The 288,358-nt window shown below is 43.8% G+C and overlaps 1 protein-coding gene and 1 non-coding gene across 3 annotated transcripts; both read right to left on the bottom strand.

Annotated features, from left to right (window-relative positions):
• Positions 1-121,495: 121,495 nt before the first annotated feature.
• LOC126267407 (uncharacterized) lies at positions 121,496-252,998 on the bottom strand. Of its 2 annotated transcripts, XM_049972634.1 has the most exons (7): positions 252,819-252,998; positions 167,159-167,299; positions 158,302-158,414; positions 153,137-153,278; positions 141,716-141,857; positions 134,826-135,027; positions 121,496-125,569 (listed from the first exon to the last, which is right to left on the bottom strand). In XM_049972634.1, the coding sequence occupies exons 1-7, from the start codon at positions 252,822-252,824 to the stop codon at positions 125,374-125,376; spliced, it is 942 nt and encodes a 313-aa protein (XP_049828591.1). In that variant the 5' UTR covers positions 252,825-252,998; the 3' UTR covers positions 121,496-125,373. The 2 variants fall into 2 exon arrangements, with proteins under 2 accessions (XP_049828591.1, XP_049828592.1); XM_049972635.1 differs by lacking the exon at positions 167,159-167,299 and having other exon boundaries at positions 252,819-252,981.
• Positions 131,848-131,925, bottom strand: Trnaa-cgc (transfer RNA alanine (anticodon CGC)). Its single transcript has one exon. It is a non-coding gene; the product is annotated as a tRNA-Ala (tRNA).
• Positions 252,999-288,358: the final 35,360 nt, after the last annotated feature.

The raw sequence follows: 288,358 nt of genomic DNA, 5'->3' as shown, positions 1-288,358 counted from the left end.
CTTGTGTAAGTAGGCTGTTTAGGTTTTTTTATTGGTAACGCCGCCGCCACGTAGCGCTCTGTATAAAAATCACTGGCTGCGCCGTGTGCAGTCTGTGGCTGGATTGCATTGTTGTCTGCCATTGTAGTGTTGGGCAGCGACAGCTGGATGCTAACAGCGCGTAGCGTTGCGCAGTTGGAGGTGAGCCGCCAGCAGTTGTGGACGTGGGGAGAGAGATGGCGGAGTTTTGTAATTTGTAAGACTGGATGTCATGAACTATCATATATATTTTGACTATTAAGGTAAATACACTGTTTGTTCTCTATTAAAATCTTTCATTTGCTAACTATACCTATCAGTAGTTAGTGCCTTCCGTAGTTAGAATCTTTTATTTAGCTGGCAGTAGTGGTGCTCGCTGTATTGCAGTAGTTCGAGTAACGAAGATTTTTTGTGAGGTAAGTGATTTGTGAAAGGTATAGGTTAATGTTAGTCAGGGCCATTCTTTTGTAGGGATTATTGAAAGTCAGATTGCGTTGCGCTAAAAATATTGTGTGTCAGATTAAGGACATTCGTGTATAAATTGTTCTAAGGGGACGTTTCACTTGTCGGCCACATATTTTAGTTGGCAGGGATAATTTTATTAACAAATAGATGGAATGGCTACGGGCTCCCCCACTCTCACGCATAGAGACGACATATCCATCTAAGCCTTCGAACAAACCGCACTAAATTTCGCTCCGTAGCTCCCACGCTGCTGAATGAGGTACGTGTACGAGACGCAGGGGGAAGCAGTCTTACAAAGATTTCATGAACACTTCATCAGATTACACAAGAACATACAGTTCAGGCAACAAATGGAAAACAACGGGGAGGTTCCTTTTTCTGGGTGTGGAGGAGTACAGAACATCATGATGCAGCCTAGGCCATGATGACTGCAGGAAGCCGACACAGCGCTAACAGGCCGAGCTCACCGGATTAGTGACGCCAGCCGCATACAACAGGAATGATGGAACGCAAGGCAATATTCCGTGCGAATGGATACAACAGAAACGTACAAAGAGCTACGAGGTACAGCCGAGACAAAACAGACAATGGTATGGAAGATGCTACTCCTGTTGCTCGTATACCCTACGTGATGGGCATCAGCGACCTTGTAGTGAAATTTCTGCGTCGCGCAGGTATCAAACGTATACTGTAGAGTGGCCGTTGGGTCCGAGACTTGCTGAGGCTAACTAAGAATCCCATGAATGCTCTCTACGCTGGTGGTTTCTACGAACTTCTGTGTGAATACTGTAAAGCCTATATTGGTGAAACTGGGATACGCTTCAGCACTTTCGTTTCGCATGATGAACGTTACGTACGACTTGGACGGAACAGAAAGTCTGCTGTAGCAGAACACCACCAGGAATGTAGCCGTCCTATCGGTTTTCAAGAGCCTCGAGTTTCTGCTCGGCAGCTTTGGATACAGCAACGGAAAAAAGGGAGGTAATTGAAATAATTAAACGTCCTAACAATAGCACCGTGGTCTCGGGGTAGCGCCGAGTCTCGGAGTAGCGCCGGTGATTAGTATTCAAAACGTTGTTGGTCCCGGGTTGAAAACCGCAAACGCCTAAATTTTCATTAATAAAGAGTGAAATGCCCGTTTAAGCCGCTGGGCATTGCAGGTGATTGTGGAAAAGGCGAATTAATGTGGCCGTCAGTTTCACTTCAAAACTGTAATTTATTGTAATTTAATAACACATTTAAACCGAAACGGCACTTGGCCGAACCTTTTGCAACTACGAGTTTCAAAATCCAATTCTTTCACGCCTAAAGGCCTCCAAACAAGAGATATTAAAAATCAACAAGACAAATTTCAAGTGACTGAAGACATTCAGGGCACTCTCTTGTCCCTGGGGTGGGAAATTGTCCCTAAAGGCGGAATAATCGGCAATTATAAATGGCTTGATTATGCAGAAGGCTATGGAAACCACTACATTAAAGACAGATAACCTGTGGCCACAGAACAAGTGGTCCATAATTGAAAAAGTGTCGTGATGATCTCTCCAGTGGCCAAAGATTCCAGCATAGTCTCCCACGCCGGCCGCGGTGGTCTCGCGGTTCTAGGCGCGCAGTCCGGAACCGTGCAACTGCTACGGTCGCAGGTTCGAATCCTGCCTCGGGCATGGATGTGTGTGATGTCCTTAGGTTAGTTAGGTTTAAGTAGTTCTAAGTTCTAGGGGACTAATGACCACAGCAGTTGAGTCCCATAGTGCTCAGAGCCATTTGAACCATAGTCTCCCACTCACATCTCCGGGACGGGACTGCCAATGGGGAGGTCACCATCAGAAAAAGCATGCATAACTAACGAAACGTTCTAAGAATCGGGATGTGGAATATCAGAACCCTGAAAGTTTTAGGGAAGGTAGAATATCTTAAAAGGGACATGTAAAGGCTCAGTCTAGATGTGGTAGAGGTCAGTGAAGTAAAAGCGAAAGAAGACAAGGATTTCTGGTCAGATGAGTATTGGATAATATCAACAACAGCGGAAAATGGTATAACGGGAGTGGGAGTCGTTATGCATAGGAAGGTAGGTGAGAGAATGTGTTACTGTGAACAGTTCAGTGGTAGGGTTTTTAGTATCAGAACCGACAGCAAACCAACGCCGACAACGACATTTCAGGTATACATGCCGGCGTCGCAAGGTGAAGGTGAAGAGACAGAGAAAGTGTGTGAGGATATTGCAAGTGTGATACAGTACCTACAGGCAGATGAAAATCTAATAGTGATGGGGGACTGGAATACAGCTGTAGGAGGAAAAGGTTACAGGAGAATATGGGCTTGGGACACAGAATGAGAGAAGACAAAGATTAATTTAGTTCTGTAATAAATTTCAGCTAATAAAAGCGAACCCACTGTTCAAGAAGCGGCGGAAGTATACTTGGAAAAGGCCGGGTGATACGGGAAGATTTCAGTTAGATTGTATCACGTCACACAGAGAATCCGAAATCAGATACTGGATTGTAAGGTGTACCAAGGAGGGGATATAAACTCCGATCACAATGTAGTAGTGATGAAGAGTAGGCTGAAGTTTAAGACAGTAGTCAGGAAGAATCAATATACAAAGGATGGGATATGGAAGTACTAAGGAATGACGAGATACGCTTGAAGTTCTCTAAGCATGTAGATACAGCAATAAAGACTAACCCGCAGGCTTTACTCTTGAATAGGAATGGACGTCTCTAAAAAAAGGCAATAACAGAAGTGGAAAGAAAAACATAGGCACAAAGAACGTCACTGTGTATAAGCCATGGGTAACAGAAGAAATACTTCAATTGACCGACGAAAGAAGAACAGAAATATTCAGGAAAATTCATGGATACAGAAATACAAGTCGCTGAGGAGTTAAATAAATATGAAGTGCAGGGAAGCTGAGTCGAAATGCTTTATGAAAAATGCGAAGAAATCGAAAAAAATGATTGCCGGAAGGACTGATTCACCATATTGGAAAGTGAAAACAACCTTCGGTGAAATTAAAAGCAAGGGTGGTAACATTAAGAATGCAACGGGAATTACACTGTTAAATGCAGAGGAGGGAGCGGATAGGTGGAAAGAGAACATTGAAGGCCTCTATGAGGGGGAAGATTTGTCTGATATAAGAAGAAACAAGAGTCAATTTAGTACTAGCATCAGAATTTAAAAGAGCTTTGGATGACTTGAGATCAAATAAGGCAGAAGGGACAGATAACATTCCATCAGAATTTCTAAAGTCATTGGAGGAAGTGGCAACAAAATTACTATTAACGTTAGTGTGTAGAATGTATGAGAATGGCGACATACCGTCTGACTTTCGGAACAATATCGTCCACACAATACCGAAGAATACGAGAGCTGACAAGTGAGAGATTTATCCGACAATCAGCTTAAAAGGTCATGCACCAGGTTGCTTGCAAGAATAATACACAGAAGAATGGGAAAAACAAAGAATTTGTTTGATGATGCTCAGTGCGAGAATTATCGCACAATCAGCTTAACAGTTCATGCAATCAGGTTGCTTACAAGAATAATATACAGAAGAATGGAAAAGAAAAACGAGAATTTGTTTGATGATGCTCAGTTTAGCTTTAGGAAAGGTAAATTCACCAGAGAAGCAAATCTGACGTTGCGATTGATAGTGAATGCAAGACTAAAAACATCAAGACACATTCATAGGATATGTCAACCTGGTTAACCGTTAGAATGATGGAAGGTGTTAGAAATTATGAGAAAAATAAGCGTTAGGTATAGGGAGAGACGTGTAATATAAAATTTGTACAATAGGCAAGAGGGAATAATAAGAGTGGACGACCAAGAACGAAGTGCTCGGATTAAAAAGGATGTAAGACAGAGGTGTAGTCTTTCGACCCCATTGTTCTATCTGTACATCGAAGAAGCAATGAGGGAAAAAAAGAAAGGTTCAGGAGTGGAATTAAAATTAAAGGTGAAAGGGTGTAAATGATGCGATTCGCCAATGACATTGTTATCCTGACTGAAAGTGAAGAAGAATTACATGATTTGCTGTATGAAATGAATAGCCTAATGAGTACAGAATATGGATCCAGAGTAAATCGAAGAGAGACAAAAGTAATGAGACGTTGCAGAAATGAGAACAGAGGGAAACGTCAGAATTAATGGTCACGAAGTAGGTGAAGTTAAGGAATTCTATTACCTAGGCAGCAAAACAAACCAATGTCGGACGTCGCAAGGAAGACACCCAAAACGGACTAGTACTGCCAAAAGGGAATTCCTGGCCAAATGAAGACTGCTAGTATCAAACACTGACGTCAGTTTGGGGAAGAATTTTTTGAGAATGTAAGTTTGGAGCGCAGTAGTGTATGGTACTGAAACAGGGACTGTGTTACATAAATAGCAACTTTAGAGTGAATAATGGAGAAAACGTCTTAGCTCTGAACAAGTTTGGTTCTAGTTTCACCAGTATCGCTATGGGAACCGTGCGGCAGAAGACTGATCCATCTTTGCCATAGTAAACGAGTATGAAAATGTATGGAATGTGTGTACCTTACTGCACATGAAGCCAACATCAAACCAAAGTTGTCACATGATTTCATTCATGCTGAAATCATGTGTCAACTTTGGTTTGATTTTGGCTTCATGTGCTGTAAGAAAAAGCAACATTGCGCTTACGGGAAACATTTAAGGAAAATAGCAACAACAACATACAAATATTGCAAGGCATTTAGCCGAATACAGATACACGTATGCAGAAGACAACGGAGGTCTGTAACTCAGTGACAAGAATGATGAGCCGGCTCACGAATAGGCATAAAATGGATTCAGTCTTCGTTGCTCCTGCAAAACGTCAACAAATTACGATGCCTGCGGAAGGTGATGTAGGAGTTAGAACACTGGAGATACACAAAATATCGTTCGGGTGTGCACAGGTGTTCATGCCTGGGGTACCTGAAGAAACCAGTAGTAGCAGCACATGCTCCCGAAAATGGTCACCGAAGCGCATTCGACGAGACATCTATCATTAGACGGATAAATGATTTGTGGGGTAGCGTAACGTAAGAATCGACTGAGATAAATGTGGCGGCTTTCAGCTAAACATAGCTTTGGCGGCTTTCAGCTAAACATAGCTTGGGAGACGGCCATTGGAAGGCTGAAGTGGGCGCGCAATGAAAAAATTGTCTGATTTAGTAATTTTTGAGAATATTTCTCGTGGAAGAACAACGGGTGTTGTAACTCCACGAACGTCACCCGCTCCGTTCACCGGTACCGCCTCTCATCATGGTATGAAGGTCTGACGATGGTCAAACACTGACTGAAACCGGTTATCACCGAAGTAAATGTTAATGCGGTCGAGACTGTTTTTAATACATTTTTAAAATTGCCTTACATGGTGCAGTAGTGACATAATGGTCGGTAACACGCCTGTGTAAGGACTGAAGTAGCAACACTGATTGACGAGCACTCTTCCGAAAACTCCTGGATATTTAACCATTTGACTTGACCAGAAGTTCGAGGAAAAAAACATTAGTTTATAGCGCGGCCAGACTGTTCGTTAGTCCATTACGCGTATTATCCTATTTTTGCACATTTATTTATTCGTAACAGCAATGCTGAGTAGTTGTTGGTGGTTGGGATGAAAATGGAAACAGACCGAAAGAAGAATAGTTACTTTTCGTAATTCAGCAGAACGGGTAAGTGCAATTAATATTTTCGTCTCCCTAATGAAGGACCAAGGTTAAACACAAAACACCTGAAAGTGAAAATGAAGGAATTTCTTCCTTGAAAATATTTCAGTGTGCGATAAATAGGTAATTTGCTGCATGTCATAGTTCCGAATTCAGTATATTTCAGGACACTCTCACTCTGGCGTACAAAAAAGTCATTTCGTAACGCCTCCGCAACTCAATTTATTGCCTGTCATTATCTCTTCAGACCGATAGTACTTGTAACTCATACTCCGGATTTTCAGACTGAGTTTAAGTCAGCTGCTATATTATATGATTTATAACTGCTATTGGTGCACTTTCAGTGCTGAGATGAGTCTAAAATATGATAAGAAAAGTAATATAGAAACTTCGAAATTTTTATTTGTCCATGTTGATGAAAATTTAAACAGAAATAAACACATTCTGGGACTCCTAAAACAGTCTCCTTCAGGCACAATTGCACTTCGACTAATCGCAAATCTTGAGCAGACATAAATCAGTAAGCTGGTATATTTTGCGCATTTTGCTTCAACAGTGTCGTGTGGAATAGTGTTTTGCGTTAACTCCTCTTAGCCTCGCGAAGTGACCACGAGGTTAGAGTCGCTATATCACGGATTGCGCGGCCCTTCCTGCCGAAGGTTCGATTCCTCCCTCGGGCTTGTGTGTGTGTGTGTATTTGTTGTTCTTAGCATAAGTTAGTTTAAATTAGTTTACGTAGTGTGTACGTCTAGGGGCCAGTAACTTCATCAGTTTGGTCCCTTAGGAATTCACATTCATTTAACTCCTCTTTAAGAAAAAAATGCCTTCATGGCTAGGAAACATGATGTACATGTATGATTAAATAAATTATGAATATGTAGGCTTGCAGTAGTGACGTCTAATGAACTTACGACTCAAATATATTTTGTAGCTGTTGTATCGCAGTATCGCTGTTAACAGGATGATTCCGTCGCCACTGTGGCTTAGTTTATACCATGTTTTAAAAATATGCGACGATGTTAAGCTCATTTTGCTAGTATGTTTTGACGAAGCCACTATGGCTTAATTACGTCGGGACGTGTTTTAAAACAGGCAGTCCTTGCCATATTTTAAGCGCACTTTTTCCACGCGCATGAAAGTAATACTTTTCATCGTTGCTTATTTTATTGTTTGAAACTGTACACTGTCCGGTAATTGTATTTGTTTCTCAAATATGTTTTCCTGCAGAGCTGAAAACGGTCATCGCTGACAGGAACCGGTAGTCTAAGGACCAAACAATGTTGTGATCATATATGGAAATAAAACTTACGTTTTTCTTAAATAACTCGAACATCGTAGGTTCTAGCTAAAATATTTCCCAGTACAAAATTAAATTATTAATTTTTTTCCCTATAGCTAATTGTTTCCACATTGCAAGAAATGGAAAAAACAATTAGTGCTTTAATGGTATAAAATGGTCAAATTAATGGCTTAAGAGCAAATATTAAACGTGGTTACCATTTATAAGTGCACTAGAAAGTATTACGGGGTAAACTGTGTTCCGAGGTTGTTACAGGACGGAAGGAGGAGGTGGATGGTGGACGTGTGACACAAGGCAGGTTGCCGGATTGCGTTCATGCACTGCCCTGCTTCGCAGATTTGCCAACTGAAGCGGGAGCAAGAAGTAACTAGTAGGTGTCCAGAAGTTACATCGACCGTTCCACTGCTCGCCTTGTGAAACACTGGCGACGCAGTGTCCAGGCACGTCCGCGGATATTTGATTTCGACAAAGTGTGTTAAATCTAAGTGAAACACAGATATACGCTCCTGGAAATTGAAATAAGAACACCGTGAATTCATTGTCCCAGGAAAGGGAAACTTTATTGACACATTCCTAGGGTCAGATACATCACATGATCACACTGACAGAACCACAGGCACATAGACACAGGCAACAGAGCATGCACAATGTCGGCACTAGTACAGTGTATATCCACCTTTCGCAGCAATGCAGGCTGCTATTCTCCCATGGAGACGATCGTAGAGATGCTGGATGTAGTCCTGTGGAACGGCTTGCCATGCCATTTCCACCTGGCGCCTCAGTTGGACCAGCGTTCGTGCTGGACGTGCAGACCGCGTGAGACGACGCTTCATCCAGTCCCAAACATGCTCAATGGGGGACAGATCCGGAGATCTTGCTGGCCAGGGTAGTTGACTTACACCTTCTAGAGCACGTTGGGTGGCACGGGATACATGCGGACGTGCATTGTCCTGTTGGAACAGCAAGTTCCCTTGCCGGTCTAGGAATGGTAGAACGATGGGTTCGATGACGGTTTGGATGTACCGTGCACTATTCAGTGTCCCCTCGACGATCACCAGAGGTGTTCAGCCAGTGTAGGAGATCGCTCCCCACACCATGATGCCGGGTGTTGGCCCTGTGTGCCTCGGTCGTATGCAGTCCTGATTGTGGCGCTCACCTGCACGCCGCCAAACACGCATACGACCATCATTGGCACCAAGGCAGAAGCGACTCTCATCGCTGAAGACGACACGTCTCCATTCGTCCCTCCATTCACGCCTGTCGCGACACCACTGGAGGCGGGCTGCTGATGTTGGGGCGTGAGCGGAAGACGGCCTAACGGTGTGCGGGACCGTAGCCCAGCTTCATGGAGACGGTTGCGAATGGTCCTCGCCGATACCCCAGGAGCAACAGTGTCCCTAATTTGCTGGGAAGTGGCGGTGCGGTCCCCTACGGCACTGCGTAGGATCCTACGGTCTTGGCGTGCATCCGTGCGTCGCTGCGGTCCGGTCCCAGGCCGACGGGCACGTGCACCTTCCGCCGACCACTGGCGACAACATCGATGTACTGTGGAGACCTCACGCCCCACGTGTTGAGCAATTCGGCGGTACTTCCACCCGGCCTCCCGCATGCCCACTATACGCCCTCGCTCAAAGTCAGTCAACTGCACATACGGTTCACGTCTACGCTGTCGCGGCATGCTACCAGTGTTAAAGACTGCGATGGAGCTCCGTATGCCACGGCAAACTGGCTGACACTGAGGGCGGCGGTGCACAAATGCTGCGCAGCTAGCGCCATTCGACGGCCAACACCGCGGTTCCTGGTGTGTCCGCTGTGCCGTGCGTGTGATCATTGCTTGTACAGCCCTCTCGCAGTGTCCGGAGCAAGTATGGTGGGTCTGACACACCGGTGTCAATGTGTTCTGTTTTCCATTTCCAGGAGTGTAAGTTGTTAATATCAGTAATGCAATAAACGCATATGGAAAGATTGTGCGTACATCTCTGCACACTGTTCTACATACTGCTAGAGAGGAATTCATTCTTAGTCACACCGTATAGCAGGCGAAGCGTTCTTCGGAGGAAGTGTGTCTCCCCTTCCCCGTGAACGCTGCTAGCTTTTCAGTTTATTGACATGCTAAAACCTCACCAGCATTTCTTGTCCAATTCCGTTACGTGAGTAAATAAAATAATTTCACTGAGTTCGCGTTTGAGTAAAGGAGTTGCACTGATCAGCCAGAACACTATGTCCTCTGACCTACTATCGATATAAACTCGTCCAGGCGATAACAGCTTCACCTGGCGAGGGATGACTGCTAGTCAGACACAAGTACGGTGTATGTAGTATCAGTGAGGGTGCTGTCCGTGTGTAGAATGGGGAAGGCGCGCGATCTGTCTGACTTTGACTGAGAGCAGATTGTGATGGCCCGGAGGGTCGGAACGTACATCTCCGAAACTGTACGACTTGTCGGATGTTCGAGGAGTGCTGTGGTGAGTGTCTCCAGCACGTGGTGAAACTACGTCCAGATGGCTCTGAGCACTATGGGACTTAACATCTGTGGTCATCAGTCCCCTAGAACTTAGAACTACTTAAACCTAACTAGCCTAAGGACATCACACACATCCATTCACGAGGCAGGATTCGAACCTGCGATCGTAGCGGTCACGCGGTTCCAGACTGAAGCGCCCAGAACCACACGGCCACACCGGCCGACCACGTCCAGACATCGTGGCGTTGGACAGTCAACCCTTGTAGGTGTCAGACGTCGTAGGCTGGGCAGAAAGGTAAACCTGGACAGATGGCGAACTGTGGCGGAACTGACATCAGATTTTAATGCTGGGCAGTGCACAAGTGTGACTGAACACACCGGCCGGCCACATCCAGACATCGTGCCGTTGGACAGTCAACCCTTGTAGGTGTCAGACGTCGTAGGCTGGGCAGAAAGGTAAACACAGTGCATCGAACACTCCTAATGATGGGTCTCCGCAGTCGACGACCCACGCATGTGGCAATGTTAGCACTACGACGTCGGCAACCACGAATGAAATGGGTACGTGACCATTGGCACAGGAGGTTGTTGCAGTGGCAGAGGGTTTCATGATCTGATCATTCACGATACCTTCTTTATCATGGCTTCGGGAGAGCACGATCCGTCTTCTACCGGGAGAGCAGCTCCTTGGCACCTGTGCTGCTGGACGGTGACAAACTGACAGCGGCTCCTTTACGCTCTGGGGAACATTAGCAGGCATCTTTGGGATCAATGAAGCTCATGCGAGGCTCCGTGACGGCCAAGCATCGTAAAGTGGTTGCAGGCCACGTACACTCCTTCATAACTGCCATGTTTCCCAATGGCAGTGGCATTTTGCAACAACTGCGCCATGTCACAAGACCAGGAGTGTGATGGAGTAGTTCGAGGGACACAATGGCGAGTTTCAGTTGATATGCTGGCCTCCAGCCCGCCAGATCACAACCCGATCGAACACATCTGGTATGTGATTGAATGCGGCGTCAGAGCTCATCACCCCCCTCCCCGGAATGTACAGGAATCAGGTTACTTGATGCATTCAGATGTGGCGCCAGTTCCCTAAAGCGAACTATCAAGGCCTCATTTCTTCCATACCACGACACGTGGTCGCCGTTATCCGTGCCGAAGGTGGATATACCAGCTGTTAAGTATGTCGTTATTATGTTCTGGCTAATGAGTGTATTTTCAATTTTGTAGCTTTTATGTAAATGTTCCTGTAAACATGGGATATTGTTATCACTGACCCACTTGGTCTTGGTGGTCAATGGATTAGGTTGATAAGGAGTCACCATGCGCTTGTCTATCGTTGATAGCGTATTGTAGCTTGTTAATCGTCTTGTAGTCACTTCATAGTGAATCAGTGAATGACCAGAAAGTTACTGCACTTTATTTTTATTTTTATTTAGATGTCAAGTTCCGTAGGTCCAAATTGAGGACCAAATCTCCAAGGTCATGGAAAGAGTCAGTACATGAAATTACAACGTAGAAGTAATAATAGATAAAATAAAATTTTTATGAAACCAAAAAAGGTCAAGTCATAAGTTTAAGTAAACGTAATGAACAATGCAACATAAAAATTAGCTTAATTTTTCAAGGAACTCCTCGACGGGATGGAAGGAGTGACCCGTGAGGAGACTCTTCAGTTTCGATTCTAAAGAGCGTGGATTACTGCCAAGAGTTTTGGATTCTGTGGTAGGTTGTTGAAAATGGACGCAGCAGTATACTGCACACCTTTCTGCACAAGAATTAAAGAGGTCCGATCCAAATCCAGTTTTGATTTCTGCCGAGTATTAACTGAGTGAAAGCTGCTTTCTCTTGGAAATAAGCTGATATTGTTAACAATAAATGACAGTAAATAATACATTTATTTGTACATATATCTGATTTATGAGTAACAGATATGTTTTTACTACGAACTGACTTCATATCGTCGACCTTGTGCTGCTGACCAGACACTTTCTTCGCAACTGACCATATGGCTTTAATTTTATCTTGTGAATTAGCTATTATACTTGCGTACAACGTACTCTTTGCCCTCATAATAACATTTTTAAGCACCTTGCAATATTGTTTGTTAATGAGCTACTGTAGCTTGATTGTGACTACTTCTAACATTTTGATATAATTCCCTCTTTGTTCTACGTGATATCCTTATCCCACTAGTCAGCCACCCAGGCCGCTTTTTACTGCTAGTATCCAGTTTAGAACGTTGTAATGGAAAGCAACTCTCAAAGAGCATGAGAAATGTGTTAAGGAAAGCATTACATTTGTCATCTATGTTATCGACACTATAAACATCGAGCCACTCTTGTTCCTTAACGAGGTTTAAAAATCTCTTTATTGCCTTTGGATTAACTTTCCAGTACAGTTTCTAATTATATGTGACATCTGTTTGAGTACAAAAGCCTTTTAGTGTTAAGATTTGTGCGTCATGGTCTGAAAGACCATTCACCCTTTCACTAACAGAATGCCCACCTAATAATAAAAAATGAATAAAAATATTGTCTATGGCTGTGCTCCTGTTCCCCTGCACCCTAGTTGGAATAAACACAGTCTGCAATAGATCGTGTTAATTTAGAAGATATACCGACATGATTTTTCTTGCACAATCATATAAAAATTAATATTGAACTCACCACATTTAACTAATTTCTGGTACTTCCTCTAAAGTGAATCAAGAACCCTCTCTAGCTTGAGCAGAAATGCTCTGAAGTCAGAGTCAGGGGACCTATACACAACAAAAATCAGAGTTTGGTTTCACAAAATTCAACTGCCGCTGCACAACATTCAAATATCTGTTCAGTGCCGTGATACGTCTATGGACTCAAAGGGAACACTGTTTTTTACGGACATGGTCACTCCCCCACTCCGCAAGGAACTCCTTGAAAAACAACGAGCTGGTCTATATCCTCACTGTCAATTGTTTGGTTCTAAGGCTGCTTAAATCTCTTTCACTCAGGAATCGTTGGCGCGAGTAGAATGGACTGCACTAAGTGGCGCCACTTAACTCACACCCGCAGTAGAGCGTGGTGAAAACATTAGTAGGATACCTTCTAACACCGTGTCGGACCTTCTTTTGGCCAGCCTACAGCAAGAACGTGAGATGGAATCAGAAAGTTGTTGGCAGTCCCCTGCAGAAACACTGAACCATGCTCCATAATTGCGGAAGTGTTTCCCGGTGCAGTGTTTTGTGCAATTGTTGACCTCCCGATTATATCCCATAAATATTCCATAGGATTCATGTCGGCCTTTCTTGGTGGCCCAACCATTCGCTCGAATTGTCCAGTAAGATCTTCAAACCAAACACGAGCAATTCTGCTCCCGGTGACATGGTACATAGTCATCCACAAAAATTCCGTTGTTGTTTGGGTACATAATGCCCATGACAGGCTGCAGATGGTCTCCAAGTAGCCAAACGTAACTACCTCCAGTCAATAATCTGGTCAGTTGGACCGGAATTTCTTGTATACACAGCCCACATAATTATGCAGCCACGATCAGCTTGCACAGTGCTTTGTTGACAACTTGGGTCCATGGCTTCGTGGGGGGCTGCACCACACTCGAACACTACCTTCAGCTCTTACCAACTAAAATCGGAATTCATCTGACCAGGCCACGGTTTTCCCGTCGTTTAGGGTCCAACACAGGAGAGGCGCTGTGCTGTTACTATAGTCACTCTCGTCGGTCGTCTGCTGCCATAGACCAGTAACGCCAAATTTCACCGCACTGTCCTAGCGGATACGTACGTCGTACGTCCCTTACAGATTTCTGCAACTATTTCAGGCACTGTTGCTTATCTGTCAGTAATGACAACTCTCGGCACACGCCGCTGCTCTCGGTCGTTAAGTGAAGGTGGCTGGCCACTACGCTGCTACGCTGTACGTGGTGAGAGATAGATATTCTCGACACACTATTGACCTTTTCATGGACTGTGCGGCTGGTCCCGGCGGAAGTTCGAGTCCTCCCTCGGGCATGTGTGTGTGTGTGTGTGTGTGTGTGTGTGTGTGTGTGTGTTTGTCCTTAGGATAATTTAGGTTAAGTAGTGTGTAACCTTAGTGACTGATGACCTTAGCAGCTAAGTCCCATAAGATTTCACACACATTTGAACATTTTTATTGACCCTGTGGACCTCGGAATACTGAATTCGTTAAGCAGTCTGCCTTGAAAGTTTGTTAACACTCGTATATCAAGTCGGAAGCCTTTTTACGTGAATCACCGGAGTACAAATTACAGCTCTGCCAATGCACGGCCCTTTTATAGCTTGTGTACACAGTACTACCGCCATCTGTATATGTTCATGTCACTATCCCATGACTTTTGTCACCTCAGTGTACATCGCAGAAGGTAGGTGCGAATATGTCTGATGGAATGGGGCTGATCATGTTCAGGTCCCAAACAATAGCTGCTGTAATGCTCTACTTGAATTTTTGAAATATCGGAAGTTCTATAACACGTAGGTCATCTACTTTTGTTGCAGAGGGAGCCAATGTAAGAGTCTGGGCCTCTTCATAAGCTGAGGCTGAGTTGGTAATTTTGATACCCCTTGTGCTGTGAAAACTTTTCCACACATTGATACTGAAGATAATTAAATCGTGATAGTGGAAAACATATAGACAACATGTTACAGTTGAGATAGGCTCTTCAGCTTGGTAGACAGCTGGCAGCACCAGATGTTGAACTTCTTTGTACAACAGCTCACTTAACTATTACTAGCTTAATAGTACTAGGTTAATAGAATGAAAACAACTCCACTACATGAACACTAACTCAGTGAAGTCATTTTGTCTACTTAGATAAGAGAACTGGACAGGAAATATTGGGGAGTTATAGTTCGTCCGTAAACTGAAGAGTGAGCAGCGCTCACGATGGAGGAAGTTGCTTTTCCCGGAAAAATGTTACAACTGTCATACAGAGTGTCTGAGAATCTGTTTCCCCTCTAGTATTACAAAACAGCGTGCAGACAGTAACGTAGATTCTATCCACATTTTGGAACATGCATTGTTTTCGAGTATAATGACTTTTTTGAAGACTATAAATCTACTATGTAGGAAATCAGCATGGGTTTCGAAAAAAACGATCGTGTGAAACCCAATTTTTCACTATTCGTCCACGAGACTCAGAGAGCCATAGACACGGGTTCCCAGGTAGATGCCATGTTTCTTGACTCCCGCAAGACGTTTGATGCAGTCTCCCACAGTCGTTCAATGAACAAAGTAAAAGCATTGGATTGAAGAGTTCCTAGATAACAGAACGCAGCATGTCATTCTCAATGGAAAGAAGTCTTCCGAAGTGAGAGTGAGTTCAGGTGTGCCGCAGGGGAGTGTCGTAGGACCGTTGCTATTCAAAATATATATAAATGACCTTGTGGATAACATCGGAAGTTCACTGAGGCTTTTTGGGATGATGCTGTAGTATATCGAGAGGTTGTAACAATAGAAAATTGTAGTGAAATGCAGGAGGATCTGCGAAGAATTGACGAATGGTGCAGGGAATGGCAATTGAATCTCACTCTAGACAAGTGTAATGTGCCGCGAACACATAGAAAAAAGATCATCATTTAGCTACAATGTACCAGGTCAGCAACTGGAAGCAGTTAATTCCATAAGTTAGGCTAAGGAGTGATTTAAAATGGAATGACCGTACAAAATTAATCGTCGGTAAAGCAGATGCCAGACTGAGATTCATTGGAAGAATCCTAAGGAAATGCAGTCCGAAAACAAAGGAAGTAGGTTACAGTACACTTGTTCGCCCACTGCTTGAATACTGCTCACCTGTGTGGGATCCGTACCAAATAGAGTTGATAGAAGAGATAGAGAAGATCCAACGGAGAAAAGCGCGCTTCGTTACAGGATCATTTAGTAATCGCGGAAGTGTAACGGAGATGATAAACTCCAGTAGAAGACTCTGCAAGAGAGACGCTCAGTAGCTCTGTACGGGCTTTTGTTGAAGTTTCGAGAACATGCCTTCACCGAGGAGTCAAGCAGTATATTGCTCCCTCCTATGTATATCTCGCGAAGAGACCATGAGGATAAAATCAGAGAGATTGGAGCCCACACGGAGGCATACCGACAATGTTTCTTTCCACGAACAATACGAGACTCGAATAGAAGGGAGAACCGATAGAGGTACTCAGGGTACCCTCCGCCACACACCGTCAGGTGGCTTGCGGAGTATGGATGTAGATGTAGGTGTATATTCTTCTGTTATTATTTTTAGTAACGCTTACCTGCATTCCACTTAGTGTTAATGCACTTTGCGGAAAATAAACATCCCAAGGAATGTCTGCACACTGCGTTGCCTAGTTTCTGAAGGCGAGCTGCGTGAAGGTCGGTGTAACTTTGTGAAACACCCTGTAGCTGCTTCTCGTGTGGGGTAGAGAGAGTGGAAAACCAGTTGTTCTGCCTTCAGTGTGCAACCCTGTGATTTATTGGAATGTGTGACCACAATACAGAGATCTACCTTCTCTCACCGTCTACATTTCATCCCCTTCCTATCCATCCTGTTACATCCCAAGGCCACAACTTACCCCTTAATACGGTTCTACTACTCCGAGACGTGATACATAATTTAATATTCGTTCTAAACCAATTTCATTTAACCATAAATATTAATTTCATACTATTAAAACAGTAATTTTAATTATCTGCGACTTTTCCATCCTCTGTACTGAGGGACCATTAGTTCTACAGAAAAGATCTACGGGACCTTTTTGTAAGAAATGTAATGCTTTTTTAGTTTGTACCGGAAAGCATTTTCGCTAGAAGCCGCAGTATTCCAGTTGTTCCAGAAAAACACGATAAAATTACCTTGCAATGCCCGCCCAGCCCCACGCTCGTACACCACCAGTCGGGATTATTAGTACATTGTTCATAGTTGTCCGTCATTCCACTGTACAAAAGTCGACTGGTCTAAGTAGGAAGTTATCAGAGGAGAGTAGCCGGCCCATACGGAGGCGGGAGGAGAGGGCGATGTATGTGCAACTTTTCATTGCCTGTGGAAACGAGCGTTAAGTCGTCGGCACACGGGCCGTGCATCCGAAGGTTGAGCGTTGAGCGTGCCGAGTTTCTGACGTCACAGCGTGGAGTAGCACGTTTGGAAGTCTTTCCGAACGTGCAGAGCAATATCTACCATGTCAGATATTCTGAGCGTGCGTCTGAGCGTTAACTAATGAGATGGCACAACGCCACCTGCGTCCCATGCACGACATCTCTTTTCAGCACAAAGTTGTGAGGCGCGATATTGGCATTCATTTCAAGCCTACACGTAAATATGCCGTTTCTGAGCACCAGCAAATTGAGAATCACTAGAAAACCCGTTGTTAAGTGTGTGATCTGTTGCAATAAAATAAGGAGAAACATCAAATTCGTGGTAAAAGAATTATCGTAACTTGCGTATTATGAGAATATGCTATTTGAAGGGAGCAATGCACTGATGATGCACGGAAAACGCAATTTGTTATAATTAAATTTCAGTTAGTAACATAGTTACGATTAATGCTTTCAGCAAATGCTAAAACACCTGACATCATAGGAATAGCAACAAGCCAAAAAATGTTGGTTCAGAGTGGTGAATAGCGTCACTGAAGTGTGAAGTTTTTATATTTGGGCAGTGGTTGGCGACTTACCAGTACCTAAATTTTTTGCCTAATATTTGCGTTTTCATTAGTTCTGTTACTTTGTTATAAGTTTAATGTAAGTATATACTATAATATATGTAAATATAAGTTCACCTTTCTTTGGGTGTGCGATTGGCTTGATCTACATGACAGCTTGCGCTACTTGCGAAAAGCTACTTTGCTCCTTTTCCTTTTACGCTTCGTAATTATCGTCTTGCAAAGATTCTGCTACTGGCAGGAACAGTGATCAAGTAAGACTGACAGAGTTTTACTTAAATGTGGGAATGATGAAATAATGTTTATCTAACGTGAAGAACTATTGCAAATTTGTATCGCACTGTTTGTAATGGAACTTTTATAAGCCTGTCTCCTTTTCGTGGACAATGTAGGAAATGTGCGTTTTAATAGAGCTAACGTGGAATTTTACGCGCGCCCATTTAGCAAACAGGGTGATTTACGAACTAGAAACTTCCCGCAACCGCCGCCGGAGTGCGTTACGATCGCGTGTACCATGCTGCGGCCCAGGTATCGTATGCACCGTATGCTGAGCGTTCAGCAGCACGTTGAACTTAACACGTTGACGTTCGACAGCACGGTCCGTGTGCCGACGGCTTTAGTGCTTATGCCGCTAGGATGAACTTCACAGAAACACTAAACGCCATTCGAGGCACACTACGTGCCCAAGAAGCCTACGGAGGAGCAGCACTCAGCATAGAACGTAGCGTAGGCCCTAAGAAGGGCGGCGGAGAGTGGTGCGCGGCGGTCCCAGCGGCTCGGCGCCGCCTGTCTCTGCCGTAAACAACTTTGCGGGCTGCCCGAGAGCCATTGCGCGGGACTCCCCCCGCATCGCGGCGGGACTTCCCCGGGCATCGCGGGGGATTTCCCCAGCGGCCGCGCGCGGCCCGCACGCATTCCGCGCACGTCGCCCGCTCGCGGCTCCAGCTGCCACCCCAGAGTATTTACAGGCGTGAAGGGCCGCTTGTCGGGGCGGCCGATACAAAAACTAGGCGCGGCCGGTGCCGGGGGTGGCGGAGCGCAATCATCAAGCTTTCAGGAGCCTCAGTCCGGGAGCGCGCCGAGAGGGATTTCAAGTGCGAGGAGGGGGTGCTCGCTGAACGCTAACCACAGATGCCGTAGAAACTAGGCGGGGAGGGTTCGGCCCCAAAAAACAATATCAGGTGGCTTCATTTACAATCAACATCCCTTCATAACAAACTTATTTATTGTACTCCAGAGGGCGACAATAAATTAGATACTGTTTTCAGAGAAACAAGCAATTATTTCGTTTGATGTATCATTCATTACCAGTGCCAGCGGTCAAAACTAACTGTGCTGTTTGCGGCTGATGGAAGAAAATGTCAGGGAGGATATTACAAAAGGCGGGATGTTGTTGTTGTTGTTGTCTTCAGTCCTGAGACTGGTTTGATGCAGCTCTCCATGCTACTCTATCCTGTGCAAGGTGCTTCATCTCCCAGTACCTACTGCAACCTACATCCTTCTGAATCTGCTTAGTGTACTCATCTCTCGGTCTCCCTCTACGATTTTTACCCTCCACGCTGCCCTCCAATGCTAAATTTGTGATCCCTTGATGCCTCAAAACATGTCCTACCAACCGATCCCTTCTTCTAGTCAAGTTGTGCCACAAACTTCTCTTCTCCCCAATCCTATTCAATACCTCCTCATTAGTTACGTGATCTATCCACATTATCTTCACTATTCTTCTGTAGCACCACATTTCGAAAGCTTCTATTCTCTTCTTGTCCAAACTAGTTATCGTCCATGTTTCACTTCCATACATGGCTACACTCCAAACAAATACTTTCAGAAACGACTTCCTGATACATAAATCTATATTCGATGTTAACAAATTTCTCTTCTTCAGAAACGCTTTCCTTGCCATTGCCAGTCTACATTTTATATCCTCTCTACTTCGACCATCATCAGTTATTTTACTTCCTAAATAGCAAAACTCCTTTACTACTTTAAGTGTCTCATTTCCTAATCTAATTCCCTCAGCATCACCCGATTTAATTTGACTACATTCCATTATCCTCGTTTTGCTTTTGTTAATGTCCATCTTATATCCTCCTTTCAAGACACTGTCCATTCCGTTCAACTGCTCTTCCAAGTCCTTTGCCGTCTCTGACAGAATTACAATGTCATCGGCGAACCTCAAAGTTTTTACTTCGTCTCCATGAATTTTAATACCTATTCCAAATTTTTCTTTTGTTTCCTTTACTGCTTGCTCAATATACAGATTCAATAACATCGGGGAGAGGCTACAACCCTGTCTCACTCCTTTCCCAACCACTGCTTCCCTTTCATGCCCCTCGGCGGGATATGGTTCTTAATATAGTGTGTGATCACCCTCGACTATGTATGCTCTGCAACGTGCCCCAATGCTGATCACAAGCTTGGTGAGGACTTCTTGTGGTAGGGCATTCCATTCCCCCAGCAGTAAGGCTGAAAACCTTCGGATGGATGCTGGTGCATGCGAATATGATACGACACACCTCCCCAGTGCTTTCCACGTGTGCTCGATGAGGTTTAAGTCGGAGTAACGAGCAAACCAGTCCATTTGCCGAATATTCTCTCATTCCAAGAGCTCCTGCACCTGCACAGTTCGATTCGATCACTCATTATAATTCATAAAAATGAAATCAGGGCCGAATGCACCCCTGAAAAGACACATTTGGGGAAGAAGTGCAGCACCACTACTCTGACGGGCGAGTCTCCCGTGTTCGAAGATTTCGAGGTCAGTACGCTCTTGCAACATTATGTCTCCCCACATCGTAACACATGGTCCACCAAAGCAATCACGTCCGATAATTTTGAATGTACCCTCATATGGTGAAATCTCACAGATGCATTATGCGTCAGTGGGAGACTGAATGGTTGCAGGTGTCGGACAACAAACTGAGGTCACTCAAACCGACCACAAAAGCTTGGCGGACTTCGTGTCAGCCTCGCCGCTGGAAGGAGGTTTTGCTTACCAGACTGTGCATCGGGCATAGCCCTTTCACACTGGCTTCCTCCTTCGGGGGGAGGATCCACCTTTCTGTGTAGGTTTGTGGCGTGCCGCTTTCAGTTCAGCATATTGTGGCCACGGGTGTCCTGTATACTGATAATAGGGCAGCCCTTGGTCTCGCTGGAGATCTGCCCACCGTCCTCGCAGATACCGCTACTAGTGTTAACAGAGTGGTGAAATTTTGTGAAGTATCAGGCCTCATCCCTAAACTGGTGGGGAAGGGCGGCAGACTTTAGTACGTTATAAACTGCTCTGCATGTGGGGACAGATTTCGTCCCCACCCATGAGATTTCATGTTGATTTTTCGTCAGGGCGCTGATAACCGTGATGTCTAGCGCCCCTCAATCCAGCTCATGATCATCGTCATCATCATCATATGGCGAAAGGTGGGGTCACGAAATGCACGCAGGTACGCTGTTTAACATGACCACATTGTTCTAGGTTTATGGCCATAGTCGAACCTCTCTTGCATTTCATTGATGAGGTCTCACATACCGACAGGGTCGTGGCATATGCGAATGACCTGTTAGCAGTGGATTCCACAGACCACCGGTCGCCATTAGAGAGCAGAGATAGTGGTTCTAAACTCTATACAATATTGGTGCAACACAAACAAACTAAATATCGCAGCACACAAGGCAGCAAACAAATTACTGAAAGGCACATTACAGCGACACCCATAGATCAAAATGCAGAACATAAACATTAAAAGAGAAGGAGGCACCTGATAACTGGGATTACACACTGATGAAAAACGCAGTTTCAACCAACATATTATGGCACAACTACTGCTAAAGTAGAGACAATACTCTTCTAACTCGCGCGAATAAACACTACGCAGCACACACTGCCAATCACACACATCAGAGCACACCAACACCGACATAGAGGAGATAACACAAGTGGGAGAACACATCGACATCCAACTACAGCAACATTAAAAAGAGATAATACCAGAGAGACACACACTACGTGATCATAAGAATCCGGACACCTGTCTGTAAATGACTTAGAAGTCCGTGTGGCGCCCTCCATCGGTAATACTGGAATTCAATATGGTGTTGGTCCACCTTTAATCTTGATGACAGCTTCAACTCTCGTAAGCATACGTTCAATCAGGTGCTACAAGGTTTCTTGGGGAATGGCAGCACATTCTTCACGGAAGGCTGCAATGAGGAGAGGTAGCGAAGTCGGTCGGTGAGACCTGAGACGAAGTCGGCATTCCAAAACATCCTAAAGGTGTTCCATTGCATTCAGGTCAGGACTCTGTGCAGGCCAGTCCGTTACAGGGACGTTATTGTATAACCGTTCCGCTACAGGCCGTGCATTATGAACAGGTGTTCGATAGTGTTGAAATATGCAATCGCCATCCCCGAATTGCTCTTCAACAGTGGGAAGCAAGAAAGAGCTTCAAACACCAATGTAGGCCTGTGCTGTGACAGTTCCACGCAAGACAAAAAGGAGTGCAAGCCCCTCCATGAAAAACATGACGACACTGTAACACCATCGCCTCCAAATTTTACTATTAATACTACATACGCAGGCTGATGACGTTCACAGGTCATTCGCCATAACCATACCCTGCCATCGGATCACCACATTGTGTACCGTGATTCGTCACTCCACACAACGTTTTTCCACTGTTCAATCGTCCAATGTTTACGCTCCTTACACCGAGCGAGGTGTCGTTTGGCATTTACCTGCGTGATGTGAGGCTTATGAGTAGCCACTCAATCATGAAATCCAAGTTTTCTAACCTCCCGCCTAACTGTCATAGTACTTCCATCGTATGCTGATTCAGTTCGGAATTCCCGTGTGATGTTATGGGTAGAAGTCTAACTGCTACACATTACGACCCTGTTCAACTGTCGGCGGTCTCTGTCAATCAACAGACGAGATCGGCCTGTTTCCACTTCACTGTCACATCGGAAACAATGGACTAGGGATGTATAGAAGTGCGGAAATCTCGCGCACAGACGTATGACAAGAGTGACACCCAATATGAATTTTTTGAAAACATTATCAGCGATCTTATATTAATATAATAATTTAAAAAGTCTTGATCGCAAATTTCTTTTAATCGGAGTGACCGGTTTCAATCCTTAAGGATCATCTTCAGACTCTGAAATAACATACGTACAGATAGAGGGATCCTTACAGTATTGTATATACACTGAAATACAATTGCTAACTACAAACTAAATGTGCGACTAAATTCGGGAAAGGAAAGTAGATCACCTTTCGTAGGGAAAGGAAACTATATAACTTTCAAAAGTACAGGGGATAGGCAAAATAATGTGAGCACCTGTATTTAATTGGGAATGGTTGGACCCTTATTTGCCCGTAATACAGCTGCGACTCTTCTTGAAATACTGACATATAATGATTGTATAGTCTCCAGTGGAACGTTATGCCGCTTTTAGATCAGAACCTATTCTAACTCCTGTGGCGATGAGAGAGGCGGAAATATGCCCCCGAGTCTGCTCTCCAATACCACCCTCAAATGTTCGATAATGCTCAAGTCCGAGGACTATGCTGGCCAGGGGAAACACTGCAGTTCAGTTGCATGCTCCTCATAGCAAGATTGTACTTTCCTGGCTGTGTGAATGGGTGCATTATTGTCCTGAAATATGGCATCATTATTGGGAAACAAAATTTGAATCATGGGGTGCACCTGATCGCCTAATATGTTCACATAATTGTTGGCTGTAACACAGCCTTTGAGAATAATGACGGGACCAGCAGAATACCATGACATCGCTGCCCACACCATCACACTTCCACCTCCATGCTTCTTTCTTTCTTTTGCTTGTGCCTTCTTACCACAATGACTCAGGGTAGGCATCCTTAATCGGATTTGGCAAGGTTAATTTAAAGGGTGGCTGGATGCCCTTCCTGCCGCCACCCCTTACACCCCCCCCCCCCCCCCCCCAGGGACAAAATTAGTGTACCCCAACCGTCTGTGTCTAGTGTAATCCATGGTATAGTGCGAATGTGTTCAGATGCGTGCGAGATGTGTAACTGAGGCGGGACGTGGGGTCCAGCGCCGTATTCACCTAGTGGGATGTGGAAAACCGCCTAAAAACCACATCCAGGCTGGCCGGCACCCCCGCCTCCGTCGTTAGGCCACCGGGCGGATTCGACCCGGGGCCGGCGCGCCTATCCGAGTCCAGGAAGCAGCGCATTAGCGTTCTCGGCTACCCTGGCGGGTCTTCTACCTCCATGCTTAACCGTTGGAATCAAGTAATCAGGAATACAGGTCGTTGACTCTTTGGATTATATAACCTGTTTCCACTGACCAGTCGTGCAAAATATCGTCTTCTGACACTATGTTTTAGGCTTCTTGGCGTTGGTGGACGTCACTAATGGTTTCGTTATAGTAGCTCGTCCGTGAATGGAGTTATCGGCTGACAGTGTCGACAGATACGGGGTCTCGAAGATGGCTATGGATCTCTGCAGTCATTTTAGCCGCTGTAGTTTTGTGTTGTTTTGACACGATTCGAGTTAGCGTACGACGATCTCTGTCATTTAGCTTTGATTCGCGCCCGCTATTACGTTTACACAGTGATGTCTTTCCATGTTTTATGTAGGCTGCGATGGCTGTTGAAACAGTTGCTCTTGAAACATTCAATAAGTTGGCTGTCTTGGTTACTGATGCTCCAGCTAATCGGGCCCCCACAATGTGCCTTACTTGAAACTCTGTTAGGTCTTTCATTGCATGTCTACCTTGGCCTCTGAACGCAAATATGAAATGTGCACTACTCGTAAACAACCTGCACCGTTGACTAATCCGTACTGAACACGCAGAGTCCAGCGCGACACGTACCTCACCTGCATTGTTGACTGTCAAACACAACCACCCCATTACTACCACTGTTCACACTGTTCACTTTGCCTGTAAGTGGATGTATCTAGATGTTTTGTATTAGAGACGTTCAGTCCTAGGACTTATATTTTCAGATGGAATACATCGTTGACATTTTTAACAGTAACTACTATGTTTGGCCGTGCGACGGGAATGCACAGTACTTGAACGCGCAATGGTAGTTGAAGCTAGGCCATAGGCCAATGCATTTCGGAAATCATTAGGGAATTCAATATTCCGAAATCCACACTGTCAAGAGTGCGCCGATTATACGAAATTTCAGGCATTATCTCTCACCACAGATGGACAGTGGCTGACGTCTTTAACGAACAAGAGGAATGGCGTTTGTGTCGAGTCGTCAGAACTAGCAGCCAAACAACACTGCGTGAAATAATCGCAGAAATCAACGTGGGGCGTACGACGAACTTATTCTTTAGGACAGTACGACTAAATTTGGCGTTAATGGGCTACGGCGGCAGACGACGGACGCGAGAACCTTTGCACGTCGCCAGCAGTGGCTCTGCTGGGCTTGTGGCAATACCAGTTAGACACTCAACGACTGGGAAACAGTGGCCTGTTGAGGTGAGTTCCGATTTCGTTTGGTAACAGTTGATGGCAGGGTTCGAGTGTGGCGCTGATCTCACGAAGCCACGGCGCCAACTTGTCAACAAGGCACTGTGCAAGCCGGTTGTGGCTCCATAATGGTGTGGGCTGTCTTGCATGGAATGGACTGGGTTCTCTGGTCAAACAGACTCGATCATTGACAAGAAACGGTTATGTTCTTCGACTACTTGGGGACCATTTACAACAGTTCATGGAATTCATGTTTCCAAGCGATAGATTTTTGTGAACGACAATGCGCCATGTCGCTGGGAAACAACTGTTCGCGATTCGCGATTGGTTCGAAGAACATTCTGGACAATTCGAGCGAATGATCTGGCCATCCAGATCGCCCGATATGAATCCCATCGAACATTTATGGGACGTAGTCGAGAGGTCAGTTGCTGCACAAAATCCTGCAAGAAAACTCTTTCACAATTATGAACGGCTTCAGAGGCATCTTGGCTCAGTTTTTCTGCAGGGGACTTCCAACGACTTGTTGACTCCATGCCACGTCGAGTTACGCATACACCGGGCAAAAGGAGGACCAACACAATAGTAGGTGTTATGGCGTGTAGGGGGTACATTTTAACTGAATACATTGAGATGTCTCGAAAACTATACATAGGATCAATAAAATCTATTATTCAAGTTTGTTTGAATTGGAGGGGGACATCCAACGGTACCACAATCGACCCGTCATCACACCCATTGTTTGGCTGGTGGGGAGCAACTTTGAAATCCTCAATGGGTGCCCCCGTTTTTTTATTCCAGATAACGATTCTACGGCAAAATGTACATACGTTTTGTCTGAAGCATTTTCTGTAATCGGATAGAAATGGGCAGACAACCGTAATTTACGATAAAGTGTTCAAGGGCCCTTGAATATCGAATGGCACTTGGGACCCCACCTCCACGCTGTGAAGGTAGGACAGGCTACTATGTCACAGCTTCTAATTGAAATCCGATTCGCAGCGTTGTATTCCTCCGATATATCGAATAGGGGACTACTCGAAACGCCATGTAGCGAACTACGACGCATCATAACAAGCAGTACAATGCGACCGGAGCTCATACATCGTGCAGACATAGAACAGATAGCGGCTCTAAACATTACAATACTTGCGCAGTGTTTATTGCCTACAGACCTATCTATCATTTGAAAAAGACACATGCAAGTGGACGATTAACGATGAAACCACAGAAGAAAAAACTGAAACGATCCTGATTTACGGAGGATGTAGGGCAAATGTAGAGGGTGCTGTTGCCTTGTATTCCGAGCTTTTTGCAGAGAAAGCTTGCTCTCGTTCGTTCTTTTGCAAGGTGGTGAACGCCTTTATGTCTGATTGCAGTGTACAGACCGCCAAAAGGAAACGAAACAAACGTGTTACAATAGAAGCTAATGAAATAGCTGTAATAGTAGCGGCAGCGCACCGCAACCCACGGAAAAGCGCCCGGCAATTACACCGCGATTCCTGTGTGTCCGTAGGTGCTATTGTCGCACTGCTGCGTCGTCGTCAGTATTATCCATGCCACGTATCATTCCATCAAGAGCTTGACAGTGCCGTTTTCCATAAATGAGAAGTGTTTTGTGACTGGACACGTCAACAAATGCAAGCGACCCCCTCGTTCTTTGCCGACGTACTATTTTCCTATGAGTAGCGTTAACCAGCATAACATGCACTACTGAAGAGTAGACAATCCTTACTGAGTACGGCAAGCGGACGATCAGCGTTCTTGTTCGGTTAACGTATGGTAGGGCATAATATGGAACAAACTCATTGGTGCGTATTTTATGGGCCCACTTGAATGGACGCAAATACCGAACGTTTTTGGAACAGGAACTACAGGTACTACTGCAGGATGTTGGCATGGACGTTCGAGAACGTATGTGGTTTCAGCACGACGGTTGCCCAGCGCATTCAGCAATTGAAGCACGCGTGCTATAAAACCTTGTTTACGCTGGTCGGTGGATCGGCAGAGGTGGCCCTCTCCACTGGGCCGCTAGGTTGCTAGATTTAACGTTGCTGAATTTCTTTCTGGGGAGATATTTAAAAGATAAGGCGCACAAGCAAGTGACAATAGGCCTTGAAGACATGATGGACCGCTTCAGAAACTCCTGCGCTGACATTCCCGCTTACTTCTGTCCTATGTACGGAAATATGAAAAGCGGATCAGTAAGTGTGTCATAGTTAGCAGTTACCTTTGAACACTTACTCTAAATGGGAAACTATAGTAGTTTTCACTGTAAACATATTTTTGTGACCCCAGAAATCTTGTAATGACTCCAGAACCCTTGCCATAAGTTCATTAAGTCAATTAGAACTATATTTACGCCTCAGACTGGCTCTTACGTGCACATTTTAAGTAAAACTGATAATGATATCGAAAAAAGTTTCAAGGTTCCCCGAAAACATCATCTAGAAACATATGGTAACAATTTTGACGCCTTGCCATGAATAGATATTACAGAAGTGGCCATCACCACAACTGGTACCTTTGGTACCATGGTTTTTAGCTCTGTATCTTGAAAAAGGAAACGCTTTAAAAACGGTAAAAATGATGTTTCTAGATAAATCTTTGAAGAATTATGTGGTTTTTGATTTAGATAAATGTGGCTCACCGTGCCAAAATCGGCCAACAATCGATTTTTGCAGTTTTTTTAGGAACTCCATGAACAAATGATGCTTTTATAAACGACCTGGAGCCCACCCTGGACCACACCTATTCCAAAAGAACCAACTAATTTGCTCACTTTAGCGGGGTTGGAGGGAGTAAGTGAAGTTTAACTTTTGATTCTGAACTGTAGGATAACTACAGATGCCGATTCTTCCAGAGGGCATAGAAATGGTCGCTAAGCCAAGGCTATCCAAAACATACTCTGTTATCAATGGGACCCGAGATATGACGCCATGAAATCAGCATTTTTTTCGTGAGGGATTTTTGACCATTTTTGTTATAGTTTTAGGGCGCAAAGCTACTACGGTCATAAGCGCCCATTCTATGAAGGAATTTTAAATCAGCAGCAACGGAGCGAAATTCAAGAAGGAGGGAAACTAAAAACGGAAGGATATCTTAGAAAATCTGCTATTGAAGGGGGGTTGTTTTTACCGAAAAAAACTTCAAATGATCTATGTCATCTCGCTGACACTGAAAAACTGAAGAACCGTGCACTAAATAATCGGGAAAAAATTTAGAATATAAAACATCTCGACAATGTGATGAAAGCTTATGAAGTGGGTTGTTTTTTTACACCGAGCATGTGCAGTGAAGTGCAAGTATAAATATAGTAGTTTACTTCCCAACATAGATTAATGTCTCAGAAAATAATATAAAAGCTGCAATGTTCCAACAGGGCAGAGAGACGTTTATCAAGCACCGTGAAGTTGGTGGACGGTATGTATTTTGTGCAAAGTACGTTTCTTCTGCGTCGCCGATTACTATTAGTTCAACCGAAAAGAAGGCTGTAATATCTATATTCTGTTGCATTATGATAGAAGAGGTTATTTCACGAGGATAATCATGGTTTCAGGCACTAATGCGGATTGCACTATCGGAATATTGTTATACGAACACTACCGTGGGATAACTGCACTCGTTCCTGACAGGAAAGTTTTCCAACAAACATTCTGACTGTTAGGAAACTATCCTCTCATGATAAGTCTGCAATATGCTTTGAATAATAAATCTATAGTTCTTTGCTGAACTTATTTATACAGATTCTTGTTGTTGTTACTTCTCTCACTTAAATTGTTTGCCAGATTTTTAGAACCATCCCAGGTTATTTCAGAAGGTTAAACTGAAACTTCTCATAGTAATAAAAAATCTATTTTTGATCACTTTCTTAATGATATTGCTTTAGTCCTGCGACGTTTAACGTCCTACAGTAGTAACTAAATTTATCCTCTTCGCATTATATTTGTCTTTCAGTACACTTGATATGTGGCAGTTTTCTTCCGAAACTGTCCCATAACCTGTTTAATAACTCTGCAGAGCTGACAAGTAGATTAAATCTAATCACTAATGCTGCATGAGAGAATCAGGCAATAATAATAAATGCCAGTGATAGGAAATCTAATTAGCACTGTCCACTTTACTTTTGGTATGGTGAAGGTCTCTTGAAATGTACTGCAGCCCGAGGCTTTTAACCGGCTGGTGAAAGAGAAGAGGAATTTCGTAAGGATCATAAAAATATTTATGGTGAAGGCCATGTCCTGGCAAGGTACACGCTGAGAAGAGCACTCCGCCAACCGAATTTAGCGGGGGCGACAGGCAAAGATGCCTCAAACCATTATGAAGTATCACTTTGCGCGAACCACAGTGGTTGCCTTTTAGCAAAGAAAAGATCTGAAGGAAAGAGAAAACACAACAATGCTAGTGTGGGATACATTCATTATGCCCGAAGGAGACCAGATGGAATATTTGTTGAAAATTTAGTAATTCCATGGCTGGCTCATTGCAATCATTTTGATAGAGGAGGAAAGAGCTTACACATGTGTATGTGAAGACTCTTCCATTAGCCATAAGTAGAAATCTGGCACAGAGTGTTGGAGACTTCCTACCTTCCTATCCACTCCAAGGGAGAAGTAAACTTCTTTGGTTAACCACAGCAGAATCCGTAAGAGTAGTGAATTGGTTAGCATGTATATTATCATTGGTGTGAACTCACAAAGTTTGTTGCAACTGGCCACTGTGTTGTGTAGAGTGGAGTGAGACAGCACTTGCTCCAGTGCCATCATAGTGAACGCTTCTTCATAGGGCGTCGTAGAGAACACTTCTTGGCAAGGACTGAGGCAGTACACTTCGGCTTAGAGCTGCACAGCAAGATGTCTCCAGCTTAGAGAAGAACTCAGATGCCGGTGCCATTACTGCAGCCATTCTCTACACACGAGCACCACTAGAGTGGCAAGTGTGGCTTTTATTTGCTTTCATTAATGTGAGATGAACGCAAAGTCATTTATCTTGGGTCAAAGTTTCATTTTACTGATCTAATTTTCACCTCCAGCTAGTTGCACCCACAATGCACTTTTCTGTGTGTACTGGTGTTCGGTCATGCTTTTCCAGAACTTCTCTGCAGCTCATTAAGCTATTCACCAATCTCTAAACATATTCGTAAACACTGTTTTTATATCATTTCTCTCATGTATCCATTCACCTGTGCCATGGCAATTTCATAGGTTTTAAGTTCGTTCTCTCCTCGACAGTTAATTGTATTCTTGATTCAGTCAAGAATTTTTTTATGTCATTTAGCAATAAATCAGATTGTTATAACGACCATTAGTTTCTTTCCATAGTTTAATAGATCCTGTTATCAATATGTCTTTATGAGATGTGGTACCCATATTGCATGACTGATTCGGCCATCCCTGGTAATTTAATTAGACAAGATGTTTTCCGTTCTGCAACTCCGGTTTGCTTTTAATTTGCATGATATTACTGGGAGCTGTCTATCACTGTATGTAGACTCTTTAGCGTCTCAGGGGTCTGTTGAATGCTCAGCCACCACCTCATGCACGTAAATACGAGTATCTACGTTTTTTAAGAGTGTTACTTCTTTGTTTCTGTGTTTACGCATAATTCAGATCAAAGTTTATGATACATGATGTAATGTGATAATAAAATAGATGTAGAAGAAAATCCGGTATTAAGCCAGTTGGTTACAGACAATTACAAAATTGCGGGTGGATTTTCATTAGTGAATCATTCAGCCACTGTGTAAACATTAAATCAGACTGTTTCATGTTGATTAGTTGGTTCACTTCTAAGAAACGGTCATTCCACAATATTTCAAAGCTAGTGACAGACCCTGTCTAACTCCTGTGGTGAATACCAGTAGCACTTCTTTCCAAATCTTTGTAACATTCTGCGAATTTTGTTAACTCTCTGATGTTGGCGAAACTAAACGACTCTTGATTTCACGTTTCTACTTTTCGCGACACGACTTTTCTGCTTATTGAAGAGAAGGATCAGCTGGGCCTACACATAAACTACAACTACAATCTTAATTCCTTATTGGTCGTTTGTTATTCTAAAGATCCTCTGAATTTCGAATCATTTGGGTCAGTAGTTTGGGATTTTCTGTAACCCTATGCTGTCCAAACTAGAAATACTGTATAGAAGGTGTTAATATTTGGGAAGATTTTTACCAAAGCATTGAAAACAGAGTAGTTCAATTTTCTTCCCTCATGTACAAAATAGAAGTGGGACTGAGTGCTGTAGGGATAAAATTATTGTTTTAGAACAGGTAAATTAATATCACTTATGGAAATAGCTATGAAAAAAACAGAGCAGCATTTCACGATGAAATGCCGTGATACAAATACAAACACGATTTTTTCTCGTTGAAGCATAAGGAATGCTTATTGTGTGACCTATTTGACATGCTATCACTTTCAGTCTTATTACTCGCACAGACTTTACATTTTCTCCTGGTTTTTACAAACATTGGTCATTGCAGCTAAGGTCAGTGAGCTAAGGTCCTTCAGGTAAGGGATATGTATCTCTTTTCTTCTCTTGGTTTTCTTCAAGATGGCTGGACCATGTCTTCATAATACACTCCTGGAAATGGAAAAAAGAACACATTGACACCGGTGTGTCAAACCCACCACACTTGCTCCGGACACTGCGAGAGGGCTGTACAAGCAATGATCACATGCACGGCACAGCGGACACACCAGGAACCGCGGTGTTGGCCGTCGAATGGCGCTAGCTGCGCAGCATTTGTGCACCGCCGCCGTCAGTGTCAGCCAGTTTGCCGTGGCATACGGAGCTCCATCGCAGTCTTTAACACTGGTAGCATGCCGCGACAGCGTGGACGTGAACCGTATGTGCAGTTGACGGACTTTGAGCGAGGGCGTATAGTGGGCATGCGGGAGGCCGGGTGGACGTACCGCCGAATTCCTCAACACGTGGGGCGTGAGGTCTCCACAGTACATCGATGTTGTCGCCAGTGGTCGGCGGAAGGTGCACGTGCCCGTCGACCTGGGACCGGACGGCAGCGACGCACGGATGCACGGCAAGACCGTAGGATCCTATGCAGTGCCGTAGGGGACCGCACCGCCAATTCCCAGCAAATTAGGGACACTGTTGCTCATGGGGTATCGGCGAGGACCATTCTCAACCGTCTCCATGAAGCTGGGCTACGGTCCCGCACACCGTTAGGCCGTCTTCTGCTCACGCCCCAACATCGTGCAGCCCGCCTCCAGTGGTGTCGCAACAGGCGTGAATGGAGGGACGAATGGAGACGTGTCGTCTTCAGCGATGAGAGTCGCTTCTGCCTTGGTGCCAATGATGGTCGTATGCGTGTTTGGCGCCGTGCAGGTGAACGCCACAATCAAGACTGCATACGACCGAGGCACACAGGGCCAACACCCGGCATCATGGTGTGGGGAGCGATCTCCTACACTGGCCGTACACCTCTGGTGATCGTCGAGGGGACACTGAATAGTGCACGGTACATCCAAACCGTCATCGAACCCATCGTTCTTCCATTCCTAGACCGGCAAGGGAACTTGCTGTTCCAACAGGACAATGCACGTCCGCATGTATCCCGTGCCACCCAACGTGCTCTAGAAGGTGTAAGTCAACTACCCTGGCCAGCAAGATCTACGGATCTGTCCCCCATTGAGCATGTTTGGGACTGGATGAAGCGTCGTCTCACTAGGTCTGCACGTCCAGCACGAACGCTGGTCCAACTGAGGCACCAGGTGGAAATGGCATGGCAAGCCGTTGCACAGGACTACATCCAGCATCTCTACGATCGTCTCCATGGGAGAATAGCAGCCTACATTGCTGCGAAAGGTGGATATACACTGTACTAGTGCCGACATTGTGCATGCTCTGTTGCCTGTGTCTATGTGCCTGTGGTTCTGTGATGTGATGTATCTGACCCCAGGAATGTGTCAATAAAGTTTCCCCTTCCTGGGACAATGAATTCACGGTGTTCGTATTTCAATTGCCAGGAGTGTATATATAAACTTCCTTTATCTGGTCTTCGATTATCAACCGTCATGCCACCTGTCTTCTAAATGGTAGCAGAAATATTTTTAGAAATAAAAGACAGTTTTGTTGATAAATGATTTATCAACAATAGCCTAGTGTTTTAGAAACAATATTGTAGAACGATCTAAATTTATCTATATACTACTCATTATTTCTTTATTACAGACTATAACTGTGATGAGACAAGAGATATTTACTTTTGTACCCTCATTTTACTTTCCAGTAATACTATTCGTTTCGTTTTCTAGGTAATTAAATGATAAGGTCACTATTCTGTCTTTCCACTTCAACACTAATATGCCCAAATTAGACATTCTATGATCAGAAATATCTATTTATAATTGCATGTTGTCTGCACGTCATTTATCTCCTAACTGCTGTCTGTCCCACGGGTGAGTATTGTTGTTTTGTTTGTTTTCGGTACTTCAACCAATCTAAGGGATATGAAGTAAATACTTAAATAAATAACTGAGGTTTTAATTCTCAAAAATTTTTTTAGCTTCAAAGCGATACATCTGCTTTCTTCTCTCCCTGGATATATAAGTAAATCAAATCTAAATTCACTGTTGTCATGTCACGTAGGCAACATAACTTGAAAACATATTTGCTTTATTCAGTTAATGGTCCTATTTCATGGAGCTTCGACATTTGAAGAATACTATACTCTGATCTACGGTGACACATCTTGTGAAAGCATGTAGATTTCTTGAAATGGTTGTTTTAATTGTCGTTAAAAGAGCGCAATTTATGCAGATTCCCTTTACGATCTGTGTGATTGACTTGGTTGCCATTAACACGCAACATTGAGAGAGTACTTGCAAAACAGTTTCTACTCAAATATTTCCCTACTAATGGATGACCCAAATCAGAAGATAGTGACTAGTTATCTTTCTGTGATGGGAGAGAGCTGTATCCCTTATAAAATGAATTCTGATGAAACTGAGTAATAAATAAATCTAAGTTCAGAGTCTTATTCTCATGCAAACAATACAAGTTTGACTAGTAAGTTATACTACTTATAACTGGATCTAGAAGAATGCAAAATCAAAGTGTAGGTTATTCACTAGCAGCTAACAGCTCTTCAGCCGGCCCTGTAAAGCAAAAATGTAGCTTTGTACAAGCTATTTTATTGCATATAAAAAAAACGATAAATCCTAAACTATAAGTACTTTCATCAAATGCATACTCTGGTACTTCCGTATAGCATCTACGTCTTCTATTACTTGCTTATTTCGGAGATTTTGACTGAACTTTAAAAGGGGTGTGCTCAGGAGGAACGCTGTTTTCCCCAACTAGTGGTATGTGATTCTTTATGGGCGGTCAACGTCATGGTTATCACAGTCCTTGTCAGGTTGCATGTAGCACGGACATATATAAACATAATGCATTCATCAAGAACATAACTATTAAAGCCCCGTAATGTTCAAATCAATCTCCGTGGCCGCTCACGGTGACCGAGCGGTTCTATGTGCTTCAGTCCAGAACCGCGCGACTGCTACGGTCGCAGGTTCGATGATTTCCTGATCATAAGTGAAGCAGTAATGAACACGGAGATTGGTTCAAATGGTTCAAATGGCTCTGAGCACTATGAGACTTAACATCTGAGGTCATCAGTCCCCTAGTACTTAGAACTATTTAAACCTAACTAACCTAAGGACATCACACACATCCATGCCCGAGGCAGGATTCGAACCTGCGACCGTAGCAGTCGCGCTGTTCCGGACTGAAGCGCCTAGAATCGCTCGACTACCGCGGCCGGCGCCGAGTGAGTTCTCTTGTAATAAATGCTCATACGTAATGTTTTAAACCGTCCCTTCAGAACTGCCTTGATAACTCAGAAACAATTTAACTTTTGAGATATTAACAGTCAACTGTCACCAGGGCTTTAGTCAGAATAAGATTGTCGAAAGGGACGGGTTGGGATCCAATCGCACCCTGTTTACTGATTGAAATGAAAAGGTTGCTCGCTTAGTAGCAAGCATTATCCTTGTCATAATTGTTTCCTAATTTGTTTAACTTTAAGCATAGGTACGCATCTTAGCCCCGAACCTATCGACATACAGTTTCCAAATTAGAAAATAAAAATTTTACTTCATCTGTTTGAGTAATTGAAACACTCTTCTCATGAATATTACTTACATGTTTTCATCTCCTGCAGTAGAAACTGTCCAGTGCGGAAGTTAACACCGCTGTTTCACCTGGTAACTGCAAATCCGAGGACTTGGAATTATTGTCATGTTGTTCTTGTTTTGATTTCTCTTCTAAAATCCTATTCATTCCACAAATTTATTAATTTGTAAAGAAAATAAATTTATGATTATATATTGTTAAATAAACAGGTTGTGTGAAAGGTAAGTTACATTTATTGGTCTTCCCTTCCACGTTTTCCTTAATACCAGTGAATAGCCACGTTTCATCTATCACCTGACTTAAATCCGATTGAACTCTTGCGGGATGTACTTGACAGGGACAAACACTATAAAATTTTATCACCGGAAGATCAAGAGGTTGTTCAGATGCTCTAAGAGAAAAAGGTGCATACATTGAAGAGGCAAAAATCTAAACTATACTACACTTTACTTAATGATCCAGGAATGGTTAGTCTTTGAATGGTGTGTTTGTGCATTGAAATAAATCATAAAGCTTTTGTCAGGGGAGATCGAAAACTTTTGAGCTGTAGTGTATATGCATGAAACGATTTAATGTGGAACGACCACATAAGACGAATCGCACGGAAGGGAGATATCAGGCTGATAGTCATCACAAGAATCTTTTTGAAGTATGGTTCACCCTTTTCCGTCCGATATTTGAACGTTGCCCGCCACTCTGGGACCCTTACCATAAAGGATAGAGAAGACCCAAACAAGAGCAAGGTGTTCGCCACACGATTGTTTGGTAAGCGCCAAGGCATCACGGATATCCTCATCCAAATCCAATGGCACACCGTATAAGAGAAGCGTTGTTCGGACGGTGTGGGCTCCGATTAGAGTTACAAGAGTGTACGTCCCTAGAAGAGTCAACCATTATATTTCATCTTCCCACGCTGAAAGACCGTGAAGGTGAAAAACAGGGTGTTGCGAGCTCGCACGGAGACATACCAACCATCATTCTTTCCGTGCAGCATAGAACATACAACCAAAAGGTGGCTTACAGAGTATAAATGCCGGTACAGATGTTATTAGGCCTTGCTTTTAAGTTAGACGCATCGTATTGCGGTAGGTGGCAGACAGCGTAAGTTAAAAAGGCTGTTGTGCTAATACATACTGACAAACTACGAAACGCGTGGAGTACCTATCCCAGATTTCATTATCTCTTGCAAATATTGGATCGAGAGCCGTAAATCGTGTAATTTGTGGACAATGCAGCCCAGCTGGCAATCTCTGCTCAACCAGCCACACAGTGATCAAGAGCTTATTGTTGGTGCATTTGCTTCCCTTGCTCTCTTGTGTTTACATGCACTTGTGCCTTACAGTGGGGGGATGCGGAACAAAACGGGCACTGGAGCGTTTTGGAGGGGCTGTGATAATACGATTTCGTCTACGTACCTCGAAGCCTGGGAAAGGGCAGACTGGGGAAGGGGGATTTATAATATAGAGCACTCACACTCTGTAAACAATGTGAGACCTGTGGGACAGTAACTACGCAAGTGTTGTATTAAGGAAAGTACACATATATCATTTTGTTTGATGTTTTTAAAAGGAGAAGAGGAAGGAAGAGGGACGAAACTACAGTCTTTTACGTTATGAGGACTTCTGCAGGCGTCAGTATACTGGCTCGGGACAATCATTTGGCGATGAATACATACAACTGTTGTTTTACAAACAAATCAATGCAGTTCTTGGCCGCAGGGTTATGTTTCGGATGGCGTACTGCTAGGTTTTCGTAAATTAATTATTCAATTTTCAATTAATATAAAGTCTTCGCAAACCACTTTCCATATTCTCGTTCAGTCTCAACAAATGTTTTACATTTTCTGGTATCTCGAACAGTTTAGCCACGCACCCTTCCACGACACTACTTACAAAGTGCAAAAGCCACAATATTTGATAACAAATTACACCTGTTCCAAAAAAATGGCTCTGAGTACTATGGGACTTAACATCTGAGGTCACCAGTCCCCTAGAACTTAGAACTACTTAAACCTAACTAACCTAAGGACAGCACATACATCCGTGCCCGAGACAGGATTGGAACCTGCGACCGTAGCGGTCTCGCGGTTCAGACTGAAGCGCGTAGAACCGCTCGGTGACACGGACCGGCTCAGCTGTTCTCTCTTCTCACAGCCTTACTTTTCTTTTGTTCAGAAAAATAGAACTGCAGAACTGCTAAATCTTTCAATTGTGCCTAATTCGTGTTTGATAATTGACGTCAAACTACATTCATTACTGGAACAAGATCTTTCCAAACGACTTCTTTTCTTCTGAAATATCAAGAATTGAAGAACTCTGTCACAATCATCACAAGCTTCACGGCTAGGTTGCCGAAACACGTCCGATATGAAATAAATAATTCACCAACCATTCTGGAAGAGGTCATAAACAGCTACTGCGAAATCACCCTGCTAAAATGCCAATAATTGATAGAAAGGAAGTTAACTAACGATTCCAATCAGGCCACTATGCCGAGAGAATCGTTGTCCCAAAAATTGCAACTAAACTGTGACCTTTCGACCGACTTCTTGCCGTCCTCTTCAGGGCGATTCGGTGCTGTATGGTGAATGTCTTCCTTTATGTACTGTCATTTTCGGTTATCTGGTGGCTACCGGTTTCACATATCTCAGATGTCATTGAACAATTTGAAGAAGTTGTCTTGGAAGGGGAGGCTGTTCGGTACGCTATTGCTTGTGCGGCCCTGTTGGCTTATTGGAAGGCAGCTCTCGTAAGTGACTGGTAGAAGGTAGCGCATTGGCTTTCTGTTTCCTGTGCCACTGTGGTAACTGATTGGTAGGTAAACGTTTGTTGGTGGTTGTAAGGCAACAGGAAATCGGCAGTTTGTATCCATGTTATGGTGTTTTCCTGCAGCGAGACGTTCAACTCTCAAGGCAGTACTCTTGGCTTAACGCCTCAACCTGTAATGGATGAAACGAACATTTCAATTCTTACTTTGGATGTCTGTTGGGAAGAAACACACCACGTTCCAAAAATATGTTCTGGAACATAACATTGTAATTACTAACTGCTTCGACTTTCGTTGCGTATGACGTTATACAGAAGACAATGTTTCTACTCCAGCAGCCGTCTTGCTAAAAGTTGCTGAGCAACTATTTTCTTCAACAAAACTTTCCGTTGAAAAACTGTAACCGGAGGAATAATGAGAATGAAGTGTTTGTTGCTATTATTGTGCTTTAACCTAAATTCTAAATATACTGCTCGCAATGCTAGAAATCACAGATTAATCCTCTCAGAATACTACGGCGTCAATAAATTCATCGCAATAATATTTTGATGCATCATTGCAATGTTTTTCACAACAGCCTATTATTCGTCGGTGGTTTTGTGGACAAACAGAAGTAAATCCAATTTTTTGGCGTGCATTGTTCTTAGATAAACCAACCTTCACGAATCATGGTAGATTCCATAAACATAACGTGTATTACTGGAACCAAGTAAACCCTTCTTCGTCGCGTGACGTTAAACATCAGTGTCCTCGATCAGTTAGCACCTAATGAGTAACTGCAAAATTGTGGTCTCTGTTGATGGCGTTACGGACGAACAAAAAGTTCCTAAATTTTCTGGAGGATCAATTTCCGCTATTGCTTCATGGACGTAGGATTACGCGATTCCAGCACGATGATTGCACAGCACCTTAATTACGAATAATTAGGAAAGTTTTAAATCTAAGTTACAATTATCTCTAGGTCGGAAGGGGTGGTACAATAAATTGGCCTGCTAGATCATCAGTTCAGCTGAGTTTCTTTCTCTGAATTTTCTTAAAAGTGGAAAATTACGAAGACTCGTGCAAAAAGATTGAATATATTACTAATTCTTGCAGAAACAATGACGATAAAATACTACTGCCTGGTCAGGAATCATTTAGGAGAAAGATCAATGAATGTACTGAAGTTGAAGCTTATCGTTTTTGGCGTGTTGGGGGAACAGTGTGGCGTAGAAAACAGTGTGATTGGAAGGTATATGGGGATTATGCGGATTTAAACTTTTAATTAAATGTAAATTACGTTTACTGAAAAAATTAAGAACAACGTAGTGCCCTGAGCGCTTACATGAGATGGAACATACTAGGAGATATTAAGAAAGCACTAACCTAACACACAGCCCCTTTGAGATCAAAAACTTACAACGTACGTAGGGCAGTAACGGTACACATATTGTAAGTAGCCTGTTTTTATATAGACTGCGTTAATATCGCTGACTGTGCTTAGCGCCCTCGGCAAGAGATTTTGTGGCTGAGCGGACTTGCAGTTAGCGAGCAGGTAATGAAGTCTGTGGACATGATTTCTTAGTGGCGATTTTGTATTGGGTGGACCCGCATTGTTAAGTGAGATGAAATGATGTGTTTATACGAAAAAAAAACGCAAGGAAATGAATGATGATGAATGTTTGGTTGATAATGTTTGGGCAGGGAAATTATTGGCAACTATATAATTTTTGGAACTGGATGTCACATGAATAAGGTAAAATTTTCCAAATACTTTGTTTGTTCTTCAACAAAATCTTTCTTTCGCTAACCATATGCCTCCTAGTAGAGTCCACAGTAGTTAGAATCTTTTTATTTAGCTGGCTGTAGTTGCTACTTGCTGTTGTTGCTGTAGTTCGTGTTATGAAGATTTTCTGTGAGGTAAGAAACTTATGAAAAAGAATGAAGTTTGCACTGTTGGGATTCGTGGCTGAAATGAGTTTAGGCAGTTAACAGAGTTGCAGGTAGTTTCATATTTCTTTTATTTCATATTTTTTTGGATTTGTTTTATTGTTAGGATTTCTTGCAATTCAGGGCCATTCTTTTCTGTTAATTAATTAAAGTCAGTTGGCAATATATAGCAGTCAGACTGAGTTGGGTTTGGCCTCATCTGCACTCAGCAACCAGCAGTTATGCGCGCCTTCAGGCACATCAGAATTTCGGGAGCAGCACCGACCACAATTGCGAGGTAGAGCAGGAATTAAAGTGTGCCGTTAAAGTATTAATTCACGGCACAACAGTAATTCATTTTTGAATATTTCTTCCAGGCGTTATATACAATGTGTAAGGAGGTTATAATTTCGCAGCTTACAAGCACTCATCTACACACTTTACCGTGATTTAGAACAGGAATTAGGTATCATTTGATAGGTTGTACATCGTATAAATGAATATTTACAGAAGACTGACACTCTCACGTACACCTTGTAAATAGTTGTTGGAAACGAAACGCCAGACGTAACTCAAGCCCTGGGTGGAAAAGCCCGCACAGATGTGTTGCTGATCACAGGAAGTAGGCAAGTAGGACGGTTGGGGCACCTGAGCGCTGAAGAACAATACAGCGGCCGGCCGGCCGATATTGTAGCGGGGCCGAAGGGATAACCAGATAATACTTCGGAAACTCAGAAAATCTCAGACGCGGCAGAGAGGAATGAGGAAGCATTACCTCGGAAGCGTACCATTTTATGTATTCCTAATTAACGGCATGCAGCTTTACTGTATGATTAAATGATGATGGCGTCCTCTTGGGTAAGTATTCCGGAGGTGAAATAGTCCCCCATTCGGATCTCCGGGCGGGGACTACTCGAGAGCACGTCGTTATCAGGACAAAGAAAACTGGCGTTCTACGGATCGGAGCGGAATGTCAGATCCCTTAACCAAGCAGGTAGCTTAAAGATAGATATAGTGGGAATTAGTGAAGTTCGGTGGCAGGAGGAACAAGACTTTTGGTCAGGTGAATGCAGGGTTATAAATACAAAATCAAATCCGGGGAATGCAGGAGTAGGTTTAATAATGAATAGGAAAATAGGAATGCGGGTAAGCTACTACAAACAGCATAGTGAACGCATTATTGTGGCCAAGATAGACAAGAAGCCCACAACTAGTACAGTAGTACAAGCTTATATGCCAACTAGCTCTGCAGATGATGAAGAAATTGATGAAATGTGTGATGAGATAAAAGGAATTATTCAGCTAGTGAAGGGAGACGAAAATTTAATAGTCATGGGTGGCTGCAATTCGACAGTAGGAAAAGGAAGCGAAGGAAACGTAGTACGTGAATATCGATTGGGGCTAAGAAATTAAAGAGGAATCCGCCTGGTAGAATTTTGCACAGAGCATAACTTAATCATAGCTAACACTTGGTTTAAGAATCATGAAAGAAGGTTGTATACATGGAAGAACCCAGGAGATACTAGAAGGTTTCATATAGATTATATAATGGTAAGACAGAGATTTAGGACCCAGGTTTTAAATTGTAAGACATTTCCAGGGGCAGATGTGAACTCTGAGCACAATCTATTGGTTATGGACTGTAGATTAAAACTGAAGAAATTGCAAAAAAGTGGGAATTGAAGGAGATGGGATCTGGATAAACTGAAAGAACCAGAGGTTGTACAGAGTTTCAGAGAGAGCATCAGGAAAGAACTGACACGAATGGGGGAAAGAAATACAGTAGAAGAAGAATGGGTAGCTTTGAGGAATGAAACAATGAAGGCAACAGAGCATCAAGTAGGGAAAAAGACGAGGGCTAGTAGAAATCCTTGGGTAACAGAAGAAATATTGAATTTAATTGATGAAAGGAGAAAATATAAAAATGCAGTAAATGAAGCAGGCAGAAAGGAATACAAACGGCCCAAAAATGAGATCGACAGGAAGTGCAAAATGGCTAAGCAGAGATGGCTAGAGGACAAATGTAAGGATCTAGAGGCTTATCTCACGACGTGTGAGATAGATACTGCCTACAGGAAAATGAAAGAGACCTTTGAAGAAAAGAGAAACACTTACACGAATATCAAGAGCTCAGATGGAAACCCAGTTCTAAGCAAACAAGGGAAAGCAGAAAGGTGGAAGGAGTATATAGAGGGTCTATACACGGGCGTTGTTGTTGAGGACAATTTTATGGAAATTGAAGAGGAGTTAGATGGAAATGAAATGGGAGATATGATACTGCGTGAAGAGTTTGACAGAGCACTGAAAGACCTAAGTCGAAACAAGGCCCCGGGAGTAGACAACATTCCATTAGAACTACTGGCAGCCTTGGGGGAGCCAGTCCTCACAAAACTACTATCTAGTGAGCACGATGTATGAGACAGGCGAAATTCCCTCAGACTTCAAGAAGAATATAATAATTCCAATCCCAAAGAAAGCAGGTGTTGACAGATGTGAAAATTATCGAACTATCAGTTTAATAAGTCACAGCTGCAAAATACGAACGCGAATTCTTTACAGACGAATGGAAAAACTGGTAGAAGCCGACCTCGGGGAAGATCAGTTTAGATTCCGTAGAAATGTTGGAACACGTGAGGCAATACTGACCCTACGACGTATCTTAGAAGAAAGATTAAGGAAAGGCAAACCTACGTTTCGAGCATTTGTAGACTTAGAGAAAGCTTTTGACAATGTTGACTGGAATACTCTTTTCTAAATTCTGAAGGTGGCAGGGGCAAAATACAGGGAGCGAAACGCTGTTTACTATTTGTACAGAAAGCAGATGGCAGTTATAAGAGTTGAGGGGCATGAAAGGGAAGCAGTGGTTGGGAAGGGAGTGAGACAGGGTTGTAGCCTCTCCATGATGCTATTCAATCTGTATATTCAGCAAGTAGTAAAGGAAACAAAAGAAAAGTTCGCAGTAGGTATTAAAATCCATGGACAAGAAATAAAAACTTTCAGGTTCGCCGATGACATTGTAGTTCTGTCAGAGACAGCAGAGGACTTGGAAGAGCAGTTGACTGAATGGACAGTGTCTTGAAAGGAGGATATAAGATGAAGATCAACAAAAGCAAAACTAGGATAATGGAATGTAGTCGAATTAAGTCGGGTGATGCTGAGGGAATTAGATAAGGAAATGAGACACTTAACGTAGTAAAGGAGTGTTGCTATTTGGGGAGAGAAATAACTGATGATGATCGAAGTAGAGAGGATATAAAATGTAGACTGGCAATGGCAAGGAAAGCGTTTCTGAAGAAGAGATATTTGTTAACATCGAGTATAGATTTAAGTGTCAGGAGGTCGTTTCTGAAAGTATTTGTATGGAGACTAGCCATGTATGGAAGTGAAACGTGGACGATAAATAGCTTAGAGAAGAAGAGAATATAAGCTTTCGAAATGTGGTGCTTCAGAAGAATGCTGAAGATTAGATGAGTAGATCACATAACTAATGAGGAGGTATTGAATAGAATTGGGGAGAAGAGGAGTTTGTGGCACAACTTGACTAGAAAAGGGATCGGTTGGTGGGACATGTTCTGAGGCATGAAGGGATCACCAATTTAGTACTGGAGGGCAGCGTGGAGGGTAAAAATCGTAGAGGGAGACGAAGAGGTGAATACACTAAGCAGATTCAGTACGTACTTGGAGATGAAGCAGCTTGCGCAGGATAGAGTAGCATGGAGAGCTGCATCAAACAGTCTCAGGACTGAAGACCACAACAATAACAACAGGCATTTTCTCGCAAACTTTCTGCGCTGACGACAAAAGAGTAAAACATGGTTGGTCGGCGTTCGGAAGAAACTGTAGAGAGGGAGAATATTCTGCGATTTCGAGAACACGATCACGATTCGCCTTCTGTAATTACGAGGGAGAGGATCGAGCTTAGCTAGGAAGCCAGCAGTGGAGAGAACGTCGTCTTCAATTTTGAGCACTCGTGTTTGACGGTCCCTTAGTATCAGCTTCTGTTGGTACAGAAGCACTTGCTGTCTTTCTTTCAGGAGAGTTTATAGTTAGAACGGTTAAGCACTGTACTGTTGCGAACTTATCTCATTCTGGAATTCGCCTCCATGTAGGGAGTCGTCATTGAGTATGCAGCATCAGTGATTGAGAGCACTTCCTCTGTCTAAACTCACGTAGAGAGGTTACCTGAATTCCGTCCTTTTGGCTGAGAGATCGTGTTTCTCGTCTATAGAACACAGAAAAAAGAAGACAGTATTAGCTCATACTAGTCAGAGGAATGCATTCTGCCGTCCTAGTGTATGAAAGAGGTTTTACACTACTGGCCATTAAAATCGCTACACCACGAAGATGACGTGCTACAGACGCGAAATTGAGCCACCAGGAAGAAGATTCTGTGATATGAAAATGACCAGCTTCTCAGAGCATTCACACAAGGTTGGCGCCGGTGGCGACACTTACAACGTGCTGACATGAGGAAAGTTTCCAACCGATTTCTCATACACAAACAGCAGTAGACCTGCGTTGCTTGGTGAAATGTTGTTATGATGCCTCGTGTAAGGAGGAGAAATGCGTATCATCACGTTTCCGACTTTGATAAAGGTCGGATTGTAGCCTATCGAAATTGCGGTTTATCGTATCGCGACATGCTGCTCGCGTTGGTCGAGATCCAATGACTGTTAGCAGAATTTGGAGTCGGTGGGTTCAGGAGGGTAATACGGAACGCCGTGCTGGATCCCAACGGCCTCGTATCACTAGCAGTCGAGATGACAGGCATCTTATTCGCGTGGCTGTAACGAATCGTGCAGCCACGTCTCGATCCCTGAGTCACCAGATGGGGACGTTTGCAAGACAACAACCATCTGCACGTACAGTTCGACGACGTTTGCAGCAGTATGGACTATCAGCTCGGAGACCATGGCTGCGGTTACCCTTGAGGCTGCATCACAGACAGGAGCGCCTGCGATGGTGTACTCAACGACAAACCTGGGTGCACGAATGGCAAAACGTCAATTTTTCGGATGAATCTAGGTCCTGTTTACAGCATCATGAGGATCGCATCCGTGTTTGGCAACATCGCGGAGAACGCACATTGGAAGCGAGTATTCGTCATCGCCACACTGGCGTATCACCCCGCGCGATGGTATGGGGTGCCATTGGTTACACGTCTCGGTCACTTCTTGTTTGCGTTGACAGCACTGTGAACAGTGGACGTTACATTTCAGATCTATCACCAATTGAAAACGTCTGGTCACTGGTGGCCGAGCAACTGGCTCGTCACAATACGGCAGTCACTATTCTTGATGAACTGTGGTATCGTGTTGAAGCCGCATGGGCAGCTTTACCTGTACACGGCATCCAAGCTCTGTTTGACTCAATGCCCAGACGTATCAAGGCAGTTATTACGGCCAGAGGTGGTTGTTCTGGGTACCGATTTCTCAGGATCTATGTTCCCAAACTGCGTGGAAATGAATGTCAGTCCTAGTATAACATATTTGTCCAATGAATACCCGTTTATCATCTGCATTTCTTCTTGGTGTAGTAATTTTAATGGCCAGTAGTGTGTTTTGTGGCTGGAGGGAGTTCTTCTATCGTCGCAGACGTATGTGAGAACCATCACTCCGACGCACCGGACTCATTATATACGTTGATATTGCTAATTGCTTTGGCTTATTATGGTTATAAAGCTAAACGTTGTGATCACGTAATTTTTATTTCCACTGAGGGTGCACATCACTATAGATCATCGGTGAAAGTAGTGTCTTCTAGTATTTGGTACGTAAATGATTTCAGTCATTTCGCTTTATTTATATTAAACCGTGTGGGTATAAAAAGGGGCTGATTTGGGCAACTGATCAGTCATATTAGTTAGGAAATCCATTTGTATATCTTTATGTCCATCGGACATTGATATTCAAACATTTGTAATATACAGGGTGTTACAAAAAGGTATGGCCAAACTTTCAGGAAACATTCCTCACACACAAATAAAGAAAAGATGTTATGTGGACATGTGTCCGGAAACGCTTAATTTCCATGTTAGAGCTCATTTTAGTTTCGTCAGTATGTACTGTACTTCCTCGATTTTATCGCAATGATTTCATACGGGTTACTCTACTGTGCTGCTAGAGCATGTACCTTTACAAATACGACACATGTGGTTCATGCACGATGGAGCTCCTGCACGTTTCAGTCGAAGTGTTCGTACGCTTCTCAACAATAGATTCGGTGACCGATGGATTGGCAGTTGTTGTTGTTGTGGTCTTCAGTCCTGAGACTGGTTTGATGCAGCTCTCCATGCTACTCTATCCTGTGCAAGCTTCTTCATCTCCCAGTACCTACTGCAACCTACATCCTTCTGAATCTGCTTGGTGTACTCATCTCTCGGTCTCCCTCTACGATTTTTACCCTCCACACTGCCCTCCAATGCTAAATTTGTGATCCCTTGATGCCTCAAAACATGTCCTACCAACCGATCCCTTCTTCTAGTCAAGTTGTGCCACAAACTTCTCTTCTCCCCAATCCTATTCAATACCTCCTCATTAGTTACGTGATCTATCCACCTTATCTTCAGTATTCTTCTGTAGCACCACATTTCGAAAGCTTCTATTCTCTTCTTGTCCAAACTAGTTATCGTCCATGTTTCACTTCCATACATGGCTACACTCCAAACAAATATTTTCGGAAATGACTTCCTGACACTTAAATCTATATTCGATGTTAACAAATTTCTCTTCTTCAGAAACGCTTTCCTTGCCATTGCCAGTCTACATTTTATATCCTCTCTACTGCGACCATCATCAGTTATTTTGCTCCCCAAATAGCAAAACTCCTTTACTACTTTAAGTGTCTCATTTCCTTATCTAATTCCCTCAGCATCACCCGATTTAATTGGACTACATTCCATTATCCTCGTTTTGCTTTTGTTGATGTTCATCTTATATCCTCCTTTCAAGACACTGTCCATTCCGTTCAACTGCTCTTCCAAGTCCTTTGCCGTCTCTGACAGAATTACAATGTCATCGGCGAACCTCAAAGTTTTTACTTCGTCTCCATGAATTTTAATACCTACTCCAAATTTTTCTTTTGTTTCCTTTACTGCTTGCTCCATATACAGATTGAATAACATTGGGGAGAGGCTACAACCCTGTCTCACTCCTTTCCCAACCACTGCTTCCCTTTCATGCCCCTCGACTCTTATGACTGCCATCTGGTTTCTGTACAAATTGTAAATAGCCTTTCGCTCCCTGTATTTTACCCCTGCCACCTTTAGAATTTGAAAAAGAGTATTCCAGTCAACATTGTCAAAAGCTTTCTCTAAGTCTACAAATGCTAGAAACGTAGGTTTGCCTTTTCTTAATCTTTCTTCTAAGATAAGTCGTAAGGTCAGTATTGCCTCACGTGTTCCAACATTTCTATGGAATCCAAACTGATCCTCCCCGAGGTCCGCATCTACCAGTTTTTCCATTCGTCTGTAAAGAATTCGCGTTAGTATTTTGCAGCTGTGACTTATTAAACTGATAGTTCGGTAATTTTCACATCTGTCAGCACCTGCTTTCTTTGGGATTGGAATTATTATATTCTTCTTGAAGTCTGAGGGTATTTGGCCTGTCTCATATATCTTGCTCACCAGCTGGTAGAGTTTTGTCATGACTGGCTCTCCCAAGGCCGTCAGCAGTTCTAATGGAATGTTGTCTACTCCGGGGGCCTTGTTCCGACTCAGGTCTTTCAGTGCTCTGTCAAACTCTTCACGCAATATCGTATCACCCATTTCGTCTTCATCTACATCCTCTTCCATTTCCATAATATTGTCCTCAAGTACATCACCCTTGTATAAACCTTCTATATACTCCTTCCACCTTTCTGCCTTCCCTTCTTTGCTTAGAACTGGGTTGCCATCTGAGCTCTTGATATTCATACACGTGGTTCTCTTCTCTCCAAAGGTCTCTTTAATTTTCCTGTAGGCAGTATCTATCTTACCCCTAGTGAGATAAGCCTCTACATCCTTACATTTATCCTCTAGCCATCCCTGTTTAGCCATTTTGCACTTCCTCTCGATCTCATTTTTGAGACGTTTGTATTCCTTTTTGCCTGCTTCATTTACTGCATTTTTATATTTTCTCCTTTCATCAATTAAATTCAATATTTCTTCTGTTACCCAAGGATTTCTAGCAGCCCTCGTCTTTTTACCTACTTTATCCTATGCTGCCTTCACTACTTCATCCCTCAGAGCTACCCATTCTTCTTCTACTGTATTTCTTTCCCCTATTCCTGTCAATTGTTCCCTTATGCTCTCCCTGAAACTCTGTACAACCTCTGGTTCTTTCAGTTTATCCAGGTCCCATCTCCTTAATTTCCCACATTTTTGCAGTTTCTTCAGTTTTAATCTACAGGTCATAACCAATAGATTGTGGTCAGAGTCCACATCTGCCCCTGGAAATGTCTTACAACTTAAAACCTGGTTCCTAAATCTCTGTCTTACCATTATATAATCTATCTGATACCTTTTAGTATCTCCAGGGTTCTTCCACGTATACAACCTTCTTTCATGATTCTTAAACCAAGTGTTACCTATGACTAAGTTGTGCTCTGTACAAAATTCTACTAGGCGGCTTCCTCTTTCATTTCTTAGCCCCAATCCATATTCACCTACTATGTTTCCTTCTCTCCCTTTTCCTACACTCGAATTCCAGTCACCCATTACTATTAAATTTTCGTCTCCCTTCACTATCTGAATAATTTCTTTTATTTCATCGTACATTTCTTCAATTTCTTCGTCATCTGCAGAGCTAGTTGGCATATAAACTTGTACTACTGTAGTAGGTGTGGGCTTCGTATCTATCTTGGCCACAATAATGCGTTCACTATGCTGTTTGTAGTAGCTTACCCGCATTCCTATTTTCCTATTCATTATTAAACCTACTCCTGCATTACCCCTATTTGATTTTGTGTTTATAACCCTGTAATCACCTGACCAGAAGTCTTGTTCCTCCTGCCACCGAACTTCACTAATTCCCACTATATCTAACTTTAACCTATCCATTTCCCTTTTTAAATTTTCTAACCTACCTGCCCGATTAAGGGATCTGACATTCCACGCTCCGATCCGTAGAACGCCAGTTTTCTTTCTCCTGATAACAACATCCTCTTGAGTAGTCCCCGCCCGGAGATCCGAATGGGGGACTATTTTACCTCCGGAATATTTTACCCAAGAGGATGCCATCATCATTTAATCATACAGTAAAGCTGCATGTCCTCGGGAAAAATTACGGCTGTAGTTTCCCCTTGCTTTCAGCCGTTCGCAGTACCAGCACAGCAACGCCGTTTTGGTTAATGTTGCAAGGCCAGATCAGTCAATCATCCAGACTGTTGCCCTTGCAACTACTGAAAAGGCTGCTGCCCCTCTTCAGGAACCACACGTTTGTCTGGCCTCTCAACAGATACCCCTCCGTTGTGGTTGCACCTACGGTACGGCCATCTGTATCGCTGAAGCACGCAAGCCTCCCCACCAACGGCAAGGTCCATGGTTCATGGGGGGAGGGATTGGCAGAGGCGGACCAATTCCATGGGCTGCACGCTCTCCTGACCTCAACCCTCTTGAATTTCATTTATGGGGGCATTTGAAAGCTCTTGTCTACGCAACCCCGGTACCAAATGTAGAGACTCTTCGTGCTCGTATTGTGGACGGCTGTGATACAATACGCCATTCTCCAGGGCTCCATCAGCGCATCAGGGATTCCATGCGACGGAGGGTTGATGCATGTATCCTCTCTAACGGAGGACATTTTGAACATTTCCTGTAACAAAGTGTTTGAAGTCACGATGGTATGTTCTGTTGCTGTGTGTTTCCATTCAATGATTAATGTGATTTGAAGAGAAGTAATAAAATTAGCTCTAACATGGAAAGAAAGTGTTTCCGGGCTCATGTCCACATAACATATTTTCTTTCATTGTGTGTGAGGAATGTTTCCTGAAAGTTTGGCCGTACCTTTTCTTAACATCCTGTATAAAGGGGTTTTAATCCAAAGTAAATGTGTAAGCAGAAAAAGCATTTATCATTTGTAGTTACTAGTTTCCTTAATTATTCATTTATGGTTCAAATGGCTCTGAGCACTATGGGACTTACCATATGAGGTCATCAGACTCCTATAACTTAGAACTACTTAAACCTAACTAGGCTAAGGACATCACACACATCCATGCCCGAGGCAGGATTCGAACCTGGGATCGTAGCAGTCACGCGGTTCCAGACTGAAGCGCCTAGATCTACTCGGCCACAGCGGCCGGCTCCACAAATGTGTTAACTGGTTAGGTTGTTATTCTAACTGAGCTTTCTAGTTAAGTTAGCGAGCTGTTGTTTATCTTTTCATGTGTCAGATACTGACTAATTACAGTTGTTTATCCCCTGGAATACGACACAAAAGTTGTTATGCTTGTGCATGTCTTTGTGTCCTTGGATAGAACGTTAACCCAGGTTGCTACTTTTGTAAAATTAGCCTGTGGAGATGTCTGATAAAGGAAATTGTGATTTTGCGTGCTCTTAGCACATGACTTGCTTGGGCAGTTAGGACTTACTTGATGGCTTATTTGTTCCGTCGATCAGCGTTTAGGGTGTAATTAGAAACATTGGCTCGGATCACTGAATTGGCGATGAATGAAATTTGAACCAAATCGCTAATGTCGACTTGTCATTTGTAACCTTTCTTCCTGCTAGTTTTGTTAACTGTGCAAGAGTTGGAAATCTAAACTATCGAATCTGTATTTGTAATGGCCTTTTTTTTAGCATTTGTAAGATGCTTCGGAAAAATGTGTAAAGTTAAGTTGTATTACTTTCTAAGAAAAGCTGTTGGGTACTAGATTGTATCGTATAGGCGTTGAACTGTGACTGTGTGACATATATTGTAACATTTTCTGCAGTTGATGCATGATGTTGCTAAATCTACTGCCTGTTGGTTTCTAAGAAGGAAAACAAATGACTGACATTTGATTGGTATTCTGGATATTCATTGATATTATGTATTTTATTTCTTATTTTTAAATTATTGCAACTTTTTCAAATCTGATGTTAGTAGTAGCGTCTTCTATCCGTGTCTCACGCCTTCCTGGAAGACAATGTTGCCAAAAGAAAATAAACGAAAATTGTGTGAGCTTGTATTCTCCCCTCCACCCAGCACCACCCACCCCCACTGCAATCCTGTCCTTGCTAAACTTTTTGCCATATTTTTTAGGGGCGCCTCGGTGTGTTGTCGATAAGTTATTCATTCCGGAACCAGGCAAATTCATGAAATAGTTACCAGGATCTCCAGAAGCGAAGGAATAGACTGTCCTACAAAATTGATGGGGGAATCTATGCAAAGGAGTCCGTTTGCTGTGCAGTGCTGCGATCCAGCCTTTGCTCAGAATAATATTAGTCCTTAACAAGAATAAAAAAGAAATAGTATGGAAGCGCCGAAGAGCGTTGCATTAACAACCACTGTTCGGTAGCCGAAGGTGTGGTGACGTGTGGATCACAATAACAGACACGCCAGTGGATAGCGCAACGAGGATAGACGAGCTCAGTCGTATACAGTGCAGTGCTGCGATAACCAAGCAGTAAGTGGAGCGGTGTCACTACTCCAGGGCGGGAACGTGACTAGGCGCCAGGTTTTAGTGAAAGAAATGCGCACTAGAGGCATATAAATACGTAGGGTTAGGGATCACATATCATCGCCGGAAGCCAGCAGTACCATCATGACACCAGAGTGACGTTAGACGGAGAGACGAATGGGCTCTGTCAGCTGCAGCAGTGGGTTCGAGACGGGCTGCACTTGCCGTCTGCAGCAGGTCCTTCACGGGACTTGGTTTCATAGCCCTGCAGACTTTGTCATCCGTGACTGCCGCCACCGGCGCTGAATTCCTAGTGAGACAGCGCCAGTCACTGACCAACTTCTTTCCGAGAGCAGGAGACACCACATGCCGCGACCACGGCTGTGTGCAAAGCCAAAGGGCCGTCTCCCGAGTGGGAGCCATCGCCGCCGGCGTCAACACAGGCTGCCGGCCTGAGCAGCACCAGGCGCCATCACAACAGCAGCAGACAGAAGCTGCCGCTCACTCATCGGCCACACTCACACTGACACACACTCACTGATCATACCGGACTCGAAAGTCCATTACCGCAGCAACGTATTTTCGCCATCTGTCACTGTCTTGAGCTATTTCCTTCCATTCACCTTCAATACCTAGGCTCCTCGGCTCCTCAAATCAGCCTCTCATCTACGCCTCGGTCTCTCCACAGGACGTTTTCCTTCTAGCTGCCCTACCAGTACTCTGCGCGCTGCCCTGCCCTCATCCATTCGAGCTACGTGACCCACCCATCGCAGCCTACGTGATTTAATAATACTGATTATGTCAGGGCTTGAATAGAGTTCGTGAACCTCTTCGTTATGCAGTTTTCGCCACTCTCCGAAAATGTCATCCCGTTTTTGCTCCGAAAATTTCCTCAAAATTTTGTTTTCAAATACTCGAAACGGCTTTTCATTTTGCACAGTGAGAGACCAAGTCTCACACCCATACAGCATAACTGGGAAAAATAAAAGCTTTTTAATTTCTAATCTTTAAATTCCTAGATAATATCCGTGATGAAAGTAATCTATTCAGCTAGAAGTAGCAAACATTTCCCGCCCGTAATCTCTTCTTCAGTTCGGATTCAATCTAATTTCTCGAAATGATATCCACGCTTAGATACTTAAACGTGTTCACTTTTTCAAACTGCATGTCTCGTACTCTTAACATTTCCTAATCTACGGTTGTTGGCATTCTAGTAGTTACTTGGTATTTAGTTTTGTCCTCACTGATCCTCAGACCTACATCTTCACTAGCCTTGATTATCGAGCGAGGTGGCGCAGTGGTTAGCACACTGGACTCGCATTCGGGAGGACGACGGTTCAATCCCGTCTCCGGCCATCCTGATTTAGGTTTTCCGTGATTTCCCTAAATCGTTTCAGGCAAATGCCTGGATGGTTCCTTTGAAAGGGTACGGCCGATTTCCTTCCCAATCCTTCCCTAACCCGAGCTTGCGCTCCGTCTCTAATGACCTCGTTGTCGACGGGACGTTAAACACTAACCACCACCACCACCTTGATTAACGCATTCGCATTTGCTGTTACAGATTCTTTCCTATCGCTAATGATGTTTAGATCATCTGCATACCCTAATATCTTAATATTTCCATTTAACTCCACATCTTCTGCATTATCTGCTGCCATTCGTACAATATATTCTAGGACTAAATTAAAAAGTAGCGGAGACAGGGGATCTCCCTGCTTAAGTCCGTTCTTTATTACAAATTCTTCTGACTCCAATTTCCCCACGCGTACTCTACATTTTATGTTTTTCAAACTCGCTTCTATAAGCCTAACATACTTCTTTGTTATTCCAAGTTCCAAAAGAATTCCATATAATTTTGATTCCTAAGGAATTCTGTACAATTTTGGTTGCAATACTGAATTATATGCTTTTGTAAAATCTATGAAAAGATTATGAACTGGTTTATTGTATTCCTATTACTTTTCCAAAATTTGACGCAGGATGAATATTTGGTCTCTAGTTCATCTGTTCCTCCTTCGTAATCCCCCACAATTTCACCTGCATATTGTGTAAGCCTGCTTAGCAGAGAATTGGAGAAAATTTTGAAACATGCTGGTAATAGCGATATCCCGCTATAATTACTACAATCCATTTTGTCGCCCTTCTTAAAAATTGGGATCAAAATGGACTCCTGCTACTCTTCAGGTATCATCTCTGAGTTCCATACTTTAGTTATTACTTTGTGAATTACTTCCACCAATTTCTGTTCCCCATTTTTAACTAATTCTGCAGTTATGCAACCTGATCCTGGTGCTTTATGGTTTTTCAATTTGTTGATTGCATCTCTTACTTCCGTTAACATTGTCTCAGGTATCTAGGGTTCTGCTGTATTAAAATCACCTATGATTAATTTTGTATCGTACGAGGAGAACTCATCCCACAGTTGATCCAGTTCTTCATAAAAGCCGTCTTTAACAACCTCTTCAGTGTCCTCAATTGCTGTGTGTACATTAACTACTAGTAGTCTATTCCACCTGCCGGACAACACTATAACTGACAGTCGTCACTAATGAACCTTATATCTCTGATTGCGTGAAGCACTCTTCTCTGAACTGCGAAACCTATTCCGAAACTGTGAGCTTCCGCACCTCCATAGAAAAATGTATAGTTACTCCTCTTTATACTACTCTCCCCCTGCCAACGAGTTTCTTGAATAGCTGTAATGTCTACATCTATCTAATTCGTCTAATAATGTCTGGAAAGTTCCTGGCCTGTTCAAACTTTTAACGTTCCATGTTCCCAACCTGAAAGTTCCTTTCGGCCTGAATCTCTTCGAAGTAGGTTCCGCCCGGAGATCTGAATAGGATAACTCCGTAATATTTTACTTCAAAGGGGCCCATACCCATTAATATTGCTGATTCTTGATGAATAGATTTGATAGAAAGAGAAGACGAAACAGGGATGGTTGATCGTGCCATCGCCTGCTCCCCACCGGCTGTCCGCGAGTGCTTATTTTTTGTATTCGCAGCTACCCTTCATATCTGAAGGCCGTTTCCCTATCTGCAACCTGGGGACGCGCTGTGCCGTGGTGGTAGGGGCCCACGAGACAGGGACTATGTGTAAAACTGAAGTGATATCAGGTGTTCCCCAGGGAAGCGTCCTGGGACCTCTGCTCTTCCTGATCTATATAAATGACCTGGGTGACAATCTGAGCAGTTCCTTTAGATTGTTCGCAGATGATGCTGTAATTTACCGTCTAGTAACGTCATCCGAAGACCAGTATCAGTTGCAAAGCGATTTAGAAAAGATTGCTGTATGGTGTGTCAGGTGGCAGTTGACGCTAAATAACGAAAAGTGTGAGATGATCCACATGAGTTCCAAAAGAAATCCGTTGGAATTCGATTACTCGATAAATAGTACAATTCACAAGGCTGTCAATTCAACTAAGTACCTGGGTGTTAAAATTACGAACAACTTCAGTTGGAAGGATCACATAGATAATATTGTCGGGAAGGCGAGCCAAAGGTTGCGTTTCATTGGCAGGACACTTAGAAGATGCAACAAGTCCACTAAAGAGGCAGCTTACACTACACTCGTTCGTCCTCTGTTAGAATATTGCTGCGCGGTGTGGGATCCTTACCAGGTGGGATTGACGGAGGACATCGAAAGGGTGCAAAAAAGGGCAGCTCGTTTTGTATTATCACGTTATAGGGGAGAGAGTGTGGCAGATATGATACACGAGTTGGGATGGAAGTCATTACAGCATAGACGTTTTTCGTCGCGGCGAGACCTTTTTACGAAATTTCAGTCACCAACATTCTCTTCCGAATGCGAAAATATTTTGTTGAGCCCAACCTACATAGGTAGGAATGATCATCAAAATAAAATAAGAGAAATCAGAGCTCGAACAGAAAGGTTTAGGTGTTCGTTTTTCCCACTCGCTGTTGGGGAGTGGAATAGTAGAGAGATAGTATGATTGTGGTTCGATGAACCCTCTGCCAAGCACTTAAATGTGAATTGCAGAGTAGTCATATAGATGTAGATGCAGATATAATTTTGCCGATTCATTCAGTGGTATACGTGGACACCGTCTGCAAACTATGTTATTAAAAGTGAATAATAAGGAAGAAACAAATCAAAGCATCATGCCTGACACTCAAATTGACTGCATGAATAGCGAGAATTTAGTAACCTATAAATGTTTTCTTTAGGCATTTTAAGGGGTCTGTCAGCATCGCCACGTTATTCGCTGCAATTCAGAGCCCTCTAGTGACAGAGAGCTGGAAAAACACTGAAGAGCCGAAGAAACTGGTGCACCTGCCTAATATCGCATAGGGACCCGCGAGCTCGCAGAAATGCCGCAAAACTACGTGGCATGGACTCGAATAGTGTCTGAAGTTGTGCTGGAGGGAACTAACGCCATAAATCCGCCAGGCCTGAACATATATCCGTAATAATACGAGGGTGTGGAGGTCTTTTCTGAACAGCACATTGCAAGACATCCTAGATACGCTCAATAATGTTCATGTCTGGGGAGTTTGGTGGCCAGCGGAAGTGTTTAAACTCAGAAGAGTGCTCCTGGAGCCACTCTGTAGCAATTCCGGACGTGTGGGTGTCGCATTGTCCTACTGAAATTGCCCAAGTCTGTGTGAATGCACAATTGACATGAATTGATGCAGGTTATCAGAAAGATGCTTACGTACGTGTCACCTGTCAGAGTCGTATCTAGACGTATCAGGGGTCCCATATCACTCCAGCTGCATACGCCCCACACCATTACAGAGGCTCCACCAACTTCAACATTCCCCTGCTGCCATGCAGAGTCTGTGTATTCGTGAGGTTGTAGCCATACCGTACAAGTCCATCCGCTCGAAACAATTGAAACGAGACTCGTCCGACCAGGCAACATATTTTCAGTCATCAACAGTCCGATGTCGGTGTTGACGGGCCAAGGCGAGGCATAAAGCTTTGTGCCGTGAAGTTATCAAGGGTACAAGAGCGGGCATTCGGCTCCGAAAGGCCATATCGATGGTGTTTTGTTGAATGGCTCGCACGCTGACACTTTTTGGTGGCCCAGCATTGAAATCTGCAGCAATATACGGAAGGGTTGCACTTCTTTCACACTGAACGATTCTCTTCTGCCATCGTTGGTCCCGTTCTTGCAGGATCTTTTTCCAACCTCACCGCTGTCGAGGATTCGATGTTTTATCGGATTCCTAATATTCACGGTACACTCGTGAAATGGTCGAACGGGAAAACCCCCACTTCATCGCTACCTCGGAGATCCTGTGTCCCATCGCTCGTGCAGCGATTGTAACACCACATTCAAACTCGCTTAAACCTTGATAAACTTGCCATTGTGGCGGCAGTAGCCGATCTGATAACTGCGCCAGACACTTGTTTAATTAAGGCGACCGTAGTGCCGTATTCTGCCTGTTTACACATACACTCCTGGAAATTGAAATAAGAACACCGTGAATTCATTGTCCCAGGAAGGGGAAACTTTATTGACACATTCCTGGGGTCAGATACATCACATGATCACACTGACAGAACCACAGGCACATACACACAGGCAACAGAGCATGCACAATGTCGGCACTAGTACAGTGTATATCCACCTTTTGCAGCAATGCAGGCTGCTATTCTCCCATGGAGACGATCGTAGAGATGCTGGATGTAGTCCTGTGGAACGGCTTGCCATGCCATTTCCACCTGGCGCCTCAGTTGGACCAGCGTTCGTGCTGGACGTGCAGACCACATGAGACGACGCTTCATCCAGTCCCAAACATGCTCAATGGGGGACAGATCCGTAGATCTTGCTGGCCAGGGTAGTTGACTTACACCTTCTAGAGCACGTTGGATGGCACGGGATACGTGCGGACGTGCATTGTCCTGTTGGAACAGCAAGTTCCCTTTCCGGTCTAGGAATGGTAGAACGATGGGTTCGATGACGGTTTGGATGTACCGTGCACTATTCAGTGTCCCCTCGACGATCACCAGAGGTGTACGGCCAGTGTAGGAGATCGCTCCCCACACAATGATGCCGGGTGTTGGCCCTGTGTGCCTCGGTCGTATGCAGTCCTGATTGTGGCGCTCACCTGCACAGCGCCAAACACGCATACGACCATCATTGGCACCAAGGCAGAAGCGACTCTCATCGCTGAAGACGACACGTCTCCATTCGTCCCTCCATTCACGCCTGTCGCAACACCACTGGAGGCGGGCTTCACGATGTTGGGGCGTGAGCGGAAGACGGCCTAACGGTGTGCGGGACCGTAGCCCAGCTTCATGGAGACGGTTGCGAATGGTCCTCGCCGATACCCCAGGAGCAACAGTGTCAATAATTTGCTGGGAATTGGCGGTGCGGTCCCCTACGGCACTGCATAGGATCCTACGGTCTTGGCGTGCATCCGTGCGTCGCTGCGGTCCGGTCCCAGGTCGACGGGCACGTGCACCTTCCGCCGACCACTGGCGACAACATCGATGTACTGTGGAGACCTCACGCCCCACGTGTTGAGCAATTCGGCGGTACGTCCACCCGGCCTCCCGCATGCCCACTATACGCCCTCACTCAAAGTCCGTCAACTGCACATACGGTTCACGTCCACGCTGTCGCGGCATGCTACCAGTGTTAAAGACTGCGATGGAGCTCCGTATGCCACGGCAAACTGGCTGACACTGACGGCGGCGGTGCACAAATGCTGTGCAGCTAGCGCCATTCGACGGCCAACACCGCGGTTCCTGGTGTGTCCGCTGTGCCGTGCGTGTGATCATTGCTTCTATAGCCCTCTCGCAGTGTCCGGAGCAAGTATGGTGGGTCTGACACACCGGTGTCAATGTGTTCTTTTTTCCATTTCCAGGAGTGTATCTGTATTTGAATAAGCATGCTAATACCAGTTTTCTTTTAGCGCTTCTGTGTTTGTTGACGTGAAGAACAGAGTTGTAGAACGCTAATAATATACGTTTTATTCAAAAAGTGTTAAGAAATCTCACCATAAAAATTCGGAGGCATTACTGGCCAACAAGCCCTCGCATTTGCAACCTGTTTTGAAGGTCGCTATCTGCTCTAATTCTCAAATGCTGGATTAAAAACTCCGTGCATTTTCGAACCGTCAGATATGCTTTCCCAAGACAAACACAGAGTTTCTAATCGTGATATTTGTCCGTTTCTATTAAACTCTTAACATAAGATTACAAGTCTTAATGATTATATTGCAGCAGCATTTGCAATTTTTAAAATTTAAACTCTGCTTTGACAACCCAACCTAAAAACTACTTCAGGAATCGAGGCTTATTTTGAATAAAAAAAAATCATTTTTAACGGACAAGGTTTATAAACGCTAATGCTGTTAGTTTCAGTCGCAGCAAATTAAGCTTTGCTCTTAGGTCCTAACATGATTATAACGTCGGAAAAAAGAGCAAAAAATTTCTGACAATCAAGATTATACGAGAGCGTTCAATACATAATGTAATAAATTTCTTTTTTTTCTGGAAGCAGGTCTGTTTTATTCATGATTCCAATAAACCATATAATTTTCCATTCTTTTGGCTACAAACCCCTATTTTTAACACAATCTCTGTTCAGTGTGACGTCCTTAAGATACTTTTATGGGAGTGTCTGCATATTCTCATGGTATAACTGTGCTGGTGGACGTGGGAACCAATGTCTTGCAACATCTCCATCGTCCACGTACAGCTTCCCGCTGAGTGGATACTTCATTGAGTCAAACAGATGGGAGCTCCGGGTTGAAAGATAAATGAGGTTTAGAAGGCGTTGTTGCGTTGATGACAGACGCCTAGTCCAACGAGTCATCGTTCTTTTGCTCACTGTCATGTCACCATAGACGTTCCAAAGAGGCCCTACGAATATCAGCGATGCTTTGGTGTTTGCTTGGAAAGCACCTCCGTTAAAAACGCCATCTTGAAGGATACGTATATGTTGTGTACATAGTTCCGCGTAGTCAGCGCATACACAACTTTCCCACTGGAGCGCGCCCCGCTAAGCACAACAGCGCAGGCGCAGCGCTCGTCCGTCTCCGCACTACGAGATGGCGCTGCCATAGACACGGACCAAATTCTGCTTCCGCCGAACCGCGTATTAATATGTAACGCAGCCAATGCGATTGCTGCTTACGTACAACCTTTTCTCCTCGCAGATCAACACTCGCGCAGTGGTACATGATGGCGCGAGGTATTATAACGAGTGTACAGACCTCCGATTAGTCTGTACCAGTCTGCATCAGTCGGTACGAGTTCTACATTTGTCTGTACCAGTTTATAGTCAAGTTTCTCTCTGCGCCTAATAAGATTACCATATTCCTCTGCATAGCCATGAAGATAAATGTATAGACAGTTTTGTTACATATCAGAGATATATCTGAGAATAAGATTAACGTACCAATACCAAAGGAACTTCAGATTGTCAATTGTAAATAGCATCCAGAACCAAGTTAAGTAATTTTTATGTTTGTTATTATTTTAATAAATGTGTGTGAAAATTAATCAAGGTCTGGTTGCAGTTGGACACTGTCAATCTGCTACTCTAAGTGTGCAAGTGGCACTTCTATCGTCTGACCTAACGGCAGAAGATAAACACGCCACGATAAGATCACGAGACATATTGCTGACACTCGCCTACTTCGTTAGAGCGACAAGTCAAATAATCAGATGGTGTGTTACTGAATGTCTTACAGTACGCTCAACACAGTATAGCACCGTCACCAATGTAATTTCACGAAACTATAGGGGTTGGTTGGTCGGTTGATTGATTTGGCGGAAGGGGACCAAACAGCGAAGTCATCAGTCTTATCGGATTAAGGAAGGATGGAGAAGGAAGTCGACTGTGCCATTTCCAACAAACCACCCCGGCATTTGCCTTAAGCGATTTCGAGAAATCACGGAAAATCTAAATCAGGAAGGCCGGACGTGGGTTTGAACCGTCGTCCTCCCGAATGCGAATCCACTGTGCTAACCACTGCGCCATCTCGCTCGGTAAGTTATAGGGGCTAACACAGGAATATTCCACGATGTCCGCATTTTTTTTTCAGCCGAAACTGGCCGATATAAGAAAAGTGTTGCATTATTTATTAAACGGCCCTCATAAGTCTGAGCGATTCTGATTGGCTAAGGAGTACTATCACCGACTGCTACCGCTCAGGGGTAACCAACTGCCAGCAGCAGCACGCAGGGGAAGAGCCGCAGCACTGTAAGTGCACTTCAGCCGTCTTGACCACATCTTATTTTGAATGTGATATGTAAATTTCACGACCGATCTCATACAGGACGTAGAGCGACAGAGTGTATGTTTCTTTCATGTTACTGCCGTCTATTGACCATTCCGTGTGGCCTCTGAAATTCTGCCCGACAGCTGGGACCTCGGAAGGCAGTTGGCGGGTAATACGCGACTGCAACCGGAGACGCGGCGAGCGGACGCCGGCCACCTGCGACTCGGCGGCCGGCCCGCTGTATGCCCGACACGTCGCCGGCGCTCGCTCGTCGCCTGGCAACGCGCACGGCGCAGGTGCGACCACACGCGGCCACCGCTGTGTTTACAGCCGGCGTCTGGCCAGCGGCGAGGGGCAGGGCGGATGCCGTAATCATCGTGTCTCCCGGTCGTGACGAGCTTACGTAAACACCGCTATTTTGATACCGCTCACTTCCGTTCTGACGGTTTGCTACCGATACGTACACTATCCGATCAAAAGTATCCCGGACACTTATATGTAATACGGGTTGACCACTAGATGTCAGCCGACCGTTGTGGCCGAGCGGTTCTAGGCACTTCAGTCTGGAACGGCGCGACCGCTACAGTCGCAGGTTCGAATCCTGCCTCTGGAATGGATGTGTGTTATGTCCTTAGGTTAGTTAGGTTTAAGTAGTTCTACGTTCTAGGGGACTGATGACCTCAGGAGTTGAGACCCATAGTGCTCAGAGCCATTTTTTTAGGGGACTGATGACCCGGAAGTCTAGTCACATAGCGCTCAGAGCCATTCGAACCATTTGAACTAGATGTCATGGGAGGTGGAGCCACCAGTACAAAAGGAAGCGGGGAGTACGAGGGGGTGTCAAAAAATAACCGGAATTATTAATTTAGTGGGAAATACGGCTCACCTTTATTTAAATTCCATTATAGACCTTCAACGTAAACTCGCTTGGACACAATAAAAGGATTCTGGTGTTCAGTCCAACGTTCAGAACACTCCTTGAAGCCCCTTTCTGAGTTTGAATTTTTGGTCTCGATCACACTGAAAATAACGACCCCGAAGCTCTTTTTTCACAGCAGGAAATAGGTGGAAGCCACACGGCGCTAGGTCCAGTGAATAAGGTGGATGTGACATAACCTCAGTGCCTAATTCAGTGATTGTTTCATGAGTCTTGACGGCACAATGAGCCGGTGCGTTATCCTGATGAAGGATCCATACCATCTGAGCAAGATATGGTCTTTTCCTTTCAATTTTCCTCCTTAATAGCCCCTTCAATATGTCACAATAGTAATTCGCAGTAACAGCACGTTGCCCATCCACCACATGGTCGTACAAAATACCTTTCTTATCGAAGAAGACAAGACTCATGACTTTTCCTGTCCTTGGTTGAACTTAGACCTTTTAGGGCCTCGGACATAAAGGACGTTCCATTGGCCTCGTTCCTAGGTTGGGTTACTTTGGGTTCAAATGGTTCAAATGGCTCTGAGCACTATGGAACTTAACTTCTGAGGCATCAGTCCCCTAGAGCTTAGAACTACTTAAACCTAACTAACCTAAGGACATCACACACATCCATCCCCGAGGCAGGATTCGAACCTGCGACCGTAGTGGTCGCACGGTTCCAGACTAAAGCGCCTAGAACCGCTCTGCCACATCGGCTGGTGGTTGTTTTGAGGGGAAGAGACCAGACAGCGAGGTCATAGATCTCATTGGGTGAGGGAAGGATGGGGAAGGAAGTCGGCCACATCCTTACAAAGTAATCATCCCGGCATCTGCCTGGAGCGATTTAGGGAAATCACGAAAAACCTAAATCAGGATGGCCGGACGCGGGATTGAACCGTCGTCCTCCCGAAGCCTCGGTCCTGTTTTGCCTCTGAGCCGTAATAATGAAACCAGGATTCGTCGCATGAGATGATTTTATCCAAGAAATCCGGTACTCGCTGAAGCTGCCTCTTTCACAGCTGACACGCCACCACACGGTGATTTTTCTGTTCCTCACTTGTCACACGAGGTACGCACTTTGCTGCAACTTCTCTATACCCTTGAATATTTCGTACAATGTCTTCAGCTGATCCGTAAGATGTACTCATATTCTTTGCAATCTTTGTTAACGATAAACGACGGCCTTCCCGCAACATGACATCAATAGTGTTGACACTGGTTGCAGTCTTTGTAGCTGAGGGCCTTCCGGGCGTAGAGCATCCGCAATGTCATTTCCAACCCCCCGAAATCATTTATGCCCCTCAAAAACTTGTGTTTTGCCCCTGGCTTGCTCTTTGTAGGGTTGCTGCAGTATTTCCAATGTTTGTTATGTATATTTGTCAAGATGAACGTAATATCTAATTAACGCGCTGCTGCAACTTGGATCCATGTTGCGTACAATAAACATACCCTTACACTTTCCCTTCTTCGAATGGTTCAAAGGGCGCTGAGCACTATAGGACTTAACATCTGTGGCCATCAGTCCCCTAGAACTTAGAACTAGTTAAACCTAACTAACCCAAGGCCGTCACAGACATCCACGCCCGAGGGAGGATTCGAACCTGTGACCGCAGCGGTCACGCGGTTCCAGACTGAAGCGCCTAGAACCGTACGGCCACACCGGCCGGCTTCCCTTCTTCCCTCCAACTGTATACGTCCAGTTGGTTGATACGTATGGTATTACGCCGCTCCAGGTCAGACCTCTACGGTACTGCCAACACCAGCCTCAAGTGCCAGGGCATTAAAATGCGAAAAAATAATTCCAGTTCACTTTTCATACCCCCTCGTATTGTGCTGTCAGTAGAGAAGCAGTAATGAGAGGATGGATCAGCGAGAAAGGGTCATTGTTGTCGGTCGTGGAAAAACTTGGAAATTTGTGGTAAGGTCTTACGGGACCGAAAGTAACTAGGTTGTATGTTGCATGATACTTGCTCTCCGCAAAGCCTTGGCAGGCATCCTCAATTTGAAATTGGCACCTGTCTTTTGTGGAAGACGCCTACGACCGTTCGTGTGAGCAAACATCACCGCAAAAATTTCTGCTTATTGATTAACTTTAAGTTGAAAGTTTGAATCACTTAATTGGAATGGTAACGGAAACACGGTGTTGCTGTGAGAAACAAAGTTACAAATTTTCTATAAGAACAACATTTATTTCCTAAAATTCATGAAAATAGTTCTTAGTCACTCATTTAGTACAGTTATGGAATGCTGGCTCTTCATCCGTAATACAAAACCGAAATAGCAATTTTATCCAACCTGAGTATCTCTCCTAATTAAGATGACTGTAGGAGCTATCGCGCAGAGCGACCGTACTTACCAGAGTCTCACCAGGGAATGCCCAACCGTCCCCTCGTCCGGGGTCCACACACGGTGGCCGGAAGGGCTCAGAGAGTCTGCACAGCGGCTATTTGCCAACCTAAAGGGGCCTGCTAACGCGCGGGGAACTCATGTCTCTCTGGTCCAGTGCAATCGCACTCTACTTGATATAATGGTTGGCTAAACTGCATCCCCAGATTCACACAACCCCCAGCAGATAGCCCACGCATACGTCAGCAGACAACCCGCATTCACATTTACAGACTCTGATGTAACATAATTTCGAATAATAAATCTTATATTGCACGTCCCTGAGTGTTGGAAGAGCATCCAGGTGTGTTCTGAGTATAAAACTACTGCGTGAAGCCATGTAGCGGCTCATATGGAGCCGTTACAATGTAACTAGGCTGTTTAGGTTTTTTATTGGTAGCGCCACGTAGCGCTCTGTATGAAAATCACTGGCTGCGCTATCTGCAGTCTGTGATTTTCATACAGAGCGCTACGTGGCGTTACCAATAAAAAAAAAACTAAACAGCCTAGTTACTTGAACTGTTGAGACCATCGGTCCCTAACCTTACATACTATTTAATCTAACTTACGCTAAGGACGACACACACACCCTTGCCCGAGGAAGGACTCGATGGCGAGAGACGGTCGGTTGTGAACTAGCCACTGAATGTCACCTTAGTAACAGGTCCATCTGGGACATTTCAAATTTTTAAATCTGCCAAAGTCGAGTGAGACTGAGACTGTGAAGTGCAAGCGTGAAAGAATAACCACAGCTAAACCAAGGCTTAATGTACTGATGCGCAGTGACCAGCGAGCATTGCGGATGGTGGATGCAAAGAATATCATGAAGTCAGCAGGTTCGCAGGAGAGCTTCTGTAGAGTTTGGAAGGTAGGAGACGAGATACTGGCAGAAGTAAAGCTGTGAGTACCCGGCGTGAGTCGTGCTTCGGTAGCTCGGATGGTAGAGTACTTGCCCGCGGAAGGCAAAGGTCTCGGGTTCAAGTCTCGGTCGGGCACACAATTTTAATCTGCCAGGAAGTTTCATATCAGCGCACACTCCGCTGCAGAGTGAAAATCTCATTCTGGAAGTCAGGAGAAGTTGCACAGTGCTCACAGCAGTCGAACTAGCGCAACGGCTACCGTGTGGTGTTAAAAGGCATGTGGTACAGTGGTCGAGCAGTTCTTTATAAGCCATACATTTCTGTTGTAGAGTTGCGCTCTGCCAAAACTACGGTTCGAGAATTACCAGTACTACTGGTAGATTTGGCACGGAAAAAAAACATAAATAATGTGTAAGAAAGAAACAGGGAGCCGATTACTTTTCTTTGTTTCTCTGTTTGTTTGGTTGCTTGTTTTGCATACAGTTAGCACCGCGCATCGTTCAGTATTAGTCCAGTGTCTATTTTATATCCTTACAGAATATAAATTGCATTTTGTAAGGAATAAAAATTATTTGATCGAGTAAATTCTGCGCTTTTACGCAACCAAAGTAATTACTTTTGATGAATGTACAGTTAACAAGCACGAAATTTAAAAAATCTATGTAATTAATATTGTTATTTTGTACTCGATAGAACGTTTTGCATCATCATCAGAGGCAAGAGTCTTCTTTTTGGCTCCTACAAACTGCCAGTGACAACCCCTACAACAGAACAGGATTACAGTTTAATTCATCAAGGAAAAAATCACACAAAAACATCGTACTTAATGGAACTTATTGGATCCAGCTAGCTAGTAGCTCCACGCTCTGGTATGAGGCCTCTTTCTATGGAATGATATATGCCCAGAAAAGTAGGAAACTGCGTGCAGCCAATCAAACTTACCAGCCGCATACAGGGAGTTCCATCGGCCAGTTCCTGCTCCCGGTAGCAGCCCTGCTGTAAGGTGCTGCTTCCCTATAGGACGTTCAGGTGCACTAAAACACCTACAAATCTGGGAAATCACAATCCTTAAGACAGCCAAGCAAACTTTAACCACAACCATATATGAAGGAGTATAATCCATTTGAGAAACATCGGCCCTTCTTCTCCACAGTGAACTAAAACCACATTCCGCTTCTTCCCCAAATACTGGAACCAGGCTCTGGCGTTCACTACACCGCCGCCAGGAAATGATAGTGCCACATGGAGGGAGGTAAAATGTCACCTTTTATGGTCATTCGCCCACCGGAGGGAACGTTATGCTCGTTGAAATTCCTGAATCTGTCTCAGAGGAGTAGGTATTTGCCGATCGCAAGTTTCATCCTCTCCCTTCCCATTTCCACACCGTTATCATCAATGCAGACCCAACGCGACATTTGACACCCTATGATCTGTGCCCTAGACACTTACGCTTCAAATGCAACATTCATTATTCTCGAAGCAGAATTGCCAATATGCTTGAAGAATGACCTTTTCGTCTGTGGAGTCCCAGTCAACAACGCCACAGATATTTACGCGAGTTTTTCTGTCCAAATGTTCTGTCGGCGCTGCGGTATATTATTATTACAGACAGCACACCACAGTGTATCGTTTTGATTATCTATTCACAGACAGTACTCCCGTGATGAATATAGTACCTACCGAGAAAGGAAATCACATGTCTGAATCGAATGAGCTGACGTAAGTACTCGAATGTTGTGACGGAGACAGACTTTTACTCATTTTGTCGTGCTTAAATTATTTCAAGTAAAACATGATATAAATACCTTTGTGACATTTAGTTTCCACAGATACGGAGATAAGATCATCACTACACTACAGACTGCTGGAATGTACTGCATTAGGTGTAGATGCAACAAAGTGTCCACAGGCAAGAGATGTGCAGTTATAATAAGCACTTAAAAGAGCTTGAAAGACACCAGCGCCTCAAGCAACTCGGAACAGAATGAAAACTGCGGTCAAGATAATATAGACATTGCTAACGCTCGCAGTGTTGCAAAAGTAGAGAATCTTCATAAATAAAAAGTCAGAGAAGCAATCGAAAACAATTAATACCCGAACAATGTAAGTTCTTAAATAAAGGAAAAAATCTTGCTAGCTTATTTAACACTACTAACATGTTAACATTAAACGTGAAACATGAGGGGAGATTGTTGTACCTTTTCTGGTCATTGTTTTAATCCAGAGACCAATATTAGAAACACGTGAAGGAAAACGCACTAGAAACAGCCGTCAGCAGTCTCCGGTAGGTTCTATAGTTTTTATTGTTGAGAGAAATGAAATTATTTTTTGTGGAGCATTTGTAAATGTTTTCAGTTCTACGTATATAAGTTCTGTACAATGTTTTATAAAGCTATTTTGAAGATACAGTTAATTTTTCAGGTGCACAGTTCTATTCCAAATAAAATTCTATGTATTTTTAAAATCAGTCGTACGAAGTGTGGGTGGTTAAGCCATACTTCGTTGTTCGTGTAGCATCTTGTATCCTGGGACGGAATAGATATTCTACCAAGCAGCATGTGATACTTGCAAATGAATTGCTTGTCTTGAAAAGGAAAATTTGTTGGTTTCCAGCAGTTTCTATTTCAAAATGCATTTAAATTGTAATCGCTTTTTGACGGTAGTACTTAATTTTCTGTCACTAACTATTCGTATGTAGTAGAAAAAACAATGTAATGTATTAAATACAGTACGGCAAGATTTTCTCGATTGCAACATTCTTAAATTTCAATAGAATATTCGCTCCTGGGTACATGTCCATGTTGTACCTTGTAACATTTGTTTTTTTAGATTAGGAAATACATTATTTTTCCGGAGCAGATTTTTAACTTCAAAACACGACTGCAGCATGCAGAAAGTGAATACTATTATTTAAAAATGGAGAAAGAAAATATACTAAACTTCTGTTACAAGGCTGTGTAAGTCCGAAAAGTGTTTCAATGTGCACCACCATACCCTAATGTCAGAAAACTTCCCGTTACAAAATAACTCACTGTTCTTTTCCTTAGCAACGCAAGCAGCTAAAGGAGAAAAAGCTGAAAAAATCTTTTAAAAACATATTTGTGGCTTTCATTTTTAATCGTAACGAATCAGATACCTGTCATGGTGAAGAGGGGTAGGTGTGTTCTCTCATTTGTATTTTGTTACATGCAGGTGGCGCGTGTGGCTGATGCTCCACAAACGATCAGAATTCTTATCCGCTCTAAATCGATTTTGTGATTTTCACGCTCAAAAGTACTATTTGCTACGCGAGCGAAGCTACATTTGCATCTTACATATGAAAACTAAAGCTGACACACTCCTTTAGGAGTAAAATCAGTCCATAAACGGACAATACGTGAAAGGTCACTATACAACCGATACACGAAGCTTAGCATGACAAGCACCTCTCTGCCTGTTCTTTGCCACAGTTGATTGCCCATTACTGACTACTATAATTAATTTCGGAAGACAGACTTTTATGACAGCTATGAGACAATAAAGCGAAACGCAATCTTCGAGAGCGTTGATAACAGACAGAAATACGGATCAATACCAGACGTCAAAACAGCAAAAGAAGTCAAATTGAATAAGAACACCTTGTAAGTTATAGTGTGAAATTACCGTACAAGCCAAATGTGAACCTGACAACAAATGTGTCTAAAAGCCCAGACAGCCACACACTGATTTTGCGTGCTTTAAACTTAGAATAAATAGTAGCTACTTCTTAATATTATGACATTTACATAATTAATTTTCTCTTAATACAGGCAATAAAGAAACAAAAGTATTGAGTAGAAAATATATTTTGGTGTCTTTCGTACGTCAATATGACATGATAAATTATGATCAAAGATAAAAAAATACATTGTCCCCCAGAAAAGCATTTTGTCTACTTCGTTGGTTATTGCAAGCTCAAATGCTTTCAAGTATCTTTCTTTGGAAGTCCTCTGAACTAACTCCAACAGAAAATAACGATTGAATTAAAAGTATGAAGCCAAACGTTGAAAACGTAAACTGAAATATAACTCTACGAGAAAAATAATCTTTCAGATATCGTCTGCAAACTCTCTTCCTTACACACATTGTAAGTTTTGTTTCGTTGCGGTGTTATACACAGAAATGCTTTTGTGTAAAATAGATGTTTATATTCTGACGTGCGTTGGCGTACAGCTTTCTGCTTCTTGAAAGTTGATAAATAAATCCTTTCAGACACTGGATTTTGTGCAGTCTTCATATGAATTTGCGAGAGCGCGGCATGTATTAAATCCACTAAATGATTTACGAGACCATGTCTGTATCCTGCAAACCCCTTCACGGAGTCAGTACCCAATTTCCTCCTCAACGGCTTTCCCTAAAGAAGGCTTTCTATATTCATGTCTCAAGATATTCATCAAGAATCGCATTTTCTTTCTGCGCCCCACGAAATAGGACGCCGCGTAAGACTGCTCTGGACAGATTATAATCAAACTCATTTGAGCCTGCGTACGGTGTATCATGATAGGAGGCTCCTAAAAACTAAAATTATAATGGCAAAGCCTTATACAATCAAAACAAAAGAAAGTTCACTTTATTGTATTTAAGAACCAGTGTTATCTCCCAAGTTAGTTGCAAGTTCTATGCTGCAACCAAATTGAATATGTTCTTCCCAGTAAAAGGGGTCACTACCTTCTAAAACATAGCCTTCCTGTCGTTCCTAGGTATACATTCCTGGAAATGGAAAAAAGAACACATTGACACTGGTGTGTCATACCCACCATACTTGGTCCGGAAACTGCGAGAGGGATGTACAAGCAATGATCAAACCCACGGCACAGCGGACACACCAGGAACCGCGGTGTTGGCGGTCGAATGGCGCTAGCTGCGCAGCATTTGTGCACCGCCGCCGTCAGTGTCAGCCAGTTTGCAGTGGCATACGGAGCTCCATCGCAGTCTTTAACACTGGTAGCATGCCGCGACAGCGTGGACGTGAACCGTATGTGCAGTTGACGGACTTTGAGCGAGGGCGTATTGTGGGCATGCGGGAGGCCGGGTGGACGTACCGCCGAATTGCTCAACACGTGGGGCGTGAAGTCTCCACAGTACGTCGATGTTGTCGCTAGTGGTCGGCGGAAGGTGCACGTGCCCGTCGACCTGGGACCGGACCGCAGCGATGCACGGATGCACACCAAGACCGTAGGATCCTATGCAGTGCCGTAGGGGACCGCACCACCACTTCCCTGCAAATTAGGGACACTGTTGCTACTGGGGTATCGGCGAGGACCATTCGCAACCGTCTCCATGAAGCTGGGCTACGGTCCCGCACACCGTTAGGCCGTCTTCCGCTCACGCCCCAACATCGTGCAGCCCGCCTCCAGTGGTGTCACGACAGGCGTGAATGGAGGGACGAATGGAGACGCGTCGTCTTCGGCGATGAGAGTCGCTTCTGCCTTGGTGCCAATGATGGTCATATGCGTGTTTGGCGCCGTGCAGGTGAGCGCCACAATCAGGACTGCATACGACCGAGGCACACAGGGCCAATACCCGGCATCATGGTGTGGGGAGCGATCTCCTACACTGGCCGTACACCTCTGGTGATCGTCGAGGGGACACTGAATAGTGCACGGTACATCCAAACCGTCATCGAACCCATCGTTCTACCATTCCTAGACCGGCAAGGGAACTTGCTGTTCCAACAGGACAATGCACGTCCGCATGTATCCCGTGCCACCCAACGTGCTCTAGAAGGTGTAAGTCAACTACCCTGGCCAGCAAGATCTCCGGATCTGTCCCCCACTGAGCATGTTTGGGACTGGATGAAGCGTCGTCTAACGCGGTCTGCACGTCCAGCACGAACGCTGGTCCAACTGAGGCGCCAGGTGGAAATGGCATGGCAAGCCGTTCCACAGGACTACATCCAGCATCTCTACGATCGTCTCCATGGGAGAATAGCAGCCTGCATTGCTGCGAAAGGTGGATATACACTGTACTAGTGCCGACATTGTGCATGCTCTGTTGCCTGTGTCTATGTGCCTGTGGTTCTTTCAGTGTTATCATGTGATGTATCTGACCCCAGGAATGTGTCAATAAAGTTTCCCCTTCCTGGGACAATGAATTCACGGTGTTCTTATTTCAATTTCCAGGAGTGTATTTTTCAGAAGTCGACGTCTAATACGTTTCAAGCGATTGACAGTTCGCAACTCAATTAAAGATAAATGTATGTGATATCACAGAGCATGACACACACACATAGTATATGAACGCAACCAAAAAATTAAAATACAAATACAAGACACATATAACATATCCCACATATCCAGTCTGCAGGAAATCTCACAAGCCCCAAATTCATAAAAACTCACACTGTACTCGTACATTCACAATGACAACACCACACAGAACCGAAATAAACCGTATGCATCATGACTTACACGCATTAATTAACATACAAATCGCAAACATACTGAAGCCTCCATATAATTTATAAAACCGATCAAACAAACTTAGGACAACTAAGAAGCAAGAGGTAAAAATTCCTGGGATCACGAATATAGAAATTAGAATGACAAAGTTGTGACGTAATATTCGTAGGAATGGCGTGTACGAATTTTAAGACACGCTGGACAGAACACGTCAGGTGTCGGAAGTACTAAACTAGCCACTGCAAATTCTCAGAGTACTTAAAGCACCAGAACCATCATCTTGTCAAGTTAGAACAAGATATGTAGATTATCGGGATGAGTAACCGCAACACCCATATCTACACTCCTGGAAATTGAAATAAGAACACCGTGAATTCATTGTCCCGGGAAGGGGAAACTTTATTGACACATTCCTGGGGTCAGATACATCACATGATCACACTGACAGAACCACAGGCACATAGACACAGGCAACAGAGCATGCACAACGTCGGCACTAGTACAGTGTATATCCACCTTTCGCAGCAATGCAGGCTACTATTCTCCCATGGAGACGATCGTAGAGATGCTGGATGTAGTCCTGTGGAACGGCTTGCCATGCCATTTCCACCTGGCGCCTCAGTTGGACCAGCGTTCGTGCTGGACGTGCAGACCGCGTGAGACGACGCTTCATCCAGTCCCAAACATGCTCAACGGGGGACAGATCCGGAGATCTTGCTGGCCAGGGTAGTTGACTTACACCTTCTAGAGCACGTTGGGTGGCACGGGATACATGCGGACGTGCATTGTCCTGTTGGAACAGCAAGTTCCCTTGCCGGTCTAGGAATGGTAGAACGATGGGTTCGATGACGGTTTGGATGTACCGTGTACTAACAGTGTCCCCTCGACGATCACCAGAGGTGTACGGCCAGTGTAGAAGATCGCTCCCCACACCATGATGCCGGGTGTTGGCCCTGTGTGCCTCGGTCGTATGCACTCCTGATTGTGGCGCTCACCTGCACGGCGCCAAAAACGCATACGACCATCATTGGCACCAAGGCAGAAGCGACTCTCGTCGCTGAAGACGACACGTCTCCATTCGTCCCTCCATTCACGCCTGTCGCGACACCACTGGAGGAGGGCTGCACGATGTTGGGGCGTGAGCGGAAGACGGCCTAACAGTGTGCGGGACCGTAGCCCAGCTTCATGGAGACGGTTGCGAATGGTCCTCGCCGATACCCCAGGAGCAACAGTGTCCCTAATTTGCTGGGAAGTGGCGGTGCGGTCCCCTACGGCACTGCGTAGGATCCTACGGTCTTGGCGTGCATCCGTGCGTCGCTGCGGTCCGCGTCCCAGGTCGACGGGCACGTGCACCTTCCGCCGACCACTGGCGACAACATCGATGTACTGTGGAGACCTCACGCCCCACGTGTTGAGCAATTCGGCGGTACGTCCACCCGGCTTCCCGCGTACCCTCTATACGCCCTCGCTCAAAGTCCGTCAACTGCACATACGGTTCACGTCCACGCTGTCGCGGAATGCTACCAGTGTTAAAGACTGCGATGGAGCTCCATATGCCACGGCAAACTGGCTGACACTGACGGCGGCGGTGCACAAATGCTGCGCAGCAAGCGCCATTCGATGGCCAACACCGCGGTTCCTGGTGTGTCCGCTGTGCCGTGCGTGTGATCATTGCTTGTACAGCCCTCTCGCAGTGTCCGGAGCAAGTATGGTGGGTCTGACACACCGGTGTCAATGTGTTCTTTTTTCCATTTCCAGGAGTGTACAAATCCATTGCAGAGGATGAGCAGGTCATAAACGACCACACACATACCAACACTAATTCTCTGATAAGTTTAATAAAGGAAATAGTGAGATATGAAAAGCTAGAATAAATGTAAATTCCCATGCGCACGCACAGGCAGATGAAGGACATCCCCTTCGTACCGCTACGTGATGAACGGTTAATCCGTGCTGCAAACGTACTTTAGTTTCATAATTGTTTTCATGTAGATGAGTCTATAATGTTATGTTACCTACTTAAGATGTAGTTATTCACTCGAGGACATTTCATTCGCAGCATAGTTATCGACATTTTTTGTTTGATTTCCAGAGAGTATGAAGTAACTACAGGGGTGCGATTTAATGGATTATAGCGTGTTTGCAGACTGAAGGGAGCTACAGATGAGGGTGGTCAGGGAGCTATAAAGCTGATGAAAGGTTTATTTGCTAAAACGCTTGTGTTTACAGTCTCGCAGATGGGGCGCCCGATTCCAGAAAGTCCCCACCTCCCTCAGGTTATAAGCCTTTTCTCTCTTTTCTCTTTCAATCATTAATGCGTAAATGAGTGGAGTGTAGGAAGTTGCAAACTGTTCCTCCAGTCCCCGGTGATATCCACAATTTAGAGGCATCATGCAGTCTGATTTAGACTGTTGCTGCCGCTGATCATTATCGAGAACTGTAATGTTAATAAGACGTCATATTTACGTTTATGTGCTTTGCTAAACTGAAGTTTGCAATGCCTCACATTAAAGAAGTGACTCCAACTCTACAGGAGTTCTAAAATTCGAATGAAGCTACGTGGATCCAGAGACCGTTTCATGTCTCAGTCATGTGTGATGATGTATGCAGACTGCATATGTACATCAGAGATGTTTGAAACTTGGAAACGTCTCCGAATCCATACAATTTCAATTGATTAAAGAACCTCAGGCAGAATCCTCCGTTTCGTTCGATGCTGGGGTCGTATTCAAGTTACTTGGAGAGCCTCTCCAATGCTGTTCGACTTTTGGGGGGATACCAAGTGGACTGAGGCGTGATTGGGAATTTCGATTGAGAAAGGGAGGCGTGCTAGCGTAATCCGTGCAGTTGAGCAAAGCTACTGTGCCAGGGTGGGGTAGTGGTTAGCTCATCTGCCTAGTGACCAGGATACCTGGGTTCGAATCTCGAGCTTGGTACATATTTCAGTTTGCTTATATACAATCTATAAATGAGTTGTGCTCCAACCAATGCATTCGCATTTCCTATAACTGGCGGGAACGAACGTTGTCTGCAGCTACAGGAGCTGACGTTATTACACAGAGTACTTACATCATCGTTATGTGAACGATAGTAGAGGTAGGAATACGTTACCGAACTTACCCAGGTGAAAACCAGGAAACTTGGCCCATCTGGCCGGAAAAGACAACGATATCACATGGGTGTGTGTCGATACCTCACAAAAAATGGTTCAAATGGCTCTGAGCACTGTGAGACTTACCATCTGAGGTCACCAATCCCCAAGACTTACAACCACTTCAACCAAACTAATCTAAGGACATCACACACATCCATGCCCAAAGCAGGATTCGAACCTGCGACCATAGCAGCAGTGCGATACCGGACTGAAGCGCCTAGAACAGCTCGGCCACAGCTGCCGGCAGTTGGTCACAGTAAAGTCAGTTTCATGATGGGTCCTGGATAAATTAAAAGAACGAGACATTGTTGAGAGCTGCAGACGGAACATTAGCAACGGCTGCTAAGAACAAGAACACAGTAAAAGACGAATGGGAAAAGTAACACAGTAAAAGACGAATGAGTAGTTTTGAAAAATGTTATAGTGAAGGCAGCAGAGCATCAAACTGGTAAAAAGACAAAGCCTATCAGGAATCTTTGGATAACACAGGAGATACTGAATTTTGATTGACGAAAGGAGAAAATATAAAAACGCAACAAATGAAGCTGGGGCAAGGAAATTCAAACAAATGAAAAATAAGACTGACAGGAAGTGCAAAATGGCTAAGCAGGAGTGTCTAGAGGACAAATGTAAGGATTTAGAAGCATACTTCTCTAAGGGTAAGATAGATACCACCTACAATAATTAGAGACCTTTAGAGAAACTAGAAGCAGCTATATGAATATGAAGAGCTCTGATGGAAAACCAATCCTAAGCCAAGAACGGAAACCAGAAAGATGGTAGGAGTATTGGAAGGGCTATATAAAGAAGATTAACGTGGAGACAGTAAAAAGAAACGGAAAAGGACGCAGATGAAGGTGAGATGGGAGGTACGATACTACGAGAATAACTTCAGAGAGCACTAAAAGATCTAAGTCGAAACAAGGCTTCGGGAGTATGCGACATCCCGTCAGAACAACTGACAGCAACGGAAGAGGGAGTCTTGACAAAACTCTCCCATCTAGTGTGCAAGATATATGAGACAGGTGAAAAATCTTCAGACTTCAAGAAGAATATAATATTTCCAGTTACAAAGAAAGCAGTTGCCGAAAGGTCTGAATATTACCGAACTATAAGTCTAATAAGTAATGGTTTGGTAGAAGCTGATCTTCAGGAAATCATTTGGGATTCGGGAGAAATGTAGGACGTAGGAACACTCGATGCAATACTGACACTACGACTTATCTTAGAAGATAGGTTAAGAAAGTGCAAATCTACGGTTATAGCATTTGTAGACTTACAGAAAGTTTTTGACAGTTTTACGTGGAATACTCCCTTTGAAATTCTGAAGGTATCAGGAGTAAAATACAGGGAGCGAAAGCCTGTACAACTTGTACAGAAATCAGGTCGAAGGTGTAAGAGTCGAGGGGCATGAAAGGACGTGAGACAGTTGTAACATGTTCGGCGATGTTATTCAATCTGTGCACTGAGCAAGCAGTAAAGGAAACTAAAGGAAAATTTGGAGTAGGAATTAAGGTTCAGAGAGCAGAAATAAAAACTTGGGGGTTTTCCGATCACACTATAATTCTGTCAGAAACAGCAAAGGACTTGAAAGAGCAGTTGAAAGAAATGGACAGGCTCCTCAAAGAAGGGTATAATATCAATATCAACAAAAGTAAAATAAGGTAATGGAATAAAGTCGAATTAAATCAGGTGATGCTGAGGGAATTAGTTTAGGAAACGAGTCACTTGAAATAGTAGATGAGGTTTGCTATTTTGGCACAAAAATAACTGATGATGGCCCAAGTTGGCAGGAAACGGCAAGAAAGGCGTTTCTAAAGAAGAGATATTTATTAACATCGAGTGTAGATTTAAGTGTTAGGATGTCTTTTCTGAAAGTATCAGTATTGAGTGTAGCCAAATATGGAAGTGAAACATGGACGATAAACAGGTTTTGACATGTGGTGATATAAAAGAATGTTGAAAATTAGATAAGTAGATAACGTAAGTAATGGGGAGGTATTGCACTGAATAGAGAAGAAAAGAATATTGTGGCACAACGTGGCTAGGAGAAGGGGCCGGTTGATAGGACACATTCTGAGACATCAAGGGATCACTGATGTAGTACTGGAGGGAAGCGCGGAGGGCAGGTATCGATCTGGGCGGGAGGCCACGAGATGAATACAAAAAGCAAAGTCAGAAGAATGTAAGTTCCCTAGTTATTCGAAGATGAATAGAATTGCACAGGATAGAGTACAAGTAATAGGCAGAGCTGCATCAAACAAGTGTTGGGCTAAAGACCACAACAACAATAACTCCCGTAAACGCTTTAATTAATGAGTTAGTCTGTACTGCCACACATATCAACAACCACTTAAGATTTTTCGTACACTTAACTGAAATCTGATACCACTGTATGAATAAAAATTCAGTTATCATAGAAGAAAAAATGTCCAGACACAAATCTGTAAAGATCTTGGACGAAGTCATTTTCCTTTGTAGGCTACTTCATTTTGAATTAATCATTTTATTTAATAATTTAGTGATTAGCTAATTCGCACATTATCAAGTTACATCACTGCAAAAACTTTAGTGCATACGGCATGATATGTTAAAGAGATAAGGGTAGAGGAAGAGCTGATATCTGTGCTTCATGCTGATAAATTACTTTGTTCAGTCAACAGTCATACTCGTAGAAATTCGTTCCCATCATTTTTCACCTAAAGCAGGGCTTCCCAACGTGTGCTCCGCGAAATCTTTAGGGGTCCGCCGGTTCTTTCTAGGGAGTCCGCGGCCACATTTGACCAAATCATGTAAAATAATGAGTAAAATTACTGAATAAAAATGTGAAAATCAAATTCACCCATTTTTCGTGTGAAAAACGAGTACTTTTACTTCAGGTCGTATTCCCAAGCAGCCTCTGCGGTTCCTATACACACAGTTTAGTGCCGGAGAATGCGGCCTCTCTGATCGATTGTTTCGCAACAATACTGGGGCCGTTTGTGTGCCGGCTCACGGCGCTAGATGCACTGAAACCTTTTACGCATGCGCGGAGAGAGCCTTGTCGACCAATCACAATGCTCGCTGTCACGTATGCGGCCCCAGGCATAATTAAATGTTAAACTTGCTTTGGCAGTGCACTACCTATTTCATAAGTCGATTTTTGACCAGTTTATTACTTTGAACATGGATCGGTGGATGAAGTCAGGATCAGTGAAGAAGGGTACAGTTTCTCCATCGCCTTCACAAGTGAAGTTTCCAGAATTATTGACGAAGGGTGCAGTTTCTCCATCGCTTTCACAACAAGGGAAGTTTCCAGTTGAAATGAATGAAGAGGGAGGACTACCAAAGGAAGAACAATCACAAGAAGCTCCACAGCCGGATTTATTATGTGAAAACGCTGCAAGTACCACATTGGTTGCAATAGCCTGTGGAAGTGGGATAACCAAGAACCGTAAGTACAACGAAAGCTATTTAGAAATGAGCTTTATAGAGACAAAGGAGGGTAAAGCTCAGTGTGTAATTTGTGCGCGAGTTCATCCGAACAGTTCAATGGTTCCAGTTAAATTGCGCCGTCATTTTGAAGATACTCACCCGGATATCCAGGAAAAAGACATTGATTTTTTCAAAAGGAAGAGTGCTGAAGTGGCTGCTTCTCAGCAGCTTCTCATGCAAAAACAATTAATGAAAATTCATTAAAAGCTTCTTTCTTGGTCAGTTATCGGGTGGCAAAAACAGGCAAAGCTCATACCACTGCAGAAAGTCTCATAACTGGATCGTTAATTTCAAGCTGTTTTCATTCATCTCTAAACCAAAGACTATTGATACTTTGGGGGGGGGGGCAGGGGAGCTCATTGGGAACATGGCACTTGCATTAAGAAGCTTTCAGTTCCCTTGGGTTTCGCTCTGAAATTTAAAGTTACTGTATTCTTGTCTGACTAGGGGTCCGCCATGGATTTTGGACTGAAGAAGGGGTCCGCCAGCTGGAAAGGTTGGGAAGGCCAGACCTAAAGAATACCTGAACAACTACCTTGAGTTTATGAAACTATAACATACTCATCACACTGGTCAGCATAAAGGTGCCGTGCGGAGTGGTCGCGTGGTTAAAGGCGCCATGTCCGGATTGCGCGACCCCTCCCGCCGGAGGTTCGAGTCCTCCCTCGGCCATGGATGTGTGTGTTGTTCTTAGCAAAAGTTAGTTTAAGTAGTGTGTAAGTCTAGGGATCGATGACTTCAGCAGTTTTGTCCCTTAGGAATTCACACTCATTTCAACATTCAGCAACATTCTACACACTCCCAATACTGTATCAAGACGAATCATTCTCATAACGCCGTAACTAAAGAATCACATGACACTCAACATAAAACATGAAGTATTCTTGAGTTACGATGTCTTCTCAAAAATTTTCTTTACTTTAGACGTTGTTACTAATAATTCAAAAGAAAGCAGTAGCAATCCAGTTATTATTATCATTGCTGTACGAGTATTTGTACTTTCTAGGCAAGTACTCTCATAGGTACTAGTCACATGTCACTGTATTCTATGCGGGATACTGTACCTTAAGGTAAAGATGTTTTCATGTTAAATCACGAAACTTTTTTGGGCCCCATAATAGATCTCCTATAAAGATTTAAAATGTGTTGCATACGACACTATAGCTAGTTTTCATCCAATGTGATAAAAGAAAGATGTTTAGTAGTATCCTGAATATACAGGTATTTCTCTCAGAAATGCTGTTTTGCAACTGCCACACATCCATAGAACTCTGAAAAAGACCCAGTATATATCGCAGTGATCGGAATAATTTACTATTCAGTATAAATCTGATAAGCGAGCGTTACATCCAAGTTCAGTCAAAATCACGTTAAATTCTCTCCGATACGTTTCTTGGAGCCAACTGTGGCTTACTGGTTGAACCATCTCAGTGTATACCAGAAACAAGTGAGGAAAACCTAAATAAATATATGTACCTGTGCAACAGTTTGAGTACAACTTCTCCTAAAAACAAGTCTAGTATTTCGATTGATAGACTCAAAAAGCTAGATGTGTATGGCAATTATTTTGGAAATAAGCCATGGAACACCCGATGTAGGTAAGCTACAGCGCTGAAGAATTACACAGGAGTGGAGGAGAGTATGGTGCCCGGATGACGTTTACCTAGGAGTACATTACATGTTCCCTCGTCGGTGACCCATTTCAGAATCACATGAAGGAATGCCCACTAAAAATCGCCATAAGCATTATCTAACGTTTCTGTTGTTGTGAATCATGAAGTTGTGTTTTGTGCAGCATTTGTAAATATTACTAGTTTGATATGTTTAAGTTCTGTAGAACATATTTAAGCTTTTTGCATGGTACTGCTAATTCCGTTACAGTTACTCTGAGTAGACGCAAGAGTCATCTGCCGTGGAACACGTGATATTTGCAAATGAATTAAGTTTCTTTGTTGTTGTTGAAGTCTTCAGTCCTGAGACTGGTTTGATGCAGCTCTCCATGCTACTCTATCCTGTGAAAGCTTCTTCATCTCCCAGTACCTACTGCAACCTACATCCTTCTGAATCTGCTTGGTGTATTCATCTCTTGGTCTCCCTCTACCACTTTTACCCTCCAAACTACCCTCCAATACTAAATTGGTGATCCCTTGATGCCTCAGAATATGTCCTACAAACCGATTTCTTCTTCTAGTCAAGTTGCGCCACAAACAACTCTTCTCCCCAATCCTATTCAATACCTCCTCATTAGTTATGTGATATACCCATCTAATCTTCAGCATTCTTCTGTAGCAACACAATTCGAAAGCTTCTATTCGAGTTTCTTTAATGTCCTAAAAATTTTATCCTTCTTGAAAATAGAAACTTGTGTTAGTTGCCAGTAACTAATTGTCAAAATTTTATTAACTTGTAACAGATTTTTGATAATATTTGTTATTTATTTGATTTCACTTTCTCATTTCTGGTGTGTTGTAGAGTAATAATGCAACACGCAGACTATTACACACAATACTGACAAGATTTTCTCGATTCCAACATTTTAAAATTTGAATAGAATATTTTTTCCTAGCTACAACAGCACGTTGTAGCTTGAAACTGTTTTCACATTTAGAAAAATCTTACTTCTCAGGAATAACTTTTGTAGTTTCAGAAAAACGCGTAAGCTGGAAGTTATCATTTTAAAATGAAATGAGGAAACGTTATATAAACTTTTATTAAACGACTGGCTAGAGGTGAATGTGTGAAAAACTGTTCCAACTTTCAACAATGTCCCCTGCTACGTAAGAAAGTTCACTGACGTAGAGGGATCTCTAAGCATTGTTCAGTCGCTGTACATTCGCCTCTGGTTACATGCTAGCATACTACCTGCTTTCTAGGACCGGAACCCGTATCCCTGACTGTTACAAGCAGTACACTGGCAGTTTCGCCATCCCAACTCGCCCTGATGGCAGACTCTGTCAAGTAATACGAAATTGAATCAAGGCTGTTGTAATACAAGGCAATGACTAAAAATAAAATAACATTGAAAACATTTATTAAACATCTGTGATCGTATCTCATATCGTAATTACTGTTATTAATTGATATAACATACCAACTTATGTAACTTATCAATTAACAGATAAGGTCGGTAGGGGAAGTGAGGTAAGGTGGCCAGTGGATATTTTTCGCCCTGAACAGCGCTGCTGCCTGCCTAGTAGTGGCGACACTAGTGTTAATACACAACGCCATTGTTGTAAGTGAGATTAACGTAGGAAAGCTGTTCCGTTATTTTTTAGTAAAAATTTCGCTTTTTGAGCCGCTTGATGCTAATTAAGTTACTTCTATACACATCAAAAAACTTTTTGCATCAGCCCGGTTCCCAGATTCCTGAAGACAGACGTTGACTGTGGATATTTTATCACAGACACTGTCCCTTTGACTCATTAGAGATGTCACTAAACCCGCCCAAAGATGTAAACAACCATGAACGAGCAGCGAGTGGGTCGGACAGCCGCTCAATTCCAAAGGAGGTACACGGCTAAACACGTCCAGGAAGTGCAGCAAGGTGGAGGTTCATTGCTGTTTTGGGGTGGCATTTTGTGTGGCCGACGTACGCTGCTGGTGGTCATGGAAGGCGCGATAGCAGCTGTACGATACGTGAATGCCATCCTCCGATAGATACTGCAACCATATCGACAGCATATTGGCGAGGCATTCGTCTACATGGACAATAATTTGCGCCCCCATCGTGCACATGTTGTGAGTGGCTTCCTTCAGGATAACGACATCGCTCGACTAGAGTTGCCAGCATGTTCTCCATACATGAACCCTATCGAACATAGCTGGGACAGATTTAGAGGGGCTTTTATGGAAGACGTGACCCACCAACCATTCTGAATCGCCTTTGAGGAGTGGGACAATCTGAACCAACAGTGCCTTGATGAACGTGTGGATAGTATGCCACGACGAATACAGGCATGCATCAATGCAAGAGGACGTGCTACTGGGTATTATAGGTACCGGTGTGTACAGCAATCTGGACCACCACCTCTGAAAGTCTCACTGTATGGTGGTGCAACATGCAATGTGAGGTTTACATGAGCAATAAAAAGGGCGGAAATGACGTTTAAGTTGATCTCTATTCTGGTTTACTGAACAGGTTCCGGAACTCTCGGAACCGAGGTGATGCAAAACTTTTTTTGATGTTTGTATTATTCTTGTTTCCTCACTTGTCCAGAGAGCAATAATTTTTTACAATTTATTCTTAAACAACGTCTTTTGGCCCACAATTGTAGTTCTTTGCGATTTATTTCAGTTTGATATTTTCTTCTGGGGTTCATTAACGCGTCCGATCGGTAAAATTGGCCACACTACTCGTCAGAAAACGTGGTCAAGGTATTCACACCAGTAAAAGTTAGTCATGTCATGCGTGACTCCAAACCTTTGTGACAATTTTGAATTAAGTTGTATTACTTAAAACCGACTCTGTTCCATTGCAGTCGGCCAAATATAAAAATCCGACTGAAAACGGTCTGTTGCAGCCGCCTGGTGTTCTTTCAGCTACCAAGGCTTGAAAACGCCTAGGAAATGTGCCCGGAAATAAAAAAAAAAAACATGGCAGCCTGTTGTGATGGCAATGACTGCATTTCCGACTTAGGTACAGAAAACTGGTCACTATTTAAGTCTTCGAAAAAACTCACTTAGCTCCACCATGATATCTCATAATACGCACAGGCAAAATAGTGTGAATAGTGGCTGTAATGGGATGGTTGTGTTTGACGGTCAAGAACGCAGGTAAGGCACGTGTCGCGCTGGACTGTGCGTGTTCAGCACGGACTAGGCATCAGTGCAGGTTGTTTACAACTAGTGCAAACTTCGTATTTGCATTTAGACAACGAGGTCGACGTACGACGAAAGACCTAACAGAGTTCCAGCGAACGCAGATTGTGGAGACCCGTCTGCTTAGCTGACTGAGCCGGCACGGTAGCTCAGCGTGCCCTCTGCTATAAAAAACAAACCTGAGGGAAGAGATCAACAACGAACTTTAACGGATGTCATGTGATGTCCGCTACGATCATATGCAAAAAACAATATCGAACAAAATGCAAAAAGAAAGAAAAGGGAGGTAACGTGCTTCCGTATCATGCAGCGGGCCCGGTTGCGATTCCCTGCCGGGTTGTAGGTTTTCTCCGCTCGTGGACTGGGTGTTGTGTTGTCCTCATCATCATTTCATCCTCATCTCCGATACGCAAGGCGCCGAGTGTTGCGTCGATTGAAATAAGACTTGCGCTGGGCGGCCGATCTTCCCAGGATGGAGCCTCCCGGCCAACAATCATTTCTCTCTTTATTTTGTGAGGACCCGATTACCTGGAGCATCAGCTAACCAAGACAGCCAACTTATTGAATGTTTCAAGAGCAACTCTTTCGACAGTCATGACAGCCTACACAAAACATAGAAAGACATCGTCGTGTAAACGTAATAGTGGGCGAAAACGAAAACTAAATGACAGAGATTGTCGTACGCTAACATGAATCATCTCAAAACAGCACAAAACTACGAAGTGACTGCAGAGCTCAAATAGCCATCTTCGATACCCCACATCTATCGAAACTGTCCGCCGAGAACTCCATACAGTGAATATTCACGGACGAGCTGCTATACCGAAACCATTAGTTACGACAACCAAAGGAAAGAAGCGTAAAACATGGGGTCAGGAGCATAAATTCTGGACCACTGATCAGTGGAGACACGTCATATATTCCGACGAATCAACGTTTTCGTTATTTCAAACATCGGGTGCGATTTACATCTGGAGAGCCGGCCGCGGTGGTCTCGCGGTTCTAGGCGCGCAGTCCGGAACCGTGCGACTGCTACGGTCGCAGGTGCGAATCCTGCCTCGGGCATGGATGTGTGTGATGTCCTTAGGTTAGTTAGGTTTAAGTAGTTCTAAGTTCTAGGGGACTAATGACCACAGCAGTTGAGTCCCATAGTGCTCAGAGCCATTTGAACCATTTACATCTGGAGAACGCCAAACGAAGCCTGCAATCCTGACTGCTTGATTCCAACGGTTAAGCATTGATGTGGAAGTGTGGGCAGTCATATCATAGTATTCTGCTGGTCTCATCACTACTCTCAACGGCCGTGTTGCAGCCAACTATTATGTGAACATTTTAGGTGATCAGGTGCACCCCATGATTCAAATGCTATTCCCCAACAAAGAAGCCATATTTCAGGATGATAATTAACCCATTCACACAGCCAGGACAGTACAATCCTGGTATGAGGACCATGCAGCTGAACTGCAGCGTCTCCGGACTTGAACATTATGGAACCTTTGTGGGCGGTATTAGAGCACAGACTCGGGAGCAGATTTTCGCCTCCCTCGTCACTACAGGAGTTAGAAGAGGCTCTGATCAAAGAGTGGTAGAACATTTCGCTGGAGACTATACCATCATTATACGCCGGTATTCCAAGAATAACTGCAGCTGTGTTACTGGCAAATGGAGCCCAGCCCCTTATTAATAAACGATCCCCAAGTAAGTACAACTGTTCACACTATTTTGCCTATTCCCTGTACATTCCAAACCTGTAAGTGGTAAGCATCTAGCCGGCCGAAGTGGCCAAGCGGTTCTAGCCGATTCAGTCCGGAACAACGCTGCTGCTACGCTCGCAGATTCGAATCCTGCCTCGGGCATGGATGTGTGTGATGTCCTTAGGTTAGTTAGCTTTAAGTAGTTCTAAGTTCTAGGAGACTGATGACCTCAGAAGTTAAGTCTAATAGTGCTCAGAGCCATGTGAACCACTTGGTAAGCATCTATCGAGAAGCTTGGTTTGGTGAAAACTTTATTCCTCTAGGAGTGGGTCTTAAGCAAGAAAGTTTGACGACCAGTGGTTTAGTCATTTTCTCATCAAATTAGAGTAATGAAGAAGAGGAAATTCTATGTTTACTGACGCGATTAATAATTCTGTGGACGTTAAGAACTGGTCGTTAAATACGAATTCTAAGGAACAATCTGAATCTTATGTAAAATGCTTTCAAATATTTGCTAGAAAGAAGTTATATTATAAACTCTTCCACGAAAACCAAAATTTGTTAGGAAATCCATGCTTACATTTTACTGATATCTGGCTTTTCGTCAGAAGCCTCAAGAAAATTGCTTTTAGCTGTAATTTAGGACGCCCATGGTTTACTAACACTTTCTTACACACTGTCCTTATGTACGTCTTGAATGTACGAGTAACTCATACAGGCCACTTCCAGCTGGAGACTAATCACCAGTGTCGCACCACTTCGCACGAAACCCACCGTTACTTTGCCCTTCAGAAGTTACGTCGCGTAACAGCTACAAGCCAGCATCATCACGCTGACATACGATCTAAGGGAGCACAGGACAGATGGAAACTACAGGGATTATAAAACAATGATGACATAATGAACGCCACTAGAGGAGGCAATGAGCGGCGATGGAAGTAATTTGCTGCAGTGTATCAAAGGTAACTGCCTGTAGTGTCAGGCCGTAACATTATCATAGCCACGATTTATAGCTACGATATCCCAGTACTTCAAGAGCTTCCGTTCGCCCAAAACTAATAACTCTTGAGACGTATTTCAGCAGCTGAATTTCAACAGCTGCTTGTTTGTCAGTGATTGCTACCAGTTCTCATTTGGAAAATTGCATTGTTGCTCACATGTCACTGATTCGACTCTGCATTCAAAGAGAATGACAGCGTACTGCGTACTTTAGACTGCAGAATAGGTAAGTACCTTGACAAACAATACCATTTTTTTTACGTCTCCAGGACATGAAATTTTTACGATACTAGTGGAGCATTACTAACGTGCACACAGAGATTAATTCATACAGAAAGTCGGTTACAGAGGTAATTCAGTAAATTATAGACATAAAGTAAAACAAATAAAAATACAATGATTAATGCGTACAACAAGAATTTATAACATACAGATAGGAAGATAAAAAAAAGAAACAGATAAGTCAATTCATATTCCGTGGTTCGGTGGTTTTGACTGCTGGTTTTTTAGCTGTGTCACCAACAGTACAGGCATCTGCCAGGACCCTGCAGACTTGCACATGCTGTTGGTTCTGTAGTCAGCTCACTAACAAATTTCGTCATCACTGCCGAAGCTCCATTTGCTGAAGTTAACTTTGGAGCTTGATGCTCCATTTCTCGCCAGCCGCTGTAGCCGAGCAGTTCTAGGTGCTTCAGTTCGGAACCGCGCTGCTACTGTGATGTCAGGTTCGAATCCTGCCTCAACCATGGATGTGTGTGATGTCCTTGGGTTAGTCAGGTTTAAGTAGACTGATGACCTCAGATGTTAAGTCCCACAGTGCTTAGAGCCATTTACTCCAGTTCTCAGTCTGTTGAGCGTCTTCCTGTCACATGTGGCAAAATACCAGTGGTTGCAAGTGACAGAGCAACAGTTTTTTACGGTTGGAAGGACAGAAACAAATGTTGTTCAGAGACAGGCTGAATATGTCATTCACATTGATAAAACAGGCAGCCAGAAAGCAATTTTTATGTACACAATTCACGCAGGCAGCCTCAGATTGAACCTAAAGATACTCAAAAATTGGCAGGAAAATCAGGTTCATCCAGTTGTAATTCAGCCAATGCACTATTACATCAGAGTATCCCAACACTAAGGGATAATCTTAACGAGTTGCTTATTTGTGTTGAAGAATTAGAGTTGAGCAAACCAGTTGATATAATCTGCCTCTCTGAACATCATGTGACCACTGTTATAGGTAGGCTATGTTAAATCTTACAGGATTTAAGTTAGCTTCTTATTTCTGTAGAGGAAATATGGAGAGAGGAGGAGTTGCCATATTTGTCAGAAACTGTTTTGATTTCAAGAATATTGATATTAATAAATTTTGTTCAGAGCAGCACTTAGAAGCTTGTGCAACACAAGTAGTATTTCATAATAAGTCCGTTATAATAGTAGGTATATACAGATCTCTTCCAGGAAATTTTAAGCTCTTCATAAAACATCTGGAAGCTCTGCTGTTCCATCTCATAGCAAAAAAAAAAAAAAAAAAAAAAAGAAGTGGTTTCTGGGGATTTTAATGTGGATTTATTGAAAAGCTCTATCAGTGAACAATTTTTGCAGTCAGTAACACTATCATTCAATTTAGTTCCTACTGTGAACTTTGCTACTAGGATATGTAAATGCTCTGAGACTGCTATTGATAATATCTTTGTAGACAAAGGGAAAAAAGTCATGTCACAAAACCAATAGTAAATGGGTTATCTGATCATGACATGCAGCATCTGGTGTTAAATGTGGAAATTTGTCAGGATAAAAAGTCTATTAAATCCGAGTACAGGAGGCTAATAAATAAGTCAAAAAATGAGAAATTCAGGAAATTACTCAAAGACATGGACTGGACAGTTGTTTACAATACATTTGACTCAAAAGGAAAATACAAAGCATTCATTAACAAAGTTGCCTCCACTTTTGAGAATTGTTTTCCCCTAGAAGTAACTCAACTCACACATAAGCCAAAAAATAAACTGTGGATTACACAAGAAATAAAGATATCATCTGGGACAAAAAGGAGACTCTTCCTATTATCTAGGAACAAATCTGAGATTAAAATTGTGATGCATTACAAGGAATACTGTAAAATATTGAAGCAAGTAATCCAGAAATCGAAGCAGTTTTATTATGAAAAAAAGATAGTTGCATCAGGCAACAAAATAAAAGCTGTATGGGATATTGTGAAGACAGAGAAGGGTAGCGCTAAAAAGGAAGATAAAAAGATAGCTCTAAAAATAAATGAAACTTCAGCAACAAGTACAGTTAGTGTTTCAAGCCTCTTAAACAACTATTTCATTTCTGCTACTGACAGCTTGGGGTTATCAGGTTCGGTGAACAGTGCAATGGAGTATCTGAGACCAGACTTTAAAAACAACTTCAGCAAAATGGAAATGATACTCGTATCTCCCAAAGAAGTAGCATCAATCATGAAATCCTTAAAATCTAAGTATTCCAGTGGGTATAATAACATATCAACAAAGTTCATCAAAGAGTGTTAATGCGAGTTAATTTTTATCTTAAGTTATTTGTGTAATCAATCTCTTATCAGCGGAACAATTCCAGACTGGTTAAAATATGCTGAAGTTAAGCCTCTTTACAAGAAGGGAGATAAAGAGATACCATAAAACTGTCGACCAATTCACTTTTGCCGGTTATCTCAAAAATATTTGAAAAGGTTATGCTCAAGCATCTCCTTAAGCATCTGACTGCAAGTAATATATTGTCCAAGTCACAGTTTCGATTTCTGCAGGGTTCTGATATAGAGAAAGCTATTTACAGTGAGAATGTACTTAATTCATTAGATAATAAATTAGAGGCTACTGGCATTTTCTGTGACCTTTCAAAAGCTTTTGACTGTGTGAACCACAGCATTCTCCTAAGTAAATTAGAGTATTATGTTGTTACCAGCAATGCTGCGAAATGGTTTGAGTCTTATCTATCTAACAGGAAACAGAGGGTGCCGTTGCGAAATACCTGTGCAGTAAGCCGTCAGTTTTCATCCGACTGGGAATTAATTACATGTTGTGTTCCTCAAGGTTCCATTTTGGGTCCATTGCCTTTCCTTGTGTATATTAATGACCTCTCATCTGTTTCATTGCCACATGCTAAGTTTGTTTTGTTTGCAAATTATACAAACATTGCAATAAGTAGCAAGTCAAGTACAGGTTTAGAAATAGCTGCAAATCAAATTTTCACTGATATTAATAATTGGTTTAAAGCTAATTCTTTGTCTTTAAACTTTGAGAAGATCCACTATATGCAGTTCAGAAATTGTAAGAGATTTCCTTCCAACATGAGTATAACGTATGAAGACATTCAGATCGAAGAGATTGACAGTATTAAATTCCAGGGATTACAACTCGATAATAAATTCAGTTGGGAAGGGCAGACCACAGAATTGCTTTAGTGTCTAAACAAGTCTGTATTTGCCATGATAATGTTGTCAGATGTAGGAGATATAAATACAGGGTGGCGCAGGGGAACGGGAAATTTTGAACGTTACAGTTGGCAGCACTGTAGCGCCGACAGATGTTCGAAACTTTGCACAATTGATGTGAACGCATTGCCATTTAGTAATCATGGAGAATTGGACTGGTGCGGAACGTGCAGTAGCTGTGAGAGCGTTTTACAAAAATGGTGATAGTGCGACTGCCGCGCGGAGAACATTTCGACAGCATTACCAGCTTGGACGTCATGGACGTGTCACATTTGCGCATGCCATTAAAACGTGGGTGCGTAATTTTGAAGAGACAGGATCTGCCTTGAAAAAGAAACCTCCAGGTGGCATTCCAACGGTACGTACCCCAGAGAACATTGCAGCTGCTGGAGCTGCAATCGAGAGAAGTCCTCGCCGCTCCATTCGACAGCATGCATCTTCGCTAGGGATTAAGCGACGCAGCTCACAAAGAATACTGCACGAATTAGACTTCCATCCCTGTAAGTTGCAGTTTGTGCAACACTTACATAAACGAGACCCAGCGTCACGTATGGAGTTTAGTAGCCAGATATTGGCTAAAATCAATAAGGACGCGAATTTCCTTGGTAACTTATGGATATCAGACGAAGCCCATTTCCAACTGAACGGATTCGTGAACAAAAAGAATTTTCGTTATTGGGCACAGGACAATCTTTGTGGGTTTCCCCAGCGACCACTACATAGCGGCAAGGTCACATTATGGTGTGCTGTATCATGTCATGATGCTATCGGCCCTTATTTTTTTGAACGTGAGGATGGTAGTGCAGTGACAGCAACATCCGCTCGATATGTTGAAATGCTTCAAACATTCTTTACACCGAGACTATACGAGCTTAATCTTAACGTCGAAAACATGTGGTTTCAGAAGGACGGAGCCACGTCACACACTGCTCGACAATCGATGGCAGCAATTCGTCAATTGTTTGGAAGACGCATTATTTCACGTAACGGTGGCCTGCGAGATCCCCTGACCTTAGTGTGTGCGACTTCTTCCTGTGGAGATATCTTAAAGGAAAGGTGTACCGTACACGTCCTGCAACAATCCATGAGCTGAAGGAGACCATTGAAAACGAAATCACTGCCATTCCCCAAGATTTGCTACACCGCGCATTCCAGAGTTTTCATAACAGGTTGTTAGAGTGTGAAAGCCGCATGGGAGCACATCTTTCCGATGTCATGTTTAAAAAGCAAAGAGACACTTTTGGACATTTTGAGTTTAAAGACATACTGAATAATGGCATACTGAATACATTCACTTTCGTTAACAAATTAATGGTTTTATGAATTTATTCATGGAAATGACGTTGTTTCGAAATTTCTTGTTTCCCTGCGCCACCCTGTATTTAAAAAAAAAAACTTGCATACTATGCTTACTTTCATTCTATTATGTCCATGGGATCATATTTTGGAGCAACTCATCAAATATAGCAAAAGGTTTTAGGGTGCAAAAGCGTGTGATAAGAATCATTTGTGGTGTAAATTCGAGAACATCTTGTAGAAACGTGTAAAAGGAACTTTGTATTCTAACCACTGCTTCTCAGTGTATTTATTCCTTATTGAAATTTGTTGCAATTAATACATCTCTATTTCCAACCAATAGCTCAGTACACAGTATCAATACTAGGAATAAGACGAATCTGCATAAAGGCCTAAAATCACTTACTTTGGTCGAAAAAGGGGTCCAATATTCAGGAACACACATTTTTAATAAATTGCCAGCAACCACTGAAAACTTTGGTTTCAGACAGAGCACAGTTTCAACAGAGTTTGAAAGACTTTTCGATAGGCAATTCCTTCTACTCCATAGATGAATATCTTAACAGAGACTGTGAAAATCCCTTTAGAAAAATTAATGAATTACTGTGCTGATAAACCTCTATGTTACTTGATTTTCAAACAGTTGAGCAAAACTGAACGTAATCAGACATTACTCTCTTTACTTATTCTGATCAACACTAAACTGACACACAATATTTATAGCGCAACGCAATCTGACTCTCAAAAATCTCTACATAAGAATGGCTCTGACTAACAATAACCTATACCTTTCATGAATCACTTATCTCACAAAAATCTTCGTTACTGGAACTACTGCAATACAGCGAACACCACTACTGCCAGCTAAATAAAAGATTCTAACTACTGAAAGCACTAACTACTGATAGGTATAGTTAGCAAATGAAAGATTTTGATAGAGAATAAACAATGTATTTACCTTAATAATGTTCAAATCAATGGTTCAAATGGCTCTGAGCACTGTGGGACTAAACTACTGTGGTCATCAGTTCCCTAGAACTCAGAACTACTTAAACCTAACTAACCTAAAGACATCATACACATCCATGCCCGAGGCAGGATTCGAACCTGCATCGTAGCGGTCGCGCAGTTCCAGACTGTAGCGCCCAGAACAGCTCGGCCACTCCCTCCGGCAATAATGTTAGTTCATGGTATACAGTATTACAAATTTACTCTTTCTGATGGACACACGTCCAGATCGTCCTCTATCAAAATTCTGCCATCTCTCCCCCCACATCCATCACTGCTTGCGGCTCACCGCCAACTGCGCAACGCTACGCGCTGTACACATCCAACTGCCCAACACTAAAATAGCGAATATTCCAACAATGCAAACCAGCCACAGACTTCACACGGCACAGTCAGTGATTTTCATATAAAAACCTAAACAGCCTACTGACAACTGATAAGTCAGCTTAAGTAAAAATATATGTTAGATTTCAGTTTTGACAAAACTTCGTCACAACAGTCAAGATTAGGTATTTTGCGTATGATAAATGTATTAACACTGCATAACAGTGTTTCATTCTGACAGTGTATTAATTCTGTAAATATTAGCTGTCCCAGTTTACTGCATTGTATTAACGTATTTTCGACTGTCTCCAGGCAAATGATCAGGGTAGTAAGTATTATATTCATATGTTTTATGTTTTTGTGTCATACTCTCTAACATCTTCCACACCCACGACAATCATCTCATTTTTTTTTTTGAGTTTGTGGAACGAAAACTGAATCTAATCTGATCTTCCATGTCACGTAACACAAGTGCGATCTTGTGGCTGGTAGGTTTTTGACATTTTTTGGTGTACCTCAGGCAAATAATGTCGCCAGAGTTCCAGACAATTACGTTTTTCTAGAGAGTCCAAAGCTCTAATCGACACTATCGACATTTCATTATCCGTCTTCACTCTCCCCGCATACAGAGATACTATGCTAACGTCTGCTTGGCAAAGATGTAGTTTCGACATTGACATTACTGTTGGAGCATCTGATAATGTGATGTGACGTTTGATACTGGACAACTGCTCCGAAAATCACGCAGTGCTCTGCCAGGTGTGTATATTGTTCGGTTTCGTCATGCTGTAGTCATTCAGTCTCCATATTTGGACTTAAACGGTGACTGAGGAGAGAACACACATCACAGTAGCCTCTATTTTGGGAAAGACGACTGTAAGTGCTGCGTGTGTTAATATACATTATCCCATGTAAATGCTTAGATTTTGCCAAGTAGTACTTTTGTGACTATTCTGAATCTGCTGGTCGTAACTGTCTGTTACACGTATAAGATAACCCTTATTTGCAGACAAGAGCGAATTTTACTTTATTTCCAGTTTTGCTGTTTCACATACCTGAAGTAAATGTATCAGAGCTGCACTAAGCGCAGCATTAAGCGTGAGGAGCGGGCGGTAGGTTCCCACACTGGCTAGCGGAAGCGGCTGGCCATCTGGCGATTTTATAGCCAGTGGGGTGAGCTGCAGAAATCGCTCGTGATCAGAAAAGAGATACGTAAGGAAAGTACATTTATTCTGGAGCGAATCAAGTAATTGTTATTAACAAATATTTGCTAACAAACGTTGCCTTCTGCCACTCAGACATTAGAAGGGGTCTACAGGTCATAAATAATAGCTTTCAATAATTTTATAATAGCAGGAAACGTTGGTATTAATAAATATATGAATAACTTCGACATAACCGAAGATGTACCATCTTGTACGAACTATACCGATTGTACAGTCAAGGTACAGAGTGTGCGCCATAGTCGGTATGTTGCCTTTCGATCTGTTCAGGCGGTAGATCATGCTCTGTAGCCTGCTCCACGTAAGACGGCGCTTCCGCGCATAGAGGCGGAATGCTAAGAAGGCGTGGAGGGGATAAGGTTTTGCGTGTATAGCGGCAGAGAGCGAGCAAACGAAGTCCCTCTTGCCGAATTGTGTCGCTGATGACAACAGTCACTTTCATTTGCCTTCAGAACATCATATTATAGGTTCAAATCTATGAGGGAATAACACATTTTAAAACAGGTTTCGATCCGACCGAGACTCGAACTCGGGACCTTTGCCTTTCGCGGGCAAGTGCTCTACCATCTGAGCAACCAAAGCACGACTCACGCCTGCTACACAGTTTGAATCTGCCAGGAAGTTTCATATCAGCGCACACTCCGCTGCAGAGTGAACATCTCATTCTGGAAACATCCCCCAGGCTGTGGTTAAGCCATGTCTCCGCAATATCCTTTCTTTCAGGAGTGCTAGTTCCGCAAGGTTCGCAGAAGAGCTTCTGTAAAGTTTGGAAGGTAGGAGACGAGGTACTGACAGAAGTAGAGCTGTGAGTACCGGCCGTGAGTCGTGCTTCGGTAGCTCAGATGGTAGAGCACTTGCCCGCGAAAGGCATAGGTCCCGAGTTCGAGTCTCGGTCGGGCACACAGCTTTAATCTGCCAGGAAGTTTCATATCAGCGCACACTCCGCTGCAGAGTGAAAATCTCATTCAGGTTTCGATCATTTGTCTACATGACTTTTGAGTCTTGACGTTGTGTCCAGTGCTCCACAGCAGCTGTCTGTGTGACGCCGGAAGGCAAGAACAGCTTGATACAGATTTGTGAGCAATTTTTCTCAAAACGACGACTGTCTAACGACAAGATCATCGAAAATAGTTGCAATAATTGTCATTTATTGTGATATGGGCTGTTTTAAAAGTAAAAATGTAATATGTAATAAAATAAACTACAACTCAACCCTAGATCATTATATTTGTTTGACAACTGCTTCTGATTCATTTGTTTTTTAATTGTGTATAATTCCACATTTTGCTAACAGTCATTGGATCTCGACCCAAGCGAGCAATTTTTCTGAAAACGACGATTGTCTAACGACAAAATCATCGAAAATAGTTGCAATAATTGTCATTTATTGCGATATGGGCTGTTTTATAAGTAAAAATGTAATATGTAATAAAATAAACTACAACTCAACCCTAGATCATTATATTTGTTTGAGAACTGCACTGCTTCTGATTCATTTGTTTTTTAATTGTGTATAATGCTCGTGTGTGGGTGTGTTTCACTGCTGTTTAGTGTAAACCACAATGCGTGAAAAAATTACTGGAAGCAAACATTAGTGCAAAAGACTATCGTAAAAATTGTCAGTATTGTATCATATTTTTCGCTGTCAACAGGCATTTTGAGTTTAAACTAACTCGTTCGAGATTACAGTGCGAGAACGCATTTATGATCCACTGAACGAGCTGACAATTAACCACCTTCTGTGAATAACTCGACAGAATGCTGGCTGATGACGTCGAAAACCACCGATATCTCGACAGGTAACACCCCCTTTCATTTTGAGGCATTTTCCAATTCGTGCCATGAAAATGACAGGGGTTTACGTGTCGAAATACTGGAGTTTTTGACGGATTTATCCAGCCCCATTTCCACAGGTAATACAACAGACTGGGAAAAGCTTACCTTCTCCTTGGTCAATGTGTTGAACATTATAGCCTGAATACTTCACAGACTACATATTCCTAACCAATAAAATCTAGGAAGTTCTCATGTACAGTTTATACAATTGAAATGTTAACAAAAACCGAGAGTCTTTAAAACCAAGAAATATCAATTCTTTGTTTCAATATCTACATGGTAATACCATCTACTATCAGAGTCCATGTCCGAACCATCTCACTGTAAATTTAGGATGATACTTTCAGCGCTATTATCCATCTTCACCTCCTTTTGAGCCTTATTTCTGAAACTTTTCAGTATGGCACACATTGTGTGCCCACGCTGAAGGGGGATGCTGTCTATTGCCTTTCAATGTCTATTATCTTGAATGTTTTGTTCTTTTCGCCACCTAGCTTGTAACCTGCGAGCAAATTAATTCTATCGTAGTATACTGTCAGTAATATGTGAGTAAACGCAACACTGTATGACCGCATTCACATGCAAGAAAGTCAAAGTTGTACATTCTGTCACGTGACTTTATAAATGAACGAGCTGCAAGAGTTCAGCACGAGTCTGGCTTATATTGTCCGGAATATTTTTATTTTTCAGTCAGAGCGCAATATCCCCTTTCCTCGTGCTCGTACTTGGTCATTTCTCAGTAACAGATGAATGATAACTTACACGGTAATTACAATGACCGACTTCGAAGCTAGGTATGCCAAGAATTGTTCAATGAATCACTTCTTGAAAGTAACAGCGTTCATTTTCTAATGGTAGTCACTACTGCGTTTCTTACATCTGAATACAAGTATACTCTCAGGAACAAGATCAGTAGAAGAGCCAGCATCCAGAATCAGTATCCGAGAACCTTTTCCTAACGAACTTAAAAGCTGCCAGTGCCATTACTTATTTTCCAGCAACTCGGGTGCGAAAGCATGGATAGTTATTCTGCACGCCCCTTGTACCACCATCTACGGTCTCACCGGATACACTGAGACTCTTTTGGAGGTTTAGCACGAGTGGGGGTTTCTTACACACGATATTGTTTTTTCAGCGACTTTTTCTTTCGTAGTTCTCATAAACGCTGAACTTCAAATATCGATTGCACGCTAATGTAGAGTTTTACAGACGATTGACCTTGACTGGGGCCATAACAGACACCTCACTTAATTTTAAAATAATTATTATACGCTTTCAGCCATTCACGCTACAGTACTTTCCTTGCTAGGTTCTGAAATGTCTTTCTCACCTGTGTACTCGTATTAAATAATAACGCCCCACGCAGTGCTTCAGGCTTTCAGAACGCCCCCTGGTAACAATGAGTCATGAAGAACAGACGTTAGCGGAAGCACTGCCTGCAGAAAGACACGCAAAAAAATCTGGGTAAACTTGTTAGGTACTAGAGTTTTCTTGTCCTCAGTTTGAAGATAGCTAACACTACATCACCCCCAGCAAAAGTCACAACATCATATTTATTGCTACACTACTGGCCATTAAAATTGCTACACCAAGAAGAAATGCAGCTGATAAACGGGTATTCATTGGACAAATATATTATACTAGAACTGACATGTGATTACATTTTCACGCATTTTGGGTCCATAGATCCTGAGAAATCAGTACCCAGAACAACCACCTCTGGCCGTAATAACGTCCTTGATACGCCTGGGCAGTGAGTCAAAACAGAGCTTGGACAGTGTACAGATACAGCTGCCCAAGCAGCTTCAACACGATACCACAGTTCATCAAGAGTAGTGACTAGCATATTGTGACGAGCCAGTTGCTCGGCCACCATTGACCAAACGTTTTCAATTGGTGAGGGATCGGGAGAATGTGCTGACCAGGGCAGCAGTCGAACAGGACCTGCATCGTGCGGTCGTGCATTATCCTGCTGAAATGTAGGGTTTCGCAGGGATCGAATGAAGGGTAGACCTGCGAGTCGTAACACATCTGAAATGTAACGTCCACTGTTCAAAGTGACGTCAATGCGAACAAGAGGTGACTGAGACGTGTAACCAATGGCACCCCATACCATTAATCCGGGTGATACCCCAGTATGGCGATAACGAATACACGCTTCCAATGTGCGTTCACCGCGATGTCGCCAAACGCGGATGCGACCATCATGATGACGTAAACAGAACCTGGATTCATCCGAAAAAATGAGGTTTTGTCATTCGTGCACCCAGGTTCGTCGTTGAGTACATCATTGCAGGCGCTCCTGCAGCGTCAAGAGTAACCGCAGCCATGGTCTCCGAGCTGATAGTCCATGCTGCTGCAAACGTCGTCGAACTGTTTGTGCAGATGGTTTTTGTCTTGCAAACGTCCCCACCTATTGACTCGGAGATCGAGACGTGGCTGCACGATCCGTTAGAGCCATGCGGATAAGATTCCTGTCATCTTGACTGCTAGTGATACGAGGCCGTTGGGATCCAGCACGGCGTTCCGTATTACCCTCCTGAATCCACCGATTCCACATTTTGCTAACAGTCATTGGATCTCGACCCAAGCGAGCAACAATGTCGCGATAGGATAAACTGCAATCGCGATAGGCTACAATCCCATCTTTATCAAAGTCGGAAACGTGATGGTACGCATTTCTCCTCCTTACACGAGGCATCACAACAACGTTTCACCAGGCAAAGCCAGTGAACTGCTGTTTGTGTATGAGAAATCGGTTGGAAACTTTCCTCATGTCAGCACGTTGTACGTGTCGCTATCGGCGCCAACCTTGTGCGAATGCTCTGAAACGCTAATGATTTGCATATCACAGCATCGTCTTCCTGTCTGTTAAATTTCGCATCTGTAACACGTGTTCTTCGTGGTGTAGCAATTTTAATGGCCAGTAGTGTATATTTAATACGTGTTTGAAAAATATCTGGGAAAGTCCTTTCAAAGAGTCCTCCAAACTTCCAGTCTTGGGCCCGTCCTTTCTTTGTAAACCTGAAACTTCAGAAGGTAAGTTTTATATTGTTGTATCCAGGAAGTGCGGAACAACAACGACTGGAGGCATGAGCGGAAAAACATGTTTAATGTCTTAACTGAAGTTCACCGACGATCTGAGGACAAGCACTGTCAGACGGAATATTTTTACTTTGCCCCTATCACAATCACACAACACTGTCAGTTCAAGTCTGTATATGCCTGTAGTTGCAAGCGGTGAGTCCAAACACTTCACGAGACTGCAACCTGACACTATACTGTCGCCCATGGGGGGCGTGCGCTTATAAGTGGTCAGGGCGCGCAAGATCACACAGGCCGATGGTGAGCCGCTGCGGGATGGCGTGGCATGGTGTGATTGGCACGCAAGTCGGTAGATTGTTATTTTCCGTATGTACGCCGACTGGCGTTGCTGGGGTTACCGCGGAAGCGGTTTAGGGGTCGTGAGCTGAACGCCGTCTGATTCCTAGCCGCGAAACGCTGTGCGCCACGTTGCGGTCATTGATGACACTGCACATACACTGAAGCGCCAAAGAAACTGTTACAGGCAAGTGTATTCAAATACAAGATATGTAAACAGGCAGAATACGGCGCTGAGGTCAGCAACGCCTTTATAAGACAACAAGTGTCTGGCGCAGTTGTTGCATCGGTTACTGCTGCTACAATGGCAGGTTATCAACGTTTGAGTTTGAACGTGGTGTATTGTCGGCGCAAGTGCGGTGGACACAGCATCTCGGAGGTAGCGATGAAGTGGGAATTTTATCATCCCGTAAGACATCAAATCTTCGATATCGCTGCGACCAGAGAAGGATCCTGAGAAAACGACTAACAACAACTGGAGAGAATCGTTCAACGTGACAAAAGTGCAGGCCTCCCGTAAGTTGCTGCGGATTTCAATGCTGGGCCGTCAACGAGTGTCAGCGTGCGAACCATTCAGCGAAGCATCATCGATATGGGCCTAAGGCCTACTCGTGTACCCTTGACGACTGCACGGCACAAAGCTTTACGCCTCGCCTCTGCCCGTCAACACTGACGTTGGACTGTTGATGACTGTAAACGTGGTTCCAGATCGGACGAGACTCGTTTCAAATTGTATCTAGCGGATAGACATGTACGGGTATGGAAACAACCTTATCAATCCATGGACCCTGCATGTCAGCAGGAGATTGTTTAAGCTGATGGGCGCGTGAAGTTGGAGTGATATGGGACCCCTTATACATCTAAGTGCGATTCTGACAGGTGACACGTACGTAAGCATCCAGTCTGATCAGCTGTATCCATTCATGTACACTGTGCATTCCACCGGGCTTGAGCAATTCCAGCAGCTTAATGAGACACCCCACACGTCCAGAAATGATACAGAGTGGCTGCAGGAACACTCTTCTGAGTTTAAACATTTCCACTGGTCACAAATTCCCCAGACAAAAACATTAATGAGCATATCTGGAATGCCTTGCAACGTGGTGTTCAGAAGAGGTCTCCACCGCCTCGCACTCGTAAGACAGCACTGCAAGATTCATGGTGTCAGTTGCCTCCAGCATTACTTCAGACATTAGTCAAGTCCATGCCATGTCATGTTGCGGGACATCTGCGTACTCGCGGTGGCCCTACACAATGTTAGGCAGGTGTACCAGTTTCTTTGGCCCTTTAGTGTACATCGCCCCAAGAGTGGCGCATTGTCAGAAGAGAGCACGCTTGTTCCTGGTTTGGTGCAGAGACCTACTGCAGTACGGTTAATAGGTGCATCACATATGGGAGTGAAAACTCGCGGCAGCTGAATATCTGCTTCAAAGTCGAAGTAAGCGAAACAGTGCGATTTTTGTAAACAAAACGTCTAAATTCCGCAGAGATTCTCCGTGAAATCCTGGTTATGTATGGACCAAATGCAGTCTCGCCTCCATCTGTAGTGAAACGGTATCAGCAATTTGGCCAGGGCAGCACAGACGTGGGATATACTGACCTGTAGATGAAGGCCATCGACATCGACCACACACGACACTGTCTAGGAGAGCGGGGAAGAATATCTGGCCAAAAAGCGGTTTTCCGACTATGAGCAAGTCCAAGCAGCTGTTTTGGAATGGTTCCGTAATCAGGGAGTGGTTTTCTGTCGTCTAGGAACGCTTGGTAGAACGTTCATATTGTTGTTTAAAGAGACTTGGTGTCATGCAATATCATTTGTCTGTACAACTCTGAAGTTGAATGCGGCGCCGGCCGCGGTGGTCTCGCGGTTAAGGCGCTCAGTCCGGAACCGCGTGACTGCTACGGTCGCAGGTTCGAATCCTGCCTCGGGCATGGATGTGTGTGATGTCCTTAGGTTAGTTAGGTTTAAGTAGTTCTAAGTTCTAGGGGACTGATGACCACAGATGTTAAGTCCCATAGTGCTCAGAGCCATTTGAACCATTTTTTTTAATGCGGCGTTCAGTAAATGTCATTTGTTCTACGGTAATAATGTGTTACTTTTTGAAGTTCCGTCATAACTGCAGGTATTGTGACACTTTTAGTCTACAATTAGTATGTCGGTTCTAAATTGTGAAACCGTTATTGGTTACGTCGCTAGTGCTCCTAACTACTAGTCTTTGATTAATAATACTTTCCCTAAGATCCCTCAGGTTGTTGTCTAAATGTAACTGACATTCTCGTCTGCCCAGTGAAGAGTTGACAAATTCTAACCTGTTCGTTTTTCCATAATATTTCTGAAATAGCTAAGAGCGTACCCAGGACGAAGGGGGAGTAAGAAAAGGGCGCGGGCAGTCCTACTGGTTTCGTATAAAATGTACTGGTGGAGAAAAGAATAGCAACTTACTAAGAGATAAAAGTGAAAACTAATGAAAACTGTTTTTATTAAACACCAAACAAACTACTTCTACCACCTGTAATACGCACCTACTCCCTACAACGTGCTTAATTGAGAGATAAGTATGTATTTTTTGCTGCCAGCCGGGTAATACCGACGTGCGAATACTGTGTATAGCCAGGACTAGTATTTTTTGACACTAGCTTGTAACAAGAGAGAAAACATCGTGAACTGAAGTAACTATACTACTAGAAACTTCTGAAACGAAGAGTCATATAGTATTTTCAGTTGCAAGGAGAATACATGCAAACTTACGGCTAGTTTTGAGATTTTACATCTAACAGTCTAATTCTGGATACATTTGCTAATAACCAACATCAATTATATTAAATGTATTCGCAGTTGCTAACATGGATACGTCATGGATAATCAAAACTGTGTAGTTGAATGTCGACAGTGAAAATTTTTACTGGACTGGGGGGACTCGAAACCGGATTCATTGTCGTCATTCTACTATATAGCTAATGGCTGTTCATATTCGCAACTGCGAATACGTATCATGTATTTCATGACGGCTGTAGTCGCCTTAGTGGCTGTTTCTTTGGACGTGCATGCATGTCTGAAGCAACTTCGCGTCGTATTTCTGAATAACACCAGCACTGCAATATCGTTTTTATCTGCCGTCATCGGACAAGTGATTTTCAAGTTAAATGTCTCCCCTGCACTGGAATATACCTAACGGATGTGCGAGTACAGATTGTATGCGCGTGGTGGACGATGCATTGAAGTTTCGGTCCGGCCGCGAGTCATGCTCGAACAGCATAATGGAACCACCGCCAGCTTGTCTCCGTATCGCAGTAAGGCTGTCAAAGACCTGTTCCCCGGAAGACGACGGATTCGCGCTCTCCCATCGGAATAATGAAGAACGTATCGGTATTTATCAGACCTGCAACGCTCTGCCACTGCGCCAACGTCCAGTGCCGATGGCGACGTCCCCATTTCAGTCATAGTTGCCGATGTCGTGGTGTTACCATAAGCATATGCATGGGTTGTCGGCTGCGGAGGCTCATCGTTAGGATGTTCGGTGCCTCTGTGTTCAGACACACTTGCGCTCTGCCCAGCATCTTTAATGCTGAGGTTACTTCCGACACAGTTCGCCTCCTGTCCTGTTATACTAGTCTGCTCAGCATACGACGTTCTGCATCTATAATAAAGGGATGCCACTGAATCCCACGATGTCTGCACATGGTTTTACCTTGGTTTTGGGCACGTGTTGGAGACACTCACCACAGCACACCTCGAACACACAACAAGTATTGCAGTTTCCGAAATGCTCATGACGAGTCTCCGGATCATTGCAATCTGCCCTCGGTCGAACTCAAGAAGATAGTACGCCTTCACCATTCTACACACGCACAGCCCGCTCACTGATATTACATGCACCGGGCATGTGTCTGAAAAGCAGTCATTCCTCGCCAGATGACGCTGCTATCACATGGATGGGTTTGAATGAATTGTCATTATCTTCTGACTGATCAGTTATATGTCGCGCAATGATCACGAAGTACCCTCTGTTACAGGGGTGTTCAGACTTGATAGTACAGCAGGCTGTAAACACCTGTGGGGCGGGGAATATATACAGTTTTAAATTTTTCACAAATACTAGAATTATTTAAATTTAATATATTTCTCACACCTGAGAGATGATCGTAAAGAAAATGCTTGTACTTTCAAATAAAACTGTTACTTACCATCAGAGCAAGTTCAACACACTAACGACTAGAGCCATGAAGACCACTGACGCCAAGGTATGTATTGCAGAAAACATGAGCCACTGACGGCGAAACTTTGTCGTTCGTGCTGGTCCACAAGCAGGTATTGTTGCTGAGACTGCTTCGTTGCGCAAGATCCAAAATAACGTGCCGCGAGATAAATTATTTTTCCTTATTAGTATGCCTCAGCCAGTACATCAGTTAAATTGGCCAAAACAAACTCTACAGGGGCCCGATCTCTCCTTCCAGGAACGAATGACAGATGCGCAAAGGAAAATTACCAGAAAGAAGGGTGAGGGGCGGGCCGCCATTTGTCACTTGGCCCGCGGGCTATGCATCAATGCTCTAATACACGGACGGAAAAAGAAATCGCAACAACAAGAAGGAGATGTGCGACATAAACTGAAGCAGGTAGGCGTATTTCTACATCTGAAAAATGATGTTTATTCAAATTTCGCGGCAGTCGCAGAAGAGTGGCGCTAATAGCACACTATGAGGATCCAAATCTCTTTTACTTTGAATACAGTCTGTGACGGTCGTGAGCGTTAGTTGTCTTTGAGATTGGACGTGGTGGGCTGATTTTAATCAGGACTGCCTTTGAAACGAGAAAGGCGCTATGATAAACACCTCACTGAATTTTAACGAGGACATATAATAGGGCTACGAGAAACCGTATGTTCCTTCTGCGGTACTACAGGAAGACTTGACAGGCATGTAGCCACAGTACATGATTGCCGGCAGCGGTTATCAGGAGAATGTACGATTGCAAGATGGCCGGACTCTGGACGGCCAGGTGGCACTACCAAGAGGGAGGAAAACCATCGTGTTCAGCGTATGGCTCTGGTGCATCGTAATCATATGCAGCAGCACTTGCAGAAAAAACTGGCACCACACTGACACAGAGAACTGTTACAAATCGGTTACTCCATGGGCGGCCTCGAGCCAGACACCCTGTTGCGTTCTTTCCACTGACCCCAAAAATACCATCATTTGTGACTTCAGTGGTGTCATGCGACAGTACACTGCAGGGCAAGGAAGATCTCTGTTGTGTTTTCTGATGAAAGCTGGCTCTGCTTAGGTGTCAGTGACGGCCGTGTGTTGGTTAGGAGGGGGCCAATTGAGGGCCAGCGAACGTCCTGTCTGCGTGCTAGGTCCATTGGACGTCCGCCTCAAGTTATGGTTCAAATGGCTCTAAGCACTATCAGACTTAACATTTGAGGTCATCAGTCCCCTAGACTTAGAATTACTTTAACCTAACTAACCTAAGGACATCACACACATCCATGCACGAGGCAGGATTCGAACCTGCGACCGTATCAGCAGCGCGGTTCCAGACTGAAGCGACTAGAACCGCTCGGCCACAGCGGCCGGCTTCGAGTTATGGCCTGGGGTGCGGTTTCGTATGACACCAGGAGAACTCTTGTGGTTATTCAACGCACCCTGACTGAAATTCTGTACTTCAATCTTGTGATTCGACCTGCTGTACTACCATTGATTGCCAGTATTCCAGGGGAGGTTTCCTAATAGGACAAAGCTCGCCCATATACCACTGTTGTAATCCATCACGCTCTACAGAGTGTTGCGTTGACCTGCTGAATCGCCAGATACGTCTCCAATCGAGAACATAATGGGACATCATCGGACAACAATTCCAGCGCCATTCCCTGTATTGACCGACCACGTCCTACAGGCATGATACTCCATCGCACAAACTGACAACCGACATCTGTACCACACGATGCATGCGCATTTGCATGCTTGCATTCGACATTTTGACGGTCACGCCGATTGCTAATGTAGCAGCACCTCACATTTGCAACGGGTATCTCTTGCTCACATTAGCCTGTGATCTTGCAAATGTAATCACTAAATAGTTTGGGTTAGGTTGGTTTAGATTAGGTTCCCCTAGACAAACGCATTTTTGAAATTTCATTATTTTACATTAATTATTTTTTAGTGTTGCGGTTTTTTTCGTCAGTGTACGAACCACAAGGTAGCTTGCAGAGTAAAGAGTGTATTTTTTTCCCTTAAAGGGAGGCAGCTGTTCTCATTGCCTCTCCCCTACCATACCTGGTGACATAATCATTAGTACTGCTATAATTGATGGATATTATACGACTTCTGCCAGTCTACAACTCTCAGCTGCCTCACCCATAGTCCCCAGAGACATATTAGTGTACATTAACATGGGTAGCGTCTATTCTATGCTTTTATGTCTGCTGGGAGACACTTTCAACGATGTGTGAGAATGCCAGTGGAGGAGCTTCACCAGAGAAGGTCGTCATTTTGGACGCTGCGGTTTGGACCGAATTTGACATTCTATCTCATCCCACAGCTGTTCCATTCGGTTCAGGTCTGGATTATCGATATGACAGTCCATTTCAGGCATGTTGTTGTCCACAAGCCCCTTCCTCGAAGATGCTGCTTTATGACAAGAGTGTATCGTCGTGCTAATAGAAGGCCGGCCGGTGTGGTCGTGGGGTTCTAGGCGCTTCAGTCTGGACCCGCGTGACCGCTACGGTCGCAGGTTCGAATCTGGCACGGGCATGGATGTGTGTGATGTCCTTAGGTTAGTTAGGTTTAAGTAGTTCTAAGTTCTAGGGGACTGTTGACCACAGATGTTAAGTCCCATAGTGCTCAGAGCCATGTGAACCATTTTTTGCTAATAGAAACAGTCAGCATCTCCGAACTGCTACTCTACTACACGCAGAAAACAGTGCCGTAAAATATGTTCCTATCCTTTCTCATTTAACGCTCTCTTCAGCGCAGTAAGGGGACCACACCCTAAGCACGAAAACACTACCTTGCCGTAGAACCACCTCCTCCACACTCCATACAGTGATGGCAGATAAGGTTCTGCAGGTATTCGCCAGACTAAAAGCCTTCCATCCGTTTGCGAAAGTTTAATAGATAATGTATCACTAGAAATCACCAGGTGTCCATTTTCCAGTGTCCTCGCTCGTTGCACAATCTCAAGCGTCACTTAACATCGACTTCAGAAATCTGTCGCTTATGAGGAGATGCTCGATCATTGTAACCTATTGTTCTTACCTCCATACGCACAAACATTGTACCAACTGGACTGTTGGTTACACTTTGCAACACACGAGTGATTCCATCGACTGATTTCAAGCGATTTTCCTCGACCACCCTTCGCACAGCTTCACGGTCCCTACCTGTCGGAACATGAGATCTGCCTGGTCCCGGTTCAGCTGTGGCTGTTCCTTCACATTTCTACTTCACAATCGCATCACCAACAGTCTACTTGAACAGATTCATAATGGCTGAAGTGTTCCTGATGGTTTTGTTACTCAGGGGACATCCAACGACCAATCCACGTTCGAGCTTTCTGAGCTCACTTGACCGACCCACTCTGCTGTTAGTTCTTCTGTCCTGACTACACAGTACTCCCCACCTCCTTATATACTAGTGGAGCCGTCTCTCATTGCATCCATTTGTCAACTTCGCATTACACAGGTGTGTCCAGATAATTTTGATCACTGTGTGTGCTCTAAGATCCGCACTAGCTTCAACATTTTGCAGTTGCAATGTCGCTAGTACACGAGATACCAGATACCAATCGTCACGTTACAATGCCCTCTGTGGCATTGTAGCGAGAAGGAAGCGACTCTGCCTTACTTCTCTGGCTTCTGTATCACTAACCTGCTGCTTCGGTAGTGCCTCGTCACACAGTAGTAGCGCTGGGGCGCCAGGTTCAATGTAGCTTTGTGATCCTGCTGAAGTGGGGTGGGTCGGGATGCCAGTTGTTAAACAACGTTTTGTTCTATACTCGTTTTAATGAAGAATACTTTGAAACAAAGAATTTCTAATATGGCTGCTGTTAGCTACGCCGTTATTCAACCCTTTACAACACATTTCTCACTTTCCACACTCGTGATATACAATGCCCACGACACGTGACGTTCACTGATAACTGACGTTCACTTTATATCTCGTTTAAGAGCTGGAATATTTACTCGCGACCGTTCTTTTGGAACCGCCCCCGGTTACTCGACCGAACGTTTTGAGTGAGGCCTCGCAACTAAATCGCCCTGTCTTCCCGACGGACAAGAGAGACCCTACCTTTCTCCCTCAGCCAATATATATATATATATATCACAAGATTTCACAGACATTTGAACATTTGACAGTGCTGGAAAACCTATACGTTATTTGATTTTCAAACAGCTGAGCAAAACTGAACGTACTCGGACATTTCTCTCTTTACTTATTCTGATCATCACTAAACTGAGACATAATATTTTTATCGCAAAGCAATCCGACTTCCAATAACCCCTACAAAAGAACGGCCCTGACTAACAATAACCTATACCTTTCATGAATCACTTACCTCACAAAGATCTTCGTTACTCGAACTACTGCAGCACAGCGAGCGCCAATACTGCCAGCTAAATAAAAGATTCTAACTACTGAATGCACTAACTACTGATAGGCATACTTAGCAAATGAAAGATTTTGATAGAGAACAAACAATTTATTTATCTTAATAATGGTTGTAATATATATCAGTTCATGACATCCAGTCTTACAAATTACCTTTTTCTGACGCACACACGTCCATATCGCCCGCTCTCAAAATTTTGCCGTCTCTCTCCCCACATCCATCACTGCTGGCGGCTCATCTCCAACTGCACAACGCTACGCACTGTTCACATCCAACTGCCCAGCACTACAATAGCAAATATTCCAACAAAGCCAACCAGCCACAGATTGCACACAGCACAGTCAGTGATTTTCATACAGAGCGCTACGTGGCGTTACCAACATAAAAACCTCAACAGCCTACTTACATTATATATATCGAAACTTTCAGCCAATGGGCGTTCAGATCGCTGTTGCTAGGAGGATCTGACTTCACGTTTGCGGACATTGTGACTAATGTTTGTCTCGGAACACTGTCTCAGATTGTGAGATCCAACTCCGGAATAGTCAGATCTTGTACCTACTAAGGTTGCACAGCATTACCTCTTATGATATTACCATTAATACTCTTTGCTGACGCATAATTGTCAGGTATACATGTAGCCTGGCTGGTACTGAGCATCCCCGATCGCATAAATGTGCATAGTTCAAATGGCTTTGAGCACTAAGGAACTTCTGAGGTCATCGGTCTCCTAGAACTTAGAACTACTTAAACCTAACTAGCCTAAGGACATCACGAACATCCATGCCCGAGGCAGGACTCGAACCTGCGACTGTAGCGGTTGCGCGGTTCCAGACTGTAGCGCCTAGAAGCGGTCACCCCGCCGGGCAAATGTGGTTAGTATTTGGCCTAAACACGTGAAGGGAATGCACGTATGCATTACAACGTCTTAGGTGAAAATCAGTATTAAGAGAGGAAAATGTGCGTCCACGTGTCGCAAGGACTGTCCCATGTTCTGCATACGACAAATACCGTGTCTTAGCCGTACACGTCGCCATTGGGCGCGTCTGTTGTATCTACGACTACTACAAACGGACTGGCAAGAGGAGAGCGACTGACTAATCGCCTACGCCTCTGACTGCCGACTAGGTAATTGGTCGACTGGATCAACCAGTCCCTGAAATTACCGGCCCTTGCAGGAGAGAGGCGTCACCCGGCCGTGTTTACGCCTGCGGGATGAGGCCTGGAAAAATCGTCTCCGACAGAGACGTCGAGGTGTACTAATGTCAATTCCTGACCAGCAGCAGCGCGCCGTGAATATGCAAGTAGCGACATCTGCGGCCTCGCACCGACGACCAGATTTATTCACGGCCTATCGTCGCGTCATAAATTTCCGTGCTCCGCAGTAACCAGATGTCTGTTACAATTAATGGCGTGTACTGGGGGCGCGGCTGAACGCATTATTGCCGTCGATACGAGCGCCTGTTTATACACAGCCGGCTTAACGAGGAGGGCCAAAGTGCCCGCTCGTAAATTTCCCTGCTCTGCACAAAGTACTCGCCCCGCCAGAAGGCCAAAGTGTCTTTTACAGAAGGAATCAGCGGCGTATGCTGGCACTAAACATTTTAGTAGGGTGCTATTCGTCGAGCAGAGAGGTCATTTAGCTCACTGTAAATCCCGCGTAACATCTATAACATCCAACATTCGTTCGTATTACTGTGGCAAAACAGGTCCATTTTGTTGTAAATACTGGGCATCTTGTGGAGTGACATAATCAAAGCAGACTAAACGGTTTCTTGTATGCTACTTAAATATAAAGCGCTTATTTCTTCTCGGAAATGAGAGAGATGCCTTTGCTCCGAATAAAAACTAGTCTCGCCCATTAAGACACCGGCGAAAAGATGCACAATGCAGCACAAAAAATGCGAATATGTTCCTCTTTATTTAAAAGACTCTGAAGTAAAAATGGTTACCAGCTTCTTAAGCACCTTCAAAAATTTTCTCAAATATTTTGTAATCGCGCCTTTTTGTAACATGCAACTCACCTCAGATTCCCACAAGCTCCCCTAACTGTAACTCACTCACATCCACCACCAGTCCATTGCTGTAAATCGCTCATACCCACGCATTAGTAGTTGCCGTTCCTCACTCACTTATTCAGCCCGGCTCATTGTCATCATCTTTTTGTGTCTCTCTGTGATTGTCTATGTGTCACCGCCACAATCTCCTACGTTCTGTCCTACTACTACAGCCTCCTCTCACTGTTCTTATTAGCAACTGAAATGGTTTTTCTGTAACTGAGCAATAGCTGTGGTATCAGTAACCTCTGAGCATAGAGAAACTAATAATATCAGCAAGTGTGAGGGCGGGGATAGAACTTGGTGACGCTATACAATTTACTAGGCTGTTAAGACAAGTATGCTATATACACAAAACTCTTTGTATGATCGATGCATGCCCTGTCCATACGAGGAAGGAAATTCCACGGTATGAGAAAACGTATTTCACAAATACTCTCCAGTTCGTCCATGATCAGATCATCACAACTTGAGATGATGAAGTACGTTATATACTACTAAGATCAGACGAAGAGTATGAGAAATGGGGTCTGTTAATGAATGCAATGGAAGTAGAATGTGCTTCAGCTGGACGCAATGGAACTGACTGGCAAACAGGTTAATAAACACAAAAATGTAAGAAATTATACAAACATCTGGGATGTACGTAACAACCAAATGACACAGCAGATCGAAAGTATGAATCAAATTTCCCAGGTAAGTCACCAATGAAACACTTAAATAGTCTACTATGGATTTAAAGACATAAATAAGGACTCCAAAAGACGAATTTACAAAAACAGTGCTTGAAGTCCAGCGGAGTATTCGTGGGGTCAGAAATGGGAAATTATAGACTAGAAGCAAAAATAAAATAATAGCTGTGAAATGAGATACTGGATGTGCTGATGCGTATTAACAGGAAGGAATCGGGAATGAGAGAGACAATGGAAATAAAAATGTATACAATTGAGACAAACAAAACGGCTCGGATTATTTGGACACTTGGCTAAGAGAATGAATAATGGAGTGGACTCTCGCCAGGAAGAGAGAAAGAGAGTGGCATAGGCGGAGCTGGAGTAATAAACTTCAAGAAGTTATGTAAGACTGAAGAATACAAAGAGGGGTTGGCGAAGACCGGCAGTAAAGGATACAAGATTAAGTGGGACAGTAACAGCTGTTACACAACTTTCTGATGATGATGTTACTAATTATGATCCATCAAAACTGCAATGACTGGTTCACAAGCATGAATAGTGAAATGAAACAAAGAAATAATTATAGTCAGTTACTTTATTAATATTTTCCATTATCTGTTATGGAAGATTACACATACACTACTGGCCATTAAAATTGCTATACCAAGAAGACATGCAGATGGTAAACGGGTATTCATTGAACAAAAATATTATACTAGAACTGACATGTGATTATATTTTCACGCAATTTGGATGCATAGATCCTGAGATAAACTGAAAGAACCAGAGGTTGTACAGAGTTTCAGGGAGAGCATAAGGGAACAACTGACAGGAATGGGTGGAAGAAATACAGTAGAAGAAGAATGGGTAACTTTGAGGTATGAAATAGTGAAGGCAGCAGAGGATCAAATAGGTAAAAAGACGAGGGCTAGCAGAAATCCTGGGGTAACAGAAGAAATATTGAATTTAATTGATGAAAGGAGAAAATATAAAAATGCAGTAAATGAAGCTGGCAAAAAGGAATACAGACGTCTCCAAAATGAAATCGACAGGAAGTGCAAAATGGCTAAGCAGGGATAGCTAGAAGACACATGTAAGGATATAGAGGCTTATGTCACTAGGGGTAAGATAGATACTGCTTATAGAAAATTGAAGAGACCTTTGGAGAAAGGAGAACCACTTGCATGAATATCAAGAGCTTTGATGCAAACCCAGTTCTAAGAAAAGAAGGGAAAGCAGAAAGGTGGAAGGAGTATATAGAGGGTCTACACAAGGGCTATGTACTTGACGACAATATTATGGAAATGGAAGAGGATGCAGATGAAGATGAAATGGGAGATATGCTACTGCGTGAAGAGTTTGACAGAGCACTGAAAGACCATTAGAACTACTGACAGCCTTGGGAGAACCCGTCCTGACAAAACTCTACCATCTGGTGAGCAAGATGTATGAAACAGGCGAAATACCCTCAGACTTCAAGAAGAATATAATTATTCCAATCCCAAAGAAAGCAGGTGTTGACAGATGTGAAAATTACCGAACTATCTAATTAATAAGTCACAGCTGCAAAATACTAACGCGAATTCTTTACAAACGAATGGAAAAACTGATAGAAGCCGACCTCGGGGAAGATCAGTTTGGATTCCATAGAAATGTTGGAACACGTGAGGCAATACTGACCCTACGACTTATCTTACAAGAAAGATTAAGGAAAGGCAAACCTTCGTTGCTAGCATTTGTAGACTTAGAGAAAGCTTTTGACAATGTTGATTGGAATACTCTCTTTCAAATTCTGAAGGTGGCAGGGGTAAAATACAGGGAGCGAAAGGCTATTTACAATTTGTACAGAAAGCAGATGGCAGTTATAAGAGTCGAGGGACATGAAAGGGAAGCAGCGGTTGGGAAGGGAGTGAGACAGGGTTGCAGCCTCTCCCCGATGTTATTCAATCTGTATATTGAGCAAGCAATAAAGGAAACAAAAGAAAAGTTCGGAGTAGGAATTAAAATCCATGGAGAAGAAATAAAAACTTTCAGGTTCGCCGATGACATTGTAGTTCTGTCAGAGACAGCAGAGGACTTGGAAGAGCAGTTGAATGGAATGGACAGTGTCTTGAAAGGAGGATATAAGATGAAGATCAACAAAAACAAAACTAGGATAATGGAATGTAGTCGAATTAAGTCGGGTGATGCTGAGGGAATTAGTTTAGGAAATGAGACACTTAAAGTAGTAAAGGAGTTTTGCTATTTTGGGAGCAAAATAACTGACGATGGTCGAAGTAGAGGAGATATAAAAAGTAGACTGGCCTTGGCAAGGAAAGCGTTTCTGAAGAAGAAAAATTTGTTAACATTGAGTGTAGATTTAAGTGTCAAGACGTCGTTTCTGAAAGTATTTGTATGGAGTGTAGCCATTTATGGAAGTGAAACGTGGACGATAAATAGTTTAGAGAAAAAGAGAACAGAAGCTTTCGAAATGTGGTGCTACAGAAGAATGCTGAAGATTATATGGGTAGATCACATAACTAATGAGGAGGTATTGAATAGAAGTGGGGAGAAGAGGAGCTTGTGGCACAACTTGACTAGAAGAAGGGATCGGTTGGTAGGACATGTTCTGAGACATCGAGGGATCACCATTTTAGTATTGGAGGTTAGTGTGGAGGGTAAAAATCGTGAGGGAGACCAAGATATGACTACACTAAGCAGATTGAGAAGGATGTAGGCTGCAGTAGGTACTGGGAAATGAAAAAAACTTGCACAGGATAGAGTAGCATGGAGAGCTGCATCAAACCCGTCTCAGGACTGAAGACCACAACAACAACAACAACGACAGATCCTGAGAAATCAACACCCAGAACAACCACCTCTGGCCCTAATAACGGCTTTGATATGCCTGGGCATTCAGTCAAACAGAGCGTGGATGGCGTGTACAGGTACAGCTGCCCATGCAGGTTCAACACAAAACCACAGTTCATCAAGAGTAGTGACTGCCGTATTATGACGAGCTAGTTGCTCGGCCACCATTGACCAGACGTTTTCAATTGGTGAGAGATTTGGAGAATGTGCTGGCCAAGGCAGCAGATTTTCTGTATCCAAAAAGGCCTTTACAGGACCTGCAACGTGCAGTCACGCATTATCCTGCTGAAACACCTGGGTGTTAAAATTACGAACAACTTCAGTTGGAAAGACCACACAGATAATATTGTGGGGAAGGCGAGCCAAAGGTTGCGTTTCATTGGCAGGACACTTAGAAGATGCAACAAGTCCACTAAAGAGACAGCTTACACTACACTCGTTCGTCCTCTTTTAGAATATTGCTGCGCGGTGTGGGATCCTTACCAGGTGGGATTGACAGAGGACATCGAACTTTCTCTTCCAAATGCGAAAATATTTTGTTGAGCCCAACCTACATAGGTAGGAATGATCATCAAAATAAAATATGAGAAATCAGAGCTCGAACAGAAAGGTTTAGGCGTTCGTTTTTCCCGCGCGCTGTTAGGGAGTGGAGTGGTAGAGAGATAGTATGATTGTGGTTCGATGAACTCTCTGCCAAGCACTTATATGGGAATTGCAGAGTAGTCATGTAGATGTAGATGTAGGTATGTAGGGTTTCGCAAGGATCGAATGACGGGTAGAGCCAGGGGTCGTAACACATCTCAAATGTAACATCCATTGTTCAAAGTGCCGTCAGAGCCAACAAGAGGTGACTGAGACGTGTAACCAATGGCACCCCATACCAACGCGTCGGGTGATACACCAGTATGGCGACGACGAATACACGCTTCCAATGTGAGCTCACCCCGATGTCGCCAAATACGGGTGCGACCATCATGATGCTGTAAACAAAACCTGGATTCATTCGAAAAAATGACGTTTCGCCATTCGTGCACCCAGGTTCGTTGTTGAGTACACCAAGGCAGGCGCTACTGTCTGTCTGTGCAGTGTCAAGGGTAACCGCAGCCACGGTCTCCGAGCTGATAGTCCATGCTGCTGCAAACGTCGTTGAACTGTTCGTGTAGATGGTTGTTGGCTTGCAAACGTTCCCATCTGGTGACTCGGGGATCGAGACGTGGCTGCACCATCCGTTACAGCCGTGCGGATAAGATGGCTGTCATCTCGACAGCTAGTGATATGAGGCTGATGGGATCCAGTACGTCGTTCCGTATTACCCTCCTGAACCCACCGATTCCATATTCTGCTAAGAGTCATTGGATCTCGACCAACGCGAGCAGCAATGTCGCGATACGATAAACAGCAATCGCGATAGGCTACAATGCGACCATTATCAAAGTCGGAAACGTGATGGTACGCATTTCTCCTCCTAACACGAAGCACCACAACAACCTTTCACCAGGAAACGGCGGTCAACTGTTATTTGTGTATGAGAAATCGGTTGGAAACTTTCCTCATGCCAGCGCGTTGTAGGGGTCGCCACCGGCGCCAACCTTGTGTGAATGCTCTGAAAAGCATATCATTTACATATCGCAGCATCTTCTTCCTGTCGGTTAAATTTCGCGTCTGTAGGACGTCGTCTTCGTGGTGCATCAATTTTAATGGCCAGTAGTGTAGATATACATCGTCAGATATATTCAAATAAATTTAACTTAACTTCACTGGCTTTAATGTGTGATCTTCTGAACAGTCTTCGGCACTGTCTCGCTAAAGAAGTCTAAAACAAAAGATTTTTTTAGCCAAGGAATCCGAAAGGTTTTACTTTTCATTCATATCCCGTTAACTAATTTTAAAGGCCGTCTCAACTCTCAGACAGTGCCACAGTATGCGCCTAAAATCATACCTACAGTCCATCCATGTTACCTTTTAAATAACACTTCTTGATGAAGGGGATGTGGTTATATAGACGGTGAAAGCATAGCTGCAGTTATTTGCTTCTTTCAGTTGATATGCGTAAAAATTACGATTATGCATAACTTAAAATGGATCAGATTTGAAACCAGCACAACTTTTGTCCGTCTTGTACAGAACATGGGCAACTGTATGGTCGCTTATTTCCACAACGGTGACTATGAAAATGCGTTAACTTTTCAAAGATGTGAGTAAGTCAAAAGAGAGCAACTTGTGACCGTACGGCAATTACATAGAATTACTTTGTTCCTTTATGAGGTGTCAAATAATCCAATCGTACACTGCAAACCAAATATTTTAGTTGGGAAATTAGTTTTTCTGCGTTAGAGATATTGCTTTAACTTCATTAGCTGATGAAGATAAAGAGACAGATACTCAAACTAGACTGCTTCTCAGTGAAAATATTTGTTACATCTTATTTTGTGATTACTCTTCCAAGAGCCTGAAGTTTTACCGGAGGCTGATTTATGCTGCGCTTTCTTTAGTGTAAAATTAAAAATAAATATTTGTACTTTATGCAAAATTTGTGTAGGTCTCCAGTTATGACAGCACAAATACTTTCGCACGCCTTCGTCACCTACATCAAAAAGGAGCAAAACGTGTAACGACGCTGTAGGGCGTTTATTTTCACGGTTGCAAAGCTTCTTTCGAGCCACTTTTTAACGTTCTGTGACATTTTCGCTCAGATATTTCATTCTGCGTAGCCTTTATTAAGACGAAAAAAAATATGTATTTGTCTCGCAGATACGTATTATTTTGTGGCGTATATAGCAGAATACGTGCTTCACAAATAATGTCAATTTTAATAATTATAACATGGCAAGCATTATTCGTATGTAAGTTGATTAAAATATTGACATTTGAGCTTCTATAGAAACATCTGCATAACGTTTTCCGTCTCGTCGAAGTGCTTCTGCTGTTTATATCGCAGTATCTCTACTAAAGAAAAGACGTGATGTACATGGACAGGTTCGTATTAAGCGATATTGGCTGCTAAGCCGTAATTACGACACGTCTCACAAATTGTTATTGGGAATGGGAGCTTGGGCTCTGAATACGAGAACTCAACTCCGTTCGGAACGCTCGCACTTCGCTTTCAATTTAGCGACATAATGGAGCCAGCTAAATGAAGTAGCATTCAACGTACTTTTAGTCGCATTCTTGGCGTCTCAGCTATCCGATGCAATAAGGCGCCCTTATATAGACCCTGCAGTACAGCAATTATCGCGTCACTTCCATTTATATCACGTTTCCTTAAGAGTTAATTCCAAGGCTTCCTCTAATAAAGATGTTCCACTCTTTCAACAGTTAGCACAATACGAGTAGGGCAAAGAAAAGATTCCGTAGATAAATGCCAATAATGATCGTAATTCATGCAACACAGTACCCATATAAGAGTATATTTGTTACATTATCTACAATTAATCTAACTTTCATGAAGTAACATTGACTTTCAATGAAGTCTGTGAGAAGTTTGTGAATACTTTAAGGCACAACTAAACAAAGGTTTCAGCTCCAACATACATAGAGATGCATGAACAAAGGGTGTAGGGAATAGCGGATTAGAGTTTGGAGCCCAGTTCATGAATCATGGATAACTCAATCATTAGGTCACTTTACTTGTCGTTCATGGACTCAGTGGAGAGGAATGTGGAATGTGGTAAGGATGTCTAAGTGTAGAGCAATGAAATGTATTAAAATTATAAAGCATGATTGAATCACAATACTCTTATTTACTAAAGATATAACTTACAACATAATTTTAAGAGTTTCTGCAAAGTTATGCTTCAGTGGAGCAGGAGGAGGTGTCAGACAGAAAGTTCCTTAATTCAGTCACAAAACCCACCACTTTACTCATAGGACTTTTAATATACTCTGGCATATTATTAATGTGGATTTACTGAGAGATATCATTTCTTGCATTTAGGTGTTAACCCCTCAAAGCTGTTGTAGATGATGTTCTTGGTCCTAGTGTTGCATTCATTCTTTGCTCTCTTTCTCTTTGTTTTTTTCTTTTCTTTTTTGTGACGGCAGAAAAATATTGGCAACAACAAAGAACATCAATGAATCTGTATATGGTGACACAGTTGCCAGAAAGGACATAAACTAACCTATGTATTGTGATAGAGTTTACAAAATAGTCCTTTTGAAAATATGGATATGTAATCACTTTGCATTAATTACATTTTTTCCTTTATTTCGATTTTTTTAAATACATATATATCAAAGTTATTCTCGTGCTGATAATCATTTTTGTGCTTCAGTAAGACAAAACAAATGAAACTTACTGCAATTGCTTTGTAAGAGCTACATGGAAAGTGATTAGGCAAATGTTAACGCGATAGTAATGTCAACATGAAAGTAGAACTGTTTCGTTGCGTAGCAGGTGCTGACACTGAATGCAAATCATGGCCAGAAGAAGATGCTGGCATGGTCACAACATAAGGATTTATCTTATCTAATCTTCGTTGATCCATTATGGATCGTGCGACGACGGCTGGCATGAACTTCTTGATGCAATAATTTGCCAACAGCCATATGATTTGCAGAAGTTTATTTTATTTTATGAACTTCTGTGTGCTGCTACCAGTTTTGGCATTACAATGATGCCATCTTCAGGCCCTACCCTTCATAGTCATAAAATTGCTATACAGGGAAGGAGCCATATAATTGCATCCATGAATCAAACGTCCTGCAACAGCTCTTGCTGTCACCTGGCCACCAAGAGCTGTTGCAGGATAATTGATTCACGGAGCCCATTATATGGCTCCATCCCTGTATAGCGATTTTATGACTATGACGGGTGGGGCGTGAAGATGGCATCAATGTAATGCCAAAACTGGTAGCAGCACATAGAGGTTCATAAAATAAAATAAACTTGTACAAATCATACAGCTGTTGGTAAATTATTGCATCAAGAAACATAAGGTTTTGGTCCCTGAAGTGAAGGCTGGGTCTTCCATAAGGTTCCTGACAGTTTTAACTCTCCTGTCACAACCATGTGATGAAAAAAATGTCATATACATGAATTTTATACATAGTGAATGTTGTTGAATTCCATAGAAAAACTTCTCCTACTAGTCGCAATAGAAGATTATTTATTCAACACGTGACCAGTTTTGGACTTGTGCCCATGTTCAGGTGTTTATAATCAATGTACATGTTTATACTGGAAATTTGTGGTAAGTTTTGTGGGACCAAACTGCTGATGTCATTAGCCCCTAAGCTTATGCACCACTTAATCTAACTTTTAACTTATGCTGAGAACAACACACACACCTATGCCTGATGGAGCACTCGAACCTCTGACGAGGGAAGCCGCGCGAATCATGACAAGACGCCTCAGACCGCATGGCTACCCTGTGTGGCTCATGTTTATATAGCTGGAGATCGCTGCATAAATACAAAGAAAATTTTTTGCTGGTGACTAAACAGACACAAGTGGAACAATTGTAAGTAGCAAAGCAAATGCCTTGTCTCTTATAATTGTTCCACTTGTATCTCTTTAGGCACTGGCAAATAATTTTCTTTGTATTCATACAGTCATCTCCAGCAATATAAACATGTACATGAACTTTAAACGTCTGAGGATGGGCACAATCCCCAAAACAGGTCATGTCACAAAAAAATAATCTTATATTGGGACTGGTAGTGGAAATTTTTCTACACCCTATAAATATCATATACCTCTGACACATGTCTGAACAGTCTTTACCATGCCAGAAATTTTTTTACAGCAGCCACTGCTTCATCTGCATTTCATCACCGGTAAGAGATTAGAGCTAATGAGGCTTTGTTTCTGTAAAACTTTCATTGAAATTTGTAATGAGTTTGAGCATATTATCTGCAATTAATAATTTCATTTACAAATGACCTTCCATTGGTAGTGATTACTATAATACCTTGAACAACAAACTTTCAAATAAATTAGAGGTAATTTTTTGCAGCTGACTAGACTATGTATTAAGGGTATACGGAATGAGTTTTTCGATAAAAAAATCGATTTTTGGGTAAATGCATTTTCGAAAAATTTAGACTCTCCCGTTTAATACCATGTATAAAATATTTGGATGACGTGAATAAAACTATTTTAAATATTTTTTTAAAAATAATTTCGATACATGATGTTCTGCACCTTGTATATGAGATGCGAAATATACCTGATATAGACAGCCTTGTCAGAGATATAATTGAGCACAAGAGAGTTAGCTTTTCTGTTGGCTACACTGCTATACAGTTGACAATAGATTCTGCACCATTTGTATTGTTTCCTTTGGAGTACATCCATGTCATTGTTGTGAAAGTCGTGTGTGGAGACGTCATTGAGTTTTCTTTCCTTCAGGATGCCAAGACCTAGTCTGAAGGTATTTAGAAAGCGTGTACATTGGCACAAGAAAGTAAAGTGTACTAAAAGTTCGTCTGATTCATCTTCATCAGTATCTGATGTCCCAGTAGCTACTAACCTCAACACTTGTAGTGATACATTGAGTGATGCTGCTGCCACTACACCGGAAAGTGCTTCAAGAAGAAAACTAGCTGGAATTGAAGAAGAATACAAGAAACTAAATTCTGGGACTACAAAACATGAGATAATTAATGTCTCTTCATTATCAGACGTTTTGGAGAACAATGTGTGCTGCAAACAATGTGGAAAATGTGGTGTTTCATTGAAAACAAATTTACCTGCAGGATTTGCTTGTGAATTAGAGTTGATGTGCAGTTATTGCAAAAACAGTGTTACTTTCTTCAATTCCTCACATGTTACTGCAGATACAGGTAAACTATACGATATAAACATTAGACTGGTTTATGGATTACTGTGTATAGGGAAGGGCAGGGCTGCAGGTGCCATGTTGTGTGGTGTGATGAACATGCCTCCTCCACCTTCAAAATTTAACAAACACATAATTGCAATAGGCTCTGCTGTAGAAGATGTGGCACAGGAAAACATGAAAGATGCTTTTGAGGAAGCAGTTGTTGAAAATAATAATAGCAGAGACTTGTCCATAGCTTTTGATGGAAGCTGGCAGAAGAGAGGCCACACATCTCTGAATGGTGTAGTAACAGCTACAAGTGTGGACACTGGTAAGGTAGTTGATGTGGCAATACTTTCCAAGCATTGCAGATGCAAGGAGAAAATGAAAAATAAACATGAAGAGGAGTGCATGGCAAATTACTGTGGGCCAAGTGGTGGTATGGAAGTTGGTGGTGTAAGAAGTATTTATCAACGTTCAGTAAAATGGTACAACGTTAGATACATAAATTATCTTGGAGTTGGTGACTCAAAGGCTATCAAAGAAATTGAGAAACTGAGACCCTATGGTAACGATGTGAAAATTTCCAAACTGGAGTGTGTTGGCCATGTTCAGAAAAGGATGGGATCAAGACTTCGACAGCTCAAGGCTAGCATAAAAGGCAAGAAATTGAGCAATGGAAAAACTTTAGATGGGAAAAATAGACTGACAGATGCTACAATAGATCATATTCAGAAGTGCTATGGTCTAGCAATAAGACAGAATACAGCAGATGCAGAATTAATGAGAAGAGCAGTCTGGGCTCTGTTTTTTCATACAGTTTCAAACAAAGAGAATCCCCAACATGGGATAGGTCCAAAAGGAGACGATAGTTGGTGCAAGTACAACAGAGGCAAGGTAACTAAGAAACAATACAATCACCCTCATCACCTGGCGCCTGCCATAATGGATTAAATAAAACCAATATTCTGAGACCTTGCAGATATTAGTCTACTAAAGAAATGTCTTCATGGCCGGACTCAAAATCTAAATGAGTGTGTGAACCATGTGATATGGAATAGATTACCTAAAACTGTGTTTGTGGGTATAAACACACTTCACTTTGGCGTTTATGATGCTGTTTCCTCATTCAATCAGGGCAATATAACAAAGTGCAAAGTTCTGCAGAAGTTGGGCTATGTGTAGTACTACGAATTGCCGCAGCTATGCTTTGTTTGGACAAGGAACGGCTCAGATCAATGCCATAAAAGTATATTCAAAGATGGCTAGACATCCATCCAGAGGAAGCTGTTGGACGATTCTGATGATACAAGCTATGGAGCAGGCTTGTACTGAAGTAAAAACTTTGAAGCTAATTTCCCGTAACTTTAGTCTTTTTGTGTATAAGGTACATTTTCTCAGGGCCTATTTATAGTACAAAGATGGAATTTTCTGCAGTTGTTCCTTAAGACCTTCTAACATATCTGAATTAAAAGATATGTGGAATTATTTTGTATTAATGGATGTAAATTTTAAAATGTATAACTTTTTTTACAAAAAATAAAATATCTGAAAAACTATACATTATTTTTTCAAAATTAATAATTCAGCATAAAAACAGAACATATCTCTGTGTTCCGTGAAAAAATCAAGAGTATCGTCCAAATCACAAATGAGAAAATGTTCCTAACTTTTAGCTCAATTTAACATTGTAAGCATAGGATGTTCCATATACCCTTAAGAAAAATTTCTCTAAAAGCTCTTTTTTTCACGTGAAATCAAATGTTTAAAGTTAAGTAGGCAAATGTAGCTGCTTTTATGAATGCAGACAAGCTTATGAGTTATATGTGAGCAAATATAATTTACAAACTTTTCTTTCTTTTATCAGAAAGACTGCAAAAACTTAATCTGAATAGTACTTCAGTACCGAAATGAGAGAGGTTTCATGAGCCAGAGAGATACATACCTTGACATTAAAATTATGGCTGTTAGTTCTTGCTCTTATTGATAACTTTTTTGGTGTATCAAAAATCTCATTTGATATAATTTACTTTGTTGTTTGTGCATGGTGCTGTGAAAAGAATCAGCATTACTATCCTGCTGTGTTCAACATTATTGATCCATACACTGGATGAAAATCTAAAAAACAAGCAGTCTAGGTCAATGATTTCATTGAATTAGGCATGCTGTGACAGGAAAATTGCTAACTAGTATGTATATGTGATTTATAGTCTCTACTAGCACATTCTAGTGCCTCTGTGTCATATTAACTACATTAATTGAAACAGCAATGTTATTAGTGTTATTAGACTGTGTTTCTAAGTAATTGTGGTGCATACAGATTAGGCTGTTTGTTTTAGAAATTCAGTCTTTGAACTTTAGAAGAGATGTGAAAGCAAATTCAGGAAACAGTGATATTTATTGCTATAATCTTTCACTTCAATCACTTGCTTCTTCATTAACTAGAAATCAAGACGCTACTATTTGTTGTATAGAATTTCAAACATCAGTGAATATATGTTTAGTTTCTACTGAATGTTTCCATAACTGTGTGTAATTTAACTGTGTTGTGCAAATTATTTCTGTCTTGTTAGCAAGAACCTAAGAATTGTCAACATACTATGCAAAGAAGGAAATCAAAAAAAGTCCTCCAAATTTTAAACACGTTATTTAGTTCAAGAAAAAGGGTTACAAGACCATTATCAGTCACATATTTCATATTTATTAACATTTTAGATTATATATTACAAGCATTTACAAATGTACACATAGGTTGTGATTACAGACTAGTTCACTCTTATTTAGTGATGATGAAATGAATACATACATATGAAAGCATGAAAAATAGATAAATACATAGTTTTCTACAACTGTGGAATGTTACATCAAACACTTAAGCACAGTAGCAGCAAAACGCAGTCAACAAAATTAAAATATTGACAGGCTGTCGCTACAAACATTTGGGAAAAAGAAACAAGCGTACATCTCCTGTTTGTCTTTGCATTCATATCAATAATGCTTCTTCACAGAGAAGAGCATTGAAATGTAAACTTTAAGTTACAAATCGTTAGATATCCCTATGCATAAATAGGGAACACACTTCATATTTCTCTCCTAAATAAAGAAATTCACTGGTTTCTGCATATAAATGTTCTTTTGTAGAACTGCTAAATGTATACGAGTATGAATTTATGGTACGTTTAAACATGAAAAAACTGTATCATATAAAATTTCAGTAGTTGATCACAAAACATGGGATACATTTGGTGCAGTTTGCTTATATGAATAAGACCTGTTACAAGAAGTAATTTCTGCCATTCATGTATTCATGTTACCAAATTAGTTGAAATATTTTTGTAGAACAGTTGTCACAAATAAAACATTTCTTAAAAATATAGTTTCATTTAAATGTATCAAAATTGAGTATTCTTTACTGCAACTATACCAGCATGTGACTTCTTACATCTACTACAAAAATGAGGGCTTCTTACTTTCAGTTAGGTTTTCAAATTTTCCTTTCATATGCGGCACACTTCAGTATGAGATTCTGCAATGATACTGGTGCAGCAAGCAATTCCAGTATTACATATACATTCAGAACTTGTTTACAGGCAACAGTTATCTTCTATACCAGTCTTTGGAGTACCTTAATCACAATTGCTGCAAAAATTGTCTCATGAGCCCATATCATTCTACTATAATCCGAAATGTCGTTATAAATGCATAAAAGAATATTCTGACAGAATAAGTTCTGTACCACAGTACTTTTTTTGTTTGGGACAATTAGGTACTCAGTATTATGTGACATTTTTCACTGCATCTTGTAACGCTAGCTAAGTGTGTAAAAATATGTAGTAAATGTAGTAGATTCTAAGCAATTGCATTTGGATATCCATAGTATTTAGCATAGTATACAGCACTAAAATATGAAGGAGCTTTTTTTTCTTTTCACATTTCACATTTAGGCAAGGATTCTTCCTTACAAGAGACTTAGTGTGAACAAAATAATATTCATTAATAATTTAGAATTAGAATCCTATGGTAATGAGGACAACAGTAAATAACTTTAAAAACAAATAAAAAAGAAGGACGATAGTCTGGATAGAATTATTGAATGTCTCTAGGAATATAATACATTCAGGAAATACGATTCAGTTTGTAGCTGCATGATTACAGCAACATAAATATTATATTTCTTATTATAATAACAAATTTTAAAAACATTTGATTTTTTCATATTACATTGGAGACCAGTTACGGAAGAATATGAATCACACACATTGATACTGTGCCTTTTATAACTGCATGCTTATTGTAATTTTACAGCTACAGTCCAGAAAAACAGTATCACAGACAACGACATTATTTATTGAGGGAGGACCTAATTAACTGCTCCACAGTCCTCCTATATTACAGTTTTGTAATGCTTATTATACAGAATGGTAGAGAAGAGAGTGTTGATATTGCCAAACATAGGTGTATGAACATCAGTCGTGAAATGCTCCCCATTTTTTGCAATAGCTGGCATCAAATGTCTCAGTCTACTAAAACAGTTTTACATTATGAAGCACAAAGCTTGAAAGATTATTCGACCTAACATTGTAGTGAAAATAATAACATTTCATAGCTCTACACATGTTACTGCCATTTTTAAACACATAATTATTGAAGAGTACTTGGTGAATGCATTTGGAAATACAGAAACGATTTTAACAAGTATAAACAGAAATCTTATTGGATTTTCATACATGAATCATCAGTGTCACATGATATTAACTGTGTAATTAAGTTCAGAAGGCAAATGAGATGAGAAGTATTTATGGAGTGTTTTGTGTGGTATAATCTCAGCAGATTTGAATGCACAGATTTCGAAATGGTGCAGTTATGCCACAAACCAGGTTCACTTCTACAAATTTCTCAGTGAGGGAAATGTGTCATAATACCTCAGACATATGTGCATCTTTTTACTTCTGCCACATGAAGTCCCACAGTTGGTAGAAATCTTTAATGCATTAAGTTCATATCGATGCAAAACTACAAGGGAGGAGTACATCAGAAGTCCATAACATGTGATGTTGTATGGAAATGTCTAAAAATACACTACTGTGTGACATGAAAGTACTGCCTCCACATGTTCCTTTGCAGGTGCTGTGCATAGAGAAATGGAATAAGTTTTCTCTAAGTTGTCACAGAAGCTGCCCTCACAGATCTCTATGATGAAAAATATCTTGTTTCTCTGATCCTGGACTGATATCAGTTAAGTAATGGAGACTTTATGACAAATGTAGCTGTCATGATTTCTTTACAGTCATGTTCTACAATATTATTACAGTAATTGATGAACATTATCCAGCCGGCCAGAGTGGCCGAGCGGTTCTAGGCACTACAGTCTGGAACCGTGCTACCGCTACGGTCACAGGTTCGACTCCTGCCTCGGGCATGGTTATTTGTGATGTCCTTAGGTTAGTTAGGTTTAAGTAGTTCTAAGTTCTAGGGAACTGATGATGTCAGAAGTCCCATAGTGCTCAGAGCCACTTGAACCATTTTTGAACCTTATCCAATGTTGCAAAAAATGTGTGTGTGCGTGAAACCTTTGGGGAGTCAACTGCTAAGGTCATCAGTCTCTAATTTTACACATTACTTAATCTAAATTATGCTAAGGACAAACACACACACCCATGCTTGACAGAGGACTCGAACCTCCGCCAGAACCAGCCGCACAGTCTGTGACTGCAGTGCCTTAGACTGCTCGGCTAATCCCACACGGCTATCCAATGTTGCATTAATGCCTTCCCTTTAATATGAGAAATTACAGTTATCGCCATATGAACGAAACAGAAACCTACTTTCAAAGGCAGTCAACTCAACAATATGTTATCTCCTGCCAAAACTTATGAATTTCACCATGAAGATACATTTCAAAACTCCCTTAAAGTTAGATTGTCTGAAAGACCGTAATGAGCACTGGAATTTTTAAATACCTGAGAGCGTCTGCTCTGGCATTTATAAATTTTGTGACAGTAAATTACATGTGCATTTACCACATATGCTTAACAAAGGTAAAAATGTCTCCCACTCAACACTCCTTTTGAACATAACATACAGTTATAAAATTTATTGCGATATCTAAAAGTTTTTGCATGTTACATCTGCATCGTGAAACGAGTACAGAACTGCGTTTTTCTGCACAGCATTTCGACGAGTCATGAGGTGAGTAGAAGATCACTAGATTCTGTCTTATAAGACGCCTGAAACCACGAGTCATTGAAATATTATTTCAGTAAATACGCTGCATTGTACAAGTTTGGTGGTGGCTGGTTGCACAAGCAAGAGACATATATATTGTCACGTAACACGTTTTGCGTACACTGCAAGATCACTGGAAGAGTACACTTGTGGCTGCTTGTCGATTATCGGCCGCAGTTACGGGTCACTGCTCACTGTCAGAAGGGCGGCGTGTAGCGAGGAGACGGCAGCGCGGTGACCCCGCGCGGTTGCTAAGAGAGCGCTGCACGTCTGAGCGCGGTCGCTAGGAGACGGCGGAATGCGCGTCCCGGCGACCGCCCGACGTGTTGTGGCTGTAGCCGGAGTCCGAGTCGTGGCTGGTGAGCGCCTTGGCGGGCGCCGGCCGGAAGCTGGAGAAGCCGGGCACCGGCACAGTCTCGTACGGCGCCACCGGCGGCACGGCAGGCGGTGGCGCTGTGGGGGGCGGGCCTGCGTGGTACCTGCCAATCACAACAACAACCATCAGCCTACAACACATGCCCACGCATAACTCAACAGGCGTGTCTTTAGGGACGTCCGCAACTGAAACTAGCAGCTCCAGCAGTTGATACGATCTGTACACACACACACACGCATATATATATATGGTCTAGTAAAGCAGAGCATACAACCCGTCGGCTTTGACCAATGACGCCATACATTAGTCATAGATAGTGATGATTTCACGTCGAGGCATAGATAATAAAACAGTTCTGTGTTCCGGATAAGCGCTATCACTGTACATTAAAACAATTATTCGTAATGATATTGAGGTACTTTGAGGTATTACTTTGTTATTGTAGAACAATTATTTTCGATTATAGGAATGGATTTGTCTGTTTATGCGTATGTAATTTTCGATACTGTCTGTCTAGGCGAGCTTCGATTATTCCTCGATATTTCCGTGTGGCAAGTTCACTTTTCCATTTGCTTCTTTCACAGTATTTCACTATTTTGACATATTTAACTGTTTTATTCCACCAATATGTGTATTTTCGTGTTGTGAAGTACGTAATAGAAATTTCTCAGCTGTCGATCTTCTTTCGTTTCCCAGCACTAGTATCAGTACGACATTTTCGAATGCGTACTTGCTATATTACAGGCGAAACCACCGACACAACTAAAATTTGTATCCTGTCCTTCACTTCGCCTTTACACTGACGACACAACTAAAATTTGTATCCCGTCCTTCACTTTGCCTTTACACTGACACTATATATGTCAATTGGCGAGCAAGATACAATTGTTGCATATAGCTATATAGCTCAGGTAACGAATGGGATACTATTAGCGTCCAAGGCAGCAAGAAAACTGTACCCCATAGTTAAGTACAGGATACAGATTGTACCTTTTCGTTACCAGTGTACATATACAGAGGTCAACGGAAGTCTGGTATACACATACTAATAGCGGAGATGAAATAAACAACACATCTACAATTTGTATCAGGTGTTCCACTTAAGGTTTACTGAAGCGGAGGATACATCGTTCAAGTGAAGAACAGGACAGTGATGCTAGTGAAAACGAAGATATGGACGTACGCTGAACTTGTATCCCGTACTGCACTTAAGCAATACAGTTCGAAAGAGTTTCGAGATACAACTAACATACATGTAACGTGACGTATTCTTTGCTAGTAATATATTTCATTCATATCTTTCCATTGTATTTTGCGGAGAAATACTAAGATACAAACACGCGATATCATTAACGTGAAAATACTACTGGCCCTTATACATGTGACGTACAGTTTTTTTTTTTTTTTGTTTCTGATCGTTCTTCCCAGCTCTTTCATCTTTGTAATACATGCTCCCTGGCCAAATCTGACGTCATTGGTCAAAGCCGACGGGTTGTATGCCCTGCTAGAAAAATCGTTCAAATGGCTCTGAGCACTATAGGTCTTGACATCTATGGTCATCAGTATCCTAGAACTTAGAACTACTTAAACCTAACTAACCTAAGGACAGCACACAACACCCAGCCATTACGAGGTAGAGAAAATCCCTGACCCCGCCGGGGATCGAACCCGGGAACCCGGGCGTGGGAAGCGAGAACGCTACCGCACGACCATGAGATGCGGGCTATCCCCTGGTAGAGTGTTACACAAAGGTACGGCCAAACTTTAAGGAAACATTCCTCACACACAAATAAAGAAAAGATGTTATGTGGACATGTGTCCGGAAACGCTTAATTTCCATGCTTGATCTCATTTTAGTTTCGTCAGTATGTACTGTACTTCCTTGATTCACCGCCAGTTGGCCCAATTGAAGGAAGGTAATGTTGACTTCGGTGCATGTGTTGACACGCGACTCATTGCTCTATAGTACTAGCATCAAGCACATCAATACGTAGCATCAACAGGTTAGTGTTCATCACGAACGTGATTTTGGAGTCAGTGCAATGTTTACAAATGCGGAGTTGGCAGATGTCCATTTGATGTATGGATTAGCACGCAGAAATATCCGTTTGTATCGAGACAAATTTCCAGAACGAAGGTGTCTCGACAGGAAGACGTTCGAAGCAATTGATCGGCATCTTAGGGAGCACGGAACATTCCAGCCTATGACTCGCGACTGGGGAAGACCTAGAACGACGAGGACACCTGCAATGGACGAGGCAATTTTTCGTGGAGTTGACGATAACCCTAATGTCAGCGTCAGAGAAGTTGCTGCTGTACAAGGTAACGTTGACCATGTCACTGTGATACGAGAGAACCAGTTGTTTCCGTACCATGTACACCGTGTGCAGGCAATATCAGCAGCAAATTGGCCTCCACGGGTTCACTTCTGCGAGTGGTTCATCCAACAATGTGTCAATCCTCACTTCAGTGCAAATGTTCTCTTTACGGATGAGCCGTCATTCCAACGTCATCAAATTGTAAATTTTCACAATCAACATGTGTGGGCTGACGAGAATCCGCACGCAGTTGTGCAATCACGCCATCAACACAGATTTTCTGTGAACGTTTGGGCAGGCATTGTTGGTGATGTCTTGATTGGGCCCCATGTTCTTCCACCTACGCTCAATGGAGCACGTTATCATGATTTCATACGGGATTCTCTACCTGTGCTGCTAGAACATGTGCATTTACACGTACGACTCAACATGTGGTTCACGCACGATGGAGCTCCTGCACATTTCAGTCGAAGTGTTCGTACGCTTCGCAACAACAGATTCGGTGACCGATGGATTGGCAGAGGCGGACCAATTCCATGGCCTCCACGCTCTCCTGATCTCAACCCTCTTGACTTTTATTTATAGGGGCATTTGAAAGCTCTTTTCTACGCAACCCCGGTACCAAATGTAGAGACTCTTCGTGCTCGTATTGTGGACGGCTGAGATACAGTACGCCATTCTCCAGGGCTGCATCAGCGCATCAGGCATTCCATGCGACGGAGGGCGGATGCATGTGTCCTCGCTAAATGAAGACATTTTGAACATTTCCAGTAACAAAGTGTTTGAAGCCACGCTGGTACGTTCTGTTGCTGTGTGTTTCCATTTCATGATTAATGTGATTTGAAGAGGAGTAATAAAATGAGCTCTAACATAGAAAGTAAGCGTTTCCGAACACTTGTCCACATAACATTTTTTTTTCTTTCTTTGTGTGTGAGGAATGTTTCCTGAAAGTTCGGCCGTACCTTTTTGTATCACCCTAACTATTTGGGGCCCCTGTGGTGCACTTTATACAGTGTGGCGGGAAAGTCCCTTTACACCTGAATCAACTGCCTGTAACAGTGTAAGTTGGTACGATATTACAGATTTGAAACTTACATTCTGATATACCAACAGTATTTCTAGAAGAATATAATAATTCCGGTCTATACAAGGGCGATGTACTTGAGGACAATATTATGGAAATGGAAGAGGGTGAAGATGAAATGGGAGATACGATACTGCGTGAAGAGTCTGACAGAGCTCTGAAAGACTTGAGTCGAAACAAGGCCCTGGGAGTATACAACATTCCATTAGAACTACTGACGGCCTTGGGAGAGCCGGTCCTGACAAAACTCTACCGTCTGGTGAGCAAGATGTATGAGACAGGCGAAATACCCTCAGACTTCAAGAAGAATATAATAATTCCAATCCCAAAGAAAGCAGGTGTTGACAGATGTGAAAATTACCGAACTATCAGTTTAATATGCCACGGCTGCAAAGTACTAACATGAATTCTTTACAGAGATGAACTGGTGTAGTTCTTTCTCTCCCCACATCCCACCCCCCACTCCCCTCCGAAATTATTAGAACACAGGACTCAAATTCGAGAGGAACGAGCTGAAATATTCGTCTGGACACCCCGATTAAGTTCCAAGTAATTTCCCAAATCAATTAAGATGAATACTGCCATGATTCTGCGGCAGAGGAGCTTGAGCTCTGTCTGTAATGACTTTGTCTCATTCTTTAAATGCATTGTACAATTGCCTGAGGATTCTATAAGCCGGCGTAGGTACCTCGTTAATTAACGGAAACAACGCGAATGGGCTCAGGGAGATTTTATAAATGGGGACAAACTGCAAGAAACGATCAATGAGACGATGAAGAACAAAAGATATCAGATGGATATAAGGCTGGAAAGACTTCTAAGGGAGGTACAGCAGAGCACGCAAGTGGCAATGTTCTGTCTGTACTGTTGCAGTGGTATGCTGGCACAGAACACTGCAATTCCTACCAGAAAACGGTAGCCTTCCGGCAGGAGATACAGGATCACCAACAGGAAGTGCTGATGGGGCACGTCGGTGGGCGTTCGAAAGAACGACAGATCCCATAATGCAGCCCACACTTAAAAGCTCAACTGGTGCTGATGGTTCACTGCCACCACCCCAGTAAAACACTAGTAAAGACAGAACAGTACCATCTGGTGTATGCTTGACACTGTCACGTTAGAGGGCGATCTAGATTAATGCAGAAACAGACATAAGATTTAAGATTGATGATGGCAACGTAGTTGCTGAAACCGGTCATCACAATAAATGCTGAAACTTCCTGGCAGATTAAAACTGTGTACCGCACCGAGACTCAAACTCGGGACCTTTGCCTTTCTCAGGCAAGTGCTCTACAATCTGAGCTACCCAAGCACGACTCATGCCCCATCTTCACAGCTTTACTTCCGCCATTACCTCGTCTCCTACTTTCGAAACTTCACAGAAGCTCTCCTGCGAACCTAGCAGTTCTGCAAGGTTCGCAGGAGAGCTTCTGTGAAGTTTGGAAAGGGGAGACGAGGTACTGGCTAAAGTAAAGCTGTGAAGACGGGGCGTGAGTCGTGCTTCGGTAGCTCAGATTGTAGAGCACTTGCCTGAGAAAGGCAAAGCTCCCGAGTTAGAGGCTCGGTCCGGCACACAGTTTTAATGTGCCAGCAAGTTTCATATCAGCGCACACTCCGCTGCAGAGTGAAAATTTCATTCTACAATAAATGCTGTACAATATCGATCTTGGCTGTTTGAGCTGTACTTCTGTTTCTAGAGTCCGACTTGACTAGGGTGATCTCAGTCATTCTAATGTACATTGCCAAAGATATTTTTTATGTCCGCCTTCAAGTGGGTTTTGCTTCCTTGCAACCTGTTTCCGTTCATATACCCATTTGACCCTCTTTGTTCTTTATCTTTTAAAGTCCCGTTTACTGCAGTTAGACCCACCATTTAGCACACACTCTAACGTAATAAAAATAATAAAAAACGACGCACCATGAAGGATTTATCCGAATGAGACATAAATCGGTAGACGTCCTGAATATGTACAGACTAACAAAGGATTACAATTTCGGAAAAACTGGATAAATTATTTAGGAACATGGAAACGAGCGTTTGGCGTCAATGGCCGGTAGACCCCTTGTGGGGCAGGTCCGTCCGGCTTGGTGCAGGTCTTATAGCATTCGACGCCACATTGGGCGACCTGCGCGCCGGATGGGGATGAAATGATAATGAAGACAACACAACACATAGTCCATGAGCGGAGAAAATCTCTGGCCCAGCCGAGAATCGAACGCGGACCCGTAGGACGGCAATTCGTCATTCTGACCACTCAGCTACCAGGAGGGGAGGGGGGGGGGGACCCATTTACTCACGAGAAAGAGTTTAACGATTGAGCAAACGATGTCGATTGGTGAGAGATCCGGCGACCTTCCTGGCCGAGGTAGGGTTTGGCAAGCGCGAAGACAAGCAGCAGAAACTCCTCGACATGTGCATGCGCGCGTCATCTTTCTGAAATGTGTACCCAGGATGGTTTGCCAGGAAGGGCAACAAAACGGGGCGTAGAATACCGTCGACGTACCGCTGAGCTGTAAGGGTGTCGCGAATGACAACCAACAGGGTCCCTGAAATAGCACCCCAGACCACTACTCTTGGTTGTCGAGCTGCGTAGTGGACGTCAGTAAGTTTAGTGTCCCACCGCTGTGCACGGCGTGTCCAGATACGTCTTCGGCCTGAAGTCCCACTGACTGAAGTATAATTGTCTTCAGTATCAGGCCGGCTTCGAGCAGATCCCCGCCGACCAGCGGAGATGTGTCTGGGGGCGCCCGGGACAGCAGTGGAACACCAAGGTCACTGTCGCCCAGCACGCGGCCCAAACACCAGGAGGAGGAGGAGATTAGTGTTTAACGTCCCGTCGACAACGAGGTCATTAGAGACGGAGCGCAAGCTCGCCTGAGGGAAGGATGGGGAAGGAAATTGGCCGTGCCCTTTCAAAGGAACCATCCCGGCATATGCCTGAAGCGATTTAGGGAAATCACGGAAAACCTAAATCAGGATGGCCGGAGACGGGATTGAACCGTCGTCCTCCCGAATGCGAGTCCAGTGTGCTAACCACTGCGCCACCTCGCTCGGCCGAACACCAGGAGAGATGGGTGGGGTGCCACTTCTTGTCATGACAGGACCCCGTTGCTTGTCATCCGCCGACAGCGGTCCGTCGACGGTATGCTACAACCTGTCTGATGCCCTCCAGAGCAAACCATGCTGAGCTCATATTTCAGCAAGATAACGCCCGCCAGCACACAATGAGAGTTTCTACTGCTTGTCTGCGTGCTTTTTAAACCCTTCCTTAGCCAGCTTGGTCACCCAATCTCCCCCCCCCCCCCCCCCCCAATCGGGAAAGTTTGGAGCTTTATGGGCAGGGCTGTCCAACCAACTAGAGATTTTGACAACCTAACTCGTCCGTTGAACGGAATTTGGAATGATATCCCTCAGAAGTACATCCAACAACTCTTATCAGTCAACGCCAAGCCGTACAACTACTTGCATAAGGGCCAGAGGCGGACAAACACGTTATTGACTTGCTGAATTTGTGAAGCTCTTTCTCTGGAATAATCATCAGTTTTCTCTGGAATAATTATCAATTTTTTTCTGAAGTTATGATCATCTGTACATGAACGTCACGTCTACCGAATCCGTCTCATAGGGATAATTTCTTCGTGGTGCGCTGTTTTTGTGCCTTTTTTTGGCTTAGAGTGCATCTCTTTCTTCTAGTGAGTCCCGTTTATTGTGATGAAAAAATATCAGATATAGGAGGCAGGAGGATAAGTACGAGGGTCACTCCAAAAGAAATGCACTTTTTTTTTTAATCCATCTTTTATTCTACATGTTTGAACGTTTTCCAGTGTGCAGATACATCCTTTAGGAACAATATTTTGATTTCTCCACATAATTTCCATCCCTCTCAACTGCCTTACGCGATCTTGAAACCAGCGCCTGTACACCCCCACGGTAAAATTCTGGACCAACCTGTTGGAGCTACTGTTTGGCAGTGTGCACAAGAGAGTCATCGTCTTCAAACCTTGCTCCACGAAGAGAGTCTTTCAGTTTCCCAGAGAGATAATAGTCACATGGAGCCAGGTCAGGACTCTCAGTCGGGTGTTTCAGTGTTCTCCATCCGAGTTCTGTGATCGCTTCTATGGTTTTTTGACTGACATGTGGCCGTGCACTCTCGTGCAACAGCAAAACATCCTGCTTTTGCCGATGTGGTCGAACTCGACTCAGTCGCGCTTGAAGCTTCTTCAGTATCGTCTCATATGCATCAGAATTTATGGTGGTTCCACTTGGCATGATGTCCACAAGCAAGAGTCCTTCGCGATCGAAAAACACCGTAGCAATAACTTTTCCAGCTGAAGGTGCGGTTTTGAATGTCAATCCATTGATCACTTCTTGGTCTCTGGTGACAAATGGTGGAGCCATGTTTCATCATCTGTCACAATTCTTCCAAGAAATTCATCTCTACCATTCTCGTACTGTTCCAAAAGTTCGCTGCATACCGTTTTTCTTGTTTCTTTGTGAGCCACTGTCAACATCCTGCGAACCGATCTAGTACAAACTTTTTTCAACGCTAACACTTTCAGTATTCTGGAAACACTTCATTCCCCTATGCCAAGGTAGCGTGACAATTCGTTCACTGTGATGCGTCTGTCAGCAGCCACCAGTTCGTTAACTCTCTGCACATTGTCTGGAGTGTGTGCAATGCAAGGACAGTCCTCAATATTGCCGTCCCCGCTTTCATCACGTAACCTGCTTGCCCACCGACTAACTGTACTGCGATCGACAGCAGCATCTCCATACACCTTTTTCAACCTCTTGTGGATGTTTCCCACTGTCTCGTTTTCACAGCACAGGAATTGTATGATAGCATGTTGCTTCTGACGAACGTCAAGTGTAGCAGCCATCTTGAAGACATGCTGTGACGGCGCCTCTCACGGCAACATGTTGAACTAAAATGAGATTTTCACTCTGCAGCGGAGTGTGCGCTGATATGAAACTTCTTGGCATATTAAAAGTGTGTGCCAGGCCGAGACTCGAACTCGGGACCTTTGCCTTTTTTATCTCATTTTCTTCGTTCTTGTTCATTGTATCTGCTCGGGGCGGATGTCGAAAGACACCCATTTCAGTTCGGTGTTGATCCATTAACTCAGTTTTTGTTATGACAGAGGGCAGCTAGCCTTGTGACCAAACACGCTGAGCTACCGTGCCGGCAGTAACTGAGCTACCCAAGCACGAGTCACGCCCCATCCTCACAGCTTTACATCTGCCAGTACTTCGTCTCCTACCTTCCAAACTTTACAGAAGCACTCCTGCGAAGGTAGGAGACGAGGTACCGGCAGATATAAAGCTGTGTGGACGGGGCGTGAGTCGTGCTTAGGTAGCTCAGTTGGTAGAGCACTTGCCCGCGAAAGGCAAAGATCCCGAATTCGAGTCTCGGTCTGGCACACAGTTTTAATTTGTCAGGAAGTTTCATATCAGCGCACACTCCGCTGCAGAGTGAAAATCTCATTCTGGAAACATCCCCCAGGCTGTGGCTAAGCCATGTCTCCGCAATATCCTTTCTTTCGGGAGCGCTATACTTCGGCAAGTTTCGCAGGAGAGCTTCAGTAAAGTTTGGAAGGTAGGAGACGAGGTACTGGCAGAGGTAAAGCTGTGAGGACGGGGCGTGAGTCGTGCTTGGGTAGCTCAGTTGCTAGAGCACTTGCCCGCGAAAGGCAAAGGTCCCGAGTTCGAGTCTCGGCCTGGCACACACTTTTAATCTGCCAGGAAGTTTCAGGTTGAACTAAGTTTGAAAACAAGAGGGAAGGATGTACCTACACACTGTAAAACTTTCACACATGCAGAATGAAAACTGTATTTTTACAAAAAAATAGTGTGCATTTGTTTTGGAGTAACCTTCGTAGTTGACGTCTGAGAAGAATCCTTGTAGGCCTGTGGGAGAAAGACCAGCGGAGCGCAGAGAGCGCGGGCAGCCACGTACCTGAGCAGCGATCCGAGCCAGGGCGGCGGGGCGGCGGCGACGTGCGGCGCCGGTACGGGCAGCGCGTGCGGCATCGTCAGCGACAGGTGGTGCCGCGGAGGGCTGGTGTCCTCCAGGCTGAGCTCGTCCTCCGCGAAGTCGTCCTCGGAGCCCGCCCCCGCGGCCGCGGCCGCCTCGCTGTCCGGGTCGGACTCGCAGCGGCCTGTGGGCAACAGCGTGGGTGTTCCGGGTCATTTCGGCACTTACTACAGTCATGTTTGTTGTGGCGTGCGGACTACAACCAAGCACGTTGAATAACGTATTACACACAGGTGTTGTTACGTTGACGTGAACAAAATCTCAAAGAACAGTAAGTAGCAACAGGACAGAGTGCATGTGATCGCTACCAAAGACATCGTTGCAAATGATTCAAAATGGTTCAAATGGCTCTGAGCACTATGGGACTTAACATCTATGGTCATCAGTCCCCTAGAACGTAGAACTACTTAAACCTAACTAACCTAAGGACAACACACAACACCCAGCCATCACGAGGCAGAGAAAATCCCTGACCCCCCCCCCCCCCCCCTCCCGGGAATTGAACACAGGAACCCGGGCGCGGGAAGCGAGAACGCTACCGCATGACCAGGAGATGCGGGCTTGCAAATGATTCATGAGTTCCCAAGCTGGATTATGGTTTTAGGGATGTCTCCAGTTACTACAGTGGTATGCGACTAACAAGGGAAACTATCTATCGCACCCCCCCCCCCCCCCACACACACACACACACATTTAGTGGTAAGATGGCCCACTGGATAACCCGTCAAAATCTGAACTCAGATTAAGCATGAAACGTGGAAAAAAGATGCACAAAACTGTGAAAAAAGAAGTAAAATAAAAAAGATGAACGCTCCAAGATCAAGACCTGCAACATGGAGTGATTCTGAATATACACGCCGTCCTGGTTGTGTGGTTACGGTGTTGGACTGCAAAGCGCAAGATCCGTGTTCAAATCTCGCTCGTTCACCTTTCTTTTTTTTTCACACAATTATGAACTGTCCATCCGGTCATTGATGTCTCTGTTCGCTGTATTAAAATTGATGTCTGTGTCGTGATGCAACATCTAGATGTGAAAAAGGGAGGCGAGACTTAAGTACACAAAGTGATCAAAAGTATCCGGACACGTCCGAAAACATACGTTTCTCATATTAGGTGCACTGTGCTGCCTATTACTGCCAGGTACTCCATACCAGCTGCCTCAGCAGTCATTATATATCGCCGGCCGCGGTGGTCTGGCGGTTAAGGCGCTCAGTCCGGAACCGCGCGACTGCTACGGTCGCAGGTTCGAACCCTGTCTCGGGCATGGATGTGTGTGATGTCCTTAGGTTAGTTAGGTTTAAGTAGTTCTAAGTTCTAGGGGACTAATGACCTCAGATGTTAAGTCCCATAGTGCGCAGAGCCATTTGAACCACTATATATCGTGAGAGAGCAGAATGGGGCGCGGACTTCGAACGCGGTCGGATTTGTGGGTATCACTTCTGCCATACGCCTGTACGCGAGATTTCCACACTCCCTAGGTCCAATGTTTCCAATGTGATAGTGAAGTGCAAACGTGAAGGGCCGGCCTGTGTGGCCGAGCGGTTCTAGGCGTTTCAGTCTGGAACCGCGCGACCGTTACGGTCGGAGGTTCGAATCCTGCCTCGGGCATGGATGTGTGTGGTGTCCTTAGGTTAGTTAGGTTTAAGTAGTTCTAAGTTCAAGGGAACTGATGACCTCAGATGTTAAGTCCCATAGTGCTCAAAGCCATTTGAACCAACACGTACTGCGCAAAAGCGTACAGGCCGATCTCGTCTGTTGACTGACAGAGACCGCCAACAGTTGAAAAGGGTCGTAATGTGTAATAGGCAGACATCTATCCAGACCACCACAAAGGAATTCTAAACTGCATCAGGATCCACTGCAATTAATATGACAGTTAGGGGGGAGGTGAGAAATCTTGGATTTCCTGGTCGAGCGAATGCTCATAAGCCACACATCACGCCGCTAAATGCCAAATGAGCCTCGCTTGGTCTAAGACGCGTAAACATTGGATGACTGAACAGTGGAAAAACGTTGTGTTGGGTGACGAATCACGGTACACAATGTGGCGATCCGATGGCAGGGTGTAGGTATGGTGAATGCACGGAGAACGTCGTTTGTCAACGTGTGTACTGCCAACAGTAAAATTCGGAGGCGGTGATGTAATGGTGTGGTCGTGTTTTCCATGGAGGGGGCTTGCACCCCTTGTTGTTTTGTGTGGGACTATCACAACACAGGCCTACATTGACGTTTTAAGAGCCTTCTTGCTTCCCGCAACTGGAGAGCAATTCGGGGATGAGGACTGCATCTTTCAACACGATCAAACAGCTGTTCATAGTGCACGGTCTGTGTCGGAGTGGTTCAACGACAGTAAAATCCCTGTAACGGACTAGCCTGCACAGAGTCCTGATCTAAATGCTATAGAACACCTTAGGGATGTTTTGGAACGCCGACTTTGTTCCAGGCCTCGCCGACCGACATCGATACCTCATCTCAGCGCACCACTCCGTGAAGATTGGGCTGCCATTCCCCAAGAAACCTTCCAGCACCTGATTGAACGTATGCCTGGAAGCTGTCATCGGGTGGGCCAACACCATACTGAATTCCAGCATTAACGATGGAGGGCGCCACGAACTTTTAAGTCATTTTCAGCCAGGTGTCCGAACACTATTCGTTGCACGCAAGTACCCCATGTTATGACTCTTGCGTTCCGTTTTGGGAGTTCTGACTCGTGAACTCCTATGTTGTAACATAGTTGAGGCCCATTTAGTGTTTTTTTTTCATTTCTGTAAAAGAAAGTGGCAGAACTATGATGAATTAAAGACCCCAGCTGCATTCTTCAATATGTATGCGAAGGCTGGTCACAGGAGCTGCTGTAGCGAGTTTGATGCGGTGTCTATTAGTAGAAAGACTGTTTCACGAGAGAGATTTATGTATACTTTTTAGATTTTTTTTTTTTGTAAATTGCGTTAACTACTTTGAATTAAACTGCTCGCTGCGTTCCTCAATCTTTATTTGAAAGCTAATTATAAGAACGAGGGCAAGGAATTTGATACGGTTTTCGCTGATAGGTAGACTGATTCACGAGAAAGGTTTTTGTGTGTAAGTTATTACCACTACGCCAAGCAAGTCGTCCGGATATTGACACTTAATTCCACCCACGCGAAGCACGGCCACTGAGTTTCAAATCAAGTACCGGTATGAAGATCACGTGCCATTATGAAGCAAATCGAAGAAGGCCAGCCCTCATTATTCCCAACCTCCAACTATTGCCTACCCTGATAAATAGTAACGCCGGGGTAAATGCCACATTGAGCCACTATCTGTTTCAGACTCTCCCGAGGAGAGTATATACTGTATGCTCTGAAAAGAATCGCTATCGCTTGTTAACGAAATGTTTGTCGTGTCCGCTCAGTGCCACTCATATGAACAGTACAGAGACAAAGTGCCCTCACCAAAAGAAAACAAGTATTTCTTGGAACCAAAAATTGATAAGCAGACAGGAAAAAGAGCTTCTTTTATAGAAGCCAGCACCACTTCTGAGGCCTCGATGTCTAGTCCTTCATGACATTGCTGTGAATCCAAGGTCAATATTTTATTATTTTTAATTAGCTCCACTTTTGTCTGGCTCTGTTACAGAATATTTTGTTTAAAGCTCTTGTCGAGATTATCTTTACCTCTGATATCAAAAAGACATGCGTTCAATTCATATTGCTCGATTAAAACACTCCCGTGTTCTTTTCAGCAAGTTACCACATTCCGCCCTCTTTCTCTTGTAAATCACTTTATCGGCACGATGTGGAAGCAGTTATACAGGTACAGACTGCCTTCCCCACTTGGAACCGCAGTTGTAGCCGAACTCTTAAATCTGTCTATCATCGGATGTGCTTCCTCTCTTGCCTGCAACTCTGTTCAACACGCAGTATAAGGGAAATGATAGCGAGTTTCGGCAGCCTTCACAGCTCAGCAGACTCCTGTTGCGGGCTAAAAAAATGAGCGTATAGCATTGGAGGCCGGTAGGCCCCTATTCGCGGAAGTTCGGCGACCAAGTGCAAGTCTTATTTCATTCGACGCCACAATGGGTGATTTGTGCGCCGGTGATGAGGATGAAATGAGGGTGAGGACAACACAATACCCAGCCCACGAGCGGAGAAAATCTCCAACCAGGCCGGGAATCGAACCCGGACCCGCTTACAAAGGAAGGCGAACACATCACCACCCAGTTAAGCAGGCGGACTGTGCGCTTAAATAAACATGTAAATAGGCACCACAGGGGCAACGAAAGCCCCATGTAAGCCGCCGAAGAGGCGTCAGAAGCCTTGTTGCCTCCAGACCGGTCACGGGTTCAACGTGCACCCGTTACAAAACTGCCTACTCTGCACCCGTCTCCCTCCCCCGCATTTAAACTACATTTCCATAACATTTTCTACGGTCGGAGACAGGCATACAGAGGAGACACCACTGACAGGCCCAGCGGAAACGTCAGTCCAGAGAGATTTGATGCAAGAACTGCATGACTTTACTTGTGACACACTGATTAACAAACAAACTTGACTTTCGATGCTTCAGCGTGTCAGAGTTTCGTAAGCGACAGAATACTAAAAATACCTTGTACATAGGTAAGGCTTACTTCCAGTGGTCTTACGACAGATGATGCTTGGGGAATGCAGCAAATGACAAATGGCAGAGGATTTGTTTGTTTACACGAGAGTTCAACTAATTGTTTGATGAACGAATACAGCTGTCTGCAAGTGCACTGACTAGCAATTCCCCCAGTATACTGAGGTGACGAAATTCACGGGACAGAGACATGCACGTATTCAGAAGGCGGCAGTATCGCGCGCACAAGGTATAAAATGGCAGTGCACTGACGCAGCTATCATTTACACTCTGGTGATTCATGTGAAAAGGTGTGCGAAGTGATTATGTCTGCACGGTGGGAACTAACAGGTTTTGAACGTGTGATGGTAGTTGGACACTCCATTTCGGGAATCGTTACGCAGTTCAATATTCCGAGATCCACGATGTCAAGAGTGTGCCGGAAACATATCTGAGGCGTCTCACCAGAGACAAAGCAGTGGCTACAGCCTCCACTTAACGATCAAGAGCAGAGGCATAGAGCTGTCAGTGCTAACAGACGAGCAACACTGAAATAACCGCAGAAATCGATGCGAGACGTACGAAGGGCGTATCCGTTAGTGACGCGAAATTTGGCGCCTTTATGACATGCCAACGGACGACCCACGCGAGTGCCTTTGCCAACAGCACAACATCACCTGCAGCACCTCTCCTGGGCTCGTGACCATATCGGCTGGACGCTAGAGACTAGAAAATAGTGGCCTGGTCAGATGATGGATGGATGTATTTGGGGAAAGAGACCAAACAGCGAGCTCATTGGTCTCATAGGATCAGGGAACGATGGGGAAGGACGTCTGCCGTGCCCTGTCGAAGGAACATCCCGGTATTTGCCTGAATGGATTTAGGGAAATCACGGAAGACCTAAATCAGGATGGTCGGATGCGGTATTGAACCGACGTCCTCCCGAACGCGAGTCCAGTGTGCTAACCATTGTGCCACTTCACTCGGTAGATCAGATGAGTCCCGATATGAGCTGATAAGAGATAGTGATAGGGTTCGAGTGTGGTGCAGTACCCACAAAGCCATGGAACCAAGTTGTCAACAAGGCACTGTGCAAGCTGGTGCTGTGTTAACGTAGAATTTACTGGGTCCTCTGGTTCAACTGAACCGATCATTGACTGGAAATGGCTATCATCGGCTACGTGGAGACCATCTGCAGCCATTCATGGACTTCAAGTTCCCAAACAACCATAGAACTTTTATGGATGATAGTGGACCCCGTATCGGGCTACAGTTGTTCGCAATTGGTTTAAAGAACGTTCTGGAGAATTCGCTCGAATGATTTAGCTACCCATATCGCCCGATATATATCCCATCGAACATTTATGAGACATAAACGAGAGGTCAGTTAGTGCGCAAACTCCTGCACCGGCAACCCTTTCGCAGTTATAGACGGCTATAGACTCGTTGATGCCATGCCATGTAGCGTTTCTACAGTATGCCGGGCAAAAGTAGGTCCGGCACGATATTAGCAAGATTCCCACGAATTTCATCACTTCAGTCTACTATTAATGATCATCATCAGGCACAATTCTTCAATTTTTTTCCCCACTGCAGATAGTGTCAACCGAGACTTCCGTTCAGCAAAAGTACTGGCTTATTGGCGAAGTAAATTACGTACCCCCCTCCACTGTTCTGCTTGTTTGTTCAATCGTCGCGTCTCACTCCACTCTGCAGTCGCCAGTTATCGGGAAATACCGGAAGCCTTCGGTCCAGTAGCATATTTGCTTCAGCACCCGCTTGCCGACCTTTGAGATACTACAGTACCGCAGCTAAGTAGCAACAAGAACGCCAATCTTGAACATGAAGGACCTGTGCACGCGGCAGGTGTGTGAACCAAGCGCACTGTACTAGTTTAACAATGTTGACGATTGATACTTGTTCTGTAGCAATCCTTCCTTTTTTTATGCTACTTGACCGTGACGGCAAAGTGACAAAATCGTATGTTTATAGTGGCGATCGGAGGAAAAAGCGTACTCTCCCAGCCAGAAAGTAAGAACACGAGTAAAGAGAAACGTAACTCTGTCGGTACGTTCTTATAAGGTATTTCTTTGTTCTTCCACGGTTAGTTTTTGCGCCCCCTCTGTGTGCCTTCGACCTTGGCAGGCCTTACTACGCCACGCCCTCAGTACGGCCTCAGGTGCCACAGGACAGTTGTTGAGATGTGAACAAAACAAGGCTTCGGTGGGACGTACCTTGGCCTATTTCCTGGTAGACGGGCGTGCAGGCGCCCTCGCTGCTGTAGCGGTCAGGGCAGACGAACACAGAGGATCCGCAGCCTTGGCTGCCGGTTGGGTACTGCACCGGGTGCACCACCATCTCCTTGAGGTCCCGCATCTGAAACACAATAAAGCACTCCTCTAGCACAATGCATTTCCAAGTTAATCACTGCTAAAGACAGTAATTTACGTAATAAAGCTGTACGGACAAAGGGGATGTTCCAGGATATAAATATGACCGAGAGATACTGGATAATGCAATGAGTAGGTGCTGTAAGAATGGCAGCCTAGGTGAGATACTGTGCAGACTAGAACAGAAGTAAGTGTTAAAGTTTGCTATCGGTATAAGGGAATCGTCGAGTTACGTGTTCTTTAATACAGGACACTAAATATTTGAAAATTTTTAACAACGGCGTAAGAAATCAATCGTTGCCAGAATATTTATTTATAGCTGAGTACAAAACTTCGTACATATGGAATTTACTTTTCATTTACAAAGCTTCTTTGTAAACAGAAAGTGTATTCAGAAATAGCGCGTGGCGACAGGTTTCAGTAGTTTAGTAATGGTGATTTTTTCGACTCAACATTAGTAATTTTGGTTCCTACTGGCATCAGCTATCCAGGGTTAAAATTTGGTTACACAATTTTTCTCCACCCTATATACATCGCGAGATTCCTCAACTGTGCTCTAGCAAATAATGTGTACTCCATAAGGCCAGTTTAACCTAAGGTGTCCACAGATAATGTTAACAGCAGTGGGAGATAACATTGTTCAATTAGTCTGGTGTAATACGTAAGCCTGTGATGATAGTGCTATAAACAACATGCGAAACGTACGGCCTGTATTTTTCATGTCACGAATGAAATGGGTGAAAATCTGCCCTGTAACTGTAGGCTATCGCAGCGTGAACTAGACTTAAGAAAGTCCAGTGGGGAGACACCTGATACGCGGACGCCGGCTCACCTCAGGAATGTTTACCACCTGGGCACGAACAGCCTTGGCTCTTATGGAAGTCGCCGGACAAGCTGTGCGCAGGTGTTGGCGGCGACACTGCCACCGTCTGGAGACATAGGGCTTCCCACTAAAGTTGCCCTACTTCACTGTGGAGTGTAACAAACCGCTTCACACACGTTTCGGTGCAGACGGCGCGATTCGTTCTGCAGTAAAATCAAACTCGTAGTGGCAGAAATGGTGTTCAACTGACCTGATCCTGAACAAATATTACTACTAAACAATCCGCAACTGAAACGTTGAAAATAGCGTTTCAGCTGTAAGGACTTTTTTTTCAGTGCTTAGACCACGACCGGCCTCGGGCTATTACAAGCGCATCATTTTCTATCATGCTGAAAATAAACAAGAGACCGAAGCTAGTAATATTTTTCACACGCAATAGTACACATGAGAAAAGAAAAAAGGTTGAGATATCTACCATTTTGCTTAGTAGCAAGACAGCTCATGCCAAAGGCACGTTATTCCGCGGCGCCATACCTAAATTAAAAATTTGCATGTCACTCATAAAAAGAGAAAAAAATTCATAATATTTTTCAGTTTATAAATAAGCTTTTAACTCGCCGGCTTCCAGTTAGGAGTTCTACTAACTTTCTCTACTGCCCCTGTTTAGTAGGTTCCTTTACCTCATAATGTACTCTTAACGCTTTTGTGTAATTTTTTGTATTTTTTTTTCTTTTTCGTGTAAATTACTAATTCAAATAGTGAACGATCGAGCTAGGTGGGCACGTGTTATTCTTCCCGTCAACAGATGGCAGTATTTTCGCCACTCTGGTTTACCAGTTTGCTTCCTCCTTCGTGTACGCTTCTCTGCGCTCGCTGGTGGTAGCCGCATCCTGCGCTTTCTATTGCGGCGCTCGGTACCACAGCGCAAAATGTTCAAGTGTCCTGGTGTTCATTCCATACTTCTTTACCTAATCACTCGTCCGTTGTTTCGTCTGGTATCGCTTTGGTACTGACTTATGTTTTACCGCGCACCTACGTCGACCGCTGTTTCCTATAAATACTATACAGTACTTCTTTTTTGTTTTCTCATGTGTACTAGTACCCGTAAAAATTATTATTAGCTTCGGTCTCTTACTTATTTTCAGTATCACACCTGATGATGGACATGTATCAGCCCGAAACTGCGAGTGGTCTAAGCACTGAAAAATTAAAAAAAAAAAAAAACTTACAACTGTAGCGGTATTGTCAACTTCTGCAAGTATCGTTTGAGCGTACGGTATCAATACAGTATCTACTATGTAGCATTTTAATTAGCCTTCAATCTTTATAGAATTATTTATTTCATCTAGTTAGTATGAAATTCTATTTTTTCTGGTAAACATTATAGTTTAATTTATTCTCCAACGAGTAAATACAAGAGAAAACGTATCAGCGGCATGCTAAATACCGTCATATTACTGAATGATGTGATATAGTGGAAAAGGCACTGAACTCTGTTTAAGGGGACACGCTCGTAAAAATGTCCAAAAATTTGAAAAAAATTGGTCTATAGAAAGGAGCATTTCATAATGATTTCAAAAATGTGTAGTTGGCATTATAGTTTTCAATTCGTTCTAAAATTGAGTTTGTACCTAATGTTGCACAGGGGCCATGCCCATCTGTCAGTTTGATGTGCGTCAGAACACGTGATGCATTATTTTATTCTTCCGTTTTTTTCCGTCGTTAATTACGGATCGTTAACAGGTGTGTTCTAGAAAGCACAGACACCCAGAACCAAAGTACAGGTATGTCTAGAAGGCTAAGGTTCGAATTTAAACAAAGACCTGAGGATATATGATTTTGAAATTTCGTACATGTGTGGTTTTGTAGTTATTATGTGTTATTTTACTTCTGTGTGTGTATTTACTGTACTACAAATACCGAGAGTAAAGAAATTTAGCCCCAAACGAAAGTTTCGCGGCAACCAGTTCAAAACACAGCCGAATAATACACATTAGTTGTTTCAAAATCGCCTGCGGGAACTGTGTCTACAGACGTTTCTGAGGACATTTCAACAAGAAAGGGTCTTTCAAGTCGGTTAGTGATGCCTATAACTCGTGTAAGATGCATAGTGATACTATGACATCGCCAGTAACTGATAGTCGACATTACACTGTAAATATTCAGCTTGCTTATGTAATGCGATGTATTGGAAGGGCTGCCCAGACTTTTTGCGCAGTGATGGATTTCCCTCCACCTCCACTGAGGTCTGACAGATACAGTAAATCAATATATAATGCTTTATGTGGTGTAAGTGAACATTCAACTAAAAGAGCAGCAGAAGAATGTCTGAGAACACAGACATTGTAGTAGCGTTTGATGAATCTTGGCAGAAGAGAGGTCATACTTCTCTTAATGAGGTTATAACTGCCACATTTATTGGAACTGGTAAGATACTGGATTATGAATGTCTAACAAAGCACTGTCAGGGTTGTTCAAGTAAATTTGTTGGCACCCATGTTTGTAAAAAGAACTTTGATGGCCCAAGTGGAAACATGGAAACGAAAGGGGTTCTAAACATTTTTAGAAGATCAGAGGTCAGTCGTGGTGTGAGGTATGTGGGCTACCTTGGGGATGGAGACTGTAAAGGACATACTACTGTTGTTAATGACAGACCACATGGGGACACTCTGATAGAAATGCTTGAATGTGTTGGGCATATACAAAAAAGAATGGGAGCTCGGCTGAGTAAATTATGTAAAGACTTCAGTGGGAAAAACTGTTAGACGCACATAGGTGGTCCAGGTCGCCTTACAAAAAGTGAAAGCGATTCTTTGACCCAATATTATGGACTAGCAATAAGGAGAAATGTAGGAGATTTGGAGAACATGAGACGAGCTGTTTGGGCAACATGGTTTCACGGATGTCAACAGATGAAACCCCACAGCATGGTCTGTGTCCAAAAGGGGAACATTCGTGGTGCAAGTGATGCAATGCTCTGCAGCGCGCTCCCACGCTGGCCACAAGGTTGGTAAACAGTCCTTGTGGTATGACGGTCCATTCCTCCACCAGTGCAGTTGGCAGTTGCTGGATGGTCGTTGGTGCATGCGGACGTGCTGCTCTACATCCCAAACGTGTTCGATGGGCTTTAAGTTGGGGGAACGGACGGTCCAGTCCATTCACCGAATATCATCTCGTTTGAAGGGCTCCTCCACGTTCGCATTTCGATTTGGTCGCGTATTGTCCACTATAAAAATAATTTCAGGACCGGATGCAACCCTGGGTTGCGTACATGGGGAAGAAGTGCAGTGTCACAATAACGTTGACCGGTAAGCGTACTGTGTTCAAAGATTTATAGGTCAGTACTCCAAAACACAAAACACTTCCACACGCTACGACACCTGGACCACAAAAAACAGTCTTGTTCAACAGCGTTCCAGGATGCATTACGTGTTCCGACCTCTCGCCATATGAGACTACGACCAGAATCACTGCTCAGGCTTAATCTGCTCTCCCAGCCGAGAAGAGCACGCAACGGCACTCTTTGTTGGTTCAGTCCCTATGGTCTTGACACCACTGCAGACGGTGAGACCGATGTGCGGAAGTCGACAGAACACAGCAAAGGTCGTCGACGAAAGAGACCGCCCTCAAGCAGTACTAGAGCCACTATGCAGCCTGAGATGGCGTGCCTCGCAGTTAAGTTACGCGTGGTTGCAACTGCTGTTGGACGTGGGTACCTTCTTCCCTGCTGCAGAGTGTAGCAGTCATCTGCTGCTGTAGTTGACCGTGTTCGACCAACTCCTCTCTGTCGAGTAGCAGCACCCGTAGTTTGGAATGCTCTCCATGCACGCGGAGCAATGGTGTGAGCATTACGAAACTCGTTGGCTACACTCGTCATACTTTGTCCTTCTTCACGATGATTCTTCCCGTGTGAAGCCATCCACAAGTTGTCTCCGGGTCATGTTGTAATGAAAAATACCGATGCAGTGCACCGTAACCAAGTTAAATAGCTATAACAAGGTAACCTCCCCATCGCATCACCCTCAGATTTACTTATAAGTTGGCACAGTGGATAGGCCTTGAAAAACTGAACACAGATCAATCGAGAAAACAGGAAGAAGTTGTATGGAACTATGAAAAAAGTATGCAAAATATACAAACTGAGTAGTCCATGTGCGAGATAGGCAACATCAAGGAAAAAGTGAGCTCAGGACCGCCGTGGTCCCGTGGTTAGCGTGAGCAGCTGCGCAATGAGACGCCCTTGGTTCTAGTCTTCCCTCGAATGAAAAGTTTACTTTCTTTATTTTCGCAAAGTTATGATCTGTCCGTTCGTTCATTGACGCTAGGTTCACTGTAATAAGTTTAGTGACTGTGTTTTGCGACCGCACCGCAAAACCGTGCGATTAGTAGACGAAAGGACGTGCCTCTCCAGTGGGAACCGAAATTATTTGATCGCATGGTCATAGGTCAACCGATTCCTCCACAGGAAAACACGTCTGATATATTGTATACGACACTGGTGACAGCATGTGCGTCACATGACAGGAATATGTTGTCTACCCACCTAACTTGTACACTTGGCGAATGGGTAAAAAGTTTCTTCTACCTTGCCCGATTTAGGTTTTCTTGTGGATGTGATAATCACTCCCAAAAAAGTGATGAAAACATAAGAATTTGTCACATGAACTGCAACAAATGAATGCAACAGTTTCACAGTAGCGCAGTTTTCCCTGTGCTCTGTCGAAACATATGTTTTTAACGTTTTCAAATTTTTCCGTGTGTAGACCGTCAAATCCGGCATATGTCCAAGCATATCTGAACATTTCCTGGAATTTTAGAGAGCGAAGTTGATTATGTGTGAGTGCCTGAACTGTGATAATTGTCTGAAAATAAAAAAATTAACTTGTTACTCGAGGGAAGACTTGAACCAACGACCTCTCGTTCCGCAGCTGCTCACGCTAACCACGGGACCACGGCGCCCCTGAGCTCAGATTCTCCTCGATGTTGCATATCTTGCGCATGGACTACTCAGTTTGTATATTTTGCTTATTTTTTCATAGTTCCACATAACTTCTTCCTGTTTTCTCGATTGATCTGTGTTTAGTTTTTCAAGGCCTACCCACTGTGCCAACTTATAACTAAATCTGACGGGGGTGCGATGGGGAGGTTCCGTTGTAAGCACTATGGGACTTAACATCTGAGGTCTTCAGTCCCCTAGACTTAGAACTACTTAAACCTAACCAACCTAAGAACATCACACACATCCATGCCCGAGGCAGGATTCGAACCTGCGGCCGCAGCAGCAGCGCGCTTCCTGGTGAAGCGCCTAGAACCGCTTGGTCACAGCGGCCGGCCGCAACCAAGTCACAGACTGACAAAAACTGCATTTTCCCGTTCCTTCAGCTGCCTCGTGTTGCTCGGCCAGTCACTTTTGGTGATACAGTGACGCTCACGCCATGTGACGCCCAAGTTTCTGTGCTCGACTGAGAGAATTCTGCCAATCCGCTGCCCCACTTTAATTCATTCCACCGAGTAGTTAACATGTTATGTTACTTTACGTATCTTGTCCTTAAGTTTTGCAGAGCAGTGTGTCAGCCGCCAGTGTACAGCTGTTACGGGAGTTGTTGTGTGGATGTGCGACCCTATAAGTGGGGGACAATGGAGCGTGAGTGAACGTGCCGGTGGTACAGGCTTAGTCGGCCATCGCTGCCAGTGTAAGGCGATCCAACGTGCGGCAGGAGGCGGGCAGCCGATACGGCTGGCCAGGTGAGCCCCTAACAGCCGCAGCTGCCCGCCTGTTCTGTTCAGGGCTGTGCGGCATGGTGTGGTGTCCAGTCACCAGGTGATCACTTTCGGCGCCACTCGCTCAGCTGAATATTTAAAGCGGGCGCGGAAAGCTGTGTGTTACCCGTTCAGCGCAAGCCCGCCCCGCTGTTTCGCTTTCGTCTGCAGAGAGCATCGGAAACATCTGCACAGTGTTCACACGATCACTATCCAAGTCAGTGAGTCAAGCATCGCGTCTGCTCCTGGTATCGAGAGTATGCTCATAAAATTCAGATTTTCAATCAAATGAGGCCATACGATTATGACATGCCACACGGGACGAGGAAGTTAAAGGTGACGTGCACGCAGATGGGGTATCCCACGTCACGAGACAAGGGCCGGCGGCACACACCAAGAACTGGTTAATGTGATTTTGCGCTCTCAGCGCTCTCCAGCGGCAGTTGTCGGCTTTATTTGGCTCGCACACCACACAGTTTGTACACGAAAATGGACGCGCGTAAAGCTCCTAAATTAGCTCGATCAAAACACACATTTTTTTTCCCCTGACGATTTTCTAATCATGTTGTTCTCTCTGTGGTGTACATAAATAACAACTTAAACATCTGAGAACGTGTAATAAGACAAAAACACATTGTCACTCAGCAAGGATATCAGCTTATAAAAATTCACCAAATCGAACAAAATCCCGCAGAAAATATTTCTGTTAATTTCATAGTAACCATCCACAACGTTTTAGAAAATGCTAAGGTATAAAAAAGAAAGAAATTGTAACATTGGGATGCGAATCCCCTTCCGATCCACACTCCGTTAACGATCATAACGCTTCAACCAATTACTCTACGTTGAAACGCATCTTTTATTTGCTTCGTATTTTATTTACAAGCGTCTAAAGGCGTTAATCGCCGAAATGTTAATAAGGACATCTCGTTTTCATGCATCGTCAATGAGTCATTGCCCTAAACCGGCTTACTCCCGTAACACACCAGTTACAAGGCGGTAATAACTATGAACATTTGTTAATCACCGATATAATTTTGCCCGTCAGTTTATTACAACAGACCGTAACAATAACTGCGCGTTCTCCTGACATGTTCTCGTCCTAAAGAAGAATTTAAGCCTTTTTACTCAAAAGTTAATTTCAAAAATTTATTAAGAGACAGTTGATTTCTCGTCAAGCCATTAATTATAGCCACTAACTGTGAGACTGATGATTACGCTACCTTTGCACGGTTGAAACACCGCGGCTCTTTAAAAATTCGCTCGTGCTGGTTCTTAGAATAGGGCGTGGCGTGATGTATACCATAAAACCCACCGAATACGGGCTTCTGATGTACACGACAATACAGTACGGCATCTTGATTTCTGCTTGTGACGTAGAGAGCATCATGTACCAACATGTGTAGTGGCTACATTCTTTCCAAGTCTTTCTGCAGTATCGCAGAAGGAACATCCAACTTCTCCTAGCCCTGTCATAAAATCTCGTTCAAACTCAGTGAGGTGTTGATAATGGCGTCTTTGTCTCCTTAGAAACCTTCTTGATTAACGTCATCTCACTAAGAGCAGTCTCAACTGTAACTAACGCTCAGGAATGTTACGGCTTGTGTTTAAAAAAAAAAATGGAAAGTCGTGTGGCTGGGGCCTCCCGTCGGGTAGACCGGTCGCCTGGTGCAAGTCTTCTGAGTTGGCGCCACTTCGGCGACTTGCGCGTCGATTGGGATGAGATGATGATGATGAGGACACAACACCCAGTCCCTGAGCGGAGAAAATCCTCGAACCGGGGCCTCTTGGCATGAAAGTCAGTCAACTTGACCACTGAGCTATCGGGGCGGACTGTGCGTTTAAAGCAAACCTGATGCATGCTCATAGTTGCGCTACTAGCGCCACTGGCACGAAAGCTGAACAAACATTTGCTTTCATATGTAGAAACGCGCCTACCGACTTTCGCTTCTGTCTAACAACTCCTTCTTGGTGCTGCCATATTTTTTCCGGCAGTATAGTAACTACAAAGGACAGCGTTGGATTTCGTATCCGTGTTCCCACTCACCCAACTCCTATTAAGTCAATCAGTTAATAATACGATCGTAATGGTTTATACTCCACAGTTTCGTAAATTTTTTGGATAAAGCATGAAACTGACATTTCAGTGTAACTAATATGCCTGTATGGAGACAATATCGGTAGACGCACAAAACACACTTCATACTCGTCGACGTGTTCAAATGGTTCAAATGGCTATGAGCACAATGGGACTTAAACAGCTGTGGTCATCAGTCCCCTAGAACTTAGAACTACTTAAACCTAACTAACCTAAGGACATCACACAACATCCAGCCATCACGTGGCAAAGAAAATCCCTAACCCTGCCGGGAATCGAACCTGGGAACCCGGGCGTGGGAAGCGAGAACGCTACCGCACGACCACGAGATGCGGGCGTCGACGTGTCTTGAATGAAAATATGAGATGAATATAAAGAGATGCCTAGCATCGTATCACAAATGAATATTACATTTCTTTCCTGAATAGCTTAACAGTACTTACAGTTCCGTTTCGTGCCAGCTGAGCGCTTGTAAAACTGTAGCGTGGTATTAATTCGCAAAGTGAAAAATTGTCTTCTCCGTAAGCAGGCAACGTTTGAATCTTAATGCGTCTCAGTGCGACATTTAAAACAGAAATACGCAGGTATCTGATTGAATTTCGCGTAATAGTTCGATAACTGTCTGAACCATCTCCTTGAAGTGCTACGGGCAGAAATCTAGGACAGTTTCACTGTCTGGATTCCGAGGACCCTCGGGCAACAAAGAGCAAGCACCGTATTTTATGACCACACCCGACGTTTGTCGTCGCAGCACTTTGCGTTTTATATCCGAGCTCGATTCCCTGATTCAACAGCGGTCGGTAATACGCCTTGCCTTTCCCTTGACGTTCGAACGGGAACATAAAACGGACAGAACGCTGTCGCTACTATAACCGATCACGGTTATAAACGTCCATTCACGGCAATTTTTGCCTCAGAGAATTGCAGATCAGATGACAAGCATGTCCAAGATTAGTTTTCTCAGTGACTGAAGAACGCAGTAACTATCGAAATATTACGAAAAATGCAACATGAGCGCATGGTCGTTTGTGTACGTGCCTTTGTGTGTGTGTGTGTGTGTGTGTGTGTGTGATTGGTGGCATACATCGTCTCTTGTTTATAATATTATAATACTGATGAAAGTTACGAGATGAGAATAGAGAGACGAACGGTTTTTCTTTGTTCGAGATGGAACTCTCATGACTCGAACGGAAAGTTAAGCAAACGTTTCACAGCTACGGGATTTCAAGATCTGAAGAGTACAAAATGTTTTGAAAATAGCGTAGAATTTTCTAGATAATATCATTAGGTTCTTCTGATTCTTATTTGGATATTCTGCCCATAAACAAAGCTAGGAATACTAGTCGCCGCAAGGTTAAATGGAATGGGTTGTAGTTTTCCCGCGGAGGTGTGATCCAAAGTCGGAAATAAAATCGCCATAATTAAGCGACATAAATAAACGTAAGAGTTACTGGATGTGAAAAAATCTGATTTTCATGTACGGTTGGTGACAATCATGCGTTTATAGCGCATATTACAGAATGACAGGGGGAAGCTTGATGTATTTTAGGAGTATCCTTGGGAACAAATAGAGGATTCAGTTCATGTACAGATACTTAATCTAGCAGCAATACAGGCAATCGACACTAAGGTGATCAAAACACACCTTTAAGACGCCCCGGCAGCAGTTTTCGCCCTCTTCGTTACTGTTCACTGCGGCGATGAATGATTTAAACACGCATAAGACGAGTTTGAAGAAGTAATTATTGTTAAATTTGTCCGTTTTTAATGGAATTGACAGATGTTTTGGACTATCTTGTAAAACTTATTCAGCTCCAGAAGAAGATGGTGTTGTGTCAGCGCCTTATGTTCCGCGTGCCAGATAAGACACAGCCCCAAAATATTGTAACAATATTTCGGAACACAGCCTCACTGCATATCCAGAAAATAATCTTTTTGCAAAAAAAAAAAAAAAATGGCTCTGAGCACTATGCGACTTAACTGCTGAGGTCATCAGTCCCCTACAACTTAGAACTACTTAAACCTAACTAACCTAAGGACGCCACACACGTCCCGAGGCAGGATTCGAACCCGCGACCGTAGCGATCGCACGCTTCCAGACTGTAGTGCCTAGAACCGCTCGGCCACCCCGGCCGGCCAATCTTTTTGCACTTTGCATAAAACTGTAATTGACAACCATGTGTAAATAATATACTACTCTAAATAATTACGGGAAAATAACTAGAGGCGTCTCCCATACTCCACTGAGTAACCCGATCGAACCGAATGTGGCGTCAAAGGTAATCGCCCGCCTCCTCAGAATTTACAGGAATCAGGTGACTTGAGTGTGGAGATGTACTGCCACCTTCCTCCAGGAACCAACCAAGCCCTCACTGCTACTATGCCTCTGTTATCCGTGCCAAAAGTGTTTATTAGGTTGGTGCTCATAATGTTCTGGCTGATCAGTGTATTTTTACATAATAACCGAAATTTGTAAGCAGGCAAGAATGTTGTGCATTACGCGAATTGCTTTAAGTGACCTCCGGCTCTGTGCGCACTTGAGACAGTGAAAGAGAGAGAGAGAGAGAGAGAGATTGGTCATTACCTGGAGGGGCTGCGTGCAGGGCCTGGGTCGGATGTTGGTGAGGTCTTCGTAGATGACATCGTTGGCAGCCGACACGTCGCACACCCTGTTCTGCGGAGACGCTTTGCACGACGTCACTAGGTTCGGCACCTTGCGGCGGTACCTGTAAACGTAACAGAATGGGTTGATGAAGGCACCTGACGCATCAACAAGACGGTGGAGTAATCAGTGGTGTATCAGGAAAATGGTACGTCTACTGCTGAACTATACGTTCAAGGGAAGGTTCAACGGTTTCATAGGCGTTGGATAAACCAAGGGAGACATCTTCCTCGGGGTACATCTCACTTCTTCCTCTAATGCGTACGTTGCCGTCAAACTGCCCCTACATGCACCAAGCAAAACTTTAATTTACTGTTACAAAACTTACTAGGTACTGTCACCAAGGTGCACACAAGACCAACCATAAATGAAGTGCAGTACTGAGAAAAACTGAATGGCTGCAGATAATTCTATGTTTATTGCTATAAAACAATATTCACGCAGTTCCACGATAAGTGCAGTTGTCTCCACCGTACTTCACTGGGCATTTTACTACTGGCTTTTGGTATGCACTCGCCTCGCTTCGACTTCTGAACTGACTTATCCAGCCATTTATGTAGGGAACGACTGCATAATGGCGCAACACTACATTTTTAATATTAACAGATCATTTACAGATGTTGCAAAAGCAATAAGAAGAAAAAATCTGGTCTCGAACAAAGATAAAACATCTGACATTTGAAGTTGTCTGGCACTTATCCACTCAGCCATCCAGCGTCAAGCTTCAGTCAGGACAAATAAAACTTGGAATCCTTAAGGTGTTATCAAGGTACCTGAGGTTTTTGTTAATGCCTGCCTGTATATCGTCATAGTTTCAGACACTCAAACTTCACTATGCTGGACTATCAAGGATTCAAGAAAACACTATTAAGATTCACTGTAGTGGCATGTACTGGATCAGTTCTATCGGAGTACGTGTGACAAACCATTCCCACATCTACAGGGACAACCGTTTTGACTATGGAAACGGTATGGTGATAGCAGACTCTCACCCGAGATTTATTTCGTCATAAAATGCCTGGAGAAATTGAAGAATCACAGACTCTCTTTAGTTATGTGCAGCATTTCCATTTAGGTCATAAGCTGATGGATGAACAACCGAAAGGATGTTTGCTCCGCCCTTCTGGCGTGCTCCGCGTTGTCACTATCTTGATACTGTATATCCCAGCGAAATGCACCACTGAGAGGCCCAAACAGGGGCAAACTACACTGCAGTACCTTCATCCTCAATCTAGCAATTTTGAGAGAAATATTCGACAATCGTCTAATGTAATGTAGTAACATCGGTTGCCCACCTACTCAACTGAATCATTTTCTTATCTCGGGTAACAGTTAAAACCCTCGCACACTGCTCTGTAGCTATAGAATAATTCAAGGAAATTACGTGGTAAAATGTCGCCATTTCCCCAGAAGTGAGCAACAATACAGTCAGCGTCATGATCCGGTGTCGCATGCCACGAAGTGAAGAAGACACGTTTAGGTACTAAAACTCGTACAAATGGATCTAGTTGTCGTAGTTTTTAATTTTAGTTGTATACAGACTTACTGTATAGCACAGGAGTTTTGGTTTGCAGTACATACTGGAACGTTGGTAATTATCATGAGAATTATACAACAGTAGCAACTTTCAAAATGCCGTGCAAAACTGTCAGTGAAGATACTAGTGAGATGTCTTAGCAACAATGTCACGTGCATATGGCAACTTAATCACGAAGTGCACAAGTCATCTGTTGAGCAAGCAGCAAATATACAAATGTGGAGCTAAGTGTGAGTATTTCCAAAGCGTATATTAATTAATAGTGTAATATTTCTGACGTTACTTGACAAAAATAGTGGTTAGGTGACAATCTTTAAGCACCACTTTCAGAAAGCCATTCTATTACATGAAGATTATTCAACAAACTACACATGAACAACATTTTACTCATGATTTTCATCAATAAAAACATAACGAGTTATTATGGTTAGCAGGGAAAACTCACACTTGTGGAAGTACACGATAATATAGTACAAGCTAAAGCGTTCCAGTAAACATGGGTGAAGAACGAACAGTTTGCGCGGTAATTGCGAACGTGTCGTTACTGCCCAAAAAACTTCATGATTGTCCGAGTTATTTCTAATGTATTTTAAACGTAAACTTTTTCAGTAGTTTCAAATCTAATAGGGCTCAAAGAACACCAATGACCTATTCAGTACTACGTCAGCACATTACATGTTATATTTTACTGTGGATGCCATTTTTCAATCCAGAAACAAAGCGCCAGTCAGCTCAATGGAAGCACACAGATTCACCGCCACCAAAAAATTTCGGGTAACCGCCAGTGCTGAAAAAATGATGGTGTCCATGTTCTGGGACAGCGAGGGCGTAATCCTTACCCATTGCGTTCCAAAGAGCACTACGGTAACAGGTGCATCCTACGAAAATGTTTTGAAGAAGAAATTCCTTCCTGCACTGCAACAAAAACGTCCGGGAAGGGCTGCGCGTGTGCTGTTTCACCAAGACAACGCACCCGCACATCGAGCTAACGTTACGCAACAGTTTCTTCGTGATAACAACTTTCAAGTGATTCCTCATACTCCCTACTCACCTGACCTGTCTCCTAGTGACTTTTGGCTTTTTCCAACAATGAAAGACACTCTCTGTGGCCGCACATTCACCAGCCGTGCTGCTATTGCCCCAGCGATTTTCCAGTGGTCAAAACAGACTCCTAAAGAAGCCTTCGCCGCTGCCATGGAATCATGGCGTCAGCGTTGTGAAAAATGTGTACGTCTGCAGGGCGATTACGTCGAGAAATAACGCCAGTTTCATCGATTTCGGGTGAGTAGTTAATTAGAAAAAAAATTGGAGTCCTTAGAACTTGAATACACCTCGTAATGTGTTGAACAGCATTAGACGTTGAGTAATTACTGTGAAGGACACGGAGCGATGCCGCATACTGGAGTGTGACAGCGCTACCACCACCTGATCTGAAAGAGATCTACTTCATTCCGAAGCTCCATTTTGCCACTCGGTCGAATGGTGCAGTATCCAGATTTCTTGGGCATTCGGGTGTGACAGAGCCCGATGCTGGTCCAGGTGGTGTCGTGAGGGCAGGCGTACATATCATCAAGAATCCGGTCGACAACGGCTCACCACTGCAAGGGAGAATCGCGCTGCTGTGAGCCAAGCACGGCGTAAAACCTTTTTACATCTGCACCTCATATACGAAACCAAGTAATTCATTCCCTGTAACATTCCGTGTTATCTCACAATGTTTGTTGGAGAGCTAGGAGCAGCCAGACTAGAGAATCATCGCCCCCCTACGTAGGCTGTCGTTTTAAAACAACACGTACTGCTTCGTCTGGAATGGTAATGGGACTAGGCGCCATAGATACAATGTCTTGAAGAGACACAGCTGTGTTAATCCTGACGTCATGGTTTAAGGATCTGTCAGGCATAAATACAGAGGGAACTCTGGGGGGACGATGTTACGTCACGGACACACCGCGTATTTCACGTATTACCTCTCATGCAACAGTGCACTAGTAGCATTTTTCAGGACAGCGCTCCTCCACACATGGCACTTTTTCCACTCTGCATGATGTTGAGATACTCCTGTAGCCCCCAAGATGCCATTACGCAAGGCTGCCAAGACCAGTTGTAACAGTGTTAGGCTAGCGTACTTGGGAAGAGGACGCAACGGCTTTATGTACTGCATGATGTTGTGATACTCCTGTAGCCCACAAGATCACAGGTCTGTCCTCGTTAGAACAAGTTTGGACCACCTCGAATGTCAACTGCGTCACAGTGCCATTATGCACGGCCGCAAAGACCAGTTGTAACAGTGTTAGGCTAGCGTACTTGAGAGGAGGACGCAACGGCTTTATGACAACCTTCTGAACGGAATCAGTGGATGCATGCACGGCACAGGAGAGGTGACGTCATTCTTATAAGTGGACTACTTCTGCCAAGTTCTTTATAAATTTTACTCTATTTTGTAATCAGTGCAATAATACGAATACCATCTCAACTCAAAAAGTTCCTCCTCCCCTTCTGGGTGTTTCTACATCTACATCCGTACTCCGCAAGCCACCTGACGGTGTGTGGCTTTTCTTTTTTTCCCAAGAAGCGCTTTTCGCCTTACATCGGCACCAGCATGTGCTGGTACAAGTAGCACATTCGCCAATGTTGCGCAAAGAGAATGTCCAGGCACAGTGTTGGTAGTTCCCACCTCGTCCATCAAGTTTGCTCCATTGAGACAATAAGCTGGTATTCCTAACCACTTATTCAATGGGAAATACTGCTGATGTGATAACTCATGAACAGCATGTGGGTTTACGACAAGCCGCGCGGGTTTAGCAGAGCGGACTAAGCGGCTGCAAAAATGGTTCAAATGGCTCTGAGCACTATGAGACTCAACTCCTGAGGTCATCAGTCCCCTAGAACTTAGAACTACTTCAACCTAACTAACCTAAGGACATCGCACACATCCATGCCCGAGGTCATCAGTCCTGAGGTCATCAGTCCCCTAGAACTTAGAACTACTTCAACCTAACTAACCTAAGGACATCGCACACATCCATGCCCGAGGCAGGATTCGAACCTGCGACAGTAGCGGTCGCGCGGTTCCAGACTGTAGCGCCTAGAACCGCTCGGCCACCCTGGCCGGCTAAGGCGGTCATGGACTGTGCGGCTGGTCCCGGCGGAGTTTCGAGTTCTCCCTCGGGCGTGGGTGTGTGCGTTTGTCCTTAGGATAAATTAGGTTACGTAGTGTGTAAGCTTAGAGACTGATGACCTTAGCAGTCAAGTCCCATAAGATTTCACACACATACGAACATTTTTTTGTTTTTGTTTTGTTTACGACAAATTTGGTCCAAACAGGTAAGAGCTTAATGGAAAAGTTTACGCTACAGATACATACCGTACTACAGGCAGTGGCGGCTCGAGTAGGACCAATGTTTACTGGAACAAATTTTGCCTCTGTAATCGTAGGCTACAGTTTCAGCCGGATCAGTTTTAGCTACCCATTATGACACACCCGGTATTGCGTTCCCTGTACGGTTTAACATAGTCGGAGCGTTTAAGCAGAAGACGGCGACTCGCTTACCTGCAGAGTAGGACGGAGGCGGCGAGCACCGTGGCCAGGAGCAGGACAGAACACAGCGCGATCATCGCCGTGGGCGGGATCCCGGGACCGCTGTGCAGCTCGGCGTCCAGCACCTGTGTGCACAGCACCACACGTCACCGATGCGTCACTAAGCTGCGTGCAGCGATGCGATGCTTGGTATGGAATAACTGTATGGAACGATTTCATTCCGGGCTACTAATTTCAAAAAAAGAAATTCATTCCCATGTTTGCCAACGCGTGAGCACATTTTTGCTGTGGGAGCACAGACCCCTTTCTCAAGCAATGCATTTAGAATTATACGTGCTACATTCAGATTCCTGATATTTGTTCTCAAAAAGGCAAGGTCGGGTTAATATCAAATAACAATCTGACGGCAGTTACTTCTAAACTCTGGCGTTAGTGCATTAAATGTATTTGAAGTTGGGAATATGGACAACCATTAACTGTAGAATGGAATGGCGATAACGAAAATTTGTCTAGAATGAGATTTTCACTCTGCATCGGAGTGTGCTCTGATATGAAACTTCCTGACAGATTAAAACTGTGTGCCGGACCGAGACTCGTTCTACCTATCCTTGAGTATTGCTCATCAGTGTGGAATCCGTACAAGGTCGGGTTGACAGAGGAAATAGAGAAGATGCAAAGAAGAGCGGCGCGTTTCGTCACAGGGTTATTTGGTAAGCGTGATAGCGTTAAGGAGATGTTTAGCAAAGTGGCAGACTGTGCAAGAGAGGCGCTCTGCATCGCGGTGTAGTTTGCTGTCCATGTTTCGAGAGGGTGCGTTTCTGGATAAGGTATCGAATATATTGCTTCCCCCTACTTATACCACCCAAGGAGATCACAAATGTAAAATTAGTGAGATTCGAGTGCTCACGGAGGCTTTCCGGCAGTCGTTCTTCCCGCGAACCATACGCGACTGGAAGAGGAAAGGGAGGTAATGACAATGGCACGTAAAGTGCCCTCCGACACGCACTGTTGGGTGGTTTGCGGAGTATAAATGTAGATGTAGATGTGGTCTCGGAACTCGAGACCTCTGCATTTTGCAGGCAAGTGCTCTACCATCTGAGCTACCCAAGCACGACTCACGCCCCGTCCTCACAGCCTTACTTCCGCCAGTACCTCGTCTCCTACTTTCCAAACTTCACAGAAGCTCTCCAGCAAAGGTCCCGAGTTCGAGTCTCGGTCCGGCACACAGTTTTAATCTGCCAGGAAATATCATATCAGCGCGCAATCCGCTACACATTAAAAATCTCATTCTGAAACATCCCCCAGGCTGCGGCTAAGCCTTATGTCTCCGACTTATCCTTTCTTCCAGGAGTGCTAGTTCTGCAAGGTTCGGAGAGAGCTTCTGTGAAGTTTGGAAAGAAAATCCGTAAGAGTACGAGGAGGTGAAGGTCTCTTCTGAACAGCACGTTGCAAGACACACCAGATACGCTCAATAATATTCATGTCAGGGGAGCTTGGTAACCAGAACTGTTTAAAGTCAGAAGAGTGTCACCAACTGCGACATGGTCGCCATTATGGCAGTATCACTTTAGCACATGGTGTAGAAAAGATCTGAGGATGGTCATTACGGACTGAAACCGGTCATCGTCTAAAGAATTTACATTGTGATCAAAGACTGGAATTAAAAACATTTTTCAGAAAAGTGTTCCTGGAGCCACACTGCAGCGATTCTGGAGATGTGGGGTGTTGCATTATCCTGCAGGAATTGCACAAGTCCTTCGGAATGCACAATGGACATGAATGGATGCAGGTGATCAGACAGGATGCTTTCGTACGTGTCACCTGTCAGAGTGGTATCTAGACGAATCAGGGGTCCCATATCACTCCAATTGCACACGGCCCACACCATGACAGAGCCTCCACCAGCTTGAACAGTCCCCAGCTGACATGCAGGGTCCATAAATTCATAACGTTGTCTTTATACACGTACACGACCATACGCTCGGTACAATTTGAAACGAGGCTCGTCCGACCAGGCAACGTTTCCAGTCATCAATAACCCAATGTCAGAGTTGATGGGTCCAGGGGAGGCGTAAAGCTTTGCGTCGCGCAGTCGTCAAGGGTACACGTCTGGGTCTTCCGCTCCGAAATCCCATATCGATGATATTTCGTTGAATGGTTAGCTCCCTGACACTCCTTGACGGCGGAGCATTGCAATTTCAGCAATCTGCGGAAGGCTGGCAGTTCTGTCACGCTGAACGATTGTCTTCAGTCGTTGACAGTCCCTTTCTTGCAGGATCTTTTTCCGGCCGCAGCGATGTCGGAGATTTGCAGTTTTACCGGATTCCTCCCATTCACGGTGCACTCGTGAAATGGTCGTACGGGAAAAATTACCATTTCATCGCTACCTCGGAGATGGTGTGTCCCATCGCTCTTGAGCCGGCTATAACACCAAGTTCAAACTCACTTAAATCTTGATAACCTATCATTGTAGCAGCAGTAACCAATCTCAAATGGTTCAAATGGTTCTAAGCACTATGGGACTATCTGACATCAGTCCCCCAGACTTAGAACTACTTAAACTTAATCTCACCACGGACTTCTAGACTGAGCCACACACAGGTGAAAAAATTCACCAAAAGAAACAGAAAAATCTTCGTACATCCACATTAAACTGTATGAAGGTGCGACACAGTTGGTATAATTTTTATTAAAAATGAGATTCCTCCAGCTGTACTTACGACTTTTTATTTACTTCGCTACTAGTTTCGACGTTGCGTCAACGCCATCTTGAGGCCAGTGCACTTTGATGACATCAGTTATGTGTGGCTCAGTCTAAAAGTCCGAGGTGAGATCAACAGGTGCTCCACATGTTGGCGGGCAGTAACTCAACCTTCATCCAGTTTAAGTATGGATGTACGAAGATTAGCTAACATGACAGCCGCGCGGGATTAGCCGAGCGGTCTAAGGCGCTGCTCAGATGGATTGTGCGGCTGATCCCAGCGGAGGTTCGAGTCCTCCCTCGGGCATGGGTGTGTATGTTTGTCCTTAGGATAATTTAGGTTAAGTAGTGTGTAAGCTTAGGGACTGATGACCTTAGCAGTAAGTTCCAAAAGATTTCACACACATTTTAACATTTTTTTTTTAAACCTAAGGACATCATACTCATCCATGCGAGTATTCGAACCAGCGATCGTAGCAGCAGCGCGGTTCCGGGCTGAAGTGCCTAGAACTGCTCGGTCAGAACGCCCGACAGTAACCGATCTAACAACTGCGCCAGACAATTGTGTTATACAGGCGTAGCCGACCGCAACGATGTATTCTGCCTGTTTACGTATCTCTGTATTTGAATACGCATGCCTATACGAGTTTCTTTGGCGTTTCGCTGTAGATTACGTAACTCAGATGTCGTTTAGTGAGAAGAATGTACGAATTCTTCCTTCAGAAAATATCAAAAAAGCTTTATTATTTCGTTCTTTCTCCTTTACAGCGAGGCCTCGGAAATCTTAGGAGAACACACTGTAAACATTCGACATCCGATAAATGTGAAGTTACAACGCTTTCAAAAAACAGTTATACTAGATGGCGTTTGCTTTTGTGTGGCGTTGTCTGTAATGCCACCACGGAGAAAATCAAATTTAGGGACTTGTTTGAGAACTGCTCTCGGCGTGTTGCCTATTTCCGGCCCGGCTGCCACGGAGTGTTTGGAGCGCAGCCCAGCAGGAAGGCAACACGGGACAAAGGCGGCGAGCCGGCTGCTAATGAATCGGATAGCGTCGGCCACGCCCGCGCCGCCGTGCGTGTGGGCCGCCCTGCGTACGCAGCGACGGCGGCGTTTCAAAGGCGACGCGGCGCGCGCGATTGTCTGCCTACAAAAGGCGCCGCCAGGTACGAGCGGACAGTTTACACCGCACTCGTCAGCGGCCGCGCCGGGGAACGCGGAAGACGGCCCGCGCCAAAAGGCCCACCGGCCCGCAGACGAATGGCTCTGGCCGGGCAGTGGAGGGGAGAGATTCGCCACGCAGGTGACAATAGGTGAAGGCCTAGAGCCAGCCTGCATTGCGGGCGCAACCCGCCGCAAAGGCAGCGTCACGGTGTTCACCAATCGACGGCATTTTGCTCCGCTCCGCTCTCAGCGGCTGTAACTAACGAGGTCGCGACGGCTGTCGTTTGTCAAATACGGGGCCGTAACGGTTTTTGCGCAACAGAATCGAACTCACGCCGTATCTGTAGCAGTTGGCCGATCCGCAGGGAAACCTTCGTGTCACGGACCGCAGCTTCGAAGTACTTGCTGAACGGACGTGTTGATTACAATACATATAAGTATTCGAGCCGGCCGGTTTGGCTGTGCGGTTCTAGGCGCTTCAGTCTGGAACCGCATGACCGCTACGATCGCAGGTTCGAATCCTGCCTAGGGCATGGATGTATCTGATGTCCTTAGGTTAGTTAGGTTTAAGTAGTTCTAAGTTCTAGGGGACTGATGACCACAGCTGTTAAGTTCCACAGTGCTCAGAGCCATTTGAACCATTTTTTAAGTATTCGAACAGTCGCTTTATTTAATGGCATTGCGACAAAAATCGAAGTATATATACCGAAGAAAAAAATCGCTACAAACAAGACGGAGTTCTGCAACATAAAGGAAAGTTGGTTGGTCTGTTTCTAGATCCGACTGGAGTAGACATCATCTTTCTAGATCGCCAGTCGCCAACGAGAGGCGTTAGTAGTGCCGCTATGAGGACGCAAATCAGGCTTGCTTTAAATACACTCCGTAAGGGTTAATCTACATCTGAATCTACATGGATACTCTGCGAATCACATTTAAGTGCCTGGCAGAGGGTTCATCGAACCACCTTCACAAGTCTCCCTATGTGTCAACAAAATATTTTCGCATTCGGAGGAGAAAGTTGGTGATTGGAATTTCGTGAGAAGATTCCGTCGCAACGAAAAACGCCTTTCTTTTAATGATTTCCAGCCCAAATCCTGCATCACTGTGACACTCTCTCTCATATTTCGCGATAATACAAAAAGTGCTGCCTTTGTTTCAACTTTTTCGATGTACTCCGTCAGTCCTATCTGGTAAGGATCCCACACCGCGCAGCAGTATACTAAAAGAGGACGGACAAGCGTAGTGTAGGCAGTCTCCTTAGTAGGTCTTTTACATTTTCTTAGTGTCGTGCGAATAAAACGCAGCCTTTGATAGCCTTCCCCACAACATTTTCTATGTTTTCTTTCCAATCGAAGTTGTTCATAATTGTAATACCTAGGTATTTAGTTGAATTTACGGCTTTTAAATTAGACTGATTTATCGTGTAACCGAAGTTTAACGAGTTCCTTTTAGCACTCATGTGGATAACCTCACACTTTTCGTTATTTAGGGTCAATTAGGGTCAAGTGCCACTTTTCGCACCATTCAGATATTTCTTCTAAATTGTTTTGCATCTTCTGATGATTTTATTAGTCATCTAAAAACAACCGAAGATGGCTGCTCAGATTGTCTCCCAAATCGTTTATATAGATAAGGAACAGCTAAAGGCCTGTAACACTACCTTGGGGAACGCCACAAAACACTTCTGTTTTACTCGATGATTCTCCGTCAATTACTACGAACTGTGACCTCTCTGACAGGAAATCGCTAATCCAGTCACATAACTCAGACGATATTCCATAAGCACGCAACTTCACTAGGAGCCGCTTGTGTCGTACAGTGTCAAAAGCCTTCCGGTAATACAGGAATACGGAATCGGGTTGTGTGCGTTAATTGCCTTTGAGACTGGATGACGTAAGCCTCTGGCGCATCGTACTGCGTCTGCAGCAGCGATTTTAGCTGCAGTTGCCACCACAGTGACACATCTCTCTGCTTTTTTTTTCTTTTCTTTTTTTTTAAATCTGCTGTTACATTATGGCCTGTTATCTAGACTACAAAGAACAGACCTTACAAATGAAACAGAACGGAACTTTCACTACACTATGCTGCAGTGGCTTCAATTATACTACATTACAATAATTTATTTATTAGATACAATTCATTGCCTCTTAGCAAGCCCCCTAAACGAGGGCAATACCTGTCCCTAACTGCGAGGAAGTGGGCGGGGACTACTATTAGCGAAACCACTGCCTTTTTTCTCTATCGAACTACGGTAATTATTAACACAAACAAGTTTATTAACCTAACAGATGCTCTTTCTAAATGCTTCTCTACTGGAGCACCCCTTAGAAACACATTCCAGACGCTACCACCACAGTGACACAAGGAACTGCCTCAAATCGGTTATTTCTAGGTCAGCTCCGAACCACACATCCTGTAGCGTACATTCCACTGACCCCAGACCACTGCCATTTGCAACCACAGTAGTGCTAAGCGAGAGCTCATTGTAGGGTGGAGATCCGTTGTGTTTTCTGATGATGATTCGACATGTTGTCCGCCCCCTGTACTGAATGGTAAGCGCGACGGATTGTCAATCCTCTGGGCCCGGATTCGAATCCCGAGTGGGTCAGGGAATTTTCTCTGCCCAGGGACTGGGTGTTGTGCAGTCCTCCCAATCATCCTGTCATTCTCATCGACTGCAGGTCACCGAAGTGGCGTCTAATGGAAAGACCGGCCTACGGAGAAAAGTCTGCCCGACGAGGGGCCCTAGCCATTCGATTAAATAAATAAAATTCCACATGTTGTTCAAAAAATGGTTCAAATGGCTCTGAGCACTATGCGACTTAACTTCTGAGGTCATCAGTCGCCTAGAACTTAGAACTAATTAAACCTAACTAACCTAAGGACATCACACACATCCATGCCCGAGGCAGGATTCGAACCTGCGACCGTAGCGGTCGCTCAGTTCCAGACTGTAGCGCCTAGAAACGCACGGCCACTCCGGCCGGCCTACATGTTGTGCTGCCATTTCTGCCATTTATGAACGGCATTGTGGGGGGTGTTTTCCAACAGGATACTGCCCGCCCACATACCGCTTTTTGTGTCGACAAATAGCCTTGGGCTGCTCGATCATCAGATCCGTCTCCAGTCGAGCATGTGAGGGACGTCATCGGACGACAACTCCAGCGTCATTTATAACCGGCATTAACCGTGGCTGTATGGGCCGACGAGGCGCAAGAGGCATTGAATCCCATCCCACAAACTGACATCCGGCACCTGTGCAACACAATGCACGGACATTTGTATTCAAGCATTCAAGATTCTGGCACGTACACTGGTTATTAATGAACCTGCAGTTCACATCTGTAGTGGCTTATGTCATGCTTACGTTAACCTGTGATCCTGCAGTGCTAATCACTTAAATATATTCAATAGTATACTTTATTTATTTCATTATTTTTTTTATTGCGATTTTTTCCATCATTGTATACGAACGATGTCTGTTTCGTTGGACATATCGCCAATGACGCCAAACGATCATTTCCATTTCCATTGCCTCCGTGCGTACTTACTTCTACGCTGTGTGCAGCACATTAAGACATTCGAGCCTCTATTATACTTAGCTCTCGAAGTTCAGACATGGTAATGTGGTGTTTTTTATTAGTTGCATAACTATACGGAATTCAGAAATTCAAATATGTTTATCCGGCTTCCTATTACTTATATATGCTGCGCGATCCCAGTCAGTTTGATTATAGACAATCTATTGTAGCGTGCTATGGGTTTTATCTGGACGATGAACGACGGTCTTTGGCTCTAAGCACTGTGCCCCGTCATCACAGTTTAAAAAACCTGTGAGTGTGTGTGTGAAATCTTATGGGACTTAACTGCCAAGGACATCAGTCCCTACGCTTACACACTACTTAACCTGAATTATCCTAAAGACGAACACCCACACCCATGCCCGAGGGAGGACTCGAACCTCCGCCGGGACCAACCGCACAGTCTATGACTGTAGCGTCTAAGACCGCTCGGCTAAACCCGCGCGGCACCTGTGAGACATATGGTAGTACAAATCGATTTTACAACCACAGTAATCCTGTAATGTTTCAATTATTGCCCAGATCACCTGTAGAAGCATCTCTACTGATGCGAAACCGGCAGTGACTTTGATAGAAGTATTTTAACAACCAATGTAGAAGATTTTATTCACCTTGTACAATTTTTGCAGTAATTGCCCAACCTCCAGAAAAGTAATACGTTCAGAATCTACTAAGTTTCATTAGTCTGTACCTTCCCCGCTGTCACTCTTCGGTTACTTAATTCATTACTTGCGACGAAAAACCTGTAGTAGGACGATGACGATATTTAGTTGGTGGCGTGCTCAACTGTGTGATTATCAGCGCCCCTACAAATTCCCAATCTTTCCACAGTCCAGTCTACCCAATTTCCCGGGCAGAGAATAGCCCCGACTCGGCCGGGGATCGCACCCGGGACCCCATGATCTAGAGACAGCAACGCTAGCCACAAGACCACTAGCTGCGGACCTATAATGGACGAACTCCTAAATCTTGGACAGTAGATCTACACGTCAGTGATGTTAGAGAGCAATGAGAGCTAGTAAACCTCTAAAAAATGGTTCAAATGGCTCTAAGCACTACGGGACTTAACATCTGAGCTCATCAGTCCGCTAGTACATAGAACTAATAAAATCTAACTAATCTAAGGATATCACACACATCCATCCCCGAGGCAGGATTCGAACCTGCGACCGTAGCGGTCGCACGGTTCCAGACTGAAGCGCCTACAACCGCTCGGCCACACCGGCCAGCAGGCAAACCTCTGAAAGCCACTTAAGCCATACTTTCACAGTCTGCGTTAATAACAGGCGAGCTTTAAATGGACGTCTCCTGTTGACTGTCGGCGCGAAACTTCATCGACGAGGTCTCTCATTAATACACTAATTGGAGCGCAGCTCCGGCCACGCTCGCCAGCAGTGCAGCACCCGTTGCACAGTAGACTCACCGGCAGGACGTCGCAGGAGTAGAGCACGTGGTCGGCGCTGCAGCCCGCCTCCTGCAGCAGCAGCGGCGGCAGCGGCGGGGGCGGCAGCTGGAACTGCGGGGGCGGGCCGGGGCACGCACAGTCGTACTCCGGCTCCAGCATCTGCCGACACACGTCACACAGGCCTGTCGTCACAAGCCTCGCTGCCACGACGCTCACGCTCCATATCTTAATTCACAATAAGTACCTGACAATGCAATGTGTTACCAGTTTCCACAAGACTAAGCTGCCATCTTCACATCCTCAGTGTACATCATGATTTCCTAAGCTGTACTCTATGGATCTGAAGATGGCAGCTAGACAAGATGGAAACTAGTGATCCAGTGAACTTGCACTCGATCAAGACAATATGAAACTTCATACCTTAAGCTTTCTTTGCCTTAATTTACTGCTTCAGATTCATCCCGTCTGTTGCTGTAGACGATTAACGATACTTGGCAATAGTTATTGAGAGCTTCAAAAACTGTGCGAAACATGGGTAAAACTTCACAGGAGGCTGTCCACGGTCTAACCTCGAACGACGTGTTGGTAGCGTCTGTCTGACATTTTTGTTTCGATCGTGGGAGAAATACCAAGTTTTTAACATACCCGCAACAACAGCCTTAACATGTTAGGTCCTAGAGTGCGAGCTAACTAAATATTCGGGGAAAATGTAATAAATAAAACTTCCATCCTTTATGGATGCAGAAACTGAGACTGTAATGAATAAAGCCGCATGGGGTAGCCACGCGATCTGAGGCGCCTTGCCGTGGTCGGAGGTTCGAGTCCTCCTTCGGGTATGGGCGTGTGTGTGTGTGTTGTCCTTAGCGTAAGTTAGTTTAAGTTAGGTTAAGTAGTGTGTGTGCCTAGGGACCGATAACCTCAACAGCTTGCTCTCATAGGAACTAACCACAAATTTCCAATTTGTAATGAATAAATGTCTTCAGAAATTACGGCAACCAGAAGCTAGTCACGAAAGTCCAGTGGATGCTTTCATTTCTGAAAACGTTCTCGTAATAAGCAACTTCACACCGAGTTATCTACTTTTGCCTCACCTTGGCGTTTCTGCCACTGATATACGGAGTAATAGGGGGCGTAAGTGTTGATGCTGTGATGACTGATACCTTAATACGTATCACTTCAGTGTGTTCGTTGCTTTTTTTTCTGCATCCAACAATCTTCTCATAAATGCGTCACTTAATTTACAACTTGATGTTTTCTTAAATGTCGTTCAAAATGGTTCAAATGACTCTGAGCACTATGGTACTTAACATCTGTGGTCATCAGTCCCCTAGAACTTAGAAATACTTTAACCTAACCAACCTAAGGACATCACACACATCCATGCCCGAGGCAGGATTCGAACCTGCGACCGTAGCAGTCGCGCGGTTCCGGACTGAGCGCCTGAACCGCTAGACCACCGCGGCCGGCTCTTAAATGTCGTAATTGCGCCCACTTGTCCACTCTTCAACACCTGACCCTTTACCCACGGGAAAAAAGCGTTAATGGGTTGCTTTTGCCACATGTACTTGGACGTACTAACCAACCTAAAAACATACAACTCCTAATAGCTATATTATTAGCCCACAAATTAAGTACTTACGAAACATTGTTCAGTCATTAATAAAAATGTGTGCACTTGTAGCTCTAACACCCTGTGTACTTTGCAGGACCCTGCACACAAGTTAACAGAAAATAATAGAAAATGAAGCTAACAGCTCCGAAGCTACTGTATACATCAGTCTGTCATCGCAAACAAGATTTCACTTTCAGTTTCATTGGCTTTGTCATGTCACAATCAAGACCTTGAGCTGCACTACTGACCAGTCTGACACCCCAGTCAAGATTCCAGCTTTGAGACGAAATCATTAACCACCATTAACAATGTTTTAACACGGTAAGCGCAAAAGTTTTGTATATATCAGTCAAAGGAACACAAGCGGTCAGCAAAAGTAGAAAATGTAGTAGGGTCTTCCAAACTACATGAGTAATTTGTCACTGTAACTAAGATTCTTATTTCAGATAAAAAATTTAATTATATCTGACTGTTCACTGGCTACCACTTATTATCCTCCCATTTGCTGGCTCCAAATTGGCCCACATGTACACTGTACCACGAATAACGCTTAGCAAAAACAAGACATGGCAAATATAAGACTCACGCTGTCCTTTACTTCGTGTTCCACATGACCTAAGTTCGTGACTGTTAGACCGTTTTGTGGTGTAAAGGTATGGCAGGAAAATGTTTCGTCGCTATACTATAACACTCTGGCGCACATAAAAGAAAAAGCATGGAATCTAAACTGAAATAAAACGCTAATAAACATATTTACTTTCGTAGTAGCAGTTTATATAAAATGTTACTCATAAGCTGCGCGCGGATTTTGGAGTGAAAACATAATTGGCTTAGTGTGGTTCGTGATAATGAACCAATAAAATGTGAATTTGCCTATTTAGTATCAGCTGATGCAGAAATTATAAGATTTTCTTTTCGGAGTTCCTAGCGCAGTAATTTTCTTACAATTAGGAGTTCACATTCAGAGAACTGTCTTGTAAAAACCATATGTTTATTATGAAGAGTAAAACTTTCCTTCCTTAAAAATTACGTCAAATTCGTCCATAATAAGAATCTGGGCTATGTTCCGTTCTGTTTCTACGTGTCTGCTTTGTTGTCATTAGTATTTTCATTCTGAAATAATCCAACTCTATGTTGGTATTATTTTAAAATGTTCTCGATATGAACGACATGTTAACTAGTTGTCCCACATAAACTTCGCTAATCTATAAAGATTCATAAAATACAGTATCATTTTACAAATAATTAATACAGCTCTGTGAAAATTGTTTTTAATCTTTGCTAATAAAGGAAATTACTCTTTAAACGGTATTATAACGCTTCAGCTTTTTTATGCAGACAATAGTTTCGTATTTTGCATAGACTGCTTGTATGCGTAAGCTGGGTGCCCGTGCACTTCCGAGTTGTTTCTGCTATAATGCAACGATTTGTGAGTGAGACTACTGGGTTCCTGATGGCAAATGTCAAAAAAGAGATTTATAATTCCAGCATCTGCCTTACAACCAAGGGCAGCATCAGGGAAATTTGGTAGGAAACGGGGCTGGCGCTATTTCATTAATTATTGGAACAATACTGTGCAGGGTGTGTTTAAAAGAAACGCCTAGTTTCCTATAAGCGAAAAACATACCTTACATCACTAGAATAGTATCATCAGTCAAACATACATTGCCTGACAAAATAAGTGACGCACCCAGAAGGGGAGGAGGGAACAAAATGAAACTTCGGGGGTTGAGAAGGTATCTGGTGTTACTTCACTGATTGCAAAATTGAATCAAATTTACAAAGAACTTAGCAGTAATAACGCACTTATCAATACCCACTCTGACGTGGAACCACTCTGACGAAGGGTGACATAAAGCCATTGTACCATCTGCTGAAGCAAAATAGCCGAAATTTTTTGTAACTCGCCCTTTACATCTTGGATATTGGCACTGGCCGGAAGTGACCTCATAGCTGGTACGGCGTGTATTCTATCGTGGTCAGATCCGGGGAACTTGCTGGCTACACGAGCATCTTAACGTCACGCAGACAGTTCATCGTGCTATGTGTAGACGAGCATTGTCCTATTGGAAAATGGCACCATGAGAGGTAGCACCTGTCGCAAGATGTACATGAAGTACTTTTGTATCGTCAGAGTTCCCTCAATCACTACCAGCTGCAAATGAAAACATACCCGCTAGTTCCCCATACCATGAAACCTGAAGTAATACAGCTGTGCTTGTCCTACATATTGGAAGAATGGGACCTTTCCACAGGTTGCCGACAATGGTCATACGAGGTACTGCAAAACCGCGAGTCATCGCTGAACACAATGCGACGCCATTAATCAGTAGCCATGCATTCCGGTCATGGCATCATCCAGAAGACAGTCGTTTGTGTTGTGGTGTTAGTGGTAGTCTATGAATAATTTCGTAATCCGGCTGCTGCCAGTGTCCGACCAGTGGTGTAAGATGGCACAGAATTTTGAAGTGCGCCCATTACTTATTCTCGGACGGGTGGAGCAGATGTGAAGAAGTTAGGACATGCCTGGTGCACAATTCGGCGACCCTGTCTTGTGGTGATGATCAGACGTGGTCAACCTGTATCTAGTCGACAATTATGCCTGCCCACACGCTCCCGTACAGTCCAACATCGGCCACTGTCACATCCGAATGTCCCATAAACCTAGATATTACGCGATTCGACCATCTGGACAGATTGAGGACAACGATGAGGACCCTTGCAAACACTGATAGATGCTGATAACGCTGTCTCTCACGAATACGATTGATCTCCGTTTCCTTCACAGTGATCACTCAAAATCTGACGTTATTCATGCCGCAGCAGGTCTGGTGACAAAATTAAACATGAATAACGCTAATGCGCTCTGGCGGCCGTTCTACCTGTCACAGAATTGCAGCTCTAATCATTTACATACCCACTGATGGTGCGTACTTGTACGAATTTACACTGACGTCCGACCATGTCTTCTGGCTGCATCACTTTTTTTTCTGAGGTGGTGTACAATTTAACAAAAACTTCTTGTAAGAATGTAAAAAAAGGCATAATCTGAAAAGTTATTTTAAAACGTTACTCAGTTCTTCTATCTTACCTTGGCATAAAAACGCGATTAAACTACGCTTCGTTCCACTAATAATTTCTCATTACCAACCTTTTTTTCGAGGATTGAAGTATTGAATGTGAGTAGGACAAAGTTTGTTTCGTTTTCAATCGCAAACAGATTTAGTGAAGTAAAGATCGATATATCTATTTATTACCTTGAACTTAATTTACTCGTGTAACTACTAACAATTTGATGTCTCCCCTTTATTCTCTTTTCACATAATTTCTGAAGTGTTTTGAGGGTTCACTAATAATTTCTCATTACCAATCTTTTTTCGACGATTGAAGTATTGAATGTGAGTAGGACAAAGTTTGTTTCATTTTCAATCGCAAACAGATTTAATGAAGTAAAGATCGATGTATCTATTTATTATCTTGAACTTAATTTACTCGTGTAACTACTGACAATTTGATGTCTCCCCTTTATTCTCTTTTCACATAATTTCTGAAGTGTTTTGAGGGTTATTAGTATGGCAAAAGGTTGCGCCTTCTGAGTATTACTTACTGGCACAACTTTTGAATAACGCTATCACTTATCAATAATCATGTCATACTACAGTCAGCTGCTATGAAAATTTTTATTACTACTACCAGCTTCGATTGTAACAGACCAGCATGGTGTAATAATTGCTTTATTACTGTACCTGTGTGGATATTTCCACCAACTGCCATGCCACTCTCTGAAGACTTGCCAGCTACGGTAAAGCATACATTTATCCGGAATAGGTTTAATTCCTTCCCACTACGTTTTTGTCTCACTTTTTTAAAGGGGGAGCCTCTAGTACCATATTTAGAAGAAAGACGACTTTTCCGTATTTGTCACGGAAGCGTAGTTTTTATTATGTCCTGACATGTATTATACGAAGCCTACCTTTCTCGGTTGACCCTCAAAAGCTTATTGCAGATTGCAGCATTTTTTTCCTTTGCCTCCCTTTAAAAATCTGAAAGGAACGGCTTTCCGTAGGCGCCCGAGAGCTCTTCATATTGCGTCTGTTGCCTGACTCGCAAAGAGGCGGCTGAAAATTGCGACAAACGGGTCTTACAGCAGCTTGGCAGCAGGCAAGAAGCAAAAGAACTTCAAGAGCTAAGATTTATTACAAATGATAAATCCAATTCACTATGTCACAGTATTCAGAAAAAAACTCTCAAAGAATATGAACGGTCCATTTGTGCTTCTAAACAGGGCAGACTTGATCTCATGGGATGTTACATTTTATTGGGTTCACCAAATAGAGTTTGCTTGTATAGCGTAAAATAAGGTTTAGTTACAACATTTCAGGATTGATACAGAAGGAAAAAAATCATGTTTCAAGAATATTGCAGGGATTTAACTAACTAAAATAATAAAGCCACTGCCGTTGTATCTAGATATGGCAAGGCTGTGGCCACCACAAAATTGTTCGAAATAGGTAGGTTTTATTGTGCAACTGGCCTTGTAGTAGCTACAACCAATATGGTTGTCTACTGGAGTGGCATTCTCATTTCTTTAGGTAAGTGTTTATCTACCTATTTAAGCACTGGACACGACATTTTCGTTGTCTTTTGGATACATATTTCATTCTAAAAACGTCTTGGAATATCGTTTCATAGGAATATTTACTCTCCTCATCCTACTGTTTAAAGGAAGTTTTTCATTATGCATTGCCACATTGCACCACATGCTAAGCAACAGTTTGAATATTGTTTGGAAATTTTATTTAAAAATAGCTATCTCGCTTACCCGCTGCCTGCTTGCTGTTTACTGTTGTGCTTTCGAGAAATATGCAACAAAGTTGTCATGATACGAAGTAAGTGAAAATTTTGATTAGGGCCAGATAACTGTTATACTTCAATTGCCCATTTAATATAAAGACAAGTCGTGTTCAAACCAGTTACAATTCAATTCAAATTAGATTCTGTTTAGCAAAAGTAAGCATACGAGTAAAGATTGTGAAACGCCTTATCACTACGGAGTGTAAATTAGGAGAGAGCAGTGAGTCCTCTCGTACTAGGTCTATCAGTGTATCAGTGCAGGTCCAAAAGCCTGCAGGTGACCTGCGTACACGTACCATCACGGTTCAATTGAAAAGGGAGGTCCTGTCCCATGGCAGGGCAGTCGCCGAATCTCACACCTCTGCGCATACTTCAAGAAGTTTGTGTATGAAACCCCCGTAGAAACAGATGAAGATTTGCTTGTAGGGTCCAAGCTGTCTGTCTTCTGATACAACAGACACCAGGGGTCTTTGACAGAGCGCTGAAGAACTTGATGCGCCATTGCGAGGCATGCACTGTGAGACTGGCGGTAGAGGCTTGGACAACTGCTGTTGTGCAATGTACGCTGTATACGTCCATGACAATAAATATACATTTCCGACCATTGGTTCCGTATTTCAATACAATCGGTTGTAGACCCATTATAACCTGTTTCAATGCCGGCCGGAGTTGTCCTTAGGTTAGTTAGGTTTAAGTAGTTCTAACTTCTAGGGGAATGATGACCTCAGATGTTAAGTCCCGTAGTGCTTAGAGCCATTTGAACCATTTTTTAGAGGTTTACTAGCTCCCATTGCTCTCTAACATCACTGACGTGTAGATCTTCTGTCCAAGATGTAGGAGTTCGTCCATTATAGGTCCACAGCTAGTGGTCTAGTGGCTGGCGTTGCTGTCTCTAGATCGTGGGGCCCTGGTTCGATAGCCTTACGCAGAATAAAACAAGGAAAATATTGGTGTGTCACATTTTGCGATACGTTTATCGGTTCGCTCGTAATTAAAGCGTAAATTCGAGTGTCCATAATAAAAATCCTATACTAAGAGGAGTCGTCAGGAACCTAATCTGGTTCAAACAAATAAAAATAAAAATAAAATAAAAACAAATGATGTATACATAACATAATAATGTAATATACATCGCGGTATTACTACGAAGAACAATATCCAGTAGAGACGAACTCCGATGCAGAGGCGCTGAGTCTAGCAGGTCGAGTCGCAAGCTGAATTACTGCGTGAGCTAAGACCGCAGGGACCAGAGTGACACCTGAATTGCTTTGCTCAACGCTCTGGCTAGAATCGAGAACGGTGGGATGAGCGTTGAGCGAGCGGGTTCCGCGGGTGGGGGGAGCGGTGAACCGTCATCAGTCACCCGCTAGGAGGCAAATAGTCCGTTCTCTTGCGAGCAGGTTGTTGCAAGTAGTTCTCATGTTCTCCGCTAGGAGGCTCTCTGTCCTGTTGCTCGCATCAACTGCCCACTGGCCAGAGGGCAGGACGTGCGACTGAAACGATCGCCGACGGAGTGCGATGCTAAGTTAAGCTGCGCCAGACACTGCACGCGGCAGAGGAAGCACAGAGACGGCACGGAATATGTGAAACACAAAATCCAATGGGGCACTGCACAATGCAGGCAGCTAAGGTAGAAGCAGGGCAGAGGCCGGCGCTGGCTGTGTTGTGTGGCGTGCAGTGTGCTCTGACCAGCAGAGGCCCCGCTGATATGCTCAGTCAGTCTCTCTCTCTCTCTCTCTCTCTCTCTCTCTCTCTCTCTCTGCTGTGGGAAACGTTTGGAGCTACCATTCTTTTTTTCTGAATCACTGATTGTTCACTCCTTTGAAAGATTCAACTCTATGAATCAGTTCAGGAGCGGATCCCCCATCTCTACTCAGAGCCATTTGAACCAACCTGTTTCAATTTGACCCAAGAGGTATGAGACACCTTACATTTAGGGAGGAGGGGAGAGGCAGAGACATACACGAACTATGTCTCTGCCAGCTCTACCTTCTTCAAGCGCAGCAACCTGGGTCCGCGCCCGTTTAAATGTATTTATTTTTATTTATTTATTTATTTCTCACGTAAGGTCGTGCAGCCTATTACTATGTAGCATGTGGTACATTTTGTGGTTTTACTTGTTATATCATACAAATTCAGTTTTATTACTGAGAATTTTACTAAAGAACAAAATAAAAAATAAAACACTATAGAAAAGTACAAATGCATGTATTCAACTTTGTTTAAATTTGTTGCTAACTTGAATAGTGATAATAGATAAGACAAAAAATCGGTTGAGCATACATTTTAAGTTAAAAATAAAATTGTATTTAATGGAAGAAATAAGTAGTGACAATAATGTCGATGTGATGTGAGAATTCTTTCCTTTATACCTTCTATGTGTTTGGTATACATCTGTTACATATGTTGTCTTGACTGTGGTAATAATTAATAATTTATTGATTAATTAGGTGACAATGTTTTTCTAAATTTAAGGTAGCAGTGGAGAGTGGGACTTGATTTAGAATGTCATAGTCAGGTGCATCAGATGCCAGGGTGCGGTAAGAACGTCGAGCCAGTCACATCTGATGCAGCGAAGAAAGAAGAAATGTCGCATCTTCAGATTTTGCTACATTTTACGAAATGATATAATAACAAAGTACATTGAGAGTTATATTTTGATTCTGTTTAGTGTTGGAGAACTTCAGCTTACTTTTACTACGTTTGTATGTGTACCTCATATTCACTTCCTGTGTGTGGTATGGCATCCGAGTCAGTACCTGTGTTTGTAGCTGTGTCGTTTATTATGTATTGATGATGTGACAGATGTGGGGCCTATATTATTCTAACGTGTGCTCTCCCCAATTTGTATGCCGCATATAGTGCTCGCGATGCTTTGTCTGCGACGTTGTTCATCGAGTTCCAGTTGTCCTGTCTACGCATTAACTCCCCTATGTCGTTGTTCCCTAACCTCAATCTTACACGGAAGAGCCAAAGAGACTCATACATCTACCTAATAACGTGTAGTGCCCTCGCGAGCACCCAGAAGTGCCGAAACAAGACATGGAAGGGACTAGACTAATGTCTAAATAGTGCTGTAGGGAAATGACACCATGAATCCTGCAGCGCTGCCCATAAATCTATAAGAGTGCTAGGAGGTGAAGATTTCTAAACAGCACATTGCAAGCCATCCCAGATATGCTCAATGATGTTCATGTCTGGGGAGTTTGGAGCCAACGGATGTGTTTAAACTCAGAACAACGTTCCTGGACCCAGTGCGTAGCAATTCTGGGCGTGTGGGGTGTCGCATTGTCCTGCTGAAATTTCCCCAGTGTGTCGGAATGGACAATGGACATGAACGGATGCAGGTGAGCAGACAGGGTACTTACGTATGTGTCACTTGTCAGAGTCGTATCTAGAGGTATCAGGAGTCCCATGCCGCACACGGCCTAACCATTGTAGAGGCTCAACCAGCTTGTACATTCGCCTGTTGACATGCAGGGTCCATGGATTCATGAGGTTGTCTCCACACCCGTACACGTCCATCCGCTCGATACGAAATGAAAAGAGACTCGTCCGACAAGGCAAAAAGCCCATATCGATGATGTTCCGTTAAATGGTTCTCACGCAGACACTTGTCGATGGTCCACCAATGAAATTTGCATGAATGTGCAAAAGGGTTGCACTTCTGTCCCGTTCAACGTTTCTCTTCAGTCGCCGTTAGTACTGTTCTTGCAGGACCTTTCTCCGGTCGCAGCGATGTAGGAGATTTGATGTTTCACCGGATTCGTGATATTCGCGGTACACTCGTGAAATGGTCGTACTTGAAACTCTCAACTTCATCGCTACCTCGGAGATGCTGTGTCCCTTCGCTCTTGCGCTGATCATACCAGCACGCTCAAACTAATCTCTTACATCTACATCTACATACATACTCCGCAATCGACCATACGGTGTGTGGCGGAGGGTACCTCGTACCACAACTACCATCTTCTCTCCCTGTTCCACTCCTAAACAGAACGAGGGAAAAATGAGTATCTGCCTCTGTACGAGCCCTAATCTCTTTTATCTTATCTTTGTGGTCATTCCGCGAAATATAAGTGGGCGGCAGTAAAATTGTACTGCAGTCAGCCTCAAATGCTAGTTCTCTAAATTTCCTCAGTAGCGATTCACGAAAAGAACGCCTCCTTTCATCTAGAGACTCCCATCCGAGTTCCTGAAGCATTTCCGTAACACTCACGTGGTGATCAAACCTACCAGTAACAAATCTAGCAGCCCGCCTCTGAATTGCTTCTATGTCCTCCCTCAGTCCGAACTGATAGGGATCCCAAACGCTCCAGCAGGACTCAAGAATAGGTCGCATTAGTGTTTTATAAGCGGTTTCCTTTACAGATGAACCACATCTTCCCAAAAGTCTACCAATGAACCCGACTATCCGCCTTCCCTACAACTGCCATTACATGCTTGTCCCACTCATATCGGTCTGCAATGTTACGCCCAAATATTTAATCGACGTGACTGTGTCAATCGCTACACTCCTAATGTTGTATTCAAACATTACGGATTCTTTTTCCTATTCATCTGCATTAATTTACATTTATCTATACTTAGGGTTAGCTACCATTCTTTACACCAGTCACAAATGCTGCCCAAGTCATCTTGTATCCTCCTACAGTCACTCAACGACGACACTCTCCCGTACACCACAGCAACATCAGCAAACAGCCGCACATTGCTATCCACCCTATCCAAAAGATCATTTATGTAGATAGAAAACGACAGCGGACCTACGACACTTCCCTGTGGCACTCCAGATGATACCCTCACCTCCGATGAACACTCACCATAGAGAACAACGTACTGGGTTCTATTACTTAAAAAGTCTTAGAGCCACTCACATTTTTGGGAACCAATCCCATATGCTCGTACCTTAGTTAGGAGCCTGCAGTGGGGCACCGAGTCAAACGCTTTCCGGAAGTCAAGGAATATGGCATCCGTCTGATACCGTTCATCCATGGTTCGCAAGATATCATGACAACCTGCCACTGTGGCAGCAGTAGCCGATCTAACAGCTGCGCCAGACACTTTTTTCCTTTGGCGCTTCAGTGTATGTCCTAGGCCGCCGCAGAAGAGCACTACGTGTTCCGGTGCCATTCTCACTGTTGGAAGCACAACCAACTGCGGGAACGCCTTAGGCTGCGGATCGGAGCCGCCAGGCGGGGAAGCCGCCGGCGGTGGAGCACGCACCACACAGGACGACTCGGACGACAGACCAACGACAACTGACAACAACCGACCACGACCGACTATGACCGACACAACAATTAAGACATAAACAACGGAAGCTTGTAGAAACCAAAGAGAAACAGCAAATCCATTGGGAACCAGAGCCAGACAAAGTCAACAACGAGCAACGACGAGAACGCACTACCGCCGAGATAGAAACTCAATCCAGAGCGAGTACCAGACTGACTGGACTAGGGCAGAGCGGGTCCCTATACACGAAACGGGAGGGAGCGGCTATTGGCGGCTGTCTGCCCGTGGCGTAATGGTAGCTCCCTCGCTGCGCGAGTGCCGCTGCGCGGAATAGCCGCCGCGGAGGCGGAGCCCTCTATGGGCTGACCACGTCCATTTGTTCTGCCTCGTGTTCGACTTCTTCGTCGGGAGGTACTAGACTCACCATAGGCGTAAGTGCGAGTGTGTTCAGACCAGACTGTACAAGTGCGACCGTCAGCGTCCTGCCGCGGTGTGGGAACTGGAGAGTGGCGCAGCGGTGACTGCCGTCGCCGAGACGGCGGCGGCGCCAGGCGACACAGAACGGCAAACGGCGGTGCCCGCGGCGGCGCGCCTCGGCTCGGCTCGGCGTGTCCAATGTGGGCGGAACAGCGGCGCGGCCGAGGCCCGTGAAATGGCCTCTCGTGGGTGGCCGCGCTGCGACGGGAGGTGGCGGGTGGCGGCCGGGCCGGCCGGCCTCGTAAAGCGGCCGGCCGGCGCCGTTTCCGGGCTCCGCCGCGCCGCACTCTGATAAGCAAACGATGCATCCCGTTCCCCGTGAACGGACCTGCAGGACGAATTCCTCAAGCCGCATAGCTGCGGGCCGCGTGTCCGCCCGGGGTACGCCCTTGTCTGCCGCGTCATCTCTGCCCGCAACCAGCCGGTTTGTTAACTCGGACGTCAGCAAGGTCAATCTGAGTCGCTAAGTCGTCGCTGTTTTTGCGTGAATTTTAAAGCCCCGATACCAACGTTGATTATTAAAAGAAACTGTACAAGTTACTACACTTCGTATCGTTTTAAGCCTCGAAGACACGGAATGGACAGTGCAGTGAAAACAGCCTGCTCTTGTTCCTGTGAGACATCGTGGAATACTGCCGCTTCAGCCCCTATAGCTACATAAAGTTCTAATAGCTGTCATTGAAAACCACAGCGCGACCAACCAGAGCATGGCAGATATTCTTTGGTGCTTGCAGAATATCTTCTACGAAGAGATGGCAGTGGGCAAAAGCACAGAGAGTAGGAGGGAGAGCGGTCTATCATCACAACAAGGTCGCCCAAACTTGTCCAATCTCCCGCGTGCCAGCCTGCCGCACACAGCTTTGATTCCTGCAAAGTTGGAACGTGCGGACACTCTCTTTCGAGGTGATCTGCTGATCACAAACAATCACCTCGCTGCACAACTGGACGTCTCCGTTGGTAGTGCTCACAGAACCGCAATGGCCTGTTCTTCCTCATTCAGCCTACGGCCCACACCTTCCAACTTCAATCGTTCTGGTCCAATGAAGAATGCACCCTGCAGGAATCAGTTAAGGGATGATGAGCAGATTACTGATGCAGCAGGCCTTGGCTCTGACGCTGGACAGCAGAGTGCTACCTTTCGGGCATACAGGCCGTCTCAGTAAGGTGGCGTAAGAGTTTTGTAGTCAAAAGAGTGAGAATGTTACGGTGCATTGGTGTTATTGTTGTTGCTGTTGTGGTCTTCAGTCCAGACACTGGTTTCATGCACCTCTCCATGCTACTCTATCCTGTGCAAGCTTCTCCATCCCCCAGTACCTACTGGAACCTACATCCTTCTGAATCTGCTTAATGTATTCATCTCCTGGTCTCCCTCTACGATTTTACCCTCCAAGCTGCCCTCCAATACTAAATTGGTGATCCCTCGATGCCTCAGAATAGGTCCTACCAAGCCATTCCCTCTTCTAGTCAAGTTGTGCCACAAATTTCTCTTCTCTACAGTTCTGTTCACACCTAATAAAAAATCACAAGTTTTCGTGTTCGCCGATACTGCAAACAGGCCTCTGACACACGTCCATCAGCGACCTCAGTTGTATAAAAAAACTCCGGCGTCTGTGAAATGTTTAGAGATAGAATTTTTATTACACCTCATAGCTAAGACCAACATGCTTCAAGGCACAGGCGATTTAGATAAAGATCTTCAAGATCATAACTGTTCACTTATTGATGTGGAAAGTGACACGATTTTGGAGAAAACCATCCACCCCTCTGCCAAAACTTAAAAAAGCCAGTAATTGGCGGTTTCTTTTTGTTCAGAGATGCAGGTTTCTTAACTCTTCCGCTGGTTCAACATGACTTTGTGCTGCCGTGTACGAGGGTAGATTTAGCGCCTCTAAAGCCCTGCGATTGGCTCAAGATGGGTTGAAGGTGGAGTCGTTTACCAGTCTCGACGTTTGGTATCCTTGTGCGCTCTGTTCTATAAAGGAGCCAAATTGGTCCTTAGTATGACCAGTGAACGTGTGTGACACACACAGAAAACTACCGTGATTTCAGGGCTCTGGTAGAGAGTGAATTGCGATCCGTCTGTCCGATCGCTAGACCATACTTTTTTTTTTTTTTTTGTGGCCGCAGTAGATTCACAGGTGCTGCCTCCATATCTCCCCACCGCCACGCAGTTATCACCAGTTGCAATTTACATCGCCACAGGGTGACGTGCTGCTGCTCCAGCCTTGTCAGGGCGTACAGATCTCAATCGCCAGTTGCTTTCATCTACACCTATATTGAAAAACTTCTGTAGATTACCAATCAAAGTCAGCTCAGCATCAGATCAATTCTGAATGCGTTTAAGCCGGCTGCTGTGGCCGAGCGGTTCTAGGCGCTTCAGTCCGGAACCACGTTGCTGCTACAGTCGCAGGTTGGAATCCTGCCTCGGGCATGGATGTGTGTAATGTCCTTAGGTTAGTTAGGTTTAAGTAGCTCTAAGTCTATGGGACTGATGACCTCAGATGTTGAGTCCCATAGTGCTCAGAGCCATTTGAACCATTTTTTGTAGCGCCTAGAAGCGCTCGGCCACCCTGGCCGGCTAGACAAGTTGACAAATAAGGCTATGAGATGAGCCGAGAGGGAACTTTTTTTTTTTATTATTGAGTCGTGTCTTTAAAGTTGTCTGAGGAAGACTGCATCGTGCTCCTCTGTTTCCACAATGTAGCCGAAGAAGGGGGAGAACGTTTCGGCCATACGGAAAAGCGTGCAGCTCAGTAGGTGACAGCAAACTGGCCGTCCACTCAGAACGGAGGCGTGAACTTGCCCAGCGTTGAAAACGACAATGTGTTTTTGTGCAGGAGTGAAGTTACCTTGTGCGAGCTCTATCTCGGCAAAAAAAAAAAAAAAAAAAAAAAAGCTGACCTTCTTTCTCTTTTTTGAATTGCGAAATTTATTTTAGAAATAACATCATTCGGCGTGAACCTTAGAGTAATCACTCAAATGCAGATGTCCTGACTACAAGACAAGTGGCATCAGAATACACAGTCGAATCAAACTTTTAGGTTCAAATGGCTCTGAGCACTATGGGACGTAACATCTTAGGTCACCAGTCCCCTAGAACTTAGAACTACTTAAACCTAACTAACCTAAGGACATCATACACAAGCATGCCCGAGGCAGGATTCGAACATGCGACCGTAGCAGTCCCGCTGTTCCGGACTGCAGCGCCTAGAACCGCACGGCCACCGCGGCCGGCAAACGTTTAGGGAAGGGAAGTGGTGTATTTGCGGGTATGTGGGAGAGACGGGGAGGGGGAGAAAGAGAAGGGCAGTGTGGGAGAGGAGACGTTTGGTGGAGCAAATTTCGTTCCCAGTATAATTTTTACAATCTGCGGCAATGAATTTCTTTCTAAGGTCGTTTACGGCAATGGGAAGCGTAAGGCGCCGGTAGAGGGTCGACGCGAGATATCCCCCGACACGTAACGTGATCCGGAACTGGTTCAGCAGCCTAGCCTTGACCGCCGCATCAAACTTTTAGGTTCAAATGGCTCTGAGCACTATGGGACGTAACATCTTAGGTCACCAGTCCCCTAGAACTTAGAACTACTTAAACCTAACTAACCTAAGGACATCATACACAAGCATGCCCGAGGCAGGATTCGAACATGCGACCGTAGCAGTCCCGCTGTTCCGGACTGCAGCGCCTCGAACCGCACGGCCACCGCGGCCGGCAAACGTTTAGGGAAGGGAAGTGGTGTATTTGCGGGTATGTGGGAGAGACGGGGAGGGGGAGAAAGAGAAGGGCAGTGTGGGAGAGGAGACGTTTGGTGGAGCAAATTTCGTTCCCAGTATAATTTTTACAATCTGCGGCAATGAATTTCTTTCTAAGGTCGTTTACGGCAGTGGGAAGCGCAAGGCGCCGGTAGAGGGTCGATGCGAGATATCCCCCGACACGTAACGTGATCCGGAACTGGTTCAGCAGCCTAGCCTTGACCGCCGCACACGTTCCCCTGGCGCAGCCGCGATCGTTGACCCGCGGGGAAGCGCCAAGCCCGCGGCAATTTTCTACTGGCGATTTGGGCAGGTAGCGTGCGCCGGCGCGCGCGTGCTTAGCGGGTAGCGTTTACGCGGGCGCCGACGCTCGGCTTCCACGGCTCGCAAAAATTAATGTGCGATCCCCCCGACGCGGGGCAGCGCTCTCCAGAGGCGCAAAAAGAGGTGGCCGCTCTCTCGCCATTGTAAATTCCACGCGCATCTCGGCCCGCCTTATTGGAAGTGTGTGTGTGTGGTGCTGCCGCTGCTGCTGCTGCTGCTGCAGCTACGTAATGGCGGCCGGCGATTCCCGCTTTAGATAAACACGTGACGCGGTGGTACGGCCGCGGTCCTGCGCAGATTAAGACCGCAGCACGTTAGCCGGTCCGTCAGGGCGCCGTTAAAAACTGTTATTAATTCTTACGAGGTTAATTTATAACCGGAAAACAAAACAGAGGGGATGGCCGGCCGGCGGTCTGTTGATTACGCGGTGGCGGGCCGAGTTATTAAGTGGCCGGCGGGTCTTCCATAAATAACTGCCCGCGCTGCCCGCCGTGGGCCCCGCTCGCTCTTTTCTGCAAGCTGGCTCACCTCAGCGGTGCAGCATCTCTCCTCCTATACTTCCTACCTGGTGGTACTACACAGTGGTGCAGAAACAGACTCAGGGTGCAGGCGACAGTATTTGTTCAGCAGACAGTTCCGCTTGCGGCAACTCCAGCTGTTACTCGGCCGTAGCGGGGACTGTCTTGGTCACGTGAGTAGATACACCTACATTCCAGTTCAAAGTACGAGGCCTTAATTGTAGTGCTAGCAGGAAAAGCTGGAAGTATGTCGTAAATCACGATTATGTACCCTTATCTATTCCTCGGATTACAGTGCCATATGTGGCGAGACGAAGAAAATGCTTCAGACAAAATGTATGTAGATTTTTTCATAGAATTCTATTGTGCAATAAAAAAACGAGGTTTCCATTGAAGATTTCAAAGTTGCCACCCACACACGGGGTGGGGTGGTGGGTCGAGTGTGGCATCATTGGATATTGCCACTTTAATACAGTTATCGCCGTTTCTCGCTTCCGATTTTCCATTGCTCCTTATCCATCCACTGTCTATTGTGCACATCTCTACTTTGCACCGCTTTATCTACATCCTGTCTCCATCTTCTTGCTTGTATAAGTTTTCTTTTTCTTCCAGGAGTATCCATTGCCATACTCGTTTCGGACATATTGTACCACCCATCCTTTCAAGATGCCCATATCAAAGGAGCCTTTTTGTTTCATTTGTGTCTCTAATATGCATTTCAACTTCCATTATCTTATTAGTGGTTTAGTGAGTTACTACGCAAGTTTCTGTAACACACTCGTTATACTTCATATAAACGTATGGCCGAGGTCTAATGATTTATATCATCAATAATTTTGTAGGTTTCTGAAGATGACAAGTTTATTTTTTAAAATCGATAAGGCGATATAAAATATGTGTGCAGCTGGCGACTGAATTTTATTCTGACATACATACTACAGTTGCTGAAAAATAACAGCTAAGAATGAATTAGTGAATATCACCCACACAGAAATTGGGGTAGTAACCATGACCGAAAACTTGGAATAATTCGGGTTTAGGCTAACAAGTATAAGCAGCCATTCATTGTGATTACTACAAGCGAATGGTGTAATGATGTAGCCCGTGCCTCCTCCACACCCCGTACGGAAAAGGGCGGGGAAGATTTTAACTTGTAACGTAACGATCTTGAGCAGTGCAGCACTATATATCAGCACGTACATATTTCAGCTGCGCTCGCGTTCCTTTTGGCGATGTGGCGGTGGTCGAACTAGTAAAGATAGACATTTCGTATGAGACTTTGATGATACGCGGGTTACTGCCTGATACCACTGTTTCTAAAGCTTCGGCGCTCTCTCCGTCCTTCAGGCTGCCAGAACATCCCCTTACGCAGAAACCCTCACCCCCATTCTCAGAAGTAAGGGACGTAATCCCGAACCATAAGGAATACTTCGCCGATAACAAGTGAATAAATTGACAATATTGCCTCGAGACAAGCGTGGGCATTATATACGGGCTAGCGAGCTTTATTCAAATGACGAAGGGGGACTCGATTCGGCAGTCCACCCCTGAAGACGCTGGGGAAGAGTTTGACAGCCTCCAAATATACTCCGTGCATAGCCCCTGTTGGCTCTGATGGTGCTGCTTTTCAGTGGAGCCAGAAACTGTACGCTGCACAGTATAAAGCATTACGACGCTGAACGAGATGGACTCTCGGATCTGGGGGATTCTTCTCGTAAATGAGCTGATGTTCATTGTACTACGAGCACAAGTTGCTTTCACCAAGTAGGCGACAGTACAAAGAATCCAACCTTGAATTACTTGATCAGTTGACTAGTCGTGTCAGGTCCCTCTGCCCAGCGACGAATTTCAGCCAGATATAGTTGCATATTTTCAGCCATCTAGTACAAGAGAGCTCTTGCAACCACACACACACGGAGTCACTGTAGACGAAAGAGCTCATTTCGGGGTGGCATGAGCTACAGACTCCTTGGTGATGCCTAACTGATCGATCCTAATTGGTCACGACGGATATATATTACGGAACGAAAAGCAGACGTACCATACTGATCCCACTAATAACTGCAACATATTTCATGTGTAACATGAGTAATAGGCACTCGATCTGACGATTCCAGCGTAATGTAATGACCAAAAACCCTTTTTCACTCAAGGTCTAGTTTCTTACACACTGGCGTCTGGTGTTGACACCACACAATTGTTACCCGATGAACAGTTAATAAGAAAAAAAAAAAGTTTCAAATGGCTCTGAGCACTATGGGACTTAACATCTGTGGTCATCAATCCCCTAGAACTTAGAACTACTTAAACCTAACTAACCTAAGGACATCACACACATGCATGCCCGAGGCAGGATTCGAACCTGCGACCGTAGTGGTCGCGCGGTTCCGGACTGAAGCGCCTAGAACCGCTCGGCCAATACGGCCGGCGATAATAAGCAAAAATCCAGCGAAACAAAAATCAAATTGACTGGTAAAAAAAAATTCATCAAAATAAAAAAGTTCCTTTTTTATTGCGGAGTCATATGCAACAAAAAGAGCAGCGCAATTCACAGATACGCGTTGCTGTCGCGTTGACTAAGGAGTCAATGTCCTGCGATAGCCAACTGGGGCCCTGAAATGTATACGTTGGTGAATAAAATTTGCCATTGAAATGATAAAATAAGGACTTCACTATTGAACTTCCGGTCTTTGTCCGAAGCACTGTCCGCAAACATATATACAGACGAAATTCTACATCATTTACCTTCACTCACACTGCAGTAGTGGCTTCAGGTGAGTGTGCGAACTTTATTACACCAGTAACGCGAACTCTGTTTTCGCTAGGGTTTGTCCCATCTTGTAAGGGCACAGCTGTACTGAAGTTTTGGCAGATTTATTTTCTTTAACTTTGCGTCCTGATGCCGAGCCTGTCGCCACAGTCACCAGTTAACCTGAGGGGGTTCAGCTCTCTGTGAATTGAGTAAACTTCGTTCTGTGTGTCAGTGCATTTTAACTGTTTTTGTATCGTGTTTTAGGAGGCAGAAAGGGAGAAACAGCCCAGCATTCGCTTAAACCAGCGCGGGGAACCGCCTAAAACGCGCAACCAGTATGGCCAGTGTACCAGCCCACGACCGTTCATCCGTCGCGCGGATTCGACACGGGTGTCGCTCACCTCCCTGTCTCGCAAGCTACTCCGTACAGACTAACGTTTTTGTGTCCACACATCCACGCTTTAACTCCTCTTCTGCTGCCCACAGAAAATGGGCATTAATGGCTTGCACTTTTCGCATGTCCTTGCAGGCACAAACCAACCTAGAAACAAATGACTCGTAATAACTATAATCATTAGCCTCCAATAATGTAAAGACTGATGAAGTGTTGTTCGGTACCCTGTCCTCAGTAACCAGTGTAAATAACTGCACGTCTACCCCTGACTCCCTGTACACAAACACACAAAATTATGTTATCATTGTTGTGTTCTTCTTCTTTAGTTTCCTTTACTGCTTGCTCAATATTCAGATTGAATAACATCGGGGATAAACTAAACCCTGTCTCACTCGCTCCCCAACCACTGCTTCCCATTCATGCCCCTCGACTCTTATAACTGCCATCTGGTTTCTGTACAAATTAAAAATAGCCTTTCGCTCCCAGTATTTTACCACTGCCGCCTTCAGAATTTGAAAGAGAGTATTCCAGTCAACATCGTCAAAACCTTTATCTAAGTCTACAAATGCTAGAAACGTAGGTTTGCCTTTCCTTAATCTATTTTCTAAGATAAGTCGTAGGGTCAGTATTGCCTCACGTATTCCAACATTTCTACGGAATCCAAACTGATCTTCCCCGAGGTCGACTTCTACCAGTTTTTCTATTCGTCCGTAAGGAATTCGCCCCAGCCCTGACAAAATTCTACCATTAGGTGAGCAACATTGTATGAGACACAAAATTATATCCATTTCTAAATTTGTCAGTTAGCTAGCGAAGAATGAATAAGCGTGAATAGGAGAGGGTGCGCAAAAAAAACTGGTATTATTTTTTAAAAGCTATATATTTTCAGATTGTATACAAAAGCAATCCCCTTCAAAATATTCTCCATTACAACGGATATACTTGTCCCACCGATGCTTCCACAGTTCAAAACATACTTTGTAGTCACCTTTAGAAATGGCTGACAGTTGCTCCGTGTTTTTTTTTTTTTCCTGACTTCTTCAATGTTGTCAAATCGATGTCCTTTCACGCCGCCTTTCATGCGTGGAAATAAGAAAATACCGCACGGAGCCAGGTCAGGCGAGTAAGGAGCGTGGGGCAGCGAAACGATGCCATTTTTAGCCAAAAACTGTCTAAAAGAGACAGCTGTGTGTGTGCAGGTGCGTTGTCGTGGTGGAAGAACCAGTTTGCTGTCTGCCACAAATCGGGTTGAACCGAGCTCCAAGATAACTCACTAACCTATAACAGCTGATCAACGGTCTCTCGACTGGCTATGAACACAAGATCTCAAATTTTTCAATATCTTCGTCGATTCGGACAGTTGATGAACTTCAAGAACCAGGCTTGTCATCAATCGATATGTCGCCATTTTTAAATCGAGCAAACCACTTGTACACTTGAGTTTTTCCCCTGGCGTCATCTTGATTTTCGACATTAAGACAGTTTTAGCAGCATCTTTACCGAGTAGAAAACAAAATTTCACAGCTGGACGTTGTTCACGTAGTCGTGTCGTTATAAAATACGAAACAAGAACAAGAAAGAGCTAGCAAAAACAATCACTGGAGATGAACAGAATAAGTCAAGTCGACAACACGGGCGGCACTGAACCGGTAACGAGTTGCGCCAGAAATGCGTACAACACAAGCTCCGCCCACAGCAATGTCATGTGGGGGGGGGGGGGGAGGGGGGGGCGTTACCTTCCCCGTACATATGTCACGCTTCACGTTAACTGAAAAATTTGGAAATGGATATAATTTTACAACATAAGCTCAAATATTGTTGGGCAGAGGAATGGGGGTAGGTCACAAGCCCGCCCCTGGATCCAAACCTGAGCGCTTTCCTATAGTATCCGGGAGATGAAGCGGGACTGCGAAAAGCGACCGACCCGCGGGCGGAATGTGGAGGAGCACAGAGGGCTCAGTACCTGAGACGGACGGGGCGCAAAGTAATTAAGTGCCGGGTGTTGGGTATAATGGCGGGGTGCGGGTGGCACCGGCTAAGTGGAAACCCGAGGCCCGGACAGCGCCGGACCAGCAGAGGGCGGAGAGCGGCTGAATGATGAACCCGGATAAATTACTCGCTTGATTTGTTTGCTCCGCTCCGCTTACGCGGGAAGAAGGGCCGCTCACTCTCGCACGTGACTGAAATTGCAAAAGTAAGGCAGAGGTTCGCGGTATGCCGTCGCTTTATCCTCGGACTGGTCCAAAAATGAAAAAAAAAAATTCATGCCTCCTTGTTGGCGGAATCCCTGCTGCAACGGGATAAGAACAATGCCGGTATATTCTACTGTTGCAATCGTTTAAGTTACTGTGTTACACGTCAAACGACCCGTCAACAGGTCTACACGAGAAAACGACACTGCCGCTCCGCTTAGTTTCCTCTTAAAGAAAAGAAGAAGATTTAGAAATAGCGTCCAGCCCATTTTCTGTCTACCTTGTCAATACGAGGTTTGACTGAAAAGTAATGCTTGCACAAACTCTTCAACAGTTGGCAGCATTGGTATGCGGAAGGTACTGGCTTGTTCCGTAGCCTCTTCTCTGCATCTGTAGTTGGCCATAAGCCTTAGCATTGAACGGTTGTGTCGTTACAGTGTAAAGTACGGTACCCTGCGCAGACGGTCAGTTAACGCGATTTAAGCAACGTGCAATCATTGAATTCTTGACAGCAGAAGCTGTCGCTCCAAAGGAGATTCAACAGAGAATGATAGCAATTTATGGTGATTGTTACAATGAAATGAATACCACTAGTTGCATTCAGGCGTTGATGTAAGTCAAGAGGGACAGTTGAAAATGTGTGCCCCGATCGGGACTCCTCCTTCTATGGCAAATGGATCTCTCCATCTGAGCCACCGAGAACACAGAGGATAGTGGGGCTCCAGGGAAATATCTCTGGTACACCTCCCGTGAGACCCACATTCCTAAGGCGCTGCAGTCATGGACTGTGCGGCTGGTCCCGGCGGAGGTTCGAGTCCTCCCTCGTGCATGGGTGTGTGTGTTTTTACTTAGGATAATTTAGGTTAAGTCGTGCGTAAGCTTAGGGACTGATGACCTTAACAGTTAAGTCCCCTAATATTTCACACACATTTGAACATTTTGAACAGACCCACATTCCCAACTTATTGTCCCACACTATATCCATTGTGCCCCTGCCCATATATATGGTGATTGTGTTGATGTGAGCACCGTGCGTCGTTGGGCGAATAAGTTTGAAGATGTTGAGGCGGAAACATCTGACCTGCGTAACAAACAGAGTTGGACGTCGTGTGACAGCAACCACCGAGTTTCACAAGCAAAATGTTGACAGATTTAGCACTGTCTGACTTCCAACTGTTCCCGATAATGAAAGACGATCTGCTAGGACATCACTATGCTTCTGATGAATACGTTGAGAGAACTGTGAGACCGTGGCTCCGGAAACAGAGTGTCGACTTCTTCAGTGATGGCTTCAGAAAATTTGTTCATCGTTGTCAGAAATGTATCCAATTGGCTGGTGATTATGTGGAAAAGTGAATATTGGTAATTAACGATCACATTCTAAGGATTATTTCTGCGTTTGAATTATTAAAATATTCCCATCCAAACCCCATTAACGAAGGTGGAGGCATTAAATTTCATTCAACCCTCGTATTATGACCACTAGAAACACTAACGCACACAAGAATTAGTCGAAAACAATATTATTGTGTTTGGAAATTATAGTGTTACGGTTGACCTACCGTTGAGTTTTAACATGACTTGACATTATATGTACCACTGTCCTGATATCATTCACCATGTGACGTCTTTTCCTTAGCCACCACTGTACCTTCGTACTGTGACGTCACCGCGCGTTTCCGAGAAAGTCCGTGAGAAGCCAAGTGCAATAATTTCGTTGTCGGGTAGTACAAAGGGCAGGCAAAATAAAACTGGCCCAGAAAATATTTATAGCGAAACTGACGCGAGATCAAACTCTTTTAAGGGCACTTAAGGTTTTTATTCGCTACGGTGCCTTTTTCCCGCCATTTTACCAGTACGTTTTAGGATTGTGGATTTTACTGTAAGTTTCTCCAGCACTTACAGTCTTTAAACTCTTGCGCACACAGTAACACAGACGTTTTCCACGAATTGCGCTTCACGTAACACTCCTCAATGAACACGCGCTATGGTATCGTGTGTACCATTTTGTGTTGCATTCAACTGGTCACTAAGCATGTCTGTTGTCCTCACTTGCTCTTTTGTAATGACACAGCGGAGTAATCAGGACGCTACGTGCGGGAGATGCACATACAGCATCCGACTGATGCATCGAAATCACCATTTGTATCATTTTTTTGTGATCGGCGGTTCCCCCGTTTATTAGCAAAGGTCAGTTCCGCATTGGTCTCATAAATAATTTCCGAAACAATTTTGTTTTGCTAACGTGGTAATTGTTGTATTCTCATGATCAGTCCAGATCTCGTCTTTTGGGAGCAGCCCAAGACACATCACACCAAAAATTATGTCACGTTCACAGCATGTCATGGTCCTCACATCAGTACGAAAAGAAAAATATTTGTAAACATAATTTAATGTTTGGCTTGATGTAGCTTGATGTCGCGGAAGGAGTCTAAACTAGCTGATCACGAACAATGAAATGATCTGCGTACTTCAAATAATAAAAACTGAGAGTAAACGAAAATCAGTTTATAGTGGCTGTGGATGCATACATAACAAAGGCTATTACTTACTTTTAGATAAAAAAGTAATTCAGTAATTGCGTTTTGTATGGTATGGTTTTATTCTTATCTGGTTTTATTCTTCTGTTCAAGTCGGACGCCTTTCTCTACCCAAGGATCTTCTAGACGCGCTGTGACAAAAATATTAGAAACTTCATTACTCATTTTCAGCGCACACGTTATTTTATGTTTACTCTGTAACAGGCATTTTCCATCGGGACTGTGGCCCATGCTAAAAGAGCCACTTCATGAAATTTCGGTTCTAAAAAGAAGAAACAGTATGGTTTAACGCCCTGTTGACAGCAACTTCATTATAGACGGAGCACAAACACGTACTACGAGAGGAAGGTGAATGCGAGCAAACTTGATGCCATGACTAGACATATACAAAGGACTTAACGAATTTACTCGGCTACTTAATGAGGGAAAAGCTGTTCTAGGAACGATTCCTTTTCTTCCAGGGGAAAACACACAAGGTCATATGTGATTGCTTCAGTCTTTCGTGGTCGTTTCTCAAGAATGTGTATCGCTCACTTGTACTTTTCGACTTTCCGCACATTATTAACAATATCAAAGTTTACATACCAGGATACGATTAATACGATTACATAACAACAGATTCTGAATTAACATTTCACCAGATCCGTTCGATTGGGCAGATATGCCTCAAGATTGGGAATAGAATGGCAACAGGAACTCACCACTAGCCTTCTACAACTGTGAATACCGAGCAAGATGGAGCAGTGGTTAGAGCTTTCCAAAGGTGTCTGGAAGGCGCCGATTCAAATCTCCAGCTGGGCGTCTATGTTTAGATTTTTCTAGAACACTCAAGTGCAGGGACTGTTCCTTCCTAATCCGAACTCTGCCTCTACTGAACTCTTTGTCAACGCAACGCTACACCCCAATCTACGTGTTCTTAAATTAAAACAAATGCGACGTATCTTAAGGCAAATGCCATGTGGATTTGGCTATACTCGGCCAACTGACAAATCCAACGAAGAATAATCGAGCTCACATGTCAGGAACATTTCAGAGGATTAAAATACAGCCTATCACACCTCTATTGCGGCAGAGGTCAAATGCTTAATTATGTTGTAGGGTATGCAAATCTTATTGGAGAGCTCGGGGAATGGCAAAGGCAGAAAAATGATTAGAAAGGGAAAGCAGTGACTGGGCTCCACTAGTAATCGTGAGACATCAGGCAACTGCGAGTGCGTCGAGAAGTAACAGGGCAGGCGCGAACTCGTCTGAGTATTTTCACATCTCAACTTTTTCTCTTTCTCACTTCTTTTTTGCCTTCTCAAATTATCTTGACCCACGTATGCTCTCACCGCAGAAAGTCGGGGTTGTAACAGCCCTATCTCTCTCTCTCTCTCTCTCTCTCTCTCTCTCTCTCTCTCTCTCTCTCTCACACACACACACACACACACACACACACACATACACACATACACACACACACACACACACGTACACATTCACAGCCACAGTCTTCATTTATCTCGCGGCAGCCTTGTTAATCGTTTCCCGTCGTCTCTCTGAGAAGGATCTCTAAATATGCAGGCTGTTAGCCAACATTCCCTTCAGCATCGGCCGGTGAAGATGCCTAATACCGGGCTGGCAGAAAACGTGACACGCAGTGAAGCCCACGTTCCGACGGGGCTGTGGGGGAGGGAGGGGGAGGGGGGGGGACAGCATGGGTCTTAACTACTGTACAGTGGCTTCGCTGTAAGCGCGAGCCACTAGTCAATCCGGGCTCTGACATCCAACAGGCGTGCCTATCATCTTTGCTGACAGCAGGATCAGCCAGCTCATGTAGCAGCGATGAACTCAGTATCTTCGAACTCACATGCTACAGAGGGACACGTCTCCCCAGTGGAAACCGACACTTTCGTGTTGCAATAATACAGCTAACCGCTCTCCAAGTTATCACATTACAGCTCCAGGACGCTCACTTGGAATTGATTTAACTTGCATTTAGACGCGAGTTTCAGGTTAATAGATAACGAATTTCTTTTTATACTACATAGTAATAACACACTTCTTTGCTAAGGGGCCAAAAGAAGAAGTTCATGTTTTGTATTTGTTACAGCTACCAGTGTATAATGGACTTGCTTAGCGCCTGCTGCTTCGCTTGTGTACACTGTACGGTCTGAACAGATATTTTTTCTTGAATCGATTTTTTTATGTTCAAAAACTGCAGCACCTTCTAAACTTTTCACGCTAATTAAAGCCACAGAATGTATTTCTGACCAAAAACCGATTCTGGCAACTTGAGAACAAGGTTTTAGTTAATTATGCCTTTTGCGTTCTTGTAGTGATATTTCCACACAAAAAAAGGTTGAAATGGCTCTGAGCACTATGGGACTTAACTTCTGAGGTCATCAGTCTCCTAGAACTTAGAACTACTTAAACCTAACTAACTTAAGGACATCACACACATCCATGCCCGAGGCAGGATTCGAACCTGCGAGCGTAGCGGTCGCGCGGTTTCAGACTGTAGCGCCTAGAACCGCTCGGCCACAGCGGCCGGCTCGACACCTCATCCGAATGGCATTGCAGGACAGATCTGGGTCCTCCTCGCTTCTGCCACAACAGTGGCACAGTGTAACACATCGTATACTATCAGGGGCGGGAGTGCGCGTCGCTCACTTCTCCGCCTATCTTTGATAAATGTGTAGACGCGTGCTACACGGCAATGGTGTTGGACGACGTCACTGCGGACAGAAATGTTATCAGATAGCGTTTTCGAACGAATCCAGGTTCTGATTGCTTGCAAATGGCGGCCGCATTTTGGTTCGCCGCAGACAGAGGGAGCGGCATCACAGTCACGCATTCGCCGAGACATACAGCGCCGACTCAAGGCGTTATAGTGTGCGGTGCTATTGGGTGCAACCACAACTGACAGTAGGTGCGTGCCCAGGGCACTGTGATCAGTGTGACCTACGTGAATGACATCCTGCGACCAGTAGCCACACTTTTCCTGCATAGCACCCGAGACACCATTTTTCAGCAGGACAATGCACGACACATGTTCCTGAATGAACACGTGCCTTCTTCGTGTCACTAAAGATGTCAGCCTTTTGCCCTGGCCCGCCAGATCACTAGAATTGTCGCCAGTCAAAAAGGTTTGGGATATGGTGAAACCACAGGTGCAGCGCTGTGACCCAGATCCAACCACTGCTAGTGAACTTTGGGACCATGTGGGTGCAGCATGGACGACTAAAGCACAGGACTCCATTCGCGCCTTACACGAATCGATGCCATCACGCATGGAACAAGTTATCAGGGCCCATGGCGGACCCTGTGCCCACTAGGCAACAGAACAGAGCCTTGCGACCGCTACGGTAGCAGGTTCGAATCCTGCCTCGGGCATGGATGTCTTTGATGTCCTTAGGTGAGGCAGGTTTAAGTAGTTCTAGGGGACTGATGACCTCAGATGTTAAGTCCCAAAGTGCTCAGAGCCATTTTGAGCAACAGAACACATGCCGGACCGATGTTAACTAAAATATTAATCACTTCTGCAGAACGTACTAATGTACAGGACCTGTGAATATGAACGTTCTATCTTTAGTCGTTCAAGGTGTTCTGTTTTTTTTTCTGAAGATGAGTGTAATTTTCGGACTTTACGCCTGCGGCCAAGGAGCTTGAAGTATATAATTTCAGGCGATCGCGCAATTGCTGCTCTTTGACTATTAATAACACATTTTGTATCTAAATCTTCGAATATTTTAAATCACGCAGACGGTCTGCTCACTGCAGCTGGACAATGCAGCCGGCTTTTTAATTTTGTGTCGCAGACTATGCACCAGAATGAGTCGTGTGGGTGAAAGGCAATATACAAGCATCGTGGCGTTACTATTAAATGCACAATATGATGTGGTATGAATGTCGTAAAAATATTATTTTAGAAAAGTGCTCTATGATAAGATCAGCTGAACAGAAACTGACTACAGGAGAATCTTATACGCACTTATGCGATACTGCCAGGCCGGCAATACCACAATTTCTGAAATATCTTTGTATTATAATCAGAAAAACAAATGGTCATTAACTGCGTCACGAGTGAATTGGAGACATTAAAATTACGGTTATTACACATGGAACTTCTATTAACTGCAGTGGAACACACTCAAAAAACGACCTATTAGCAGTCTTCCCTGACAGCCAGTAAATCAATGTATGTGGAACCATGGAATGTCTTAGTAATTTGGAGGAAGCGCTTTCAGAATAAACGCTAGTGTGTTCATGACTTCTTGTGCTTTGTTTAACACGCCTTCCACCTGTGTAGTGTAGTGAAATTGCAGGTGCTGTCCGGAAGCGACGTGGCGTATGGCTGAACTTTGAATCAAAGCATAGGTGAGTGACTTTAATTAACTTAGTTCGTGTGACGTTATGAGCTCAGAGTAGCGTAGGCCGCACAAAGATTAAGCTCCCATCCATTTGCCAAATAACATACTACTGTTTTATCAGCAACCTCACCAGAAAGTTAACACTGTACGTTTATAAGCAATTATGATGGTAACAGATTACGTACAAGGTGGGCAAAGTGAATATGGCCCATAAAATATTTCATGCACCTTAAGATACGCAACCCAACAGGCCGTGTCCAAATGATGTAATTTGTTTCGCCACTAGTAAGGTACATGAAATACACTCTAAGACATAAAGAGCAACGCACCACGAAAGAAGTATCCGAATGGGGCGGAAATCGGTAGATGTGATGTACATGTACAGAGTGTGTAAATTATTTAAATGTCGATCGACATTCTGTTACTTTTTTCATTGGCCTACCGTGATTACTTTCAAGGAGTTAAATTTTTTTGCTTCCTGAAAAGCTATATCTCGCGCTGATCAGTTAGACATCCCCTTTCGTCCTTCCTTACCCTTCATTTGGCTAAGAAAATTCGGAAAAATATTTTCCCTCTGTTCACTTGTTAAGTTTTTCTTAATTACTCTGATTATTTTCTAGCCGTTAAATCTTTTTTTTTTTTTTTTTTTTTTTTTTTTTTTTAACTAGGCCTCAGGTTTGTCAGTTTGATACCCTTTTGTCTATATCCCACTCTTGTTCGGCAATGAAAATTAGGACAAAACAAATGTACAATCTTCCCTCAAGTCATTAATTAAGTTTTCCATAATTACACCGATTACTTTCAAGCTATTAAAGATATTTTTTTGCAAAATAGACCTCAATTGTCTAATGCCCACTCCTCGTTTAGCTATGAAAATTCGAACAAAAAAACCTCTGTGTAATTTTCCCCCAAATGACTAATAAATTTTTCCTTCATTAGGACCTAACAGTGCGCCCTTCAGGAATTGCCATAAATATCTAGGTAGTTTTCGCAGGAAAACAAAATCATTTTAGGTTTATATTTATTAACGCCAAATCTACGTGTTAAGAAAACTACAGCAGTAGGGAGGTAATAATTTTATCGAACTTTTCAAAAATACAGAAAACGGGAAATGCGCGCTCTTTCGTTCACCTGCGCTTAAGAGTATGCAAACCATGACCAAAGAGTACACATTTAGCAAATGTCACAAATGAAGAGCACTGTTCGTGACACAATCTCCCACAATGCCCTGGATACAGTCCTCTGGGAACGCCAGAATCCATGTATGCTTTATTCTCACAGCTTACAGTCTTTTTCTTAAAGCAGAGTCTTTCGTAGTGAGGACAGCGGCAACCTTAGTTCACTTTATCCATTTTCAATTCGTTGTCTGGCCTCGTTTAGCAGCTCTGCACTTTAGATGAGCTTCCTGACGGATTTTCGTACTTAATTTGAAATCATTCAGAAACAAAATCTATCCTTCGGACACCACAGTACCTCAAGAGGTACAAATGCTTAGTTGTGCCGTAAGGAGAACGCACGCACGCTTTGGGGTAGGTATGTGTGTGCTCTTTCTTACAGAAACAATGATTCCAAGCGAAGTCAACAGATGGCAGCAGGCGTTACATTTACAAAGCATGTGCACGCAGTGTGGTAGACTGCTAGCCAGTCTTTCTAAATGCAACCAAGAATTATACGCACTTATGCGATACTGCCAGGCTGTTGCTCGTGTATTCTATGTATGACTTACACAAGGGAGTATCAGAACTACATCAAGAAATCTGTCCGCCCCGATAGCTGCCGGCATGATAGCTCAGCGTGTTCGGTCAGAGGGTTAGCTGCCCTCTGTAATAAAAAAACTGAGTTAATGGGTCAATGACGAACTTAAAACGGGTGTCTTGCGACGTCCGCCCCGAACAGATGCAACGAACCAAAATGAAATTTAAAAAAAATTGATAGCTGAGTGATCAGCGCGACGGAATGTCATGCCAAGGGCCTCGGGTTCGATTCCCGGATGGCTCGGAGATTTTCACAGCTCAGGCACCGGGTGTTGTGTTGTCCTAGTGATCATCATCATCATCATCATCTCATATCCATCAACACAGAAGAAATGCACCAGGCAACCTGCCTACCCGACGGGAGGCCCTAGCCACACGACATTCCATTTCATCAAGAAATCTCAAGAGTCTTTACCTGTTTCTCTTTGGAAAGAAAGGATTTCTTCACACAACTTATACGAGGTGTTCCTGATACCACTCTGAAAATTCGTCAGTGGCGAGCTGATCAGTTTAGTCAGCTGTCAGGAAAACAAGCTGCGCTCTCTTAGTGACTGCGCAATCTTTGGTACAGTATATCTACCTAACGGGATTACTTTCAAGCAATTAAATATGTTGTCGCAAAACTAGGCCTTACGCTGGTTAATTGATACCTCATTTGTCCGTTTTGCACCATTTGTTTGGCTGTAACATCCGGACAAAAATGCATTGTGTAATTTATAGGAAGCCTGCCTTTCGCTTCGCGCAAACGTAGCAGAAAGACTATAGGGGGATTTTCTGTTCCCTGCTAGCTTCGCAGCAACATGAGCCTGTTGTACTGTCCGACACGATGACTGCGAATTAACGCTATTTACAGCCACGGAGAAACGGGTGGTGACCGAAGTAATCCCGCGGCACTGACGTCACAGCCCGCGGTCGTTGGTGCCCGAACGAACGCCGCACCACAGCTAGCCCACCGCCATGTCCTGTTTATGTACGCTGGGCGTCGAATGCGGACCGCCGAGATTAACGGTTTGCCTACTCACTTCCCGAACGACAAGCGCATGCTCGTCGGTTGCAATTGGCGCTATTCCCGCGTACGCCAGTGAGAGTGAAATGTAATGCAACCAGCACGACGTGATGCTCTCAGCGCTGAAGCTACGGGCCGGCCAAATCCTCTCCAAGCACGCCGAATGAACACGAGCTTCAGCAGACATGTTCGCGTGCGCCAGTGTCGCTCCGTCGGTATCGGTTCCAGAGGTTTAAACGAAAACAGGAAGTTCGGAGCGTAGTAACGCGTCGATACACTACTTAATCGTCGTTTGATATCGGTTTCGTGTTGCGTTTGGAATTTTTTCCTTTAGTATTTCGTAATTCAGCCACAGATTTTTTGACGTGCATAACAAACAAATCACAATGGTCATCAATACGACCAAAGTAATAGCAGATACTGCTAAGGAACAGCAACGAGGAAACACTTCGCTAGATCAGACACCTGTAGCTCTGAAATCTTTAATAATTCATTAACACATCGCTAGATGAGACATCTGTAGCTCTGAAATCTTTAATATTTCATTAACACATCAAGAAATTGATACAATATTTTAAACAAGTGATCGTTTCCAAGAGCGATGAGAATTCCGCTGCACCGTTAGCACGTTTAGTAACCTTGCGTTACTTAGTTACTTCTTCCGCAGATCAAATTCACGATGAACGTTTATGTGGCTACATATTGCAGGTTTTTTTTAGATGGCTTGTTATCCCCACTCAAGAGTTCCTCTGTGGTACGGAAGAGGACGTCAAGAAGAGACAGCCGGACGCTGTGGCAGAGTGGTTCTAGGCGCTTTAGTCTGGAACCACACGGCTGCTCCGGTTGCAGGTTCGAATCCTGACTCGGGCCTGGATGTGTGTGATGTCCTTAGGTTAATTAGGTTTAAGTAGTTGTAAGTCCAGGGGACTGATGACCTCAGATGTTTAGCCCCATACTGCTTAGAGCCATTTGAACCATTTGAAGAAGAGAGAAATTTAATCTACATTTGAAAACACTTCTTCCACCAGTCAGATATTCCATAGGTATTTTTTCAAAAGATAGATTGCCAATCAACTTTATGGTTGGAGGTTCCATTCCTTCCTTTCTTTGCTAAAGTTAGAACCAGAAGTGGGTTACGCAGATAATTTTTCCTTGTACTGTTGTGTGTGTCTCTGTTACTCTGAAAGGCAAATGAATTGTTGATAACAAATGTCATAAGTGAGTGTATGTACTACGAGGCTATAGTTGAAGGGGTACGTGCGAGATGTACTTCTGTGAACTCCAGACATAATTCTAATTACTTCCTCCTCTACAATCAACATTTCTTGCCGAAGCGAAGAGTTAGAATTTTATCCCATAAGACATCAATGAATCGAAGTATGCAAAAGATATTAATGTACCGACTGCTATATCCTTAAAGTTGTCAATTATCCTTACGGCAAAAAGTAGCCGAACCTGAAGTTTTTAGAAGGTTTAATACATGGTGTTTCTAGTTTTACGACATGGTGTTTCTAGTTTAAGTTTTCATCAGTATGCACACCTAAGAACTCACGATCTTGTACCCTGTTTATTACATCTTTTTAGTGTAGTGGGTTAGCTGGGTGTGAGAAATTTTTGACAGTGCAAAACTAAATGAACTGAGTTCTTTTTCTTTTTTTCTTCAAGCTTTAAAGCTAGCTCACTTGTGTAAAGCCAGTAACTTTAACAAAAAAAATTTTAATAGTTTCTCTGTCGATATTTCTTCTCTCGACTTCACAACAATGCTTGTATCATCTGAAGATAGGACTACTTCTACCTCCTTACTGTAATAAAATGGCAGATCACTAACATGAAGCAAGAGCAGTGGAGGGTCAGTGGTCGAATCCTGTGAGAATACCAAGATGTTGAATTAACTACACAGAACTCACGGTTATCCGTTTGTGGATTATCCGTGCATAGTTTGGCGATTTTTTAAAATAAAATACAAAGTATGAGTATTCTGTTATAATCAAAGTGAGTATTTTCGTTCACAAGATACTACCATGCATCTGACTCATGTTTTCCCTTCCAAAGACAATGCAGGGCCCCAATCCCACTGTGAAACTTCCCTGAAATATTTTTCCGTTGTTTTCCATTTCGTCTTCAGGTAAATACGAGAATCGCGCTCTCTTAAGATGACCACGGCCGATTTCCTGTCTTTATGTTTGCCTAGACTTTTCACTAGGAACTACAGATCGGTAGATCCAAAACGTTATTTTAAGCAAGTAACAACTAAGTAACACAGTGGGGTTTGAAATGTGACAGTAGCATGCTTTGTAAATTCAATAAATACCAGTTCCCGGCAGTTAAAAAAAAACATTTGTTCTGGATTATGTGCGTTACTTGATTATATAGGGAGTCTCGGGTCCATGTTCCCCAGGTTACTTGGAAGCATGTGTTATTTTTTTTTTTCCTTCTGATGGAATAATGTTAGTTTCATTTCATTCAAAAACAGCGAGGTTGTGTAGTGTGCCACAGTTACTCTGTTTTGGAATAAAACAATTTACAGATGCTAAATCACTTGAAGTAAATGCTTGGATTTGTTCCTTTGAAAGGGCACGGCCAACTTCCTTCCCCAGCCTTCTCTAATCTGATTGGATCCTGACCTCGCTCTTTCGTCCCATCCCTCCCCCCAACCAACAAAGAAGACTGATTTCGACTGCTAAGCTGTCATCATCAGAACTCAACCCGACTTGTAAAAAATTTTCACAGCCATTGCGTGTATATTTTGGTCATATAATACAAGTTCATTTTTCTTCTGTAGAAGTAAACTGCGAGAGGAGTTGAATAAGTAAAGCAAAAAGAATTTTGTCGACTAATTTTGGATGAAAAAAGTGCAGGATTTGCTGTAGGACATCTTGGAATTTTGCCGCTTCAGCCTCTATAGTTCCCTGAAGTTGCAACAGCTGTCACTGAACACCTGAGTGCGACCAACCAGAGCATGGCAGATATTCTTTGGTGCCTCCAGAATGTCTTCTACGGAAACATGGCAGTGGGCAAGAGTAGTAGGGCGAAGCGTCTATCGTCATCGCACCAAGGTCGCGCAAACCTGTCCAATCTCCCGCGTGCCAGCCTTCCGCACACAGCTTTGGTACCTACAGTGTTGGAACATGCGGACACTCTCTTTTGAGGTGATCTGCGGATCATAAACAATCACCTTGCTGCACAACTGGACGTCTGCGTTGGTAGTGCTCACAAAACCGCAATGGCCTGTTCTTCCTGCCGGCCGGAGTGGCCGTGCGGTTCTAGGCGCTACAGTCTGGAGCCGAGCGACCGCTACGGTCGCAGGTTCGAATCTTGCCTCGGGCATGGATGTGTGTGATGTCGTTAGGTTAGTTAGGTTTAATTAGTTCTAAGTTCTAGGCTACTGATGACCTCAGAAGTTAAGTCGCATAGTGCTCAGAGCCTGTTCTTCCTCATTCAGTCTACGGCCCGTACCTTCCAACGTCAATCGTTCTGGCCCATTGAAGGATGCACCCTGAAGGAATCAGTACAGGGATGATGAGGAGATTACTGATGCAGCAGGCCTTGGCTCTGACGCTGAACAGCAAAGTGCTACCTTTAGAGCATAGAGGCGGTCTCAGTAAGGTGGCGTAAGACGGCGTAAAATAGAGTTTTGTAGCCAAAAGAGTGGGAATATTATGGTGCATTGGTGTTGTTGTTGTTGTTGTGGTCTTCAGTCCAGAGACTGGTTCGATGCAGCTCTCCATGCTACTCTCTCCTGTGCAAGCTTCTTCATCTCCCGGTACCTACGGAAACCTACATCCATCTGAATCTGTTTTGTGTATTCATCTCTTGGTCTCCCTCAACCATTTTTACCCTTCACGCTGCTCTCCAATACTAAATCAGTGATCCCTTGATGCCTCAGAATATGCCCTACCAACCGATCCCTTCTTCTAGTCAAGTTGTGCCACAAATTCCTGCTCTCTCCAAATCTATTCAATACCTCCTCATTAGTTTCGAGAACTACCCATCTCATCTTCAGCATTCTTCTGTAGCGCCACATTTCGAAAGCTTCTATTCTCTTCTTGTCCAAACTATTTATCGTACACGTTTCACTTCCATACATGGCAACACTCCATACAGATACTTTCAGAAATGACTTCCTGACACTTATAACTATACTCGATGTTAACAAATTTCTATTCTTCAGAAACGCTTTCCTCGACACTGCCAGTCTACATTTTATATCTCCTCTACTTCTACCATCTTCAGTTACTTTACTCCCCAAATAGCAAAACCCATTTACTACATTAAGAGTCTCATTTCCTAATCTAATTCCCGCAGCATCGCCCGATTTAATTCGATTATGTTCCATTATCCTCGTTTTGCTTTTGTTGATGTTCATCTTGTACCCTCCTTTCAAGACACTGTCCATTCCGTTCAACTGGTCTTCCAGGTCCTTTGTTGTCTCTGACGGAATTACAATGTCATCGGCTAACCTCAAAGTTTTTATTTCTACTAGTTTTGGCCAAAGGGAGAAGGTCGTTTTTAATATCATATTTCCTGAGGATTCTTGAATTTTCGAAGAAATACTTCCCACGAAGGGTAAAAAGCAACGGATTTGGAAGTGTCCACCGTTGGTTCTCATGGGGGTCGAAATTGAAAAGCACGAGTAATTTGGCTGTCAGAGTACCCATTCTGCCTGAAAACAACCTTAAGGTGATCCAACCCCTGTTTCAAGTTATCGGAATCCGAAACAGCATAAGCCCTCTTGACCAGTGTGCGTAAAACTCCCAAGCGTTGATGTTGTGGATGACAACTTGTGGCATGGAGGTGGCGGTCCGTATGCGTAGGTTTTCGGTATACACTGTGGCTCAAACTCCCATTTTCTTTCATATGTTCTAAGGCATATCCAAAAAAGGTAATTAGGCCATCATTTTCAATTTCCGTCGTAAACTTCATTCGTAGATGAAGGCAGTTAAAATGATCTAAAAACCGATGAAGAGATTCCATTCCATGTGGCCAAACGATGAAAATATCCACGTATCTCAAAAAACATGTTGGTTTAAGAGAAGATGTCGTAAGTGCCATATGCTCAAAATCTTCCATAAAGAGATTGGCGACAATAGCGGAAAGAGGACTCCCCATAGCCACACCGTCAGTTTGTTCTGCTTTTAGAAAAAAGTGTGTTGGATAACGTATTGAACAGCCCTCGAATGCTTATGAGAGCATCGCACAAGCAGCAGCGCGAGCAGAAGAGCGAGAATTCTGTTTAAGTGGTGCCCGGCAGTCGTAGCGCCCCTCTTACCGGCTGCAGCAGGACCCGCTTAGAAGCAGGCCGGCCGTGTTGTCTCGTGTTGACTGGCTCCCGCGCCCGGTGGAGGCAGAGGTGAGACGCATTTGGCGCGTTACGTGTGGACAGCCGCGAGAACGGCAGGCGCCAGAGAGGTGCGGCCAGCAGCGGGGGAGCGCCGGAAATCGATTCCAGGGGGCGGAACACCTGCTGCGGGGGATAATTGGACAGATTCCAGCGCGGCTCCCATAATAAAACCATAGACTTGCAAATGAAGCGAAACTCTCGCGCCGTCTCCCCCCCCCCCCCCCCCCTCCCTCGCCCCTCTCATTCGCTCAGTCGTCGCCCCGTGCGCCACAATGGCCGCGCCCTCGCCACTTTGCCGCTACTAAAACAGCCAACAATTGCCGGCCGCAGCAGTCGCTCCACCAATTAAAACTGGCACCGAAATAAGAGCAAACGATAGCGCCGGTGCTGTTTTTCTATATAAAAGGGAAGAAACGCAGGCGCTGCAAATACGAGTTACCAGAGCGCACTGCGTGCTTCAGCTGGAGCGAATGTATTCCGAAGTTCGATTCGAAGCGAATTATTCACTCGGGCGGACGTCTGCATTTATTCTCCGTGAGAACAGAGAGTTCTTACGTGTCAGAAATAAGAACTCCGTATGCATGCACGACTCGATCCTAGTTTTCAGTAATGTCTTTAGAGACCCCATACTGTGCTGTGTGAGCTGCGATTGGAGGAAGATCGTACAGCGCTAGAAAAAGCGACAGTTAACTTCGTGAGCGTATGTTAACTACTCGCTCATGGCTCCAAAAAAATGGCTCTGAGCACTTTGGGACTTAACATCTTAGGTCATCAGTCCCTAGAACTTAGAACTACTTAAACCTAACTAACCTAAGGACATCACACACATCCATGCCCGAGACAGCATTCGAACCTGCGATCGTAGCAGTCCCGTGGTTCCGGACTGCAGCGCCTAGAACCGCACGGCCAACGCGGCCGGTGCATGACTCCCCTCTACTAATTACATTGACATAGGACTGTGACTAATAGAAGCAGCGTTGGAAGAATACACTTTAACGTTCAGTTTACATCTGGGTCCTAAGCCAGAACACACTAGCGCATGGAATGAAACCAAAGGAAAATTAAATCGAGATGCACCATTGCAGTACCTTTGTTGTTACGAAGAACGACGGAATGTTCCTGGCACGCATGCCCCAATGCCCACCGTGTCATTCTTCTTAAAATGACAGACACTCCAATATCGTATTTATCCGCCGATATCAGGCAAGCGACTAACAATTAAAAGTCCTTTCCCGTACGGGAACTACATAATTTGAGTACGAGTACAATTTCAGACGCAAGAACGACGAAATACGGAAGTCTTGGTTCCCAGAAACGGGTCGAGGGCCTTACAAAGTTTGCAAGCCATTATGAAGTGCGTGAAAGGTACTCCATACGAGTGTTAAGACACTCTACTCCTTTCACATACGGACTAAAGGAAATCAACTACCTGCACATCTCGTGTACACGCCTACATTGCTACCCTTATTCCCAAGATCCTCAGGCGTAATGGGCAGAGGATGCGTTAGAAAAGTCCAACAGCGCGATCGCTGATTTTCCAAATCTACTCATCATGTTATCCCGTCAGTGTCACTTTTCTTCTTACAATTCCCATTCAAAATTCCTGAAAATCTCCGCTACATTTTTTACAGTCTTTACTAGGCTGTTGTCGTTCTAGAATAGTGTGTCTCAGTTCCTTCAGCATCTCCTACAAGACTGACCTGATAAGCTGGAGCAATTCTAGAACACATGCGTTACAGATACGCTACGTTTTCTCCAGAATTATGCCAGCAAATTTAAGTCTCCGTTCTACTCCCGTGCTTTCCGATCCGTTTCATTTCATATCATTTCGAGGTTAGACTTTCTATCTAACGTTGCGAAAAGCTTTTGCAACTTACCACTAATGGTGTAATTTGATACTGTACGGTGCGTACGAGATTTAGTTTCCTCGATTCTTTAGTGACTGGAAACTAACATGCGCTTGAACAGATATTTTTCATATCAGCTGGATTTGTGTGGTGCCCGTCAGCCATTACATTCAGAGGATACTGACTTACGGGTGCAATGTTCGCTAACTCGCTATAAAGTAATATTGCCTGTCTCCACAATAAATGGTTCAAAAGGATCTAAGCACTATGGGACTTAACATCTGAGGTCATCAGTCCCCTAGACTTAGAACTACTTAAACGTAACTAACCTAAGGACATCACAGACATCCAGGCCCGAGGCCGGATTCGAACCTGCAACCGTAAGAGCAGTGCGGTTACAGACTGAAGCGTCTAGAACCGCTCTGCCACAGCGGCCGGCTCTCCACAATAAATAATTAAATGTGGTAATAACACAAAAGCAACTTGGAATACTACAGTGCCTTACTGTTATCAGTTTCACACTGAATGATCCTCATTGTGTGTCGCACTTACTGGGCTCCTAGAAATTTATTATTTTAATCCACATTTTAATGTTATGTTTGGTTAGCCCGAAATACTTCGGTAAAGACTGTGCACTTTGGGGGCAATTTTTGGTAATTATAAACGCTGAATTAGGCTTTCTCGTGACTAATTTTACCATTCCCATATTAAATAACTATAGCATTGACATAGGAAATAAAGGTAGAAGTTTCCTCGACGTGTGAGCCGCCGATATTCTTCATATAAAGATATTATTTGATAACTTCGAAGCGAATGGCGAACCACTGTATAACGATTAATACATATGGCACTATTGGAAGTGTTGTATACTTTTCTCTTCCAGGGCACTCGTTTGAGCTATACAATTACTCAATGAAAATATATTGCTTCGAGCGGAACCCAGATTAGTGCAACGTGGTTTCATAACATGTATAAACCATTTCTGGAGTCGTTAATGTGTCAGAGAGAATTCTAGGCCAAGTTGGGCAACGTTCTGTACACTCGTGTTGAGTAAGAAGCTGCGTTGCCCGACAACCGTACAAGCGAATTTCGCGCTCCTATTGGCCTTCTTACTGGACAGATACGCTACCGCCGGCCGCGGTGGTCTCGCGGTTAAGGCGCTCAGTCCGGAACCGCGCGACTGCTACGGTCGCAGGTTCGAATCCTGCCTCGCTCATGGATGTGTGTGATGTCCTTAGGTTAGTTAGGATTAAGTAGTTCTAAGTTCTAGGGGACTGATGACCTTAGATGTTAAGTCCCACAGTGCTCAGAACCATTTGAACCATTACCATTCTTTTGACATTTCTGTCGTCCTGAAGAAATTTTGTTACACTCCTAACGAAACACATCGTCTCCCTCGGAGGCCAAACGTCTTCCCTTTTCTGGACGCCACGGACTTCATTACCGTAACCACTAAGGGCCAACATTCTGAGGAACCATTCTCATTACAGCTACAAGGTGCGAGGGCGTCTTAATTGTGTCGCGGCAGGACTTGTTAGCCCAAACATAAGGCCCTCGACGTATCTCATTAAAAAAATGGGGGGGGGGGTGGTTGGGAGTGGGTGGTTCTGTGTCCGGGAAAAGCCGCTTCACGCCCCGTCGTCCGAGAAGTCGGGGGGAACTGTTTTTGGTTCTGTGCAGCTCTGCCACTATTCAGACAGCACACACAGACACACAAACACACACATAGTCGCTCCTGCCGGGCGAATGCTGGGCGCTCTTGTGTCCGTAAAACAATGGAGCAGCCGCAGCAGGGAAAGGAGGGGGGGGGGGGGGGGGGTTTCCCAGAGAGAAGAGATCGACCGGGTCGGCTGCGCTTTCAGCGCGATCGACCCACGACTGCGACACGCAGCGCCCATTATTTTGTCTGTACAGAGGCGGCGGCGGCGGCGGCGAGCCTCAGTGCCGGCCAGGAATCTCGATGAAGTGGGATAAACGCTAATTAGTTTTTCTGCGGCCGTCATTGTCTCGACCGAGGCGACGAGCCGTCCCTGAAAGAGAGCCGCAGGGGGCAGCGCGGGTCGCAGGCGTGAGGACGCGGTTTCGATTCCAAGTGCCGCCAGCCAGCCGCTCCTCCTCTTCTCTTCCCCCGCGCTGGAATTGAAAGGGAAGGATCTCTTTGATGGCAAATTAAAGGACGGGAGTCGTTAAATCGGCAGAAGGAACGGCAGGGAGGACGCGAGGAATGCACGCAGCTTTCCTTTTTCTTTCTTTTTTTTTTTACGTCCTACGCTCGTTACGAAAACGCGAGTGTCTATTGTTTTAAAATTGAAACCGGTGACTTTTACTCTCGGGGTGTCTGGTGAATGAAGCGAAAAGCAATTAATTTCGAGGACCTATGTATCTTCTGTGTGGCCTATACTTTCTATTCTGTGCGTGCTCATCCTTTTTTTTTTTTTTTTTTTTACATTCTAGCGTCGAGACGAAATTAAAACTGGGACCACAGTGGCAACATACATCTACGTTCCATTTGTAATAGAGCGTACTTCCAAAATACAAATCATAACAAGCTATACGCAGGATCTCTCTCCGAAGAGTCGCAGGCGCATTTTCTCTGGTGCTTCGGCAGATATTTTCAATTTCGCTTTTGCATCGTTTACTTCGTGTCAGCCCGAAGAAATCCTGCTCATATTGTTCGTCAGACAACGCCCTGCATCCAGTTAGACATTGAAAAAAAGAAATTGTAAATATCTGCTGGAAAACCAGATAAAATGCTACTGACTACACATAGGAGACAAGCCAGTACAGCCCCCTGCACGATTTGAAATACTGCATTCAGTAATGAAATAACAGATGGTCTTTATTTTATAAAATTCATGCCCCGCAGCTGTCTCTGTGACCTCTACTGTGACCACCAGTACTGAAATTTATGGATGTGCAAGTGATTTTCTGCCCACCATCTACGATTGCAGACCCTGCGTAAATGCGCCCCATCGCCAAGTTGGAATTAGTTTCGAGACTACAGTAGTAATTTTCATGTTTCCAAATTACATAAATCTATCTTTTACAGTAGAGTAATCTGCTGTGTAAAAAAACCACAGCCGGCCGCGGTGGTCTCGCGGTTCTAGGCGCGCAGTCTGGAACCGTGCGACTGCTACGGTCGCAGGTTCGAATCCTGCCTCGGGCATGGATGTGTGTGATGTCCTTAGGTTAGTTAGGTTTAAGTAGTTCTAAGTTCTAGGGGACTGATGACCACAGCAGTTGAGTCCCATAGTGCTCAGAGCCATTTGAACCATTTTTGAAAAAACCACAAATATTTCTTCACGTTAAGTTGGGCTCAGTTGGTGCCGTGAAGTTTCTTAGAGCCGTCAGCAGATGGCAGTACTAACCTTCCATTGTCGGTAACTCTCTAGCAAGAAAGGTTCCCACGAAAAGTGCACTGAACAAACGTGTCAGGTGCGTAAACGTACCCCGGCCTCCCCTAATAAGTGATGTTTATTTTAAGTTTGATGTTTTCTTTCCTCTGAATTAAGGAAAATGTTCTTAAATCGATCTTATTGTTCCTTATATATATACTCCGACTGCAGTAAAGACCAGTGGCAAATATTGAGGTTATGTTATACTTGATTCGTATACTGATACACTAAAGCAGTGGTTCCCAACAGGTGGTCCGCGAACCGCCAGGGGTCAGTGAGCTATGCCAGAGGGGCCCACAACATGTTATTAGAATAAAAAATATATTAAATATATTTCGTATGGTAACAGATTTTTTGTTGTGGCCGCTTCCTGCACGATCAGAGCCTTAGGGAACTCTAGCTTCTGCGTCTAGCGTCTTCCTACAGCCAACTGACACTAGCGCACTCCAACGCAAAATAGAATTAGATAGAGGCAAATAGTTCTGCTGTATGCCGTTAGACTGCGCGCGCTGCCTCTTTGCAGCTGACAACTAAGAACAGGAAATTAAAAGTAACTGATACTGATGGAGTACTCTGTTGTAACTGTATTTTTTTTTTCAAATAAATAACACCTTGCATGAAATTAGTGGTTCCTTATTTTTCACACATGTCTACTCAATGCAATCTCAAGTACAGTACATTTGAAAGACCAATACACTCAGTTTTCATTTTTTCCTGTCATTTTCAGTTCATACTCAATTTTTATTTTTTTAGGAGTATGTTGTACTAAACACCCAGATTTGAAGACAAAGATTTTGAGCAATAATAAAAAATTTAACAATAACAATGATGGCTAAATTGAAAAAGTTTTAAGCTCTATATTTTTTTCAATAATGAATATGTCAATGTTTTTTCTAAGTACCAAAAATATGAAATGTATAAAAAGACTCTTGATTTGGCTTTTTTAGGTACTGGATACTGCTATATGACAAGGTACTAATCATGCTCGGTGAGGGAGTCCTCGAGAAAATTTTGTTGAGAACCCCTGCACTAAAGTCTGTGTATTACGATCTACACTGACAAAAAAAAAAAAAAAAAAAAAAAAAAAAAAAAAAAAAAAAATCGCATCACCAAGAAGCAGTTGTGCTGCGTAAACGAAAGGTGGTAGGCGTGGTTCGACATCTGAAAGATGATGTCTATCCAAATTTCGCGTCAGTCGCATAAGTGTCTTCAGTAACGCCACTATGAGGATGCAGATCAGGTTTGTTTTAAATACACACGCTGTAACAGTCGTGACCTTAGTTACATTTGAGATTGGACGTGGTGCGTTGGTGTTAGTTAAGAATGTCCTTAAGGCGACACAGACGCCATTGTCAATATCTCACTGAGTTTGAATGAAATCGTTTAATACGACTACGAGAAGTTGAATGTTCCTTCTGCGATATTGCAGGGATACTTGGCAGGATCGAGCGAGATGGCGCAATGGTTAACGCACTGGACTCGCATTCGGGAGGACGACGGTTCAATCCCGCTTGCGACCATCCTGATTTAGGTTTTCCGTAATTTCCCTAAATCGCTCCAGGCAAATGCTGGGATGGTTCCCTTGAAAGGGCACGGAAGACTTCCTTCCTCGTCCTTCCCTAATCCGATGAGACCGATGACCTCCCAGTTTTGTCTCTTCCCCCAAAAAACCCAACCCAACTTGTCAGGAATGCAGCCACCATATATGATTGCTGGTAACAGAGATCACGAGAATGTACGGTCGCAAGAAGTCCAGACTCCGGACCGCTATGTGACCCTACCGTAAGGGGAAGGCCATAGCGTTCGGCGTATGGCTCTGGAGCACCGTACTGCATCTGTAACAGCAGTCTGAGCAGCAGTTGGCACTACAGTGACGAAACGAACTGTTACAAATCGATTACTCCTAGGACATCGAGCCAGATGCAATGTAGCGTGCGTTCCACTGACATCAATCCACCGCCATTTCAACGGAGTCAAGCGAGAGATCATTGGAGGGTGGAGTGGAGATCTGTTGTGTTTTCCGAAGAAAGCCGATTCTGCCTCTCTCACAGTATGATGGCCGTGTGTTGGTTAGAAGGAGGCCGGGTGAGCACCTGACCTGTCTGCGGTCTAGACACACTGGACCTAAAACTGGAGTTGTGGTCTGGGGTGCGATATCGTATGACAGCAGGACAACTCTAGTGGTCATCCGACGAACTCCGACTGCAAATTTGTAAGTCAGAATGGTGATGCGACCTGCTGTGCTGCCGTTCGTCAACACCATTCCTGGTACATGCTCTGCTGAGTGTCGGTATTTTACTTTGACCTGTTCGATTACCAGATCTATCCCCAGTCGAGCACGTACGGAACATCATTTGATGACAACACCCGTGTCATCAACAAACAGCATTAACCGTTCGCCCACCAAAAGCAACAGGCATGAAACTCCATCTCACAAACTGACATCCGGCACTTCTGCAACATAATGCACCTTTGATTATTCAATGTAAATTACTTGAATATTTCCCTTGAGAAATGTATTCCCGAAATTTCATTGTTGTTGTTGTTGTGGTGGTCTTCAGTCCTGAAACTTGTTAGATGCAACTCTCCATGCTACTCTATCCTGTGCAAGCTTCTTCATCTCCCAGTACCTACTGCAACCTACATCCTTCTGAATCTGTTTAGTGTATTCATCTCTTGGTCTCCCTCTACGGTTTTTACCCTCCACGCTGCCCTCCAATGCTAAATTTGTGATCCCTTGATGCCTCAGAATATGCCCCACAAACCAATCCCTTCTCCTAGTCAAGTTGTGCCACAAATTTCTCTTCTCTCCAATTCTGTTCAATACCTCCTCATTAGTTATGTGATTACCCATCTAATCTTCAGCATTCTTCTGTACCACCACATTTGGAAAGCTTCGATTCACTTCTTGTCTAAACTATTTTTCGAACACGTTTCACTTCCATACATGGCCACACTCCATACAAATACTTTCAGAAACGACTTCCTGACACTTAAATCTATACTCTGTGTTAACAAATTTCTCTTCTTCAGAAACGCTTTCCTTGCCGTTGCCAGTCTACATTTTATATCCTCTTTACTTCGAGCATCATCAGTTATTTTGCTCCCCAAATAGCAAAACTCATTTACAACTTTAAGCCTCTAATTTTCTAATCTAATTCCCACAGCATCACCCGATTTATTTAGAATACATTCCATTATCCTCGTTTTGCTTCTGTTGATGTTCATCTTACACCGTTCTTTCAAGACACTGTCCATTCCATTCAGCTGTTCTTCCAAGTCCTTTGCTGTTCCTGACAGAATTACAGTGTCACCTGCGAACCTCAAAGTTTTTATTTCTTCTCCGTGGATGTTAATACCTGCTCCGAATTTTTCTTTTGTTTCCTTTACTGCTTGCTCAATATACAGGTTGAATAACATCGGGGATAGGCTACAACCCTGTCTCACTCCCTTCCCAACCACTGCTTCCCTTTCATGCCCCTCGAATCTTCCGGAATATTTTACCCAAGAGGACGCCATCATCATTTAACCATACAGTAAAGCTGCATGCCCTCGGGCAAAATTACGGCTTTAGTTTCCCCTTGCTTTCAGCCGTTCGCAGTACCAGCACAGCAAGCCCGTTTTGGTTAGTGTTACAAGGCCAGATCAGTCAATTACCCAAACCGTTGCCCCTGCAACTACTGAAAAGGCCCCTCTTCAGGAACCACACGTTTGTCTGGCCTCTCAACAAATACCCCCCGCCGTGGTTGCAACTACGGTACGGCTATCTGTATCACTGAGGCACGCAAGCCTCCCCACCAACGGCAAGGTCCATGGTTCATGGGTGGGAGGGAAATTTCGTTAGTCAACGTTAATTACTTTTTGGTACTGCGAATTTTCTTTCGTCAGTGTATGAAGTTCCTGAACTTCGGTTGCTATCTTATATCCAACTAAGCATATTATACAGTATTCAAATCCTAGCCACAAATAACAGGGCTGTGCAGAAAACATTAGGTATGGCCTTGTAAGTCCCGCCATTTGCACGCCCTCGTCGCCCTGTTGACATTCGCACGAGCTGTGTAGTATTTTCTGTGTCCCTGAACGAGCCGTCCCTTTCTGCACGCGGCTCGCAAGGCAGCTGCCGCGGTTTCCCACACCTCCCCGCCCTCCATCATCATCATCATCATCGTGGCGGTCGTCAGCGTCACGAGCGGCAATTACAGTCCCTGGGGCCAGGTGCGCGTCTCCCTGACTCACCGCTGGGCGGCGCTGGCGCAGCAGCGCGCGTGTCCGGTCGGACCTTGGGGCTTGGGAGCGCTCGCTTTCTGGAACCCGCCGGGACGAACCGAGCCGGGCACCCGCCGTTGTTGTACTTACCGGGAAACAAACCTCTCCTTTCTAGTCGCTGAAACTATAGGCGGCAGCGTGAGGGGACCCCGTGACAAGCTGGAACATCTCCCCGGCTGCCCCCAGGGGGGCTTCGGTCTTCTTGCACAGTGGCGACTGCCCGTGTCCAACGCGCTCTCCATTTCTATAGCTACCGAGGAAACGTGTCCTCTCCTTCGCTGATCGTTCCCTTTGTCCTCAGTCTCCGACCCATAAAGAGATGCGACGGCCTCAAATCAATAGGCTACATGGTACCCAAACGCTGGAAGCGTCTGTCGACTCAAGGTAACTTGCCTGTGAACGCCTGGAAAAAAGCTAACACTTTTCACAGAGTTTACAGGGCTTCTAACAACCTTACCACAGCAAAGGTCAAAAATTAATTATGATTGTAGTGTTGCTCACGCTGCTAAATTTTGCATTTTCGAGCAACAATAAAGTTATATTATGTGACAGGTGTCATTGGAGCACAGTTAATAAAGTCATTTCTTAAAATAATGGACAAACTAGGCACTCATCTTTTCGTGTTTCCCACGCTGGTCTCGTTGTGAACTCATAGCTCAATCGTCGAAAATCTAAGTAGTGATGATTTCAAGCTCAGATGCAAAGAGGCCTATTAGTCTATTCACCGAGAGGTGGGACGAAACATAAACAGTGTCACGTGAGCGAGTACGCTCGTTTCCAGAGAAAGCATTCGGTGTTTACGTGATACGTAGGGGTGTGGAAAATCCTTGGAGCACGCTTTGCAGCTTGGAGGCGTTCGGCTGGCTGCCGAGCTGTCACAACGGACCTTGAGAAACCTGGGCGACAATGTATGAAATAAATTTAACAATAATGTTAAACTGAGTTCATTCTGTCGAAGCAGATATATTTTCATTCAGGTTGCTAACGAAACACTCCATTCAAACACAATTAATTGTTAATTTTAATAACAGTACCAGTAATAATAATGATAAAGGACGAAACAAGGTTCACTCTGTCGAACTTGAACTGCTTTCATTGAGGTTTATAACAAACCGCTCCTCTCTCTCTCTCCTCTATAATGCAGTCTAATTTCCACATTTGAGTTTCCACTTTTTCTACGACATGGAGGGCACACTTGTTCCGTTCCTCTGCAGTCACTGTTCATACTACTTCTTCTAGCGGTACTTTAACTTCCGGCATTTTGCATGTTTTGTTTTTCGCTGCAACATAGCCTTTGATTCTGGCCCACAGTTACTCGATGGCGTTTAATTCACAATGGTACGGAGGAATTCGGAGAACAGTTTTCCCAGCTTTCTTCGGCTTTTCATCTATTGCGTATTCGTTGTGCGCTGTACTGTGATTTTTAACTATATATAAAAGTTCTTTCTTCAACATACCGTCTTCGAAATCTATGTTTTTAGATTTTAGCAACTCCGATATTTCGTGCTTACTGGCATTCGCATTGGGAACTTTTTCTTTTCTTCGAGAATGGTACGGCGCGTTATCAAGAACAATAACTGCTTTTTCCTGAAGCCGAGGAAGAACATCTTGAAACCACTTCCCGAAGGTTTCGGCGCACATCTCCTCATGATAATCTCCACTTTTCTTAGATTGAAAGTCCATAAACATCCTTCAACGAACCCTGCTTTGCTGCCAATGTGTGCGATAATCAGACGTTTCCCTTTGCCTGATGGGCCCTTGATTCCGGTGGATAATCCGGACAGAAACGCTTGTTTTGTGGAATTTATATTGTCATCTACCCAGACGTAAATTCGGGTATGTCCTGCGTTTACTCACGTCTCGTCCAAATAGTAAATGGGTCTGCCTTCATCTCTCAACCATTTAATGGTTCGAAGATAACGCCGCCTCCATAAAATGATGTCATCCCTGTCTATTAACATGCTATCGCGCCCACGCCGGACATATTTGAAATTCATTTCTCTCAATAGCTTATAAAATATAGTTCTCCAAAAATTTCCCAGATCTGCATTTTCGTTCACTGTAAGCACTTTGTGAATTGTTGGCAATTCGTTACTAAAAAAATTCGTGTAGTTTGCTTCGTATCGCATTTCTCTCGAAGCCATTAACACTTTCATCGACTGCTCTGGATGTAACAGTTCCGTTTTTATACACATTATGCACCATGTGCTTCTCAGAAGAACTTAATGATTTCTTCTTTGCTCGCTTCTTTGGTGGACTCATCCATGGATGACATAATGAGGACAGCCGTATGTGATGCTAATGAAATAAGTGAATAAATAAAATAAGAAACCATGCGATGCTACTGGATGTGCACATAAACAGTGAATGCTCAGCGTGACTACAAACACATATACTTACTCTAATAATCAACAACTAGTCTTTCAAGCGTCTTCACAGATGAACTTATAATATCCTGAAGTCGCCGCTGTACAACACCCACTAACGAGCTCACACACGCAACTGAGACGGCCACACTGACTGAGCGCCGAGCCTGCGAGCCGCACAATGCATCGCTCATAAAGGACAAACGGTTGCACCAATTGCATTCGAACAAACTACAAAATTAAATTAAAACCTTCGTGAAACTTTCCTCGCTTACACCCCCACAAAAAAATTTGAACGGGAAAAGTTTGTCGCTTACTATATTTCGGATGATGATTTGGTAAAAGTTGTGCATCAGACGTGAAACATCCAAAGGAAACATAAGAGCATCGCAAAGCGCATCTTCTAACGGAGCTGCCAACATGAAAAACAGTTGTACACTGCATGTCTGTCAGCTGGAGTCTAATTACAGCAATGAAGTGTGGAAAGCAGCGGAAACATGGGTGTGGAAGCAAATCGAGAGATCACTAAGTTGATTTTTAAACAACTTCGCGATATCCAATTCGGTTCTTTAAAAAATGGATTACAAACTTTTAACTGTTATGTTGTTCAAGAAACTCTAAAATCAACTTAAGATGAAAAACAAAACAAAAATTTTTAAATGGATTCACAAGCAAGTGACCTTATTTACTTATTTCTCAGGTAAAGATGGTTCAAATTGCTCTGAGCACTATGGGACTTAACTTATGAGGTCATCAGTCCTCTAGAACTTAGAGCTACTTAAACCTAACTAACCTCAGGACACCACACACATCCATGCCAGAGGCAGGATTCGAACCTGCGACCGTAGCGGTCGCGCGGTTCCAGACTGTAGCGCCCAGAACCACTCGGCCACACCGACCGGCTCACAGGTAAATATCTGCTGCCTATTGCTATATAGCGGGTCGTACATTGCGTTATTTTACAGGTTACATCATACAAGTTCGATGACCCTATGTTGAAGTGACACATAACAGTGATGCATTCGTTGAATGATTTTGATGCTGTAGCAGAATATCTGCCCGCCTGCAGATACCCATACATAATTCATTTTCCGTATAGGATCGATTTTGGTAATTTAGAAGTCCTGTCTTCAGGAGATACAGATTCTTCACATTAGCGAGAGACTTCCAAGGTTATGCTGAAGCGAACCCTATGCTCATTGCTGTCTTATGGCACCGCGAACATTGATGCTCCAGAAGACCCACGAACACTATATAAATCACCCCTCATTCAACCCCAGCTGCTATAGGAAGTACATATGTCGTACTGATTTGGTCGCATTACCGTTGTGCGACTGCACTGAAAATCAGGTAGTCAGACACATCTCTTATGGCTTCCCGAGCGGATACAAAGCTAGAAGTCACCTACTACAACGTCTGGTCTCCAAAGATTGTTATCTGCCAACTTGTACACCCTACAGCTCGGTTTTTATACGGGTTTCCATCATAAAAGCAGTCCATATGGTTCTATTGTAACTGTATTTTTTATTGCTGTACACTACATTAAATTCTATGCGTACCTTGCTCTTCATTGTTAAACCTTACGGGTATCGTAATGGCTGTATGAACCCTGCCCAAGAACCAAAATGTAAATAAAATTTAAAACATTCTTCACATTTGCTATTTATTTTTGCGCCACAATTACAAATCTTAACAACATTCATTAGTAGACATGTTGTTACGTATGCACGGTTGAAAAGACATATTTCTTTGAGTAATTTTGAGAGAAATTTCCGCTATTAGACTGTACAGGAAATTGGAATAGAGCTCAACATAAATATCATTTCCGTCCTTTTCTATTGCTGATGAAAACCACACATTGCATGTTGTACCACCATACATCGAGACCTTCAGAGTGGTGGTCCAGATTGCTGTACATATCGGTACCTCTAATATCCAGTAGCACGTCCTCTAGCATTGATGCATGCCTGTATTCGTTCATAAAGGCACTGTTGGTCCAGATTGTACCATTCCTCAACGGTGAATCGGCTTAGATCCCTCAGAGTAGTTGGTGGGTCACATCGTCCATAAACAGGCCAATCCCAGGTATGTTCGATAGGATTCATTTCTGGAGAACATGCTGGCCACTCTGGTCGAGCGATGTCATTATCCTGAAGGAAGTTTTTCACAAGATGTGCGCGAATTGTCGTCCATGAAGACGAATGTCTCACCAATATGTTGCAGATATGGTGGCACTATTGGTCGGAGAATGGCATTCACGTATCGTATAGCCGTTACGGCACCTTCCATTACCACCAGCGGCGTACGTCGGCCCCATACAATGCCACCGCAAAACATCAGGGAACCTCTACCTTGATGCACTCGCCGAACAGTGTGTCTAAGGCTTTCAGCCTGACCAGGTTGCCTCAAAACACGTATCCGAAGGATTGTCTAATTGAAGGCATATGCGACGCCCATCGGTGAAGAGAACGTCATGCCGATCCTCAGCGGTCCGTTCGGCACGTTGGGCCCATCTGTAGCGCGCTTCATGGTGTCGCGGTTGCAAAGATAGACCTCGCCATGGACGTCGGAAGTGAAGTTGCGCTTCATGTAGCCTATTGCGCAGAGTTTGAGTCGTAACACGACGTCCTGTGACTGCACGAAAAGGTTATTCAACATGGTGGCGTTGCTGTCTGGGTTCCTGCGAGCCATAATCCATAGGTAGCGGTCATCCACTCCAATAGTAGCCCTTGGGCAGCCTGAGCGAGGTACGTCATCGACAGTTACTGTCTCTCTGCATCTCCTCCATCTCCGAACGACACCGCTTGGGTACACTCCGAGACGCCTGGACACTTTCTTGTTGAGAGCCCTTACCGGCACAAAGTAACAATGCGGACGCGATCGAACCGTGTTATTGACCGTTTAGGCATGATTGAACTATAGACAAAACGAGCCGTATGACTTCTTCCTGGTGGAATGACTGGAAATTATTGGCTGTCGGGCGCCCTACGTCTAATAGGCGCTGCTCATGCATGTTTGTTTACATATTTGGGGTTTAGCGACATCTCTGAACTGTCAAAGGGACTGTGTCTGTGATACAATATCCACAATCAACGTCTGTCTTCAAGAGTTCTGGGAACCGCGGTGATGGAAAACTTTTTTTGATGCGTGTATTATTTGCGACATACCTCACATTTAAGCGAGAGAGCACACGCTAAATTATTTCTCCAAAGGCCAGTTATCACGCTAAACCATTTGTCCTCTCACCATTTGCGATTACCACCCAGAGGTCAAGGATTCAGCTAGTCGCCGTGAGAACTGAAAAGCTATTTCATGGAAAAATAGTGGCCACAAGTTCGAAAATGACATTAACGGCCGGGATGGAGGCTTTCTGATAAAATGACGCCTTATTTGGAGACTGGAAACCAAGTCGGTCTGACTATGTGACGACAGCTCCTTGGGGTTTACTTGGATTTAAATGTCATTTTATCTGGCTGAGCTCTCGTAAACACATGCCTTGTAAGGGTTTGGGACTGCTGTGGAGGAGAAACTTGTACACTTTTCCCCGACGTGCTTCATCAGTAGTATCTTATCCAAGACTTTCTGGCTCCAAGCATATTGTCGGGAGCTACGCTGATGCCTTTGTAGCCGTCAATATCGTTGAAGGGCGGGTAGGTTTCTGGTCGGCACTTAAAGCGCATTCGATAAGGCGGTGTCTCTTGGGGAGCCATAAAAGTAATGTATGAAGCGCTATCGGCGGACCACCGGGAAGCAAGCGGCGTCGCCTGGGAGACGACGGGGAAATGGGCGTCGATGGCCATAGCGACGAGAAACCCGTAAGCTGGTAGTGGCAGCAAAGTAAAAAAGTAAAACCTGAGCAGTAGGAGGGGGACAAGACAGGAGAGGGGACAGAGCACTCAATAAGGGAAAGGAAATTGAGGAGGTGCCCAAATAACGTGCAACTATCCTACGCGCCTCTACGAGCTGAGAAACAAAATTTGAAAGACCATTCTGCAGATAATTAGATGGAAAAAACATGTCATAAACTACTGTTTGGAAATTTTCAAACACGAAAAATAAATATGTTACAGTCATGTACAATAATTTGGGTGAAGGCAAATATTTTGTGAAACAGAAGTGCAAGATACATAACACCATTTACCAACAAGGCGAGCACTCGTCTCAAGGAAAGAGACTGAATATTTAGAAGTTCGTAGGTTTCTACAGGCTGTGTCAGTTTGAAAAAAATAATTCTGAATGTCAGGCCACGTGATTATGACACACTAAAACGACTAAAATACCACGTTTCGACCAACTTTTAGGCTCTCCTCTTCGGTACTAATAATTACTGTAGTCTGCTGATGGTCTTTCCTTACATACTATCTTATTTCGGGTGTCAAGTGGCTACCGACTTCACACTGTGAGACGCCATTGGACATTTCAGAGTAGAGATTGTTATGGGGGATGTAATTGTAGCGCTACTGCCTGTGCTACTTTGGCAGGCGGTTAATAGCAAACAGCGAAACTGCTGCTTGCGCAGAGGAATACAAACTACTGGCCTTTAAAATTGCTGCACCAAGAAGAAATGCAGATGACACACGGGTATTCATTGGACGAATATATTATACTAGAACGGACATGTGATTACATTTTCACGCAATTTGAGTGCATAAATCCCGAGAAATCAGTACCCAGAACAACCACCTCTGGCCGTAAAACGGCCTTCATACTCCTAGGCATTGAGTCAAACAGAGCTTGGATGGCGTGTACAGGTACAGCTACCCATGCAGTTTCAACACGATACCACAGTTCATCAAGTGTAGTGACTGGAGTATTGTGACGAGCCAGTTGGTCGGCCACCATTGACCAGACGTGTTCAATTGGTGAGAGATCTGGAGAATGTGCTGGCCAGGACATCAGTCGAACATTTCCTGTATCCAGAAAGGCCCGTACAGGACCTGCAACATGCGGTCGTGCATTATCCTGCTGAAATGTAGAGTTTCGCAGGGAACGAATGAAGGATAGAGCCACGGGTCGTAACACATCTGAAATGTAACGTCCACTGTTCTATGTGCCGTCAGTGCGAACGAGAGATGACCGTGACGTGTAACCAATGATATCCCATACCATCAGGCCAGGTGATACGCCAGCATGGCGATGACGAATATACGCTTCCAATGTGTGTTCACCGCGATGTCGCCAAACACTGATGCTGCCATCATGATGCTGTAAGCCGAACCTGGATTCATCAGAAAAAATGACGTTTTGCCATTCGTGCACCCAGGTTCGTCGCTGAGTACACCATCGCAAGCACTCCTGTCTGTGATGCAGCGTCAAGGGTAACCGCAGACATGTTCTCCGAGCTGATAGTCCATGCTCCTGCAAACGTCGTCGAACTGTTCGTGCAGATGGTTGTTGTCATGCAAACGTCCCCATCTGCAAACGTCCCCATCTGTTGACTCAGGGATCGGGACGTGGCTGCACTATCCGTTACAGCCATGCGGATAAGATGCCTGTAATCTCGACTGTTAGTGATACGAGGCCGTTGGGATCCAGCAAGGCGTTCCGTATTGCCCTCCTGAACCCACCGATTCCACATTCTGCTAACAGTCATTGGATCTCGACCAACGCGAGCTGCAAAGTCGCGATACGATAAACCGCAATCTCGATAGGCTATAATCAGACCTTTATCAAAGTCGCAAACGTGATGGTACGCATTGATCCTCCTTACACGAGGCATCAGAACAACGTTTCACCAGGCAATGCCGGTCAACTGCTGTTTGTGTATGAGAAATCGGTTGGAAACTTTGCTCATGTCAGCACGTTGTAGGTGTCGCCACCAGCGCCAACCTTGTGTGAATGCTTTGAAAAGCTAATCATTAGCATATCACAGCATCTTCTTCCTGTCGGTTAAATTTCGTGTCTGTGGCACGTCATCTTTGTGATGTAGCAATTTTAGTGGCCTATAGTGTAATTTTCCGGCAGCGAGACAGTTATGCTGCACGGCAGTTCTCTTGTGGCCACTTGTTTACTGGGAAAATGTGAGCAAACAGAGTGGCAATGACCTCCCTCGTCTCACCTGTGGCAGCTGATGTATTCATGCAAACAGTCTGCGTTAAGTTACGCGCCACGGCACCCACGTTGTTGGCTATGGTATGTAAGCGACGCATTCATCACGCAGCCACATGGGAAGGCAGATCTACGCAGATGCCTTCAGTACCTCAACAGCTTAAACAAAAATATACAGTTCATGCTAGATATAGAATCTAACAGAGCGATTGCTTTTCTGGATGTAAAAATGTACAGAACTGTGGTATCAAGTATTGAAACTACCCTACTGCCATCATGCAGTTGGCAAGGAATTGCTAGTTTCCATCAGGCGACGGTAACAGTCGCGCGGTATCTGGCGGACGCAGTAGTGCACACCCGCTGTGCCAAGTTCTCAGCGGCTCTGTATCTCGTGTGCCCCCTGCAGCCGCATAATAGGATGGAAGGCGGTGGCCACACAGTACAATAGCGCTCGGAGCCACTTTGCTATGTGACGCTTCGCAGACGTCACCTAGACACGGCTCTGTCACCATATTTCATCTTTTAGTTCAGAGTGCGTCTTCCTTGTTTCTGTTATACCAACTGGATTCTAATACTTGCTGTATTATTTATAATGCAGTCTTCGTAAGTCTGGAGAAATACGGGTTAAGTAAATGTTCTGTGTACTGTGTTAACTTTTTAGCTGTCACTTCTGTCCCTGCCCAGTTTTCCTACAAGGACAGTTGCTGCACCACTCCTTAGCCCACCTCTCCTTACGTGCACACCCACACACACACACACACACACACACACACACACACATTATATATATATATATATATATATATATATATATATATATATATATATATATATATATATATATATAAGAGAGACGAAAAACTGCAAACAACGAAACTTGTCTAGCTTGAAGGGGGTAATCAGATGGTTGGCCCGCTAGATGGCGCTGTCATTGGTCAAACGGATATCAATTGCGTTTTTTCTTTAATAGCAACCCCCATTTTTATTACATATTCGTGTAGTACGTAAAGAAATATCAATTTTTTAGTTGGACCACTTTTTTCGCTTTAGTGACAAACATATGGCTCACAATTTTAGACGAACAGTTGGTAACAGATAGGTTTTTAAAATTAAAATACAGAACGTAGGTACGTTTGGACATTTTATTTCGGTTGTTCCAATGTGATACATGTACCTTTGTGAACTTATCATTTCTGAGAACGCATGCCGTTACAGCGTGATTACATGTAAATATCATATTAATGCAATAAATGTTGAAAATTATGTCCGTCAACCACAATGCATTTGGCAATACGTGTAACGACATCCCTCTCAACAGCGAGTAGTTCGCCTTCCGTAATGTTCACACATGCATTGACAATGCGATGATGCATGTTGTCAGGCGTTGTCGATGGATCACGATACCAAATATCCTTCAACTTTCTCCACGGAAAGAAATGCGGGGATGTTACATCCTGTGAACGTGCGGGCCAAGGTATGGTACTTCGACGACCAATCCACCTGTCATGAAATATGCTATCCAATACTGCTTCAACCGCATTCGAGCTGATTGCCTGACATCCATCATGTTGGAAGTACATCACCGTTCAGTCATGCAGTGAAACATCTTCTAGTAATATCGGTAGAACATAACTTAGGAAATCAGAATACATTGCACCATTTAGATCACCATCGATAAAATGGGGGCCAATTATCCTTCCTCCCATAATGCCGCACTATACATTAACCCGCCAAGGTCGCTGATGTTCCACTTGTCGCTGCCATCGTGGATTTTCCGTTGCCCTACTTGGGCATCATCGTTTGTTGCACTCGTAGTTGACGTTTCACATGTGGCTGAACACTTCCTCTTTCCTTAAATGACGTAACTATCCGGCGAACGGTCCGGACACTTGGATGATGTCATCCTGGATACCGAGTAGCATACATAGCAAACGCCCGTTGGGCATTTTGATCACAATAGCCATACATCAACAGGATATCGACCTTTTCCGCAATTGGTAAGCGGTCATTGTTTTGTTGGTTGTCGATCTTTTTATGAAGTTAGTGGCGAAATTTAGAAGAGTTTGTACTTACAGTTTCGTTATTGACTAACTTCACAAAAAGATCGACAACCAACTAAAAATCGCGTGTTTTCTTATATATTGCAGTAAAGTCAACAAAATGAAGCAGAATCTCACACATCGACATCACATGGGAATGAGATAACAAACACAAAAAACGCACTTGAAAATGGGAATCATTTTCCGAAACGCGTAGAGCGAAATATAAAATAAAGAAAATCGTTACTGGTAGCAGATGAATTATTTATAAACGAACCTATTGCTTTCACGGTCGCAGGCTTTCAGAACCATTTATAATGGATCAAATCAGAAGATTATGTCGAGAAGTGAGGTGAATTGTTTATGAAAAAGACATCGTTTTCCTTGCTTTTTTTCTAGAGTTAGCCGGCCCGTGTGACCGAGCGGTTCTAGGCGCTTCAGTCTGGCACTGCGGTACCGCTACGGCCGCAGGTTCGAATCCTTCCTCGGGCATGGATGTGTGTGATGTCCTTAGGTTAGTTAGGTTTAAGTAGTTGTAAGTTATAGGGGACTGATGACGTCAGCAGTTAAGTCCCATAGTGCTCAGAGCCATTTTACCATTTTTTTGCTAGAGTTATAAAACTACTCTCTTATGGCGTTTGGATTCTTATTACTTATTACAGTAGGTAGGTTGCCGAAGTTAAACATTAGTCTGAATCATGTTTAGTTACATGGCCTCTTTTATTTACTTTTTTTTAGCTATTCAACAGAGGAACACCAGCCCTATTTCCTGATGCGTTGAAAATGTTTACAACAAAACTAAACTTTAAAAAAAAGTGTGTACACGTGCCAGTATTGTATAGGATGCGTTAACCCGTCGTTTGGTCGCTGCGGCTGTTACTGGTTCCTGGAAACGGTGGGGAAATGTAGCCGTAACTGGATTAAAAACTCCCGTCCCCGTACTTGGCCGGAGCAGACTTGGGCGCGACGTGGAACAAAGGCTTTTGTTCGTGCTGCGAATCGCCGTGCGCCGCCCCTCTGGAATGAAGACAATAACTGGCCGGCCGCGGCCTGGACTACCGCAGGGCACTATCCTGCCGCCATCGGCGCGCCGCCGCTAATGTCGGACCGCTTAATGCCGGACCCAGCTGTCCGCACAGTGTTCGCAGGTGAGCCAACTCTTGAACACCGCTATACAGGCTCCGCGGTAATTGTGCCAAATTTGTCTCAATAGCCAACTCGAGGATCGGCCGCTTGGACGGAGCTGCGGCCCAGGTATTATCACTCGCGTTACGTTACTGCGTAGCCGGACCTCTTCAATCGAAGTTTAGTACGGTGATCAGATCAGGCAACAACGTAAAAAAGGTGTAATAAACATTGGAGTGCTACGAAATAGATAGTGAAAGTATGATAACAAAATTTGAGCCCAATGAGAAATACAAGAACAATGAATAGTATAATATCTAACAAGGAGGACATTTTCTTATACTTGTGATATACGAAATTCAGAACTCAAATATCAGTCACCAAAAGCAGTTCAACGCAATGCTAAAAAATTCCCGAGAACATCGACTTTGAGGTTTTCCGAGCTTCTTGATTACCCTATAGCAATCTCGCCTTTTCGACGAGCCGAGCTTACACATTCATACTTCGTACAAAAACAGCTGGACGAAGAGAAACAGGAATCTTACGGAAGGTTGACGGAAGCTAACATGAATTCCACACCATTTTCTGAGACGGAACGGACACTAAAAGGAAGGGAAATCAACAGGGGCGGAGAGGACAGTGTGAATTGGCCTTTATTCCGAACGTGGTATAATTGTCCGCTTACGCGCAAATCAGCCCGAACTGGCACGAACTTCACACCACGAACATCCCACTCCCCTCACCATTACAGGGAAGTATGACTGTCTGCCACGGCGATGCCTTCACGCATCGTTCATTAACATAATTCAGATACCGTACTTATTTCGGGGGGGGGGGGGGGGGCGGAGCATCTTTATCACAGAACCACATTGGTGTCCGTTCTTCGATTACCACCCAGGGGAAAACTTTACACATGGTTCCATGTTCCATAAATATTTACGTGATGCGTAAAATACATAAAGGTGAAAAATAATTTGTATTTTTAAAAAATTTAAACGATCATATGCTGCAAAAGATCGGTAGCTAAGAATTTATGCACGGTGCACCGGGTATAAGTGCAGATCTTTCTATTAGACTGAGGACGATGTAATGAACAACATTACATCAGCATTTACGTCATTTCAAGACCAATAATCGTAGCTATTACAAGTAACATGTTTCCAGCTCGGTTAGTACTTCCGAGTACACATGATGACAGCAAGAAATTAGTTACTATTTTCTCCTGGGAAATATGTCATGTAATGAACTGTGGACGCCTAGACGCTAAACGGTTAGTCTACAGTGACAAGTGTGGTCCACTTAGAGGTGTAGTTACGACCGTGCAGAAAATATCTGGTCGTCAAGTTGAGATGTGTTTGTGACAAGCCTGTTCGACGCAAGGAAAAAACAACAAAAACACTGATGTGTGTACACATTAAGTTACCACATATAAAAATATCTGTACTTGTACCAGTTACATTACGTACTTGCAGTCAAAACTGGATTTTTGTGTACAGTACGTAATTAGAAATCAGAACACATCAGTTTTTCTTAAAAATGACAATTAGGCATCTGTTTGTTAGCATATATTTGATGCATATTGTATTGAAATGAAAACAGGTATTTGAACACAGCGAAAAAAACGAAAAAAGCAATGACCAAACCGAGAGTCGAATCAGTGATTGCCCATCTGGCTTGCTACCGTTTTTTTTTTACCATCTTTATGTATTTTCCAACCGACGGAAATGTTACCAGAGCATTATATCTGTTTAAATACTTACATTGTACCACAGGGCCGCGTTGTCTATAAGGAAAACCTGACCTTACTTTAACGTGTTTCAGATGTTCAGAAAGCTTTAAAGTCGATTTCCTCGACTGATATTTCCAGTCATATCGAACTGATTTTGGTGATTCGTATTTGATTTCTGAACTTCACAAAAAAGTCACAAAAAATTCCAAAAATATGATTGTCCTGTGGTAAACTGGACAAGAAATACAGAAGTGGAGAATGTACCAATACGTAGATAGCAAAGTGTGTTGAAAAATACGTACCAACATCTAAACAATTTGAGTTAAATAATGTGTGCACTTAGATTTGTGTGTAGTGATCTAGGTGTGATTTAGCAGAACCAATGATCCAGCAGATTTGCCTGCTGTCATCATTCGAGCGGAGGAAGTATCAGGTTTTCTGTCACAGTCCACTGGATCAATGTATAAACACGTTTTGTACACAAGACACCGATGGATAGGGAAGCTCATGACAATAATGCAAGTAGCGAAAAGACGTGGTGAGCAGAAAATAGCCGGCCGCTGTGGCCGAGTTGTTCTGGGCACTTCAGTCCGGAAGCACGCTGCTGCTACGGTCGCAGGTTCGAATTCTGCATCGGCCATGGATGTATGTGATGTCCTTAGGTTACTTAGGTTTAAGTAGTTTTAAGTCTAGGGGACAGATAACCTCAGATGTTAAATCCCATAGTGCTTAGAGCCATTTGAACCATTTTTTCAGCAGAAAATATGTTGTTGTTGTGGTCTTCAGTCCTGAGACTGGTTTGATGCAGCTCTCCATGCTACTCTATCCTGTGGAATCTTATTCATCTCCCAGTACCTACTGCAACCTACATCCTTCTGAATCTGCCTAGAGTAGCTTCTATTCTCTTCTTGTCCAAACTATTTATCGTCCATGTTTCGCTTCCATACATGGCTACACTCCATACAAACACTTTCAGAAATGATTTCCTGACACTTAAATCTATACTCGACGTTAACAAATTTCTCTTCTTCAGAAACGCTTTCCTTGCCATTGCCAGTCTACATTTTATATCCTCTCTATTTCGACCATCATCAGTTTAAATACTTACATCAGTCAAGAATCGAACCGAAGACCCCTACTTGGCAGGAGAGCATTGTACCACAGGGTCATGTTGTCTATAAGGAAAACCTGACCTTACAGGACAGAAAGGTGATGATGGTTCACCACGAACTGGACGGCAGTCATCAGGCATAATTACAGATAACATCGATTATCTACGATAACTCCATATAAATTTGGAGATTGACGACGGAGAAATTGACGGTTAACTATGAAAATCGAAATTCCCCTCGTTCACAAAGATCTGAATAAGCGAAAGACCGTATTTGTCAACTGACAAGACGGCAACACGGACGAAAGCGACTGGAAATTTCAGTGACAAAAACGATCATTTTTTTCCTGCAAGCCATAATCACAGAGCATGAGACTTACTGCTACTAGGTAGATGCTGAATAGGGTAGCCAATCATCACCAGAGTAAGCGCAGTTGTCTCCGTTTCGACGCATGGCCAAAGAAGTTTGCTTCTATTTATTTAGAAACAGCTTTTGCAGAAAGTTTTATAAACTCTCCCTTAGGCGTATTTTGCTCAAATGAGATTACTTCGACGCAGGTATCTTGCTTGTATCGCATGTTTTTGTCTTTGTTTTATAATACCGTTCAACAGACAACTTAGATACCGAGCGAGGTGACGCAGTGGTTAGCACACTGGACTCGCATTCGGGAGGATGACGGTTCAATCCCGTCTCCAGCCATCCTGATTTAGGTTTTCCGTGATTCCCCTAAATCATTTGAGGCAAATGCCGGGATGGTTCCTTTGAAAGGGCACGGCCGATTTCCTTCCCAATCCTTCCCTAACCCGAGCTTGCGCTCCGTCTCTAATGACCTCGTTGTCGACGGGACGTTAAACACTAACCACCACCACCACAACTTAGACGCTTCTTGTATGATTTGAAACGGCGAAGGACGAAAGTTCAATTCCCACTATTTCCATGGAATGTTCGGTATTGGAAGGACTGGAGCCGCATGCACTCTGCCTCGTGTTGCCAAGTGCAAAGATAGTTGGATGAGACGTAACGGCTCCAGATTCTGGGAGGCTGTCAGCATCCGGAACAACCAGCATAGCGCTGACTTCACATCTTCCATTTCACATTTGAATGACACCACTGCCAGAGGATGACGCGGCGGTTAGTCGGCGCAGGGTAGTCCATTAGAGACAGTAAGTGGATCTCGCACAATATGTCACGATGGCTACAAATCAGCAATTTTGGTCTCATCTCGCCACCAGCCTCCTTCGTTGCATACCTCGTGCTAATGCAACCCATTCATGCCCTGTTCCGGGAAAGTCCGACAAAGAGTGGAGGTGGAAAGTGTGTCGCTGGTCTAGGCAAATAGTCCCTCTGTGTTCATCAAATTGCTCTGTCAGTCTCCTCACTATTACGTTCTTAGTCTTTTATTTATTTATATATTTATTTTTTACATTTTCTGTCATTCGTTTTTTTGGCTATTTTGACGTATTCATACAGGCGACAGAACGGGCTCGCGTTTGACAAACAAGGAGGTGAGCGACAAAATGAATCTACGTGGCAGATTAATAGCTGTTGGCCTGCTATACTGGCCACCATGTCTGGTGTTTAGGTGGTTTTCCGCATTTTGTCTCTAAAAATTTTGTTGTGATTCCCTTCCCCACCTCAAAAATCCAGTGTATATTCCGTCAGAACAAGACACACATTTCATAGGTACCACTTCTGTGACAAAGGGAACAATGGGTTACGCTTCGGATTACAGAATTATTATTAAAAGAATTGGGAAGTTGTGGCTGGGCAGTTTTCCACTAATGACACATTGACGCTGTTAGGGAAAATGCAGAAGGAAACAAAAAGACTGGTTTTATGCCGACGGCAATCCTTTCCAATGTTGTAATCCTTGTAAACAGTATGTACTGTATTTAAGTTCGCTGGATATTATTTAACAAACACGAAGCTTTCCCTGCCCAAGTTTATCCTTTCTACTGGACTCACGGATCCAGGTTTTCTATTCCTAAGTGAGGTACTGCATGTCTCTCTTACCTATCACATCTTCTAATTACCATTTCTGGCTTCTTCGCCTGTTACTCTCTCAACTTCGTTTGTCACTTTTTCTCCCGTTTCATTATTTTAGGTTCCTTTATACAATAATATTTTAATTTTTTGTTTTCTGCTTCATACAGCTTCAGGAGCATATCTCGAAATTCATTATATACCACCCAATCCACTTTATTGACACAGAAAATAAATGTGGATTCAGCGGATGACGCGATGTCTGCACACCTTATGACAGTGTTAGGTAGGAATGACGTACGCTGTTACGAACATATGGATGGAAAATTAATTATGTTCAGGCTGGTCGTATTGTATACACGTTCCATCATAAAAATACTACCTGTATAACGAGCTCTCCGAGCCTTATGCCTTTTACGAGCAAACAACGATAACTGTAGTTTGACATTAAATCTAGTATTGTTCATTCTTGAGAGAACTGTAAATTTTTAAAAGGAAGATTCGTAACGTTAAATACAATGTATAGCTGAAACCTTTTACTCTGTACTTTATCTGTTTCCCCTGTATTTTCTTCGGTTTGATGATATACAATACTTTTTCAGCTCAAAAACTCTTCCTTAGTTTCTTACTCAAAAAAAAGCCGAAGAGAATGTAAGTAGATCATAAATTTCGCAGTAGGATAAAAACTTATCTGTGAATACGTCGTTAACACAAAAAGGCTAATGACAGCGCAAGCCACAACAGTTTTTTGGCTTCAACAAATTCAAATGAAAAGTTATAAAGAATGTAGCAACCAGTCGCGGAAACATAATTTATTTATCTTGTTGCAAATCGATTTCGACTGATATCAGTCATCATCGGTGCATTTTTCTAGCCGATACATCCCATACGTAGAAGTACTGTCCATGGCAGATTTCTATCATGACTTGATGATAGAAATCTGCCAAGGACAGTACTTCTACTTATGACTTCATGATAGAAATCTGCCAAGGACAGTATATCTACTTATGGCACGTACCGGTTAGAAAAATGCACAGACGATGACTGATATCAGTCGAAATCGATTTGCATCAAGATAAATAAATTATGTTTCCGCGACTGGTTGAAACATTCTTTATGGAGCCCAACAACCAAATATTCAAACGTGTTCAGATTATTGTTATAGTTCCTGTTCCACCGTAAAAGCCTTAACGAATTAAGTCACAAAAACCTAATGGCAATGTGTTAAGTAGACTTGAAAGAAATTTAGTTCCACAATTTGTAATCAAAGTAGAGACAGTCCATTTTTAAGGAACTCTGATGCGACTCGGTCGCTTTGGTTCGTTTCCCTCTGAGGTAATCCCCTCCAGCCGAAGCGACAGTTTCCGTTCTCCACCGGCCTCACCAGCAGACGGGCGACCGGCTGCGTGTTATCAGTATTGGACACGGAGCCAATATTGGGCGGTGATCGTAAAAGCAGCGTAACATCTCTTCCTGATTGCGTTCCGCCGAGATTGCATCTCTACGCCGGGGCGTCAACGTTTATTATACACAAGGTGTCGCGCTGCGAGGAATCCACTCCGATGGAACAGATTTGAGCGAAAAGGGCCACCAGAAAGCGAAACAATGCTTACGAAACATTTGCCTAATTCGAGGCCTTACTTACGCGTATAAATATGTACTTCGCGCGGTCATATCATTCGTTGAGAAATATGTATACGTTTGTGAAGTACGCTCAATACAATGATTAGCGCGAGTGCTTATGTCATGTGCATTATGTACAGACGCCAACGTGAGACAACAGAAGACGTTACACAGACCGATGATATACCACTTGAAAACTCACGCGATTTACGTCAGTTAGCCTCTATAGTAGATTTATGCTCATGAATCAGCGTAATTCAAGTAAGCAATATTGCAATTTTTTTGTTCCGTGCAAATATTATTACGGAGTGGCTGTTTCGTTCTGCTGTCTTCAAACAACAACGGGATCCTCATACTTAAATCGTTACTTCTTAACTATTTCACAACCGTAATCTTTGAAACTCGTAAGTGGAAGAGGACGTGTGATGCAAAATTCCGTATTTCAGCATAACCTTTCGGCTTTTGTTTATCCATGTCACTCATTTCATTCTCTGATTGTACTGAGACCCATTATATACACGATGGGTACTTGCTGGTTTATTTACAACAGCTTCTTATGTTGTAAAAAATGAAGTTTAGTTTTTAAGTCTCATCGACGACGATATCGTTAGCGACTAATGGGGAAGGAAATTGGTTGTGTCCTTTCGGAGGTACAGTATCGGAATACGCCCTGAGCAGTTCAGGAAAGTCAATGTCAATCTAAATATGGTTGGTTGGCAAGGAATTTGAACGCCCACCTTCCAGAATACGAGTCCAGTGACTTACAACTGCAGCATCTTGCTGGGCCTTGTGCTGCGGTTTCTGCGTGTTTGTGTTCATACACAATGACGACCGAAAGATTGTTGAGAGATGGATACGGCACTGAAGAGAAAGGTGCTAATGTTAACCTCGGAAGCAGAAAAGACAATAGTTCATTGTCTGGTAGCGTTTCATCAATGAGAACTGAATCTGTATACCTGACAGTGCTAGCACAGTTGATGAAACAAATGCCTGCTGTCGCTTTTCTGGAAGACTAAAGTGCTTCATTGATGGAACATGTACAGAATACCATACGCCTGACAGAAATTTACTCGCCGCATCATCGTGGAAGCTTACGCCATTCCATTGCATCTTTCAACACGGCCGAGCACATGTTCATATTGCACGGTCAGTGGCGGAGTAGTTACACGACAGTAACATTTCTGTAATGGACTGGTGTGCACAGAGTCCTGACCTGAATCCTATAGAACATCTTTGGGATGCTTTGGAACGGCGACTTTGTGCCAGGCCTCACCGTCCGACACCGATCCCTCTCCTCAGTGCACCATTCCGTCAAGAAAGGGCTGCCATTCCCCAAGAAACCTTCCAGCATCTGACTGAACGAGAGTGGAAGTTGTCATCAAGGCCAAGGGTGGGCCAACACCATATGAAATTCCTGCATTATTAATGGAGGAATGCCTCCCGCAAGAGCCAAACTTGTTTGAATCGAGGTATAGTGACAGCTTCTGACCGCCAAAGAAGGTTGCCATACGATTTGAAGAATGGCCGAGACACACTGGAGACCCAAAGAAACTGCTACACCTTCCTAATATCGTGTAGGGCTCCCGCGAGCACGCAGAAGTGCCGCAATACGACGTGGCATGGACTCGACCAATATCTGAAGTAAAGCTGGAGGGAATTGGCATCATGAACCCTGCAGGGTGTCCATAAATCAGTAAGAGTACGAGGGGCTCAATAATGTTCTCGTCTGGGAAATTTGGTGGCCAGTGGAAGTGATTAAACTCAGAAGAGTGTTCCTGGAATCACTCTGTGGCAATTCTGGACGTGTGGGGTGTCGCATTGTCCTGCTGGAACTGCCGAAGTTCATCGGAGTGCACTTCCGTCACATTGAACGATTCTTTACAGTCGTCATTGATCCCGTTCTTGCAGGATCTTCTTCCGGCCGCAGCGATGTCGGAGATTTGATGTTTCGCCGGATTCCTAATATTCACGGCACACTCGTGAAATGGTCTTACTGGAAAATACCCACTTCATCTGATGTCATCAGTCGCTACCTCAGAGATGCTGTGTCCCATCGCTCACGTGCCGAGTATAGTACCTCGTTCAAACTCACTTAAATGTTGATAACCTGGCATTGCAGCAGCAGTAACCGATGTATTAACTGTGCCAGATACAGGCTTTGGCGATGGCAGCGCCGTATTTTGACTGTTTACATATCTCTATATTTGAATATGCGTGCCTATACCAATTTGTTGGGCGCTTCAGTGTAGTACGGTTGTTTATATCAGTATTACAGATGGTGTTTACAGCAAGAGTTTCTTAGTCCCCGGCAATGACAGCTGTACTGGAATTTGGGAACCAGTGATGAACTAGAAGGTGGGAAATGCGCAGGGTGAGACACAGCAGCTGTTGTTACCGCCCCCTTCAATCCTCGATTAGTGGCTTCGCGGAGCAGGACCTCAGACCGAACCGGCGGCTGCGGAGCTATCGATTTCCCCTCGCCACTGGAGCTCGCGTGGACGCCGCTGGAGAATTCGTGGGCGCGTTCCGGCCGGGATGACGTTGACGGAACTGGAGATGCACTGTGGAAAAATGCCACTTTGGTCGGTGAAACTGGAGTTGTCCTTCGAGACGCTTTTGACCGATTACTTGATTTCATGCGTTGCCTATTGTATTTATGTACGCCTATTTTCTTTGCCAGTTATTTATTTTACTGGCTTAGCGCCCGCTGCTTCGCTCACGTAGCCTATATGGAGTGCACAGGTCTTTTTCGTTTTTCTTTTATCGAATTCTTATATTGATTACGAACTACAACACATTCTAAACTTTTCACGATAACGAAGGCCATACAAGCATGGCCTTTTAGGAATGTATTTCTGACTATAAAGCAATTCCTGGTTGCTGGAGTCTAAGATTTTTGTTAATAATGTCTTTTCCGTTCTTGAGGTGATATTTCTATAGAAACTTTCATACTCCAACACATATATCTTTTTATCTGATCGAGAAGTGTAATACCAAACCATCATAGATTTAGCTTCAAAAATTTTTATAACACAATGAAATATTTGATTAAAAATATTCGTCTCCTGTTTCACTCCCTTAGGGATTGAATTTTCAAAAGCAGTGAAATGCATTTCTCTTAATTTCTAGCAGAGCAGCTAAATACAAATTTTCATAGAATTAGATTTGAAAATGTTTTGATAATCAAATAATTTTATACAACTGTTCATCCCCTGTTCCACTCGCTTATGGGATTGAATTTCCAAAAACAGTGAACCCGTATTTTTTTAAACTTATAACCGAGGTGAAATACAAGTTTTCATGGGTGTAGTTTAAAAATACTTTAGTGGTTGTTTAATAACGAATAATTTTTTTAAAAAGTTTACCAACTATTTCGTCCCCATGTGGGTTCAATTTCCAAAAATTCTACAACATGTATTCCTTCATTTCTGACCGAGAAACTAAATACCAATTTTCGTAGGTCTAGATTGGAAATGGCCTTAATAGCAACATACTTTCAAAAAACGTTTCATCCCCATAGAGGTTGAATTTCCGAAAACAGTGAAACAGTCTTTGTTTTTATTTCTAACAGAGAAGCCAAATACAAACTTTCATAGATTTAGCTTTGAAAACGTTTGATAATGTAATAATTTCATACAAATTTTATCCCCTATTTCACTCGCTTATGGAGTTAAATGTCCAAAACCAGTGGACATGTATTTTTTTTTAATTTCTAAGCGATGTCAAACACCAGTTCTCATCGATGTGTCTTCAAATATACTTTAGTGGTCCTTAACCTAAGATCTATTTTCAAAAAAGAGAGTTCCTCTTCTTTTCTTGTTATCTTCCAACGGTAAATCACCTTCCAATTAACAGCAGTGAAGTCTGTGGTCATTTTCACTAATTACAACAGTCCTTGTTTGTATACACGATCTTAAATGAAAGCGAATTACGAGTAGCAATAGCAAGTCACGGAAATCATAGTACTGCAATATTTTATCGCTTTAGATAATTTTTCATTACCTACGTAACAACAAGGTAATTTTTTATTCCTAAGAGTACTCCATCTGATCTTTTCATATTTTTCCAGTTACAGACCATAATATTTCACAGTAGATAATTAATTTCGGTCTGTGATGGCTGCCTTCAAGACCTAAGAAAATGGAAAATTGTTTTTTGTGCTCTGGTCTTGAAATGAGTCGTCACAGACCGAAATTAATAACCAAGTGTAAAATATTGTGGTGCGTAATTCGATTAAATACACATAAACTTTCAAGGATCAGTGTGAATTTTACTGTGATTATGTTGCAACATGCCTGTCGATTCATATTCACAGTAAGTGGTTGCTAACTGGACGAGTATCTAACTGGCCGTCCGACGGGTAAAAGTGGAGGTGTTTAATTTTAATATTAGTGACATTGCCAAAGGCGCCGCTGCGGTGATTCATATTGAGAAGCCGGACTCCACTAATTTAACACGTGGCTGTCCTCTTTGACTAATGAAAAGGCGGTAATCGTTATGGAAGTTATAACGAGGCGAAATTCAGGTTTTCGGTGCATTATACATCACGTGGCCGGCAAACATAAGTCACATATTTCAAACTATTACGTAAAATCTCCGGAAACGTCGTTATATGACGTTATACTCTGCTTGTCTGGCAAGGAAAAATAAGTTTGTCGCCCTGTGTTTAATGGTTTCTTGAGATTTAGTAATATTTTGATGTGTGTTATTGTTGTTGTGATCTTCAGTCCAGAGACTGGTTTGATGCAGCTCTCCATGCTGCTCTATCCTGTGCAGAGATAATTATCTTCTGGTAAAGCCTAGTTCAAGCATGATGAGCATTTAGTTAGGTTAGGTTAGTGGTGTTTAACGTCCCGTCGACAACGAGATCATTAGAGACGGAGCGCAAGCTCGGGTTATGGAAGGATTGGGAAGGAAATCGACCGTGCCCTTTCAAAGGAACCATCCCGGCATTTGCCTGAAACGATTTAGGGAAATCACGGAAAACCTACATCAGGATGGCTGGAGACGGTATTGAACCGTCGTCCTCCCGAATGCGAGTCCAGTGTGCTAACCACTGCGCCATCTCGCTCGGTGAGCATTTAGTGTTTAACTAAAGGGTCACAGGTTAGCATCTGGGTGAACTGATACGAATGTGAACGGCGGTAAGCAAGTAGTATCTTCAACGCAACAACCGTTAGTAAAGCACTGTGTTGTTGAGCTCAGCCATTTTGTTGAGGCGTTAACTGGTTGTTTGCAAGTGAATAAGCGACGATAGAGAAGTATCCGCTGATGCTTCCTTACAAAAAAAAAAAAAATGATGAAGCACAACAATGTAATATCCTTCTGGCTCCCATGTTACGATTACCGAATTTCTTATTTAACAGTGATTTTAGTAGTTTCACCTGGCAGTCAGGAGGAGTTAAAGTGACCTCCTGGCCAATCTTTTGGGTAGGGAGTTGCACTTCTTGTGCCGCAGCAACATTTCTCGTGAGTTTATTTACCTCCTGGAGGCCAAGAATCTCTAGCACAGTCCAAATATTTATGACCCGTTAAATTAACTACGCGGAGTTGGCCTGTGACTTAGTGTGCTAACTTCCTAGGGATTACAGAGTTGGGTTTTATTTATGTCCGACAGTTCCGCAGTTCTGCACACTGCTGTTAGCTGGCAAAGAGTACAGGACGCGTAATTTGCCCCTCGTGGAGCAGGGCACGAGGGAACGTAACTACTCGTCGACATACATCTTGTTTAATCCGCCTCTTCCAGGTTCCAGGCCTACGGGCGGATATGAAGGCTTAAGGAGAGGACACGTCGAAGAGAAGCAGTAATCAAAAATGCTCGACTGCATTTACTGCTCTAAGCCTGTAATATAACGTCCACGTGTTTGAAGTTAATGCATTTACCATTAAATAGGCGTGCAGCATCCCATCGACATGAGCTAGTAATTTACTGACAGTGGTCAGCATGTGCTATCATAAAACCGAGACTTCAACCTGGATTCCTACACTATTCGGTCGACCCTGTTACCGCCTTTCTTAATGCAAGTCTTACACCTTCAGGACGCGCAATATACCTCTCCTATTGCCACAGCCATCTACATCCGAGATACGCTAATCTTATGCAAATTGCATAGATGAAACGAATCGAACAGTAAGACGATCTCAATGCAAACCTGGCAGCATTGTGGTGTTCTGACAAGCAATATCCTGTATGTCACATTTTATCGGTAATAAAGCTTTTCATTGGCTCCTTGAATGGCTGCAGCGGTAACTGAGTGTAGACGGCGCATTCAACGGCATTTCAAAGCTACTATGGCCGTACTAAGTTTTAATGTGTCGAGTATTTTGCATCCACTAGCAACTTCGTTCCAAATTCTGGTAAACAATAAAGAAGGAGAATATCAGTTGTGGGGTCTTTAATGCTGCTGGTATATCTACCTAGGCAGCTAGTGATATTAGGCCTACATAAATAATTTTCGGGTTATATCTATCTATCTATCTATAATCCCAAATCTCCCGAAAAATGAAATCTGTTTTGTGAAAACTATTTACACTCATCCAGTTATGCCACCTGTTTGCAAAATGTCTCGCCAGACTTCCCTGAAAACCTAACTTAATATCCTGAGGACATGCTGTAGCAGAGTCTGTGCTGAAGAAAGCATTGAAATCTGTTCCTCAGACTCTACAGAGATTTATACAAAAAGAACACAGCTATTTAGAAAGAAAAAGAAATACCAAGACGAAGAAGCCAAAGAAAATAATATATCTGTGAAAGTAGACTATAGAGACATTAGAGAAGTACAAGAAGTTCGGGATGACTCTGATGACGATTTCATTAAAATGTGTAAGGCTACCTGGGACAAACTGTCATCTGTCCAGACACACTTCGCCTTAATTTATTTGGGCTCCTTCAATAGCTTGAACTATATGAAGATTCTCACTTTAATAGAGCACCTTAAGTTCACATATTGCGCCACTGTTCGTACAAGCTACAAACAAATCTAGTCCTGGCACCTCCTTGCTCAATACATATGCTTTATTAATTGAAGAAAGCAAGTAACAAAGAACGACCAAATAATTGTTAACAACAAATTATTGATAAACATAACGAAAAATAAAACACTTACAACACACAGACACACATACGTATACACACACACACACCTTACTTGTAAAGTTACCTTTCCTGGCAAGATAGGACTATCTCTTACATCTAACGTCATTTAACCTTTTTGCGAGGAACTTCTAAAAAGCATTGCCTCCGATCTCTTTATGTAAAACTCTTTAGTGTTTTAGATAAAACAAACTTTGTTAACATTCTACATCTTTATTGTCCACCCGATAGCTGAGTGGTTAGCGTGGCGGTCTGTCACGCATAGGGGCCCGGGTTCGATTCCCAGCTGGGCAGGAGATTTACTCCGCTCAGGGACTGGGTGCTGTGTTGTCCTCATTATCGTTTCATCATCATCAGTGGAAAGTAATGGGAAACCACCACTGGAATCACTTCCCTAGACGCTCATGCGGTGGACCTCTCTGACGAGGCTTTCCCCATGACATGACCTGCCGTAAGGCAGAAAAAAAGTTAGTTACATCATTATTTTTCATGTCCACAAATTTATTTATATACACAGGCACCCTAGCGACGAACACATTTCTCCCAACGAGAGCCAGTTTGTTTATCACTATCAAAGTGAAGTCATCGAAAGTGTGTACCGAGCGAGGTGGCGCAGTGGTTAGACACTGGACTCGCATTCGGGAGGGCGACGGTTCAATCCCGCGTCCGGCCATCCTGATTTAGGTTTTCCGTGATTTCCCTAAATCGCTCCAGGCAAATGCCGGGATGGTTCCTTTCAAAGGGCACGGGCGACTTCCTTCCCCTTCCTTCCCTAATCCGATGAGACCGATGACCTCGCTGTCTGGCCTCCCTCCCCAAACAACAACAACAACAATCATCGAAAGTGCTCTTTGTAAGTTTTGGAAACAGCCGGGACTGTATGGAGAGTAATCGATCACAGTGAACCCTGGATGTCGGATTGTTGCAGATGTCGCAGGGCTCATTTGTAGTCTGCTGACGGTGATGATGCCGTGTGTGTACGGACTCTCGGAACTCGAAACTCGATTACAGCACTCTGTTCCTCAAGCGCCGACATAGTTACGTCACACACAGTCATGTTACACGCTACAATTCGGAGCCCTCTAGCGACAAGAGGCTGCAAATGTGCAGACATTAAGAATAAAGATGTAGAATGCTCATAACGTTTGCTTTATTTCGAAAGCTTTAAGAGTTGTCACATCAAAAAATTCGGATGCATTACTTTTCAGAACCACACAATGAAGTTTTTCACGACCGGATGTTCCAACTGTTGAGAATTTTTCCGGGTTGTATGGGTGGTCCATGGAACTCTTCAGTCCCTGACGTTTCGTCCAAGGCTACGTTGGACATCTTTGGAGGTGCTCCTGGTTGTGCTGAGTCTGGCCGAATCAGGGATTGAAGAGTTCCATGGACGACGGCCATACAACCCGGAAAAATTCTCAGCAACTTTTAACATCGCCCTCTGCATTACGTACATAACGAAACAGATGTCATAAATACACTTACATTTAATATATCATACTACACTTAGAAACAACTGCAACGTAGTATAGTAGATGCTGTAAGAAAAGATATAGTAGTTTATATTCGTTCCTGAAAAGTATGTTGGCAGATAACAGAGGTCTAAACTGAGGGAACTGGTAGCAACAGGCCTCAGAAATGTGATGGGAAAGGACGACAATGATGAATTCGACAGAACACAAGTAATTCCGAGAGTGGGAGGAAGTTTCGTGAATGACTGAAGAATGAAAAGACAAAGATGCGTAACTGAGAGAAAATGTGGCATTTGCTTTGCTGTTTGACAAACAGACCAAAAACGTTAATTTTTTATGGTCAAGTTATGAGGTTGACAAAAGGGATTGCTTCACCTTTTACTTAAACGCAACACGGCGTTTAAACGTACAGGGTAGCTTGTTTCGGTAGCGGACGGCAGCAACAGAAAAAAAGTTTGCGAACGTTCTTGTTTTATAATGGGTATGTAAGATGACCGGTAGACATTCTGTAATGTGAGGCGCTGGGGTGAGTTTCCAATACAAGTGCCATGTGGGATTACACCGCAATAGTGGATGTTCGTTTGCACTGGTGATTATTTAACTGTTCGCTTAACTCTCGATCTTACACAAACATAAATATTATTCATAGTTTGCAGCAATGTAAAACAAACGTAATAACTTACTGTAAGAAATAAAATACATGTACTGAGCAATAATGGCACAACACGCGAATTAAAAATGTTGCCATTAAGGATGCATGTAACAGTTGTTCAGTATTTCAAACCATGAAGATACCACAATAAATTAAGACCAAACCATTCAATTACACACAGACATACATAATTAAAGTAAAAGTAACGTATGTGGAACAAGCTCGTGATCAGCCTGTTGGCCTTCCTGCTGGTAAAGTGCAGTACACACGGTGTAACAAAAGAATCATCCAATTTTAAAAACATAACTATTGTGATTTTTCTTTTTTTAAAAAAAAATACGTGTGTGAATAACGTACTGTTGGAAAGGGCATGTTTTGAGGTTTACATGGTTCCCGCTAGGTAGCAGCAGCGTGCGTCCACTTCAGCTCGAGTACAAATGGTGTCGGGAAAACAGAAAGCGTTTCGTGTTTTCCTACGGCACAGAGCATTAGACGAGGGCATGCAAAATTCCGAGAAACAGGTTGTTTGTGTAAAGGCAAATCGCCGGACCGTCCCCGAGTGTCTGACACAGACATAGTTTCACAAGGAGTCGGCAGAAATCCGTTCGCTGTGCACCTCGACAGCTCAACTTGCCCCCCGATATCCATCTGGATCGTGTTGCGTGGACGTTTACACATGAAACCATAAAAAATCTGCTACTGAAAGCTCTTCGTGAAGGTGAAAAACGACTACTTGTGGAGTTCTGTAATTTCGTTCTTGTCAAGATGGAGGATGGCAGTTTTCTTCCACGCTTAGTGTCTGGTGACGAGGCAACATTACATTTAGATGGAAAGGTGAACCGTCATAATTGTGAGAATATGGGGTACGAACAAGCACGTGAAGTTGTACAACGTGAGAGGGACAGACCAAAATGTAATGTGTTCTACGCAGTTTCACTGGAAAAGTTGTATGTTCCGTTTTACTTTGCTAAGAAAACTGTTACAGGTGCAAGCACATATATCGATATGCTTGAGAACTGGATTCGAATGACTTCATTCACCAACAGTATGGGGCTCATTGGTATCTGCAAGTGCAGGGATTTTTAAATCAAAGGATTACTGGATGAGGGACGGTCGCAGTGGACCAAATGATTCAGCCTTACATTACTGGCCTCCAAGGTCAACGGACCTCTTTACAACCCTGGAGAACGTGTTTATGTGCCTACGTTACCAACAACAATGAATGAACTGATATATCGCACAACAGAACATGAAGCTGTAACTCAAGACATGCTCGCTGCAGTGCGGGAACATTTTTGAATACCCCATTGAATATGCCGTTCATCTCAATGGGGAATACTAAACACCTACGGAACGAATGACATTTTCACTCTGCAGCGGAGTGTGCGCTGATATGAAACTTCCTGGCAGATTAAAACTGTGTGCCGGACCGAGACTCGAATCCGGAACCTTTGCCTTTCGCGGTCAAGTGCTCTACCACTTGAGCACTTGCCCGCGAAAGGCAAAGGTTCCGGGTTCGAGTCTCGCTCCGGCACACAGTTGTAATCTGCCAGGAAGTGTCATATCAGCGCACACTCCGCTGCAGAGTGAAAATGTCATTCTGGAAACATCCCCTAGGCTGTGGCTAAGCCATGTCTCCGCAATATCCTTTCTTTCAGGAGTGCTAGTTCTGCAAGGTTCGGAGGAAAGCTTCTGTAAAGATTGGGAAGTAGGAGACGAGGTACTGGCAGAAGTATAGCTGTGAGGACGTGAAGTTAGTCGTGCTTGGCTAGCTCAGTTGGTAGAGCACTTGACCGCGAAAGGCAAAGGTGCCGAGTTCGAGTCTCGGTCCGGCACACAGTTTTAATCTGCCAGGAAGTTTCACCTATGGAAGGGTCTGAAAAAAAAAACTTTTTGAATTTCTCGTTCCTCAAAAAGCGAAATTCATTGTATATGTTTATTAGTTTCAGAAATATAGACGTGCCAAATCGGAATGCTTTGTGATACACCCTGTATTTTCACCTTGGCGGTAGGTGGGGAGGATGGCAGCCCCATCGATGCGGGAGCCTCTTACAACCGGGAAGCATTCCCGGTACTAGTTTGACAGTAGACTGTGAGGACCTGGACCCTTTCTGAAGGGACTGAAACACGGAAACGAAAAATTCCCGTCCATATCTGGGATTGAACCCGGAGAGTCCAGGGCGAAAATGTAATGCTCCACGTGCTGGAGTACCCATAGATAACCAACAATCGTTACTGTAGTATCAGTTACGTTTGGCAAAATATGAGAGGACTTCGTGCTTCTGTTACCACGGGTCAATCGTTTATGTGGAGACACTAGTTGAAATTATACCTGCGGTGTTTTAACGCCTCGTCGTGCGGTGGCAGATAACGACAGTGACAGGTAATGGCCGAGCGCACTGGTGGCCCGGGAGCCGACGAAACGGCCGCGGGTACAGAGTTAATCGGTATTTCACGCCGCGTGGCAGTCGGCGCATGCGCAGTGCGCGATAAGCGATCGCTCGCGCCGGGCGGCTGACAGCTGACTGGCGCGGCCTGCTCCGTCGCGCCGAGTCGGACAGAGCGCGTTAATCAGCGACCGGCCGGCCGTCGTGACGAAGTGAATAATAATCCCCGCGGAGGGCGAGGAAAAGCGAACAAAAATGCGCGCCGCGAGGAAGGGGTAAATAAAGACGGAGCGTCCGGCAGCGATGATGCGGCCTCTCGTCGATTTTTGGTGCCGTCATGGTAGCTGATTGCGAAGACAGTCCCCCCCCCCCTCCTCACCACTCCTCCCCCCCCCCCCCACCGAAACCAAGCTCTTATCCCAGGACCGCGTGCTGTGCAGTGCTGACGGCATACCGAAGCGACTCCTAAAAACTAATTACGGGGGACTTTTCATCTCCTTATAGTCGCTTCGCTAATTACACACACCTTGAGCCAAATATGGTTCGGTCGGCAATTAACTGCACTTCGGAGATCGTTTCGCCGCGAATCCGTCCCGACACAACTCCTTTTGGAGACGTTCAAGGAGTGATAAAAAGTGCTAGAATGCGCGGATAACGACACTGAAAAGAAATTACACCACAGTTTGGAGCTGGTTTACAGTTTTAATTAAGCGAACATGTGGTAATACCATCTCAAAAAGAGTGAAGTAACATATTGTTGCAAGAAGAAAAAAACTGAAGATCTTCTGTATCAGAAGACGCCGTTCTGTTAAATGTTTCTGTGCGTTCGTCAAAGTCGGCCTAGAACCCGCCATGAATACCGCAAAGCATGCTTCTATGATACTTGTCCACTTCCAGAACTATGTTTCTGACTTGCTGCGCACATATATTTCGGCTGTTAAAATTACTGGAACGTACTCACTTTTTTTGAGTTCCTTAAGGTCACGATGTTTTCTTTTTTTATTAAACACAACTGAATTCGACCATAATGTCTCCTATTTGATACAAAACCACCGCCAATTAAGATGAGCTTCAAAGACACATACGAAAATTTCGTTCGAAGTACGAAGGGCTATGAGGCTATAAATTAAATAGTACTTGCAGATCCCATGTACAGGTGAGAAAAACAGCTAGCTGAAAATGTGAATCTTGTAATTCTCTCTCTCGGTTAAGAGATAATTGTCAAGAAAATATTTGGAAATGAAGCATGTAGAGATAATCTAGGACCGAGGAGCTTCTAGTCTACGACCTAGAGAATCTGTCTAACAAAGGTCCACACATAGCAAGCAATTCCTAAACAAATATTCCTCACATACCAACTACCGAGTAAAATGTATGTACTTTGGTTCTTCTGCCTGCTGCCACGGTCTTAAGTCCGATGAATAGTTCGATATAATGCTCCACACCATTATATCACACGCAAGCGCTCTGTATATCAGGAACTATTGATCTAGCTGTGGTGCCGTCTAAATTATTTTTCTCAGGCGTAAAGGAGAGAAAGCGTTGTTGTTTATGATTGAAGTCAGGTGAATTCCGTTCACAGTCAGCTAAGAAATCCACCGCCAAACAAGATGCGTCACCACGCTTTAAAATCATATTTACGTAGCATGAACGTTCCTTACCAAAGACAAAATTCTCAAAAAGCAGAGCATAAGCTACCAAGAATGTTGGGCACGGCAGATGAATATAAAAAATAAACAGAACAGTACTACCTTAAATGTGGAGTAGTACCTGTCAGCTGTCGATGCGTTCGACTCTGAACTATCTATGATCAAACTCTCGAAATCACCTGATATTTCACGTATATATACGTTCTAGCTACTGAATCTGAATAACAGAACAGCTTTCAGCTGAAATGCTGAGTAAATTATGTTTCCTTCCCATTTTTCAAACAGATAAATGGAGAATGATTCCTCGTAAGTCAACGGTTTCATGTATCATTATTACTGTCACCCTGGAAGCATTATATAGGTAGCTAAAAGTTATTCATACATTCCCCCTGAAAAGCAGTTCTTGAAATTATTTAATTACGTTTCGTGGACATATCTGGCATATATTTTCCTTTCGTTTATCTGCCAGTTAAAATTTTTCACACATACTTTGACACTCTTCCACATGTCACGCAACACTTTAATCATCCTTATTCCTTTACACAGAGATGCATTGCTTCGGTGTTCCTCAAGTTAATATGGCGCTTTCTGTAGCCTGCGGTCGCCAGTCTGACATGGTATGTTGTTGTTGGTTGGTTGTTTTTGGGGAAGGAGACCAGACAGCTTGGTCATCGGTCTCATCGGATTAGGGAAGGATGGGGAAGGACGTCGGCCGTGCTCTTTCAGAGGAACCATCCCGGCATTTGCCTGGAGTGATTTAGGGAAATCACGGAAAACCCAAATGAGGATGGCCGGACGCGGGATTGAACCGTCGTCCTCCCGAATGCGAGTCCAGTGTCTAAGCACTGCGCCACCTCGCTCGACATGGTATGTATACACAGTATTTCTTATGGTTAATGTCTTGCTTATTTAACATACGTTTGCGGCTGAAGTGCTTCATACCCGTATGAAGTAGCAACACTCAACATCTTTTCTTGTAAGTGTCTTCTTTGAGAGCGGTGTGGGTGAGTGCAAATGAAAATCCCCTCCCGCCGGAGGTTCGAGTCCTCCCTCGGGCATGGGTGCGTGTGTTGTTCTTAGCATAATTTAGTTTAAGTAGTGTGTAAGTCTAGGGACCGATGACCAAAGTAGTTTGGTGCAGTAGGAATTCACACACATTTGACATATTTGAAAATGATAAAAGTACTGAAGTTTAATTTTAGATTGTGCCTTTCACTGGAAAAGTATGTGTGACTGTTATGATATGTACGTTAAACACAAAAACAAGCACTGACGATGTGGTACATCGAGTAAACATTCTTAACCAAAACCACACTTTCGTCGTCGAACTGACTTATCTTTCTGTAGCGGTCAGAGACAACATTGTTTGGATGTACATGTTTCCGGTTTTACGTGTTGTACGAAACATTAGTATCTTGAAACTCATGTACTACTGAACATCGTGTTTTTATCTTCACATCTTGAAGATCATGTGCACTGAACACAGTGTTTTTAGTTTTCAGAGGCTCCTGCACAAATCTGCGCTAGGTTAGCAAGAACTGGAGCGTATCATGAAACGTCATTTACTTAGCAGTTAAGGAAGTCACGTGCGGTGTCGGCTGTACACCACACGATTTCACTGTTTCTAACTCTTCGAAAACAGCTGACTGGAGATCTGTTCTGTCTCTTCTAACAAACTGTACGTGCATACTACGCGAAACAACATAGTCTGGCTAGGTGGCTAAGTGCATATAAAAAATTCAAAAATATGATTCAGTCCCCAGTTCGCACTTATTTCACTTCTACCAATGATCTTCCAACGCGATGCATGGTAAGCTGCCCAGCGATTAGTAGTCGATATTAATTTAAAGATACTCCTACAACTGAGTATTTGTAGGTCAATTCAGTGGTCGAAGGAAGACGATATCACGCCACATATAATAGGACGCTCCCAAGATTCCATCGGGTAGTGGTCGGCTTTAGTTACTATAATGTTTTATTACACTGCATCATAAACAATGCTTTTGCTGAAGGGAAGTTTCGATGTTGCAACACTGTTATTCTGAGCTGCAAGTTCTTTTTTCCTGAATATAATTCATTCAGTTAATATCCATTACGTGAAGATAACAAGCATTCTACTGCACGAGCTAAACCACATTCTAATGTAACTGCCATATCAACTCACAAGTGTGTGGACACAAACAAATAATATGCTTAGAATCTTAAATCTATGGTAAGATTACCAGTATATCTTTAAATGTCATGCGGCTAAGAAGATTAACATGTGTTTATAAATTGCCACTTCATCCGTTGTGAACAAAGTCTATAAACAGCGGGTGACTGTTATTCACGTTTCACTAGACACAACTGTAAACATGTATTTTGGAGGCAAGCACGTAGTAGTTTGGAACGCACTGGGCTAATAGTAACAAGCATTTGGTCAAATATTATTTTTACATATTTAATGAGGAACTGTCGCTTTCAGCATTCTTTCCTGCAGGTACGAACTGCTGTTTCATATTTTGAGTTTTCTCCCTTCAGAAAAGTACTACATCCTTTTTTACCACTATTTCTCACGAATGTTTCCGTGACTGTATACGTTCATCGGTATGTAGCCGTCTGTTTTGCCGCAAATCATAATTACTGTTGAATAAAAATTTACGTAGGTTAGGAATATAATCATCATTCACAGAACTCTTTCTTCGACACCGTATTCTTAACAGCATGTGCGGTTGTTGATGTTTCTGAATAACAAAGTGCACTGTTAATGTATACGTTAACATAATGACTATAATCCTAACTTGCATGTATTTTTATTCAACTGCTTTTATGATTTGCAGTAAAATGAACAGCAAAGGCGATGCCAAATAACGACAGTAACTTTCAAACTTCGATCACTACGGTCGACCGCAGAATGCCTGTGTGGTTTTATCAATTTCGCTGCCGGCCGTTGTGGCTAAGCGCTTCAGTCTGCAACCGCGAGACCACTACGGCCGCAGCTTCGAATCCTGCCTCGGGTATGGATGTGTGTGATGTCCTTACGTTAGTTAGGTTCTAAGTTCTAGGGGAGTGATGACCTCAGGTGTTAAGTCCCATAGTGCTCAGAGCCATCTGAACCATCTATCAGTTTCGCTAAGTGATGATCGTCTTCAGACCTCCGTTAATACACGACGTTAGTTTGTATTAACGTTTGCACGTCGCAGTGTGCTTTAACACTTGAACTTAACAGCGATCTGAAGACGGTAGTTACTTGTCCGAACTGGTGACTTTATACCATATCAGTAAGTTGAAGACTGACAGTAAAACGTTTTAATTTCTTACGTGGTGTGATGGCAAGAAATTCCAGTATTTTAATACCGGCATAACAAACAAGAACAACTATTGTAGCCGGTAATGATCACACGTTGCCATATCTGGAAAAACAAAATTATCATATGTATTAGTCGTATGTAGCAATTGGTTCCAAGAATTTACATTGACGCGTTGCACATCTATGTGTTTCCAACTGGACAATTCTACAACATCCGACAATACTGGAAAACTGTGGGCTGACCTTCCCTTCAAACTATAGAGGTTGAAGATAGTGGAGTATATGAATGGAACCTCGAATTTTTTCCTTGAGGCAGCATATTACTAAACCCTGGCATGTAGATCGTCTAACTGGACATCAAAATGGACACTTTAGGGACAGTTTCATGACAAACGACAGAGAAACCGACGTTTAGGGGGATCCTACAGTAAATGACACAACATTAAATTAATTACCACAACGTACAGTAGTACCGGATAGAAATTGTTTATAAAGTTGTGAAGAAAACAAAATTAGAATGCTTAACTCCGATTTCTTTACTACGGAAAAGCCAGGAGTCTTTCTTCAGTTTGATTCTCGTGCCACTAAAAATATGAATGGTACAGATATTAGTGTCAGTGGTGTTGAGAAACAGCTGAAATCGTTAAAACTGAAAAAAAGCTAATTAGGCCAATGGAATCCCTGACAGATTCGATTCTCAATTTGCGCCTGCGTTAGCTCCTCTTTTAACCGTAATATTCGTGGATCCCTCGAACAGAAAACCGTGTCCAGTAGCTGGAATAAAGCACAAGTCGCAACCGTCTACATCAACGGTACATACGTGATCCACGAAACTGCAGTCCAATGACCTTGACATTTATTTGCTGTATTGAATTCAGACTTAATGAGTTATCTCGAACAGGATGACTTCTTCATGCCCATTAGATTCCGGAAACATCGGGCACGTTAAACCCAACTCACACTTTCCTCAGATGACATACCGAAATCCACGGGTCAAGGTACAATAAGGTAGATGTATTAGTCCTATATTTTTGAAACGCATTTGATCCAGTACCTTATCTACGTTTATTATCAAAAGTACGATCGTCTGACGTATCAGACGAAATTTGCACTGAGGGTTCAGTGGTAGGAAGAACACAGCAAGTTTCACTAGATGGAGAATCAACATCAGATATACGGGTAACTTCGGATGTGCCCCAGGAAAGGGTGTCGCTTTTCGTGTTGTATATTAATGAATCCTTGGCCAATATTAACATAATTTTTTTCGGAAAATGAAGTACTGTCTAAAAGAAGTTGCACAGATATACAGTCAGATCTTGAGAAGATTTCCAAGGGGAGAAAATATTGGTAGCTTGCTGTACATGTTCAGAAATGTAAAACTGTCCACTTCACAAAACGATGCGACATATTATCCTACACTATAATACAATGCGTCACAATTGGAGTCGGTCATTTCATACAAGTACCTAGATGTAACAGTTTGAAGCGACTTGAAATGGAACGATCAGGTAGCCTGTAGCCTCAGTCGTACGTCAAACAAGTGTGAGACAGCGGTTCATAGGTAGAACACCAGCGAAACGCAATATGTCTGCAAAGAACATGGCAAACGAAACATCCGTACGAACCATCCTGAAGTACTAAAACATTCGTACGAACCATTCAGAAGTATTACCCAAGTGTGTGGGACCTGTACCAAATAGAATTGAAAGAATATAAAGGACAGCACCAGTCTATTAAAAAGAAGAGTGTAACAGAGGTGCTGAAAGAAGTGAATTAGCAGACGCTAGCGTAAAGAAGAAAACTATTCCGCGGAAACCTACTTAGAAAGGTTTTAGAACCAACTTTACCTGTAGAATCTAAGAATATATACACCCCTACATACCGCTCCCACAGGGATCGCTAAGACAAGATTAAACGTATCACGGCGCGCGCGGAGATACTTAAACAGTCATTTTTCCCAGGCTCCGCACATGAATGAGAAGGGAGAAAACCGAAAAAAAAAACTGTTTCAATGGGACGTACCCTGTGCCACGCACTTTTAATTTGTAAAGTTTAGCTATAGATGTAGAGCCAAACTAGAATACGTGCCCTGTTTAGAAATTCGTTGTCAGATCTGCGCTGCATCCTCTGCCCGCGAGCAGCCCCGCTAACAGCTGAGCGGTCAAGAGCGCCACTTCCCGATCGGCGGAGAGGTCGGGAACTACGTGGTCAGCGCACGCTCTAATGATGGGTTTCGGCTCCGCTGGCCGCACTCAAAAGTCGCCTACAGATCTGAACACGCAGTCAACCCATTCCCACTGGAAAAACACGTTAAGACTCCCATTCACATATTCTTATTCCCCGAAGAAGCAGTTACCGGAAGTAGCTCGACAGTAACGCAAGTTTCTCATCGATCACTTCACTTTCCTCACCATTGGTATCCAAATTTCATTGTAGCCTGTGTTTCAATAAACACGTCGCCGCTATCAGAGGGCTGTTTCCCCCCGCCCCATTTCCCTTGGCTGTGGTGCGTCACGTTCGTGCCGACTTTTTAGTGCAGTGTTCCCAGTGATTGTTAAGTGTTGTGCGTCTTTTCCGAAGTGTTGCGAACAGGTATCATGCTGTCGCAGGGTGTGATATTTATATCACTTGCGAACAGAATCCAGACTGTCGCCGTGTTTTTTAATTGTCTGTCCACTGTTTTCCCTGTCTGTTTCCTGTGTATTATATCATCATCGCCCATCGTTTCTTTTATGTTTCAACTTTCCATAATTTTCCGCCTTTTTACACTTTACGGCACCGTTTTAAAGTCTGTTTTTAATGTTTCTTGTTTTTTAAAAAATTCTGTAGGCTGAAGAGCGGCGTATTAAGCTGCTGCCAGCCCGCCCCCTTTGGGGGGAATCGAAATACAATAAAGGGGGGAAAAAACAGAAGACTGTAGTAACTAATAGACAGTGACTGAGACAGCAGTTGTGTTTAATTTGGAGTATATTGTTTTATCGTTTACTGTCGCCAAATACTGCCTACACCCAGTAAAATTTAAGGGCAACTCATCCGTTTCTGCCACGCTTCAACACTGCCCAGTTCATTCCACATGACATTTCGTTCATCAGTTTATGTGCTCCGAATAGGTAACAATACAAAATATCGATTTTTGATAAGCAGTGAGACACTAAAAAGAGAACACCTACTAGCACATTGTCTTGCGATGGAGATTCTCAGAGAAAAATGCAGAGCTTAGAGGAGAGAGCTTTCACATCGCAATACATTAAGTCCTAACTACGTCATGTTGCAGGTGGCTTGAAAATTTTTTCCGTATGTAAGTAAACAAGTTACTGAATTACCGACTGCCAAATGAAACACCATACATCATGGGCTGTCGATAGTTTTATAATTTAGTATTTTCCTAAGAGGATGGAAACGTGACAGAGAGATGTTATACAAGCGGAGAAATAACTCCATTACATACCGGCCTAAGAATTTATTCGTAAAAAAGGGAAATACACAGACTATTATATTATTACGCATAAAATTAAAGAACTGGAACCGAAATTACTATCACGCTTGCAGTGTCAATAACTACTTCATTTAGTTTCTTGACAAGCCTGAAAACAAAGCAAGTGTCGTACAACGCAAAATAACAGCATTCGTTTTTAGCAAAATTTTAGTAGGAATTTACAGTTTCTTTCGAAACCTCAAAGAGCTGGCTCCTATAACAGGAATATCGTTAACAGTCAGAGTCGGTATATATATATATATATATATATATATATATATATATATATATATACTATAAGAAATTATTCCAGTATCCTGTTGTTATGACAATTTCGATTTAGCACGTTGCTGGATTCTTTGGTTCCGCTTCTGCAAAACACGTGCTTGCTGCATAACAAAATTTTTGTTACAACTAAGTAACATAGCATTGCAGCTGGTTTTCTTTTTAAGATATTGGAATTCGTCTAATATCTCATAGAGTTTCTAGCAATTCTGTTGCTTCAAATGACGTCAACAAAATAATTTCGCAGAGACGTAACATTGAATGTTGGTATATACACAGTGCTTATAGCTTCAAGATAGTAAATAACTAAACTACCACAGTAATATTAATTAACGAAAACATCCTGTGCGGCGACCGTTTTCACTTTCATCTCCCGATAGAGATCCAGCAGTACAGCGCATCGCCACACCACATTAGCTACGAGCATTGATCGAGATAAATCAGACGCTGGAGTATGATTTTACGGTATAACATTCCAGACGGGAAAGGAGTTTTATAAACACTTCTGAAAGGACTAACATTCGATAACGTTACAACGGTTGCAAATATTTTTTTGTTTTCAGATTCATGTGGATGGTGTAGCCAATTATAACAAATTGTGTATTTAGCACAACCTTTCTTTCAAAAAAAGTATGATAGAGGAACTGCTTCTCCTCAACACTTTCAACAAAATGGTTCTTAATCTAGCATATGAGAAAAACAAATGTTGCACCCGCCCCGGGCAACAGCTACTTGATCCTCACCTTCATATGTCATTCCACCACTAGCTCAGGTCGCCGCATGCGGATCCCACTCGCATACGCAGACCGGTGGGGGAGCCCGGCATACACTGTGTGGCACAGGCAGCAGAGTCCGACGCACCGACCGGCGGGCACCACAGACAGAACACAGGATGTTACCGCCCTGACGGCTGGGCGCCTACTGAAGCATCGGCCCGCATCCTCGCGCGGCGTGGGACGCGTCTCCCGGCTAGGACGCCCCTGGTGGTCAACCAGGCAACTACTTGCTGTGCGTGGGCGCTGTTGTAACACGCACTGGAACGCTGCGTGAGCAGGGTCTCCCCTAACCTGGTATCGCCGTTAAAAATCCGACCCAGGTGGCGCAGGTGGTAGTCACTGGGCCCGTATCCTGCGTGGGTGAGATACAGTTCCTTGCCACTCACCTGCATTTAGGTTCTAACAGCGTTCCCTAAATAGTTCAACGAATATCGACTTCGATCATATTAGCAGCAGGCAATCTCATTCTCTCCTCTTCCCCTTCTCCACATCACCCCATCATCCCATAGCAACCGCCACGCTACCCACCTCTGCTCCTCTTGTGCAACTCTGGACCACATTAAGAGGACAAAACAGTTTTCTGCTTAGGACACTTGTTTATTGTTCCACTACGCTCATGCATGTTTCACATCGTCATCTTAAGTTGTTGAAGTACTTAGTTACAGTCTCGGTATTAGTGCAAACCTCAGATGCCTTTTTACAGCAGCTGACCAAACGAAGAATAGGTTACGTTGCGACTTTTGCTGGTGCTAATTTTTTTTTTATTTAGTTAGTAGTGTCTTTTCCATAGAACATGTATGATATGTGACTAGAGTCGTAAACCTACCGTAGGCTACCGTAGCCCTACCATAAAACGCAAAATCCCCAAGATTGGCAAAGTTTTGCAGAAGTTCGAAATATAGAGCATACTTCAATGCAAGATGCTTCTAATAATTTCCACAACGAAACTCTGTCTCGGAATCTGGCAGAAAACCGAAAGAGATTCTGGCCACACATAAAGCACACCAGTGAGAAGATGAAATTAATACCTTCGCTGCGCGATAAAATGTTCAAATGTCTGTGAATTCCTAAGGGACCAAACTACTGAGGTCATCGGCCCCTAGACTTATACACTACTTAAATTAAGTTACATTAAGAACAACACACACTTCGCGATAACAACGGTGAAATCACTGATGACAGTGGCACTACAGCAGAGTTATTGAACATCGTCTGTTATAGGCTCTCTATTGTTCCTGATCTACATTAACGACATAAGAGACAATCTCAGTAGCCTTATTAGATTGTTTGTAGATGGTGCTATCATTTACCATCTTGTAAAGTCATCAGATGACTAAAACTAATTGCAAAACGATTTAGATAAGATGTCTGTATGATGCGAAAAGTGGGAATTGACCCTGAATAAAGTGAAGTTATTCACACGAGTACTAAAAGAAATCTGCTAAATTTCGATTACGCGATATGTCAAACAAATTTTAAGGCTGTAAATTCAGCTAAAAACGTAGGGATTACGATTACAAATGACCTCAAATGGGGGTAGAGCAAACCAAAGACTCCAATTCATTGGCAGAACACTTAGCAGGTGCCACAGGTCCAATAAAGAGACTGCTTACAATACCCTTCGGTTCAAATGGCTCTGAGCACTATGGTACTTAACTTCTGAGGTCATCAGTCCCCTAGAACTTAGAACTACTTAAACCTAACTAACCTAAGGACATCACACACATCCATGCCCGAGGCAGGATCCTAGCTGTAGCACACAGAACCGCTCGGCCACTCCGCCCGGCCAATACGCTTTCCGCCCTATTCTGGAGTATTGCTGTGCGGTGTGAGATCCACATCAGATGGGAGTGCCAGATGACACTGAAAAAGTTCAAAGAAGGACGGCTCTTTTTGTATTATCGCGAAATAGGGGAGATAGGGCCACAGGCACGAAATGTGAATTGGAGTGGCAACCATGAAAACAAAGGTGTTTTTCTTTGCAACGGGATCTGCTCATGGAATTTCAATCACCAGTTTTCTCCTGTGATTGCGAAAACATTTTTCTGGGACCCACATATATAGGGATAAATTGTCTTCACGATAAAATAAGAGAAATCAGGGCTCGTACAGAAAAAATTAAGTGTTCTTTTTTCTCGCGCGCCGTTCGAGATTGGAACGGTAGAGAGACAGTTTCAAGATGGTTCATTGAACCCTCTGCAGGCTCTTTATTGTGAATAGCAGAGTAATCACGTAGATGTAGATGTAGAAGTCAGCGTACACCACGGTGGTTTTGCAGGTAGCATTTGTCAGTTAAGATCTTAGCCCCGTTATCTGTACGTTAAGCGTGTTGCATACCTATCGGGCGTTACAACATTTCTATCGCTCCGTCTGCATATGTGATCAGTGTCTAGATTCTTCTGGAAACCGGAAGTGGGGAGCCGCCTAGAAACTGAGTGAGACTATATAAAAGGCCATGTAGCCTAAGGATTATTTTGTTCTAAAAAACTATCCTCCTGACTGTTATATAAAACAAGTTTTATTGGGAAATTATTCATTTATAGCGTGAAACAGAGGGATGTTGTAGTAACAATAAAAACGAACCAGTTTAATAATTTTGTCCTAGAACACGCAATTTCTGGAGAAAAGGTAAAATTAAATAAGAACATATCAAACAAGTCTTCAGCACTTCATCAGGCTTATATAAAACATCTTTCTGTTACTCATAAACACCTTTTACTCTTATCAATAAAAACAGGAAATTCTTGCGTTTTGATGAAGAACGTTCTGTTCTGTTGAGTATATAATACTAACAATAATTATATAGATTTTTATATTCATGTATGTAATCAACTTACATCAATAATAATTGCGGAAGTTACGCGATCATCTAACTTTTATTACTTATAGAATGCGATTTATATTTTGTAAGGTTATATAACACACAACCGACTAGCATGAACAATGTGGGATTCGAAATATGCCAAAAACCGTAGTTCTGGTAGAACGCAAAATGGCTCTGAGCACTATGGGACTTAACATCTATGGTCATCAGTACCCTAGAACTTAGAACTACTTAAACCTAACTAATCTAAGGACATCACACAACACCCAGTCATCTCGAGGCAGAGAAAATCCCTGACCCCGCCGGAAATTGAACGGTAGAACGCAACTCTACACGCAGTTGCCTGAATTGTCTCTTATTACCATCAGTTTCAGAAGTATGCGGTTGTCTCGCTCTGAAAAGGTCGATTATTAATACTATATTGTGGCGTCTATTGAAGTGGCACTCCACACAATACCTCTCTCATCTAAACTGTTGCAGGCATATATATATAGCCAACTGGCATTTTAGCACGAAAGGTGGTGTGACCCTTCATAAACCTAGGGTAATTGATCTCTTTACACCCAGAAGAGGGTATAATGCAGAAAACGATAATAATTAAGGGAAATCAGTAGAGTTGTGTGTCACGCATTTCGAAAATTATGTTACAGCTGTTGGAAGTCGCCTTCAAACTCTGTTTTCCACTTGGCTTCCTGATGTGAAAAGGAGTATCTGCTCTGCGCTATGATATTGAGGATATAATTACGTAATTCTCCGAATGAAAATCGTAAGCGAAACCATCGAAATACGTAGTGTTACAATGAACAAGTGACTGACGCAGAACACTTTATTTGTAACTCAACGAGAGTTTTGTCTTCAATCACCTCCATTTTGAAGGAAGCGTTAACGGTAACTCTCTGACGCCAACATGTAAAATCACACAGCTTCGCAGCAAAGTTACTGAATGTGATCGTTCTGAGACAGAACTGATTCACAAAACACAAATTCTTGTCCGATCACTCATCTATGAATGTTTTACCACTTCTTCGCCACTGTCCTCACTTTCATCGAATATCTGAACGTTTAAAACATACAGATCACTAACTGACACTCTTTTGAAACTGTGAAACTTGTTCACCCGTAAATTAACGCACCCTGCGTTTCTATGAAAGCTCGAAGGAGTCTGACGATGAATGTGGCGCTGCTTTTTCATTCAAGTAAACTGAACAAAATTACGGCTCGTTGCTGCTGTTTAGAGAGACCTTAGGAGGAATAACTACATGAAGCAAATAGTAGGAAAAGGAGATGCCAGACTAGTTCAGAGGAAGAATCTTAAGGAAAGGTAGCTAGTCCACGAAACAAGTGGCTTAAAGGCTCTTGTTCGACCATTTCTTGAGTATTGTTCATCAATCTCACACGCTTATCAGGCAGGACTGATAGAAAAGATGAAGAAGATCCAATGAAGAATGGCGCATCTGTACACGGGAACGTTACGTAGATGTTCAACTAACTCTAGTACCTGCGCAGCACGCAGAAGTTTGCTACTGAAATTTCGAGGAAATTCTTTCCGGGAAGAGTCAGACAACACATTACTTCCTCGCACCTACACCTAGGGAAACAATCAAGACGAGAAAATTAGAGCTAATAAAAAGGCTTACCGACAATCATTCTTCCCTCGCGCCATTCGCTATTGGGACAGGGAAGGGTGGTTTAGTTGGTGGTACCAGAAGTACCCTCCGCGACACACCGTCAGGTGCTTTGCAGAGTATTGATGTAGATGTACGGTCAAGATTCTGTCTCACATAACACACAGAAGAGCCAAAGTAACTGGTACAACTAACAAAGATCGTGTAGGAGCCCTCGCGCACATCAAGAAGTGCCGCAGAAGAAAGTGGCATGGACTCATCTAATGTCTGGAATAGTGTTGGAGGGAACTGACACCATGAATCCTGCAGGGAGTCTATAATTCGCTAAGAGTACGAGGCTGTGGAGATCTCCTCTGAACAGCACGTTGCAAGGCATCCCAGATATGTTCAATAATGTTCATGTCTGAGGAGTTTGGCGGCCAGCGGAAGTGTTCGAACTCCGAAGAGTGTTCTTGGAGCCACTCTCTATCAGTTCTAGGCGTATGGGGTGTCGCACTATCCTGGTGGTATTGCCCAAGTCTGTCGTAATGCACAATGGACATGAATGGTTGCAGGTGATCAGACAGGATGCTTACGTACGTGTCACCTATCAGAGTCGTATCAAGACGTATCAGGGGTCCCATATCACTCCAATTTCACACGCCCCTCACCATTACAGAGGCTCCAGCAGCTTGAACAGTCCCCTGCCGACATACAGGGTCATGGATTCATGAGGTTGTCTCCATACCCGTACACATCCAGTCTCTCGACACAATTTGAAACGAGACTCGTCCGACCAGGCACCATGTTCCCAGTCATCTATAGTTCAATTTCGGCCCAGCGAGGGGTAAAGCTTTGGGTCGTGCAGTCATCAAGGGCACAGGAAGGGGTTTCGGCTCCGAAAGCCCATGTCGATGATGTTTCGTTGAATGGTTCGCACTCACACTCGTTGATGGTCCAGCATTGAAATCTGCAGCAATCTGCGTGGTTGCACTTGTGTCACATTGAACGATTCTCTTCGGTCATCATTTGCTTCCTCGTCGTCATTCCCAAAACAATATGTAGCCGCAAAGTTTAGTGCCTCCTGTTTTTTTTTTAAATTTCCTATCGAGTTGTTCAACATTCGAAAATCCATTAGCAACTGTGGCGTTTGTATGTCAAATTCTTAAAGAGGCGTCAGAGAACTCATCAACGGAGAGTGTTTGTTGTTCGAGTGCGGCGCACGTAACCCTAGACTGACCCTCCGCCCGTTTAAAGCACTTCTCACACAACAAACCGCTCCAGAGTGGCCGTCCGCAGGAGGGGCCGGCGTGTTTGTCTTTCCCATAGCCGCATCTTGTGTACAGTGGCGGCCGGACGGTGAATACCTGCGCTGTGCGGCTCTGACGTACAGCCTGCGCCTTTGTCCGCGACGTGGGCCCGGCCGCCTCCACAGCCATTTGGCACTTCCCGCGCGCCTGTTTGCCCGAGTTGGCAGTTCCCCGGGAAGTAGCGCCGACCTAATGGTGCGTGTGGCCACCGCTCCGAGGGAGCGCGTGTTTGTCAAGCGGCAGATAGAGTTCGGTCGTCGAGAAGCCATCAGCGAAGTGGGGCACGTCGAACGCCGAGGATTTAAGAGCCTTACCTCGGGGGCTTCCCACCTGCCGAAGAATGCCACGCCACGCGCGAGTACGGGATTGAGCCATTAGGCCGCCGCGTCAGCGAGATACGGCGACTGTCTGCGAGGATGGCGGCGCTCCTCCGTTCTGCCACGGCCGCCTGTATTAGAGGCCGGAGTCGTCAAGCTGACAACGTCGTAGCCTGTGACGTCAGTAGGACGGCTGGCGCGACCAGCTAGGCCGAGACTGAAGTTTAGATTTCGTCGAATGTAGACGACGTGTCAGATATAAATACGCGATCACTATCTTTTTCTGTAGATTTGGTCCCTGTAAATAACACAGTAACCTAGAAAAGCTAATTTCTCGCAGTATTACGCCGACTTTATGTCGGCATTACGCATTTTATTCTCGTTTCCTTGCAACGATAACTCACATGTGCTTCATAGCAGTATATTATGACGTTTCTTACCCGAGATTTGGAGGTACAAGTTCAGCAAACAATTTTGTGAGGTGCCCACTAATATTATTTGCAGACTTGCAATTATTTCAGTCTGTTATTTGGAATGTATTATCATGTTCCTTCCTATGTAAATGACAAACTAATATAAAAGTTTCTGTCAGCAGCAACATATCTTTCACACCTTTATATATGAGGGTGGCATAATAATAATTTTTAACGAACGTTTTTTGTGTATTGTTCATTAGTATGTTAGATGTTTTTTTTTTTAAATCACAGATCATACACAATCTATTTAAATACTTTCACACGTCTTTCTGAGTCAGAATGAACTGGGGACCTTGCTGTAGGATTGGCATAAGAAGCATGACTGAAATTTATCAGTGCATTAAAGTTTATTTCATAGTGGCCACCGCCTCCTTGCCTCAGAGCATTTAAGGACTGAGGTTATGGGTAAGAAAGAAGTTTCATAATTTTGTGTCAAAAGTTATGTAATGTTTTTAATTTTCTATTAACTCCCTCCTTCTTGGAAAATATTAAATGATCATTTTGGAGTTTTGTATAATTATTTAACAATGTGTTACACATAATGGAATCCGGCTTTTTGTAGATATCAGTAAGTGGCCTTCCACAGAGACATGAATCTGTTACAAATATTTGCAGGGGAACGTGTGATTCAACTCCTTGGCCAACCAGATTGAGTAGTAACTGTTTTTTTCTGGCATCTGCAAATAGAATGATGCATTAATTGCTATTATGTAAAATTATTATCATGTAAAAATAGCAAATGAGAATTTGAGTAGCCGGCCGCGGTGGTCTCGCGGTTCTAGGCGCGCAGTCCGGAACCGTGCGACTGCTACGGTCGCAGGTTCGAATCCTGCCTCGGGCATGGATGTGTGTGATGTCCTTAGGTTAGTTAGGTTTAAGTAGTTCTAAGTTCTAGGGGACTAATGACCACAGCAGTTGAGTCTCATAGTGCTCAGAGACATTTTTTTGAGAATTTGAGTGGACTGGTTTTTTCTACTGCTTGGATATCACGAACCACAAGTCTTCAAATAGAATCAAATGTGTAGAAATATTCATAATATTAACACAAAATCACTTAGGAGATGATTCTGATACTAAACTTATGAATTCAAAACTTTATTTTGAAATTGTATCTAGAATATAGTAGAACTTTTGTTGCAATTGTGTAGACGAAAGTCGATCACATAGCACACTTGATCATATACATGTAAAAACACTACAAACACTACAAACTTCACAGAATTGTATACTTACATTGTGTTATATCTTTGACTGTAGTCACGACTACTTGCTATAATTTTTGCAGAGTCCAGTATAACATAATTAGACTGTAATGTCGGATAAAACAGATACAGCGAAAGTACGTAAACAACTGCTTCCATTCGCTATCTTACAGCTACCGCCATGCGGTAGGTCTCTAATACAGGCGGCCGTGGTTCTGCATAACGCAGTCTGAAATCCCGTTGAAAAGAGTCTACTGGGGCACACTTATATGTGGCACGCGAATATTGTAATGACACTAATGTAAACTGAAACGAAATGTTATGAATGTTATGAAAACAAACACTCCAAACCGACATTTCACTTAAGTCACATGCAACGAAAATCTGTAACGCAACCATCTGTGTGTGGCATGCTTATATTTATGTATTATTTATATTTTAGGACAATTAATCTGTGAGAAACACACCAGATGTTATAAGGAAAACGTGTAAACCGCCTGAAGATGAATCACAACGATTCGAAACCGATAACGGTGCCCTTTGAATAAAGGAACTGAAAGTCAATTTGTGGCTGGTTGCTGTGCCAACACCATCAACATTTGTCTTCAAATAACAGCCACGGTCTCCAACCATGCCTTCGTACGACAAAACTGCATTAAAAGAAACTATTATATTGTAAACGGTGTATGTCTCTCATGGGATCTATAAAGCGGATCGCTGACTTTGCACGAACGCAGAACCAACGGTACTGCTTCTGTTCTGAGATTGTAGTGTTGTAGTAAGAGAGCGCTTGGTTCAGAGCAGTGAGTGTGTATCAATCTGTGAGGGAAAGAGGATGCCGTAGGCAGTTTTTGTGGTGTGCCCTATAAACCCACCGAGTGTTAGATTATAATGTAGGAGTTTTCTCATACTAATATTTTGTGTTACACCGCATGTAAAATAGGTAGTTAAAAACGATGAGTAATTTTATAATGGAATGTAAAGTGAAATGATGAAATGTAAATTTAATTGTGACAATAAATGATTACTGGATTGATATTACAAATAAGCTTATGTATTATGGAAATATGAATGTGGAAGCAGAAGTCGTCTCGCAGTTAAGGTAAAGAAGTTAATTTTTTATTACATTCCTTGTGCCAGCGCGTTAGTGTAAATAAGTTGGCTAATACCTGGTAACTGTGAGATCTATGTTGGGTAGCAACAGAATGTACGTAAACAAATTTGATGTATAGTCTGGTTAGACATTTATGTTTCTTAAGATTTGTTAACACATATACACGTAATTTGAAGATTTCTCTTTATCCTTTCATCTACATCTACATCTACATTTATACTCCGCAAGCCAACCAACGGTGTGTGGTGTGTGGCGGAGGGCACTTTACTTGCCACTGTCATTACATCTTTTTCCTGTGCCAGTCGCGTATGGTTCGCGGGAAGAACGACTGCCGGAAAGCCTCCGTGTGCGCTCGAATCTCCCTAATTTTACAGTCGTGATCTCCTCGGGAGTTATAAGTAGGGGTACGCAATATATTCGATATCTCATCCAGAAACGCACCCTGCACAGCAAGCTACACCGCGATGCAGAGCGCCTCTCTTGCAGAGTCTGCCATTTGAGTTTTCTAAAAACCTCCGTAACGCTATCACGCTTATTAAATAACCCTTTTTGGTGAGGTCAGATAATACTCGCTCATTGTTAGTAACTACGTCAGCAAAGAAAGGTTTTTATGTAGTAGGGAGGACGTAAATTTGCAGAGTAATGTAATTTCAATTGTCAGATGTTTTGAAAAGCCAAACTTAACTTCGAATACAACTTCACTGCTGAAAAAGCCGGCCGTGGTGGCTGATCGGTTCTAGGTGCTTCAGTCCGGAACCGCGCGACTGCTAAGGTTGTAGGTTCGAATCCTGCCTCGGGCATGGATGTGTGTGATGTCCTTCGGTTGGTTAGGTTTAAGTAGTTCTAAATTCTAGGAGAATGCTGACCTCTGATGTTAAGTCCCATAGTGCTCAGAGCCATTTGAACCATTTTTGAACTTGGGAAAAAATCAGTGTTAGCAATTCACTCAAATCACTACCGCCTCCCTGTCCAGGCCGTATGTTTTTTAAAGACTTTGAATTTTTTCTTAAAAGTTGTCATTTCTCAGCCAAAAAAATTTCATGTACATTACGGCCAGCACTGCACACCGCTAAGTCCGTAGCTAGTACGCTTTATTCTTCTTCATGAGAGAGCAAAATATAACGCGATCCCCCGTTGCTGCTTTAGAGGCAAGGCAATTTTATTTATTCGTTATGTGCACAGGGACCAAAGTTATCAGTTTTGGACAGGGTCAGAGCATTCAATGCTTAAGGGGCTGAGTGTATTTCGCAGTGACTGCATTGCCCAAACACTTCTTATGAAGTTTTGGTAACAATAACACAGAGTAAGCAAACCACTTGCAGTGATAACTTTCTACACGGTAAGTCCAGTTTTGCATGTACCCCCAGTTCAGGCAATCAATTAAGTATTTAAAAAATTATAAAGAACGTTGCACCGGACCCACCGTATTCTAACGGTAAGACCAAGAGAAGTGTTAGCATGCACGACTCGCATTCGGGACGAAAACGGCTCAAATCCGCATCCGACCATTCACATCAGATTTTCCTAAATCGCTTCAGGCAAACGCGGCATGGTTCCTCCGATAGGGCACAGCCGATTTCTTTCCCCATACTGGAGAGTATGCCAGCCTGTGCTCCATTTTGAATGACCCAGTTGTCTTCCTTTCTTTCTAACGGTACACGCGCGGTCCTTCTCGTTAGGCAGAGAATTCACCGAGAGGTTGAAGCATGTTATTCAGCGCTCTCCGCGGTGCCATACCGTGCCATGCCTGGTCTACCTTTAACATGTATTTTCACACAAATTATTTCTCATTCAGAAGGTGTTGTAACTTCACGCTATATATGGAGCTCCACAATCGTCGTACAGTCTGCTTTTGCGATAGGTAGTGCAGGTGCACTTCAAAATTCCGCTGTCATTCACTTCCAGTTTCAGCCTGTTGTGCATCCCATGTTCGGAACTTCATACGCGTCGTGTCGCTTAGTGGTCTGGGGTTCAGCAGTGGTAAGTGCAGGCTGCCTGCCACATTTGCCATTTCAACACATCGTATTTTATATTAGTCGGAGGAAGGCAATGGCCAACCACCTCCACTAGGACCTTGCCTAGTACGGCGATGCGGGTCTCCCGCATCGTCCCCTACGCTCCTCGTAGTATGGGACCTCATCATCATCGTTTATATTACGCCTTGTAGGCAAAATGACACGATAAAACACGCTGCCAATCAAAAGTCTTTGTTCTGTACACTTGCAGGTGACGATCAATTGCCGAAAATAAAATAACTTTATCAAACTGCTTACACTTGGAAATGTTCCTAATAATGGCATTCTTTTTACAAGGAAAACAGCGTCGCTGCAGGTGCACAGTCTAGAAATATAGAAATGCGCTGACGATATTTCGTAATTACCGGGCCGCCTCTCATCAGTTAGTTGCAAACGAAGAAAAAATGACACTAACGCCATTCGTATTAAATTAAAATATTTAATTACTCAGTGCAATTACAAATTGTTGAGTACGGGATCAAGAGTATTAGGCGTACAGGTACGCAAGAATTATTTGACATGAGTTAGCAGTATGAGATTACTCAGGGCTACTGATTATCATTTTTATATGTGCCAAAGGCAGCTGAATTTCATGTGAAAGACCGGTGCAGGACAAATCAAAAAGTACTCTAAGTCTGAGCAGCTCAGAAATACTACTAAACTGTGGAAGACTGATTTACAATTCCTGTAATGAAATCGCTCTACGATAAACCAGAAAACAACTCCTGCTGCAGAATAATAACGCAATTTGCGAGCTGCGCAGAGCGTAAAGCAGCGCAAAGGCTAAATGCGACACTTTGTCAAAATAAACGCGCCGGAAAAATGCCAAGCTACAGCTGGACGCCGCTGGATCACTGCGTGTGCACTCAACATGTCGCCCCGCAGTCTTAAACACCGAGAGGTAAGTGTTTAGACACCGAGCGTGTCGAACACCAAGAGGCCGATGGTTCAATCCCGCGTCCGGCCATCCTGATTTAGGTTTTCCGTGATTTCCCTAAATCCCTCCAGGCAAATGCTGGTATGGTTCCTGTGAAAGGGCACGGCCGACTTCCCTCCTCATCCTTCCTAATCCGATGAGACCGATGACCTCGCTGTTTGGTCTCTTCCCCCAAACAACCCAAGATCAATACTGAAGACAGACTAATACATACGTCGGTAACACCTCGCCCTTCGGATTTCAAAGACGCTTGTTTGATCTCCGTCCCGCTCCTTAAGGCTGCACTGTAGAGGGAAGGACTTGCTAGTTTTGCCACAGTGACAATCGAGTAGCCGGCCGTTGTGTCCGAGCGATTCTAGGCGTTTCAGTCCGGAACCGTGCTGCTGCTGCGGACGCAAGTTCGAATCATGTCTCGGGCATGGTTGTGTGTGATGTCCTTAGGTTAGTTAGGTTTAAGTAGTTCTAAGTCTAGGTTTATATATAAACTGGCACATCTGTTATGCTGCAGGTAGAGTAGACTAGCACAAGTAGTAGACATAGTCAAATATTGGTAACCTTAGGACATAGCAGTAGTGCCCATAGTTGGAAATAACATTCTTAGAATAAAAAACTTCGATAGTAATAATTGCATTAGTATCAGTTAGGACTCATTTATGTATAAGGTGGTGGGTTGCTTATGTATCACGTATTGAAGAATAAAGAACTAAAATAAAATAGTCTAGGAGACTGATGACCTCGGATGTTAAGTCACATAGTGCTCAGAGCCATTTGAGCCATTTTTGAACAATCGAGTATTTCACCGTTACTTTCGAAATGTCGGGAAAATAACGCAGGAGTTCCTCAATAGGCGGTTGCAGTATATCTACAAACTCCCCAGGAGATGGCTCTGTACAAGGCTCTCGCCGTCATTGGCTAAGAATTTCTCTGGGTAACTAGACGGATACTTTCCCAGGCCTTGTACGGAAAACCGACAAAGGCTTCAGTATGCATACTCAGGGGCCTACCTTCGCTCAGGGCCTGTACAGGGTCTTCGTGCATTTTGGAAACATACTTTTGACTTAGAGACTCCGCCAACTGAAGAGAGAACATTCAAGTCTTTCGGCCACGGAAACACGGGTGTCCTGTCCCGTAATGTTTGCTTTGTGCGCGAACTGGCCGCAGGTGTGCCGCCAGCTACTTCTGCGTCGCACCTTTAGCGGAGAAATTCCCCTCTCACGTTTCAAAAACTTAACAGACCTTGTGACATTTCCCAGGGAAGTTACACATAACACTATAGCAATTAATTCATATGCTGTCACTTTGGGACACGTGACTAAACAATTACGTCACACGGCTTGTCTTCAGGTCGTGGTTAGCGGCTAGCGTTGCTGCCTCTGTATCGCGGGGTTCCGGGTTCGATTCCCGCCCGGGTTGGGGATTTCCTCTGCCCGCGGACTGGGTGTTTGTGTTGTCTTCGTCATTTCATCATCATCAATCGTGACAGTGGCTAGACTGGACTGTGAAAAAAATTGGACTGTGTAAAAATTTGGAATTTGTACGGGCGCTTATGACCCCACGGTTGAGCGCCCCACAAACCAAACATCATCATCTCCGCACACAGCTTTTTGATCCTATAACTTTGTGTGCTTCCATTCCTAATTTGTTCCCACTCACTAAAATTTTTCAGTTCACAGCATCATTTGAATAATACAGCACCAATCATTTTTCATTCTTCCGATTAAATAAAATCAGAATCAGTTCTTCACAACGCAATTAATTCCAAGAAAAATGTAACCTTTTCTTAAATACTGTTGTAACTTTCTCTACCTAATGCGTTACAGACCACAGAAGTACTAACTGGTGAAGTGTTGTTATTTGTGTTGTGGTTTTCGGTACATCCGGTTTGATTCATCTCCTCACGCTAGTCTAACCTGACCAAACCTCTCCAGTTCTGCTTAACTGCTGCAACCCATATCCGTTTGAAGCCACTTACTGTATTCAAGCCGTCTCCGTCTACTACTTTTTCACCCACACTTCCGTCCGCCACCAAACTGACAACTCCTAGCTGTTTCAGAATGTGTCTTATCAGCTGAATCTTTCTTTTAGTCAAGTTCTGTCACAAACTTATTTTTTCCATAGTTCGACTCAGTACCTTCTCATTAGTTATTCGATCTACCTATCGAATTTTCGCATTCTTTTGTTAGTACATTCATAAAGTTTCTATTATCTTCTTGTGTGAACAGTTTAATCCTCATTTCGCAGGAGTGCAAGACCGCAATCCGCATAAATATTGTCAGGATAAACTTCCTAACACTTACATTTATATTCAGTGTTGACAGACTCCTCTTTTTCAGAAATGCTTTCTTTGCTACTGACATTCTGCATTTTATATCCTCTTTACTACGATCATCATCAGTTTTTCGCCGCCCAAACAGGAAACGCATTCATCACTTTTAGCGTCTTATTTCATAATTGATTCTCTCTGTATCGCCTGATTTAATTCGACTGTCCGTCATTACACTTTTGTGTTCTCCCTAATTTTCATCTTATAACCTCTTCTCAAAACTGTCCATTTCGTTCAGCTGCTCTTCCAAGTCCTCTGACATCTATATCATCATCAAAGTTCAAAAGTTTTACTTCATCCTGAAGATTAATACCCTTCCAAGATTTCTCCTTGGTTTCAGTGAACAGATTGAATAATCCATGGATAGGTTACAGCTCTGTCTTTCTCCACCTCAACTACTGCTACTTTTCATTCCCTGCGAGTCTTATAACTGCAGATTAATTTTTCTAAGTAGAGCTGTTTTCTCGAGTAACGGCCCACGGCAGATTCACGGACCCCTGAACTAAATACTGCTGGTGGAGGGACTAAGGAATCCTTATTACAAAAAACGTTTGGGACGGTTATCCATTTCTAGCATTTGCTTGACAACGATGGAAAACATCCCGAAACCCTCGATCAGAGTTGTGAAACATCAGCCATATTTTTTATAGTCATATTGCAGTTGTTTTGAAATCCAAAGCGCCCGTGTTTGGTTTTGAAGATACACGGTTACCGAATCATTTGTGAAATCATACCTGCCGTGTGCTCAGTATATAAATGCAAGAAAATATCTGGACAAAAGTTGGAACACTCTTATTTATTCCGTAGCGGTGTTGTATTTTACATATTATCTGGACACTTTAACGAGGAGATTTTATGTAGGGAGTGTTTTGAACTGTGATTACGTAAGATACCAGCAGAGGTAAGGACTGAATTACCCCGCTTACGATGTTTGAACCTCAGCAAATCGGGACTGAACTACATCGTTTACGATAATGCAAGCCTAAGCAAACAATTAGGTGAGAGCCTTTACCGATTGTTTTACGTACTCCACTTTGCTTTGCTCGCGTTGTAGCTTTCTTATGATGAGTGGTTGTGAGTAATCAAGCTTTTGTACGTGCAATAATAATGTCAGCTGCCCTCACGAGTACACCTGTTTCGGTATGCATTGTGCAAATCAAAATGGCTCTGAGCACTATGGGACTCAACTGCTGTGGTCATCAGTCCCCTAGAACTTAGAACTACTTAAACCTAACTAACCTAGGGAGATCACACACATCCATGCCCGAGGCAGGATTCGAACCTGCGATCGTAGCAGTCGCACGGTTCCGGACTGCGCGCCTAGAACCGCGAGACCACCGCGGCCGGCTTGTGCAAATCAATTTAGTAATTTTTGGTATGGATAGTTTATGTTCGCTGATGAGAAAACAGATGTTCCGTCCTTTGCAGCAGTCTCTCACGGGCCGTGGTTTCATTTTCTTTTTTGTGTGTTCTTTATCACTGTTCAAGCTATCTTCATACCAGATATAATAGAAATTGGTTTAGCAGTTTAGTCTTGAAAACGTAACAGATAGAGTTACTTTCGCATTGAACAATGTTCATTGAACACGTTGAGGACTGTATAAGCAATGTGTTCATTACCTGGGATCATAGTCCTTGAGTACAGGGTGTCCCAAAAAGAATTATCCGATTTTAAATAGAATTATTTATTAGGACGAAGAGCTTAACATCAACAAATTGCATACTAAGTTACTCAGAAAAGATAGTTTATAAAAATCCACCATAAATGTTCAATATGTCCTCCATTGGCTGCACGGACGACATCTAGCCGATAGCCGAATTCATCCCAAGGTGTCTTCTGTCACTCAAGCTACAGCAGCTAATGTTATCATATAGCGATGAAATAAAGTTCATATCTTTCCCAAAGCTACGCTTAAGTTACGTAAAACGCTGTGATAATACGTCTAGCAATTTTGGGGATTAGCGTATTCAAATAGACGGACACGACGGTTTTACAGTTCAGTTATTAGTGTTGATGGTTGAGGAGGCTAACCACGGTCCAAGAAGGGGCTTACAACAACAGAAAGGATCTGCGATTCCTGTGTAGATCAGGTTAGTTCTGCTTTTGCAGGAGCATAGAATGTGGACGTTGACTGTCAGCTTTGCGAGAGGGAAGCTAGATTTGTTAGCCAGCGTGCTCTCCACCCATCGGGCGCTCTAAATTCTCGTTTGTTTACGTCCGCGACGGACTGCAGTGTTTTAGTGTGCCTGTTTACCGATGTAAAGGAGCTTGTTTCATCCAAATTGTGACTGCACCCAGCCTTAACCCATACGATATTCTCAGAATTTCGTAACGATTTAGAATCTTGGCAAAGGCTTGCAATGCAGTTAGAAATTCAAATATTGCAGAGGCATATGCCTACAAGTTTTTGTTGTCATTGAAAACTTGGTTCCCGGATGCAATGTATGACGAATTTTGTCCAGTGCAATTGCTCCATTTTTGTTGATAGCTGGAAACAGGTATTGCACGAGTAATTGTTTACGGAACTATCTATCATATTCTGAAACGAAGTGAGCTTTAGCATTGGAAAATTCGTAATGACAGCTTACCAGAAGTATTCAGGAATATGAATAGTCTTTCGGGAAATATCAGTCTGCTTTTCAGAGAACCTCCGCTTGTTCCGGACGTGACAAGGTCCAGTTACACGGCGGCGCTTCCTATCTGTGAGTCAGGGGCACACTCAGGTCCGAGGTATCCGTTGTTTACACAAGGGTGGCCTGACAGGAGAGAGCTGCGAGCACACTTAAGTAGGCCTCGCTGTCTACTAGGCGGTGCGTCAGGCTGCCTTCAGTTCCTATAGGAACGGTCCCTGCTTTCGCTCAGGCAGGCGATGAGTGATCTTGGACAGTGACTCTGCTAAGCCACTATGCCATTTATAGAAGGGTGCCCAGTAAGAGATATGTGAAAGGCGACCTTTCTCTGAACGTATCTACGAAATCGAGCTTACAATGGAGAGTAGTTTCTGGTGTGTTGACTAAGGAAAGTGTTGCACAGAAAAAGGGGCAAACAACATTGCACAAATACCCATCACAGGCATCAGTTTCATTAGCGACTGTCCGCTCCGTAGGAAAATACTGGAGTAAGATGTTAACTCAGGCACTCTCCAGCAGTTGTTTTTGAAATGCCGAAAAACTGGAAGCGACATGAACGACGGCCTTCCTAAACAAAAATTCGTGACCAGTGCGCCGTTTCATACGGTGCTGGCTTACAGATATTTAAAATCTGTTTCAAAAACCTGTTTGTGGAATAGATCTCATGTTCTTACGAAAATTATTAAACTGTACGTAAGAGAGAGTATGTAGACGCTTCTGATCATACTGATTTCTCGTCTGTATAATCTTTCAAAAATGATTCAAATGGCTCTGAGCACTATGAGACTTAACTTCTAAGGTCATCAGATTTTCAAAAGAACCATCTGATTCTACAGGGGCATATGTTTTGCATACCGTAGATGCACTTACATCCTTGTCCTTCTTTGCCATAGTTGCTGTTGGACAAAAGTTTTCACTTAGGCTTCACAGATGCTCAGGGTACCGCACGGACGCACGACAAACATCCAGACGATATTCAAAGTCGTTGCATGTTTTTTGAGAAAATGTCTGTAGTTGCAGCTATGCTGCGTCATAGTTCCCCAAAAGTTGTTGATAGTGGAACCACGTAGTCTCTCACAAATTCCCAGATAAAATGACATACCGTGAGATTGCGAGACCTTGCAATGCGACATTTGCTAGCTCTTCATGTTGTAGGTCATGAAAATCATATCTCGGTTGCAACAGATTTGCACCTGCTGAAAGTGAGAAAGTACAAAGCGTATCGATGTACCATCTCCACTCCACGAAAAATGGGTAATAAACGATCTAGTTGCACCGCGGAGACCGCTACTGGCAACCATATGAACTGACAACTGACGCAAAGGTAAGCTTCCGGGTTAATAGAGGAAATTAAAGTACGTCCCAAGTTTCTATCTTTGATCATGTAGTAGATATCAATGTTCAAATGTGTGTGAAATCTAATGGGCCTTACCTGCTAAGGTCATCAGTCCGTAAGCTTGCACACTACTTAACCAAAATTATCCTAAGGACAAACACACACACCCATGCCCGAGGGAGGACTCGAACCTCAGCCGGGACCAGCCGCACAGTCCATGACAGGAGCGCCGTAGATTTTTTTTTTTTTTAAAAAAAAGAATTCTCATTTCGGTCGTTTTCGGTCGTTTCATCTGTTCGGTGCGGACTTCGCAAGACCGCCCGTTTCAGTTCGTTGTTGATCCATTAACTCAGTTTTTTTTTTATTACAAAGGGTAGCTAACCCTCTGACCGACCACGCTGACTTACCGTGCCGGCTTTTAAAATAGTTCAAATGGCTCTGAGCACTATGGGACTTAACTGCTGTGGTCTTCAGTCCCCAAGAACTTAGAACTACTTAAACCTAACTAACCTAAGGACATCACACACATCCATGCCCGAGGCACGATTCGAACCTGCCACCATAGCGGTCGCGCGGTTCCAGACTGAAGCGTCTAGAACCGCTCGGCCACACAGGCCGGCTCGATTGGTCAGAGTCGAAAACAAATTCCTTACAGAACGGTGGAATAAATCTGCTTATCTCAGGTAAAACATTTCGGGCCGATTCCATAGGTTGCAGAGCATTGTCAGGTTAATGCTTTGTTTGAAATTTCGTTACCTTAAAGGCTATTTACAATTTGTACAGAAACCAGATGGCAGTTATTAGAGACGAGGGGCATGAAAGGGAAGCAGTGGTTGGGAAAGGAGTGAGACAGGATTGTAGCCTCTCCCCGATGTTATTCAATCTGTATATTGAGCAAGCAGTAAAGGAAACAAAAGAAAAATTTGGAGTAGGTATTAAAATTCATGGAGAAGAAGTAAAAACTTTGAGGTTCGCCGATGACATTGTAATTTTGTCAGAGACGGCAAAGGACTTGGAAGAGCAGTTGAACGGAATGGATAGTGTCTTGAAAGTGGAATATAAGATGAACATCAACAAAAGCAAAACAAGGATAATGGAATGTAGTCAAATTAAATCGGGTGATGCTGAGGGAATTAGATTAGGAAATGAGACACTTAAAGTAGTAAAGGAGTTTTGCTATTTAGGAAGTAAAATAACTGATGATGGTCGAAGTAGAGAGGATATAAAATGTAGACTGGCAATGGCCAGGAAAGCGTTTCTGAAGAAGAGAAATTTGTTAACATCGAATATAGACTTATGTATCAGGAAGTCGTTTGTGAAAGTATTTGTATGGAGTGTAGCCATGTATGGAAGTGAAACATGGACGATAACTAGTTTGGACAAGAAGAGAATAGAAGCTTTCCAAATGTGGTGCTACAGAAGAATGCTGAAGACAAGATGGATAGATCACGTAACTAATGAGGAGGTATTGAATAGGATTTGGGAGAAGAGAAGTTTGTGGCACAACTTGACTAGAAGAAGGGATCGGTTGGTAGGACATGTTTTGAGGCATCAAGGGATCACAAATTTAGCATTGGAGGACAGCGTGGAGCGTAAAAATCGTAGAGGGTGACCAAGAGATGAATACACTAAGCAAATTCAGAAGGATGTAGGTTGCAGTAGGTACTGGGAGATGAAGAAGCTTGCACAGGATAGAGTAGCATGGAGAGCTGCATCAAACCAGTCTCAGGACTGAAGACAACAACAACAACAACAACAACATGTCTTCCAAATCTGTAGCGCTGTCTAAAGTTATGCAACCATCCACTGCTTCCCTTGAAATTTCTATAATCTATGTCGCGCACAGCTTGATATGCACAACATAGTAGGTCATTATCATGCACATCTTTAAACTGTATCGAGCATCCTCGAAACGCGCAAACACCTGTTTTTGTGACAAGTGCGCCTTGTCCTCCGTTAAATATACGTAATTTTTGTTATGCACTACGCGATCATATTCCATTTTGAGCTCCCCTGTGTGACGGTCGCTCAGTAACAGCTTCTTGTTGGTACGACGGACTTGCTGTCTTCGCTCTCACGAGATTTTGTAGATATAACGGTTAGGCACTGTAGTGTTGTGAACTTATACGATTCTGGACTTCGCCTCTGGGTTTTGAAGTCATCGTTGAGTACGCACCGTTCAGTGATTGATACACTTCTTCTGCCTATACTTACGTTGAGACGTTATCTGAACTCCGTCCTTGTGGTTGGAAGTTCGCGTTTTTCGTCTGTAGAACACTTTGAAAGAGTTTGTTTTGTGCCTGGAATTCTTCCATCGTCACAGACGTGTACGAGAACCATTACTCCGACGCACCGGACGCAGTACATGCACTTATATTGCTAATTGCTTACGCTTATTATTGGCTATAAGGCTAAACAGCTGTGATCACGTCGGATCTATTTCCACTGACGTACACTCCATTGTAGATCATCTTTAAAAGTTGATTCTTCTTGTGTTTGGTACATAGAAGACGTCAGTCATTTCGCTTCATTTATATTAGATCGCGCAGTCATAATAAAAGAGCAGAGTTGATCACTGGATCAGTAATATTAGTTAGGAAATATAAACATTTGTAATAAAGATTTTGTTAATATATAACAAATGTATAACCAGCAACAACTTTTATCATTTAATGTAATTAGTTCCCTTAATCATTCATTTCTGTTTACGTTGGAATTGTTGGAATTTATATGTTGAAGAGCATTAAGAGATCCTAAGATATGCTTCAGGGGATAGTTCAAATGGCTTTGAGCACTATGGGACTTCCTTTCTGAGGTCATCAGTCCCCTAGAACTTAGGACTACTTAAACCTAACTAACCTAAGGATATCACATACATCAATGCCCGAGGCAGGATTCGAACCTGCGACCGTAGCGGTCGCGCGGTTCCAGACTGTAGCGCCTAGAACCGCTTGGCCAACGCGGCCGGCTTCAAGGGGTTGTCGGACAGGACCAAATCTGGATTTTAGCGTTTATTATTTTCCGTTGCGCACAGTCATTTAACACCTGCCTGGAGTAGCACCTCGGAAACTGATATGCGAAGGTACTCAATACTGAAAGTAACTGATTCAATTGTTTGAGTTACATATGCAATCATACTGAAGACGACGTATTGTCAACAAACAGGCAGAAAGAGAGCTATTCGAGCCTTTTGTGATTTCACTATTCCAATACGCGGCAGCTGACAAGTGCTACGCGATGTAAGCGTTGTTTGGTGGAGTTGGAGGTGTGCTGACAGATGACGCTTTAACGTTCTTCTTCATGTTAAGTGGCCGTTCTGCTTCAATGGCAGTCCGCTGTTGCCGAAACACTTCACTGCCTGAACTGTTGGTTCCCTGCAGAAGCTCTGGAGCTGTTGATGTTCTTTGTAAGCTTTCCCACCCCTGACGCGAGCCGAAAAGGGTTCTCCTCGGCCTTGGGACGTTCCGGCTGCCGACGGTTGACAGTGAGACGTAACGTGGCCCGGGATTAAGCCTTCAGCGTGAAGTGAGGGCAGGCCGCTTGGAGTGCCGGCTCGCGACTGCCGCATTCCTCCCTCTGCCAGCAGCCGACGACGCGCACAGCCAAGCCACTGCCAGAGCGGATGGCCAGCCCGAGGAAAGAGGGAGCCAAGATGTTTCCCGCATATACGGCGTCTCTAAAAGGTGTACGCTGCAAAAAAATTAAGCAATTTTTGCTTCTTTTGCGCCCATGTTACAGGTTTATTTATTCATCGAATGGCTTATGTTAAAAGTCTTTCAATCATAAAGGTAGCTATACATATACAAAGATGCGAGAGGGGTTCAATGAATTCGAAAGTAAAGTTCTATGTACTGACTTGGCAGAAAATCCTAAGAAATTTTGGCCTTATGTCAAAGCGGTAGGTGGATCAAAACAAAATGTCCAGACACTCTGTGACCAAAATGGTACTGAAACAGAGGATGACAGACTAAAGGCCGAAATACTAAATGTCTTTTTCCAAAGCTGTTTCACAGAGGAAGACTGCACTGTAGTTCCTTCTCTAGATTGTCGCACAGACGACAAAATGGTAGATATCGAAATAGATGACAGAGGGATAGAGAAACAATTAAAATCGCTCAAAAGAGGAAAGGCCGCTGGACCTGATGGGATACCAGTTTGATTTTACACAGACTATGCAAAGGAACTTGCCTCCCTTCTTGCAGCGATGTACCGTAGGTCTCTAGAAGAGCGAAGCGTTACAAAGGATTGGAAAAGGGCACAGGTCATTCCCGTTTTCACGAAAGGACGTCGAACAGATGTGCGGAACTATAGACCTATATCTCTAACGTCGATCAGTTATAGAACTTGTAGAATTGTAGAATTTTGGAACACGTATTATGTTCGAGTATAATGACTTTTCTGGAGGCTAGAAATCTACTCTGTAGGAATCAGCATGGGTTTCGAAAAAGACGGTCGTGTGAAACCCAGCTCGCGCTATTCGTCCACGAGACTCAGAGGGCCATGGACACGGGTTCACAGGTAGATGCCGTGTTTCTTGACTTCCGCAAGGCGTTCGATACATTTCCCCACAGTCGTTTAATGAACAAAGTAAGAGCATACGGACTATCAGACCAATTGTGTGACTGGATTAAAGCGTACCTAGATAACAGAACGCAGCATGTCATTCTCAATGGAGAGAAGTCTTCCGAAGTAAGAGTGATTTCAGTTGTGCCGCAGGGGAGTGTCATAGGACCTTTGCTATTCACAGTATACATAAATGACCTTTTGGATGACATCGGAAGTTCACTGAGGCTTTTTGCAGATGATGCTGTGGTGTATCGAGAGGTTGTAACAACGTAAAATTGTACTGAAATGCAGGAGGATCTGCAGCGAATTGACGCATGGTGCAGGGAATGGCAATTGAATCTCAATGTAGACAAGCGTAATGTGCTGCGAATACATAGAAAGATAGATCCCTTGTCATTTAGCTACAGAATAGCAGGTCAGCAACTGGAAGCAGTTAATTCCATAAATTATCTGGGAGTACGCATTAGGAGTGATTTAAAATGGAAAGATCATATAAAGTTGATCGTCGGTAAAGCAGATGCCAGACTGAGATTCATTGGAAGAATCCTAAGAAAATGCAATCCGAAAACGTAGGAAGGAGGTACAGTACACTTGTTCGCCCACTGCTTGAATACTGCTCAGCAGTGTGGGGTCCGTGCCAGATAGTGTTGATAGAAGAGATAGAGAAGATCCAACGGAGAGCAGCGCGCTTCGTTACAAGATCATTTAGTAATCGCGAAAGCGTTACGGAGATGATAGATAAACTCCAATGGAAGACTCTGCAGGAGAGACGCTCAATAGCTCGGTACGGGCTTTTGTTGAAGTTTAGAGATCATACCTTCACCGAGGAGTCAAGCAGTATATTGCTCCCTCCTACGTATATCTCGCGAAGACACCATGAGGATAAAATCAGATTAGCGCCCACACAGAGGCATACCGACAATCCTTTTTTCCACGAACAATACGAGACTGGAATAGAAGGGAGAACCGATAGAGGTACTGACGGTACCCTCCGCCACACACCGTCAGGTGGCATGCGGAGTATGGATGTAGATGTAGATGTAGATGAATACTACTTATCATCACTTCAGTACAGCTCTCCAATGTAATATATCACACGCAACAACAGCTGTAGGCTAATATTGTGGTCTTGTGTTTAGTTTATCACACCAGTCGTCACTGGCAGGAAATCTCGCAATGGACCCTCATAAGCAAGTACGGGACATATCAATACATGAGCAGCTGTTTGTCGTTCTACACCACAGTCACGAGATGGTGATAAAGATTTGCTCCACTTGTGAAAGTGCCTGCATACCTTCCATGGGCCGTTCGTATGCAGTTCAGAGTAGTTAAAACTACCCGAGGCTGGTGAAATCCAGGTGGTTTGTCCTGGACACAGGACAATTTCAGACATTGTGGAGGATAGTTTTACTGTCAATGGCGTTTCCATTCATCGACGACACGGAATTCAGTGTCCAGTAAAAATCCTGGTGGTGGTAAGATTCGGATGTTTTGGTCTTCAACATTTTTCGCTCTGCAGGGAATACATCTTTCAGTAACCTGTTACAGATAATCGACCCATACTATTACACAACTTGACTAAAAAGTGAAGCACTCTGAAGACATGGTTGGGTGTCAAAGTAACTTCGCACACGTATGTCTGCATATATACGCCGTAAGTCACCGTAAGGTGCGTGGTGGAGAATCAGCTGTACCATTACTTGTCATTTGCTTTCCTGTTGCACTCGCAAATAGAACGAGGAAAAAACGACTGTCTGTATGCTTCCGTATGAGCCCTAATTTCTCATATCTTATCTTAATTATACGAAAAGTGTGTTGGTGGCAGTAGAATTGTTCGGCAATCAGCTTCAAAATCCGATTGTCAAAATTATCTCAATAGTGTCTCGGAAAGAACATTGCCTTCCCTACAATGATTCCCATTTAAGTTCCCGAAGCATCTCCGTAACACTTAGGTGTTGTTCTAACCTACCGGTAACAAATGTAGCAGCCCGCCTCTGAATTGCTTCGATGTCTTCCTTCAGTCCGTCCTGGAACAGATCCCAAACACTCGAGTAATACTCAAGAATAGGTCACACCACCTTCCTGTATGCCGTCTCCTTTACAACTGAACCACTCTTCCTTAAATTCTCCCAATAAACCGACCTTCCTTAGCTCAGTTCTCACCCCGTTGCACCACATATCGCTTTGCACCGTTATGTCCAGATATTTAACGACTAGACTGTCTCAAGTAGGACACTACTAATACTGTATGCGAACACACCAGCAGCGGGTATGTAGCCTAAATGATTACAGTTGTTAATAACTTGAATACTCAGTATTAATATTCCACAATTATTAATTCAATAGTTCGCTATGAACCGGCTTTCGGCTTCTAAGGCCATCCGGAAATAGAATGACCACTCGACTGCTTTAGCGGGTATGCTCGCGTTTAGTGTTATTACCAGGAGTGGCAGAGCATAGAAAGGGCGTGAGTGTGATGTCGTCAGTCATACGACCACACCGCCGCCTGAGAGACGGTCCGTCAGATGCGATTCTCTCGATAAACGGAACAGAAGAACGGCTGTGCTAGCCAAAGAGTACACAGCCAGTCGCAGTGCTTTTGCTCGTCGCGAGGTCGCTTCATGTACAGCAGGAGAGTAGTGCAGTTGGCCAGTCTACAGTTCGTAGCCGCGCTCAGTGCTCAGCCAGCGCCGATGTTAGTCATCGTCTGCATCTCAGTCATTGCCGCCATCAAGTCTTTGTAGCTCCGTTCCAAGTTAGTGTTAAGATTCACCGGATTCGACATTCAAGATTACGAGAGATTAATTCGTCACTGCAAGATTTGTGACTTGTATATTATATCATTGTACAGACGCTTAGTCTACTCGCGTCTTCTATAATTGTCGACCAACTGATCATGGACTGAGGAAAATTAAGTAACAAATACTTTCTTATTTTGTACTCCTGCTAATTAATTGTGTTTTCCTGTTGAAGCTACCAAGCAGTTTTGGCATAGTAGAACCCATGTTTCCACCTCCTTGGCTACCTCATATTTGCCACCTCATGTTGATGGACTCGATTATGGTGGAAGAGCCATCAGCGAGCAGCGTCAGATGTCGAGTGATCACTGTGAAGTACATGGAGGTGCCACGTATTCGTGTGAGAGAGCGTTTCCAAGTGCTGGAAGAGCTCCAAAGGGGCCTCATTGTGGGCGTCCATTTCGCCAGCTGCCGGGGTCGGACCAACATCCATATTTGTGGGACATTCGGAGGCGACAGTGGTTCGATTTGGACTGCATGGGTACGTGAAGGCCGGCATACTCGAAATGCCGTCAGAGTTCAACTGGTTCAGATGGCTCTGAGCACTATGGGACTTAACATCTGAGGTCATCAGTCCCCTAGAACTAATCTAAGGACATCACAGAATCCATGCCCGAGGCAGGATTCGAACCTGCGACCGTAGCGGTCGCGCGGTTCCAGAGCGGTCGTGCGGTTCCAGACTGAAGCGCCTAGAACCTCTCGGCCACGTCAAGGTTCCGTTTCATCATTTTTCTTCAACACAAGGAAGGATCGCCGTATTGTGCATCAAGCACAACGTAAGCGCTTTACATCTGCGCATTGAGTGCGAGAACAAGTAATGGGCTCCCCGCAACATTCTGTGCCAACCCGCACCATTGGTCGGAGATTAGCAGCAGGCGGATTAGGTAATTACCGTCTCGTGCGTAGGCAACCGTTGTAACCGCAACACAAACGGCTGAGTTTGGACTGGTGCTACGACCGTCAAGCATTCACCGCTGACAAATGGCGTCGCATTAGTTTCAACGATGACTGCTTTGTTGTACTACCCCAGATGACCACCGCTGGCAAATATTGCGACTTTTTACTCTTCCAATCTTTTGGAGAGGCGCAACTATGTAATTACTGGCGTCATAGTGTGGGTAGCGTACGAGTATGTCTTTAGGTCATGGTTAATAAAAGTGGAGTCACTTGTCACAGCACAACGGTAATTCATGGACGTCTTTCAACAGGGAAAAATGGTCGTTCCCACATGACACATGTCTATGTGAACAGTCTGCATGATGTTGAGATATTTCAGTGTTCAGGAAGGTCTCCAGATCTGTCGGCGATTCGACATGTATGGGACCAGGTCCGTCCCAGCAGCAGTCTCCAGGGTATCAAAGACCAGTTACAACAGTTTCTAGCCAGACTGCTATACAAGAGGATACAGCGGCTTTACTATACCCTTTCCAACCGAATCAATGCCAGTGCACGCGTCCGGCCATCCTGATTTAGGTTTTCCGTGATTTCCCTAGATCACTCCAGGCAAATGCCGCGATGGTTCCTTTGAAAGGGCGCTGCCGACTTCCCTCCCCATCCTTCCCTAATCCGAGCTTGTGCTCCGTCTCTAACGACCTCGTTGTCGACGGGACGTTAAACACCAATATCCTCCTCCTCAATGCAAGTGCGTGCATCCAGGTCAGAGGAGGAGCCACGTCACAGTGATGACTGGACTCATGTACTACCTCTTTTTTAGGAAGGGGGGGGGGGGAATTTGCTTGGTTTAGTAATTATTGAAATAACGTCGCATTCCGCCTCAACCCGTGAAGCTTCCCTTCGTTTCCCGTCCCCTTCTGAGATCTTCAGTCTTGCTTGTCAGGCAGTGAGCTGTATTTTAGAAGAACTTGGTTCAACATCTTTTCAGGGGAAGTTATTTTTCGTTTTCTTGCTGTTTTCCTAAACAAAAATTCATTGGTATTCCACAGTGATTTCTTTCAGCAAGACCAAGTCTATCTCAAAACTCTTATTTGCCCTCTAAACTCCCTCCCTCCCCCCCCTCCCCCCCCCCCTCCCCAAATGGCTCTCAGCACTATGAGACTCAACTTCTGAGGTCATCAGTCTCCTAGAATTTACTACTACTTAAACCTAACTAACCTAAGGACATCACACACATCCATGCCCGAGGCAGGATTCGAACCTGCGACCGCAGCAGTCTCGCGGTTCCAGACTGTAGCGCCTAGAACCGCACGGCCACCACGGCCGGCTACGTGAGATCTTGAACGTCCATACAGTAGCAATTAATATATTACTCACTGTAAAAATTTCACGAGATCTTTGTGTCTGTGGGGAAAGTGTGAAGCCGTGCGTTGTGGCCGAGGGGTTCTAGGGGCTCCAGTCCGGAACCGCGGTGCTGCTACGGTCGCAGGTTAGAATCCTGTCTCGGGCATGGATGTGTGTGATGTCCTTAGGTTAGTTAGGTTTAAGTAGTACTAAATTCTAGGAGACTGATGACCTCAGATGTTAAGTCCCATAGTGCTTCAAGCCATTTGAACCATTTGAAAGCGTGAAGTTGTTGTGCCCAGTGCAACCAAATTAAATTCATCAGGTTATACAATGAAACAAAATTTATAATAGAAACAAGGAGCAAAGTAAGAAAAAATAGAATTTTGCCTAACGAAGGAGTTAAACAATGCTGCAGTCTGTCCCTGGTGTTATTCAATTTATATATAAATGACACGAATAAAAAGGGGAATCAGGAAACAGAAAACAACATAGGGATACAACTAGATGAGGACCATTATATAAAAACACTAATGTTTGCTGACGACCATACTGTTTTAGACACTTCAGAAGATAAATTACACAGAAATATATTTGAATTGAACCAAACTAGCCATAAATATAATTTCATAATATGAACAGAAGAGACAAAAGTAATTCTGAGAAACACAGTAGAAAACTGTGATCAAATAAGTCGTTGTAAGTACATAGGATGCGACATTTCGTTTCATTTTGGTTAAGATGTAAAGAATAAGACAGAAAACTTTCAAGATATCTGGGGTACATTAAAAAGAACGTTAAACAAAAAGAGAACTAAAGAAACATAGTTAAGTGTATAAGTCACTAACAGTTCCACTGCTGCCGTAAGGACGCCTAGACAGCAAAAAAGGAAAAACATCAATCGAATAGTGAAATCAGGAATAAAATTCATCAGATTAGTTGGAGGGTGTCAACTAGAAGTTAGATTAAGAAACAAAGATATTAGGAAAGAGCTTAAAATATTTGCAGTAACAGTAAAAAATAGACACATATAAGCAGAAGTGGCAGCATCATGATACATTATGTATTAAGGCAGATATACCAAAAAAGCTTTTCAGTATATATCCAAAGTGTTTTTTTGTGTACTCATTTACAAGACGTGAACTTACAACGCTACAAAGTGCCCAGCATATGATGGAGCTAAGAAGTTGAAGCCGGAGTAGGTTCCTTCAACGTAATCCATTGATGTAGGATGATTTTTCTGAGATGATAATTGAAACTCTATGACTGCCCTGGTCTTATCGTGTGGGTGTTTTTGAACTCTCCATATTCGTAACCATGTGCGATGTTAACAAGTGAATAACGGAGATATTTTGTTAGGAAATGGAAATGCCGTGTGGCCAGAGCCTCCCCTCGGGTAGACCGTTCGCCAGGTGCAAGTCTTTCGAGTTGACGCCACTTCGGCGACTTGCGTATCGAAGGGGATGGAATGATGATGATGATAAGGACACCACAAAACCCAGTCCCTGAGCGGATAAAATCTCCGACCCAGCCAGGAATCGAATCCGGGTCACGTATGATATTCCGCCGCGCTGACCACTCAGCTGCCAGAGGCGGACATTTTAGTAATAATGTATATACAACTCTACATGTTCCACGCATATTTTTAATATGCATTTTGATTTTGTTAAATGGTGTATTGTGTACCAAATGCCAAATAAAGATGCTGAATAGAACAACATGTTTTCTAGGAACAACTTTCGGTTTGTGTTTCTATAACTGGTGTTGTCCAACAAGCAACAGAAGAGAATAACAACAAAAATATGGAAAATTTATCGCACATGTTGACACCAGCCGCTGTTATGAAGTGCCGTTGCTGTACTTCTGCGTTGCGAAGTGAAACAGCGCACTGCCACGTCGGTGCCGGATGAGTCACGCGTGCACAGCCGAGCAGCTGTCGGACTGCGCTGTGTCCTGCGAGCAGGACATCCCTTCTCACGGCACCCTTCTGATGTAATTTTCTCCCTGCATCGTCACAATAGCGTCAGTCGCCTTGGGACCTGGGCGTGAATCCGCCTATATTGTCAACCGAAATTGTGTTTCGTGTAGAATTACTCGGCTACCGGCGATAACGTGGTCGAAGTAATGAACTGTTGTCAGACAGACAATAAGCTGATTGTCATGCAATCTCGAGTTCGAATATCAAACAGTTAAATCCAAAGCCAGAACTAGGGTCTTACAGAACTAGGCTCTTACAGAACCGTCACAACAAACCTTCAGTGATTGTCCCCTGTGAATATGTACTGCTAGCGGCTGCTTCTTCAACCACTTAATGCAGGACAACATTTTGCAGAAACATTTCACCCAAAATATTTACACATTTCATTACCGCTGTTAAGAACCCTATTCCGTCATTTCTTCCTCTGTTAGGAACCCGTCAGAGAACGCGAGTGTTTGCAAGCTTGATGAGAATGGCAGAAAATGTGCAGTCTCATTCCAAACACACTTCCCACAAGAGGAACAGCGAGTTGAGAGTTCTTCACAAACTCCTACCAACGTCAGAGATCTGAAAAGATAGCTTCAACAACTACCACTGACGGGCATTTGTTACATAATATTGAGGTAACTTTGAAGACACTACTCCATAGACGTGAAGTAATACTTTTCAACCTCTGTTCTCCTATAGCTTAAAAGACGAACATCTTGCGTTGTGAAGCTTCATTCATATATACTCATTTAGAAGATGAATCGTCAACCATAAAACATGTCCGTCAATGGCAGTTAGAGAGTGAATCAACCTTACGTATGCCTATGGACACAACACAGTCAAATTCAGATTTTAGTTAATATCAATAAATCAATTAGTTTGCTTCTAATTATCAGTCTTCCAACAGTTTTGATGCCATGTTCTGTTTTGTCCTATTTTCTGGAAGTATTTTCGCCTCAAATTTCCTGTCTTTACCTACCTCGTTGATTTCTGTCATCGCCCTGAAGAAACGTTCCATAACAACTGTGGTCTTCTAAAAGTTTCTCATTAGTTTCTTTCTGTCTTTTCTGCTGCCTGTTCTTTCTGTACTTACATCTTCATATTTAGTATTCTTTAGCAACACCACTTCATATCACACGTTATCTTTTCTTATGTGTATTAATTTGTACTTACATACTTACTCAACGTTTCTTATCCTCCAGTAATAAAATTTTATAAGTGTCCTTTGAAATGTCTTACTGCCCACGTTTCATCTCCGTAACTGCTGTTCTGCAGACATTATTTCATCAATTTTTTCCTCAGTTCTAGACAATATTTGATTTCACTAAACATTTTATTAAAGGTGGTGTTCCCCTCTACCGAAACTCGACACGTCACGTCTTCTTCGTAAGAAAAACAACATCTCCAATAAAATCAGCTAAGGGCATATGACGTAATTGTAACCTCACCGGAAAAATGTCGCCCCCCAAGGAACATAAGGCTAATAGAGTGTTACATAGGCCTCATTTCGGCGGGGAAGGACCACAAACATCTTCATTTACGCAGTACCCAATTGAAATCACTCGTCAGTACTGACGAAAATGTGGACGAAGTAAAGAAAACGGTTCTGGAATTTTCTGGATCACCATCAAAAAGGTTGACGATATGTCGGCATATGCTTTTGCTCATGCCAAGCAATTTTTTCTGATGTTTCGGTCATGAAACGAGTAGCAATAAAGTTTGTTCCGAATCCGTTGAATTTCGACCGAATACGAAGGCGCATAGACATCGCTCAGGAATTGCCGAATAAAATCCACAACGACCCAGAACTTTTAAAGAAGGTTATAACAAGTGACGAAACTTGGCTATAAGGGTATGAAGTCGAAACCAAGGCCCCACTGCAGAGCCTGAAGAGACAAGACAGAAACAAATTTGACAACTTCGATCACATGTGATGGTTATTCTCACCGTTTTCTTCTCTTAAAAGAAAACCATTATCTCGCCTCAGTCACTGAATTTGCCGTACAAGGCTTCCTGCGATTTCTTCTGTTCCCGAGACTGATGAGAACAATGAAAGGATGTCGTTTGCCTACCTGTCATGAGATAAAAATATAATCGCTGTAGGAGAAAATGAGTTTCAGAAGTGCTTCCAAGTTTGGAAAAACCGATGACACAAGTATATTGCATCTGAAGGGGGATTACTTTGAAGGGTGAAATTAGCCTTTGGAGCATAAATAAATATTCTTTAAGAAAAACAAATAATCCTGTTACTTTTTGATCAAACTTTGTATATGTGGCTGAAACGGCTAGACAACCACAGAACATATATAACACAATGTTATTATTAAGTTTTTAAGTTGCTCGAAACTTGTGGTTTCCAATAAAGTAGGGATTTGAGATCATATACCGATATTTCAGTACACATCCCAGTCTTGATTTTTCTCATCCTCTGGAAGCCATGAACTCCATCTTTGTGGTACCCAACTTACAAGTTCCTCACATACTGTGTTTCGAATGCGGAAAAGTCGCCCGATTCGACCGAACAAAACAAACTGATATGCATGTTGCAGGTCCTGTACCGGCCTTTCTGGATACAGGAAATATTCGACAGCTGCCCTGGCCAGCACATTCTCCAGATCTCTCACCAATTGAAAACGTCTGGTCAATGGTGGCCGAGCAACTGGCTCTTCACAATACGCCAGTCACTACTCTTGATGAACTGTGCCATCGTGTTGAAGCTGCATGAGCTGTTGAACCTGTACCCGCCATCCAAGCTCTGTTTGACTCCATGCCCAGGCGTATCGAGGCCGTTATTACGGACAGAGGTGGTTGTTCTGCGTACTGATTTCTCAGGATCTATGCACACAAATTGCGTGAAAATGCAATCACATGTCAATTCCAGGATATTTGTGCAATGACTACCCGTTTATCATCTGCATTTCTTCTTGGTGTAGCAATTTTAATGACCAGTAGTGTACACACTGTAAAACTTTCAAAGGTGTAGAATAAAAGATGGATAAAAAAAGTAGTGTGCGTATCTTTTGGAGTGACCCTCGCACGTTGAGAGGGGAAAATGTCAGCCGTCTTTGGCTGATGTTGATCGTCGTTGGATTTACCTCATGTCGCCGCCGCTGTCACCGCAGTCTATACCGCACGCTCAGGTGTGGCGTAGCGAGCTCTGTACCAGAGTAACATAAGAGGGTGAGCAGCTGTTACGGGAGGACATGTGGCCGCTCGGGCCGCGTGTCACCTGCCCGCGGCCCGCCTGCAGACTCACTGTAGTCGCCGCGTGGCCTGAGGCTGCGCCACGGGCGAGGCGCGGCGAGTCCTGCTGCCGCTGCAGCAGCGAGTGGGGCTGCACTGTGCGCTGCGCGCCGCTCCGCGTATGAATATACATCAGCGCCCGCGGCGAGGCACGGAGCCAGAAATGGAACCAGGGGCGTGTCCACGCGCGCCTAGCCGCCGGATTGCTCGGGATTCAATTTCCGCCAGCCCCATTACGAGGTGAATACAGACCTGTCCGCCCGCCGGCGCGCCGCCGTCCCCTCCCGCTTTTCTTGTTGTCGTCGAATAAAAGACGCCTCGGCCGTCGCCCAGAATGAAGTCAGCGGCGGCAAAATACGTCCGGCGGCGGCGGTCCGCCTGCCAGCTCCACACCCCGGCCGAGACTGAGCCCTTTGTGCCGGGTCTGCCCCGCTGGCACACTCACTTGCTGTCTCGCCGACCGCGCCTGTTGCCATCCATTCACACGGCACCACTGCACACTCACCACTGCCCATTTAGGGCGTGTTAACATGCAACGTACATCTTGATATACTCAGACATGTTGTGCACATTCCGGGAAAAAATTAAAAAAAGGAGAACTATGAAATATTTTGTAAAATGTTTTGTCTAGAAGTTGTTGTTGTTGTTGTGGATTTCAGTTCTGAGACTGGTTTGGTGCAGCTCTCCATGCTACTCTATCCTGTGCAAGCTTCTTCATCTCCCTGTACATACTGCAGCCTACATCCTTCTGAATCTGCTTAGTGTATTCATCTCTTGGGCTCCCTCTACGATTTTTATTCTCCACGCTGCCCTCCAGTACCAAATTGGTCATCCTTTGATGCCTCAGAACATGTCCTAACAACCGATCCCTTCTTCTTGTCAAGTTGTGCAACAATCTCCTCTTCTCCCCAATTCTATTCAGTACCTCCTCATTAGTTATGTGATCTACCCACCTAATCTTCAGCATTCTTCTGTAGCACCACATTTCGAAAGCTTCCATTCTCTTCTTGTCCAAACTAGTTATCGTCCATGTTTCACTTCCATACATGGCTACACTCTAAACAAATACTTTCAGAAACGGCTTCCTGACACTTAAATCTATACTCGATGTTAACAAATTTCTCTTCTTCAGAAACGTTTTCCTTGCCATTGCCAGTCTACATTTTATATTCTCTCTACTTCAACCACCATCTGTTATTTTGCTCCCCAAATAGCAAAACTCCTTTACTACTTTAAGTGTCTCATTTCCCTCCGCATCAGCCGATTTAATTCGACTATATTCCATTATCCTCGTTTTGCGTTTGTTGATGTTCATCTTATACCTGCCTTTCAAGACAATATCCATTCCGTTCATCTGCTCTTCCAAGTCTTTTGCTGTCTCTGGCAGAATTACAATGTCATCGGCAAACCTCAAAGTTTTTATTGCTTCTCCATGGATTTTAATACCTACTCCGAACTTTTCTTTTGTTTCCTTTACTGCTTGCTCAATATACAGATTGAATAGCATCGGGGAGAGGCTACAACCCTGCCTCACTCCCTTCTCAACCACTGCTTCCCTTTCGTGTCCCTCGACTCTTATAACTGTCATCTGGTTTCTGTACAAATTGTAAATAGCCTTTCGCTCCTTGTATTTTACCCCTGCCACGTTCAGAATTTGAAATTGTCTAGAAGTAAGGAACTAGATTAGAGATACATTAGACACGCCTCTGAATTATGCTCGAAATCATTTACAGCAGTTGAGGTTGAACTATGTTGTATGTTAGCCGGGGACCTAGAAACGACGGAGAGGCTCCGTCCCCGCCGCGGCCGCAGTGGTCCACAACCCCACGACGACTACCGCAGTCCACTTCACTCCTCCGCCGCCCCCACACCGAACCCAGCGTTATTGTGCGGTTCGGTCCGCGGTCGACCCCCCAGGGAACGTCTCACACCACACGAGTGTAACCCCTGTGTTTGCATGGTAGAGTAATGGTGGTGTACGCGTACGTGGAGAACTTATTTGCGCAGCAATCGCCGACATAGTGTAACTGAGGCGGAATAGGGAGAACCAGCCCGCATTCGCCAAGGCAGATGGAAAACCGCCTAAAAACCTTCCACAAACTGGCCGGTTCACCGGACCTCGACACAAGTCTGCCGGGCAGATTCGTGCCGGGGACCAGGCGCTCCTTCCCGCCCGGAAAGCCGTGCGTTAAACGGCATGGCTAACCGGGCGAGCTGAGGTTGTGCTGTACTGAGATACCACAGAAGAAGAGTTTGCGACAACTGATATCAGAAGTACCGTGGACGTCGTTCGCAGGAGGAACGTCGCTGTTTGCATACCAATCACGTTGCTCGAGAGAATCACACCCGCTAGAGCGGCACCGCCACCAGGAGGAGAGAGACAAACGCTTCTGTAACAGTGCACGAGCACAACTTGTCTTTTGCAAGTTGTAAGTCGGTCTGAGTCTTGCTAGGGAGTTCATCGATACCGTTCGTCGTGTCTTCAAGTCATCGAGTGGAAATGGAAATGAGCGTTTGGCGTCATTGGCCGAGAGGCCCCTTACGGGGCAGATCCAGCCGCCTTGGTGCAGGTCTAATTACGTTCGACGCCACATTGGGCGACCTGCG

The sequence above is a fragment of the Schistocerca gregaria genome, chromosome 4, assembly GCF_023897955.1.
Source record: "Schistocerca gregaria isolate iqSchGreg1 chromosome 4, iqSchGreg1.2, whole genome shotgun sequence".
In the NCBI taxonomy this organism is placed as follows: Eukaryota; Metazoa; Arthropoda; class Insecta; order Orthoptera; family Acrididae; genus Schistocerca; species Schistocerca gregaria.
This window is presented reverse-complemented; position numbering and strand designations above follow the sequence as displayed.

What these genes read in the sequence shown, in the direction of transcription:
- LOC126267407 (XM_049972634.1), bottom strand. An exon ending in ACTCCTGCGACGTCCTGCCG is followed by an intron (nt 158,415 to 167,158) that starts GTGAGTCTACTG and finishes CTGTGCACACAG; the next exon opens with GTGCTGGACGCCGAGCTGCA. An exon ending in TGGCTCGGATCGCTGCTCAG is followed by an intron (nt 125,570 to 134,825) that starts GTACGTGGCTGC and finishes TGTGATTGGCAG; the next exon opens with GTACCACGCAGGCCCGCCCC.